Here is a 254334-nt window from a genome sequence, read left to right on the forward strand (position 1 = left end):
GGGGGGCCAGCAAAACCGCAACCATGGACTTCCGGAGGGCAGACTTTGGCCTGTTCAGGATGCTGGTTGAGAGAGTCCCTTGGGAGACAGTCCTGAAGGGCAAAGGGGTCCAGGAAGGCTGGACGATCTTCAAGAAGGAAGTCTTAAAGGCACAGGAGCAGGCTGTCCCCATACGCCGTAAGAAGAACGGGCGGGGAAGACGACCAGCCTGGCTGAATGGGGAGCTCTTGCTGGGACTCAGGAAAAAAAGGAGAGTTTACCACTTGTGGAAGAAGGGGCAGGCGACTCAAGAAGAGTACAGGGATCTCATTAGGTCATGCAGAGAAGAAATGAGAAAGGCAAAAGCCCAGCTAGAACGCAATCTGGCCGCTGTCGTTAAAGACAACAAAAAAAGCTTTTACAAATATATTAATGACAAGAAGAGAGCCAAGGAGAATCTCCATCCCTTATTGGATGCGGGGGGGAACATTGTCACCGAGGATGAGGAAAAGGCTGAGGTACTCAATGCCTTCTTTGCCTCAGTCTTTAACAGGCAGAGCAGTTATCCTCAGGGTACTCGGCCCCCCGAGCTGGAAGACAGGGACAGCGAGCAGGATGAACCCCCCATAATCCAAGAGGAAGCAGTCAATGACCTGCTACGCCACCTGGACGCTCACAAGTCTATGGGGCCGGATGGGATCCACCTGAGAGTGCTGAGGGAGCTGGCGGAGGTGCTCGCCAAGCCACTCTCCATCATTTATCAGCAGTCCTGGTTAACGGGGGAGGTCCCGGACGACTGGAGGCTTGCAAATGTGACGCCCATCTACAAGAAGGGCCGGAAGGAGGATCCGGGGAACTACAGGCCTGTCAGCCTGACCTCGGTGCCAGGGAAGATTATGGAGCGGTTCATCTTGAGGGCGCTCACAAGGCATGTGCGGGACAACCAGGGGATCAGGCCTAGCCAGCACGGATTCATGAAAGGCAGGTCCTGCTTGACCAACCTGATCTCCTTCTACGACCAGGTGACCCGCCTAGTGGATGAGGGAAAGGCTGTGGATGTGGTCTACCTGGACTTCAGCAAGGCCTTTGACACCGTCTCCCACAGCATTCTCCTCGAGAAGCTGGCGGCTCACGGCTTAGACAGGTGGACTCTGCGCTGGGTCAAAAACTGGCTGGACGGCCGGGCCCAGAGAGTTGTGGTGAATGGAGTTCAATCCAGTTGGCGGCCGGTCACGAGCGGTGTTCCCCAGGGCTCAGTATTGGGGCCAGTTCTGTTTAATATCTTTATCAATGATCTGGATGAGGGGATTGAGTGCACCCTCAGTAAGTTTGCAGACGACACCAAGTTGGGTGGGAGCGTTGATCTGCTCGAGGGTAGGAAGGCTCTGCAGAGGGACCTGGACAGGATGGATCGATGGGCCCAGGCCAACTGTATGAGATTTAACAAGGCCAAGTGCCGGGTCCTGCACTTCGGCCACAACAACCCCATGCAGCGCTACAGGCTTGGGGAAGAGTGGCTGGAAAGCTGCCTGGCAGAAAAGGACCTGGGGGTGCTGGTCGACAGCCGGCTGAACATGAGCCAGCAGTGTGCCCAGGCGGCCAAGGCGGCCAATGGCATCCTGGCCTGTATCAGAAATAGTGTGGCCAGCAGGAGTAGGGAAGTGATCGTGCCCCTGTACTCGGCACTGGTGAGGCCGGACCTCGAATACTGTGTTCAGTTTTGGGCCCCTCACTACAAGAAGGACATCAAGGTGCTGGAGCATGTCCAGAGAAGGGCAACGAAGCTGGTGAGTGGTCTGGAGAAGAAGTCTTATGAGGAGCGGCTGAGGGAACTGGGGTTGTTTAGCCTGGAGAAGAGGAGGTTGAGGGGAGACCTCATCGCTCTCTACAACTCCCTGAAAGGAGGTTGTAGCGAGGTGGGTGTTGGTCTCTTCTCCCAAGTACCAAGCAATAGGACGAGAGGAAATGGCCTCAAGTTGCGCCAGGGGAGGTTTAGATTGGACGTGAGGAAAAATTTCTTTACTGAAAGAGTGGTGAAACATTGGAACAGGCTGCCCAGGGGAGTGGCTGAGTCCCCATCCCTGGAGGTATTTAAAAGACGTGTAGATGAGGCACTTAGGGACATGGTTTAGTGGGCATGGTGGTGTTGGGTCGACGGTTGGACTCGATGATCTTGGAGGTCTTTTCCAACCTCAATGATTCTATGATTCTATGATTCTATGATTCTAAAGTGAACAAAAATGCTTTTTCCCATATATCAACCACCGCATTTTCTGGGACACCACAGATAGCCTCCCAGAGGGCAGAAAGAGGCTGCAGCCCAATCTTGCCCAGTGCCTGACTCATGCACAATTTGTCTCACTGAAATGGCCACAGGTCTCCTCCGGACTGGGCTCAGCTATGCTGAAAGCAGCCTGACAAAACCCATCCCTACACAGCTCGTGCTCTTGAAGGCCAAAAAGACAGAGGATTTGTCATACGAGAAAATTGTCCCAAAGTGTCCCAGCTGGCCACGTCATCATCAGCCCAGCTTTTACATCCCTTTTTTGAAGACATATATATATAGCCCCACCATCACTGGTGAGACAGGGCAGGTCTCCACGACGTAGCAGTGCCGTGCACCTCCCAGCAATGAGGGCAGAGCAGCCTTAACACACCCTTGCAGAGCTCCACCAGTGGTTTCTCATGGCTCTTCAGCTCTGAGGTTACTGCCCATAGATGAGCAACCTGTACTGGAAGGGGACAGATAGCCACCATAGCTGTAACAGCCTTAAATGCCCATGATTCTGATATGCCTAAGTGCCGGCGCTTTGCGGTCGTGTTCTCCAACAAGATCAGCTGCCTGGAGGAAGCGAGGGGGCAAGGAGACAACCCCAACAGCTCCTCGTCCAAATGCGAGGTAGACTTAGTGGTATAACTGTGCTTTGTGTTGCTGAAGAGCCCTGGCAGCTTCCTCCTTTCAAGATGGGAAAGGGCTCAGGGAAGGGGAGAAAAGAGCAAGAGTCCATTGGCAAACCAGTAAAGCTGGAAGAAACTGGGATTTTGAAGGACCAAGGCCAATGTGCATTATTGCACTAGACTGGAGCATACCTCTTCCATCATCCCAGCTCACCACAACAGCAGGACATGCTCAGGACTCCTCCTTCACCAGGTCACCAGTGAAACATGCATCTCTTCCCTCCTCCCTCCCTCCCAGACCAGGGAATCCAGCCCTCCCCATCCCCCTTTCCAGTCCCATACACAAGCTCTGCTGGGTCACAGTCAGCCCCTTTTTCTTGGCTGGGTTCAATCTCCTGACTGTGTCTTTGCAAGAAACCTGAGACGAGAAAAAGGCTCTCCCAAAGTCTTGCTACCAACCTATCTTCCCTTCTCCCCTCCCATGCTGGGATTAGCTACGCGGACTTTTTAAGAAACCTACACCAATACGTAAGGTCACGTTAGTAGCTGAAATCCTGCACTCCCCTCCATCCGGGCCTCCCTGCCATTGCTGATACAACGGAACCACTGCCCAGAAAACAAAAGGGGTTCCGCAAAGCTGCCCCCGAGACAGCCTCGCTGGCTGTTTTTTCACAACGCTTTGGTTAAATATAGGTCCTCAAATGCAGCTCCAACCAGTAAGTGCTGCTCAGCATGAGCACAGGTGACAGGTCAGAAGCTGGGGGATCATTTCTCTGGAGCTAGGGTCAGAAGTGAAGCTTTTTTCAGAAACATCAGCCCTGAGGCCACCTCTGCTCTTAACAAATCAGCAGGACTTTTATTGCTGACCTTGAGGCACAGAAAGTGCCAAACATTTCAAAGAGTTGACCCAGTGACTTTCAGATGCCTCAAGCAGTACTTAAAGCACTATCATAAATACATAGAGAGGTCCACGTTCACCCTGCCATTTTCAAAGGGTAGTAGGCTGGTGCCAGCAGTTCTTCAGGCACTGATGTGAACAAGAGGGAATTAACAGCAGACTCTCCCAAGGCACACAACAAACCTGGTGTCTCTTTTTGGAACAAAAGCCAGAGGCACCTGCAGGATTTGCACCTAAAAGACCATTGCACCAAGACCCAGGTTCTCTTCCCAGCTCTGCCGCTGGCTCAGCGTTCACCTGGGGTCAACAATCCTGCTCATAAAAAGAGTGTAATGCTGCAAAACAGGATCCATAAAACCCTCAGCAGAGACTGTGCATTTTCATTAGCCACAGCTGAATCCGACTGGCAAATGGCAGCTGAAACACCTATTTTTAATTGAAATGAGCCATGCTAGACAGATTTTCATTAGTGTTCATACATAATACTAAAATTGCTATTCATAGGGTAATCACCCATTAATCTGATCAAGATCATGGTTTTCTTAATGACATGGCAACTCAATGCAATATTTTCAGTAAAGTGAAAATGATCTCCTCTCTCTCCAAGTTGATCGTTGTTCATTTCCGTTCACTGTAATCTTTCTTACACTGTGCATAACATCAGCCTCTTAAGAACTCACATCATTTTCTCAATGCTTGTCCAGAAGGCTCAGCATCCGTATAGGGCACCACTTGTCCAGAGAGCACCTGTTGCACCAGGGATGTGCTCTGGACTCGCAAAATAAAATCAGGATGTTCTCTCCACAGTTCTCACAGTGAACCAGGTGGTCCTGCTGGATGGGACACTGAGTGTTAGGGAGCACATCTGCTCCTTCAGTCATTAGTCTCTGCTCCACTGAACCTTACGCACTTTTCAGATGACATATAATAGGCAACAGTGAGACTTGGCAGTGCAGAGGTGACACGTTCCTCACTTCAAGCATACATGAACCATGATGAATCTGTGAAGTTTTTAGGTAGTTATAAAATAAACGCACAGGTAACCAAAGACACTCCCCACAGATAGCCAATTAACACTTTGCAGATGGTCCACGAGAGCTGCCTGGACACAGACTCTGACCTTGAAGTACGCAAGGACTAGTGAGGGGGAAGCTTTGCCTCTGGTGAAAGGAGAGTACACGACTCTGACCTGGAAGTCAGCAACTCCGAATTTCAGAAAAGATCATCCTCACGTGGACAGGACACACATATATGGGAGCATTCTCTGCCCTGCACAGGCCCAGTGGTCCTCAGAGGGACCTCTCAGCCCGGCTTCGAGGTCTGCGCTTGGAGGGGGACAAGGCGATTGCTCAGGGAACAAAACCAGACAGCCAAGAGGAGTCAAGGTGGTGGTAAACAGATGCTGGAGAGGGTGGACAGTCTGCCCTTTGGACCTGACTGCCTGGCAAGTCCATGGAGGTTTTGCTGCTGGGAGTCTGTAGCAGGAGACGAGTCATCTCGCAGGAACGAAATGGGTGTTATGGAGACCACTGCAACGCGCTGGGCAGAGCTGCCGCAGCAAGAGGCAGACAGGCTGACACAAGCTCCCTGCCAGCCCTCGGACCGCCACCGGCCCCTCGCCGGGGAGGACCACAGGCATTTTGCCAGTCTGCTCCAGAGCAAGTATTGCCTGTCAAGTGGGCAGTAATGCACAGTAACACACAGCAGACTAGGAAAACGGGGAGGTAGGGGGCTGAGAGCCGGGGTGGGGGAGTATTTTAGATGATTTACCATAGAGGAGCAAACACTGAGCTTTGTATTTCCATAATAAAACACTCAGCACATGATTTTGTGGTGTTACTTGTTCCTGCAGAAGCTGTGGCTGTTGCAGCCACATATGTTAACTGAACACAGAATGGATGCTAACATCACTGCAGAGCTAAATAGACAAGCTCATATTTTCACTTAGTTGAGAAAAACCGCCCCTCTTAATGCTTTGTAACTTGACTGACAGAAAGAATATTTCAGTGTCTGTGCAGGCAGTCAGGAGTAGATTGGGAAAATGATGAATATTTACAATACAGAGGAGAATATTTAGGTGAGATATTGAATATTACCCACCAGAAATGTGAGTGTGAATTGTTGTTAAATGTCTAAGACCTTGTATTATCACAGAGTCATATTTTGAACATTCAAAATAATTCTGAGTAGCTAATAATCCTGAGTAGCTAATGCAATGAAAGAGCTTATCTTAAGCACACAATCTTGCAAAAAACGGCATAGTCGGCCAATCACACTTGTCAAATAACCGGAGAGGATTCAATCAAATTTCAGAAGAGACCAAATGACTGTGTTGGCACTGGCTGCCGTGGCGGCCCTGGGGGACAACTGCACATGCCTGTCCCCAAGCACGGGCAGTGCACAGCTGCACCCGCAGGACAGGAACAGCTGCTCCAGAGCAGGCAACTGCTGACAGCCAGGAGAGGACACCTCCTCGCGCACTGAAGCCCTGGGCAGGCAGGATGCCCCCAGCTCTGTGGCCCTAACCCAGGGCCAGGTTATGAGGCGTGGCAGCCGAATTTCCTCTGAGATAACCTGACCTGAAGATGGGCACTGTAAGCCCGTGTTGTGCTTTCTTACAAAGCCGAAATAGCCCACTCTGCCGGACCCGTCCGGTGTGGCTGTGCTTCTCTGCCGTTTTTTTCTGTACATCTCCCTAATAAGTCAGTCTCCATGAAGGAAATGGCATTATTTCCTGTGGATTGTGCAGCTGCAGGTATTCCTTTTTACGCTAAGGAAAGCTCTCAAAGAAGCTGCCGGATTTCAGCGCCGCCTCTATGTTCTGCAGTAAGTTAAACCCGAGCTCGTGCTGGACCAGGGGCTGCAGGCTCCATCCTCCCCACCAGCGCTGGGCAAGGCAAGCAGCCAAACCCACCCAAGCCATATCTGAGGGGCCCAGCCAGACTTCAGGAGGCAGGAGAAGGCACTGGCCACCTCGCACCCCAATGTCTCACCCCTTCTGGCTTCACTCTCCTTGGTGTTTTCTTACTCCTTGTCCTGCCAAGGGTCTCCCAGAGATTGGTTTTTTTCTATGCTGTTTGCCTCTATGCAGACCCCATACTGCTGCATTCATGCAGACACCACTGTTAGAGGCTTACGCATCTTCCTGGTGCCCTCATTTAGCAAAGCAACGCTACCACCCAGGTCCCAGCGGGGTGGGACTGTGGCAGCTGCTCAGCCCTGGGCAGAGGGGGTTTGCGGCAGGCTGAAGGTGGCCAAGTCCTGCACTCCCATCCTTCGCTTCCACCATATGAAATAGAGGATAGAAACGAGAACCTCAGATGCTTAGCAGGGTAAAATCCCAAGCAGTGGGGAAAAAAAGAGCTTAATGCAGAATTTTACCTTCCCTTGATTTTATTTAGCAAGTTTCTGGAGGAGAGCTGCTCTTTTAGCCAGGCAATTCTGCATCATAACAGCTTGATATTGTTTATGCTGAAATTAGGTGCTGAAGAAGCAAATCAGTTTGCAAAAAATGTATCAGCATCTACAAGAAGAGGCAGAAAGAGTAAATGGGCTTAATTAGTCACTAGACAAGGAACTAGATTAGCGCATTCTTACATATATTTTAAAAATGCAAGCTTTTCATCCTACTCAGAGCACTTGATTCCTTAAGCTGGGGAACTCGTCTTTATAAAGACGACTGTTTGAACAGCTGCGTGTGTCAAGGACCATCTAGCCCAGCAGCTACAGCCACAGAACAGATGCTGGACAAGGGCATAACCTAAGGGAAGGCAGTGGTGGAGCCTTTCGCCTGCACTCTGACCTTCCACTTTTGCTGACCCCTTGCAATCCTCTCCACCAGCTTCCTGCTAGGTGTAAGATTAGGAAAACAAATTTATGGAGTTTTAAAAAAAAAAAGAAAAAAATTGTCAGTGAGGATGTAGGCTTGAAAGAAAGCTCCTGGCCCAGCCCCTGACAGCTGACATCCTCGTGTCACCTCGTCACTGCCTTACACCATAGCACACAGGTTTGCCACGGGGCATCAGCCAGAGCCCTGAGCCCCTGCTGGGGACTCTTTCTCCCCTGTGATAGGGGAGGAAGAGTTTTGGCAAGAGGGTGCCAAAAGACAAGCTTGATAGCTCCCTACAGAGCTATCAGATGTTCTTATCTTCCTGATGTAAGATGGAGAGATTTACAGAGGAAAACCCTAAAAATAGTCAGATAAAGGCAAATATCAGTATTTATCTCTTGGAGGAAGAAAGGGGCTCATGTGCGCAACATGGTGTGTTTCAGACAGTGTTAGAGTGAAACAGGATGTTTGCTGCTCACCGTAACCTTGCTGGTTATTTTCTGTTGTGTTTCTTAAAGCATGTCCCAGGTCTCCATCACACAACCATCCCCACAGGTCAGGACCGCTGAAGGCAGGTTTAGCAGCATCCATGTAGGAATTGTGCCATTTACCATGAGCTGGAAATTGTGAGCAGGACATCTGGTTTCCCTTCAGGGAACAGGATCCATCTGCAAACTGACTTGCAGTCATTTGAGTGTGTGATATTGTGTGGGATGACACCAAATCATTTACTGAATTCCCAGCATTTCTCTGCACCCACTAATGACCATTTCAGCCAAAACCAATCAGGTTAGGGTTGCACAGACACTCTGAGAGTTTGTTAAAAGGAAAAAAACTAAATTATTGGGAAGTTGGCAGAGGGTAACATTCACATGGGGAATCCAATCTCCCAAGTGGATGATCAGCTGCTTTCTGGTGGCAACTCTCCATTGCACGGGTCCTTGTGGCAGCATCTTCAGCTGGACCAGGAGAGACTCCTCAAACCACTGTTTTGCTCAGTTCTTGGCATCCAGGTCTTGGTCCTGTGACCATCCTTCCACATGCATAATTCACTGCTATCGATGCACCTTAACTACATACGAAACATCCTTTAAAGATCTTAACTACATACAAAAGACTGTCCTGTGCAACCATTTTTGCAGGAACAGTTTCTATTGACTATTTACAAATGTCTTAACTGCACACAACGGCCTAGGCAGGTCTCTGGGACACTTCACCCAGGATGGTAATGCAGGCATACAAACTGGACCGGACACAGCAGGAGTTGTCTTGGGGAAAATTTCTAGCTCTGTCCAAAATTCCCACCTGGAGTCAAATACTGAATCGTGAAGGTTCAGTCAATTGTCTTGTGTGAAGTCAGCCCATGGGCTCCAGCCACTCCATCACCACATCACGGCAGAGCACAGCCTGGGGGTGCCTGGACCACACAAAGAATGAACCACTTAACGCGCTGTGTGTGCATACTGGCACAGCCCTGACACCCAACTTGATGGTCATGCTTGTCTTATAACTTAAGCCCCGTAACTCTTGTCACCTTAGTCATAAATGGCTCTACGGAGGGTTTAAGAGACTTTTTACCACCTCCCATGTTACTCATAAAAGAAGCTACCTATGAGAGAGCAGGGGTAACTGTGCAGCTTTAGCTGCTGCGTCAGTCTGCCCAGGGCTGGAAGCCGGGGCAGAGCTCACACTGGATCAGACCCGGAGAGAAGCACACTTGCCTACCCATGAGCAGCCCTTTTATTGACAAGTCAGGGCATCAATATGAAGCACATCAGCAAGTTTCTGAGTGCAACTGAGAGTGTACTGGAATAGACTCACGTCATTGCTAGGGGAAATGATTCACATTAGTACCTGCTTTAAGAAGGGAACACAAAATTCTCTTAAAACGAAAAACAAATCCCAGTGTTTTCCACAAAGGCCTAGTAACATCTCTAATTAAATAAAAACCGTACTCAGGGCAGCGGCATCAAAAACCTGTAACCCTGCTGAGATGCAATTTGTAAGACATTTGTGGTGACTAGCATGCTTAAATTAGTTCCTAAGCTATATTAATTAGTTTTCACTGAGCTCATGGAATAAAAACAAGTCGCATTTCAGTATAGTCAAATGCAATTGGTGAGAAGGATCACATGAGTACAGCCATTAAACAGATTGGAGGAACCATTTCACTTCCTTATGAAGTGCAGCATAATGCATGTAAGATGGACTCGCAAAAAAATGAGCCAAATTCCATTTCTCCTTAAGTGTGATAAGCTTAAGCACATCAACACCAGTAACAGCAAGTTCAATTTACAGCTTGTACTTACACATGGCATTTTCATACCAGCTTAGGTTTAGCATCAGAGGGACAAGCTGTGTATGAGAGAGGACTTTTGTAGCCCCAGGAAGGCCATAGCCAGGAACATTATCTTCCTCCAGGATCCCATACGTGGTTAAGAGAACAATACTCATTAGTTTCTTTTTAATGCGGCTGAAATCTCAGCACGGCTACGTCTCAACTCAAAGGATTTAAAAAACTGCTCAACAAAACTAATTTAGTTTAATTAAACTTATCTATATTTTATAGACAAAACACATCTCAGATGATGTGCAAAACTTATAGATAGCATCTACCCAAGAGATTCCACTCCTGGGTAAATCCACTAGCTGATAGCCCAGTGTAATTTAAGCAATCATTTTTACATGACTGAATCTGATGAATAGTTTTCTTTGCAAAAGATGGCTTCTGGCCAGACATGGACAAAAATAGGCAATGCACAATGCATTCTTGGAATAGATCGACTTCTCGCTACTGATTTAATCGTAGCAATACCTCCTAAAAGGCCTGAAAAGAATCTTTTTCTGCATTAGGCTTTCCAATCTGTTGATGTTCTTGACTGACTCATTTGCTTTTGAAGTTTGGGGAGTACTTCATTATAAAAGTGTTCACTTGGTATAGACTAAAGCCTTGATAGCAATTTTTATGACTTACAAAGACAACGATGCAATTTGCTGGCATCTAGTTCCACCTTTTAAAGATAAAACTCGCAGATCTTTCTGAGAATAAAAAATTAATCTGAATGGATGAGACTAAACTTAGAGGAGCTGCAAGCACCAGAGAAAAGAACAATAAAACAAAGAAATCTAATGAAATATGGTCAAAAAGTGAAGGTAGTAGTCTTTTCTTATTAGAACTATTGGTTGGAAATTGTATTTCTCTTGGCGTTGATGTGTTCTGGATCTTGTAGCTTGAAGCACGCTGGGTGCAAAGTTGGCTACGCTCTGCTCAAGGTCCCTATCAAATTAACAGCGAAAGCAGCTGCTGCAAGAGAAAGTGTTACTGTCCTTCAGCTGCCTGTTATCAGCCCTCTGCCCAGTTAGCAAAAAGGACGGCATAAGGATTCGTCTGTTTCAGGACAGAACCAACCAGCTTAATTTAAACCTCAGGTTATTAGTCAGAGGAAGGGTACGGCTGGATCAGTGACCTCCAGCATAAAAGCAACAACATCTTGAACCACAGTGGCCATTTCTGCAGCAACAGCCTACCATAACTTAGCATCCCTGCTACAAGGTATACTCAACCTCTCACAAGAAATAAGCATCAACCAGGTCAAATGAGAGAGTAGCACAATAAGGAAAAAGACCCATTTGCAACCTTTACTGACATACATTTTCTTCTTGTGTTTTATATCAATTTTATCATAAGTATCGAGGGTTATAGGAACCCACAGGGTCACTTTGGTATCTTCAGATCTTGTACTATTTTTTATAGTCTGAATTGAATGTTCTCTACCCCAGCTCTCTGGTTTTTAATGTTTTGCTTCAGGCACTTCTCTCTCTTTAAAAGAGTCTGGTCAGAGAGTAGGACAGACCAGTCAATGCTCTAGCTGGACTCAGACAGAGGCAGGAGGAATAAAAATTATTTTTTATTTCTATTCATATATAAAATACCCATTTAAAATGTTGAATATTAATTTGCAACCACTTATGTTAGAGCCTAAGTTTCTTATACTCTTCACACAATCTAACAGGCTACGTCAATAAGGTCTTTACAAAGTGAACACCTAAGAGAAACCTCTATAATGCTGAGGCAGAACAGTATCTTTGCAATGACAATTTTTATGTGCCTCATGAAAATACTGCAAGCTGGACAACTTCAGTAGCTGGCATATTTAGTGTCAGTCTATTTAACTAATCTGAAAAACCCAAACTCTTCAATGCTATCATGACTTTTATCTGACTTCCAGTTTCCATCCAAAAGAGGCTTCAAACAAATTGTAATAAATTATCCAGTAAACAAATGTCTCTATTATTTTGTATGCAACAAAGAGAGAATTTGACTCTGAATAAAAGCCCACTAAACTATACCATTATATAAACGCCTAATGTATATACTCAGAATTACCTAAATGTACTAGATTTAGTCTTAACGCTATACCCAACTATAAATCAACACACTGGAACCATTCTAGTAGCAGAAGGAAATCAACCACTATTAATATAAAGTTCAAATGCAAACTAATATGAAAATTCATTATTTAAAACAAGATTTCCTGCTTGGCAATTTAAGGATGTCTCCTGGCCAATGGCCTTGGAAAATACTCAACCACCATACTCAGACCTTGCTACCCCTCCTAAAGGAGTCCCCAAAGGGGACTTTCCCTCCCCTCCTCGTGCAGGGCTGCAGCCTATGGGGGTAAGAAACCTGAAACCCAGCCCAGGATGCTCACAGCACCAGACACCACGACATCTGAAGGTTAGGGTCCTGCACAGAAGGCAGTTCAGATGCCAAGTGGGAGGCTGCTCTTGCTAAATCACAAGTGATTTAGGAGTTGTGGATTCAACTACATAAAGTGATCAATGAAGTCTTTGATTACAGGCAAGCCAAATTATTTCCACACTTCCATTTCTCCTGTGTAAAGCTGGGATTATAATGCACGTGAAGTACAAACTTGCAAGAGCTTAGGATTTGTTCTGATGCTACAGCAGCACATGCCGTACCTGGGACCAGGAGAAAGGGAGACAATGGGTGGTGTCTCCGGCTGGCCCCACTCCACCTGCCCGTTAGCCCTGGACACACATGCCAGGTCTTTTGGCAGCAGGGTGAGAGGTCCACTAGTGTGAAATGCAAACAAGCTCCCTGGAAAACACCCTTCAGTCAAGTCACTCCTTGCGTTTATGAGATTAGTATTTGGTTTGTGTGCTTTGCACTTCTTTTCATACTCCAGAAGCACAGCTAATTAGCAGGGCTGGTGAGGAGCCTCTTAAACCAGATCTACAGCTGATGGGAATGATAACTCAGAACCACAGCCACTGCCTCAAAGTGCTCATTTTTGTCTTGTTCTTTCTAGCACACATAGCAGTTCCCCGTTCTTAGACACACTCATGGCATGGAGCATCGGCCTTAAGCCCCTTCCCTCTACTTTTTCACAAGGCTCCATTCTTGTGGGCGCTACACTCTAGATATATGCATCCCCTCAAGGACAGCCACATTTGAAGTAGATGGACAAACTTCGTAAGGATTCGAGAAACAATGGCTCTCTATCAGACAACACAAATACATTAGAAACTCCATTATCCCAAAATACAAAAGAGCACTTGAAAAATTATTTTACGCAGACAATGAAAACATCAGAAGAACAGAAGTGCAGCACAATTCTTCCAATATACATAATTTAAATTTTAGTCTTACTGCTCACTGGGTAAGAATACTTCTCTCACACCCCAGCATATAAATGAGAATATTGCAGTAAGAAACGGTAAATCTTTTGGTTTTTTACTTACTTGCCCCAACAAACTATGTTCAACCTTCTCAAAGCAAAGATTTGAATTGAGAGACAGCAGGTGATGTACAAGACAACTGATCACCACAAAGTACACTATGAATCTATGAATACCGCTGAATGAGATGTATACACCACCATATGTATTATCATCTACATCCAGCTCATCTTTGAACAGCTTTCTGCTGTTGGTGCTCCTTGCACTGAAGTTTACCGCCTTCCTCCACAACTGCAGAAGCAGGACCTCTGTTATCCCAGTGCAGAGGCATTTGTTGACACTGCTCATCACATTCACTGCAGCCATTCACATGATGGAGCCTAAGCACAGTCACAACAGCATCATATCGGATCCTTCTTCATTAACAGATTCATCAGCAATACTATTCCCAGATCACAGTATTTTCCAGGCCTGCTGTGGCACCGTAGACTAAACAACACTGTGCATCAGCTGCCAAGCATGTCCCATCTTTCATGTTTAGCTGTTCATGAAACTCAGTCATTTCTTCTCGTTCCACACTGTCAGGAAGGAGCAGATGGCAGATGTGCTCTGCCTATAATATTGTTTTGATGATACCCTGCCTGCTGGCAGAACAGTGGAAGCAACATTTAGAGACAAGAATTTGCAGTATATTTTCAGTTTTGGGTAACTGAGCTAAAAGATAGCATGGGGTACAGGGAGAGGAAGAAAGGCTTTTACTGAATTGGTGCTGATAGATTTCTGTATCAAAAAAATGGAAGAAGTGATGTTGAGAAAAAAGGAGTATTTACTTTAATGTCTTCTTCATATATGTGATGGGAAGACCAAACAGATACAGCTTTTTGAAACAACGTGTACTTTGTGATTTGCTGAAGGGAAGCAACAGGGGGAAAGCCCTCAGGCATTTGTACCTACTCACTGTTTTACTCTACTTCGCCGTATAAACTTCACTAAGACACAGGTCTGCAGAAAACAGACAATCATCACTTTACATGCCTGTTAGCTGTCAAAAAACTTGTGTCAGCAAACAAAACACTGGATTTTCCTGCTCTCCTTCGTTTTCTCACACAGCAACCTTCCCTTTGCCTCGGTCATTTGGAGATGTGTAAAACGCTCAGCAGTTTTCATCATTCTCCATATTGCCTGCAAAGGTTTACCATGCTTGTTTCTGAACAATGTGCCAACATTCTTGAGGGGTAGTCAAGAACGCAAGCAAGAGGACAGCGAATTTGGCTGATAGCTGGGATTTGGGTGCAAGCAAGAGAAGAAAATCTACTTAAATAACTAAGAATTTATGGATTGTATTAATATTTTGTTTTGCTTCAGAGAAAATGCCCGCTTCTTCCCTCCCCCAGGAAAGAACTCGCATAGCATATATCTTGTTGCTGTTCAGCAAATGCAGTGGTTATGGGTAAGCATGCACAAAATCTGCAATAAACAGCCATGGTTTGATGGGATGAAACTTGAAAATATACTAAAAAATAAATTATTTTTCTTCATTATGTTTGGTCATAACAAAAAAAAGTAGTTCACTTCCAGTTGTAAGTCTGCCACAAGATCTACCTTGTAACCAATTTTATCAGGCAGTGTTACGCTCTACCTCTTTGTGGCATCACTGTGTTCTCATTCATACAGGACTCAAATGCAAGATTCAAAGTTTTAGCTTCTAAAAGTGGTGTTCTGGATTGCCTAACACCAGTGACATAATCATAATAGAAATGATAAATAGTAATAGAAAGGATAAATAAATGCTTTTAACAAATCTGTAAGAGACACCAAAAGTTTACACCAAGGCTTCAGAAATTTTTATTAAAATATTTTTAAAATATGTGCATGATACACAGAAGACAAAATGCATTTTATTTTTAAGTAATATGATTTGAGCTGCCAACAGTATTTCTTCTTTAATAATTTTAGTACACATTTATTTTCTGAAATATCAAACCTGACAGTCAAGAAAGGAGCATCCTGTTTTTATTTAAAGAAAGATTAAAATAAAAAAAGGCAATTGCTTCAAAACTTGGAGATTTTAAATTATGAACGTGTTACTACAAAATGACATCTGGGGATTTAGGCTGGAAAGTTGGTTTAGAAAGCCTTATGAATCAAACTAAATATTGTCTATAATCTATAAGCCAATCTTAGGCAATCCCATTGCACATGGAACTCATTTATCTACGTCCACTGGTACCCAGCTGCCCAGATGCCAAATTAATCTTGTGTAGACTACTGACAAAATTGTGAAGATGTCCCAGAAAAGAAAACCTGCAGAAAAATAATTAGCTGTGACTGTTGAGCAGATGTAGCACAAGCTCTTCATCCTCCGCCAGAGAAAGCCCAGTATCTAATGGCAAATAGGGGTCCTCCTCTTGGCTGAATTTCGCCTTCTTTCTTTTCAGTGGCATTTCTTCTGCTGCATTACTGTTGCTATAGCTTCTTTTCTTTCTTCCACTCTTCTCCTCAAGTTCACTGCAGAAACAAATCAATTAGTCTTTTTAACAACTGTGGTAATCAATATCATCATGTAATCAAACAATTCATTTTAAACAAGGCAAATTTATGTCAAGATAAGAGCAAACAAAATTACAATTCAGAAGGGTGAAGCAATAGAAGCCAATGAACTCCGAATGTCTAAATTATAACTGCGTTCAGGCCGAGGTGGTGGTGGATGTTCTGCTGTCTTAATTGATTACAGTACATCAAGATATTGCTATTAGCCTTATCTAATATTTGCTGCCTTATAGAGTGACAGACAACTTGACCAAACTGATTTAGTGATGTGTCAGTGGACCTTGACATGCATTCAAGATCTTGTCTAAAATAAATATGCGACAAAAATAAGAAGATGAGAACTGTCATTTCATTGGCGAATCCTACACTTAATACAGTTTTGATTTGGGTCCATCTCATTCAAGCTACTCTTTCCCCTTCTTTCAGAAACTTTCTTTGGAAGCTATTAACCACCTCTTTGCCATCAGAGAAAGAGAAAAACCCAAACCCAGTCATTTTCCCTGGTGAATACCTATTGCTTCTGCTGCTTTTCTTAAGACTTGAATGAATCGCCTTTTGCAACCTTCAATCTGTATGGAACGGCTGCGTATCTGTTTTAATACTTTCACTTCTGTCACATGGCCACATGACAGCAACAGGAAGAAAGCCCAAGCTTTCATGTATCTTCATGTGGGTTTTGTCCATAACATAGAAAATATGCTATAAATCATCTTATCTAACATTAAAATAATCTCATCTAACAAAATCTATTCTACGATATAATATCCACTTACAGGTTATAGAGAGCTGGCTGTCCTATGCTGTAGGGTAGAATGAGAATTCGTATCAAAAAAGGCAGAATGCAACCCCTCGCACCCCAAACCACTCTCTCCAAACAAAGTTAACTGAAACAAAATGGCATTCTCAGTTTTTCAAGTTTGTATTTTAAAGAACATAACAAAAATAAAAATGGAACTTCAAAGACAACTTTCCCACAGCATTCTCCTGGAGAAACTGCAGCTCATGGCTTGGACGGGCATACTCTTCGCTGGGTAAAAAACTGGCTGGATGGCCTGGCCCAAAGAGTTGTGGTGAATGGAGTTCAATCCAGTTGGTGGCTGGTCACGGAGTGGTGTTCCCCAGGGCTCAGTATTGGGGCCAGTTCTGTTTAATATCTTTATCAATGACCTGGACGAGGGGATCGAGTGCACCCTCAGTAAGTTTGCAGACGACACCAAGTTGGGTGGGAGTGTTGATCTGCTCCAGGGTAGGAAGGCTCTGCAGAGGGACCTGGACAGGATGGATCGATGGGCCGAAGCCAACTGTATGAGGTTCAACAAGACCAGGTGCCGGGTCCTGCACTTCGGCCACAACAACCCCATGCAGCGCTACAGGCTTGGGGAAGAGTGGCTGGAAAGCTGCCTGTCGGAAAAGGACCTGGGGGTGCTGGTCGACAGCCGGCTGAACATGAGCCGGCAGTGTGCCCAGGCGGCCAAGGCGGCCAATGGCATCCTGGCCTGTATCAGAAATAGTGTGGCCAGCAGGAGTAGGGAAGTGATTGTGCCCCTGTACTCGGCCCTGGTGAGGCCGCACCTCGAATACTGTGTTCAGTTTTGGGCCCCTCACTACAAGAAGGACATCGAGGTGCTGGAGCGTGTCCAGAGAAGGGCAACGAAGCTGGTGAGGGGTCTGGAGAAGAAGTCTGATGAGGAGCGGCTGAGGGAACTGGGGTTGTTTAGCCTGGAGAAAAGGAGGCTGAGGGGAGACCTCATCGCGCTCTACAACTCCCTGAAAGGAGGTTGTAGCGAGGTGGGTGTCGGTCTCTTCTCCCAAGTAACAAGCGATAGGACGAGAGGAAATGGCCTCAAGTTGTGCCAGGGGAGGTTTAGATTGGACGTGAGGAAAAATTTCTTTACTGAAAGAGTGGTGAAACATTGGAACAGGCTGCCCAGGGAAGTGGCTGAGTCACCATCCCTGGAGGTATTTAAAAGATGTGTAGATGTGGCGCTTTAGGGACATGATTTAGGGGTGGACTCACCAGTGTTAGGTTTACAGTTGGACTTGATGATCTTAAAGGTCTTTTCCAATCTAAATTATTCTAAGACTGAGTTTAGGCTTTTCTAAAAGAGATGGTTAAATTCAGACTTTCAATTAAAATTTGGCAAATTTCTACCCAGAAAATTCAATTTACTTCAAAGCAAATTGTTAACAAGAATTTTAATTGCCTTAATTTTTATAATTGCGTAAGTGTAAATGTAATGTTTGTGAAATGTTTTGTTCAGAAATACTGTTTAGAGCCTTAACAATTAGAAACACCAGTTATAACAAATAGCTCAAATTGGGGAATACTGTCCTTTGAACCAACATGGCACAGGAATCCAATGCCCAATTCAAACCACCTTCAGCTGCCCACCTTGCCTTTTTCCATTAATAGGACTAGTTAGTGGCACCTGAAATGCTGGTTTCATCACTCACTGGAAACCAGCCTAACCCAAACATTAACCCCAAAACATGGCAGTTTTCAAGAAGTTCCCGAACAGTCTCTGAGAGGGATCGGCAGCACAACGCTTCCTCCTCTTCCTGGCTCGTACACAGTGCTTTCTGGCTGCCTCTCCATCAAGACGGAGTAACATGAGATCTGATGGCCTTGCACTGGACTGCAGTGACCTGCCTCCCTCTCTTGTCCATCCCACCTTTCATGGAAGAACGGTGCCAACTCCTGCCTACTCATTACAGCACAGAGAGAGGAAGGAAATCCTATGAGAAACACCTTGCATTTCCACAATTAAAACAAACGAAACACCCTACCTTTACATTGTCCTTCCCTGCCTATCCAAAAGAAATAGTGTAAAGCAACCTGATCTAGTGAGAGATGTCCCTGCCCATGGGAGGGGGGCTGGACTAGATGACCTTTGAAGGTCCCTTCCAACCCAAACCATTCTATGATTCTATGAATATCTGATGACTGTGCACCAAATACTTTTCCTAAAATTGGGACATTTCAAAGGATATAGCAATTTTGCCAGCTTTGAGCAGTCATTTGCATGGGGGTAGCTTTTCAGTGCTTGCTACCAGTGTTTATTTTATTCCTTTTCTGGGGAAAGGACTCTCTATTTCTCTCTGCAGTGCTTAAGATATTCCATAAATGCTGAAGCTATACTGACAGTATATGAAAATACTCTAAAGCTCCAAGACTTCTTAATTTTCCAAGTGGCCAGGGTGGGTTTGGGCTGGAGTTTCATGGTGTTTGCTTTGATCAGGACAGAGTATGGGGGTTCACTTTAAAAGCACAAGGCTGAAACCTCATTAAGTAAAAGCATTTTAGCTTGTTTGCATATGAGCCAATTAGTTCCAGCATTTGAATGGACTCTGAAGCCCAGTTTGCATTCATAATTGACTAATGCTTCATCTAGGACATTAGTTCAAAACACCTTAGCAATTAAAACAATGCAGAAATCTCACAAGTTATGAAATAGCAGACTTCAAATACCAAAAATTATATTCATTTTTGGAGTTTCAGAGGCCCATAAGCCTAGATGTCTGTAAGGTTGACAGTTGGACTCGATGATCTTAGAGGTCTTTTCCAACCTTAATGATTCTATGATTCAAATATAAAACACATTCAGAAGGAACTGTGAGATTTCTAATTTTTTCCACAAACAAAAGCATCAACACAATTATGATTAATTTTCATCATAAGCTTTGTGGGAAGATTATGCTGAGTCAAGCTGTTTTTTTATTATTACTGAGGGATCATGGTGCTTGATTAGTAGTGCATAGTAAAGATGTATCTACATGTTAGCAGGTGTATTTTTCACACTAATTTGACCCCTACTGGGCTGTAAGCTGGAGAGGTGAATAAGGAGGAATGTACAACACAGGAAGCAGCAGCAGCAGCAGCGCCACCGAGCAATGAAGAGAGCTAAAAGCTTATGTTTTCATGATGCACAAAAAGCAGAAGCAAAACAGTATTTGATGAAGAAAACTTAGGAAGGAAGGCAGAGTCATGTGGAACATGCAAATAAGTTGTTCATAATTTTGAGATGCAAAGAGAAGACAGACAGTGCCTGTCCATAGAATGGTTTGGGTTGGAAGGGACCTTTAAAGATCAGCTAGTCCAACCCCCAACCCTGTTCCTGCAGGATGGATTTTTACCAGAGGTGGTTTGGGTGGCATGGAGAGGGGCTGTATTACTCTGGAGGAGCAGCCAGAGATGTAGCTTTTACAAAGGGTGAAAGTGGCAATTTTAGAAGGAAGCTGGAAAATCATCAGGAGAGATGTCTAGTATCACGATGCCAAGGGGTATCCCTAACTCCATCTGGGTGCTTCTCCTTAACTGTTTGGACAGAAAGCTCTTTGGACGAGATGTAATAGGTGTAATTCTCGGGTGCACATGTAAAAGGGCAGCTATACAGGGATGACTTCTTACTGTCAAATGAATTCCTCCTTGGTCTCCATTGACCGAAGGCCTGTCAGCCCACACTGCAGAGCCAATCTTTTTATCATTGGTCACTTCCCATGGACATAAATGGTCCCTTATTCCTCACAAACACACAAACTGATGCACTACCAGCTGGCGTCCACAAATAGCCAAAACAAAATAAAGTTATTCTAAGGTGAACTATTTTCTAACAGAACAACGCAGTTAGAAAGTAACCCCACAATTCGGATCCAAACCACAGCCAGTATGTCTCTTCGTCTTCTATTTATAACACTTAGAAAGTGGCATGTGCAGCTGGAGTACAATTCCTTCCTTTTACCATCTGGTGCAATTTAGCTTTTCAGCCACCTGAACGACCTGTGCGGTCTGAAGCTGCCTGATGGAAGGATTTACTGGGACGGGCTATGTTTACACAGGCGAGGAGGTACTAACAGCCAACTTATCAACAGGCACAGTAATTTCTGTGGTCACCGTTTGCACAGCTGTAACAACAAAGGAAGGTACTATCTTTTGATAGGTAATGTTTATTAATCAAACACTAAAGCACGGTTTATGAATTGTGTCCCTTAAATAAATGCCAGTGTATATGAACGGCATCTGCGAAACAGGGGATCTAACTATGACCCTGATAGCTATACACCAAGAAACTCTCTTAATTTAACTACTAAAAAATAATCTCACAAGTGTGTTTTGAGGTGATACCAGGAAAAAATAGAAAGCTTTTAATTGTTAGCATTTAACTCACTTCTGGGCTTCAAGGTATGTCTTGACAACTGTAAGGTTTAGATTTTAAGTGCTTGAGAGTCAGCCATTTGAAATGTGCAGCCACACAGCCAAGTTGCTGTTGTTTAAGCAACGTGGCACTGTAAGATCTCTAGACAGGCTCTGCTTCAGTTTACATTTATCAGAGCTTGCTTTGGAGCCTAGGTTTACCAGCACTGCTCTGGAAACAAATCGCACTTGCCACTAAATTACAGGCCATGAGTCAAGTTTCCAGGCTGCCATATAGCACACACGAGCTCTTTCCCAAAGAAATGTACAGGAATAATGAATGAATCTGCTAATAAAATACAGCTCAGAAAAGTTAGGAATAATTTATCCCATAAATATTGGCATTTTGCTAATCAAACATGCTGTGCCACAAACCTTTTTCCATGTAATAAATTTTAATTCACAAGGCCATGGCAGCAATCCTAATGAAGATTAATTACTGCAGTCCCTTCCATAAAGCCCAGTGCAGCTTCTTTCTTACTTGCTGTCAGAATGCTACAGGTCATAGAAATGGTAATGAAAATATATCGTGTTGTGTTATTTCCCTTACTGGCCATTCCACTGATGTAAATCAAAACAGCTCTAAAAATAGATTTATAAAAAACAATTGCAGGAGAAGGGATGAATAATCTACTTGTAATGAAATACCAGTGTAATAGTACTAAAAACAAAAGACAAGTCTGTCTTGGAGCTGAAGTACCATCATCCGGAACAAGAAAAGAAAGTATTTAAATGGAAACCAGACCACCAAGACAGTATGCTTAATATTTCTTATTATTGCATGGGAAGTATACAGAAGATTTGACGACAAAAATCAACCATCAACGTCTTGCTTCTGCTCTGAGGTCACCTTTACTTTCTAAAGGCTCTAGTGGACGAGTGGCAGTGGACTCAAATGGGATGTCTGAAGCTGTAACAACACCTTCCTTCCCCACTCCCGTCACAGACATTGCTAACCGTAAAGCAGCAGTACCTGACACAGCCCTGGACCACTGGAGTTTCCATTCAGTGTATTTGGGCTAAGCAATTGTTAGCTTATCTTTATACACCAGTCTGAAAACTGAAATCATTCAGGGGTTGATTTTTATATGGATCAAATATCACTGCTCTGGGTTGAAACTACTCCAGCTGGAGGTGACCGTGGCTTCAATCAAACCATTTCCATTTGCTGTATGTTCCTCTGTCAGAGGCTTAACCTTCTCTGAAATATGCTGCTGCCTTTGGAGATGCTGCTAACAACCTACCTAACCCTCGCATCCATTCACTCCTCAGCTTCACCTGACACCGACATTCTTCAAATCTGTTCCTCTCCTTTTCTTTTGTGTGACCACTATCATCCTCCAATTGTTGATAATTAATTCCTGAACTACAGAATTTCAATAAATACTCATCCCATTTCTCTTTCATTCATGTAGACACTTACTGATGACATACTACTTTTTTTTTCTTTTTTTTTTTAAAGGTAATTTCTGTAGCTGAAAAGTTTACAGGAACCACAGGAAGGATCTAGTCTGACCTGCAGAGCATAGGTTACCAAATTTCACTAGGAAATTCTACCATCAGGTCCATTTCATATAGTGAGCTAGAGCGTAACTATTATAAAGACTTTCATGGCATAAGAATATCACATCTCTGTCAACAGCAATGCAATGTCTCAATGTCCAGTTTTGCAGCTAAACAGCACGATCAAGCCCTTAAGCAGAGACCTTTCACATTGTCTGTCTTACAGTGCTTTTCTGGCCATCACAACATTAAGTTCTGGCATTCACAAAGTCACTGATATGGCCTGAATAACACGTTAGAGGGAGCACCATGATTTGCAGATGAATCATCCCAAAAGACAATGTAATGTCAACTGCATCAAGAATCACATAAAACTTAGCAGGTCAACATCAGCATCCTGGTATAAGAAACTGCAATTTGCCCATAATTTTCACAAATAAAGCAAGGTACACAACCAAGCAGCACTGACTGCTGACTTGCACACCTGTCAGCTGGTGACTGGCCATAAAATCACAAACAAAACAGTACCAGAACAAAGACATTTCTCCTTTCTCCTCATGTCCAAGATCTTTTCCATGCTGATCTAAGAGTTAATGCAATCAGTAGCACCTATTAAAGATTTAGAGAAGGTAACGATAAGGTCAATCGTAATTTTGTTCTTCCTCAACATTTTTATTTAAAGAGGTTGAGGGATTAGAAATATCAGAAACTCAATTTGACTGCAAAATTAATATTTAAGAAATCCAGCTGCTTTTCTTCCACCCTATTCGATACACTTAAGTTTTTCACCTCATTAACAATTTACATTGATAGCCTTAAACCAAATATGATGAATGTTGCTAGATAGACAAAAATTAATCTCATATTACATGCTTGGAGTCATTAATTACTCTGCTTGTAGAGGTATGGCTGGAAGGGAATTTTATTCAAAGGCAAATTTAACTCATGATTTGTATAGCTCCCCAATTTAAAAAAAAAAATGCTGGGGGTAGGGAGAAAAGATTAACAGTGTTTTTGACTTCTTAAACCATGGACAGATGGTCTATTTTTAAAGGCTGTTGAAGGAACACACCCTAGGTCTTACTTACTTGCTTTGAATTATCCCTTTTAGAAGCATTTTTTCCCCTTAAGCAAGTAGCAGCTAGTGTAGCCCAACATATTTCTATTTAAAGCCAACACTTTGAGCAAAATCTCTGAATTTTGGAAATATAAACCAGAATAGAGTTGTATTTTCTAATCTCAAAGCCTAATTTCACTGTGTGCTACTCTTGGCTGATTTATTTTTGTTAAAATCATTAGGTCAATATTTCCCAGCCCCAAGAGTAACTCATCACACAATTCAGTGACAGCTCTAAGAGAGGTGCATGAGGTATGAGTGTCAATTTAACAGAAACCCCTCCTTCCCACTGGCAGCAAGATTTCTTGCCTGTTTTTGTATTTATTCTTCTTGACCCACCAGATACCCATCATCTTCCCTCCTCCTTTCATACATCCCCTCCACCTCTTTCCTCCTCCATGCAAAATCAATACCACTTCTCCATGGGCTTATGCTCACCACCAGCCTCTTCAGCTACCACTTTCCTTTACCCATACACTTACTGGTCATTCAAATTCTCTTGCTTTTCTTGATTTCCTCTTTTTCCAGCCCTAAATTAATTTGCTGCACTGCATCTTCCTCTTTCAATTGTGCCTCTGCTTTCACAAAAGCCTCCTAAGGGATGCTCAGAGCACCTCACAAGTCTTCAGACATACCTACACTGAGCCTCAAAGCTGACTTCAGAGCTAGAGAACAGACCACTACATTCTTCACCCACACCCACACCCTAAAAGAAATGTGGCTTCATCAACACTGTCTACTGGAAACAGTCCTTGGCCTGTCCTACCGCACCAAAATATGCTGGGACGTTGCCTGGAAAAGCTCCAGTTGGCACCATCCAAAGTCACAGCAGTTGTGGACAATACAAACAAGCATGTGCCAGTACTTAAGCCCGCGACCTGGCCAAATCCATTTAGCCTGTAAAGACATGAATGATGTTCCCTAGGCAGGCCCAAGCCATCATGGGATTAACCACCACGTGCTGCACTGCACACCAGAGCCATCAATGGCTCTTAATTTTGACACACTCCTTTTAGGCACTCCTAGAAATGTAATTTTGTCCTGGACCTGTCATCTTCCAAATCTGTCTATCGGCACGTTGTCGCCCACTGCTTTTGCCCTCGTGAGCATCCCACAGTCTTTCACTCTGCTCTTGACTTTGCATACCTGCCCTGGCTGTTCTCACCCCTCACTTCAATTTAATTACTATCCTTAGCAATGACTGACAAATCCACTCCCGGCCTGTCCCCAGCTATGATAGAATACCGGTGTCTCTGCTATCTGCTTCTGGAAATAGCTGTTGATAATTAACTGAGAATTGTGATCTTTGATGTTGCAGGTTTATCTGTAGTACTTTTCCCATTGGAGCAATGCCTAAACTGACATGGCCTCTTCTAGAAAGCTCTAAATGTCAGGTCTAGCTAGGCTGTTTGAAACTGCTCTTTGGGTCCTTGTTAACTCCCATTCAGCTTAAATGCTGGAGAAGAACTTGAAGCAATTTGACTCACTTTCCAAATTTCAGTCCTCTTGCCTTCTTAACAAAGGCTGAAAACATATTATCCATTGCCCTAGTCCTCCCGCAAACACAGTCAAGACTGAAAAGCGGGAAAGTATTAAGTCCGACTGCGTAAAGATGGAAAAATGAACAAAAACCTTTAAAAATCCCCCTGGAAGAAGTTAAGGACCTTTCCTATTATTAAAAAGTCAACCAGAACTCAGGGCAAACAACTGCGACCAGTACTGTGTCCTGAAGTTGACAGAGGCTGGTTATGAAGCTTCAAGTGATGGCAGTTCTTGAGACATGTTTGTTACCCCAAGAATGTCTTGCTCCTAGACAGGGAAAGCTTAAACCTCCAAACTGATACTAAAAAAGTGACCCAGCCAGATTATAACCCCCAGAGCACTAAATGGACATGACGGATTTACACAAACATTTTACTTAAGGAAGCAAAACCAAATTCCAACTTTGTAGTCATAAAATGAATGCCAAAAAAACCGTAACTGTAAGTCAGCAGGGTTTGCATGGCAAGAATGTGCCAATATTGCATGTGAAAATCATAACAAAATGTATGTTTTAACAGTTTTTTTGCAAGACCACCTTTTAAAGAACCAGATAATGTTGAGACTTTAAATGGCTATCAACTACATTTTCAAACATATACAAGATCTTAAATCCATATATCATCTTAAAGAAATTGTAATATCAAATGTGTTTTATTCGATAAGCCTTGGCGTCTCCTATTCAAAATCTGAAATATGACTTTTAGACAAATTAGCTTCCACACATGACTAAGTTCCAAAGACCAAATAAAATCCAACCTTCCAAACAAATGATCCTTTGCCAGGCTCAAGGCAAAATTCGTAATTTAAAAAAAGAAAGTTTAATAGATAAAACCCTCCCAGATTTTAAGTTGTATTTCAAATACACGGATACAATGTAGATAGCAGTGTACCATGGAAAATGTTCTAATGTTGCACTTTGTTCTAAAATCACCTCCAAACATAGTCCAAACAACATATTTAAAGTACACTTAGTAAATTAAAACCTGACAAGCCTTAATACATGGCAGAAAAAAATCCATATCTCAACTCCAGTCGAATCGTGTATATATATAAAAATATATATAGTGTATTTTTTGTGCTCCAAGTTACTCTCTTCAGCCCAAATTACATTCAAGACTAATCTCCTTGGGATAACTGAAATACTATAGACATCAAAGTTCCAAGAAAATATTCCCTGAAAAAGTAACTCAAGTAAGAACAAGTCCAATAAAGTGGAAAATCAAAAAGGTTTAAACTGTGTCTACGTGGTATTAAATTTACATGTGTAAACCTGGCATACTGAAAACAAGAAAAAATATTTTAAAAAATCAGTTACCACACGTGATTAGTTGTAGTTTCAAAGGGAATGTTGTCTAGTGGATGGAGCACTCAATGGGCCCTCTGGGTGCCTGAATTTTATTCCCGGACCTGTGTCACTGCCATGATCTTAGGACAAGTTACTATGTGACTCAACATTCCTGCCTACAAAAATCATACTGCCCTCCTTTGTAAAGTGTTTTCAGATTTGCTGAGGAAAATACTTTGTCAGAAATTATTAATAAATTCCTGTTTTCCTTTTTGTATGTTCTTTCTTTTCCAACCTGCTTCATAGGAAGGGGAAATGACCAAGGCCCTAGACCTTCTTTGAGTCCTAGCTCTCCTTGAGAGCAGACACTGACTCCAGGGGGCCAGATGAGCCACAGATTCCAAAAAAATCTGCACTGATTACCACTGCCAAAAATCTGTCCATCTCTGTCAATTTTTATTCTTAAAGCTTAGCTAATCTTGAGTCTAGCTGACATCTCTGGGGAAAGGATCAATACAAAAAGTGATGTATGAACATATAAAAAAAGACAGAAGTGATCTCCCCTAGATAAATGGTTACTTAATGATATTGAAAATAAACTAGACAAAATTCCCCATTTTAAACTGACTGACCCCATAACTTTTTCAAAATACTTCTTAAGTAGTTATGCTACAAAACATTGTATTGTCAAGATAACTAAGCCTAGCTAAGCCTACCTAAGGCTACAAGTTGAAATAATGCAAAATCTTGTTTAAGAAACGCAGCAATAAAATGCTACCTTTTTCCTACAGAAAGTATGCAACAATTTAGCAGTAATTAGGAAATGCCCGAGGTAATTAAATATTTAATAGGTAGTGTTGTGACACTAGGTTTCCTATACTCGGTTGCTGGTAACTCCTTCCCACCAGCTCAGTTGTCCATCAGCTTAATGGATTCCAGGAATCTGTCCTTCAGCAGCAACATATACACCAATAAACAAGACAAGTGTTGCTCAGTCTCTAACCACTTACCAAAGCTTTACTTCAGACTTTCTCAATAAACTCTTGGTTTTACTCCTTCCAAGAAACAAACTACCAATAACTATTCAAGATTCCCTCTCTACTTTGTTACCTGCAGCAAAGCATTACTACAGAAGTCAGCTCAGAATTTGCTCTCAAAGGCAAAACGACAGAACCAGCACTGCTATGGTCTGACATGGAGAAGCATTAGTATCCTGAAATACTTCTCTTGGCACCTCTGTTACTGTCCTACGTAAATGCAGAATTGCTAACTACGCTTTTCTTCTGGTCCTTGTCTTTTAATTAATATTAGACCAGAGATGGCCCCTTCCAACAAAATGGTGTTTTACAGGATCCTCTAGCTCAAATCGCTGCCTTATATCCAGGTTTTACTCATCAGAATCTCATATATTAAAAAGACAGTATTAACCATATTACTGATGTTATCTGGAGGAAGCTGAGAATAAAATTTCATCATATTAACCTGGTTCCACTACAAGCAATATACAAATAGCACTAGAGGATGCATTTATTAAATACGGACAGATATATTTCAACCCTAGAAACATGTGAAAAGCAACCTACCAATCCTCTTATATAGCCCTCCCCCAAAAATACCGAATCTTAAACTTCATTAAAGGAGAACTTCTTCAACAAATCATGCTGCTTCCCCCGCCAAAGGCTGATGGGCAGAGTAAAGCGGTCATAAATATGGAAGGAACTGGAAGAATCTTGTTTAAGAATGATGGGTCTCATTTTCTGCTTGTTGACATATTGACGTTTGACACAGCTTTTTCATTCATTTTACATGGATTGGAGATATTGAATCAGCTTAGGGAAGTGAAAAACCAGAAGGAACTGTAATTGACTTCTAGTAACCCTTTTTATCCCCCTTGCACAAAGAAGGAGCAATTTACTGCTGCTCAGAAAAAGCAGTGCATTTCCCCCATCCATCAGTTCAGTTGACCAACACACTGGTGAACAGGCTACAAGGGACATGGGCACCAGCCTGTTAACTTAGGGCTACGCAGTCTTTAAATCTATGTCCCAATACTCAGTCCTACATACTGTCCCTACAGTGTGCAGTGACACGGGGCTAGGGACTACCTAGCCACTAGGATTTAGCTGATTCAGACATGAAAAACAAAAGATTTATGAACCTAGACATCTAGAAGAGAGCAAAGTAATGATCTGTACACCCATTTAAGTGTCAGGATCATGTTTCTGAATCTGTTACACAATAGGCTGTTTGTCAGAAACACACAGACAGACTTCTTGTTGCGATGAAGCCAACGACAAAAACCACACAGGACTTCATGCAGTATCCCTCAGTCTTCCTTCAGTATGTGCTGAAGAAATGCAGTATGTTGCCATCAACTACAGATCCTCATCCCCACCCTGTGCTTTTCTGTTAAACTACAAGAAACAAAATCTTCTGGTTTATATAATTAAAAACATTGTTTTAAATTAAGAAGAAAAGTTTAACATTGTTAATTTTATTATATATTTAATTCTAACTCAGATTCCACTTCATTTGTAGTGTTGAAGAGTCTGAGCAACACTGAATCATAAAACTTATCAAGTTTCACCGTGCACAAATTTATTTCATATAGCATAGGTACAGAGGGCTCATCCAAATCCTCAAATGACTTCAACGTTTTTCCTTTCAAACAGAACCTGTAATGTGACAGTAGAGAAATGTATTTTTGAAACACATGAAACCTCCAGGGAATTAGTCAAGAGTTTTGCATGTGGAACAGTCTCACCAAGATCCCTTCAACACTGACTCAAAAATCTTTCTCATACAGCTTCACAAAAGAAAATAATAGCCTTTAGCACAAATTTCTGTTCAACACCTACCTCACAAACAAACTTAAATACTAAGTCCCAGGAGCAAGAGAATGACTATAAAATGAGTTCCTAACATCCAAACAAAACAGTTTCTAAAAAACATGAACATTTCAAAATGAACATGGAAGATGTGTACTTACCTACAGCTGTCTTCGCTTTCTGAATCCTGCTCTTCATCAGAATCTTTGTATTTATCAGGATCTGGAAGAGTACTTGGATCAAACTCTTCTTCACTTCCACTGTGAGCAAGAAAGGCCACTGTTTCCTCTTCAGCCTGCCAGGTGACAAATGGAGAGTTACAAGACAAGCAGACAAGTCCATGTTACTTGCCACAACCCCATTAATAGGGATGCCGTAACAAAAATCATTGCAAACAACCACAGCCAAAGGCCACCGCTATTATAGCCAGGAAAATGGAATCGTTTCTGTCATCATCAGTGCTCTCCTCCAAGGCTGTTTGTTAAGTTGAAGAAATATTATTCAAAAAGGAAGCACAAGGATTTATGTTCAAATTCTACCTTCCCAATACCATCATCTTAAATCTACCAAATCTAAGAGAGATTTGGACAGCAACTAATCAACAGTCATCTAAGAGCAAGTGTTTAAACAATATGAAGCTTTACTGTCTCTCAGAAACACATTGGCAAAGAGATTCAAGCTTGTGGACACATTAATCACCGCTATGAAGTATATTTCATGAAATACTCTGATTTAAAACTCATCTGGGTGTCCTTGCAGTTAAAAACCAGAATGCTGCTTAAGCTGAATTAACCGCTTTAAGGGAGTTAGAGACCCTCTCATCTCTCCTCTCTGGGGCTCAGCTTCCCTCCGTCCCCACAGCGCATCTCAGGACGGGCTGCTGGCGTTGGCAAGTTTCCCCAAGGTGCAGGAATGCCTCAGTAACTCCTTAACAAAGAGGGTACAGAAGATGGTGCTCCATAAGAGTCTTGGACAATACAATAAAGCTGACTGCTTTTGCAGATAGAGGTTCTGCTCCACGCAGTCCTGAACTGATGGCACCACTTTTGTAAATTTTTGCTAACAGGCACGAAGAAAGCAGACGGACCGGAGGGCATATGCAATTGTATATGCACACAAAAATGCAAACAAAAAGCTTACAGGCATTTCTAAGCAATGTGAACCCTAGATCCATGCATATTTATGCTGAAAAGCAAAACCAAATGCAAAGAAACTATAACTAAAGACATCACTACCTTTTCTTTATATATCTAACCAAGATACACACAGCTGAGTTTCCAAAACAGTGCTCATTTAAATGATCCTTCATTCGACGAATAACTTCACATCACTAAATATTTAAAGTTCACATTTGTTCTGATTTTTCACCATTTCCATCTATCTCCAGGTTTTAAAAGAACACTGTCCTTATGTGCACACACCTCACCACAACAAAAATAAATTAAAAAAAAAAAAAACAAACAAAAACCATACCAAATGTCCCTTTAATATCTGCATATAGAGTGAGTGAAAGGAAATGAGCTAGTGAAGGGTAAGATTAGTCACCACTGCAAGAGTCCCTTATTGCTTGTCCAGTGACACTTCTGCAGTGCACTGAAAGAAGGCAGAAGAAAGGGATAAAAGCCAGATTTGCCATCAGAAGGCAGAAGAAAAACGTACTAACCACACATTTTGTACTTGACTATTTTGAAATACTAGTACACGTAATTGCATAGCTAGGCATATAAAATCACTAGAAGCATCATCAGACTCAGCAGCCCTGTAAACTGCCTAAGGTAACATAACCACTGACTGAAAAGCATGTTGATTACCGGGAACTTCAGGTGCTACTTCACAACAAAGTTGTTATTGGTTTTGGGTTTTTTAAGTATTTTTTTGCTTACAAAAAATATCTCCTAGCTCACCTTTTAGTACAATGTTACAGAGCACTACTAACTCAACAGAAAACTATTTTGAAGGTCACCTTTTTGTTAATGAATGTCCATATTTGAAAAGCGTTCTGCATTAAATTATAGTTTATTTCAATTTGTTTTAAGCATTAAGTATTTGCTCTTTACTTGTCCCTCCCATTGCATCTATTCTTTCAATACAACTGGTGCATATCAATTATATATTTAAAAAAAAAAAAAAAAAGAGTACAAAGCTGTTGTGTGGAATAAAGTATGCGTGACACTATGCAACAGAGTTCTGTAATACTAGCATTTATCGGCAGTCATCTTTTAAGACTTGGGCTGTTCATTCATATTCTCAGTTATCTCAGTAAAATGTTGAGATTGCATTGTTTCCTAAGTTTTGTCATTTATATATGCACACATACGACTATTACACATACAGAGATCAAACCTTTGCTTTTGTTACACATTCATATTCATTTTTTCCAGCAGAAAATCTGCAGAGATGTGTTCAAGGTAATGCTTACTATAACAAAAGAAATAATTGGCAAATATGCTTCTTTAATTCATCAGGAATCATGAGGTCATATTTCTTATTAGTATCACTGTTACATATTCATTAAAATATCTGTAAGACCCTGAAATTGTTAAGAACTTGAACATTTATCATCCACAGCTGAACAACAGAAACTCATTATTTTTTCCCTCTTGCTTCAAATTCATATCAGCCAGTCAGGAAGAAGAAATCTTGTGACTTAATTTCACATTACTGACCACAAGAGCTGGAGGAAAAAAAGGTAAAATCATAGCTCAAGATAACACTTGTAAAAATTCTTTAGATACAAATAGGATGCAATTTACAGCCTCAGGATTAAATCCTTCCTAAGGAAATAGTTATCAAAGAAGAGATTAACTGAAGAACAGATTTTGACCACCTACCATTTATGTCTAAGGTTAGCAACAATGTCCTTTGGAGCGTATATTCATTTCAAAGTTCAGCTGTGGAAGGAAACCCATTCAGACATCAAATCAGGCTGGTCAGGAGAACAGGATTCAGTGGCACTGACCTTGCTATTATCATTCTGCTCAGGGGTTACAAGCTCACTCTTTTTTTATACCACACAGGTTGGCCCATGTATTTTGCAATCTAGTTCTGTAGAAACTTTGCACGAAGACTTTCAGTTCGAACATGGCATTGAGATGAAAACATTTCTGCATTCACATAGTCTCCTTCTGAGGCATAAGGAGATTCTTCTTATGCAAACTCAACATTTTAGAAAAATTCAGCAAAATTTCTGTGCTGGAGGTTTTGGAAACCTTGTTGCCTTCAACCCTCCACACTGTACCAAGTCAACAATAATCACCCTCTACCTTACTGTAGTCATTTTGGAAACACACACCAGATGAGGCAAACAGGGCAGGTTCCTCTAGAGCTTTTGTCCTGCTTCTCAACAGAATACCTCCAATTCAACTTCAGTTGCCTTTGTTACAAGATGCAATGACAACTTTCTCTCTTTGTAACGAAGGCTGAATGGCTGGTGGAGCTCAGGTAAATGTGTTAGGCAGGCTAAGAGAAGCTTAAAATAAAGAAATAGATGTACCTTTTTAAGAAAACAGACACTCAAGGGACTCAAACGTTCAAAAGAGCTGAACGATGTCTCATTTCTACCAGGCATTAGGCACTCAGGTGAAAATTACCTATTACCATGAGATAAAAAAGGAGACCTGAAAAAACGTGCCATGGAAACCTGTACATACATAAAAAACATTGTATTTTCCAAGATTTAATTTATAGAATACATATTTATTATGGCGTTTCATTTATATCTAATTTAATAGGTATTTATTTTTTTACCCAATTAAATTGTCTGGAGCTGCAATTTTTGTGTTCAACTCTTTAAGCAAGTTATCTGTTTCTAGCAACCAGGTTGAAGGGGGAGAAAGAATTGTTTTGGCACTAGCAATTCTGTCCATAGTACTTTATAAAGCACAGTGAGGGAATATTTCTGATCAGCTAGAAACAAAACCTTTAAGGACTGTTTAGAAGTTGATCAGACTTGATTTGAGTCCATCAACAGTCATACAATATTCAGTTCCTTTTGAGCTATGCCACCCTTTAGCTTTTGCTAATAATACGGCCTCTCCCAGCAAGTGGTGTTTGTGATTTTGATGCTAAGAAAAGGTAAGCTTTAAATACTGCTAGGAGGTTACCCTACAACTTTTAAAAATTTAGCATATTACAGCTCATATAAAAGGATATTTAAAAATATAATCCCTTTCATGATCTGACAGCATTCCAAATTTTATTAATTTTCTTCTTTTTGACAATTTTTCTTCAGATAAAAATGGGAGTTGTTTCTGCATCATGTTTATGATGGAACACATTCACAAACAGAGAGGTTTTGTAGCATTTCCTTTAAAACATCTTAGTCTGGATTCACCTGATCGCCTCGCAGGTTTGGTTTTTTTTCATAGCCTGTACCCCCAACCCACAACACTGTGTCCCCAGCTGATGCATGGTTGCTCTGATATTTCATCATCTACATTGCCCCAGAGGAATACAGCTATTCTGGCAGTTCACAAATAGAAATACAGCCTTTGATGTAGCTGGGGTGTTTGATCCAACAGTTGCTTTGAAGATCAAGACCAAAGCCTTAGACGATACTGAAAACTGACTGGGAGCCAGTGGAGCAAACCAAGTGCTGATGTGACATACAAAGAGCTGCCTAAACCATGCTGAAATTGGACAACTACACTCCCTACCATGTAACGCTCATCAATAGCCTTCAAGTCCAAACACAGAAAGTATCATTTCCACTGAGGGAAGTATCTTGCAAGCTAAGAGGGGAAAGGCCACCTTTCAACCACATTTCTAAAATGTGTGCAGCGGTGTTTAAGGTCAACCTTCATGAATTGTGACAAAGTCATGCGAGGTTTCTTCCTGTTGCCATCTACCCTTTGTCATCTGCATTAACATTGAATATCAATTCTAACAGGTGACATACACATCCATTCCACAATTGGTTTTGCCACTCCTCCTAGGTTTGTTTCTTCTTATTGTGACGGTGTGCTCCCCCACCCAATCTGACCTTTATCTCCTGTAACCCTACCTAAGTGAGAACTACCAGGGGCAGGCGTTAATGGATGCTGATGGTGATACTTCGTCCATTAACGAAGTGGATTCCGGAGCCAGATAACAACACAATAGCCTTTGGTTATTGTGAGAAATACGCCCACCTAACCACAGTTATCAGTATGCAAATATGACTATGAGTCAATCATCTTACCCCTATAAATAGTGAGCAGCCCAAGAGCCCTTTGAGCTCTCCTGCGCGGCAGTGGGCTACACGGTGGGATCTCCCCTTGAGTAGGGACGCCTCTCAAGGTTACTCCTCGAGGTTGAGAGATACCTTGCCGCAACAGATCCTGGGTAAGTGACTAATAGCATGCTAAACTTTGAAATCTTAGCTAAGTGATATAAAGGATTGATTGCGCATATATAATCCTTTAGACATAAACCGTTGACCAAGACTGGGACTAGGATTGGATCCAGCCGCACCTAGACTCCTCTCTGAGAAGTTTAGAAAGCAAGGGGGTCCTTTCTGAACCTCATGACTCAACGGGAGGGTCTCCCTGACAGTTTTGTCTGACCCTGTCCTCTATGCAGTAAATAATCAAGTGTACCTTGCCATCGAATCTTGTTCACTGTCGCATTTTCCATTGAACTTTGTTAATTCACGCTTTAACTCACTGTTTTCTATCAATAAAGTATTGTTGCTTCTCTCTTACGAGTGAAGTGCAGTCTCACTCCATCTGCGACAGTTTCTTCTTATGGATAAGTAGGAAGTGATATACAAAAGGGTGGGAACAGCAGAGAACAGGTTGTTGTTGCAAGACTTTCTGTTCTCTCGATCTGAAGCACACAGATGCATTCAAGGAACACCACAGAAAGATGATGTGGACACAAACAGGGTCAACTATTTCAGAAGGATTGGCCAAGTTCCATGGGTCTGGCCAGAAAGGCTGGTAACCAAAAATTGGAGAAACCAAGGTTGCAGGTTAGTCAGACAGACATAGTCTTTGGACTAAGATGATCTAACTGATCTTCAGGCTCTGGGAGGAGCTAGCTATAGGTCCTGGTTTTCACACCACTTTATAGAATAGCATTCATGGTTTTCAGTAGAAGGGACAGATAACTCTTAGCTTCATCTTCAAAGCATTCACCCTTCCCAATCACTACCAGTCACACCAAGGTTCAATTTCGTCCAGTCATTCTTTATTTCTTTTTAAGCGATTTGACATCTTAAATAATACAGTTAGCCTAGTTTAGCCAGCAGAATCTTGCTTTTGCCAGTGGTCTCATATAATGTACATGAAAATACTTAATTTTCTTTCTTGGCATTCCTAAATGTCCCACATTTTATGGACAGTGAATGGGTAAGCCTGTGTTCCAAACTAGCACACACTGATGCATATATACTGACATTCAAATCTTTGCTGTGTAACTATAGCAAAGCAATTTGTGCTGGAAATGGCTCCTGCCACAAGCACAGTTCAGAACCATTGAAAACACAAAAATTATAGAAATTTCCGCACATCCACTTCTGGCTTTTTTTTATTAGTAAAGCTTCTGTTGTTTTCATAGTAGTAAGTATATGTTTTATCTGTAGACTTGATCTCTACGAAGTACTTATAGTCCATACCAGAATTAATAGCAACATAATGAATGCATATAGAGAAAGATAATATAATTTGGTAAATTTACAATTACAAACTCATCTACCGCAAAATGAAATGCTGAGAACTTCTAAATCTACTCAAAGACTTTTTTTTTTAATCTATTTGCTCTTATCTGCATTTGGATTATAATGGGTACGTCTCACAACTAGACCTTATACTTTCATTTTTTATATTTGCTCTTGTAAGACGCATGTGGAATACTTTTTGTAAAGCCAAGGTTTTTCAAGTTGTTACTAGCCACAATTATCGATGCAATTTTAACAAAAGGGCAGACTAATATAATTCTGGTGGGAAAGGTCAGGATAAACCAACTATACTGTTAACTTAAATATAATTCATGTTACAGACATGAAAATACAACTTAAAAGATGGGTAGCACCGGAAGCAAAATATACACTGGAATATAATAAATGTTGACAAACAGAAGAATTTATCCTACTGCGTATATTCTTGATTTTAGAGATTGCTTGTACACAGATTTCACAGGAGTGCAAGCTAATAGTTCCAATATAATGAAATATGGGCATGAGCACACAGTTGTTTTATTTGCCATAAAAGATCAAACCTAGGATCTTTAGTATCATTAACAGAGTAGTAGCTTCATCTCTGGCAAAGTATAAAGGTTTCCATGCCTGCCATGCCAGCAGCTAGACAGAGATACTACCATGCACACTAAATCCCTGTCTGAAACAAAATTGATTTAAAGCATTTAATAATGCAAAGGCTTCAAACCAGAAAAATCTAAACAATTTTTAATTTGAAATCTTTCTAATTCTAGGTTGTCAGGTATCATTTTGCTTGCAAGCGAGCAAATAGTACAGGGAAAAAAAAAAAAAGACTTGCTGTGCCTTATAAAAAAAAAAATTAGTAAAAAGGTCTGGGAGAATTAAACATGCCAACAGACATGTCCAAAAGTCTAAGGCCCTCTCAAAAAAACAGAAAACCACAATGCAGAACACTGTTTTTAAACTTATATTCTCCACATGTAATCCTTGGACTGTCTCTTTACACTCCCTCTTTCTCTCCACTTTTAGGTTCACAGCAGCCATGGCTGTCAGCTCAAATACAGAAATTAATTCTCCAAAGTAGTCTCTGTGTTCAAACATTTCAACACATCCGTCTTCTCCAGGGAACCTCAGCATATGTCCACAGAGACGGTGCCTACGCAAGATTATTTTCTCTGTATTGCTTTCTGGCATTTTCAAACGAGCCTGAAGAAACTGCATCCTCTGCCATGATGCAGCAGAGGTGTCCCACCGCCACCACTACTCACAGCGGAGACTGGGAGCAAAGACCACTCTTTTGCTTAGTGACGTGTATTTTTCAAGAATGAACAGATCAACAGCAGCACTGACATGAAATAATCAGAACGGAAACCTCGTAAATCACATAATTCTGTAAACTGGTTAGTTCTGCTCTTTTTCTTGAAACAACTGATTCGTATTCAGTACACGAGAAACAGCAACACTGGCATTAAGCGCTTGTCCTACGACAAGACTTTCATATTTTCACTGTACTGCTTAAGTCACGTACTCTAAATGCTTGTACAAAATACGTATGTAAAATAGCACATTTACAGGGAGAAAAATATGAATCACATTAATTCCTCGCAGTGAAAGTTATTTTAACTGCTACTGGTGCTTCTACATACAGAAGCAAGGAAAAGAAACCCAGAAGTAGCATTGCTGCTCACGGCACCAACACAATTGCTTGCTGTGAGAATAAGACCTTGTCTGCCTTCATTCAGAACCTATTTATCAACAAATTCTCATTTGTTCAAATATGCAAACAAGTAACCAGTAAATCAGAAAGCGCCTGACTGACACTGCACACTTGCAGAGCCATTTATTATTAATTTTTTTGTTGTTGTTGAATCCAGCTTCCCAAGTCATGAGTCCCTTTTTACAAAATTTTGCAAAAGACAACTCCTGGCCCAAAGAGCGTAAGGGTTAAGTAGAAGACACGAGAGAACAGACAAATGCAGCCTGATGAAGGACAAGGAAGCAAGCTGCCTGGGGAAGATTATGAGCAAAGGGCATAACACAGCAGGAGACCTGCCCTCTTGTATTTCCACAGGCATTGCTGCAAAGGGGATCCTGGATGAAGAAATTGAAAAAGCTTCTGAGGTACACTGGCAGCCATCCCCCAGCACCTTTTGTTAAGTGTGAGGAAAAGCTGAGGCCAAAAAAATTATCAAGGTCATGTTTGAAAAATAAGCAAGCAGACAATAACCAGTGAGAACTAAGCTCTTGATAGCAACGGACAGATGAAAGGCCATGAAGGGTGCTGAAAGTTAACGGCCTGGAGACACATGAAGAGAGGGAACTTTGCAGCTGCATTTTGAATAGATACTAATGGAGCAAAATGGCATTCATAAAGGAAGGTGGAGAAGACATTGCAGAAGTCAAGGCAGAAAATCATAATATCCCTTGATAACAATTTTATCTACGTGAACGAATAGGAAAGGCATGTCTTAGAAATGCCAAGTAGGAAGAACAAGAAAGATTTATATGAGGCAAGATCTTTTAGACCAACTGACTGAAAGAAACACAATTTTTCAGGCCTAAAATAACGTAAAGCAACTTCAAAGCAAAAAAAAACAAATTAAGAATAATCGCTGAGAGTTACTGTTACTTAGGGAATTGAGATAAAATGTAACATCATGTGTGCAATAGGGTTGAGGAATGTTAGTACGGGGAGAAGCTACAGAAGGGTTCTCTTCAGGAAAGAGAGAGCGTGTAATTTGTCATCTGTGGAAAATGAAGGGACAAAAGGAGGATTAAGAAGGATTTAGATAAGCACCAGAACGTGACCATGGGAATACTAAGGCATAAGCTAAAGAGAGAGATAGTGGTGATACTCACAGTGACCATGAAAGAAGACAGCAAAGAAGGTTGAACTTTTTTCTTGAGAATTGCCTAATCCATGAAATGTCAGCTAAGATTTTAATTTGGACAGAACAGTAGAGCTGGAGTAGAGAGACTGAGATAAGACTCATTAGTACAGACATGAATTTGTATTCATGGACAAGATTTCTCTGCCGATAAGAGGAGGAAAAAAGCAGAAGGCAGAGCCATGCAAAACACTGTCATAGAAGGAGACTGAAGACTACGATATTCCTGAAATTATGAAGGAGGAACTACTAGAGAAGACAGACACCAGAAGAGAGGGTGGTCACGTCTGCAAACACCCTAAAAATTGGAGCAGATATGGAAAGGCCAAGTGAACAACCAACTAGTGAGAGGAAGACTGATTAATGTCAGGGCTCTCAGAGAAGTGGAGCTGTGTAAGAAGGAAATCAGAGAGCAGTTGCTAAAGAACAGGATGGATGATGTCTCTTGAGTAGAACTGAAACACGTCTACATGTGCAAATGAGTAGAAGGGCATGAAGAAATGTGGCAGCTTGAAAAGTACGAAAGGCCAGTGTGGAAGTGATGATTCAAAGACAAACAGGGAAGAACCGTAAGGCAAAGGTGAGAGGGCCAAGGAGGAAGACTATCGAGAGAAGATCTGATGGAAGTGACAGAGCGATGACAAACAGAACCATGGTGGAGAGAAGAGCTGACTGAAGCTATTTAAAAAATGGGAAAGAGTAGGAAAGGGGAAGAGTAAGAAGGCATGAGAATGGCCCTGGAGCTGATTGAGAAGGTGGTAGGAAAACAGTGAAGAGGGAGAAGAGCCAGCAGCAGGTATAGAGGAATTAAATCAACAACAGCAAACAGAACTAGGGAACGCATGGTTAAACATCTGAAGGCACTTCTTCACGTGGCAAGTGGCAAAGCCATGAACGTTTTGCCAAAGAATACAGAAGGTGTTAAGAGTATACATGGGCTCAAAAAGTAGGTAGGTAGGTAACAGTAATAAAAATCTATTAAGGGATAGTAAGTACAGCAAGTGCTGTGCCTTTGCCCCTGAAAGTCCCTGAGCTGCAGATCTCTTCAGCCAGGGAGCGTAACAAGACGACAGTTTGAAAACTACTCTGCAGGTACGACTGCAGATTTTCCTGTTAGCCAACTAGCAAGAACTGCCAGATCTGACACGGAGAAGGGAAGAAGGTCGCCCTCATTTCAGTATGTAGCCATTTATGGAAGCAATTTTTTTCCATTGCTATACTGTTTTCTATCAGTCTTTTAGGGCTTCTCATACAAATATTGCAGTTTATTAAATTAATCTGGTGAAGAAGACTATCATCTCATTCTTAGCACAAGAACAAAACGTTTGAAACAATGCAGTGAGGGGAAAATTGGAAGCTGAGACAACTTCCCATCAAAAGCCTAAGCCTGTGCCTAATTATATTCATTAACTATATCAGCGTGATCATATGCAATGGCTCATTGAGGAACCCACACTGTACCACCTCAAACAGTCTTTAGGTTTTGTACTGCTGCCAAAATGTTTTACCCTATTTCCAGTAACTGAGTAACAACTTTTGGTTTTAGTAATTGAAACACACATGGTATACAAATACTAAGAGCAGAAGATCTGGCACTCATTTGTAGGTTAATTAGCATATTATAGATTTCTAACTGACTTCTCACTACTCCCCAAAAGCCCATACTTGCAGCAAATCAGTCTCAAACATGCTGTAAGCACTGTAGGCATCTTTACAAATTTTAACCTAGGAAATTGCAATTTTCAGCTAAGGACATATTATACCTTACAGTTGTTCATTCGCTTGCCCGTTCGTTTCAACAACATCTGAAAAATCTTTATACTGCATAAATAATGTATTATATCCATAACAACAGGATACAGTACACTGTATGATTGATTACCTTGGCATTTAGCTCTTGTTGGAATACCTTTTGTGAAACATGGCTCTATTGGACTCCCAGAAAATTACGTTTTGGTAAAACTGTCTGAACGATCAAACTTCGGTATGGCTAGACATAATTTGTTCAATATCTTTATCAATGATCTGGATGAGGGGATCGAGTGCACCCTCAGGAAGTTTGCAGACGACACCAAGCTGGGCGGGAGTGTTGATCTGCTCGAGGGTAGGAAGGCTCTGCAGAGGGACCTGGACAGGCTGGATCGATGGGCCGAGGCCAACTGCATGAGGTTCAACAAGGACAAGTGCCGGGTCCTGCACTTCGGCCACAACAACCCCATGCAGCGCTACAGGCTTGGGGAAGAGTGGCTGGAAAGCTGCCTGGCGGAAAAGGACCTGGGGGTGCTGGTTGACAGCCGGCTGAACATGAGCCGGCAGCGTGCCCAGGCGGCCAAGGTGGCCAATGGCATCCTGGCCTGTATCAGAAATAGTGTGGCCAGCAGGAGTAGGGAAGTGATCATGCCCCTGTACTCGGCACTGGTGAGGCCGCACCTCGACTACTGTGTTCAGTTTTGGGCCCCTCACTACAAGAAGGACGTTGAGGTGCTGGAGTGTGTCCAGAGAAGGGCAATGAAGCTGGTGAGGGGTCTGGAGAACAAGTCTTATGAGGAGCGGCTGAGGGAACTGGGGTTGTTTAGCCTGGAGAAAAGGAGGCTGAGGGGAGACCTCATCGCTCTCTACAACTACCTGAAAGGAGGTTGTAGCGAGGTGGGTGTTGGTCTCTTCTCCCAAGTAACAAGCGATAGGACAAGAGGAAATGGCCTCAAGTTGCGCCAGGGGAGGTTTAGATTGGACGTGAGGAAAAATTTCTTTACTGAAAGAGTGGTGAAACATTGGAACAGGCTGCCCAGGGAAGTGGTTGAGTCCCCATCTCTGGAAGTATTTAAAAGACGTGTAGATGCGGCACTTCGGGACATGGTTTAGTGGGCATGGTGGTGTTGGGTTGACGGTTGGACTTGATGATCTTAGAGGTCTTTTCCAACCTTAATGATTCTATGATTCTATAATGTTATTAACATTGCACAGGCAGGTACAAACTTGAACTTTTCATACTGTACCAAAACAATGCTATTTTACATTTGTTTCTTGAGGAATCAGAGATAGCAAAGTCAGGGTGGAACAATTTAAATCAGTGCTTTAAATCTCTAATTATAATGCTAATTAAAATCAGCAAACTTTTAATTCACACAGTTGTTTACACAAGTAACCACTGCTACTTTTGTTTTTATTTCAGTATTCTGAAGCACAGTTGTTTTACACTGGACTTCACACAAAATTTGGTACTATTTTATGCTAACTATTTAAAGTCCCAATTTTTCCTTTTCCATTTTTCTTTTCCATAATGAAAGCAAATTATGCTTTCATAGTTAGCAAAAGTCAGCAAATAATTTCAAATAGTATACATATAAGATATACATTTTAGAAAATAATTAAAATTCTGAATGAAAACTGTTTCAATTTCAGATAGAATAAGAGTCAACTTGACACTAACCATGATTAAAAAATGAATAGTAATCACTTGGCAAATAAGTGACGGCTCATTATGAACTCCAGTGCAAACAGCTCATTTGCTCTACTGACTTTTTGGTGTTATACAATCTGCTTGCAATTATGATTTGCCGTACATTAGTAAATACTGGAAACAGAAATAACAAACTGAAAACAGGATCTACTGGCCTGAGTGTAGACGTATTGCCAGTTCTCATTAATTCATTGGCCACAAGCGATATAAAGGCTTTTATTACCCTAATAGACTTCCACCAGCAACAGAAGTTAGTACAGCTCCATGACACGCTTTCTCTATAGGTCACATTGATGAAAAACACTATCTGCACTACAAATAAAAATAAATACACCAAATAAAACATAAGCCTGACACTATGTAATATTCATGAGTTCATACAGTGTTATTCTGTAAAGTTTAGGCTCTAACTCTGCATTATATCATCATCCTCCAGAACCTTTGCTTGTTTAAAATTAATTAATTCCAGATTTCAGATTTGCCATAAGAAGCTCAAAGACACGAACTAGCTGAACTGCTGTAACAATAACTTCTTGAGACTGACAGCAACTGGATGACTGGTTAATCTCACTACAATGATAATTTCAATACCCACAGACAAATACTGTTAAGTGCTCTCTGACAGAGGAAAAAACCAGTGAATGGCCGTGTTCCAAAAATCCAAAAACTGTCTCTTGCCTTCCTAGCTGGGACATCTCCAATCCTGACGCAGCCGCCTCTCTGACACATGCTGCAGTGCAGCTGTGTCAACAGAAAACATAAAGCCCTCCAGAAAAACACGGCTGGTGGCCACCAACTCCATCCCCCTCCCCAGTGAATAAGGTACAATTCCATCATTCCCACCTTTGGTTTTGAAGCCTTTGGTAATGAGGATCCCACAGTCTCCTCACAAACTTATTCCAGTATTTAGATAATCTCACCATTGGAATGTCTTTCTAGCGTCTATAATGAATTTCCCTGTTAGAAACCTGCTACTTTTTGCACCAGTCTGAGAATGGATTACTCATTTACTTTTCAAGTATTTGACCTATTTCCTTAATTTCCCTCCTCTAGTTCACTTCAACTAACGTACAAGCTCACCAGCCTGGATGCAGGTTTGAAGAACACTTTTTTGGCCTGCTGAAAACAGATGCAGAGCTGTTGCTTGTCCAGCTCAAGAACAAAAAGACTCTGCAAGCCTACTTTCTGAATGGATCACCAGTTAAGAAAACAAAACACATCTCCCAGCTGGTTTGGCTTCCAACCAGCAGACAGACTGACTGATCAGTCCAACAAGCACTCATGTTCTCATGTATGAGGAAAAATGTAGCAACTGGAGAAGGAGAGAGAAGCAAAGTGTGCCAGCAGAGTGTGCAAGAGGAGAACTGCTGCCGAGCAGTGCCCCGTGCGGGGGGTCATCAGAGGTCCATGTCAGCCACCCGCTTCAGATGGGCTCCCCTGCTCGAGGCAGCACTGTCCACCCCCTCCAGTTTTCATGGAGCACTGAGAGCCTTGACACAGCGTAAAATATATTAAATGAATAATGGAGGAAGCTACACATTATTTGTTTTCATATCAAACAAATTCCAAACATACAGTTATATCTTTAACAAAACCTTCACAGCGAGTTTGGTTTCTGTGCCATTCACTCAAATTTGAAAGCTGCAAGCAGCCCTAGGATCCCGGCTACCATGAGCTTCTGGTGGTCTTGGCTATATCCCACCACTGGAACACCCAACTCACAGGCACAGGCCTCAGTGTGCTAAGCTACGCACCCCCAGCAAGCTACTGAAGAAGGACACACGCCCTTTACTGCATCTCTGAGGTCCCTATGGGATTTCCAACAATAATCCACCCCATGCACCAGATTGTAGGATGACACTTCAACCCGTAATTTCTGGTTTTTAACGCAAATCACCACTTCTTCAGAAAAACAAACAAACGAACTCAACCAAACTCAGATTGATATAAGTGTTTTACCACTGGCAGAAATAAATGTGTAAAAATCTTTCCTAAACTGCTGAAGGGACACACGGGGTTTCCTGTGGCCATATTAGTACCTCCTAGAAACCCCTCCTCAAGATTTATTTGCGTCTGAGAACCTACAAAGCCACATAAAGGATCAATTAGCAGTCATTGGTGTTTACCATTTCAATCTTGACAAAAATCCAAAACCAGCAACCATAACATACCCCATACATAAAAATTATATTCAATTGCTACTTTTTCCACTACCTGTCATGCAATGATTTAGATTTACATATTCTTCAATTCTTGACCTAATACTTAAAATGATAGATGAAAACCAATCCTTTTTTTTTTTTGCTTAGAAACCTTTTTCATTTGTTATGTTGAACAAAGACAAACAAACAAAAAATAACTGTTACTTTGAAACAATGTTAAACATTATTATAATTTTAGAGACATAGCAGTGTATTTCCGACTGAGAAATGGTGGACCATAAGCGCCTGGTCCTCTTTACATAAGTCACGTATCTTTTCACGGGGAATATTTTATCTTGAAAATAGTATTTTTGCTTTCTTCAGGACTACTATTCTTTGCAACAGACAAGTTTAGAATTTCAGCTTTAAGAAGTAACTAAAATGATTTCTGCTGCAGTAGAGCCACCTGATTATAAAATTTAGTTGTGATTTGATTGCATCCACAAACCTATCTCCTCATGCATGTAACTTAAATGTGTTACACTTTCTTTTTAAGTTCTTGCAGTTTCACAGAATTTTGAGGATAAAATTTAATGACCTATTGAAAATAAATCATTTGTTATATCACATTCTACTTGGCATACAATATTAGCACCAAGAACATTTGCTAGAGGTACTGTTAAGTGAAAATCCTTGTTTCATAATGCATGACTTCCCAAAGCACTGAGTACATAATATCCATCATGAAATTCAGATTAATAACTAAATTTGGAAAGAGGTACATTCAGACTTGTGATCAGCATTCTGAGATCTCCAGTTATGAGTTTTAATTAAACTTGCTTTTTGTATTAAGTCTATTTTTATTAAATAGGCACAGAATCATGTTTTATACATTATGCGTAACTAAAAAGAGATAAAGGAGTTATTTGTAAATGCCTTTTCTTAAAGGGACTTCATAATTCAAGTCACTGTTCCATAACTCCTCTTCACAGTTGTGATGACGAGGCACCACCGCTGAACATAATCTACCTCTTTGAGGGCTTCAGCCACCTCACTGGCAATCTGTTTCAGCACCCCAAATACTACTCCTGTGATGACAGGCTGATAAATGAGATCGCTGGATGATACGGGGCATGGATTTTTTTTTTTTTACTTCCTGACAAAAAAAGTAAGATTCTTGGACATCTCTGATGCATCAGACTAACCCTCAGATTCCACAATTCCTGTTCTTTGGTACTGAGGATCTCTCACCACTAAGCAGATGAGGTCTCACTCTCTCTGTATTTTTCCACGTGATACATCACATTTAAAGAATCTTCGTAACTCCCTACTATCACAAATATGAAACACAAAGATGCACCTAGATGAAGCTCAGAAGGCTGAAGTCCTAACTGCCCTAAATGTCTCCTTTCTCTCAGAAGCTGCGTCTCCCAGAGCAGAGACAGCAGAACTGCATGGCAGCAGCCCTGTAAGCTATCAGTTTACTGTCCTGCGTATGAAAGCCACACGACCTTGATTCTGGATTGTGCCATGAGTTGTGCTCATCTCAGCCAGTTCTACTGTGAAGGCAGGAACTGCACCAAGTGAAAGGTGGTTCCCCTCCAGTCACAGGCAGGAGAAACCCTTTCAGCGGCTAATCCCACTCGTGCTCCCAGGTCTTCCCCACTGCATTTTCTCTGACAACCAATTCATGTTGTAGCTATGGAGTCCTATCACTTAAACCATGAATACCACATGCACGAATACCATGCAGTTCTGACTGAGCATTACATACTATGTCAGCTTGCACACAGTCACACGTTAAAAATGCTTGTATCTTTGGTAGACAGGAGAAGCTGGCAATGTCTGTTAAATCCAGGATCTCAGACTTGTGAGCACAAAGGACCGCTCACCCAACAAAAAACAGCAGCAAATTGATCAAGTGTTGTCCCTCCAAATATTCCACTCGCGAAACGAACAGTTTCAAATGAGTCTCAAGCAAGAAATTAAACTAGAATAACTAGCACACCAAATTACCAAAACCAAATAGTACTTCTCAAACAACAAGGGAAGTCCAGCTTAAAGGAACCAGTATTTTGAGCTTCAGGAAACCTATGAGAATGGTATACTGACACTGTGACACAAAAGAGGGGTGGTTTTGTGGTTGGTTTTGGTTTTTTTTACTATTACAATGTTTTTCTTCAAAGGTTACTCTTTCTACATTTGCCAAGAAATAGTTTTTATTAATAGAGCCTAGTACTATAGCATTCACCTTTTGACCTGGATAAATACCTTTTCAGAACAGTCCAAACCAAAATTCCTTGGAATCAGCACGTTTGTATTTACAAATTCTGCATCACTTCTCTTTGATACCAATCAAATGCACAAACATAGATTTACTGGCTAACCAGTATTAAGTAGAAGCTGAAAGTAATTCTTTCTTGGAGAAATGGCTTTACTGAAAGACCAGAAAGCTATTTTCCTGCTGGAGAGACACCTACTTAGCATCCAAGAGAAGAAACTAACAACTTCTGATTTATCTGAGCACCTTCTGATTTAGCTGAGCAACTTCACTCCATTTCCTGAAAAGTCGGACAGCTGGAATGCAGCACCTGCTAATGTTTCCATACTAATTCAGCACAAATTGTGCTTTAAATTGCTGGGTTTTTAATCTCTGAAGTAATCTGTACTATCAGAAAATTCAGATTTTACATGTGTATATCCTCTTGCTTTTCAGACTGGTAAGTAGCCAGAGGTTGGGCATGGCCATGTACTGGTACAAAGAATTTCCAGCACTTTTTGTGTGTATTGAGTTGTGCAAACAAGCATCTTGCACAGATGACAGTCACAGACAAACAAAATATACAGCACTTATTACAAGTTTCTGAGAGTCAAGATTTTGTGCAGAAAATAACCTGAAAGATGAGTCTTTTCATAATATTTCTTGACTACATCATTCCTATAACAAACAGATTGTGTGCACATGCTGGTGAAATGCGGCATATATGTAAACAGCACAAATAAGACGAGGTAAAATGCTTTAAAGACGTGTGCGGATAAACTGAGAACTACTATCAAATAATTAGCATATGAAGAAATTCAAATATTGGAAAGCTATTTTGGTTCTAGCTTTGCTGTTTGTGCTTCATTGCTAAAACGTTGTTAAATTCATTTTATCGCAGGCATGCAGTGTACTGCATTTTCAAGATCAATTAATTTCATTTTGCAAATGTGAAATACCTAGAATTTCAATCTAGAATTTTCCTGGAGATAATTTTGGACAAGCAGTTTGTCAAATTTGTTCTTAACTTTATTTTCCTATTCCTCCTCACCTTTTCAATCTATTCAGTGCTTTTGATATGGCTTGCATAATGCATGCTGCAGTCACTTTCATTTTGTTAAAGAACACTTATTTGGAAATGAAGATGCACCAAATTATATTCCATAGCGTTTGGAAAGAATGAGAAGTGAACAACAGTAAGTCTCCTGCATGCTAAATAGAGCCACTGACTGCAAGACATACAAGAACTACTGTGCCAAAATGTTCTTGCTGCTGCTCCACTGACGTCTCTGAATTTGAACAAATGTGGCTCATTAAGCTGAGGCAGAATAAAGACAAAACTGAAATGGAGATTTTCCAACGTACTCCACTTGCAGGTACCTCATTTATGAATTTTATTTGCTTTTCAATATAGGCAGAATGGCAAGAACCAATGTATTGCATAAGCTGTAATAAGTCTGAAGAGGTTTCAGCTGATCAGTCTTAAATCTCTGGTTTCTTCAAAAGGTGTAAAAGAGTTAAATGAATGGCCCAAACAGAATAATTCTACAGATGGGCAAAACTGGCATTTTAGAAGAAAAAATAAGAGTCATCATGGCACATTTGTACAAAATGTAGTTGAGAGCAGTTAATTCTGGAACCTTGCCAACACTGAGAGGATGATGACTTTTTTTTTTTTTTAACTCAATGGTGATTTGAGTACAGCAATAGTGTTATCTTGTGTGAATGTTCAATTCCCTGTACCTTATTGATAATGAATTTAAAAAAACAAAACAAAACAACAACATTTACAATACAATTCTGTCACGGTTTAACCCAGCAGGCAGCTAAGCCCCACACAGCCACTTGCTCGCTCCCCCGTGGCGGGATGGGGGAGAGAATCAGAAGGGTAAAAGTGAGAAAACTCATGGGTTGAGATAAAGACAGTTTAATAGATAAAGCAAAAGCTGCGCACGCAAGCAAAGCAAAACAAGGAATTCATTCACTACTTCCCATCGGCAGGCAGGTGTTCAGCCATCTCCAGGAAAGCAGGGCTCCATCACGCGTAACGGTTACTTGGGAAGACAAACGCCATCACTCTGAACGTCCTCCCCCAGCTTTATATGCTGGGCATGACGTCATATGGTGTGGAATATCCCTGTGGTCAGTTGGGGTCAGCTGTCCCAGCTGTGTCCCCTCCCAACTTCTTGTGCACCCCCAGCCTACTCACTGGTGGGGTGGGGTGAGGAGCAGAAAAGGCCTTGACTCTGTGTAAGCACTGCTCAGCAGTAACGAAAACATCCCTGTGTTATCACCACTGTTTTCAGCACAAATCCAAACCACAGCCTCATACTTGCTACTATGAAGAAAATTAACTCTATCCCAGCTGAAACCAGGACAAATTCATAAAGAATATTATTACATATGCATTTTTCAGCAGGTCATACACATTTTTGAGAGAGATCTAACACTCATTATTTTTCTCACTTTTACAAACAAAGCATTAAACAGGAATTGGTCATTGCAGGTACACACACACAGACTGGGATTGCTAAGAATAATATCAAGCATTGGAGAGAGGGTCAAGTGAGGTTCACACTGTTTCAAAAATCACTGCCTATGAACAGCATACTAGTCCCTCACAGATGCCATATGGAAGCCTGACGTTCCCTCCTCCTCTGCACACTGACCAGATGAATTTTCCAGATATTAAGGAAAAATAACTGGCTAATAAAAAGTGAGCTGCACATATATGGAGCCCTTTCATGCTGTTGTAGTTTAATGAATGTTTCGCTAACCTCTCAAAAATTATAATTACTAATTTGCTTGTCCATTTAACAAAAATAATGCATGTTGGTATATGACATTTTCAAGATTTCTTTATTGCTTTTAATTACCTATTCTATTACTCTTTTCATTTCAACTCATTTCTGTTTAGTCTGTTAATAAGAGCAGTGATTTACTCTGTCATATATCAGGTATTTAGAGAACATTTGCATAGCTACACCAATTAGATGTTTTCCTATAGTCAGGAATTTATAATATTCAATGCAAGTTTACAAAAGAAAATCCAGTAGGCTACACTGGAAGGGCTGAAAGACTGATTATGTCAATGAATTCACACATAAGAAACGAAACTAAGTTTATTATCCACTCTAATTTAAATCAGGCATGCTTATTTCTCCAGGAGTACTTCCAACCAGAGGTAAACATCATTTTCAACAAACAAATGCTTTACCATATTTGAAGCTGCCCAGAACCACAGTAAGATGGGATCCCCTATGGTCCAATGCAGAAGAATATGCAACCACTTCAGTTACCTTCAGTCAATAGGTGAACTTTCTTCACACTAGTGCACAGTCTAGCACTCCTATGGAGATGGTCAGCAGCAATTTTAGATCAGAAAATTAGTTCAATATCTACCAACTCATTCTTAATTAAATGAACTGACATCTCTCCATCAGTAATCAACATCCAGAAGATAAGTTAAGAGCAGAAAGCTCAGGGGAAATAGAGCAGATTAAAGCAAATACGCCTAAGTGAAAGCATAAAACGCAGTCATGTGTTCCAAAATATGACGGTCATGTGCCCATGTTCTCCTAGATGAAGCTAATCCTGATTGCATACATCCAGATGCTGTTAGCTTGTTACAACAGTAGCTTCTTGCAGCATTTCAGGATCTCAAAGATATTTTTAAGTGCTAAAACGGGCATATCAACAATCAGATATTACACATAGCTGGTCAAATTTCCAATCTAAACAACTTCTAAAATCTAGACAAGACAAAGCACCTGTATTTTAGCGTGTGTCACACTGACTGGGTTACAGCTCACAGAGAAGCCTAGAATTTAACTCCGTTTGCTCTGTGTCTATTCAAGTAGTGTTGTTTTGCCTGTAAAATTTTAAAAAATTGTTATCTATAGTGCCCCACCTTTAATCCTAGCTTAGATGATGCTCAAAAGAAGACTAGGCTCAATTGTTCTTAGCTAGTTACCTGAATAAGTATAGGCTTTTAAAATAAATCCTAATTATAAATGTTAATTAGCAGAATATGCAGTTACTCACAGTTACTTAAAAAATACTAGCAGGCATCTTTAGGATCAAACAAATTTCTCAGGCTTTGTCACAAGCTGTTCAAGTTAAGCACTTGTTTTCCTAAACAAGTAGGCCAGGTCCATAAAATAAAGGTGCCACTTTAATGTAAACAGTATTTACACTGACTTGTTTAAAGAAAACAATTAGCTACATTCCTAGAAGTCAAGGTACAATCTGACAAATTATGGGCTACCTGCAAATGTGTTGGAATTTACGAAAAAATCACAAAGTCACTTTCTTCACTTTAATCTCCTTACTGGGAGATGAGAAGAAAACCATAAATTCAAATTACTAAACTCATCTGGAATATCTGAGATTGGCTATGCCTCCAGTCATGTTTTTTGAAAGCAGACTGGACATACAAGACTTGCCCCCTTTAGTTGTTCAAATGTTTGTGACTGCGCTAGAAGTCATCCCTATTAAATGACCTGTGATTTAAGACTCCAAAAAAGTATATTTCAAATAGAAAGATATTTTACTAATCTTAAAAAAAAAAAAATCTTAATTCTTAGTCAGCCACTGTAGCCTAGTCAATTCACTGCTCAGATGTTGCTAGGTCCAAGTTTTCCTCCTAGAAAGTCCACTGTGTCTCACCCAAGAGGTAGCTACATGAATCAGTTAATGTATTATTTCATTTATAATGTTGCAATACTTAAGAAAGACATGCATTATAGAGTAGGTTTTTTTATGAACTCCCCATTTAAGAAAATAAATTAAAAACTGTTGCCAGCATGCAACTTTTTAGTGCAGTTATGATTAATGTAGCTGCCATAAGGACATAAGCAAAAAAGATGTTTAATTTATTCAAAAAATATTCTGGACAACATTTGGATGGCTGGAGGCTACAGCAATACCTCCAACTAAATACATTTGCATCAAAACGCTTGCTTTACAATTATGCTTTCTCTTTATTTCAACAAAGTGCTACTCCCTAGACCTGATCATTTTGCATTCTTTTCAACTGGAGCTGAATTCAAACGGGGCAAGTCACAACAACTGAAGAAACAAATCTTTTCAGAGCGCTCAGGTTTTTAACATCAACAAGAAATCACTTACCAACATGCAAAAATAATCTAGGGATTAATCATTTCAGCCTTTTTCTTGTCTGATAGTATATGTAATAGGGAAAAAGAGAGATTAAAACACCTGCTCTGAGTATGGTTTCAAGTAATTGAGATTACAGAGTACAGAATTATAATTTTTATTTAAACTCTGATACCACCCAAACAGTGAATATCACATCCAGAGCAACAGTATTTACAAGCAGTACCATGTCAGAAGTGCCACTACATCAACGAATATTTGCAAGGTATTTCAACTTAGACAATACTACAACATTTTATATATTGACATGCTTAAATTTCCTTTCTGTTTGCCATCTTCAGTGTCATCTGGTTCATTGAACCTCTTCCCACAACAACTGCCATTAGGTAAGTTCAGACACTAAGAATTTCCCCTAAGACAGTAACAACTTCTGGAAATAAAACTAGAGAAAAATACTACAACACAGCCTTTTGACATCTTTACCATTTATTATTTAGAAATAACAATTCGATTGCTTGAAAACAAAATCTAAGATAGAACCAAAAAATCAAGTAACACAGGAATGGAAGGGGCTTGTCTTGGTCACTTGATCCAGCATCTCACAATTGCAGGCAACCACTCCATAATAACCTTGCTGCCATATACACTAAAACATTTCCCAAAACTTTACAAGAGAAACCTCAGATCCATTATGAGCACCAAAACCCACAACTACAAAATGCCTCAGGAAGATGATTTTTCCTAGTTCCTGTGAGAGCTAGGAATTTGTAGAGGGACATTTTCAGAGGATAATGTACCTCTAATTACAGAGCAAAACAAAAAGAAACCCTCGACCCTAATGATCCCAAGAGCAAAATGCACCCATGAGGTATCTAACAGATTTTAAACCATCCTCAGCAATATATTCTAACTTCAGCTTCCAGCGGAAGCAGAAAGAAGTCACAAACAAAATTAACGTTAAAATGTATCAATATTATATTAAAATATATTAATGTAAAAGATATACGAACAACTTGCTTTTAATTTTAGCCCTGACTTAATGACCTGATCATAGAAGCCAAACTAATGTATCTCATCATGATTCCTTTAAATGAAGTTTACTGATACAGCTTTTGACAGCCTCTCTAACCACTTGACCATGGAAACAGATGTCATTAGTATGAATTATTTTAATTACTTTTTAAGACCATTTTCACCTAATAATTCAACATTTTTGTTCTGTGACAGCCGTACTATTAGTATCAAGCCACTGTAAAATATTTTTTGTACAAGAAGAATGTATAATACCAGAAGACTTCTGATTTGGAAAAAACCCAGCCTGCTACTGTCCAAACTAGTACTTACTATTGATTTCTGTAAAATTAAAGTCTATCATCAGATATACAAAAAGATGGAAAACTATATTCAGGTTTTCTTTTAAAAAATGCATTTAAAGAGCTTCCATAAAGTCAGGACTTTAGCTGCAACAGCAGGTTAGGACAGAATTTTTAATTTTAATTAACTTTCAAAGCTACAAGAAGGGAGGTAACCAATAGATGAAAAAACTTACAAAATCAATATGCAATGGCCAAAAAGAAAAAAAATTCCAGTTGTTCCTCAAACTACTGGATATTGCCTGATCATTATGAAGAATATTCCTATGTAATCTGTCCCACTGCCTTTTAAAAAGCATTCCTAGAAAAGATGACTCATGAGGATGCTTCACAAACAACGAGAAAGTACCACAACTTCCAATGATATGACTTCCCTGAAGAACTTCAAAGACCCATCTTCCAAATGAAGATTCCAGAACGTTTCAGGCAAAACACTCAAGGAGAAGTTATAGCCCACCATCCTCTATCCCTTCCTTCATATGTACTATGGAAGCTGCCCCTCTGTACCCACTATTTGCTTCAAGCCTTGCAGCAGCATTTTCTACATCTTTGCAGTTTAACTCTCCAAATGAGATTCTATTATGGAGATCGAGTACCGTGTTTTTTTCTATTTTGCTGGACTGACACTGTGATGTGTGAACTTTATTGCTATAACTCAGGGAATAGTGCCATAAAAATGTTGGCAATCAATTCATGAAAAGTTAACGCTATACAATATTATACCTGGAAAGGACTTAATACATTTACAAAAACATTTGTTGCTTTCAAGAAGCCACCATAATCCATATCTGCATTTTTAATTGTAATCTCACACTTTTGAAAGTCAGTATGGTTTGTTGCCAAATAATTAACAAAGCTGTTGAAATTCTGATACCCACTACGTAACAACATGGCCTGGAAGACACCTTTGGGAATGCCTCTCAAAAGGAAGATGATGTTATCAGCAACTGACCCAGAGAGCAGTGGCAACTTGGCCTAGGCTACAGTTACTAATCAGCTAGAAGAAATGCTTGTACCATCATCACATCATGTATGCACTGTAATCTTTTTAATTCCATCTTTACATTTCCTCTCTTTTTAAAAGCTTTTCAGAAAGCAGAGAGGAAGGACCATCGAGCAAGCAAGCAACTAGCCTGACATTTGGGAAAACTGGCTCAATTCTCTGCTCCAGCCCAAAGTCAGAAACAAAGGCTAAGGAATTCACTCAGTATCTCCCTCTGCTCTTGGCTTGCACATGGGAACAGAAGTAAATCCTGATCACCTGATCACAGACTGCTGCGAGGAAAAACACATTAAAAGATCATGAGACACTTAGTAGTACTGTCACAAGGTCTGTAAAATTTAGATAGGCTAAAATACTGGATAACAATTTATTAACCTATCTAGGTAGCATGCATAGGAATAGCATTTCAGAATTCAGAGCTAAATGACAGTTTAAAAATTCAGTCAGCAAAGACCTACATGCTATTTTAAATGAGGCTTACATTCACCAGCAATGAGTGTTCTAGAAATACCTTCAATTAGACTAAAGGCAGACTCACTTCATTTAGCAGCTCCTTCAAGTGGGAAAGCTGTTCTAAGGCCAGTTTGTTAAATGCGACTAGAATTGCAGAGGACATCTCCTGCTCCTTCAGTAAGTTAGATGATTGTTGGTATTGCAATACAGACAGTAGTTTATCACCAGCCTTTGTCACAATTTTCCAATAGGCAACTCAGTGGCTTTGCTTACAAATATCATACTTAAGTATGATGTATGTATATAATGTATATATATGTGTGTGTATATATATAATGTATATATATGTATATAACATATAAATGCATGCTTTATAACAACAGAAAAATTGTAGCTGTAATGGTTGATGGGCAAGGAGACTTCCATGCTGACATCTTCAGCATTATACAGCTGTCTAAAAGCAGTGACATGCAAAAACTGACTGAAAATATTTCCATTGAATGGTGAGGGTTACAGATTAATAACTCAAGCAGCTATAGATTTATTTGATGTTTCAAGCTGCCAATAATTAAGAGCCAGGAAGACAGTAAAATGTTCTGAAAAGATGCTGTATGGTTTTGTTTGATAATGAAACACAAATCAGGGCAAGTAGCTCTTTTTTTAATACTGTTTATAGAATCATAGAATAGTTTGGGTTGGAAGGAACCTCTAAAGGTCATCTAGTCCAACCCCCCTGCCGTGGGCAGGGACATCTTCAACTAGATCAGGTTGCTCAGAGCCCCGTCCAACCTGACCTTGAATGTTGTCAGGGATGGGGCATCCACCACCTCTCTGGGCAACCTGTGCCAGTGTTTCACCACCCTCAGCGTAAAAAATGTCTTCCTTATATCTAGTCTAAATCTACCCCCCTTTAGTTTAAAACCATTATCCCTTGTCCTGTTGCAACAGGCCCTGCTAAAAAGTTTGTCCCCATCTTTTTGATAAGCCCCCTTTAAGTACTGAGAGGCTGCAATAAGGTCTCCCCAAAGCCTTCTCTTCTCTAGGCTGAACAACCCCAACTCTCTCAGCCTTTCTTCACAGCAGAGGTGTTCCATCCCCCTGATCATTTTCGTGGCCCTCTCCTGCACCTGCTCCAACAGGTCCGTGTCTTTCTTATGCTGAGAGCTCCAAAGCTGGATGCAGTACTCCAGGTGGGGTCTCACCAGAGCAGAGGAGAGGGGCAGAATCACCTCCCTCGACCTGCTGGCCACGCTTCTTTGGATGCAGCCCAGGATACGACTGGCCTTCTGGGCTGCGAGTGCACGTTGCTGGCTCATGTCCAGCTTTCCATCCACCAGTACTCCCAAGTCCTTCTCAGCAGGGCTGCTCTCAATCCCTTCATGCCTCAGCCTGTATTGATACCAGGGGTTGCCCCGACCCAAACACTATATATATATATAAAACTATATATTATAACACTATTTCACTCTGGTATAGAGCTTGTGATTCAAATATCTGAAAAGCGCTTCAGCTAAAGGTGCCTTTCTAAGGATGGTACTATATAAAGACAACTTCGAAGATGCCAGGCATCTTACTACCAAATGTAATTTTAGAGATCAGTATGCAGAGGGACAAGGTACAAGTCCTACTCAAAATCACCACAAAGACAGCAGATCAAACAAAAAAAAAACAAAGCCAAACTTGAAAATTTCAATTTCTTGCTGTGTGTTTGAAATTATTCTCTTGTGCATATTCTGGTTATAATATCAAACACCTTCCACACTGAAAAGATCTGCAGTTTGTTTTGAGGTCTAGCTGATAAACATTAAAAAAATTATAGAACTGCAGGACAATTCTATTTACAACACAAAAATTTCACCATGGCCAAATCATCTTTGTTCAACACCACACATAATTACAAAATACTCTCCTTCTTTGGAATACTTCCAGACTTCAACAACCAAGAAAAATCTTGCTGCCACTACCTGTTCAGGAAACAGCATGTTCTTCCTCCCCAGACCCTGCTGCTCCAGCTGTAGCCGGAAGCCACACAATAGGTGAAACCAAAAGACTACAGCACCGTTGCTCAGACACAGGATTAGAGAAGGAACTAAAACCCATTATACAACAACCCAAGCTGGCTAGAAAGCTTACAATGTACTTTGCCTTTCTCTGGAAGTTACTAAGCAGAAGCTAATAACAGAGAACAGCAACGAGGACTGAGCAAATCACTGTCCTAGTTTCTACCTGTTAATCAGAAGTGCTCCAACAGGCCCACAGACAACTCCATTCAGACCAGCGCTGCTTCTGTTCTGCCCCAGCCAAGAGCTCTCCCTGCCCCCTTGCAAAGTCACTTTGCTCTACCCTCATTGCTCCAGAGGGGCTTACAGACCTGCTCCAAAACTGGCATACCGTTCACAGTCTGGAAGACTTCACTCATCCATAAGTGAACAATGGGCTACTGAGTCAGCCATTACCTTTGCTCTAACTATCAGAAGCCAGATCTGAATGAAATTTTTCTGATTCCTCTTGCTAACATCAAAAGTTAAAAATAGGAAGCAGAAACCACATCCTTTAACACAGAAATCCATCCTTATATTCAAAGATTTTAACATAAGGAAAGCCTCTAGAACAATATAGGTCTTAGACGGTCACAAACTGATCCTTGCATTAAGTTGATATCTGCTTATTGAGACAGATCAGAGCCCTTGGATTACACAATAATTTATACACACTAATATTCTTTTAACCATCTTTTAACAGGTGCAGCGATATTTTGTTACATATCTTCTAGGCAGTCATAAAAAGGGATACCCTTCCAGAAGTCTGAAATATTTTGATGCTACTGTGAATGCTCTCAGTGACATAGGAAAAAAAAACAACAACAAAACCAAATCACTTTTACATATGCAGGCTGTATTAACCTTTTTAATACTCTTTTGTGTTCCTACCAAGAAGCCTTCTAGGAGTTTAATTCACTCAGTGTCTGACAGTCATATGCAATTAGCGATCTGTAAAAACATGAACAATTTCAACCAAAGACTGTTTTTGAAACGCAATGCCTAATGAGTTATACAGGGAATTGTCTTTCAAATGCCTTATCAGAGAAAACAATACAGCAGATTTTCTTTAGCACCTGGAAAACTGTTCTCATGGATTTGTAATAATCAACTATAAGTATGTCAACACATTTTTAAGCAGAGCTAATTGACAGAATTGGTCTTTTAGTCGGTGGATCAGAAGCCACTAATACTATCTGCACAAATCTCTCAGTCGTTGTCTACATTTAGGAGTTTTCTGAATGTTTTCAGTATCACTGGCATTACCAATTATGAGAATGGAGACATTAAAAAACACTATAGGGTAAAATAGAGCGTGAACCTGCAACGACTCCTCACTGACTACCCATAAAGTGCTTTCATCCCATGGCAAAGTAGACCATTCTCAGAAGAGCAATTGCTATTCTAGCCTTTTTATGAATAAACACATTTGCACAGCAAAGTATGACCCCAAGCTTATTCCTCACCTGTGTCCATATGGCAACTCCTTAAAAGAAAAATTAAATACAGGAACCTGTCTTTTCTGCCGTGATATGGATGAAGTCTGCATTCACCAGCAACAGAGGGAACTGCATGGAATTCCCCCCCAAATACACTTACTAGAAAATTCCTTTTTGTGATGCAACACTATGACGTCAAAAGTCCTTTCACCAACTATTCAGTGCATCATACATTTCTGATAAGCTTCTAAGTAAATTATCTTCAAAGTTCATAAATAATCAGTTTCCTCTCTTGAGGCTCAAACGGTGGACCTGGCCCTTCTGCCAAGGGCCAAATCCAAATGTCCTGGCCATATCAACCAATTTTAAAGATGTGTCGACTTTTGACAGACTTCAATAAAATTTTAAATGCATGTTTTTCAGCATGACACCTTTTTCTTTTCTATGAACTCTGTCTGAGCTACAGTCTGACCTAATAAATAGAGCAGATCTAACTGGCAGAATTCAGCATAAATTTGTTGCTTATAAGATCATTCAGACAGCTTCCCAACCTCTATTTTTACCTCTTCTAATTTTAGCTGTTTCTTTGCTTTACATCTGTCAATTGGGACCTTTATGTAAGTTTTGTATAATTTCACTGGGAAAAATGCAACTATTTAAAGAAAGAAAATATATGTAGCAGTGTAGTGCTAAGACATGAGTTCTGGAGGAACAAGCAGGTGGCACAGTCATTTTTTCAGTGCCAGATTTAGCTCCTGCCTGCTATTTTCTCATCTCCTACTGACTGAAAACTCCAAGGTCTAACTCTAGAAGTAGAAAGATTGGAGTAAAGAGCCAAAACTGAGTATGCTGTTTAGGGAAGAGATAGAAAGGTAGGTGGAAAGACATATTCGGAGATCCCTAGGCCAAGTTCCCACACAGAGTGGTACTATCACAAACACTGGATCAGGTCAGCTGAGGCTTTGTCCATCTAAGTCTCAAAAACCTCCCAAGAAGGGAAGTTCAACCTCTCTGGGTAATCTATTTCACATCAGCACTATCCTCCCTGTAAATAAGTTTTTCCCCAGCGTCCACTCTGAAACTTTCAAGTCACAATTTTTGGCAAATTTACATCATTTGTAAAATGGGGGGAGGTCCCGGACGACTGGAGGCTTGCCAATGTGACGCCCATCCACAAGAAGGGACGGAAGGAGGATCCGGGGAACTACAGGCCTGTCAGCCTGACCTCGGTGCCGGGGAAGATTATGGAGCGGTTCATCTTGAGGGCGCTCACAAGGCACGAGTGGGACAACCAGGGGATCCGGCCTAGCCAGCATGGATTCATGAAAGGCAGGTCCTGCTTGACCAACCTGATCTCCTTCTATGACCAGGTGACCCGCCTAGTGGATGAGGGAAAGGCTGTGGATGTGGTCTACCTGGACTTCAGCAAGGCCTTTGACACCGTCTCCCACAGCATTCTCCTAGAGAAGCTGGCAGCTCACGGCTTAGACAGGTGGACTCTGCGCTGGGTCAAAAACTGGCTGGATGGCCGGGCCCAGAGAGTTGTGGTGAATGGAGTGAAATCCAGTTGGCGGCCGGTCACGAGCGGTGTTCCCCAGGGCTCAGTACTGGGGCCGGTCTTGTTTAATATCTTTATTGATGATCTGGATGAGGGGATTGAGTGCACCCTCAGTCAGTTTGCAGATGACACCAAGTTGGGCGGGAGTGTTGATCTGCTCGAGGGTAGGAAGGCTCTGCAGAGGGACCTGGACAGGCTGGATCGATGGGCCCAGGCCAACTGTATGAGGTTCAACAAGGCCAAGTGCCGGGTCCTGCACTTCGGCCACAACAACCCCATGCAGCGCTACAGGCTTGGGGAAGAGTGGCTGGAAAGCTGCCCAGCAGAGAAGGACCTGGGGGTGCTGGTCGACAGCCGGCTGAACATGAGCCGGCAGTGTGCCCAGGCGGCCAAGAAGGCCAATGGCATCCTGGCCTGTATCAGAAATAGTGTGGCCAGCAGGAGTAGGGAAGTGATCGTGCCCCTGTACTCGGCACTGGTGAGGCCGCACCTCGAATACTGTGTTCAGTTTTGGGCCCCTCACTACAAGAAGGACGTTGAGGTGCTGGAGCGTGTCCAGAGAAGGGCAACGAGGCTGGTGAGGGGTCTGGAGAACGAGTCTTATGAGGAGCGGCTGAGGGAACTGGGACTGTTTAGCCTGGAGAAAAGGAGGCTGAGGGGAGACCTCATCGCTCTCTACAACTACCTGAAAGGAGGTTGTAGCGAGGTGGGAGTTGGTCTTTTCTCCGAAGTAACAAGCGATAGGACGAGAGGAAATGGCCTCAAGTTGCGGCAGGGGAGGTTTAGATTGGATGTAAGGAAAAATTTCTTTACTGAAAGAGTGGTGAAACATTGGAACAGGCTGCCCAGGGAAGTGGTGGAGTCCCCATCCCTGGAGGTATTTAAAAGACGTGTAGATGAGGCGCTTAGGGACATGGTTTAGTGGACATGGTGGTGTTGGGTTGACGGTTGGACTCGATGATCTTAGAGGTCTTTTCCAACCTCAATGATTCTATGATTCTATGATTCTATGATCATTTGCCACCAGCAAAAAAAGCTTGGCTCCACCATCTCTGTAACTGCCCTTCAAACATGCTATTAGATTGTCCCTTAGCCTCCTCTTCACCACACTGAACAACTCCAGCTCCTTTACCCTTTCCTTTTAGATCATGTGCTCTAGACTCCAGACCATCTTGGTAGACTTCACTGGACCCTAACCACTTTCTCCACATCCACCCTGGACTGGAGAACCCAGAACTGGACACAGTATTCTGGGTACAGCCCCAGAGGCAGAAAAGCAAGATACTAACCTTCCTCATTCTGCTAATCATGCATCTTCCAACGTAACCCATTTTGCCTTATTCACACTTGGCTCATATTCAACTTAGCATTCACCATAACCCCTGGCGCCTTTTCAGCAGGACTGCCTCAGCCGGCATGAGTACTTCTCCTGTTGGACTCATGAGCTTCAACAAATAGACTGCCCTTTCATTCCATACCTCCACGGCTTCCAAATGAGAAATCTGCAGGAGGCAGGGCCAAAAGCCTCACTAAAGTCAAGGTAAATTGCATGCACTACTCTCCACACGGACCACTTTTGCAGTCACTTCATTACAGAAGGCAAACAGGTTGTCAAGCATAGTTTGCCTGTTGTAAATTCATACTGACTGTTCTTGATTACCTTCTTGTGCTTTACTTGTTTGGAAATGGACAAGCCTCATGATCTTCCAAGGGACTGGATGAATATAGTCAGCCAACAGATCCCCAAGTCTTCCTCTTGCCTTTCATAGGGAGGAGTATAACATTAGCCTCTTTCCAGTCATCCGTGACCTCTCATGAATATGTTACACTTCTCCAAGTACTCTCCAGCTTGTTGTTCTCCCATCGTTGGCTCTCTCTTTCTTCCTCCCAAACCATACTTGTACATGCAGAGGTCTGGGAGAATACTTTGCTCCAAAACATGTAACCATTCAATCCACCTATTCAGTTTTCCTTGCTGTTGCACAGGAAACTAAAAACTAAGCTCTAGGAGTAAAAAGTATCTTCTGACCAAAGTCTGACAAGTTACACCCTAGGAAAGATGCATTCACCTACAGCCTCCGCTTTGAGAAAAACCCACTTCCCAGCACTCACTCTTACTGTGTGCTCATACCACAATCCCTGCCTAATACCTCACTGGCCTAACCGGCTCAGGGATAGTAAATATTCCATTTGCCCTTCTCATCGAGGTAAACTAGACTTCATTCCAGTTTATCATTCCAGTTTAACTTTCTAGAGGTAATAGCATCACAGAAACGGTGGCAAGTCTTAACCAGGTATCAGAAAAATAATACCAGTGAACTTGAGAGTTCTTCTAAACTAAATATGACAACAATAGCACACGAATGATTTTAAAAATTAAATCAGAGTAATATAATATTAACCAAAGAAGTGGGTTACCTTTTGTATTACTCATAGAATTTTGCTGCACAAGTGCCTGAGAAGGATGAATTTCGTAAACTCTATGCATCTCCTAAGTTAGTCAATACCTTGAACAGTGATAAGCACTACTTTTGTAGATACATGATCTGCTAGAATATTAGATGACGGGAAATAAAAAATGCTAATGACTTTTGACATTTTTAACAGCACATCAATTATCAAAGAAAATGGACTATTTGAGATTGCCATTTAAAATGAAGCCTAATGATCTTTATGAGCTTTCAACTCAAATAGCCACTCATTTTAATCATGTAAATGTAAGTTGACTGTCACTTTAATTAATCAATCAACTTCCCTTGTCCACCCACAATTTCTCTTGCTGAAAATTTCAAAGCTTTGGCAGATTGTCCAACAAGAATGAACAGAGGAGAGCGATATACTTATATAAACCAAGTCTAATCCTATTACATGCTGGTGAATGATTTTTTAAATCAATTCATCCTTATGAACATCCATTTGAAAAACTGATTTTTTATATAATAGACTGAAATACTGTACCACATAAACAGTAACCTAAAGATCATACATTAATGGAGTACTTCATAAAACTGCTATGTTGCTATCCATATAACTACACATAGAAAATTCAAGTAGCAAATAGGATTAGAAATGCTCTTTCAGCTTTTCATCAAGATTTTTCTCCTTACTGACAAATGTTTAACCTACCTTTCTATCAGTAGTAACTGTTTGCTTTGCATAACTGCTTACAAGGCAATTCTACTTATTTGTAAGTATTTTCAACAGAACAAGAGGAAGATCAGTGTCAATGTACTGTGAAAGTGCAGTAACCCATTTTTGAAGATATGAGACCCTTTTTTCCCCCATGTCACAAACAGAAGGGCACTTGCTGACCTGTCGTTAGTCTAAAGGGTCAGTTGACTACATCTGATATCTACCACCACACAGGCAATAGTTAGAAAGTTCTGCACAAGAGAAGCCTAGAACAAGTACAAAACCCTGTAACTACAAGGTCCCCTTCCCGGCTGTTGCTCTAAATATAAAACAATGTGAGAAAAAAAATCTCAGATTATTATGGATATGGTTCAATTCTGTAGTAGTAATTTAGAAAATCTCATGTGGGAATACACTAATTTCCCCCTTCCTCAATAAAACGGAAGTTCAAAGACAAGGGGAAAAATCAAGTACCAAACAAAAAAGGAAGAAACTGCACAAACACAGAAGAGGAAATGAGACTACAGGCAAATACTGCAAATGGCAAGGCAGGCTGTGATTATCTATGAAACAGAAATCACCACTAACATCTGAGCATCTAAGGAATTACCAGAAAGCAAGCCTATTTCCAGATCTCAGGGAATTTCAGGCACCACAAAGAAGAAAAAGGATGGGTAGGAATGCCACAACACACTTTTGCAAGACCTGTGTTTATAGTTCAGCATGTGTATAGTCACCCCAACTGCACATTAACTCATACACAAGTCGCAGTTCTCAGCTGTTACAACACAGCAAACTGCATTTCCCAATGATAACAAGCATAGAAATGAGACTAAGGAAATTAAAGAACGAAGTTAAGAAGCCCATTCTCAAATGTTTGGCAAACAAAGCATTTGCAAACCAACCCTTCGTGGCCTTCGATTAGCAGCTCTTACATTTAAGCATAAGCTTAGAGAACAGCACCCTACTGCTCCATGTTCTCCATGTCCAGCTTCATGCACACATTCTGCCAGTTTTTAATCACATCTGCACAGGGTGGACAGGGTGGGGAGGAGAAGAAACTGAGCTCAATCCTTTTATTGGGCCAAATCCACACCATGCCATGCAGTGCAGCATAAGCTTGATTTCAGAACGAATTGTACTTGGGAGACTTTTCCCTATGAAGAATAAACAGCTGTACTTTCTTACTTCAATCAGTTAGGAAATGTCTTGGTATCTCCCCTCACTTGTCTTCTTTCTCTATTAACATCAGGGGTTTCTGAGTTTTTCCTCATGTTTTCTGGACCTCTTTCTACTATATCCTTTCTGAGCTGAGAGGGAACAGAGCAGCACATAGTTTCACAACCACACTGAGGCTCCCTGGATTTACACCTCCCAGAGAAAACTTAAAAAAAAAAAAAAAATCAAAAACAAAACAACAAAGAAACCAGGCGTCATGCGAGTCCATGCCAGTTCTAGCACAGTTTAAAAGACAATTTACATGTCACAATTTCTAGTCCAGAAAAGAACTCGGGCTTCCTGGATCCAACTTCTCTTCACAAAATAAATGTTAGCAAAGAATGAAACCTGAGTATCCTGGGAAATACAGACAAAAGATACAAAAGTTTGGAAAAAAACCCCATAATAAAAAAATCAGTAAATGCTAGAGATAAGGATGTTAGCAACAGTCAAGCTCACAGTTTATGTGTACTTGCTGTTTGTCAAAGGATTTTTAATCTATTTATCTAACAGATGGCACTCACACCATAAGCAAATGAAAACACTGAATAGCTGAAAAACGTACAGTTTCCTCCACTCATTACTACGCACTAAGCAAACTCCGAGTTGAGGATCTGGCTCAGCTGGAAGTGCAGGCCAGACAGGGAGAAACAGAGTCACCTCTCTTGATCTGCATCACTGTTTATACAGCAAGGGACAAGCACTGACAACTTTAATTCTGGCTTTTCTTAGCTTACAAGTAATTAGCTTTGAACCCTTACTGGTGCTCTTTTACTAAAAGGTTTCTTGTGAGAAGATAAATTTGTGCAAGGAGTAATAGAGTCTGAACATCTTCCAGCTCTCCCTACAATGAAGGAATGGTGGGACTGGAAAAATCAACATTTATCCAGCAGTACTGGAACTGCCCGGCCCAGCAAAATATAACCAGTATGTATTTATTTGAAGGAATGTCAGGAAAACATAAGACAGTACAGAAAGAAGAAAATAAAACAAACCAAACAAAAAAACACACACAAATTTTTTCCCTAAAAAATACTAAGCACATTTCCTAAGGCTTTGCTCCCAGATGATGCTATTACCTTTCTTCCTGCTGTTCCCCACTGCTTCTGCTCTTGGTTTCCATAAGGCAGAAAGTAACCAAATAGAATCAGTAGCAGCTTGAATTTAGCTCCTTCAGGAGAAGAAGAAAAGGGGATTAGGAAACAGCAAAAGATAAGAAACCTGGAAATCCTCAAAAAATTGCATAGAAGACCAGAGGAAAAAAACAAGAGGGAAAGGAAACATTAAATGGAGGAAAAATAGAAAATAAAAATTGTGCATTGCTTTAAGGAAAAGAAACCTTGAGGGAGACCTGGAGTCAACACAAGAAGACACAGGTCCTAATGGACTCCTCCAAACAGAAGGTAGTGCTCCATTTGGGGGAAGTAGGGGGCTTACCAGACTCCCCATGCAATCTGTTAAATAACCATATGTGTTAGTTACTAGTTTGGCATTTCCTAATAACAAACTGTTTGGTTTATCAATGCAACTGATAGTGTTAAAGAACAGAAAACCTATCACAAACACTGCATGCTGTGGTAAAACATGGTATGCTGCACTACTCCTGATCTAGTATATCTGGCAAAGAAGGACTCTGATAAAACACTACATCTTTCAAAACTGTCTGGAAAAAAAATATATTGAGGGAGTCACTAAGAGCTTTTTCCTTTTCTTTTAATGCTCACATAAGATTCAGCATAAAGCAGCTGGAATCCTGGTGACTAGATAACCCTGGACTATTCTAAACACAGCCGTCAGAAGAATTTTTAAATGTTGGCAACTGCAGCATTATCAGTCAGAATGCAGATAATGGTTTTCTGATTGCACAAATCAATTTTCATCACCAGCAGCAATTATGACTGCTGAGAGTAGCTATAGCAGACTACATACAATACTGCAAGCAACACATTCCAAGAATATAAACAGGGGGGATGCTGAGAAAACAGAGCTGCTTAATTTAAAACTAACTACTACTCCTTACTGCACGAGGATGTCAGCATCATCAAAACACATCTGAAAGATTACCCTTGCTCATCAGCCAATTAACTCATTCTTAAGCAGCTCATACCTGAGATATGCAGCAAAGTCGAGTCCCTGCGTCTGAAGTCTATAATCTAAGAGTTTCAAACACATAAGGAAAGCTGGGAAGTGGCTCAGAGTAATACCAGAACAAATCAAGATGCAAAATGAACAAGCTTGAACAGTCTGATCCAGCTTACTTGTGAAATGCAACCATCTGCATAATATTTATACAGACAGAACTGAGGCATGTGAATACACATGCTTTTCACAACAGAACAGAAAAAGATCTACCAATCCAAAAAGAATTTCCACTCTCTAAATAAAAGCCTTGTGTGAAAGCTGCTGCAAGCCTCAGATCATTACTTCTGGATTGTTTGGGGTTTCCCACATCTTCAGGATTGAGGGTGGAGGCAGAAAAGAGGGTTAAGATCTCCAAAAGTTCAGTTCCAGGCTGTTTTACTGTACTGTGTTGGTTAAGGCATCAAAGGACTGTGGTGAGGCAAAGACAACAAGAATGCCACACTAATAAACAACAACTTGATTTGCTGCTCAAAACGTATGTGGAACACAGCAAATGAGCTTGGTATAACAGTTTTAAAATTTGTGCTTTAGAGGGAGAGAAATTTCAAATATTGGTTACTAGACACTATTAACTGGTAGCATAGAGCAGATTAACAAATGAAGTATCATTATAATTAACTTCATATAGTGGGTCTGTTTACTAAGATGGAAATGCCTAAAGAATGGTTTATAACAATTTAGAATAGATTTTTTTTCTTTTTCTTTTCTTTTTTTTTTTTACCCTCCTTTTTTTCATACTGGTGGATATGCTGCTCCAGCACTGCCCGTTGCCTCTTATTCCTTGGCCAGACTCAGGCAGGGGCAAAGTGACCATTTGTGTTCTGCTCAGAGTGGGACTGTTGAGGAGGGTGTCAAATCAGTGAAGAAACTGAACAAGGAATTTTGGAAGCCAAGAAGAAAAGATGCTGCCAATTTACATATACATTCCAAACCACACTGTAGTGGTTAGTTACGTTTAAATTGTACACTTGCCACCTTTACAAGACACCATATTCAAAAATGAAATACTTACATATTGATGGACAGTCATCACAAAGCAAAGTCCCAGTGCTCTCTTCTTCCCCTATTTAAGTTTACAGAACATGGGCTAAACAGTTAGCATGAAAACATTCAATCAATGCTGAAATGGAAATGTGAAGCTCAGGTGGGAAGGTCTTTGCCCTTGAATATACGTGTTTGCACTTTGCAATGCACAAAGAGTTCTTGTCTGGTTTCTTGCATTCCTACTGTTTTTCTAGATACATGTATTTAACTAAAATATGTTGCCTGAATTGAAGAAGTGTGTATTCAAACAGAAAAATGTATATAACCTTAGCTACTGGGGTTTAATCATTAGCCTCAGAAAGGCATCTGTGCAAGACTAAGAGAGCTCTCGTATTGCTTTCCCTGTGCTCCACCACACTGCCATATGCAGGGAGAAACCTGATGGTGGAATCCAGGCTCCTAATATCCACGGAGACAGGCAAAGAGGAAAAATGAAGCGGAATAATATATACCTCCCTGGTTCAAAGGAGAAACAGAGCTCAAGCAGCGACTCAAGTAGCCACTTAGTTACTTGCTGATCCCCATTCAAGAGCCTGGGTGGAACGGTGCCAAAGCACTCCTTAATTCTACAACAACCAACAGTTATTCATAACTATACGATCCAAACAAATGATAACAAATGCCCCATAATTCAAGAGGAAGAGAAAAATGCATAGATGTTGGTACATATTTCAATTCGCAATCTTGCAATTTTGATAGCCTAAGCTTTTATTAAAAAAAAATACTGAGGTGTCCCCCCACCACCACCATGCCAAAATATTGTTGATTCTGAAATAAACAAAATGTTTAGTCTTTAATATGTTGAAAGCTCTGAAGCTCAGCAGTGGAAGTCTAAGATGGCTCCAAAGCTCCTGTTCCAATACTATCACACTTACATGGACATTCTAGAAACAAAAAATTCCCTAAAGAATAATGAATTAAACAGTGTAATCTTCCTGGAGTTTAACCTAGCTACTAGAGAAATTTCTTCAGTATTGCCCTAGAAATTTAAGAAAATCATTTGCAATCAAGTAAGACAATAACTTTTGCACTCCCTAACATACCAGAAACCCTGTTCCTCTGCTTACAAATCCATATTACATCTTTCATCAAAAGCTCCCCTAGAACTGCAACCCCCAAAAATAAGAAAAACAACAAAAGTTTAAAGAAAAAAGAAGTTTCCTCTCTTTACCATAAATTTGAAAGCAAACACAATAACAAAGCATAGGGTGTAGGTACGTCAGACACTGTAATGAAGATACATTTGTGTTGATCCACTGTGCATCCACCTCATCCCAGCAGACCTCCAGGGGATAGGAGGGCATGTGCGAGGTCCACAGCCCCCCTAATCTATGCTTCTGCCAGGACTATGAAGAAACCACCTCAGCGACTGGTAAATCATCAGCTTACTGCGTGTAGAGCAGCAGACTGTCATCACATACCACGTATAATTAAAAATAATAGTTGTGAATATTACACTCACACAATTCAATTGCTATGGCTATGGCCAATTAGTTTAAATGGTCGATCTGATAAATATATTTAAAATCCTCAGTGTGCTGGTGGCTGCAATGAAAAGGTTCACGGAAGTGTGCATAATTGGCAAATCAATCCATCAGAATCTTTCCTTGTTACTTGTTCAGGGTTACACCCCAGAAATATTGGTTTAATCGCATACATTCTTAATTGCGGAAAAGGCAGGACTTATTACAGCTTTATTTACTTAAAGCAATTGAAGTGTTATATTAACTGGAATCATCAACATGTTATTTTCAAAAAGCAAAATACAGGTAACATTTCCATACAGGCACGTAATACCCATTTTCAAATATTAACTTAAATATTGTAGAATACGTGGATTTTAAAAATATTTCAGAATACAAGTAGTTCAGAATCAGCGATTTCTTTATTTTCCATTTAACAACTTGAAATTGTGATTCTGTCTTAAGAAACCTGTTTGAAATTACTAAATTAGTAGGTTAAAATGTTGATATTCCAAATTACTCTGCTTATCCACAGAGCTTCTCAAGGAAATTCAAAACAATACAAACACAAACTTGTAATGAATAAATAAATAAAGCTACTTACAGTTTTTGGGTATGCGTGCAGAACACAAGAGCTAGCAGACCGGAGCTACTTCTAAACTAAGGTTAATTAAATTGCTTTAAGTAAGAAGTCTGAATTAATAAAAGGGATCTAATTCACATGGTAATTTCAGTTGTAAGTTCCCCACACAAGAGATACTGGAAGATTTTCTAGCTGAACAGAAGTATCATTGCTTCATTTTTTTGCTGTTTTTTTGTGGTTTGCAGAATCGAGAATAATTATTGATTAATAACTTTTAAGTCCTTTGCAACTATCAAACAGCAGTGACAAGATGTAGCCTGTCCTGAGGCTGTATCAGGACAACATAACACTCTCCTGAGGTCTTCTATGAACAAAATAAACTCCACAATCTCTACATCCTCCAGACCACCAGAAGGATCTAGCCCTGAAACCCTGTTCCAGCTCCAGAAATCACAGAGAGCTAAAGCAATGGCTCCTCAACACCATTCATGAGAGGGTCATGAGAGGTGATCCAGAACCTTCACTATTAACCATCAGCATGCAGGGCATCCCATGAGACCTTCCCAAGAACACTTAGTGATAAACTGATCAAAGGGATTTGGGAACCTGTATTCATAGGAGGCACAGACCAAATTCCTCCTTCACTCCTATAAACCCCTTTCCACACCAAAATTACTATTCACATCCACACTGAATCTAGAGCCTCCAGCCTAAACACCAGGTCGTGGGCCAGATCTCAAGGAAAAGGAAATTCAAGGGAGAAGCAAAGCTGTCAGGTAATAGAAGTCAGTTCCCAGTAACCACAGAACGATACACAGGGGATGCAAAGTTTTCAACATATTTTAAAGATTATATTTCTCCCAGTGGATTATTAGCAATAGCTACCCAAGAGATCTGACTCTGTCCCTTTCTTGTTTGAATTTTGCCACACAGTGCAAAGATTTCTTGAGCTACATTCAGCAAGTGTATCTCAAATCCCATGGAGGGTACTAGAGATTAAAAGAAAATGGTGTTTTAAAGTATTTTTCTGGTTAAAATCTCAACAGATCATGGCACAAGGTGCAGAAAACAGAATGCTATGTTGAGGATTATACCTTGCAGTGACATGATACAGGCAGATATCGATGCCTGAATCTGTCATATCTTTAAGTATGTGCCTCCTGCTCACCCAGATGTATTTTGCAGACGTGTTCACATAAATCCCTTCATAACAGAGTAGAAGGATTCCTAACTTCATTGTGACTCCAGGAAAATCTTGTTATATATGTAAGTATATCAAGTATATATTGTGTAAAATATGTAAAATCTCATACACAAGTACTAATTCCTCTGGGAATAGCAAAATACGTTGGGCAGAGAGCAGGCGAGAAAGAGAGGACATGAGAAAAGTTAAAGCATACTTATTATCCTGCTGTTGCTGTTGATCTTTTAATGCTCTACAATTACTCAGCAAGAATTCATTCCTTTGAAAAAGTACCCGTGACAACCAAGTGCTTGGATCTCTCTCAGAAGAGGCCAGTTTTCCGGCCTGAAAACAATCCCCATCCTCAACTTTATTCCAATGATTTGTCCTCTTCATTCTTTTCTAAAAGAGAAAAACCCTCTCACTAAGGAGTATGTGTTCAAGCTGGATTTCCCTAGGTTTTCAGCAGGCTACATTTTTCTTATGGACCTTGGGTAAACAGCCTCTGGTCTGCTAGTCGCCCTTTTTCAGATTTTTCTGGTTTGCTTTGGACAGCAGCATGGTGTAACTGCTATAGTATTGCAAATGGCTGAATTGATGCACCAAACTGGCATGACTGAGCAAGTTTTACCTCCTGGCACCACTTACAGATGCTGTCCAAACTATTTCTAGAAGATACTGATGTCTTCTTTTAGTGGCTAGTTATCATTTCTTGCATGATGTTGGGAGTCGATAGCTGAGGATCACAAAGCACGTCAGTGCTGGGGCAAGAAACAGCGCCTTCTCCTGACTCCTGCTCTGCTCCCACACCTTTACCCTGTTCGACTGCTCCTGGAAAATGCCTTTCCTACAAAAACAATTTTCTTTAAAGAAACCAAAACTTTCCTCACTTCATAATTCTTAACACATCAATACTGCTCTAAGGAATCAGGATAGCAAAACACTAAACTCACTAACGGAGAAATACAGTCCTGTTTAGCTTCACTGCAGATCATGGACCTTTAAATGCTGGTTGAAACCTAAAATAAAAGTCCTTTATGTATGCTATGTCTCTCAAAAGACATCACGACTGCCTAATTTTCTCTAGACCATCTTCAAGCAAACAGTATCAAAATTTGTTTGAGAGCTTGAGGACTGCAATTTTATCAGTACCGAATGAGAACAAAGTGTTTGCTTTTTTCATCTTAAAACACTGCTTTTGTAAATATCTCATCAAATTCTCCTAAACTGTGAGACAATTAAATATCTGATGATAAAAAAATCCCCCAAACCCTCAGTTTCCTGCTTTTCTTCAATATGAATATGAGAAGGCTTCTTTTATCTGTTTTCACAGCCTCTTCCACTCAAATTTAATTAATGGTCATAAATTCCAAGAAACACTTTCTCCAAAGCATCCTTTAAGAGCCCTCACTTCTTACCCAGTTTATTTATTGCATGGGGATTTATACAAGGTGGAGTCAATAACACTGCAGCTACCTACTCATCTAATCCCCTGCTCAAGCACATTCAGCAGAGCATGCCAGAATTTGGTTGTTCAATTCCACTTTCAGGGAGCTTGCCCTGTCCCAGCGCAGCGAAGGCTGAGCAAAACCTTCTCTGCAATTGCTCCTGTGGCACCAGAAAAAAAAAGCAGGAGGCCCATCTCTCCTGCGATCTTTCCTTTTTGTTGGCATACAGACAAAAAAACTGCATTCATACAAGGCATTAAAACTTTGAAATGAAGGGGGGAGAGGGGAACCACTTAAACCTCCTCCCGAAAACAATATGGGGGTATAAAACTGAAGGAAAGCTGTTATTAAAAAGGGTAGGCCATGAGTTACAAAATTATAGGTAGGGTAAATGAAAAATGTCAAGTAGTCAAGATTCCTGGCACAGGAAAGGTGTGAACATGTACAGGACTGAGAAATCCTAAAACTAAAAATCCAAGAATCTAAGATTAAATTAAGACTAAAATCAAATCCCACAAGTGTATGGTTTAAAGGGTGAAAATAAATAAACTGTAAACCATAAAGTTTTAGTTCCAAATAAATTCCCTTTTCATTTTGAAAAAAAACAGCATACATTAAGAATAACATGCCAGGCCCTGCCCAGTCAGCAACAGGGCACAACCAACAATAGGACAACAAGAATTATAGTAAAGCAGAGATGCAAAAGTCATAATTGATGAATTATTATTTAATGTTTAGAATGGGAAAGTAAATTGCTGTTTTGGTCATGTCAGACCTGGTGTGCTGCATACTAGTGAAAGATAACAAGTCATACTCTGTAACCCAATGAGTTTATAATGTGAGAGAGACAGTTAATAAAACAAACAGGGGGAATAAAGCAGGTAGACGTGGAAAAACAAATTATGACCACAGCTGCTTTGAAGTGACTGGCTGCTCATAATTGTTGATCTAGCCCTCTTCTCCAGCTGCTAAACTGCATTAATATAGTTAAAAATACCTTTTCTGCTTTTTTGGTTCTCCTTATTGCTTTCTCTTTTAAGAAAACTCTTAATTGCCAAAGGAGTTGTGTATGGCAGAGTAAGTGGGTCACAAGCCACATTCTGAAAGCACTAGTGAAAATGCAAACGTTTTTGAACTCCTGATTTAGGCAGCATGTATTTTCTAAACTAGTTTCTGTTTCAATAGTTTCTGTGTTTTACTGTTTCTTTTTTTTTTTCCCCTGGGTGTCTCCTAGGAGCTGCTTGAGTCATTCCCCACACGGACTCTGGAGAGCTTCAGCTACTGTGGCTTCATCTCAAAGATTCTGTGAAGCAGGGCGTGTTCTTCATTAATTCCTCAGACACCCAGCAGACAGAAACTGCCACCTTTATCTACTGTTTACTGCTCCCTTCCACTTCCAGGCATGAACGGCCCACCCATCTCCAAGCTGGCAGCCTTTCCCAGCGGAAGCATTTTCCCTTCAAATGAGCCCCAGTGAAAATGACAGGACTCGGCTGCACACAGTTCTGGCAAAAATAGCCTTCAAACAAGAGAAAAAGCCCAACAGTTTTCATCGAGGAGCTATGTCAGCTCCTGAGGCTTGCACCTTCTTGCGGAGAGTGAGCTAAGCGCTTCAGGAATAAAACTAAGTCAAAGTAATAGCAGATTTGCACAGTTGGTACTCTCACAGAAAGCATATGCCAATCTCACACTAGACCAGGACTAGTAAATCAGCTCTCCAAGTGCAAGTGTTGCACAGAAGAGAGGCAGAGGTGCATCAGATTGTGACTATCTTACGCAGTTTTGGGGGTGAGGCTCCACATTTAACCCATACTGTACCCATGGACACCTCCCACACACACAGATCATTCCTCAATAGAGATCGACTTCATTCATTTTCTAACAGGACAGAGATTCATTTGCTTCGCAAATAGAACAGGAGAAGTACATCAGCAAGCAGATCCTTTTGAAAGGAATGGGTTTATTTCTCCAGCTGCTGAATAACAGGACATTGGGGGTTTTTTTTATTCCTTAAAAAGAGCCAAAATTAACAAGCAGCATTTATGAATGCGATACAGCCTGATTTGATCAATGTTTTCTCCCTATATTAAGATGTTTGTTAATCATTCATTCCATAATTTTCCTAAAATGCTTGCTCAATACATTAAAAAGTATGCATCTCTGTACATTCAATTACACGCAGAAAATTTCTATTGCTTGATTGGGGAGTCACGATGCCAACAGCTCTCATAGCTTGCCATCTCTGAAGACAGAATCATGCTTAATACTTAGTATAACTAGGCTTTTCATCTTAAACTGTAATTACTTTCCACTTCACAACTACAGAATGAAGCATCTTCCTATACTTAAGCCTCCCAGCGCACGGCCAGCTTGCAAAAATCGGACATAGAACGTTATCGATTTTCTCAAGGGAGAAAATATTTGCTAACTGCCAAGAACAAACCTTAACTATTCATGTATAGCATAAGGAGATGCAGTGTGAGAAATGACACACATTACTCTGTCCATATTCTGGAAAAAATCATTGCAGCTGAATGAAATCTCAGTTTATCACAAACCAAGCAATATGAAAAACTAGAACAGCCTCTAGGAAACTAGGAACTTACATATAAAGAAAAGGATAGCAAAGGTTTTATTTGTGGGTCTAACAAGGGGAAGGAATAAACTTCAATGTAAATACTTGCTGTTTAAAGAAAAGGTTCAGCAGAAACAGGTTTAAATGAGATTTGACCAAGAAAAAATATCTTACTGCCTGCAAGTTATAAACATGACCAAGTATTCAGAAAAAAAAAAAAACGGCATCGGCACTGCAGCTGAAATTGCAACTCACTTGATATACAGAATAAAGAAGCTGCAATTCCAAAAGGCTTCCATACATTTTATATATTTATACACACACACACATATACATACACACACATATATTCATGCTTTCTCAGTATCCTTCCACAGCAAGTCATAACTACATCAGAGCAAGGGAGTAAGAAAAGGCAAGCAAACAGAAAATGCTTGCAAAGAGTCATTAATCACAACATTGCTTATTAAAGAAAGGAATGAAATAATTAAAAAAAAAAAATTTCAAACCCACAATTAGTAGCTTAATCAAAACAACAAAAATCCTTACCTGTGCGTTCTTATTCCTGGCTTCTCTCCTTGCTGCTTTTTCTTTCAGCCTTTTCTCCTAAAACAAACAAGATGCACAGTTTTAAAGCAAACTCCTGTTTTGTTTTTTTCTTGTAATATTTTAAGATTAAAGTTGAGCCACCTACATATTTTTAATGCACACATGCTATACTGGTGGTATTCACCCTACATGTTACTGACGAAAAGTGATAAATAAAAAGATCTGATTGAGATATTATTCATTCTTCTTGCTCTTAAAGGAAATAAAACTACAAGAATGATTCAAACTCACATTTTATCTTCACTGAGACTTGTTACTCTTAAAGGAATGATGCAGCTAAGTATTTTGACAAAGTTAGTATTTGTCTCTAAAACAGGATAGTTAAAATGGCACCAAGAGCTTCAACTTTTCTTATTTCTCAGTGGCTTAATACAAAATCCAATCCATTTAACAAACTAAAATGATAATTTGCCTAACTTCAGAATTGCTAAAGCAACTGGGCAGTGAAAGCTAAAACATGTTCTCCCTGGCTTTCGTATCTCCATTATTAACAAACACTCTACAATAGCATTTGCTTAATAATTGCATCGATTCAGAAACCATAACATTAAGTTCCCTCCACCAAAGGGATTCGGCTATGGGAAAATGAGCAAAACGCAATGATAAAATTCATTCAAAGCTGCCTGACAGATTTCTAAGCATACAAAAGTGGCCAAGATATTTAATACAATTGACATTTATTGCTGGTTTTTTTCTGTTTGTTCTTATTGGGATTGGTTTATTTTTAAACCAACTGAAGGATTATGTTTAATTTAGACCCTGTCAGGTCCTTGCAATTGAACATCCTTTGATATCTATTTCATGAAGTAAGGACAGAAATTCAGGTGAGGGCACATGTCCCTTAGAAAAGCACACCGTTCCCTCTTTTTCTTTTGTCTTAGTGATGCTGATGACATTGGTGTTCAAATTTTTTATGCTAGCATAAAAATGTTTATGGAATACAACTCTCAAGATTCTTTGAGCAATATAAGGCCATTCCTAGCATCAGCACATTTAGAACCACATCCACATAAAAGGAGGCATGACTTTAACATCAGTCCAGGGGCAACACCACAGCACAGGAAGGCTGAAGACCAGTCACATTTCAGCTTACTCGTGGGAGTAATGAGAAAGCTACAGCTCCAGCAGTCCTGGAGCTGTATCATCATGATGATGCTACCAAAGCATATTAGTAGGTACCACACAAAGTTGCTTGGAAAAGCAGTGTGTTTGAGTGCAGACTTGGGAAAAGGAGAACACAGCTGCCAAGATTTAAAAAATTGGTGTCTAAATTCAGTTTCTTTTGAGCCATTTGTCTGATATGTGCCATCTTCTATTCTCCCAGTTGCCTGAACTACAGAAGTGTTAGCTTACTTTCAAACTCTCTTTCTGAGTAAGTCAACCTCTTCTCTCCAAATCAAAACTAAACAGATAGAGTTCATCCCCTGCCCAAAAGACAGGGACAAAACTGCATGAGGTTTGTGTGTCTCTGCTTTATACAGTTCTCCAATGCTGTGTGCAAAGCTGTCTGGTACAAACACCTCAATGCACTCAGAGCTACATGCCAGGGCATTCAACGCATGCTATGAAACAAAACAAAAACCCCACCACTGTATACAGATACAACACAGCTGTCTTATTATTTCAGGTTTGTTAAAGTAAGAAAAAGCAATAAAAAACAAGAATTACATTTAAGGCCACAAGGGCATCATACAGGGCAAAAGAAGCCACCAGGACCAAGTACTGTCTGGTACGGACACAGGCAGTCTGCTCTCCAAACTAGACCTAAGCATCATGACCTCATGGTCATAACATGTCCATCCATGTTATGATTCCTTCTCTTCCAAGTCAAATTTGTATTAATTTCTGATTATTTTTACTTATGCTTTTCTAATTATTTTACTTAAGTTTTTCCACTTTCACCCACTCTGTTTTTAAAAGGTTTAGTTGTGCATTCTTTGCTCTTTGGGGCCACCATTGGGGCTCTCATTTCTGTGCTAAAACTGTGATCCTTATCAAACTTTACCACTGAAAAAGTGAAAGAGACGAGAGCTAGAAAGTAACACAACAGATATTACAAAGCAGGATAAAGCAGCTTTTAAATCGGATAGGCCAGAAAATTTTAGATAGCAAAATTCTATAGTATATGAAAAGACAGTGTCTTAACTACAGCCACAGGCTTAAGTCAATATAGCAGCAAAGTTCCTGCTCAAGGGATTTACAACAGAGCACTGAAAAGGCAGCTATGAAAGCAGGAGATTGACATAATGCCATAGAAGATGAGTACGCCAGACAGCATAATATACTTAAGTCTCTAAAGAACGGTAAAGACACAAAAAGATTCTAAAGTTAATAGGTGCAGAGACTGAAATCAGGAGTACAAAAGAAAAATAAGACAAAGCAGCAATCAACAGGAGATGCCATCAAGACTTTTTTTTTCTTCTTTTTTGAGGGAGAGAGAGGGGATTTGGTTCCTTGTCAATGAAAAACAAAAGCAGATTTTGCATAGGGTGCATCTACGTTGGCACTGAGTTGGAGTTAGGAGTGCATTTCAGAAGCCAATGTCCTAATCAGTCTTGCTTCCGCTGTGTTTCACACTACAAGGCAGTCTTCAGGAGCACAGCTAATACACTCCAACCAACACTGGGCATTCACAGGGTCACAGGATCACTCCGACTGTGAGGAACATCAGGGGGTCTCTGGTCCAACCTCCTGCTCACAGCAGGATCAGCTCTGAGGTCAGGCCAGGCTGCGCAGGGCCTCATCCAGCTGGGTCAAAATCCCAAGGTTGGAGACTGCACAACATCTCTGGGCAACCTGTGCCGCCACCTGCCTGTCCTCACACAGAAGTAGTTTTCCTTACATCCATGCTGAACCTCCTTTTAACTTATGGCCATTGTCTCTTGCCCTCTTGCTCTGCACTGCTGTGAAGAGCCCGGCTCCATCTCTGTCTCCTCCATGACCTCTTTGTAAGCACTGGGGGCTGCTGTCAGGTCACCCCGAGGCTGTCTCTGCTCCAGGCTGAACAAGCCCAGCTCCCCCAGCCTCTCCTCACAGGACCACCATCTCAGGGACCTCAGCTGAACTCAGTCTAGTTTGTCAACACCCTCCTGTACTGGTAGTGTGTAGGATGTCATGAATACTGAGTAGAGGAATGACTTCCCTCAAAGTGATTCAGTTCAAAGCATCAGATAAGAGCGTAAGATAAGAGTGTAACCCACCACCACCACACAGCATGCAATCTGGTTCTTGGCACCATCTCACTCTGCAATCTTGCTCTTCCTGGGCTATTTCGCTTGCTATGCAGGAATAGCCATCAGGCTTTAACTTAGGCTTCAATTCCGGAAAACAATCCTATTAAGGCACTGCTTAAATTTATACGCAGCTTCAAGCACACGTGTAAGTACATACAGTGTGCTGAGCAAATGCTTAAGTACTTTTCCCCAGTCAGGACCTTATTTCCTATTACCTAGAGGACAACGGTGTATTCTACTGTGCCAAGGTAATAACCCCACATAATAAAGACACCCTTTTATATGACTGCATAAAACCCAGAAATTAACTATCTACTCAGATGAGTATTTTAACTACAATGTCATTCATTCTCACACTGCTACTGCTAGGAAGAAATATGGGCCCATGCAGAACGCACATGGACAACGTACTGTAAGACAGCTGTAAAAAGTAATCAAATAAGGCAAAGTTGAACCAGTCAAACAGTTGGATATTGATTTATTTCATGTGAATAGATTCTGTTCATCTATGGATAAGCCTGCAACTATCTGTAACTACTAAGCTGTCCAACATTATTTTTCATATATGGGAAAAAATAACAGAAAAGTCTGGATTTTCTTGGAATACCTAAAGTGTAACACAATAAGAATGCCAGATTTTATGACTTTTCTATCAAGCTATAAATCATTACTTGTAAAAACAGCACATAATTTAGAGATGAAAAATCCAATTTACTAGGGCAGGAAAACAAAAGATATTTCAAGGTATGAATACTTAATTATATATATATGTTACTGGCTGACACTCTGTTATAGCATAACTTCATAACAGCACCATGAGGCTGTCAGAAAAAGCTCTAAAACATCACAATCTGATTAAATACTCTTTTATCTACAATGATGAAGTCAAACATCCATATTTTCTTTTGCATTTATACCGAATAGCTCTCCTTTGCACCCATATAGCATCTTCTTCACAGCTGAAAGATCTAGTCATGTCCTTTCCAGGCTATCAACACTGAGGAAGTTTAACCAAAAATCAATGCAATAATTTGTTGTAGCTTAACTTCTAAGAAAGTGCTTCCAGCCCTTTTAGTCCAAAACCAAGCAATCTCACCTTAAAGGCAGTACCCAGAACATTCATTTATCATCTTAGGTCAGCAATATGGTGTATGCAGGTTTTGAACAGTGGCTAAATGCAGATTATCTAGATATCATTTAAGGAGTAGTTTGGATAGATCAAGAACCACAGGTTCATGAACCTATAAAACAGGAGAGGTGATGGGATCAATGTGCCTGACTAGCACAACACAGGCTGTAGGACTGAATCAATCTACTGCAGTGGTCATATCCTGGTTTAGAAGAACGTTCTATCTAGATTTTAAAACATTTCACTGAAGGACAGTACACCATAGTCTTTCAAAACTAGCTGCTGTTACTAGCTACTGCTGTTACTAGTCTGAGCCTACTTACCTTTGATTTTTAGACCCTGTCTAAACTGTCTAACTGGTCTTTCAACCAGTTTGAAGGAAACCCCGTTATCAAAGTTTAGGTCCTTATGTAGATACATGCTGATCATGTGTCCTCTTTAACTTTTCTGTTTGCAAGGCAAAGAAAATCAACTCCAGATGTCTCTCAGCAGTTAGGTCTACTTTCCTAAATATTTCAGGAACAGACATATCTGAGATCTCTCCATCTCCCCAACCCTACCTGTCACTTCTGTTTGTATATTCAATAATTCTATCAGCCCTTTTGATCCCGTCAGAAAAATCCCACTGCAATAGTTCATGTTGACCTGATCAACCACCACATCACGCAAATCTTTTTCAAGGTCTATATCACTAAGGGAAGAGCTCTCAGTCCTAAAATCCTGTTCTAAATGTCTTCTTCCTAGAAATTTCTATTTCTGCCTATCTTAAAACACAGCTTGCTTTGTTTGAGCCCAACTTAGCAAGAAAGCTTTCTTCCATATCACTAAAAAAGTCTTGAAATAATATACTTCCCATGGAACAAATCCCATGGGCCCACTAGAAACATCTACTTAATCAGAAGCCACTGGTTTGGGATGTTCCAGTTACTGAGGTTTTGGTCCATTTAATTTGTGCCATGTTTATTTCTTAATCAAAACACTTCAGTAAAAAGCCTTGCAAAAATTTCAGTGTCTTCCACAGATGTATTTACAAACCAGATTCTGCTCCGATAAAAATCACATATACACACACAGTTCACTACATGCCTACTTTCCACAAAACCACACTGGTTAGCATTATATTCCTTTCATTTAATTCTTCATTAAGACAGTCTTGTGCCAGTCATTCTATTACTCTTGTGTAGACTAACAGCAGGATGAGTTACCAGCTTATTTTCCTCAAAAGCATTTGCATGGTAGTTCTCAAACTCCTCCAGAACTCTCCTGCTGTTTCAAGACCCTTTTAAAACCAACATTAATAGTATTACACAGCTCAGAGACCTTCTTGATCAGCTTTTTAAAATTTCCTGCAAATTATCTTTTTTTCCTCCCCAACTACACATCTAGTTAACAAGGATGGTTAATAACCTCAGTAATCACAGGGATGAAAGTTTTTAGTCATCATCACGTAATAAATCATAAATAAAGCCTAAATCATTTGGCTTTCAAATAAACAAAGAAGAGTTATGGTTACTGAACCCTTCCACCTTTCCTGCACTAGAACCAACAACAGAACCAGCTCTGCCTAACAAGGAGCCAAAGCCATGGATAAACCTGCTTCTAACATATGGAAAGCTACTCGCTGTTCTTAACTCTGAAGTTAAGACGTCTGCCACTGCCTTCTTTTCACACTCTTATTTCCTCTTTCTTTCACTGTTGGGTTTTAAAACAAAAAATCATACCCCTTTTACTTCCCCTCAAGACTCCGACACACTTATTAAAAAGAAATATTCTAACATTTACATTCCATGTTCTCAAGTTGAGGCAAAAAAAAATGCATAGTAGCACGGCAGCTCTCTCTAGTTGGTGACGTTAGGAATATGGGAAAAATGCATATATAAACAGTTTAAAAGCCAAGTTTTTATTTATAAAAAAAGAAAATCCAGCAATTTTGAAAGCTGGAAGTTCTTCCCTGCCCGCCCCACCCCCGGCCACTTCGGGAAATCCCCTCTCTTCCTTTGACTCTCTTCTTTCTACAGCTGATTAAGAATTCATTTTACTTTGTCCAACTGCAATATTTTAGAAATACAGGTTTATTGCCATGTATTAACAGCTTTGTTTCATACAGTAATTTTTTTTTCAGCTTTTTAATTTGTAAAAAATTTGTACAATAAAAGCCTCCTTTCTTTCTCTTAAAGAATTTGTACATAGGTAATAACTGCTCAGGTTTACATTACATAAATTCCTTTCATTGGTGATATACTGCAGTTTTACCAGCCTAAAATTTCACTGACCTCTTCTATTTGCTTACCTAAAGGCAAGAAATAGCTTCACTCAATACAACTAATGCATCTTATAGCACATTTAGCCCTGAGAGCATTAGAAAAGCCTATGGCAAACCTATTTCCTGTAAAAATTTCATGTTCACCTGAGTCATCTGAAGTCTTTTTATTTAAACGTTCAAGAACTCCCGCAGGTTTTGATTAAAGATTTTAATGCTGAGTTTTTAATAATTGATCCTTTACATACTGATGCCGTAATTTGGAGCTACCAACCTATTCTGTTTAACAGCTGAGGTAATGGTCTACCACACAACAGTTCTTAGAGTTGGCCGAGGTTTGAAACAAATCACTCTGCTGCCTGGAAAAATCTGGCTGTCATTTGCAGATACATCTTAGTTGACACCAGTACCTGATATAATTTCTCAGTATTTTACTATCTCGTTATTTTAGTGGGACGTAGTTAGGGACAGTCAGCTGTGCTGCAGAAAATACACACACAGTTGTTCAAAAATTCATAGCATCTCTTATATACTGGCATCGTCATATTCAAGAGCTGGTTTCCACGCAAATTTTAAAGCACAAGTGTGCTCTGAAAAGTGACTTAATAAATGGCAGTGTGGTATCCCACATTTGTCTTCTCTCAGATTTCACACCAAGTTTGTGCTGCTTACATGCAAAATATGGGTTTTTTATTATTATTTTTAACTGCTCAGCTTGCAAGCAACTTGGTATCTGAAAATCCAGCTCTAATAAATACGGCACCAACTTCCATGCCCTCTTCCATGGTGGTTTTGCTCTGCACAGGCTGATGGAAATCAAACTAGAATTCGTGAGAAATATTTATTAATTACTTAAAAATAAACAGAACGGGGGAGGACTGAATACACGTTGAGTAAGAAAATTCTGTTTCAGCAGTCACTTTTTGGCCATTGCTACGTTTTATATTGCTATGTAGTTTAATATTTATCTTGTTATAGAGATTAGCAAATCATCTATATGCAAACAATGCTCCAACCACCAAAACAAACCAACATTCCCAACTGAAAGATAAAATTGAATCAACATATTAGTATTTCTTTGAATATTATTTTTAACAAAAAAAAAATCTGGAAATTAAGTACAAAATTGACGACTATTAAATAAATCTTAATACCATCAGGGAAAAAAGCAAAAGCTTTTTGATTTTTTTGTGTTTGCTTTGGGTTTTTTTAATCTCTTAACAATTGGTTTTAGAAAGCTATTATATAATCTCTTCAAGCAACAAACTACATAAACATAATGATGTAAACCTCATCTGTAGAGCTGATGTTAGAGCTGATGTTTACTTTATAGGCAGGGAAACTGAAACACATAGGTCTAGTACGACCTATTTAAGACAACATAGGAAAAGCGTAGCATCATAAGCACGTGAAAGACAGCGCAGTGACAATCTTAAACATTAAACAAGCACTGGAAAAGGTCTTAGAGGCAGTTGGGAAAAAAAGCATCCTCATTTAAAAGAAGAAAACACAAACTAGCAGAAACTGACCCTTAAAAGGACATTGGTAGAATGAAACCAACACAGGAAACCAGCTGACAAAAATGAAAATTATTCCTTTCTCATTTAACATCTGAACACGCTGAACATGTTTTAAGGATAGAATTTTTTTTTTGAAGTTGGTAAGTAGGCCATCTGGTTTAAACATATGTATGTTTAACGTATATATATTGTTGCAAAAGCTATTTGGGATGTTCATCAACCAAGGAGGAAAGGGACACAAGTTAGGACGCATGTATACTTACAGTTTGTTTCTGACAAATAGCCTTCCAATAAGAAAGAGATGTTAAATCATAGTAATTAGAATACAGAGGCAGTCCAGTAACCATCTTTTTTGTGTGCAAATGGCATCTGAGCCAGATTCTGAACCAACAGAAATCAAAGGGATTCTTTCAAATGAATTCACAGACCCTTCCATCCCACCCTGTATATACATACACAAACACACAGAGAGAGGTAAAGGTAACCCTAATTCAACTTAAACTACACTTTCAACAGAATTACATCAGGAATTAAGTTAGTTAACGGTGTTTAAAAGTAACATTTAAAGCTGTAAACTAAAATCTTAATGACAAGGTCAGTGGGAGTTGCACTGAAAAACACGCTAGTATTTTCTAGAGAAAAGTAGAGGAAAAAGGCTGATGAAGATGCACTTCACCTGATGCTGTGGCTGCTTTGGATTTTGAAGGGATGATACCATTTAAGAGTAGGAATTCATAATCTAGACAGGTCACAGATTCTTGAGCTGTCTTAATGCAGCCGCTCTTAAGGAAATGCCCAGCTCTCATACACCAGATCTGAGAGAAGGCAGAAAACCCCCGCAGCTATCTGCGCCTGCTCATGCAGATGCAGGCCCCCAGCAGTGCCCAAGTCCTCAGCAAGTGAAGGGTGCCGCTCCCATCAGAAGCTGGTAGGTTGCCTCAAAGACCCATGAAAGGTAGAGGTCAGCATTTTGGGCAGTTGTGCCATTACATCCTCCTGCAGGACAAGCAGCCTGGCACTGGAAGTTCTTCCCCTTACAGCACTAAGGCTGCAAGTTAACCTGAGGTGAAGTTAAATTAAGCCTGCACTACTTCAGCCTCCACCCACCTTCCAGCTGCGTTTTCCTGGCATTCACCCGATTAGGGTGTACACAAACAACCTATTCGCAGTTATTTCATTTTCTTATTTTTCACATCAACAAGATGAGGCCAAGAACTCTGATTTTGCTGGAAAACTCTTAGAAAACATTCAAGGGCACTTCAAGCTTTAAGTGTAGCCCATCCAGCTGTTCAAGTGAAAGAAAAGCGAAAAATGAGCAAGCTCTTGCCTCCACCAGCAGCACAGCGAGGCCAGATGGATGCTGCTGCTGCTGAGACTAAAAGGGATGTCTGTCAACTCACTTGTCAGTGTCCATTCCCCTTATCTTAATAGCTCTGCACTTGGAACATAGCAGCAGCATTGCCTGCACGCAATAGCTATGAAAGGGCTCAGATAGGCTTTCTATCAAAGTAATACTCTCTTGATTTATTTTACACCTGTCTATCTCAACTTTTCTTCTTTGCCGTTCAGCTAAATGGTCCTCCCAGCAGCAACCTTCTTCCCTTTATATTTCGTTCCTGTGCTGGCACACTCTTTATGTGAGAGAATTTTATCGTCATCACCCAGCACCACGTTAAACCAACTGTACAATCACACTGAAATCTGACAGATTTCACCTCCAAGTGAAGGACTATTCAAGTGCTTTACTTAATAAAGAGAATAATACTGCACTGAGATTTTTTTTCCCTTCAGATTATTTCCTTGGAAATATGATGCAATCTCTGTTCAGAATGAATGTATTGATTGATTTCAAACTACAAATACTATTTTTCATGGGTGCATTTATCTTGCAGCATACTGAATGGTTTGCGCTGTATAGCATCTATTTTTCTTTTTATTAATTGCATATAATTTTTTTTAATCATGAGTAAAGATTTGGTAAAATAAAGAAAATCCCGGGGGGGTCTTTTCTGTTTCTTGAACTGTTATACACAGTATTCAATGATCTATGACAATATGCTACAAGTACTTTTAGTATTATTTTATAAAACTATAAACCAAACACGTTTAAATCATAAATACTCTGTCATCAACAGAAATCATCTGCAAAAGCAGGACCGGGAGCGAGACAGAGCCTAGAGCTCCAGTTGGAGGGGGGCTGCAAAAGGGCTGCCAAAGGAAGGGGCAAGGTGCAGGGCATTCTCTCCCGAGAGCTTTCCCATCTGGGCCGTGGCTCAGCCAAGGCATGGGGTTGCTCAGCCAAGGCATGGGGCGAGTCTTGTGGCAGGGGCCGGAGGCAGGAGAGAGACAAAGGCTACAGCATTACAGTAGGAAGTAAACCCCAAGGAATGCAGTGTGGCACGAGATACACAAAGGAAAAATAATCCACTATAAATATCATCTGACATCTTAACTGATTTGGTCACACCGTTGTTCTCCTACTAGTTAAAATTACCAGCATTACTGCTTTTAAAAATAAACTCAGTTTGATCGTAACCTTTGGCCAACTGCAGGTTGTAAAGGAAATTAATTCTTCCTTCATAAGTGAACCTACATCTCTTTTTCAAGTTCCTACATCAGGTGCATCTTTCATTGGATCAATTCAATTCGTACAGATTTTAAGTCATCGTGAGGTGACCATAGTTCTCCAAGTACTCTCTCCAAGCGTGCTAGATATCCTATATAGCTGTGTAGTACCTTTTCTTCCTCTAAATGGCCCCAGAAATCTTCATGCTTTTTAGGCATCAGCTCTAAACTCAGTACTGAGGCTGTTATATCATCCCTAGTATTATAACTCAATTTTTCTTCCTCAGAGAAAGCATCCTTTCCAGATTCTAAAGAACTGTATGTGAATTAATATAAAATTAATAAAGTTACAGTCTCTCTCCTACTCTCCCCCCTATATACTGATGCAAAAATTATTAGGAAATACTCCTTTTGAACTCCATGTTTAAATCTACCTGGATGGTCTCTCTAGGGGTACCTTGAATGTAATAATGTGGTTTGTAAGGATATCCTGTTAACAGTGAGATGAAGAGAAGAAGGAGAAAAAGTAATAAACTGAATACCAAATACACTAACCCTAACAAGCGGTAAGGCAGACAGTAACAGAAACCTGAACTCCTAAGTCACTGATAGATGAACACTAAAGGAACCACACAGGCACAACCTTGAGAAGGTTCACACAGAACTTCGTAACTGATAAGAACAAGAGAAACAAGGTTATCTGTGTTTATCAGTCTCATGGGAAAGAGCAAACTTATTACAGAATATTTGAAAGGCACTGTGAGACTGTGTGGAAAAACCAGCACCTGGAAGGACCCAAGGTCAAGGCCAGTGACTGTGTAAGGGCCCTATGGCATGGGTATGGATATTGGACATACTTAGGGCCCACACTATTATTTAAGGGATCGGTGAATGTGAGTGTGCTTGTGAATCAAGGGAGCGAGGGTGTTGGTAGTTCTGGTAGTTCTGCTAGAAACGTCAACCTTGATCAGCCAGCAAGAAGGAATAAGCTTGTGCTGCCTGTGCTGTTCATATGTTTATGTGAGTGCTGCCTGCGTTTATCTTTTCTGCATCCCATCTCTGTGGCCACCCATGTGTGTATTGCGTGTGCGCATCTGGGCAATACATGTGCAGCCTTGCTAGGGCTGGGTCTGTAACCTGGAACAGCAGCAGCCTCCATCCAACAGACCTGCAGAAGAAACCTCCTGGATTGAAATCCAAGGGATTTGGCTTCCCTTACCAGTCTGCAATCTTCCATTTTCAAGAATGAATTTTGATCACAAAGTTATTGAATAAATTTACTGGGGTAAGTATACTCTTCCTGAAACTGCAAGTTTTTTATTTTATAAAAGTCTTTATAGAAAGTCTGGTATGAAGAATTTTCTCTTTTAGCCTTGGAAAGAGTTAATTAAGTAATAATATTTGGGAGAGCAAATATACAAAGGGTGAAATATCACAGTGAATCCTCCTCATTAAAACTATCCACTCTCCCATTAACAAATGTGTTTAGGGAACAGGAGACAAACCAGAGGTACTCTGTTTCAATGCAGTTTCTAAAATATTTTCTACTGAATTAAGAACAGTATGAGCAAAACTAAGAAACGACGTAACTTTGGAGTTCAGGTGGTACAAATCAGCACCATTTCATTAGCACAAGGGCCACAAAATATCTCCAGTTTCCTCCCAGCAACAGCAGTATCTTCTGAAAGATCCCCCTGTGACCTGAAGTCTAACTGCTCTCATACCTCTACAACCATAGTTGTTTAAATTCTTCCAGGCAGATACTCCCTGCACCTTGCAGTATCAGGCCCCTGAAGAGGGAGATAGATTGGTGGAGCTGCACCCTACCGTCCCTGAGGCAGAGGCAGCAGAAGGAGGCTCCACGAGAAGCAGAGGATCCCCTGCCTTCTTGCCACCAGGTAGAAATAGGGGACCTAAGCGACGGGGGGGGGATGGAAACGGGTCACTGCTCGGCGTGCCAGGCAAACCCCCGCCCGGCCTCCCACACCTTCCCGGTTGCCTTTACACAACAGATATGGGGCCCTGGAACTTGAGGGCGAGGCAAGCGAGGATGTAGACGAAGGTCCATCCGGGGGGTCGCCTAGGGTGAGGCAGTCAGCCCCATGCATTACGACTGCCGCTGCTAAGAAAAAAAGGAGGGTAATTGTCGTAGGCGATTCCCTTCTGAGGGGAACAGAGGGCCCGATATGCCGACCGGACCCATCCCACAGGGAAGTCTGCTGCCTCCCTGAGGCCCGGGTCAGAGACATCACTAGGAAGCTCCCTGGTTTGGTACGGCCTTCTGATTACTACCCGCTGCTGGTTATACAGGCTGGCAGTGATGAGGTTGCAGAGAGAAGTCCTGCAGTGATCAAAAGGGATTTCAGGGCACTGGGGCGACTGGTTCAAGGATCGGGAGCACAGGTAGTGTTTTCCTCTATCCCTACAGTGGCAGGGAAGGATACCGAAAGGAGCAGGAAAACACACCTGATCAACGCGTGGCTCAGGGGCTGGTGCCATCGGAGGAATTTTGGCTTTTTTGATCATGGGGAGGTTTACATGGCACCGGGCCTGCTGGTGACAGACGGAGTCCAGCTGTCTCACAGGGGAAAAAGGATCATGGCTCATGAATTGGCAGGGCTCATTGAGAGGGCTTTAAACTAGGTTCGAAGGGGGAAGGGGATAAAACCAGGCTCGCTAGAGATGAGCCGAGGGGTGGCGTGCCGATGCCGGGGGCGAAATCAATAGCCCAGCTCAAGTGCATCTACACCAATGCACGCAGCATGGGCGGCAAGCAGGAGGAGCTGGAAGCCATTGTGCAGCGGGAGAGATATGACTTAGTCGCCATCACAGAAACATGGTGGGGTGACTCTCATGACTGGAGTGCTGCAATGGATGGCTACAGACTCTTCAGAAGGGACAGGCGAGGAAGGAGAGGCGGTGGGGTGGCCCTGTATGTTAGGGAGTGTTTTGATTGTATAGAGCTCAACGATTGTGATGATGATACGGTTGAGTGTTTATGCGTAAGGATGAGGGGGAAGGCCAACGAGGCAGATATCCTGCTGGGAGTCTGTTATAGGCCACCCAACCAGGATGAAGAGGCAGATGAAGCGTTCTATAAGCGGCTGGCAGAAGTCTCTCAATCGCTAGCCCTTGTTCTCGTGGGGGACTTCAACTTCCCGGACATCTGCTGGAAATACAACACGGCAGAGAGGAAGCAGTCTAGGAGGTTCCTGGAGTGTGTGGAAGACAACTTCCTGACGCAGCTGGTAACTGAGCCTACCAGGGGAGGTGCCTCGCTCGACCTGCTGCTTACAAACAGAGAAGGACTGGTGGGAGATGTGGTGGTCGGAGGCCGTCTTGGGCTTAGCGACCATGAAATGATAGAATTCTCGCTTCTTGGTGAAGTAAGGAGGGGGGGCAGCAAAACCACAACCATGGACTTCCGGAGGGCGGACTTTGGCCTGTTCAGGACGTTGGTTGAGAGAGTCCCTTGGGAGACGGTCCTGAAGGGCAAAGGGGTCCAGGAAGGCTGGACGATCTTCAAGAAGGAAGTCTTAAAGGCACAGGAGCAGGCTGTCCCTGTACGCCGTAAGAAGAATGGGCGGGGAAGACAACCAGCCTGGCTGAACAGGGAGCTCTTGCTGGGACTCAGGAAAAAAAGGAGAGTTTACCGCTTGTGGAAGAAGGGGCAGGCGACTCAAGAAGAGTACAGGGATCTCGTTAGGTCGTGCAGAGAAGAAACGAGAAAGGCAAAAGCCCAGCTAGAACGCAATCTGGCCGCTGTCGTTAAAGACAACAAAAAAAGCTTTTACAAATATATTAATGACAAGAAGAGAGCCAAGGAGAATCTCCATCCCTTATTGGATGCGGGGGGGAACATTGTCACTGAGGATGAAAAGGCTGAGGTACTCAATGCCGCCTTTGCCTCAGTCTTTAACAGGCAGAGCAGTTATCCTCAGGGTACTCGGCCCCCCGAGCTGGAAGACAGGGACGGCGAGCAGGATGAACCCCCCGTAATCCAAGAGGAAGCAGTCAATGACCTGCTATGCCACCTGGACGCTCACAAGTCTATGGGGCCGGATGGGATCCACCCGAGAGTGCTGAGGGAGCTGGCGGAGGTGCTCGCCAAGCCGCTCTCCATCATTTATCAGCAGTCCTGGTTAACGGGGGAGGTCCCGGACGACTGGAGGCTTGCCAATGTGACGCCCATCCACAAGAAGGGCCGGAAGGAGGATCGGGGAACTACAGGCCTGTCAGCCTGACCTCGGTGCTGGGGAAGATTATGGAGCGGTTCATCTTGAGGGCGCTCACAAGGCATGAGCGGGACAACCAGGGGATCCGGCCTAGCCAGCACGGGTTCATGAGAGGCAGGTCCTGCTTGACCAACCTGATCTCCTTCTATGACCAGGTGACCCGCCCAGTGGATGAGGGAAAGGCTGTGGATGTGGTCTACCTCGACTTCAGCAAGGCCTTTGACACTGTCTCCCACAGCATTCTCCTAGAGAAGCTGGTGGCTCACGGCTTAGACAGGTGGACTCTTTGCTGGGTCAAAAACTGGCTGGACGGCCGGGCCCAGAGAGTTGTGGTGAATGGAGTTCAATCCAGTTGGCGGCCGGTCACGAGCGGTGTTCCCCAGGGCTCAGTACTGGGGCCGGTCTTGTTTAATATCTTTATCGATGATCTGGATGAGGGGATTGAGTGCACCCTCAGTAAGTTTGCAGACGACCCCAAGTTGGGCGGGAGTGTTGATCTGCTCGAGGGTAGGAAGGCTCTGCAGAGGGACCTGGACAGGCTGGATCGATGGGCCCAGGCCAACTGTATGAGGTTCAACAAGGCCAAGTGCCGGGTCCTACACTTTGGCCACAACAACCCCATGCAGCGCTACAGGCTTGGGGAAGAGTGGCTGGAAAGCTGCCCAGCAGAGAAGGACCTGGGGATGCTGGTTGACAGCCGGCTGAACATGAGCCGGCAGTGTGCCCAGGCGGCCAAGAAGGCCAATGGCATCCTGGCCTGTATCAGAAATAGTGTGGCCAGCAGGAGTAGGGAAGTGATCGTGCCCCTGTACTCGGCACTGGTGAGGCCGCACCTCGAATACTGTGTTCAGTTTTGGGCCCCTCACTACAAGAAGGACGTTGAGGTGCTGGAGCGTGTCCAGAGAAGGGCAACGAGGCTGGTGAGGGGTCTGGAGAACGAGTCTTATGAGGAGCGGCTGAGGGAACTGGGACTGTTCAGCCTGGAGAAAAGGAGGCTGAGGGGAGACCTCATCGCTCTCTACAACTACCTGAAAGGAGGTTGTAGCGAGGTGGGAGTTGGTCTTTTCTCCGAAGTAACAAGTGATAGGACGAGAGGAAATGGCCTCAAGTTGCGGCAGGGGAGGTTTAGATTGGATGTAAGGAAAAATTTCTTTACTGAAAGAGTGGTGAAACATTGGAACAGGCTGCCCAGGGAAGTGGTGGAGTCCCCATCCCTGGAGGTATTTAAAAGACATGTAGATGAGGCGCTTAGGGACATGGTTTAGTGGGCATGGTGGTGTTGGGTTGACGGTTGGACTCGATGATCTTAGAGGTCTTTTCCAACCTCAATGATTCTATGATTCTATGATTCTAAGACAGCCTCAGTTTGTTTGCTACTAATACCACCCAAACTAAATAAAATTTTAAAAAGTTACTTCTAGCCATCTTCTCACGTTGATCATCCCACGCTCACCGCATATCTTACTTGCTGGAAAGTGAGTTAAGAAATAAGGCTCCTATTCATTTTTCCTTCAGCACCAATGGGCATTTTTCTGAGCTTGGGTTAGTATACAGAAAGGGAGGTTATTAAGAAGCGAGATGAATCCCTCTCTGCTACAATTTTCCTCCTAACAGCAGCGCGTTTTCAGTTGAAAACTTGAAAAATGGAGTGCGAAAACAAGTTCTGAATACGCTATTCACTTTTCCCTTTATTGTTGTTTATAACATTTTACACATTTCAAAAGAGCTCAAATCTGTACCTCTCACTGAGCTGTCATTAAATACCCATTAATGCAGAATTCTTTTCACATCATCTTGATCAGTGTTACTGCCCTTTCCCTTGCACTCAACTGCTAAAATTTACTTTGCTTCCAAAACTTCAGTAAGCATTAATTACATCACAATTATACCTTTTTTTTATCTGATTTTCAATTTTTCCCCATTTGCAGAGGAAGGAGAGGATAACAAAATGTGAGACTCATGAAGGAAACCTAATTATAGTGTAGATACTTTGCAAGCTTCCACAAGCCTTAAGGCACTGCAACACACATCTCACCTAATCCAAGCATCTCATGAATGCACCAAAACATATTTCTGATCATCCTGAAAACTGTGCTCATTTAAATGACATTCACAAATGGATTTAAAAAATCAATGGCCTGTGGTTACTTTCTGAATAGTTCTGCTCTTCATCAGAAATGGTTTCGCAAGGACAGTTCATATTAAGCTGACAGGCCATATTAACCTAAAAAAAGCTATTTTGCACAAGTTTTGATTTTAAGAAGTCCTTTTTTTTTTTTTCCCCAAAGATCTTTTCTTTTCAAGATTATACTGAAGAAACCCTAAGAGGGGGATTCTCAATGGAAGATGACCTATAAAATTACAAGCTTTGAAAAAACAGTTTTTTCTACCCATGTGCAAGATATAAAAAAACTGGATGAAACAACATATGCTTTCATAGCTTTCCGTAAATTATTTTGTTTTTCTAAGTCACCATTTTAAAGCCAATGTTTATACAAAAGCAAAACACATTTGTCTCTAGTGGTCTTCTAATCTACCTATATAATAACTTTAATAGAGTTAGCATGTTTCAAAAAATTGATTTAAAGAAAAAATAAAACCTGCCAAAATTACAAACCACGAAACTACACCAAGCATTAGCTGCAGTAGGAAGAAAAGGAATTAAGAGGAGAAAATATGAATTAAGATACAGACATTTGAAACTTGCTGAAAGTGAAGGAACAGAAGAAAGTTAAATTGATGAAAAAGTTAAGCAAAGATCTTGAACAAATCTGAAGCAAAAGTAGAAAGGAAAAATTTAACCACAGCTTTTTCAAAAAGCTAGGAAGGAGAAAGAGACAGTTGTAGGAGAATTCAGTAACCAAAGTGGAAAAATCAAGAAACAGACAGTTGTCATATCTGGCTGTTCGAAAAGATGTCAAATGGACAAAGAAAAGATCTACAGCAGTCTGCTTGCGGGAAGGAAATTAAAAGAAAGATGGGAATGAAATAATTAGTGTTATTGCAGAAAGGAAAGGTCAGACGACAGAGTTCGTGCTATGCCATGATGTATTTTGGCTGACAGTGAGGTATTGAGGATTTTAAAAGAAGCAATGATAGTCAGAAGTGATGGATTTAAGACTTTGTATAAAAGGGACTACTGAATGCCAGTGAGATGTGTAAGATGGGATGAAAGTATGTGATTTTCAAAAGTTCCTTTTTCAATGACACAAGAAGGAGCACTAAGACATCTGTACTTAGGCAAAATCTGAAGTCATGAAAATAAGATAAGAAAGTCTCCTAGTCTTTTTGTTGCTTTCAAATCCTTTGCTGGTAACACACTTGAATCTCTCAAGTTTCATCCTCTCCCTCCAAATGAGGCTAAGAAATAACTTACACCACTAGCCCGTCAGGCTTACATACACAATCAAACTTTTAACAGCAAATTCAGACAACGATCAGGCACCTGATCAGGCTTCTGCAGTACAGCCATGATACGTGGACTTGGGTAGTTGTTCTTCCTTCACAACACTAAGATGCAACCCAAAGATTCAAGTATCTGCTGCGGAGTGATTATGTTATCTTTTGGGAAGGGAAACCTTATGAGGTGGGAGAATTTTTAAATACCATTGAGTAGTCACTGTGAAAGTGGCCACATAATTCCTTTTTAATGTGTGGCAGTTCAAATTTTTCCCTAGCATTCCTTCATTAATGAAGGACTGATGAAGATAATTTCTTAAGCCAGTTAATAGACAGCCCTACCAGAGCGGATGCAATACTGGACTTGATGGTCACCAAAGCAAGTGAGTTAATCGGTGATGTCAAGATTGGAGGCAGCCTGGGCTGCAATGATCACGCACTGGTGGAGTTTGTGCTCCTGAGGCATATGGTCAGGCGAAGAGTAAAGTCAGGACCCTGAATCTTAGGAAAGCAAACTTCCAGCTGTTCAAGGAGTTAGTCAATAGGACCCCCTGGGAAACTGCCCTCAGGGACAAGGGAGCAGAACAGAGCTGGCAGATCTTTAAGGACGCTTTCCATAGAGCACAAGAGCTCTCAATCCCCAGGTATAAGAAATCAGGAAAGGAAGGCAAGAGACTGACATGGATGAGTCAAGACCTGCTGGTCAAACTAAAGGCCAAGAAGGAAATGCACAGGCAGTGGAAGCAGGGACAGGTATCCTGGGAAGAGTACAGGGACGCTGCCCAGTTGTGTAGGGATGGGGTCAGGAAGGCCAAGGCGCGGATGGAGCTGAACTTGGCAAGGGACACAAAGAATAATAAGAAGGGCTTCTACAGGTATGTCAGCCAGAAAAGGAAGGTCAAAGAAAGCGTACCCTGCCTGTTGAGCAAGACTGGCAAACTGGTAACAATGGATGAGGAGAAGGCTGAAGTACTCAACAATTTTTTTGCCTCAGTCTTCACCGGCAACCTCTCGAGTGGATGGACCACAAGACATGGACTGGGGGAGCAAAGTCCCTCCCACTGAAAGAGAGTATCAGGTTCGTGACCACCTGAGGAACCTGAACATACATAAGTCTATGGGACCTGACGAGATTCATCCCAGAGTCCTGAGAGAAATGGCTGGTGTAGTTGCCAAGCCACTCTCCATGACATTTGAAAAGTCATGGCAGTCACGTGAAGTCCCCGGTGACTGGAAAAAGGGAAACATTGCACCCACTTCTAAAAGGGTAGAAAGGAGGACCCTGGGAACTACTGACCTGTCAGCCTCACCTCTGTGCCTGGGAAGATCATGGAACAGATCCTCCTGGAAGCTATGCTAAGGCACATGGAGGACAGGGAGGTGATTCGAGACAGCCAGCATGGCTTCACTGAGGGCAAGTCCTGCCTGACTAACCTCGTGGCCTTTTATGATGGAGTGATTACATCAGTGGACAAGGGAAGAGCTACAGATGTCGTCTATCCGGACCTCTGTTAAGGCCTTTGACACGGTCCCCCACAACATCCTTCTCTCTAATCTGGAGAGGTATGGATTTGATGGGTGGACTGTCTAGTGGGTGAGGAATTGGTTAGACGGTCGCATCCAGAGGGTAGTGGTCAACGGCTCCATGTCCAGATGGAGACTCGTGATGAGTGGCACCCCGCAGGGGTCCGTACTGGGACCGGTACTGTTTAATATCTTCATCAATGACATAGACAGTGGGATCGAGTGCACCCTCAGCAAGTTTGCAGATGACACCAAGCCGAGTGGTGTGGTCGACATGCCAGAGGGACGGGATGCCATCCAGAGGGACCTGGACAAGCTGGAGAAGAGGGCCCGTGTGAACCTCATGAGGTTTAACAAGGCCAAGTGCAAGGTCCTGCACCTGGGTCAGGGCAACCCCCAGTATCACTACAGGCTGGGGGATGAAGGGGTTGAGAGCAGCCCTGCCGAGAAGGACTTGGGGGTACTGGTGGATGAAAAGCTGCACATGAGCCAGCAATGTGCGCTCGCAGCCCAGAAGGCCAACCGTATCCTGGGCTGCATCCAAAGAAGCGTGGCCAGCAGGTCGAGGGAGGGGATTCTGCCCCTCTCCTCTGCTCTGGTGAGACCCCACCTGGAGTACTGTGTCCAGCTCTGGAGCCCTCAGCACAAGGAGGACACAGACCTGTTGGAGTGAGTCCAGAGGAGGGCCACAAAAATCATCAGAGGGATGGAACACCTCTCCTGTGAGAACAGGCTGAGAGAGTTGGGGTTGTTCAGCCTAGAGAAGAGAAGGCTTCGGGGAGACCTTCCTGCAGCCTTTCAATACATAAAGGGGGCTTATAAGAAAGATGGTGGCAAACTTTTTAGCAGGGCCTGTTGCAACAGGACAAGGGATAATGGTTTTAAACTAAAGGGGGGTAGATTTAGACTAGATATAAGGAAGGAAATCTTTACTATGAGGGTGGTGAAACACTGGAACAGGTGCCCAGAGAGGTGGTAGATGCCCCATCCCTGACAACATTCAAGGTCAGGTTGGACGGGGCTCTGAGCAACCTGATCTAGTTGGAGATGTCCCTGCCCACGGCAGGGGGGTTGGACTAAATGATCTTTGGAGATCTTCCAACCCAAACAATTCTATGATTCTATGACTTGCCCCACTGACAATGCAATAAATTCCCAAAAAGTGTTAGTGAGAAACCAATGGCTGAAATGGGATACACTAAAATAATGTTTATCTATGACACTTATCTATGACTTCTAAATTATGCCGTAGAACTTCTCCCTATAGTGTGAATTTAACTAAGTACACGTTTTCTGTTAAGAAAAAATAGAATAAATATCTGCCCCAAATAATAACAATATAGCTTCCTCATGGGTCACTGGAAGAGTGGATCTTCTGATCACTAGATGAGCTTAACATGACCCAAGAGAAAGGAGGTAGCGCTTGTCTCTGCTTGGATGAGACAAAAGAGGAGGACTTGACATATTTTCCCAATTATTAATATTACAACTATTTCCTAAGCAGCAAGAACTGACTGTCAAGAATCCCAGACATAAAGGACGACTTAGTAATAAGGTCAAGTAACAGAAATACATTCAACCTGTGTGGCAGCCTTACCTTATATAGCCTGTATTAATTGATACATAAAATGAATTGTTTTCTCAAACTTGAATGCCTTCTGAAGTGAGGGTGAAGGATCATCTTTAACCACAAGGTTAGTGAGACTACAGGGAGGTAAATGAGGTTCTAACAAAGTGAATGCTGAACTCCCACTTATCACCTTCCTGCCCCTTCTGTCCTTTTAAGTTTCAATTCCTTTAAATTTGGGTAAGTGAAAAATTAGGATACTAAACAGTTTGTAAGACCATTTCGAAAATTAAATGACAATCAGGAAACTGAATACTTCATCATGTACAGAGAATTTACCATATGAAGCATTTTTCACCTCAAATTGTTAAGCCCCAGGTAAAAACTCTGAACATGCATGCAATGACTGAATGCAGTAAGGCAGCCCTAAAAACTAGACACATATTTCACAGTACCTCAACCAGAAGCCTTAGTTTAAATATATTTCCTTCTTTTTGTCATACTACCATTCATTTTTTTTATTTCATTTCATAAAGGATAATAATTAGGTGTAACGTGAAAAACACTTATGCAGTAAGGTAGGTTACATGAATCTTGACACTTTCCATAATTACAAAAAAATTCCACGATGTTGATGATGTGGCCAGTCCTGTTCATTTTGTCTGGCTTGCTTTTGAAAAGAGGCATTATCTTTTCATAGTATCTCCACAGTTGAATTTTTTTTTTTTTTTTTTTTAACACAAGTAAATATCTGATCAATGTCATTTGTTCTCCTCTTGGCGTTAAAATGATGAAGCTGTGTTAACAGACCTACTGATGAAGTATTTAGTCACTGAAATCTGATGTCAAACATACAACAGCGTCACTCAAAGTATATGGATTTGCTAATGAATATCAGATTGATTGGAAAGTCATAAATCAGTCTCTCCGTCCTTCTTTATTAAGCTGCATCCTTGAAATTTGATAGCATCGTTTTCTGTTAAATTGACTATGATTTACCTATAGCACAGAAAACATTATTTCTTTGCAGCTACTTTCAAATGCAGCACCTCACTGAAGAAGAGGTGAGATTTTTTTGTAGACGTCAAATGACTGTAACAGGACTATAGGAGTAGACTTTCAAATTAAATGTCTGAAGTATGCTTTGACTTTAGCTGGAATACTTCTGTGCCCAAACATAACTTGAAGCTTTCACAAATCCCCTCCAAATTATTTTGTTCAAATACAAACCTTAACAGACACTAGAACATCTAGCGCTAATCACTAGCAATCAGTGGATAAAGTCAAACTAGATAAAGTCAGCATTTGCGGAGCAGGGCAATAAAACAACACTTTTTAATGCTTTGGCAATTAGAAGCTTTAAATATAAAGCAGGCCTTTAATAACATGTAGTCCTGGGATCTCGTATTTATCCGTGATCTGGAGAAATCCAAACCCTTCTCACAATGATTAACAGAACTCAAAGACATCCAGCTGTGTTCCATATGACTGGTACGTGACAAGATCAGAAAACTCTGCTTTGGTCCATGACAAATAATACAGAAACAGTTTGCAAACTTATGGTCTGCAATTTAAAGGTTTTTAAATGCCAGAGAGAAGCCAGACTGCAGATACTGAAGTTTTCAAATTACAGCCAGAATTATATGACATTATTTGAATAATTCATGAAATAAATTCTGATAGCCCTAATAACACTGATGCAAAAAGTCAGCACTTTTGCCTACCTGAAATGTAATATTGAATGTCGAGCAAGCGGTACTGTAAAGGCATTTCAGAGCCACTCTTTGGCTTCCCCTTCCCCCTAAACATCTTCAGCATTTGTTGGAGCACGTATGCCAGACAACACTTTCTTTTTGTGAAACAAACCCTTCCACTGAATGCTGCTTAAAAAAAAAAAAAAAAAAAAAAAAAAAAAAAAAAGATGCTCCCACTAAACTTTTACCAGATTTTAAAGTTGTAAATAAAGCTCCACTGTTACCAACAACTGGTATTGCATAAGGCTTTGTGTTATCCAGCTACTTATGTCAGAACAGTCTTCCTGTGTGCAATGTAGTCCCGAAAAAACTGATGAATTTAAATGAACTTGTACTACACTTATTTCACAATATATTTAAGTATTTTTCCTCACTGAGCAATCCATATCACAGTACCTATTTCTGTACTTCAGTAATTGAGGTAGAAATCAACTTACCCTATGTTTTTCTTTTACTTTCTTCCTGTATTCTTCTTTGTCAAATCTGTCTTCTTCCCGCAGTATCTCTTTCGCTTTATCCAAGTTGATACCACTGGCATCATCTTCCTCATCTGCTTTCGCCAAACTGGATTTTTGCACAGGTGGCCACTGCTGCACTAACTGAATTATACGTCAACAATAATGGTTAGAATCATTTTTTCCACACCAAAGTTTTGATGCCCTAAATATTCCAATACACTATTTTTCTAGACTAAATAAAAAGGCCATTTGCAAAGGAAACAAACAAACAAAACTTTTGCATAATATAAACTGAGATACCTTATTTAACATCACATTCAGTCAAAAATGAGTATTTGAAAATAATGTCTCCATTAAACAGTGATATGGTGTAATAGATTCACTTGAACTTCTTCCCCTATTTTTCTCTCTTTGCCTAATGGAACAAATAATTTATAATCCTGGTAGTCATTTTGGGAGAAAAATGATATTTACTTTCAAGAAATGACTCTCCAAAATATATGCAACAGAACAAAACACCAGTAAATCTAAACAGTATGTTTTCATGTAAACAATCAATATTCCAACATATTAACTGAGAGAAAAATGAGATAAGCCTTCATCACAGTACACAGAAAACCTTGACTGCAGGTTCATGTTTTGGGGGAAGCAAGGAGGACAGACGTTGACGGTTTTATTGGTTATTGTACGAAAACTGGATTGGAAATGTTTGATGATGCAAGTTTAGCTTGTGGATGACATGCTGAACACATCCAGCTTCCCTTAAATACCTGAAGCTCTAAACTGAAGACAAAGACTAACTACATATTCACCAAAAAATATCCCCACCTATCTTATGACCTTGTGGTATGAGCAGACATCATCTGGGGGCAGTCTTTGCAAAAATCATTCTTGCTTATGGATTGGTAGAGTAGTCACTCTTAAAAAGAAACTATATAGCAGAAAATATAGAATGTCTTTCAGATACACATGCAAAACCAAACATGTTTAGGACTCCCTAATGCACACAGGGTGTTATTCACCTGGATACTGATAAAACCACCCTACTGTTTCCACTTCCTTTCCTAAAATGGAGTTTGCGTACTTGTATATTCTAGGAAGATACAATTCTTAAAGGAGTTTTATTTTATCAAAGAGAAGCATGTGGAGTAGAACTTTAAAGCATAATTTTACACAGCTCAGAAAAAAAGCGGGAACAACATCCATAGATGCAAACTTTATGTTTCCTTAAATAAGTCACCCCTTCTCTATTGTGCTACTTTTCTAACTATGATCTTTGTGCTATTTTTTTTCTCCATCCTCACTCCCTTTTGCTTCATTGCATGAATACATAAAACATTTGTGTATGTATTTTAAGATGAGACAACAGCTTTTGAATATCTAAAAATATCTGAAGATATAATTTCCAGTCAATGGGTCAACCTCTAAAACCTTTTAAATTTTGTCTAATGTCAGTAATTATATGGCTATATTCTCTTTTCCTCCAATATAAAATGCTTTATTTTATTTGATCACAAAAGCAAATTATATACTTGTAAAGGTAACCTCTCTTTCGGTTTACGCCTTACTGAAATTAATCTAGAGTAAAAAAAAAAGAGCTACTTTTTTCTTAATGCTGGAAATGGAAAAACAACATACACAGCACCTGAAGCTGTGAAATCAAATGTTAGAAAAGTCTGTGGAGCGTGGAGACTTGCTAGTGAGGTTATCACCACAATGAAACCCTAGAGTGACTAGCATCCACAATAGTTCCTTTCCGTATAAAATCAATACATTTTTCCAGAGGCTATTAAAAGATCCAATTAAATTAGTGGCAAATTTCAATGCACTGCTATATCAGAACCAGTAGGTGAAAATTTGGTACTTACTTAGCTTTCCTAACAACACTTTCAATAGTGAATGCTGGAAAGAAAAACAGGGACTTCCTCTAATTCCAGTACATTAACTCAAGACTAGGGGGAGCTTTGGCAAATACCTACAGGAAAATCATTTTACATTTCTGTAAGGAGAAAATAGGCTCTTTATTCCACCTGAAATTGAAGATAATAGGCAGAAAAGAGGTACAGTTCTGTACATCCACTAACAGCTCTCATACAAGTATCTTATACATACAAAGGTGAAAAGAGGTTGGTGCTCAGCATTCCTCTTTTTCACAGTGGAACTGAATTCTAAATGGAAGCTGAACAGTTTTGCAAAACTTAAACCAATTACAAAAACCACACACTTCTGAAAAACATGTCTTTTTATACAGATATAAACTGTAAGTATTTTTGTCTTTCTAGAAACTATAAATTCAGTTCCCACCAAAATACAGTTATTTTGAATTGATCTTACCTCTCCATCTTCAGTAAAGACTATTTTTGTGTTGACTTTAAATTTCTTCTTCAAGATTTTTTTTGCTTCCTGGGTTTTAGTTGTTTTTTTCTTCATCTTTGATTTTGATGCATTCTGTATAAAAGAAAATGAGATTTCTTATGGGTTTTTTTCTAGTCACAGAGTAATGCTTCAAACTTCCTTAAAAGCAATTAGATGTATTAAATTGCAATTCCTAAAACACATGAGTAAGAGTAATTTCCAGTAAAAATTAGCTAACAGGCCTTTTCATAAAAGTGTTTTAAGCAGGCGATATCATGAGGAATTCATTTACTCTGTTAACAATTCAGCGTAACTTAAATCCTATCAGCAGCAGGATACCTGACTCATTCAAATCTCACCCACCTTTTTGGGACAAGGACACTAGATTCACCAGCTTACACTATTAGCAAGCCTCATCAGACAAGAAATCCAGTATAACTGACTGAAGCCATTAGCTACAACTGATCAGATACCATTTTCATCTCACTTGTCACCACATTGTCCCCAGGCACCGCAGCACACCAGTTTGGGTTATTTCTGTGTCAATGAAGGGCACAAGTAGCCGTGCAAGTACCTTCCTCTTTCGTAACTCTTGTCCCTTGCAGTCCCATCACAGTGCAGAACATCAGTGCTAGGACATGTTTACCAAACTTAGCATTAAATAACATTTAGAATCACAAAAGTTATCAGCATCATAGGAAAAAAGTTGTAGTGAAACAAAGTGGTGAAGACACCAGGGGAATTAATAAATGAGTCAGCAGAGATTGTGAAATCCAGATATTAACACTGTTTCCAACAGTTTGAGGTTGTTCTTTCCTGGCTACCACTGAGAAAGCAACACTCACCAGAAAAAGCAAATATTATCTGCAAAAAAGTATCCCTGTATGAAACACACTGATACTGAAGTTACGGTTATTTTTTGTGTGCACAATCTTCCTGTTAGAAAGAAGAGGCGGTCACTTCTATTTTTGACAGAGATCGAGGATTTATCCAGAGTATTTTCACATTTTGGAGGTAGTTTGCAACTCTGGGAGAGCCATTTTAATTAATTCTGTAAAATGCAGTGGAAAATAAATTGTCACATCCACAGATGGCTCGCATAGGTTTCACAGAGACACCCATCTGGTGGTAAAATCATGGAACCAAAGAACGCAGAGATTACCGACCTCCATCTCTTCTTCCGAGAGCTCTCCTTTCAAGAACAAAGGCTGTATGTGTTCAGGCATCTAACAGGACACAATACACACCAGAGGACATTTTAAGCAATAACTGCCATTGCAGGAAGTATTTCATAGCAAAAGATATTCCGCAGGACTACATGGAGACGCCACAGAAGACGACCCACAACTCATTCATCATCCTATAAAGACTGCAAAGCTCCATTACTCAGGAAAAAGTGCATGAAAACCGGTCACTAAACTGGCTAAACTTCTGATAAATAATAGAAAGTGGTCAAAGCAACCAGAGAGAAAAAGGAAAACCTGAACTTCTTTCTCTCACTTTTCTTTTTTATTTTGGTCATTTTAATCAGTTTCATGTTCTATACCAAATCTACTATAAAAGGAAGCAAAAAAATTAACTCAGAAAGTCACTGTCATTATGGTCAGCACACTGATGCACTGAAATATGAACTATAAAAGAGAAAAATTACAGTCTTCCTAACAGGAAAAATGGTTTATGACAGCTACTGTGCTGTGTTATCAAGTAATGACCATATGCTATTATAGAAAATAGTAACTGTAGCAGCACTTATGTCCTCAGTATTGTCATATGATTTTTGTTGCACTGTGCAGCTACTACTAACAAGTCTTAGGCACATCTTTAACAGCTCAGAGAGTTGTGTTATTCCCTCACTCCTGTTGCTTATCCCACAAACACAAATTGTTTGAGAGTTTGCATAAGCATAAAACCCTTACCACGAAACATGGTACTTAGTAGAACAACAGGAATTGTCCAGAGGAAGAATTTAAAGAGAGATGTACTTCAAGGCGGTAGGATGACACTTCTCATTACCACAACATTTTCTTTTACCAGTTGCTTTTAGTTTTGTTTCTCTCCCCCCCCCGCCCAATAATCTTTCATTTCTGCACTGCCAGTATTACTGCTACCAGCATAATATGCTAATATGCTAATGTAAAAAAAAAGGTGACTGAAAGTTTCAAATTGGTACATCAATATTTCGTAAAATTATGCTTAAATGTGAATCTCAGCTGTTTACATTTCTTGGCTTAAAAAAAGTTTTCTTGGCTAAAGAGAACATTTTAATGTTTAACGTTTTAAATTTTAATCACAGATGTAGGCACAATTTTACAAACTACATGACTTCACTGTTCAGCAGGAGAAGTGGTGCAGCCCAGGAGGGAAGTTGGGTGAGTTAGTGCAGTAGTTCCTCACAAGGAACAAGTAGTTCCTCACAGTTCCTCCCTGTCCCAAGGGGTGGCTACAGTCCAGGAGAAGAGTCGGACAGGTCAGCCATGGGGTGTATATAGTTCTGGGGCTACTGTGGGGTCCCATAAATGCTGCTTTGGTCCTCCCTCGGGGACCTCTCTCACATTGTTCCGGAGTCCCTATATAGTCCTGAAGTCTCTCTCTTCTGTCACTTAAGTCTCTCTCTCTGTATGTTTCCAGTAGCGTCTTTCAGAGCATCTACTCCCCACATCTCAAGAGCCTCTCCCCATATCTCCTGCCCCAGTGGCTACTGCTCTATTTTGAACGTATCTGAGCCAGGAGTTCCTCCAACTGGCTGCAGTCTTGACGCACGATGGGTTGTTTACATCCATCTCGGCTCATGGCCTCCTCCCACACACGCTCCCCCCCCCCGCGACCCTCTCACCCAAATACCTAATGCTCACACCCAATTTTCTAATGCCACCGCCTGCCTTTGCTTTGACCCTACATTTGAACGGCTACACTGAAACATCAATTTCTCCATCAAGCAGGGGTCTGATTCATCCATTGTAAGAAGCATAACACCAATGGATAGCAGGCCTCAGGCTTTCCTAATCTTCAGTGCCAACCCTCAGTTCCCTGTGTGTTCAAGCCATTCTGCTTACTCAGTTCCCATTTTCATCTTGTGTACTAGGAGATACCTGACAATTTAGAAGCAGCAGGTTGGCATTTAACCCTCATTCTCCATGGCTTCCTCTCTTTTCTTCACAATGAGTTCACCATACCAGCAGACAACACTGGCTGCTGGAGGCTGCCAAAAGATCTCCTTCATCTGTTAAGCTCAAGTGCTGCAAAGAATACAACCATGGCAGGAGCAATGACTCCTCTCTAACCGCTCAGCAAACAGCTGAAATCTGGGGTCACAGGCTTTGCAGGCAGAAGCACTGTCACATCAGCAGAGTGAATGGAGGGTTCACTTCATCCATGAGTGAATGGAGGGTTTCTGCTGACAGCTAGACCTTGCCCCTAACGCCAGAGCAAGGTATGGGCCTGGGCATTTTAAAGCGAGCTGAGAAGGCGTAGCAGCTCCTCACACTGACCGGTTCACTCAAAAAACATTGTGTATCAATACCTGCTCAACTAATATCTACCTCAGTAAATCCATTCCTAAAGCTGAATTATACCATCAAATAAGCTGTTGATCCAAACAAAGTGGGCATGCGTGATCTGGGCAAAGGTTTTCATGTTGCTGTTAGATTTCAAAGGGATTCTGCAGTTGAACTCAAGTTGGTAACACAAGTTAAAGCACCAGCCGGTGCAGGCACACTTCCTTGTCAAGGAGAAGAGGCTACTTACCACTCACCAGCACATACATTTTGCCCTATGCCCAATAAAATAGGCCCTCAAGTCTCACTTTTTCTTCTATGGAGATGTGGCAATAGTTAAACTGATCAAACAAGACCATAATCAACCTCTTTAAAATGGTATATAGCACTTAAGCATTAGAAGTTAAGAATCACACGTGTTTATAAAAATTTCATAAAATGTAGGCTCAGCTGCAGGGTTGGGGGATTTTCTATTGTTACTAATCAAAAGCCTAAATTTCTTCTTCCTTTTGCACATGCACATGCCAGATGGCTTGCTGGATTATTTAATGAGTTAGAATAAAAACTAGCTCTTAGAAGCACAGAAAATTCAAACATTTTGATATATAATCAGAAACAATACAGCTAATATGCAAGTTCTTTTCTATTTTTCTCAAGAAGGAGCAGGCTTTTGTTTTCTGGCTTAAAAGATCTGATATTCTTAGCTGAATCTATGACAAAGGTTTTCTAAATGAAGATACTGACAAGTTTAAGACATAAGATTTACTATTTTTCCATTATAATTTTTTTCTGAAAAGACAGGGCATCAGAAACACACGTCAGTAAATTTTGCTAGTCTAATACAGAATAATTTTTTTTATTAATACAATTTTTAAAGTCAATAGGTTAGACTGATCAGTAACTCAGGATCAAAGCACTTATAGTCTCTTACCGTAACCAAGACAAACACATTTGCTTTGACCTTTGGAGTGTTACAAATCATCAAATGTAAAGTTTCTTTGTTTCTATCTATAATTTCCTTTTTAATTGCAACTCAATAAGCCTGTGAAAGCAAGCACAGTATCTTCACTACAGAAGCTGTCTAAAGACGGGACTACATTATTGTGGTGGAGTAAAATATCAGTTATAAACAATTTTCCAGTCATGTTAGCTATAACAAGCATTACTACTTTTCTAGGGGTTCTGTGGGCTTTTTGTCTGCCCCTTGCTTATACCTTACAATTCCTAGGAAGAATGGTGCTGTACCTGCAAATATTTTTCAGTCTCTCCCAACATTATTACATTACTTTATCCAGAACTCAACAGTACCTGCCTCTGAGAAACAAAAATCAATGCGGTACTCAATTTCACACACTTGTTTTGTATTTCTTCAAGAAACTGCCCACAATAGGAACAAGTATTATCACCAAGCATGTCAATCCCCCTGTAAAGCTACCAAGTTTAGATTCAGAAGTCATTCCCCACAGAATAAGACACGGGCTTGCCAGATTGAAGCTACCAAACCTTAGACAAAGACAAGTGCCGTCTTCCTCTTCGTGCCGTGGAGAGCATACAGACATGGTTTTCATCTGGCAGGCACTACAAAACTTTCAGAAGATTGAATATCCTCCAACCACTAGTCCAAAGCAGCCTCACCATAAAGCATTACCTCTCAACCCCATAAACTTCTCGATCTCAGACTACAAGGCTTTGATTACCTACAACCGAGATAAGGTTAGAGGAGAGAAAAATTGTTACTCCTCCTGACAAATATCTAACCATAGAAGCAGCAGTGAGATGATACAAACCTCACACCTTACACATAATTATAAAACATAAGGAGGAAAACATCAAGAGAAGGAAAATAACCAGACTTTGAAGTCCAGTCCATATTACTTCAAGCACCTACAAAACTCTAAACACCAAAAAGTTTCCTCCTAGTAATACAATTTGAGTCAGCCAGCCATCTGTCTTCCCATTGAGTATAAAGGACCAGAAAAGCAGAAATCCTAGGATGTGGCATGACCACAAGGAGATGTACGGATGCTGCTTTCCTTCATGATCTGTGGTAGCTAGATCGTCTCTATTTTAGTTTCCAGCCCACTTCTCTGCAATGACAGCTATTTCAGTCCCTCCTGATTTCTGCTGACTGCTAATGAGCCACAGGCCACTTTGCGCTGCCGTGAACACCAGAACAAGCCAAAGCCACTGAGAAGCAGCAGTGCAAAGTTCTTCAAACCATCCCTCCACTTTCACAACACAAATACCCCAACCTTTCCTAGGAAAACAAGCTTCTTTTGTTAACATGTGTTGGGTTTTTTTAATGTAATACAAGTGAGGCTAATTTTGCTTTGGTGAAGTACTCTAAGCTTTTTCTTTTTTAATTAAATGTTAAAAATTACGAAGCTTAAATTCACAGACACTATCCAACCAATTTGCATAGCATCTGTATACATCATCGAACACAGGTTTTACCATGACAGTTGTGAAGATATGGAAATAGGCAGGTTGGTACTCAAAAGACAAAACCAGCACTCCATACATGTTGTTCTATTTGCTTCTCTATGAACTTTTAAAGCACATCAGTCAAGTATCAAGATCAACATGATCTTGAATTTTTCAAGTGATGGCTTAAATTAAAAGGGTAGATTGATGGGGTTCTTGTTGTTCTGGGGTGGGTTTTTTTCAGGGTGTGGGTGTTTGTTTTATTTTGTTTTGTTTAACTAGTAACATGCAAGATACTGAAAAAAGCACAAAGTCAAAATTATTGGCTGGTAATTCCTTACACAATATTACAGTTTGAACAGGGAAATTCTGGACAGCTAAATCATTTGCTACATCTATGCATTATTTACTTTCTAAACCTATTGAAAGAATGTTGATTTTGAAAAAGACCATTTTCTAGGGTAGAACCACCTACACAGAGAACTGAACATGGCTTTTACAGTAACAGTTGTGAAGATAAGGATAAATCCAGGTTGGTATTCAAAAGAAAAACAGCACTCAGCATACAGAATAGCATAGATATGAATCCTTTCAAAATCACAGCAATAGGAGAAAAAAAGAGGAAATAAGAAAAGCTTCTAATAACCACTATTCAATATTGCTAACCACATTATGGACAAAGGCCACAAGACCAGCAGTTCACCACACTATCATTCCCATTTAAATTGCCCTTCAGATCAAAGAAACAGCAACAGATAGAAGAAACCATAGCAAAGACAGACCTGTACTATGGCAACCACACGCTTAGATGATGCTTGCCTTTGTTTTTGATTACTGTTAGGATAGAAGATTACATCTGAATCCGTATTTCATTAGAGTTTTGTGTTTGGGTGCAAGGGTTTGGTTAGAGAGGATGCCTTAGTAAACAACGTACTATTGTTTTCTATAAAACAAATTAAGCCATGAAAGTTGAAAAGAACTAAACTTAAAATTAAAATATCAGTATTTAACATAAAATGCAAGAGTGAGGATTAAAAAACTTGCCAACTTACAACTTGCTAAAACAACTGGAATTTTCTGCAGTATACATGATGAGCTTGGTTCTATGTTTAGACAGGTATTTGCTATAATTCCTTGTATTTAAAAAAAGGGATTTATTTAGGAGATCATTTTTACTTGTATATAGACTATGATAGCAGAAAAAAAGGAGAAAGAGGCGCCAGTAAATGGCTCCATGCCCAGTATTTCTTTCCAACCACAGACAAGAACCAAGCTTAAGAACAGAAATCTTTATTAAATTGTTCTTAAATGATAAATCTTACTCCAATTTCTAACTGACACCACATCGCAGTATTTCTCTAGAATACTTCTAAAACACTGAAAACAACTGAAATAATTTTCTGCTGAATTATTATGCTTTTTGTATGAATGAATGAATGCATATTCCATGTGATACCTGACTTCATTTCAGCAGCTATCAAGACTTAAAATTGGGAGTTTTGGCAAAGGCTAAACAGAGATAGAGGTTGAAGTTTCTCTTCCTAGCAAGTCAGTAAAAAAAGCAAAGATAAAAAAAGATGTTGATATAGCAAAATTTACATTAAATTACTGAACTTATTCTTTGAATTACAACTTAAAAATCATAACCATCTAAACAGTGGCAGAGACACCAGCATTTTCAACACAAACTATCTTTGCAGGACATTGGGGGTTCCATCAGTAGCTCTGCACTTCCAACTATGAATTTAGATGAGAGAAAGGATTTTTTTATTCCAGATACACCCCTACCCCCCATTCATGTTAAGAGGTCTACTTCTGCTTTAATTATTTCCTCTTGTTTCGTTACAGGTACCCAGGTTAGAAATGCCTGGGTACCATTCCTACTCCTGAAATGTCTTCTGAAATACAATTTCTGTATCCTCACAGCAGCATTTATCATCTACAAATTTAAACCCAATCTTGGGGGGGAAAAAAAAAAAGTGCATCTGTATCCTTCCATCCCTGAGAAAACTTTCATTGCTTTCATTTTCTATATTGAAGAAAAGAATGTTAATGTTTTACCCTGATATAAAATCCCACGATACTGGAAGGAACTATGAATGAGCAGCATTGCACGATCAATTTTTCATGCTTTTTTCCTCCGTATCTTTCCCTCTCCCTCTGCTTACTTTCTTTTTTTTTCCCCCTTGTTTTGCGGGGGGGGGGGGGGGTGTGTGTATATATGAGACTCCTCCACAGAACAGGAAGATTTTAAAGAATACTTTAGTGAAAAGCCAAGCTCCCCCAGCCTGCAAAACAAACATTTGAGTACTATAAATTATGCAGTTGTACACACAACTCTAGTACCTGCATACGCCAACAAACAGTTTTTATCACTGATCTGCAAAATCACTGCACCTCATTTTCCAAATCTTTAAGAATATTATATAAGAAATAAGGCAAAAAAAAAAGTTTATCATTATAAGGTCTAATATGGACAAAACCACTATTTAAGAAATTTGTGAGTTATAGTAATTAGATTAATATCTCACTCTGAAAGATGTCTCTGTTTAATGCACTGGACCACAGAACTTTTCAGTACAGCTATTGCATTAGCCTGAAAATCTCCATTACCTGTGAGCATAAGCAGCAACGACATCCCTTTCTGTAGCATTAGGCCTTTAGCAACACAAGACCATGACTTCTCATGCAGTTTATTTAAAAGAAAGGTGTTAACAGAGAATAGTGAACTACTTTACATATTTCTAGGCAAAAATTAAATAACGTTATAATTGAGTATGCCTGACTAAATGAACATAAAGACATTCTAGAAGACTGTAATTCAAAACCAAACATATTAACAAAGCTTTCGTTTATTCTTGGGGTTAAGGTTGGTAGAAAAATATATTTCAAAGAAATACGTACAAGCTAAGATATCCTATTAACTCAAAGACCGCCTCAGACTGAAAATATACAAGAAGTATACAATAATGATTAATACCACTAGTAACAGCAGTGCCAGATCAAGACATAAAATGTTTTCATTCCATCCCTCCCTGTCATTACAAGGTGATGCATCATTACAACCCAGTCTTCCTCTGGTAAAATCCAACAGAAACACACAGTAACCATCAAATTCTCCAGCACTTCTACAGCCAAGAGAAGCAGATGAACTGCTTGCAGTTACCCTAAGCTGAGGATTACATCTTAGTAAATGAACAAGTGTTCATCATACAACATCAATTAACAAGCAAAAACCATGATTTTGTTGACTGCTATTCATTCTCCCTATTCCAGAGCTTCCATTTTTGTGAGCAAAAGGCCATCATGAAGACGCTATTTCCAGCAAAACATGGCAAATTAGAAATAAGAGCATGAACATGTCTTTGATATTGAACCAAATTACAAATTATTTCAAATGTAGCCATCTTTTGTCTGTCACTTCCAAAAAAACCCAAAACCAAACCAAACCAACCAAACAAAAAAACCCAATCAACCAACCAAACCAACCCCAACCCAAACCACATAACACATTAACGTGGAGTTGAGGAGCTAGGAAAACCTGCACCTGCTTTGCACCTTTTGTTATATTACAGATCTCCAACAATGACAACGTTGAGATCTTTTCTCACTTTCCAGCAGGTGGAAGGTCCTGCCTATTCATCCACCACTAATACTCGACATGAAACAAGGCCCACACTCAAAATGGGGGTGAGGGGAGGCAAGTAGGAAGGGGAGGGCTGCCTTGTTTTGGATGAAAAGAACCCTTAAGCCCTTCAGGTGTGCTGAGAACATGCTACATTCTGGAACTTGTAATTTTTCAGTCTCCAGAAGAACCAGAATTGCTCCTTCTCTCCCAGGCTGCACTTAATATCTTAGTGCAAGACAGTTAAATTTAAATATTCAGAGAGATGTAATCACTGAATGAAACAGCAAGAAGGCAACACTGAGCTGACATTTAATGAACTGAAAGTTTGGGGCTTTTTTAGTTAAAGAATAAAGATACTTTTTTTTTTTTTAATGCAACTGTATTTTCTAGTAGTTCAGACACAGTTATTCTAAAAAAAAAAAAAAAAAAAAAAAAAAAAAAGACATTTCTGCGTAATCATTAAGGCAGCCAAGGCTTAAATAAATGCCATACCATCATTAAAATTCTGGCTTAAAAATACTCTGCAAAGGAATCTTAGGTCAAAAGGTAAGATGAGAAGACCACACTTTCATTCTGTTTTTCTTTAAGGTTAAATATAGTTTACCATCCATGAGCAGTACGACATTCCCTTTCTCCGTCAAAAGCCATCATGCATGGCCCCAGGAATACAGCAGCAGCCAAGGCTGAAGCTTCCTAAAACATTTTGTTCACTACGTTCTCCTGATCTGCCATCAGAAAGTAACAAAAACATTACTTTGCAAAGATAAATATATTTATCTCAGCACTCTCTCTTCCTCCTTTTGCACATGCTAAAACCAAAAACTATGCCCATTTAATTACCACACCACAATGACATCCTTCACAGGCTATGACCGCAAATAGCAAAGACCACATATTTTTTTAAAAAATACCCAAAATTTATTTTTATTTATTTGGGCAGTGTAAGTTTTTCAGCAGTAGATTAGTGGGATAACTATCATTATTTATAAAAGAGTTTTATTTCAGGATGGCATATACTCCTTCCCCTTTAGAGGCCTGTAAACACATTTCTCTCAGTGCACAAGAGCTGACACAAGTAAGAGCATTCATCTGGCCTCCACCTGGGCATGGCACAACTGAGTCCACTTAAAAGACAAAGAAGAGGTAACGCTAGTTGGCAATCTGTGAGGGTTTATCTTCAAGACGAGGCTTATTTGAATTTAGCTCCCAAATAGGGAGTGCACAACCTATCTCAGGGCCTCCTCCACAATCCCATGCACCAAACAAACCAACAGCTCAGCATGGGAGACCCAGCTGGGGTAAAGGCTGCAGCACAGCAAACATGAGGAACACACACCACAGAAGAGGAGGAAAAAAAGAGGGGTCAGCTGAGTGAGTTGCTCATTGCTGGCAAGAGACCCGAGAAGAATGTAGCCAGTTTCCTCCAACCAAATGCCAATCAAGGATAATCGAGAAAGACATAATTTCTTCACAACTAAAGGGTGACAGAGAAGCCACAATCACAACAACCATAAAACAATATTTCATGTCTATTATTTTCCTTCTTTAAAAAAGGTTGAGTATTTTGACTCCTTTCTTCATGTATTCAATACAGACTAAAAGACGCTGCCAGAAGCGGTCTTGTAGTTCCTGTGCGCCACTCCTCCAAACACTCTCATCGCTGCCCTTCACTAACACAGGTCCTTTCCCAACCTTGAGAAAAGCTGCTTCACGGATTTAAAATTGGCAGAAAGCTAACACTAAGAAGACTACAAACTGTATTCTGCTATTTTTGCTCTCAGGGTCAGACAAGCACTCCTGCAGGCTCATGGAAGGGAGAAGGAGCCAGCAAAGCAGAGCACACAGCCCTTTCAGTAACGGCCAGCCAGCATCATAGCCATGCTGTAAGATGGAAATGCACCTTAAATAAGTTTGAGAATTCAGGTAAAAGTAGCAAAACTTACTCTGAGACCTTAGGTACACAATAAGAACCTCAAGCACTGATAAACACGAGAAAAAGTGCACACATGCTTGGTGCCACTGCCATCACAAGTACAAGAAGCACATAGAGCAACGCTGCTCTCCAAACCCAGTAAATCGTGGTGAGAAAAAGAATACTAGAGGGTCCAACATCCATTTGAAGCAGCACAGCCAACATGACTGAATCAGTCTGCTAGGGTTTTGCTTTTGTTCCACTATAGAAATGCCCTGGGAGAAATCCCTGCCGAAAAGGATGCCCACTCAAAGTTGTATGAAAGGGTTTGATAACTGTAAGCATAGCCATCTCTACAAACAGGTACTAAACCACAGAGCACTAGCAACTACTTGCCTTAGGGCTCCAGATTGTGCACAGTTTAAATCTGCCTTCCAATATCTTTTAAAACATTTTGCCTCTGAGCTGAAAGCCTCCACACCTCCTTCCTTTGCAGAATTCAACATTTAACAAGAGGTCAAATTTATATAGAAGTTTACATAATTAATATTTTCAACTTGTTTTTTAAAAGTTTAAAAATCATACACATCCCTGTCTCCAGCAGAAGCAATTAAAAGTTTTCACAGTCATTTCAGCAATATATATTCAGATAGTCTAAACTTTGCCTAACTCCCAGTGCTTAGTTACGAGACAGAGTTAAGAATCTGTTAAGAAAAAATGGGAGGGCTCAGAGCAAACTTACAAGTGATGGATGGACACACTATATGGCCACAGTCAGCTGGTCCCCAACACCTCTCCTCTGAGCTTATGCCTTCAATAGTTTTCATACAACTCAGTCTTGAACACCTTACACATAAAGGGATGTTGCTAGAAGAAAGCACTCATGAAAGTGATGTGATTTCATATAAAATAAATTAGTATTTTCTCAGTCCTTCTCACTCCTCTAGAATTCTGTGGTGGTTTGTCGGAAGTTTTCAGTTTTACAATTTTTAGACTGATGATAATGATAGACTGATGAAAAAAAGGAAACACTCATTTAAAAATACCTTCAGTTGCCAGGATACAGTGGCCAAAGTGTAGCAGGTTGATATGCTGAAGTACACTAAGATTTTTCCCTGTTGCTTCTGATGCAGCAGCAAAGGTGGAAATATCTTTATCATATCACACAATTGGAAAAATGCGCAGATTTCAAGAAGTCTGCTCAGTTTATTGTCATTTTCTTTCTTTCCCTTTAAAAACAAGGCAATTAGGTGTAAAAATTGCATTAATTCAGCACAGAGGTCCTCACAGTAAAACATTCAGGCAGGATTTAGACCTTTATCTAAAGAGAAGAGGACCAGAAATTCTGGTCCAGATTGAAATAGAATTATCACCTCAAAATGGAGAACAGGAGCAGTCAGAAGGGGGACCTCCTATCACCATCTAAGAACACATACTGGCTGTGAGAAGATGAAGGTATAAAGAGAGGGTCACAAGCCAAGACTTTGTGAAGGAAGCAATAAAGAATTCCTGAGCAACATAACTAAAATTAAAACAAACAAAAAAGTGAGACTGCTAAGCTGTATGAGTGAGGTAGATACTGAACATAAACTTGCCATGACCTCAGTGTTAACTCAGCCCTCAGTAAGACTACTAAGGTACTAGACAAGCAAAGGCAACTTAGCTTCCAGAACTAGGACATGAAAACTGTCCACTTACTTGGAAGCAAAAAAATAAAAAAATAATTTTTTAATTATTATTTTATTTTTCCCAATTCAGGCATTAAATGATCAGGTAATCCCCATCATGGAATTCTGAAAATATGAGCACATGAAATCATGAAACTGGTAGAAGATTTTTTTTTTTTTAAGTAAATCTTTCTTACTGGAAGTGACAGGTGATGTAGAATTGGAAATACCAATACTTACAAAAAATGGTGAAGGGAAAGGAAATATGACCCAAGCTACTCCAGACCATGACAGGCCCTCAGTCTGACCTCATCAGGACACAAAGCAGAAAAGCAAGTTTTAGAGGAATGATGGATTACAAAAATGGAATGGAAATTGGAATAAGGAATATATTATAGCACAGGAATGCCAAAGGCACATTTGTAATAAAAATGTTATATTGACTCTTTAGAAAAAGCCAATATAACAGGACTAATTCATTTAAATTTCAGTGGAACATTTACCATAGTACCACACTAAAAAATACTAGCTGAAGTAAAAAAACAAACAAACAAAAAAAACATCACCCAAAAAAAGGTCAAGGATTAGAATAGTTACAAATGGTGACTACAGTGATCTGTGCTGAAAGATAAATTAGCAGGATGCTAGTGATTCTCCCTGGTCAGTCCCGTGGTCCCCGCTCTGCCCAGCAGAGTTAGCGATGAAATGCCCCAACGGCACAAAGCTGGGAGCTGTTGCTAGCTCAAGAGAATGCGCAACAGGTTACTCAAAAGAACGAGATAGCCTTGAAAATGAGACACATTAAAATTAGGTTAAATTCAATAGCACAAAGTGCAAGGGCTATTCAGAATTTAAAATTTAAAGTGAGAGCTCAAACCAAAGAAAGAACAAGAGAAGGAATCAGGCACTTTCCATCACAGGATGACTGTAAGCCCCACTGTTCACACAGCCATGGAAGAGACAAATACAAACCCTAAGACCTCTTGGGCAAGCCATTACCAGTAAAAGCCAACAAGGATTAATGCAACTATAGAAGGCAGTGGCGTGAACTCGCATGGTACACTGTGAGCACCTCTAGCTTCTCAGACCGAGTCAAGATGACTTCAGATGGAGCATGTGCAGAGAAGAGTTACCAGGATGAAGAGCCCATCTTTTGAGAGGAAATGAAAAGAGCTAAATGAAGCATCAGAGGGAATACGACAGCTTTCTTGTAAACATATGTGGGATAAACACAGGAGAGGGAGAAAAAAAAAAACATTTAAGCTTAAGAACAATCTTTGAATAGGAATAAATTAGTATAAACTCACCATGAAAATATGTGTTGGAAAAGAAACCAGGATAGAGAATAACCTCAAAAACAGCTCTTGCAAATAGGAATAATAAAGGCAAATCATCCTGCCCTTTTGTAAAAATAGCTGAAAGAATTTTATAAAAAGAACCAGGTATGTTTGATATGTCTCTTTGTGATACCCCAGGGACTGGGTTCAACCTAATCAGAGCATTAGACCCTGAAAGGATCAGGACTCAATTTGTAGTTAAAAACAACAACAAATGCTGCAACAGAACATTAATTAAGAAATGAAAAAAACATGTTTAATCCATATTTGAACCTATGACAAATCTTCAGTAAATGCAAGTATGCTAAAATTTAGTTTAAAATCTTTTACTATCAGTCTTTTCAGCTGTCCTCAAAGTGAACAAAAAAAATGTTCCATAACGTTTTAATTCTGATATTTCTACTTCATACAGTAGCTCTGCTATCATTTTTTTTTAAATGGCTTCACAATAAAATCATATATTTAGTATTCCATAAAGGCATATACAACACTTCATAGTTCCCAAATAATTTTTAAAACAAAGTGGACTAGTGATAAATAGACAAAAGAGAAATACCAAAAAGCACATTAGAGAACAAAGTTTAATCTACAAGGATAAGAAATTATGCTTTTGTTTTCCACAACAATGTGTTTATGTTCCTTATGTTATAACAAACTCCTATATTTCACGCTTTTAGGAAATATTTCTATGGATTACTGAAAGAAATCACTGATTTTACAGCAAGACACTAATTAATTTTGCTTTTAGAATTCAGTATGGCTATTATTTTGTGCAGTATCTCATATTCCTCACATGCCACTGTTGCACAAAATAACAGTTAGATATTGGCAGCATTAAGAACGTAAGTGGAGAAACTGTTACAAATATCCGAGCTTTCACTTTGAACACAATAAAACTAAATAAAATATAGAAATGAAAAACTGGTAAAGCATGTTCCACAAATTTTAACTCTGAAGTACCCCACTTTGAAGTCTGAATTCTCAGCATTCCTTAAAAGTTGCCTTCTTAAAAGACATCTGTTACCACAAACGTATTCTGTACCTGGCCAAACTACTCAGAAAGAAGGTCAAAAGCAAACTTTGATGGATACTAAAATTAAAAAGATAGAAATCAGGAAAAGGACATTTCAGCTCTGCACTGTCAGGCATCAGACGTGGATCCAATGTGTCTACAGAATTTATAAACCTTAGGATGAAACACGACTGATTTAACTGTCAATAACTTCAGAAGTTGATTACTTAACCAAACCTCTACTTCCAGAAACATTAGGGCTTAATATTTCTAAAAAGCACTGAACTTTTAAAGCAATGATAGAAAAGAGCAACCCAAATTAGATGCAACACTGGGTTTCAGTACTGAACCAAAAAGGACCACTTTTTCTTCCCTCGCCTCTTCGAACCAGTTTGACTTTTATACTAAGAAGGACTCTCTACCACAGAGATGTCACATAGGCAAGATGATGACTTTCACTGACCTTTAAAAAAAAGACCATTTCTTTTTCTTAAGTCTGCATTAAGGTTTGTTCCACATATTTTTACAGAATTGTTCCATTGACCATGCCATGAAATTATGCACATCCATGAGCTTTTATATCAAGGTAGTTCTGAATCAACTATCTTTTGATTCAACTATCAACTTCCTGTACCTTAAGAAGCCATGAATTAGAGGTAAGGCTTTCCCACCTTATGGCTAAACAATTTGAGATGTGAGACAAATCCTTAGACTATAATCTGTCTCCATGTCTTCAGGCACTGTAGTTTTCAAAAGCATACAAAACCCCATCAAAATGTAAAAAAATCTGGTATAAATTCCACCTATTACAATGCCCTTCTATACAAAAAGGGAGTCTGATTAAATCTTCAGTAAGTACAGCATGCAATACACCTCATACTACTGAACTCACACTATTTTTACATATTCATTTAAAATATCAGCCACTACAAACAGTAAAACCTTTTAGCAGAGCCAATTTTTTTTTTTTTAATTAATCTATGCCTTATTATATTTAATACTAAGAGTACATCTGGGACAATAGCATTCTTCCAAGCTTATAAGAACTTCTATATTCATTTATGACAGTTGTTTTGAAAGTGGAACAAACATCTGTCATTCACAATACTAATTGCCTTAAAATTTATGGCAGGCAATTAATTGCATTCTAACACTCAAACGAATCTCTCCTCCTGAGCTGCATTTACAATTCTGCTATTCTCTCTGGGAAAACTTATGTTCTGGTTATCCTATCTGAGCCATAATACTCATATTTTAAAGATCCTTGGAAGAAAGTCAAGCTGAAATCAAATCACTAATTATTTATAGAGGAATGCACTGGACTTCACAGACATTAAGGAATGAACATAACCTACTTGTTATAGTTATATTTCAACATCATAAATTAACTTTTGTTTTTATATAACATCACACACTTTTCTCCTCCCTTTAAATTCAATTGTACTACTTTTGAATAAATGTGGATTTTGCATTCTGCATAGACAGAAAAATAAGTCTACAGGGATAACATACGAGCAAACGTGTTTCTGTATGTTCACCAAAATACACAGCTCAGACCTGGAAGTCTCTTGTGCTTACTGAAAATCCTTAAAATTTAATAATGAATTTTCACAAACCAGAGTTGATGGAAATGCATCACTGATTTAGCAAAGAATGCTCTGAATCCAGCAAAGGGAAGACGTGGCACTGATCAATCATCCCCACTCTCCCCCATCCTCACACCAAGACCAACACCGCAGCCAGGGCACATGAAGGCACAAGCAAGGAGACAGGAGTGGCATTACCATTTGAGCTCTAAGTGCCAGACCATTTGCAAGAAAAGGTTCAACATTTGGCGATGCAAGATACTTCTGCCATCCAAAGAGATGTCTCCAGTCTTCCCACTGGAAGTGCAGTGAATTGTTGGGAATTCTGTTGCAGGACACATCAGGTACATAGGTCAATAGCTGGACCATACCAATTTAAGCAATACAAACATACATTCCCATTCCTGAAGCATTTTTATGAGTACTGCAAAAAAAAAGCTGCAAGTTGTCCATTTTCAGGCTTAATTCCCATCCTTGTAGTTCAAAGAATGTGATCTCCTGAGAAATGTCCCTAAATTAAGAAGTCCTCTGTTGACAGACATCTCTGGGCTGGACTTTACTGCACTTCTCTACCACCAAAGCATTATCCCATTTGAGCCTCAGCTAAGCTCCTGGGCACACACACAAATTGCTACATTGCCTTAAGTGAAGAAGCAAGCTGGAGCCCTCAGGCACACCAAAGAAAACAGCCTGAAGCTGGTAATACAGTGGAGAAGCAGCAGCTTGTGTTAGCACAACTGGGCCACTACAACCCAATCATGACCCCCCCAGGCCTGCCCCGTGCTCATTCTCACTCCAGCGAGGTGGGAAAGCTCACCTAGCTCAGTGTAGTGAAAAATCAGGAGTTTGAAAAAGTAATTTGAAAAAGATGAGAGAAAAGGCAGAAAAAACAGGTCTATGCCTAGGAATCTGTTATCACTACTTGGGGGGGGGGGGGGGGGGGGGAAGGTTTTACTGACAGATCTATTCCTTACAGGTAGTCTCTATGGGCTAAAATGTTGGTCCTATTGCCATCTCACTAGAGGTCTCCATTTAAAAAAAAAATCTAGATAGGTAGCATAAAAGATAAAGGAAATACTCCTCTCTTACAAAAAACAATAGTTTCTGAAGCAGTTTCATGGGTCACATACGGCAGATAACTTTTCATAGAATCATAGAATCATTGAGGTTGGAAAAGACCTCTAAGATCATCGAGTCCAACCATTGACCCAACACCACCATGCCCACTAAACCATGTCCCTAAGCGCCTCATCTACATGTCTTTTAAATACCTCCAGGGATGGGGACTCAACCACTTCCCTGGGCAGCCTGTTCCAATGTTTCACCACTCTTTCAGTAAAGAAATTTTTCCTCATGTCCAACCTAAACCTCCCCTGGCGCAACTTGAGGCCATTTCCTCTTGTCCTATCGCTTGGTACTTGGGAGAAGAGACCAACACCCACCTCGCTACAACCTCCTTTCAGGGAGTTGTAGAGAGCGATGAGGTCTCCCCTCAGCCTCCTCTTCTCCAGGCTAAACAGTCCCAGTTCCCTCAGCCGCTCCTCATAAGACTTGTTCTCCAGACCCCTCACCAGCCTCGTTGCCCTTCTCTGGACACGCTCCAGCACCTCAATGTCCTTCTTGTAGTGAGGGGCCCAAAACTGAACACAGTATTCGAGGTGCGGCCTCACCAGTGCCGAGTACAGGGGCACGATCACTTCCCTACTCCTGCTGGCCACACTATTTCTGATACAGGCCAGGATGCCATTGGCCTTCTTGGCCGCCTGGGCACATGTTCAGCCGGCTGTCAACCAACACCCCCAGGTCTTTTTCTGCCAGGCAGCTTTCCAGCCACTCTTCCCCAAGCCTGTAGCGCTGCATGGGGCTGTTGTGGCCGAAGTGCAGGACCCGGCACTTGGCCTTGTTAAATCTCATACAGTTGGCCTGGGCCCATCGATCCAGCCTGGCCAGGTCCCTCTGCAGAGCCTTCCTACCCTCGAGCAGATCAACACTCCCGCCCAACTTGGTGTCGTCTGCAAACTGACTGAGGGTGCACTCGATCCCCTCATCCAGATCATCGATAAAGATATTAAACAAGACCGGCCCCAGTACTGAGCCCTGGGGAACACCGCTTGTGACCGGCCGCCAACTGGATGTAACTCCATTCACCACAACTCTCTGGGCCCGGCCGTCCAGCCAGTTTTTGACCCAGCGCAGAGTCCACCTGTCTAAGCCGTGAGCCGCCAGCTTCTCTAAGAGAATGCTGTGGGAGACGGTGTCAAAGGCCTTGCTGAAGTCCAGGTAGACCACATCCACAGCCTTTCCCTCATCCACCAGGCGGGTCACCTGGTCATAGAAGGAGATCAGGTTGGTCAAGCAGGACCTGCCTCTCATGAATCCCTGCTGGCTGGGCCTGATCCCCTGGTTATCCCGCTCATGCCTTGTGAGCACCCTCAAGATGAATCGCTCCATATCTTCCCCAGCACCGAGGTCAGGCTGACAGGCCTGTAGTTCCCCGGATCCTCCTTCCGACCCTTCTTGTAGATGGGCGTCACATTGGCAGGACCTCCCCCGTTAACCAGGACTGCTGATAAATGATGGAGAGTGGCTTGGCAAGCTCCTCCGCCAGCTCCCTCAGCACTCTCGGGTGGATCCCATCCGGCCCCATAGACTTGTAAGCACAGTAAGCATTTGTTCAGTTAAGAATAATCTGTCTGAAAGTCAAGATTTCTAGGATGGTGAGAAATGTTTCCATTTCAATTGCAAGTGTTTTCACATTGTGCCAGGAGCCTCCCATTGATCACAGCTGGAAGAACCCCAAATACCACTTACCCGGAAAGTGCACAACTCCAGAATGTAAATAAAGGCAGCTGGAGAGAGTCTTAACAGCAGAGAAAAAGTTAGGAAAAGCAAGAAAATCAGGAACCATGGCAGATCAACTGCTAAAGTGGAAAATGGATTTTAAACATATGCATTCACATTGACACATCTTATTCTAGATTAAACAAAAACATCCTCTTAAAACTTTTCAGCAGAAAAATTCTTTCCTAAAAAGGTCCTAAATAAGAAACACTGCTGAGCAGGAGTTGTGTTCTCCAGATTGCTAGTGATCTTTTTCTATTCAAAACAGTAATCCAAGATGGAACCACTTGAGATAGAGAGTAGTTTATATCCCTCTTCTCCAAAGTAACTATTTTCTCAAGTTCTGTAACGGTGATAATGCAGTCAGATACAGCTGTTGCAAACAGACCAGTGTGTAAAAACAGCCAATTTGACCTTCTGCACAAGCTGCTGAATTTAAAACCACAAAGTATATTACTTTGAGATAACACTTAGAGCATGTCATATGTATATTTTTTTCCAAGATCGTGAAAGATCATATATAACAGGAAGAAAACTCAAGGAAGTAATTTTTCCTTCTGCACCTGCAGAAAATGAGGTTATCCCACTGTATCGCTGTGTAGATACTGTTTTGATTTGTCTCAAAAGGGAGAAGATCCTATGACTTACTCCTATTCTGGTAGGGAAAAAAAATTCTGAAATGCTTTTACAAGCACTTTTTACAGTGATTCCATGCTTGAACACTACAGCTTTTTACGGTGCAGTAACTTTTTATCACGCATTCAACAGATTTTATTCCTGTAGCCATTTACAGAAAAGTGGGTAAGATTCTTTTTATGTATCATTTTTAAATGCTCTGAGGAAAAACATAAAAAAGCATATCCAAGTTTAGGCTATCGTAGACAAGCAGAGTTTGAGAGATCATTACGGATAAAAGGTAATCTTTCATCACAGTCTAGTGTGCAACTATCTCTTATGCTTTGTCTAACATGAAACTTTCCTTATAAAGTAAGGAAATTTGACTGATTTGTTTTTAAATGGAAAAAACAGCTCAGGGTACTCAGTGGTCAATAATCAGGACATGACAAGAAGCATAAAGTTCACGCTACGTTGCACAAGCAAGCTTCTTTCAAGGACATAACCGTAATGCATTTTCTATCTGTTTAGCAGTTCCCAGAAGATAACTGCCATAATTTATTATCTTATTTATCTACTTTGCTGTTTAGAACATCAGTAAGTTTCAGTATTTAATACAGCTACAGGAAAAATAATGAGATGGCTACAAGCCATCAGTGCAAAGAGATCGATATTTTAGCTAGGATAAAACTGGAACAATCAGTAATCAAAACTACGTTACACAGAGCCAGTCCACCAGTAAACATTTCCTCTTAATATATTTTATACCTACCTTTAATACAAGTTTATGCAAAACAGATTATTAACTTTAGAATCCATCTGCTCACTTATTTACACTGCTTTAATAAACTTTGTCTTTTGGTAAGTCCCACTCTCACTGCTTAAAATAAAACGTATGTGAAGAAAAAGCCATACTTTTAGTAAAAAAAAAATTCACCCAGTAAACCAATTTTTTTTTTTTTTTTTTAAAAGGGGGGAGGGAAATATTTCTCTTCCTTTGGGGGGAAAAATTGCTGAAAGTGGCAGCAAATTTTATTTGCCATTAAAAAAATCTTGACTGTGAATATTCAAATTGAAAATGCAAGCACGCTTCCCACAGCAGAAATAAATTCCTTTGCCACGAACATTTGCTCAATCAGGTTTTACTTGTTCATAGTTTCATGGATTGCTCATTTGCAAGGACTGTGGTTTAGACAGACACAATTTTTTCTTTCTTGAGATCTAGGGCTATTAAGTCCTTCACTTGCAAAATTATAATGCTTGGATTTTCACCAACCATTTTGGCTAAAGATTTTCTGTAGCAGAGTTTTAACAACTGTGCAGCAAACTGCTTCGTTAGTGGGTTTGCCCATTCACTCTAAATAACCCGGCAGACAGTCACTGTTTGATATGTTATTTTTCAGCTGTAGAGGAGCCATTTTTACTTAGAAGATATAGGCACAATTTGTACTGCAGTACAAATATCAACTGTGTACAGGATAAATATATTATATAGATTTCTTTTTTCCTACCAAATATTCTACGGAGCAAGTAGCAGGTATTCTGCAGAGAGCAGAACTGTATTTTACAGACTTAGTGCTTTTCTTACCTGAAGTACAGAATACAAGAGACTCTCAAACAAAGCGGAGACAAAGCAAACAGGAAGAGCACAGAAGCACACAAGGAAGCAAAGGAAAACTCTTCTCTCTTGGCTACCTCTGCAAACAAAGCGGGGTGATTTTGAGCAGGAGGTAAACATTAGGGGCTTTGAATCAACTCCTGGAGAAGCATTACCTCCCTTCTCCACTACAGGAATAACCTTGGATGACTGGCCTACCCAGGACACATTTGTGATTATCCTTATGGTTACCCCTACCCACCCTTCAAGATGTGCTCTAGCAGTTTTCATTTGGACACCACCCCCGCCCCAAATACGCCAGCTACTTGCTAAATATTCTTTTTCCTAGAAACCTTCATACTCTTTACATGCCCTCTGCTACTGTACCCCCACCACAAAAAGGTGGTATGGTACTGGACCGCAACACCAGTTGTATTTCAAATGGCACGACTTACCAGCATCAGTCTTTCCACACAAATATCTTGATTCCTTGCTATTTTTGCTCTTTCCAGAACCACCCTTCAGACTCTCCCCACATTATATTAAACTTGGCCTCATAAGTAGACATACCTCATTAATGTACTTGCATTCAATTCCTGTTGAGAAATTTTGTTTCAGGTTAAAGCTCCCCGCATAAAACATTCATACGACATTCTGACTTACAAAAGCTTAGAAGACAATAGTTAGACTAAGCTTCAAGAAACCAATATCAGTATTTATTATCTACCTTATCCAACTTTCTACATAAAGGCTGTAGACGACACAGATATGCTGGCAGGGATCAGATATATTTATACATCTAATGTTACGAATTCTGTAAGTGATGTGGGCCCTGCCCTGCAATCACCAGATTATTCAGGACAGGACACTGCCAGAAGTCCCAAAAATGTTCCAGACGTGATAAAACTTTCTTTTCACTAAGCCCTGTTAAAGCCTCTCAGATGTGCATCCTACTACTGGCCAGCAGGAGTAGGGAAGTGATCGTGCCCCTGTACTCGGCACTGGTGAGGCCGCACCTCGAATACTGTGTTCAGTTTTGGGCCCCTCACTACAAGAAGGACGTTGAGGTGCTGGAGCGTGTCCAGAGAAGGGCAACGAGGCTGGTGAGGGGTCTGGAGAACAAGTCTTATGAGGAGCGGCTGAGGGAACTGGGGTTGTTTAGCCTGCAGAAAAGGAGGCTGAGGGGAGACCTCATCGCGCTCTACAACTCCCTGAAAGGAGGTTGTAGCAAGGTGGGTGTCGGTCTCTTCTCCCAAGTAACTAGCGATAGCACAAGAGGAAATGGCCTCAAGTTGTGCCAGGGGAGGTTTAGATTGGATGTAAGGAAAAATTTCTTTACTGAAAGAGTGGTGAAACATTGGAACAGGCTGCCCAGGGAAGTGGTTGAGTCCCCATCCCTGGAGGTATTTAAAAGACATGTAGATGAGGCACGTAGGGACATGGTTTAGTGGGCATGGTGGTGTTGGGTTGACGGTTGGACTCGATGATCTTAGAGGTCTTTTCCAACCTCAATGATTCTATGATTCTATGATTCTACTACAATGGCCAAAAGAGCCAAGGAAATCATAGGTAAGATAACAGCTGTGTCAAACAATCTTTTCTATTGAAACACCTATAATTTTTCTTCACATTTTACCCATGCAAAATAAGCTTCACCAGTCTTCCCAAATCACATGTTAACAGTTAGTTAACTGTAGTTTCTCCACCCATCTTTCTCTTTAAAATGTATTTTCAGCATCCTGCTATATATCCAGTTGCATTAGTCAACACAATCAGCTTGACCCTAAACTGGTCAGCAGGTTTCCAAATCTGATGGAAAGAGGTTTTTGAGGAAACAGTGATAGAAGTCCCACTATTTAACTTTCCTGGACTCTCAGCAAGGGCGGGGGGGAATCAAACATATTGCTTAGGTGAATTGAGCTGAGTTAGCCTATCAGGGCTTAAAGGATGATTTGGGCAAGAGAAGCCAAACACTGGATAGGTTTAAAACAAATTCATGTGAATACTCCAATTCAGGCAAAACTTGGGAACACCACATATAAGACAGAAGTGGTCTCATTTATGTCCCTAGTACTTTTGCACTGTATGAAAGATGACTACTCTTAGCTGAGTAGTCAGGATAAAAATCTTAAAAACTTCAGTCAAATTGAGTCAAAACAGTAATGCAGCAATAGAAGAAAATACTTCATTGCAAGACTGGAACAAATATTATTGCATATCAACATTCACCAATATCCCCTCACCAGCTGTAATTCCAGTAAGCAGGTCACAGGCACCCACAAATCTGGGTGTTGAACGCAGCTGAGTGCTGCCATAATAAACTTTACCAACCAACACTGCTCAGGCATATAATTATATATGCACATACATTGCTACATCCTTCAGGCAGAATGAGAAAGTAGTGCACTACATAAAAAAAAAGGTATTACAAAATTTCTCTCCGTAGCTGGGCAGATGGTACACTTGAACCACAGCTTATTACAACACTCATAATTGTCTCCATTACCTCGTGTCTCCCCATCTGTCTTTTGTGTCCACCTGTTTTCTCGCCTTGAACTGGCAACTCTGCCGCAGCATATATGCAGTATGTTAAGTGCCTAGTGCAACGAAGTCCCAGCCTTTACTTGGAGATTTTATAATCTATGCTAAACAAAATAAAAATTGCATTTAGACAGGATTGTGCGTGGATTATTTAAAATGTACATTATTAACATCCACAAATCATGTGTTATATTTTTGTTGATTTAGTTAGTAAAGGAAATAGATTTTTAGTGTTCCTTTGCCTTCAAATGCAAGATTTTTACATTACATTGTAGAAGAGGAACTGCTAAGATACAGAATTCAAGATAGATGCTCTCTCCTTTTTATTATCTTGCCTTTCTGCTTCCTGTAACGCTACTTAGTGTTCAGCTTGCCTTATTCCATAAACCTCAAGGATTAGTGTTGGTCCACAGAGGAAAACTCAGGAACCAGCAACTTAGATGCATTTTGGAGCTGAAATGCTTCACTAGATGCTACTGGACTGAGCCCAAAGTATCCATGGATAGAAGATGCCCATTGCTCGTAAGACATATAAAAATCTCCATTGCTACAGTAAATGGAAGGCACAGTGAAATACGAAGTGCTTATTTTTATCCTGCTGCTTCCCCGTTGTCAGTGTTGTGATTACAGTAAGTGCTCCTCGCCCACAGTTTCTCCAGTGTTATTTGTCAGCAGTTGTAGTCTGCAAAAGAAATTCTTATTTACTGTGCCACCAGGTGAGCATCACTGTGAAGCAGCACATCTCCTTTGTGTCCCGACCTTCTCCTTTACAGTTTACAAGTCCTCATTACTTGTGTCCTGGACGCTGTACTATGTAAGAAAACACAACATCAAATGCAGAACCTTTATGCCCAGATCAGACGCCACCTTATTGCTGAGCCAATACCAAATCACTCTGCTAAAATCTCTCTCTACATTAGTGAAATACATGGCTAAGACAAGATGGAAGCAAGCAATAAATCTGATAGAAAGCATTTGATCAGTTGTCTTAATAAGCAGTTAGAAAGGAAACTGCATGTGTTAAGCCTTTATACTGGTCTCTTTTCAAATGCAAACCATTATCCTCTAACTGAGGCAAGCTTTATGCTTAAAAATCCATTACTGTCTTTGCCTGTGCATCATTTAATGTAGGTAGTGATAGCGGGGCTATTTAATACCTTAGATTTCTTTCAAATTATATCTGTAAAGCAATTTTTATTCTGATTGCAAATTTAATATCCTACTATTCTCCTTCTCTATAAATTCTTCTTAAAGCAATAAATACTTCAGAAATACCAAAGCTTAAACACTGTAGGACATTGTTTCTTCCTGAGCCTCCAGACATGTATTTCCTAAATTAAAGAGAAATTTCAATAAAGCTTTACATCAACCCAAAATGTTTCTGAAAAATAATGTATTCATGAAGGCAAAAATGCAAATTTCAAACCGAGGTTACATAATGCAGTAAATAAAAAGCACACAAGACAAATAGCAAGCTCTGAGAATAAAAGCCATCTGAAAAAAAAACAAACAAAAAGCATTAACCCAAACAGGCATCTTCTGAAATTCCTTTTCATTCTCTAAAGATCAGTTTACCCCAAAACATTTCATGCATTTGCTTGTTTACTACTTCTACATATACTACTTATAGTGCTATTGTTTCTTCTCACACATGACTTTTTTTTTTTTTTTAAACAAGTTTAACCCAGTGAAAGTGGGAAAAGATACAAAGTGAAAAGAGAGATGAAAAACAAAAAGGAAATTAAAAAGATTTAACAATAAGGTCCAATCAGAAAGGGAATAAAGTTAAGATGCAGCACCACAGAGCAGTAGAGCTGTGTTTTGAATCATAGCATTAGCTCATTAGAGACCAGCAAACATGGCAATAAGAAAAAAGAAAAACAAAACAAACCTGTTTTAAAAAGCAACACAGTAGTGCAAAGATAAAACGTAAAGCAATTTTTACTGAAAGACTTTCCAGTTTTATATACAGGAAGGTTATAAAAGAAATGCTAGGCTAAAGGTAAACAAATGAGCTCCTTAGAGGCACACAAAAGGTTAAAGGCACATCAGTTGGGACAGGAATACACTGAGTATAAGTTGACACACCAGTGGAGATAAATAGAGAGTTAAAAATTTCTACATCAATTGGTAACACGAAGATTCATGATCTGTTAAAAGCAGATTTGAATATTTGTCTCTGTGTGTACAGCCAATGACAAAAATGCTTGCTTGTGTATAGCAACTACAATGATCACTTTTATGTGGTTTTATTTGGATAGCCTGAGAAAAGCTTCCAACTTTGGACAATTTTGATATAACCATCATAGTCATTCAGAAGTTAATACCAAAAAAAAGAACAAATGAAGGAACACTAAGGTAAAAAAATAAAAAGGTATTATTTAGCATAATTTTTAACAAAATATAGTTTGCCATAAAATTTGATAAAACTAATAAAAAGAAGTATTTTCAGGAAAGCAAAGTAAAATTTAAGGACAGAAATCAGGGATATGACGTCGAATAAACTTTTCAATAAATATGTAATAAGCAAAAATAGCCCATGATTCCTACAGAGTTTGGAATGAAGTATATTAAGCTGTTTGGTGGCTATGTGAAATAAAGATTTATTTATTTATTATGAGAACTAACAGATTATAACTTTCCTACTGAGTGTACTTTTCTCAGGTTTTGGTTTTTTATTGCCATCCTTGGCCATTAATGGTCAATAATGTCTGATATGAAACGGACATTAAGAAATCTCATTTCCTTTCCCCCAAGTGCTACAGAAAGCTGATAGGAAAAAGCAGTGCATATTCCTGTTATAACACACTAAAGAAATAAGACCCAAGTAACAACAGAACTAAAAACTATCAGTTTGCGCTTTAGGAAAGCAGTTTTTTGGGAATTGCAAATACTACCCACAGAGCCAAATTTGGCCGGAGGTCCCTGAAGATGACACTTCATTCTCTCCAAGGAACCGATCCCTCTGGACCTATGTTTCCCAGATGCGGAGTATCAGTGTCACGAGCTCCGGCACCTACTGCTTTGGACACTTCGAGCATGAAAAATTAAAGCCCCAAAAGGGCAGGCTGAGAAACTAAGAAACTAGAGACCAGCTGGAGGACTGATCAGCTTCATTAGGAAAGAGCGTTTGCCAACAAGTGTGAAATTCTTAAGAATATATATCTAAGCAAAAACAAACCTGTAGGATTATAGAGTTTCTTGAATAAATAACCATTACAAGAAAACTTACTGGGAACCCTACAAGGAGCAGAAATAGGGATCCGTGTGAGAAAGAGAAATCATACAAGTCAGCTAATAGGACCGAAGACAAACTGATTCCTAGGACTGTACATAAAGACAGAGTAAGAACAATATTGGTGGAGTTGTTACGCAGGAAGAATGAAGGATTACAGATTATCTGAATATGCTTTCAGAATGATACAGGGTAGTAACAAATGGAGCCTAAGGAAAATAGAACAACTATCACCAGGTGACTCAATGGGATGAAAGGATCTGGAACAACATTTGGTGGAAACAGTAACAGAAGACATAAAACTGTAAAATAGGACAAGATTCAGCAGGGGTTGACCAAAGATGCCAGGCTAAACCAATAACTTTCAGTTATCAAAAGAAAAGGTTTTAAGAAAAGAAATGCAGAAAAACCGGCTCTTCAATAAAGCTTTCGATACAGTGCCACATGGAAAATTACTACTTAAGTCAAAGAAGAGACACTGGTGTAATTTAGCTACGAGTCATCTAGGAACACTGAAGATAAACTTGCAGTAACACCTTCATGCTAAGTGCAGGATTGCAGAGGAGGTTACACGGCCCTTAAGCACAGCCTAAATGGCCTGTAGGCGGCACAAGCAACTGATAGCATAAGTAGCCTATGAATGAACCTCCCAAAATAACACCAGCAGCTACCACTGTGTGATTTGAGACTCCCTAAGCATAACAGAAGAGAGGAAGGAAAAAGCCAAAGAAATCGTCCTTAGAACGGCAAGAAAATATGAACAGCTGGAGGGACGAAGGAACTGCTGAGATAAACTGAAGTCCTATCAGCTTGTTTGTAGTAGAAAAGAACAAAAAAGTGGAAAATTGTAAAAGGCAACGAGACCAAAGGAACTGCAAACGCACCTAAAGGAGCTGAATCTGCCTAGCTGGTCGACGGCCATCTCCAGGCCCGCAGCTGCTCTCGGAATTATCTGCCTCCAGCTCAGGATTACCTGCCTCCAATCCAGCTCAGCAAGCTCCTACCAACAGGCTCCACACAGCACGGCTTCTGCTGGCACAGCCCAGCACCTCTCCTGCAACTGCTTTGCTAAGAGGAGTCACCATCTGAATCCTGCTCGCTCGCTGCTCAGCTGCCCGCTACCCACATTTATCACTCTGGCAACAGAAATATCACTCTTGGCATTGCTGTTTTCAGAATTCTAATTAATTAATTCTGCACAAAGACTACGCTAATGATATTTTCTGAGGAAAAAGAACAGGGAGGCAGCCACAGCATGCAAAGACCAGGAAAGAACATAAAGGATGAAACACTGCAGGATGAGAGGACAGACCTCCTTAGACGTTGATAAAGACTTAATCTATAGAAAAGAGCGAAGGACATTTTTCACAATGTAGGAAGGCTGTTAACAGGATCTTCCAAGGATTTAAGCTAGGATTTATACTGCTTCATGCATTCCCAAGAAATTTTGAAGCAAGAGTGAATAACTAGGTTAGAAAAATCTGCAGACAACAAACTTATTGAGAAGGATCACAGTGATATTGAGCAACTTGATAATAAAATTACATACTGAAAACAAAATAAACGCAGAAAAATGGCTATACAGCACTATACACACACTTATGAGTTCTACATTAGCTGTATCACCCACTTAAAGATCCCAAAATCACTGTGCATAATTTTTCAAACATGAGCTAACCACTTAAGTGCAATCAAAAAAGCAAATAAATCAAGAACAAACCAGAAAACTAAACATTATACATTCATAATACACTCTGCATTCTGATAGCTACATCTGCTCTGATCATCTTGCCTCAGAGATATAGACCCTTTGCAAGAGATACAGAACAAAGCAACACAATCAGAAGTATGGAGCAGCTTCAGTACAGAGCTACCACAAGCAAATCCTACGTGTTAAATAGACCACAGGGATGAGGGTGTGTAATATAATAAACCCTCCAGAAAACTCTCCTTCTCACAACACAGAATCAAATGATGTGCCCCTAAAATATTGAGAGTAAATACAAAATTTAAGTTATTTAGATTTAAAAATAAAGCCTGCACAGGAAGAGGTAGCCATAAATTAAATTAAAAAAAAAAAAGCTGTAAACCAGAAGACATTTTTAATCATTGGAGAAGTAAAAGTATGGCTTCCCAAACAATAATTCAGGCATGAAGCCTAAGCCTGTCCTAAGATGGAACTGGGAGAAAAAAAAAAAAAAGAGACATGATGGCGCTTCTATACCCAATCGTAGGAACCTCAATCCTGAAACCCAGGAGTCCATTCCAAGACTTTGTGTTCCTAAAAAAAAAAATTTCCATGATGATAAAACTCTTTTAGATTTCAACAGTTCGTAAAGAAAATGCTGTGAATCCATGAACTTCAACCAAATACGAGATAGGAGTCAAAAGAAAAATTGAGAAGGAGGAGAAAATTTTGAAGGACCGTATAGTTACTAATATCTTGGTGGCGTATAAGGTTCAGTGTGACCTTGCAGAGTAGAAATAATAATTACATTCAGGAAGAGAGATAAGGATACGAAGACTTGACAAACCCAATATAGTTTCAACATAGATCTGATACTAGAATCTTCTTTCCTTCTAGCTGTATTCTAGAAATATACTTTTTTTGTTCAGTATATTTCATCTGTAGAACTATTAAATTCAAACTACGCTATTTCATAAACTGCATCAGATAGCTAATAACATTTAAAATTTTGTGTCTCTGTCCAGAACCAGAGATTTAATTTCTCCCCTCCAGTGACATACCTATACTTCAAGAAGGAATAGAGAAGTGACATTATCTGCCTTATCTTCCCTGTAAAAGCTGTGGCAGATTTTAGTGTTAGACAAGACCTTAAAGTGTTCTCCAAATTCTTAATACTGCAATTGCCGTGCAGTCTGGAGGCATTGGCTGCAGAAACTTTCCCTGTTTTGTCCCTATCACTAGCACTGACAAACAGTCCTGAGTAAAAGCCAAACAGTTGACCCAACTTGATAGCTTTACTTGAGCCCAGCAAACCCTCAAGCAAAATACTGAAAAACAACTGCTTAGCTCCCAGAATCCCATTACTGGCCAACCTTGCAGACCATCCCCATTTGGCTGATACCACCAGGCAGCGTCAGCTCCACACCTGGAAAGTCACACACGCATCTGGAGAAGTAGCAACATTTCATTCTGGTATGGAGGCTTAAATTCCATGAAATAATCTTGAACAATCCGCACCAGTGTAAGTGTACACTGCAGCCCCACTTTTCGATGCACTGATTGGGGCTGGACATGCTGTGAAATCAGTTTTTTCCCTCATGATCCCAGTCTTTTGTTTTACGAGCTTACCATTTTTTATGTCCCCAATGGAAGCACAGAATGTCAACTGAGTATCTAATAGGAGCTTTGGGTATTCAAATTTTACATTTGAAGCTTTCATAAGCAAATTAGAGCAAACAATTATAAATCCTAGTCTCCTTTAAATTAGAAGTCACATTACAGTAACATCTCAATATCAAAAATGAGAACTGCATTATGAACTGCATAAACATGCAGTGAAAAAACACTGACCTTGTAAGAGAGAATATGTTTAGAAGTCACGATGTCCCACTGTTTGAAGTAATCTCATAAGGCAATGACTAATGAGAGTAGTAAATCATGAAAAGGTCCCCCAAAGCCTGTTCAAGCACAGTGTGCTCCTCAATTTGCAGGGAGAGGAAGACAACCTGGTCCTGGGGAATAATGCAGTTACAACACCGAGCTGAAGAGGATAATGGTCACAGTTGGTTTCAGTGCAAGAAAGACATTATCAAGTGTATGCTGTTAATCATTAATATTGGGACATCTCTCCATCCCGAATGCCTTCCTTAATCACTACCAGGACTATATTGGGTCAGAGGAAACAGACTGTAACACTTACTGACATACAAACTATTCACCAGAAGTATATGCATGCACGTTTGTGGGTACACGTATACACAGTCACCTAATTTATACTCTGCTAAGAATGAAAGTAAATTGATATGGTAGATCACAGGCATTTTGCGCTGAATAAACATCAGTGATAATCAATAATATGTAGAAAGGAAAGTTACTCGACAAAAGAATATGTACTAAAAAAGGCATAATGTAAACTAAGGCACAAAACATACCATCAGCATTACAGGGTGTGTCTCCAGTGATGTTTCAGTTTGCATGAAAGAATGCTTTTGAAATTATTCTCCTGATTATTCCTTCCTACCATGTTTTGGTGGGCATACTAGAGCAGTCTCAGAGCATGTGAAATGGGTTGCTTTTGGATGAAACAAGGCATGCAGATGCACCCCAGGAGCGCACCTTACATGCTCTGACTGCTTATGGGCAATCGGTCCGCAGGAATAGACCAGATCAACTCCAAAGTAAAACCCTATGTGTGTAGTGCAGACATGGGGTCTGCTCTGCAGATTCACTCTTACTGCAGTACACTACTTGCCTCTACAGCCGCAGACTCAGATAATTCTGTACTTCCACTCCATCAAGAAGAACAGAAGCCAACAGATTTTAAGTGTCTTGCCAGTTTATACATCCCCACTTCTCCCCTCACAGTGCCAGCTTGGTATACAGTCTTTTACAGAACACAGCCTGTCTGTGTGCTGTCACATATGGGAGAAAGTGTTAACATATTGATCTATATTTTGGTGGAAACAATCATTTAAGGGCTAGAGACCACTGACAGTATCGCACAGTATTTGCTAGCTAAATTCATGTGCACACCAAAAAAAGCCTTGCAACCTGCTGACAAAGACTCTTCTTCCAACTGCAACATTACTTCCCATGAAACTAATCCGTAATCACTCGGCTCATCATAAAATTCACCTTATGTACAAGAATTAGGCCTGCTGAACTCACTAATAGTGGACACTAAATAAAATAGTATCAGAGAATTTTGGAGAAACAAAGGCAATACACTAGAGATGGAATTTATTCATACATGAATGAGACACATCTGTGTTACCGGGGTGCCCTGCCAGAAAGGTTGATAATGATATATCTAGAATTAAACAAACAGTGTTAGGACATGCCCTTATTAGATCTCAATTAAGCAGGTTCCTGACATGGTAAATAATTCCCAAGAAAATAAAGCACTCCTGGAATAGGTAAAGAACAAGCATGAATGCTCCAAAACGTTCTAGGGATTAGATGCTTAAAGGTGTCACTTTTCCTAATGCAAAGAGAAGAGCACTTCAGATTATTAAAACTCCCGGTGCGTTTTCTATGGGCGCAGTGTGCTTTTGTCAGACTCCTACTCTTCCATTTATATTTTCTCTATATAAAACATGTCATATAGTCAGTCAGAAAAAATAATTCAAATTAAATATTTTAAAGCTTAATCTGATTACACATGAGCATCCTCTAATGGGGAACAGCCAGATAAGTACTGGCCTCTAGAATCTACTTGTACAATCAATGACTCACTGTCTTATACATTAAACATACTTCCGTTAACGTTTATAAAATGCACAACAGAACTTTATAACCTTGCAGAGATTGGAAGATGTGTCCCTATCAGTGAACATGCTTGGCACTATTTAAAACAGAATGCACTAGTTCAGACCTCTCAGCAGACTCCTTTCCCAGTGAACGAAGCCAACAACATAGGCAACAACTGATGCTTCTTGCACAAGGGACACACAAGAGACCAGAGCACTTGGTGAGGGCTGAGCTGGCTTCCCACCAGCTCCCACAGAGCTGTGGGGTCACACCACACTCACTCTCTCCCTGTCCCCCACCATCCCAAGGGACTTGGCTTGCACACAGTGATGGGGTGACCTACAATGCGCAGAGTGTATCCCTGCAGAAGGCATGCAAACTTTAGCTACAGGGAAATGTGAGGTGGAAATCAGCCAGGTAAGTCTCATTCCACGTGCAAGACGTGGGCAACTTTGACACTTCAATACTGAAGCCAATGTTCACTCCCCTTTTTAAGCTGAGATTACGATCACTGAATGATCGGTGTAAGGATTCAAGGTAAGAGTGGCAGGTTTTCTGCTGCTGTTTTTAAGAAAGCAAAACACACAGTATGTAGTCAATCTGCAAACTGGGTAAAACACTTGAGCTACGCATCAGGTCTTGACCAACAAAAAGACCCCTTAGCTTTTATAACGTGTATGTCTATATTGGTACAAATCATTTCCTCTTGACAAAAATAAACAGCAAAAGATAAAGAACCTGTTTTTCTTTTAAACACATTAAAAGCTCCAGGCTGAAGAGGGAAAACTAAGAACATATACCAGAAGGTCCACAGTTTTTCTTTAAAATCTTCTTAAATATCAGTAACTCCTATTCAAAACAATTTTCATTAAGTCATCACATCTTCATCAAATTAAGACGTTTTCAGTTTAGTTTTGTATAGCTAAACTTCCAACCATTTCATTTAATATCAGTTAAATTATCAATATTTATGAGTGGAAAAGGCCCCAAATTAAATATGTATTATACAACTCAGGCAGCAACTTGCTTACAATGACACTGGCACAGGGGATGCAAAGTAGTATTTGATTTCATCTACACAAAAGGTTATTCTGCTACTTCTTAAATATATACAGCTAAAGGCAATCGACATAAACTGTCTCATCCATATCTCAAGGTTCATTACCTGGGAGGGGAGGTTTAAAAAACAGAATAGCATTTTAACACAGCAGTTCTTGGTTTGCAATGAACTTGAGGGTTGGGGGATTTTTCTAAGGACCCACTCTGGCTCTATCATTTAAATTCTAGAAAAATAAAGGCATCATTTAAAGGAATAGGGATTGCACCGGATGTTCGGAAAATATGATCAAACCTGTGTGGTCCGATGTAGTAGCTCTAAGTATCCCTGTAAAACACTAACGTACCACTCGAAAAATCCCTCAGAACAAGTACAGCGGCACTTATCAAAATTTGCCTTCGAAGTTAAGCACAGTATAAGGCTCTTGACCTGGTTCTTAGTTTGTTGACTCAACATGGGGACAGGTAGGTCAATGGCAAGTTGAAGTCTGAGTATTCTGCTGAATCAGTGCACCACTGACCTGGAATTCAACACTGATCTAGGCAAGTATTTTGTTCTATTTGTTATATGGAATACAGGAAAGTGAGGCAGAGTAAGTTATGCTGTTTAAGACCAACAAAGGGAAGATTCACCACGGGTAGAATGAAAAATGTCTTCAGTCCCATATTTTAATGATAAAACATTCCTTCAAGTCAATGAGTCAGCAAAATTAACTTCACAGATTTGATCATGAGTACTTCAGGTTTTCCCAACCACCGTTCTACAGAGCCATGTGTGACACTAGGAAGTGTATGTGCTGTACAGAACAAGCAAATCATTCTGGCTTGGCGCTGAAATCCATACAATCTCAGGAAATCCAAAGAAAATCCCCCCCTCCCTTTTTTTTTTTTTTTAAAAAACTCATTTGCACCCATATAATTCAAAGCAATATATTCAAGAAGAATAGAATAAAGTACATACACGAATGAAGACGCTCTTTTTAAAAGTGATAAGTTACATTAAAGATCCTTTTACTTAACCAGCTTCAAAACAATTTTGAAACTTAACTATTCCCATCATTCCTTAACATCTTTGAAAGAGCAGAAATAAGTTCCGTTGGTGTTTTCATAATGGAAAGCACTAAAAGAATACAACATTTTCATCTCTATTTTAGGGGCAGTCCAGTAATTCTGAAGTTTTCTGCAAGACTCTTTTTTTTTTTTTTTTTTAAATAAACTTCCCTTCCCCCCCAGTCTCCTAAAGGCAGCACAGTATTAAGCCATACGGGAAAAATGACAACCTGAAGAAGCAAAACTCCGGTCCCTAACTTTTAAATCTACAATCTCAATTCCAGCATTTGCACCTGCATCTAAACCAGTATGCAGTTGTACGCACCCGTTTCAATTTCCACTTGAAACTGGACACAAAGTCAAGAAAAAGAGAGCAACACAGTAACACTAGAACCCATCCCAGAACTCTTCTGAAATCAGCAGCAGTATTTGCTTTTTGCATGCCTCCCCGCAATAGAGGAAATGAAGGATTAAGCAACTCTAGAGCAAGCCTGGGTGTCAGGCTTATCAGACCACTAATGACTGGGGACAGTGGTGGCTCAGCTTAGGACAATTTAAGGTTGACTGTGCTGCCTGCCACATTCATGCCACGTTAATGTATAAAGCTGTTCAACCATCAGCTCTGGAATTTTTGCACATTATAACCATAAGGTTTTTGGCTTGCAAGTGTGTTACTTCACCCTGAAGGGCCATACCAGAAAAGGCATAGAATCATAGAATCATTGAGGTTGGAAAAGACCTCTAAGATCATCGAGTCCAACCGTCAACCCAACACCACCATATTCAGGCATGTTCAGGAGCTGATTGCTGAGTGTGTCAGACATCCAGCAGTGCTGGCTGTGCTGCAAATTAAGGTCACTGCGCTGAACAGCTGATGCTTGGGAGCCCTGACTATACTTTGGGATGCTCCTGATACTCCTCAGTTTACATACCTGTTCAGCAGGTATATTACCAATCTGTTACATAACCACATTAATATAAAATCATAGAAGGACCTTAAAAGATCATCTGGTCCAACCTTTCATGGGAAAGGGAGCCTAGATGAGATTATCTAGCACTCTGTTCAGCCACGTCTGGAGAACTTCCAGTAGTAGGTACTCCACCATGTCCCTGGGGAGGTTGTTCCAGTGACTTGTTCTCCAAATTGATTGTTCTCAAAATACTTATTTTTAAAAATACTTTACCTTGATATTGTGCAGCTCTGAGAATTCCAGCAGAGATCAGGCAAGTGCTTAAAAGAATGACAGCCTTTATCCTAAAGATCCTGCTATTTAAGACACAAAACAGCAGGCAAACCTTAGCTACGCAGGCAAACCAACAGAGCCTGAAGCTTCTCCTGCTGCAAGCATTTCCACCCTGAAACCAAGGCAGTCTCGCTTGACAAACTACAATCCTGTTGACTGCACTGCAACAGTTAATCAAAGCTGCCTATTTTACTGGCACAGAACTAAAAACTGCTGCAACAATAATCTGGCATGTTAATTCTGGGCATAAAGGCACCACATTTTCAAATCAGAAAACATTCAACAAATATTAATTATATTTGTTAAACATTTCTGTGACACCTATGCAAATATTTCACAATGTGTGAAGAGACCAGAGACAATTATAGTTTGAATCATTATCACAAAGTCAATATTTACTACTAACTATTCTGTAGTATCTTTGGAAAAGGCTTTCATTAATTTAAGTTTCAACAAATGGCCAAAAGTCTAAGTAGTTACGCACACTTGCAGGCTGGATAAGCACGCAAAATACATCATGGAATATATCAATAAAACTATTCCCAAATGCCGAGTCCTAATTTTCCACTTATTTTAATTACACGGCATTAATAAAATCATAATTTCAAACCCTAGGAACACAATCTAATGTTGACTTTTAATTTGTAGAATAGCCAAAATGTTATTCAAATCTGCTTTTTAACCTATGACAAGTATTTTTTTAGAATAATGAAAGGTTTTAAAACAGTCCAAAACTTTTCTCTTTTTGCCTCTAGAGTTCATTTTTCTATACCAGTCAACATTTTTAAAAACTACTTGTACCGAAAACCCTTTTGTACATTTGTGTTAAAAGACAACAAAATCCAAACGTTTGCTTCTGAGACGTCCTAGACAAATGTTAAAGCTCTATTTTGAGCACATCTTGGCATCCCGAAAATTCAGGCTAGACTAATTTTCCATCTCTGAATAAAGAGGGAGGATTTTGATACGCTTATTTCATAACTGTGCTTATCAACAAATGATTTTTATTTTTGGGAGACAGTCACACACAAACTTTGGCCAACCTTACCACTGTGTCACCCTCTCGAATGGTAAGGTAGCACCATGGGAGGCCTTCTACAGGGGACACCTAAATGAGAAACTGGAAACAATTATACAAATACTTAAAGGAAAGTTTACTTTTGCCTTTTCGTAGATTTTTACCAGGTCAAGTCACTCTACGAGTCCCATTTTAGAGAGACAGCATACAGAAGCTTACTCTTTAATGAGGATGATGTGTTGAACTTTTCCAATCTGCCACTCCAAGAAATACCATAAAGCACAACAGCTTTTTTCCCCCAAACAAATTTGAGTGGTTCAAATAAATGTTTGTTGTGAAACAGATTTAAACAAGCCAGTGCAAATAACATATGTCCAATTTCATTGTGATTCATTTTGGCTTCTTTTATGGAGAAAAACAAACGTCTGTATACTCTCAGGTTAAAATAGATATCCACGTGTAATTTATACTGCGCTCACTAATCTCTTTAAACCGGCACTTAAATCTTTGAAATCACCTTACTTTTCAAATGACAGTACTGGTATAACTTGTTTTTCCATTCGCTCCAGAAAAATTTATGAGACCAGGCACTCACTGCTCACAGGAGGACTTACACTTTCTGCATTCTCCTGACACTGCTGTGTAACAGCCACAAGCCAATCCACCTTATCCTTTCACTGGAACCCTTTTCAGTATCTAATTTGTAAAAGGATCAGCTATCAGCACTGAAAACAGCATTGGAAATTATTGCTAATTCCCCTTGAGAATATCACTTAATAGGCTTATGCAAATTATGTACCTTTTATTTACTGCCCTAACCAAATCTAAAGGGAACATATTGTCAGTCACAGCTCCATTCCCCAGTCAGCCCATTCATTAGGGTGGTCGAGCACAGCACTTAGACTGTCCTTCAAGAAATAATAAAAGCATCTCTTGGGACGTATCACCAAGACAGGTATACTCATGGAGTCTTAGTAAACTAGAAAATTACAAATTCAATTGTTTGATAACAACCTGCACAAGCAAAGTGCTTTTAAACTTTTGGGTTATTTGAAGTACATCTTCACACTCAAGTGAATGAAAGGAAATGCACCAATAGCTACTCCAAGCTGGCTGCTGCCACAGCCATTGAGAAGCATTTCTGAGATGAGAATCATCACACATTTGGTTACATAAATGTATTTTATATGTTACTTTACTTTTAAACTTTCCTGTTTCAGACAAAAGCACAGGGCACGGGCCAGATGAGCTGAACAATGTTAAGACTCATATTCATGCAACAAGAATAACACTTTCTGAGAAAGTCTAGAGACCTGAGCTGTGCTTTTGGGGGTTTTGACACTGTTTAAAGAGAGGAGCTTCAAATTTCAAACTACCTACACATGAACTTGCTTGAGTACTGGAAACGCTAGCAAAAGCGAATGCATGTGCAGCAGTCTGCCAGTCTCATCATTTAAATATATATAAAAAAAATCAGATTTGTTTCACGATTTATCAATATTCCAGTTGCCTAGGTCAAGGTATTATTTTCATTTGCCAAATAAGTTGCAGTACTGCAGCCTGTGTCACAGAACTGATTTATGCTTAACGATGGAATGCAACATTTTCATAAAACTTCCCATAAAAAAAGCTATTCCTATGAAGTTATCAAGTTTTGCTTATATGTAGGGAAGGGAAGGATTCCGAAGATTTGCATACATACAGCTACTGTCAATGTAAACCATCCATTTATATTTTAAACTCCAGTTCCTCACTCTGTGCATACCAAGTTACTTTTCTCACAGCTGTGAAGTTAATCTTTGACATGAAACCCTGACTATGTTCAGTAATGACTTTGCCAGGAAAAGTTACAGGCAGTAGTGTACCAAGTCACCATTACCATGCACTACAACGCTTAAGGACAAGTCTGAGTCTGCATCCGTTAACTACTGAGTTACAAAGGCTTTCTGGCACTAAACCTGTTCGCTTTCAGAAGGGGTGAGTGGAACACAAAACATTTGTTTTAAAGCAGCATTTCAAGAGGATACATTAACCGTCTTCAGCACAATTGCACAGAGCAGGAGAGAACTCTAGTAACTCCACTTTCAAATTCCCTGCTTGCTCCCTCACAACGCAAAGACACCGAAGCTCCAGCTGTGACTCCATTCTTTATCATTTCAATCTACAGCTGTGAAATTAGACTTTTCTGAGAGTGAAGTGATGATGGAGAACAGCATCCCTTCCACACTCCTTGTATCTCGAGGAAGCAGATGCATAAGAGACATGTGAACATGCTGTGTGTGACCTTAGCTTGGTTGCACGACTGCAGTTATTACAGCTTGGCTGTATCACTTTATTTTTGTACTGTTTTCTCATTTAAAAAGAAAATATTGCATCCACTCAGACAATATAAGAAGAAGTTTTTGTTGAGTGTTGTACCTCCCCTATCTTGTCTGCCAAGTAACTACTCAAAATTAACATCCCACAGGAATACAGATGATGTGTAAGCAGGTACCACATAATAATACAAAAAAAAATCTCCCACTAACAAAGGATGCTGATTCCAAATTCAAATGTCTGCCAGAAAAAAATCCTTCCTTTTAAAAAGGAGAAAGCTGCTCAAAATGAAGTAGGGAATAAATGCTGAGCATTCGGGGTTGGAGGAAAGATATAGCTCTAGCTAGCACATAACTATGGAGCTAAATAGGAAAGATGCTTCTGTTCTCCATCAAAAAGAAGAACAAACAAAATAACTTCTTTCTCCCTTGCTTGTGGCTGACTGGTATCAAAAAAATTCACAATTATTTCTAGGGCATTTACTGCAAATAAATTTTGTCATGTGAACAGTCACTGATGCAATGAAACTTCAATACTTGTACTTTTGTTCTAATAAAAACCCTGGTCTTGCTTCATGGTTTTTTGACTCAAATAAATCATTTTCAAATTCTACTACTTATTCCTCTAAATTAAGAAGCAAAGCTGAAATTTATATCTTCAGGTTGTTTTAGGAAAGCTAAACAATCAGTCAACAATGAATTGTTAACTGAAATAAACTTAGAGCAGTTTCTTAAAAGAAAGGCACATGTGTGCCTTTTTTTCCAAGGGCAAATTCAGACAGTAGTCCTTCCAGTATCAGACTGAAATACGTATAGGTTTCTTCACTGAAACAGTCCAGATTTTAAGCCTTGAGTCTTTTCTCCTGGGAACTTCTGTAGATAACATGTCCCAATTTATTTCCTATCTCCAACTGCTGGGAAAATTTTGTCTAGGGTTCTAGTAGTTCTCTCCAATACATTTTATTCTAGGCTTTGATTTACTAAAAGGTACAATATTACCTTTTGTGTTCTGAATACACATGGATACATGCAGAATTATAAACTGAGGGAGGTCCAGAATATTTTAATGGAAACTCAGTAGAATATACCTTGTAAGAATATCCACTGATTTGTGATGCTGGAGAACGTTCTTCCTGCACAGGAGAAGTAGTATTACTCAAGACTTCAATGTGTAGAATCACAGAATCATTTAGGTTGGAAAAGACCTTTTAAGATCAAGTCCAACTGTTGACCTAACACTGCCAAGTCCACCACTAAACCATGTCCCGAAGTGCCTCATCTACACGTCTTTTAAATACCTCCAGGGATGGGGACTCAACCACTTCCCTGGGCAGCCTGTTCCAATGTTTCACCACTCTTTCAGTAAAGAAATTTTTCCTCATGTCCAATCTAAACCTCCCCTGGAGCAACTTGAGGCCATTTCCTCTCGTCCTATCGCTAGTTACTTGGGAAGAGAGACCGACACCCACCTCGCTACAACCTCCTTTCAGGTAGTTGTAGAGAGCGATGAGGTCTCCCCTCAGCCTCCTCTTCTCCAGGCTAAACAACCCCAGTTCCCTCAGCCGCTCCTCATAGGACTTGCGCTCTAGACCCTTCACCAGCTTCGTTGCCCTTCTCTGGACACGCTCCAGCACCTCAATGTCTTTCTTGTAGTGAGGGGCCCAAAAGTGAACACAGTATTTCAGGTGTGGTCTCACCAGTGCCAAGTACAGGGGCACAATCACTTCCCTAGTCCTGCTGGCCACACTATTTCTGATACAAGCCAGGATGCTGTTGGCCTTCTGTACTACTATCCGTTTATGTATTTCCTTCCAGACTTCTCGTACTTCATTTCTAACCATAATCCTATTCTGCAAGTCAAGCATGAGGTTTTTTCCACTCGTTTGTTTGCTTGGATGCCTCTGACCATACAGTTTCAGCACGAGAATGCTGTTAAGCCCAATAGCTTTATGGCTTATGCAGTACAACCTTCAATGACTTCTTTATCAAAATGAAAGGAGCATAAATACTACTAGAACAAATGATTAAACTGTTGAAAGAAGTAACATAATTCTCTCATCAAGCTACAAACTTCCCAGAAATTCATGCTTTAAAGCTACTACATTGTAACAACTTTATTTGGATTTCTCGATGAATTTGTTTTGTCTCTATTGAGAAATAATTATAGGAAGTTCACAGAACACAGACTGGAAGGGTGAAAAACATTTAAAATAAATTTTATACACGGAGACAATAAAACCATTAAGAACCTTTGCCCTTAAAAAGAAAAAATATATTACAAATTTAAAAATGCATATAAGTGCAGAGATGCACTCTGTTTCATAATACAAGAACAAGACATTATATGAAATTAAAAAGTCACAACTGAAGTAGAAGGCAGGAAATTCTTTTTCATATAATATGTAATTAGATTGTGAAACTCATGCACAGATAGTAACGGATATCAAGAATTTGGTTTGATCAAAAATGCATTACACTACAGAACTACAGGGTATTTGGATATAATAATATCTCCTAACAGAAAACAAATCTGCAAAGGGCATTTGTTCAATCTCTTTCTCCCCATGTTTATTTCTAACCAATACAGATAAAAATGAACGCTCTGGAATTCTTGTGGAATCAAACAGGTATTTTTTCGCAAAACATTTTTCTAGAAATCAAATTTTGAGAGACTTCCTTCATATCAGAGAAGTGTAGAGGGAAGAAGCCTCCAATTTAAGAATATGATCACATGCTGTTTTTTGGTGGGGCTTTTTTTGTTAAACACAGTAATAAAATATCGGTATGCTGAAGTTTTCCCAACTAGAGGTATTAGTTTTAGCCATGTCCATTGAAGCCACCCAGCTCTGAAACATGTGGCAGTTGCAACCACAGAATGCGATACTGCCAGCACGGAGGTCCTAACTGGTAAAACGTGGGGGGTTTATGCCAGAACTTACGTGGTTTTGTCATGGTTTAACCTCAGTTGGCAACTAAGCCCCACACAGCCGCTCACTCCCCCCACACCCCCAGTGGGATGGGAGAGAGAATCGGAAGAGTAAAAGTGAGAAAACTCATGGGTTGAGATAAAAACAGTTTACTAATTGAAATAAAATAAAATAATAATAATAATAATAGTAATAGTAGTAGTAATAACAATAAGAAGAATATACTAAGCAAGTGATGCACAATGCAATTGCTCACCACCCACCCACCAATGCCCAGCCAGTCCCCGAGCAGCGGCCCCCCCGGCCAGCTTTCCCCAGTTTATGTACTGAGCATGACGTCACATGGTATGGAATGTCCCTTTGGCCAGTTTGGGTCAGCTGTCCTGGCTGTGCCCCCTCCCAGCTTCTTGTGCACCTCCAGCCTTCTCAGTCGGTAGAGCATGGGAAGCTGAAAAGTCCTTGACTAGTGTAAGCACTACCTAGCAACAGTTAAAACATGGGTGTGTTATCAACATTATTCTCATCCTAAATCCAAAACACAGCACTGTACCAGCTACTAGGAAAGAAATTAACTCTATCCCTGCCGAAACCAGAACAGATACAGCCCTTATTCTATACCATCTACATCATGCCCAGGTCCCCCACTTTCCAATACGTTCCCATTAATCACCACCCCTTTTCCTGTTTTTTGATATATATACACACAGATATCATTCCCTTAGTCTATGGGCCATCCCTCTAAAATGTTCATTGAGTTCATTTAGTCCTCAGACTCTGGAGGCGACTCCTATCAGGTGTGAAGGAAAGGTATCCCTTTCAAGGAAGATGTTGTATGTCACCCAGGCAAGTGGACCACCATAGAGAGGGGTATCCAGCACCTGAGGGAATTAGCTGTGCTGGAGGTGATTTACGGTGACCTGAACAATGAACAGCTATCCAAAGATCCAGATGAAGTCAAGTGCACACGACCCATGTGGCAGAAGTTTGTAAGGAGCGCACCATCTTCATATGCCAACTCATTGGCAGTGATGACCTGGAAAGATGGAGAGGGACAAATGGTGGATGAATTGGCTAGTCAACTCCGGCAATACGAAAGAAGTCTCTCTTCCTCCCTCATCTCAGCTGTGGAGAAACCGTCCCAGAAGGTCCAGCAACTTGACAAGGATAGGTCCTACTCCCCACCTGTACAGATCAGTATCTCGGCTATTAGGAGTCAGCGTTCTTTTGCTCAAGAGAGAGAATGTAAAGGGTACACACCACGGGGCACCCTATGGTTTTACCTGCGTGACCACGGAGAGGACATGAAGAAGCGGGATGGATAACCTACCTCAGCCCTAGGGGCAATGCAAGGGGTGAATTGCAAGGAAAAAAAATCACAAAAGGGGGTTCTTCCAGGAAAATTACTGCTCCAGTTTCCAGTGAGCAGTTCCCCAGACATAGGAGAAGGGCTGATCTTACTCCCGATCTTAATGAAGAGACTTCTGACTCATCTTTACAGGAAAGGAGAAATGAATACTATGACGAGGACTAGAAGGGCCCTGCCTCCAGCCAGGGGGAGGAAAGGGACAACCAGGTTTACTGAACTGTGTGGATTCGGTGGCCTGGCACATCAGGCCCACAGGATATAAGGCTCTAGTAGACACCGGTGCACAGTGTACCCTAATGCCATCAAGCTATAAGGGGGCAGAACCCATCTGTATTTCTCGGGTGACGGGGGGATCCCAACAGCTAACTGTATTGGAGGCCAAAGCAAGCCTAACTGGGAATGGGTGGCAAAAGCACCCCATTGTGACTGGCCCAGGGGCTCCGTGCATCCTTGGCATAGACTACCTCAGGAGAGGGTATTTCAAGGACCCAAAAGGGTATCAATGGGCTTTCGGTATAGCTGCCTTGGAGACGGAGGAAATTAAACAGCTGTCTACCTTGCCCAGTCTCTCAGAGGATCCTTCTGTTGTGGGGTTGCTGAAGGTCAAAGACCAACAGGTGCCGATCGCCACCACAACAGTGCACCGGCGGCAATATCACACCAGCTGAGACTCCCTGATTCCCATCCATAAGCTGATTCGTTGACTGGAGAGCCAAGGAATGATCAGCAAGACTCACTCACCCTTCAACAGTCCCATATGGCCAGTGCGAAAGTCTAATGGAGAGTGGAGACTAACAGTAGACTATCATGGTTGAAACCAGAACAGGCTTCCATCATTGGAGCACTTCATCTGAGCACTCCAAAAATAGCTATGATTTATTCTCTCAAAAATACACTGTCTCTTTTTCACAGGTGAGTAAAGACAAATAATTTAGACATATGCACCTATAAATCTGTGAATGCACTTACAGGAATAACCATTTAAGCATAAGCACACATGTTAAATGCTCTGCAAAAGGGCCAGAAAGATTGGGTGACCTGCCCCAGGCTAGGCAGAAAGGTCTGTAACACTTCCTAAAGTAAATTTTCTCTCTCTCCTTCTGAAGTAAGCAGTTACCTTTTCTCACCTTCTGAGTCTACCCAGAAAATTTCATCCACCTTAACCCATGTATGCCTTTAAAACACTGAAAAAGAAAAATATCCTATTTCATAGCTTCAAGAACTGAGCAGTTCATCTGCTGAAAAAACACATTTATTCAATGCAGCACTTCACTGCACTCAGATTGGCAATGCCTGCGTGGAGAATAAGGGATGCTGCTGCTACTGTTGCCTCAGTGTCTTCTCACTCTGTGCTGAGCAACCATTAAAAAAAAAATAATAATAATTTTATGTGCTTCCCCCCCCCGACAGTACGAAAAATGATCTCTCCTGTTGTTTATCACTCGTCACTCTGCCTACAGTAGTCAGCTGTCAAATCCAGGTCTGGGACAGCTGGCACGTTACTCTGACTACACAGCTGGGATTAGCAATACTCAATTTTGGTTGGGGATTTTTTTTTTTGTTTGTTTGTTTGAAGATTCTTTCAACTAAAGTTTTAAGTGCTTTCATCAACAACCCATATTTTAGAATAGCCTAATTAGTCTAGACCCAGTATTTAGAAATGTTGCCTGTTGTGTATGCAGCTAGCCACCAAAGCTTTCTGATACAAGCATGGCCCATTCAGATCTTAGAATTCATTTATTCATTAACAATTTGGGGGTTTGCCAACCCAATATTAAAAGTGACAGATGTTCACAAAATAATGTCTGACAACTGCAGCAGCTTTCTGATAAAACAGAAGAAGGTTTCACTGGCTTAACTGCCATTAGCATATTCAACGCAAAATAAGGAATACAATAAAAAGGTGAAGTATTAACAATTCATACATTAACTCGTTAAATTAACTCGTGTCCCAGAAGAACTAAAAAATTCTAATTGCCACTGGTAAATTCCCATTTCCGTTCACATATCAGTGTGTTTCTGCCTTCTCTTCTAAAATCTACTATTCCTCATATACTTTTACTTGTATTATTATTGTACATGCCTTTTGGTTGAGCAATACTTTCTATGAAATTTGCCTAGAACAAAACAAAACCAAAAAACCCAAATCCCTTCCTGCCCTGTAAATAATTAGAGCTAATGCTAAGCAAGTTAGTTAGGTGGTGACTTCTGCCACTCCTGGCGCACAGGATGCATCTGCCAAAGTTCAAGCTACTAATCATAACCACATACACTGAAGGAAATCATGTAGGTTGAATCACCCAAAAGGGACGACTTGGCTTTCCTCAAGTCTAGCTACTCATTACCATACACAGCCATAACATAAACCCTATCCTCCAGCACCTCAGTCTAAATCTGAAGGTAGACAGGATTGCTTACATTACAATTATTCCTGAAAAGTGGTTCAGGAACTCCTACCACTGTTCCCTGGGATGAACAGGAAATCTTCACATTCAGCCTCAATTACGTACAAAAATGAGCTCAAGATGGTATCGACTCATTCTCTTTCCTGAAAATCTAATGACCGACATTTCAGACTAAATACAAGGCTAGGAAAGTCAGAAGATTTATCTTTCTGCACAAAGAAAACTGATTTGTGAGAAATTCTTTCTCCCAAATTAGCTAACACCTGCATTTGGGATACAGTCAGCACTAACGAAAGAAAAACAACATATAGGAAGTAAGAGAGAAGGGAATATAAAGTGAGGCACAGCTCCTGTACAAAAATAAGTTTATCCTTTAACCATCATATGAAATATCTTCCAACACCAAAATTGCCTGAGAGAGGGGTATACCCTGCTTCTCTGCAGCCTTTGCTAATTGCCTTCTAAAATGGGGCATCCTCCAGACTGTGCTGGTTTTGGCTGGGGTAGAGTTAATTTTCTTCATAGTAGCTAACATGGGGCTATGTTTTGGATCTGTGCTGAAAACAGTAGTGATAACACAGGGATGTTTTTGTTACTGCTGAGCAGTGCTTATACAGAGTCAAGGCCTTTTCTGCTCCTCACACCACCCCACCAGCGAGTAGGCTGGGGGTGGCACAAGAAGTTGGGAGGGGACACAGCCGGGACAGCTGACCCCAATTGACCAAAGGGATATTCCACACCATATGACGTCATGCTCAGCATATAAAGCTGGGGGAAGAAGAAGGAAGGGGAACGTTCAAAGTGATGGCGTTTGTCTTCCCAAGTAACCGTTACACATGATGGAGCCCTGCTTTCCTGGAGATGGCTGAACACCTGCCTGCCAATGGGAAGAGTGAATGAATTCCTTGTTTTGCTTTGCTGCGTGCGTGGCTTTTGCTTTACCGGTTAAACTGTCTTTATCTCAACCCACAAGTTTTCTCACTTTTACCCTTCCGATTCTCTCCCCCATCCCACCACAGGGGAGCAAGCGAGCGGCTGTGTGGGGCTTAGTTGCTGGCTGGGATTAAACCATGACACAGACAATCACAAAACAAAACATGGAAAACCTCCTGTTAAGAGCTGGTACTCCTAGCTGAGACTGTAAGAAATGCCACAAAACTATTAATCATCAGACTCTTGCCACTTGCAGTAGCAAAATTAACCCCATATAAAATGTGCTGAGTTCAGGGACTCAACAATAAGGTTTCTTAGGAAAGACGTTGGAGTCAGAAGTATTTGGGCAGCATCTTTTTCATATATATACACATACATATATATGAATTTCATATATATGAAGTGAAATATAAATTAATATTTTATCTAAGACATTTTATCTTTATACATTATATACATATACACTTTGTATATATGAAAAATAAGGTTTAAATATTTTATGTATATAAGTTATATATCTTTTTTTAAAAAAGTTTAAGACAACCCCAACCTGTCACACAACTTAGTCATGCATTGAATCCTGAGCAGCTTGTAGCCTAGTAAGTCGGTAAATTAACTCAAGTGAAAAGAAAACAGGGTCAATTCCAATTCATCTCTGAACTACTTGCTGACCTTATTTTTATGACAACTATAAATTTAAACTATATTATCCTCGCAATCCTACTAAAGTAGGAGAAGAATGCAATTTCATCAGATAGAGTTTGACATTCAGATGCCCCAGATCTCACAGCACAAGCACTGAATTTCTATTTTGTACCAATTCCTTTTAGGCTGCGAACACGGCGAGTGCAGTAGCTACACACTCCAGCAGGATCTCAGGAAGGACAGTTTGAAAAGGCAGATGATAGATACCCCTGAACTGCTCTATTTGATAGATTTCAGCCCCTTTGCTAAAGGTAAGAGAATGGCAAAAGTCTGTCTCAAGACAGTGAAACTCAGTTATAATTCATCGATCTAGGCAGGATAGGAAGTCCCGCTTTCAGAGCGCTCCAAAGATAAAAGCTAGAGCTTTTACTTGTGAAGATATACAAAAAAGAATAAATAAAAAAAGGAAAGGGTAAGTTTAAAAAGCCCAAACAACCTGTAATGTGAGTATGAACAGTGCATCATGAGACATAAGCTCTGACCTTCAACAGTTTTCCATCGTTTTGCAAATACAAGCAACAGGGGCTACAGACGCCCAGTTCACAAACACCAGACATTAACATACACAGAACTGCCCAATGAATTTTAAGCAACCTATGTATAACAAGAAAGAATATTTTTACCTAGCATGGAAAATGAGCTCATAGCATGTACTCAGAGTAGACAAACCAAATACAGGAAAACAAACCAGTTACAGGTTCACAGTTAAAAATAATAACCTGGGTTTCTCCCACCACCTTAAAATTTCCTTAACCACTATATAATCTCTCATGACTGAAGAACTTGAGTCACCCTACGTTAATGTCATTATGCTCAAACACACAGCTACTTGTGAAAAACTTCATGTCACCCATATCTAAACAACTGGTTTGTTATTATGCTGAGCCACCTCATTAAACATTCCCAAGGTAAACCCTGGTCACTGACATCTGTAAAGATACTTTCGAGCTTTGAGAGCTTTGCACCTCTTTGCAAATATATTCACAGCTTCCAGCAACATATAGCACTTTTTCTGTGAATCACAAATGCCCACCACATTTCAAGGAGGTTGAAATTCTAAAGGAATTGATCAAAAGCACCTAAGAGAATTAAGAATATGAAAGTTTGGGTTTAGTCTTGAAACAAATTTAGTAGATGTGGCATTTGGAAATTAAGTACTTGTTGTATTTTACTGATTTTGGAGCAATATTACTAGCCTAGCTTACAATTTTCCTTCCCCCTTACCACCCCCAAACTGAAACTTTACTCTCCTCCCCTTTCTTTGGGCATGCATGCACTCCATTTCTTGAAAGCCAACCTGGGATACTTCTTCACGCACACTGTTTCCTATGCTCCTTCTGTCCAGATACTGAGCTCTAGGTTACATCCCAACACAACCCAAGTCCTCTGAAACCCTACACAAGCATCATTGAAGACTATCTGAAATATGCACAAAGAAAAGAACACTTTGATCAATAATCCAGATCTAAAAGTTTGAATATTTAATATTAACATTAACCTGCTAAGTATGTACCCCTATAGAACTTCCACCTGAGTTTAATCTGTTTTTGATAAAATACTTTAATGTAGACTTCAGCTTTCCTGCTGCAAAAATAAGAACTAATTTAGTTGGGAATATGTCTTTTAGAAGCACTGCTTTTCTCAGATTAATAACTTCAGGAAAGAGCTAATAATTCTTTAGCTGTTAAAGATTTATTTAGACACAGTTATACATGCATAAAAATTGCTTTTGCTAATTTTTGTGGATTTGACCTAGTTTCCTCCTTACATTCAGACTTGAGATCTAGAAGCAACAGTAAACTACCTATTCCTCCAGTTTAAACACTAAACTCCTTGCCATTAATTCCCCTTTATCTAACTGTGTGAGTATCTTCAGAGTTTCCATACAACCCACCAGGAACCACGCAACAAAGTCACTCCTTCAAGGAGAGGGGGAATGCTGCAGCATTCTGTTCCTGCAAAAACTAAAGCAGCAGACAGAGGTGAGACACAAGGAAGCACAGATGTCTACTATCAGGGTAGCTCAACCCCTTCACTGGCAGAGGCCAAGTGCCAGTTTCAGCACTTCCACCTTGGGCCCTGAGGAAGCAGCTGTGACTTCCTCGACGAAGCCCCAGCCCTGCCCACAGGAGCCTCTCAGCAGCGGCAGCCTGCAGCCCTAAGAGCCTGGCTCCCCGCAGCCTGTCCCACTCCCGTCCTCCCACAGGGACACAGCCACAACCCCATCCAGGCAAAGATGAGCAACTGGAAAAACTGATTTCCAGCCTGTCACCTGTCTCACCCCAGCAAAACGCAAGCACCCCAAAGAGACTCCTCCCTAAGTCCCTTCTCCTTCACCATAACGGAATAGTATCTTCTTAGATATTCTTCTTATCTAACTGATATATCAGTTGCTATATCAACTTGGTAGCCAACATCTTGCACCAGCAGAGAACACGCCTTTTTCTAGATTCCCTCCTAATGTTCAGACAGGCACAAAATCATAACGTAAGGTAAGATCTACTCCAATTTACATCTTTTTTCAAGAATCATAGAATCATAGAATCATTGAGGTTGGAAAAGACCTCTAAGATCATCGAGTCCAACCATCGACCCAACACCACCATGCCCACTAAACCATGTCCCTAAGTGCCTCATCTACTCGTCTTTTACATACCTCCAGGGATGGGGACTCCACCACTTCCCTGGGCAGCCTGTTCCAATGTTTCACCACTCTTTCAGTAAAGAAATTTTTCCTCACGTCCAATCTAAACCTCCCCTGGCGCAACTTGAGGCCATTTCCTCTCGTCCTATTGCTTGTTACTTGGGAGAAGAGACCGACACCCACCTCACTACAACCTCCTTTCAGGTAGTTGTAGAGAGCGATGAGGTCTCCCCTCAGCCTCCTTTTCTCCAGGCTAAACAACCCCAGTTCCCTCAGCCGCTCCTCATAAGACTTGTTCTCCAGACCCCTCACCAGCCTCGTTGCCCTTCTCTGGACACGCTCCAGCACCTCAACGTCCTTCTTGTAGTGAGGGGCCCAAAACTGAACACAGTAGTCGAGGTGCGGCCTCACCAGGGCTGAGTACAGGGGCACGATCACTTCCCTACTCCTACTGGCCACACTATTTCTGATACAGGCCAGGATGCCATTGGCCTTCTTGGCCGCCTGGGCACACTGCCGGCTCATGTTCAGCCAGCTGTCGACCAACACCCCCAGGTCCTTTTCCGACAGGCAGCTTTCCAGCCACTCTTCCCCAAGCCTGTAGCGCTGCATGGGGCTGTTGTGGCCGAAGTGCAGGACCCAGCACTTGGCCTTGTTGAACCTCATACAGTTGGCCTCGGCCCATCGATCCAGCCTGTCCAGGTCCCTCTGCAGAGCCTTCCTACCCTCGAGCAGATCAACACTCCTGCCCAACTTGGTGTTGTCTGCAAACTGACTGAGGGTGCACTCAATCTCCTCATCCACATCATCGATAAAGATATTAAACAAGACCGGCCCCAGTACTGAGCCCTGGGGAACACTGCTCGTGACCGGCCGCCAACTGGATGTAACTCCATTCACCACAACTCTCTGGGCCCGGCCGTCCAGCCAGTTTTTGACCCAGCGCAGAGTACACCTGTCTAAGCCATGAGCCACCAGCTTCTCTAGGAGAATGCTGTGGGAGACAGTGTCAAAGGCCTTACTGAAGTCCAGGTAGACCACATCCACAACCTTTCCCTCGTCCACTAGGCAGGTCACCTGGTCATAGAAGGAGATCAGGTTGGTCAAGCAGGAATATCTGAAGAAGCAAGAAAATATCTGAAGAATTGCCTGGCTCTGTAGATATTATGGCCAAGAAGTTCCAGTACAAGAGAATATGCTGGTAGGCTGGTACAGCCACACAGGCAAGAAAATCATCTAGCTGAAGACCCAGAGAAAAAGGACAAGAGAGATCAGTTTTCAACTACATCAGTTACCACCTACCTCAACGCTAGCACAGTGTGGATGTTAGGACAGCCCCACCCTTTTGAAAGGCCACAGCACTTTATGCTACATGAAGGTGAGTACATAACAACCGCCTCATTTGAAATTCCTTTTAACTATTATTTCAGCAACTAAAGCAAAAATTGAAAACAACATGCCGAGACTTGTGTTTCGTTGAGATGCTCACACTTGACAGACTCAGCCTAAAATTACATTTCAATTCTCCAGTGTTTTGTCACTAGAAGAATTCAACATTTCTCATATCACTATTTACTTGTTATTCTCTTCTCAATTTACCCGAGTAAAAATTCCATTATAGCTGTCTTAGTTTTAATCATTATCAGCTGTTCTACATTACATCATGAAATGTTTTAGAAGACTATTATTGCTCGTAAGTGCTTAAAAAGTGTCCAACGGTAAAATAAAATATGAAGATGTTATTTTTCCAACCATAAAAGAAGATTAGCAGTAACAGAGAAATATCAAGATTGATTAGCTTCAATAACCCACTGAAAAATTCAGCTACACTAAAAACAATAAAATACTTCTTGAAAACGGAGAGAAGTCAAAGTAATTTAAGCTTTAAATTTCCCCACATTAAAAAAGGATTGGGAGAGTACAGCCACAAGAACAAAACTGGCTAATGAAAAGGTAACATTTTCTTGGCTTTGAGTAAATGCTGATCTTGAAACCAAAGAGAGAAAAGTTACCTGCAGACATTGTACATAAAACTTTTATTTTAAGGCTTGCCTTGTTAAGCTAATTATAATACTTGAACCAGCAAGGAGCAGAAATTTGACTCAAGTTCAGTCAGTCAAAATATTCAACCTTCAACTCCCACACCATCTTTTCCATACCCAAGGAACTATGGGATGCCTTCCAAATTACTTGCAACATTTGATAACATTCAGTAACAAAGTGTCCCTCAGATAAATGCTGTCTTAATTTGCACACTGCATTTTCAATTTATATCATATCATTCACCTCCTCCATAACACTATCACATTTTCTTCTCACATTCTTCTCTGTGCTAAAATAAAGTCTCTCTTGCAGGCCAAAGGAATATTTGCTGAAATACCTTTATTTTCAGCTGCTGTTCTCTTATTATGTCCTCTGCTGTCTTTATTCTTCAATCCCATACTCACTTCTTCAATGCAACACAAAAAAATGAGTTAAAACCACTTACTAGTAGTGGTGGATTTTGAATCTCTTCATGTCTTCCAATCCAGACAGGATGCCTTTTGAAAGATGCACTTAAGCAAAATTCAATTTTTGCATTCAATACAGGAGTGACAGAGTAAAATATCAGGGTTATGCCATCCAGGGAAGTCAGATCAGATGACCGCTTCCCTTTACATCTACAAAATGTAACTACCGTAGCACTAAAGGGCTGTAAGGAAGAGGAGGGGAGGAATCACATACCAGATGAGTAGTGAATATTCTAAACTGTGGTAGTGAGCAACACACTAACAATTTTTAAAAAATCAGCGCAAAAGAGGCAGTATAAATTTTCATGAAACATGACATTAAGAGAGACAGGAATCTGCTGACAGCATCCTATGAGATTCCCAAGGATCAGGCTGGAAAGATGCTTCATGCATTTGTCATCCCTGTACAAAACTATGGCCTTTCAGCTCCAGTTTCTCACCTTACCCCTCCTTTCTCCCTTCAATCCCCCTCTTGACATCAGTCCCAATAGTGTCTGTCACAGCTATTTACTGAGCTTTCTTTTACACTGCACCTCCTCCTTCCAACACTGTTTCTAAACTGGTCTAAGAGCTGTATGTACTAGAAATGCCCATTCAAAATTTGTGTCCTAAAGCTGGAATTAAGATGAGTATTTCTTTTCAGTCCACTAATGAAAATACACTTCGCATCAACACTCACTGACCTACCACAGTCTCTTGATAGCACCTCTTGATTTCTGGTACTGCTTGTTATTTTTTTGTTACCACATCATTCTGACATGTAGCATACATATAAATATATTCCAGATGATATACTTATTTTTAAAAAGCTTCAGCTTTTTGTGACCACCATAAAAATTAATAGAGAAACAAGAACTTATTTATACTTTTCAGACAACATTGTTGGGGAAGCTATTGGAACAAAAGCTAGAGGAAGTAACAAATCACTATAACCCACAGCTGTTAAATAAATAAAAAAAACCCCTAGTCTTTTATCTGAGACCCTAAGATTGCTCCACAAAGGGCAGTGAAAACACCATGAAAACAAAGACTCCAAATTTTAACTTCATTCTTATGAATAATATGAAAATATACTTCCCATTTCCAATTCAAGGGAGTCTCAAATCTCAACCTGAAGTGAAAACCTCAAGAAACAGGACATCAGAAAACACAGTGAAAACCTGTCTTGCAAATACAGCCAGGACCTGTGACCTTTCACAGAACTTCTTAGAAGTTGCCCTCTTCCTATGCCCAATCTCACATTAACTAGACATCACAGGAAATAACAGCAACAGTTCAGAGATTTATTCTTCAGCAGAGATGATGTAATTCTAGGTCAGCATGCAATTCCCAAAATACATAATCAAACTGAGGAACTCCCCATTTCTGCAAGCCCAGATCAGTGAATTCCCATGGATGGTATATAACAGAATCCAGCAGAACACGTGCCTACTGCGTTACAAGTTTGTAAACAGCTGTGGCTGAAGTACATTTTTGGCTTTCAGTGTATGTTAATGTAAACAAGCCTCAGATGAAAAGGCTGTATATACGGGGGAAAGTGATGACTGTAAAAATAGTATTTCCCAAAAATCATGCGGTATATACATTATTTCTCCATCAAGACAGCAAGAGACCTATGGAGACAAAAATACATACTATCCTTTTATGTTCTGCAACACTCGGCCCTTCTGTTGTGAACCTGGTGGAAAGCTGCCACCGCAGAGCTGGCGTTTTGAGGACTCTAGCACTCTGAAAGTGTGAAAGAAAGTGCCACCGTAAACAAAACATCAACTAGTATTAATTTTGCTCAATGCAGAGATTATGGAAACAAGGAAGGCACTTTCAGCAACTCCAGTTTAAAATGAACAGTGGCAGCACTAGCTATCATTTCAAATAGATACTTGTTTGTTTTCCCTTCCTAGCATGCTCATAGCAAGGTTGGCATGGCACAAGTATCTCAAACACTCCTTCTCTTCCATGCTGCTAGTTGATAAACCCAGTTTTAATCACAATACTAGTGAGGTTGGCTTATCTTCTCCAGCTGCCTTCCTGGCAACTGCAGTCTCTCTACAAGAAGCACAGTCAACATTACCAAAGAAAACTACCATGAAACACAGCATTTTAAATAATACTTTGTGGTCTTGGTCATGTAGGGGACTCATTTGAGAGAAATGTTATTTAGCATTTAGCTAATGCTAAAGCTATTTAGCTTCTCAAAAAGTTACCTTTGTCATTTTGTTTTCCCATAGGTTCCCCCCCAACTCAAGGACACCACCACTTCTTCCCATCTGTATGGGAGTTTTTTGGTTTTGGGGTTTTTGGTTGGGGGGTTTTTTGGGGGTTTTTTGTTTGGGGTTGTGGTGGGGGTTTTTTTTTGGGGGGGGGGGTGTTGGTTTTTTGTTTGTTTGTTTGTTTTAAGGGATTTACTAATGCACCCCCATTTTCTTCAGGCATGTTTGCCAGACATCTCACTTCTCAAGCACAACCCTATTACTTCACAGGAGTCTATTCAGAACATACAGGGCCATAAGGAGCAGGCAAAGCAGTCTATCTTGAGCATCAGCTAGATCAAGATTTCCTGCTGGAGGAATAAATGAACATGCAGCTCAGGCAAAGGAGAGGAACAACCCTGCATTGAAATAAGCAGAGAGCTACCACAGGAACTACGTGGTATAGGTAGTGAAGGATGGGAAGACCTCTAGGACTTCCCCTCCAGGCTGGCCCAAAGCAATTTATACTTCATTTACTTTTTACCCAAATTAAGGCTAGCGGCTATGGCCTTAATTGTTTTATTTTCCTTTCACTCATTCAAAGCAAAGCTCCTTATAGAGATTTTTATCCCCAGAGGCAGTAGCTGTTTCTTTACCCAAGACGGAGAGCAGGGAGACCAGCCTGCAGAAGGTAAGAGACTCCCTCCCAGTTGTCCTTGCCAATGCTACAACTCTTCACAGCTGGGACAAATTAAAGTCTCGTGGAAACAAGGAGCATCAGCTCTATGTGACCAAGCAGATTTTCTGTGATCACTGGCCTAGCTCCTGGTCAGTCCCTATTTGGAAACAGTGTACTACACACGTTTTTCCTTTCTAAAATAGTCATTAAATTACAATTTGCATGTTAGTGATACCGTAATGAATTACCCAGGGACTCATTTTGGCTAACAGTTGATGAATCATCACCAAAACCACAATTTTTTTTCTGTAATTATCAAATGATTCTAGCTAAAAATTACACAGCTCAGATAAGAATTCAGAAATCTGCCCCAAAATATTGTTTAAGATGTGCATGGATAGTTTGTTAAGCTATGCTTACAGTAGCAGATGTCTCTATCAAAGACGACATCCACATATACAATAAAGAATAATTCTCATAATTTTAACTACACACTGTTGGTCTGCTTTATTACTATTTCAGGAAGCAGCATTTCCTTTAAAAATTGGTGCTGTATGATTTCTAGTAGCATTTCACAATTTTAGCACTCAACTTCTAGAAAATCACTTATCCAAAAACTATGTCATCGTTATAAATACTTCCGACACCATCACTCAGCAAGCATTCAGGCACTAATGATTTTAAAGGAAATTGTGGCATTTTAGAATTTACAAATCCTATGGATTCAGAGAATATTGATTACAGCTAGGCAGTTTTAACGCAGAGTATTTGGCTCACTCACCCTCATCTATGAAACTGCTGCAATATATTAAACAAGGCTATAAATCAGTGATTAAGCACAATTAAAACTGAAGGTATTACTGCAGGCTTGAGTAACCTACTAAAAGTATTTAACGAATGGTATTTTAGTGAGTAATATTAAATCATACAGTACCCTAATATTTCCTGATATACAAGACCACGCATCTCTCAGTCATTTAGGGTCTATTCAATCACCAGACAAAGCATGCCTCATTGCAACCTGAATTCACACCAGATGCTGAAACCTCAGCATGTAAGTAATGTTCTAGCCTGCTCACATCACTCTGCACTGCACGAACCATCAATCCACCAGAAAGATCTTCGCTAAAGAACAAGTTCACAACTTATATTGTTAAACAGGAATTTCAAAGTACTTCAGTACACGTTAGCCACAGAAACACTTTGCAAAACAGCTTCCTCTCCTTCGGACAGCAAATGATGTGATACTTCAGCCGGTTCAGAGTGAAAATGACTTGTGAGGCTGCTTCAGATGGCATATGGAATCAAGGATTTTTTTTAACCCACAGCTTCAGTAACTAAAATAAAAAGGTGGCACTGCTTAGTTCAGGAGTGTGCTACAGTGGCTGCGAACTTGTGAACACCCCTTGCTCTAGAAGACAAGAAGCACATTGCAGCCAGCTGGAAAAGCCACTGACTTGTGAACACCTCCCATCAGACCTGGGGACACCTTTCCTGACTCAAAGAAGGAGGTATTTTTCAAAAAGCTGTAACGAAAACATTCAAAGCAAGTCCCCTACACATCTGGCATCTCTCTATGCAAGATTCTTATTTACAAAAGCAACAAAGGCCCACAATCTGGACTGTGGACATCAAAAATACCACAGTTCACAATGGTTCAAAAGCACTTTCAAATGTAAAACTTTTCACAGAAGCTAAGCCCAGCACATCAGAATTATGTACTCCATAGCTTATGATACAGAAAGCTAAGATCTGTGATAAAGGCAGATATTAAAATAGAATTCCTAAATTATACTTTCTATCCAGATTTTAAACATGATTAAAAATATTTAGGATGACCATTTTATGCTGCACACATACCTTAAGAGATATATAGCAGCGATTTATTTGAAATATATAGCTTATCAGTAAACTCAGAGAATTTTAATCCTACAGATTTTCCAGTTTTCCTAAACATCATGGGGATTGATGCAAATATCTGGAATGCTGCCTTAAAGGCACAAGAAACTCAAATATTTACAGCGACTTTTTCATACACTACAGAAGTTTTTAGTAAGTTGCTAAAAAATAATTTAAATAGAAATCATTAGAGAGAAATCTGAAGATGGATGCAGAGCAGACAGAAGGGTGCTAAAGCAGCTAACCTGAAAGAGCAATGAAGAAAGATTAAAACAGTAAGTGATCTATGGATCTGGAGTTTAACATGGATTATGGGTTTTTACAAAGGACTGTCTGAAAAGCCTCTGTTATACAGTTTAACCTAGCAAGTCATGAATGTTCTACTTAAAAATAATAAAGCCAGGGGAATGAACATCCCTGCAAATCTCAAGAGCAAAAGTTGTCCAAGAACGCAAAGAAATGTTTTTGCTCTGTCCCTTGTGTAGCTTACAGAAGCACTCCTGAATGACAAGACTTTTTAAAATTACATAGAATAGAATATAACTGGACATCATAGACATTCTTAAAAAACAAGTTTTGGTTATACTTAAGGTACTGAAATTGCACGGAAAGAAAATGTGATTTCTTTAAAATTTTCCATAAGCTCTGTGGAATGCATTCTGTGTTGGCTGCTGTGCATAAAAGAGGCCTGAGGTACTGTTAGCAGGTTTCATTTCCATTCATGGCTAATAAAAAGTATTTTTTCATAACACTGTAGTCTTGAAGCACTTTGGCTAATATCCAAATGCAGGCCTACTTCACTTGTATGCAAATATTTTGTACTTCATATAAATCATTACTTGCTATAATTCAACTAAAAATACACAAGCACACTGTTAGTAGGCTGAGAACCTAAGGCACTTACGTTCCGTAGGAAGGAGAATTCACGGTATATAATGCATCATAGTATTGACTTTTATGTAACTTAAAAAAAAGTAACTTCTATATTTTCTCTGCCAGGATGCTAGCTTTGCAACATGCCTCCAAGGAACAATGCTCTTCTCATAGCTAGTGGGCTGCCCGGAGCAGCTTTCTTTTCTTGGACACAACACACTGCTACAGCAAAAGCAAAGAGGGCTATCTGTAAGGTAAACAACGCCGCTACCAGTGTCAGCCAGCTCACTCCATTGCTTCTTCCCTCCTTTGGGTATTTCCTATCTCGCCATCCTCCTGAAAGGCACCGCGGAGACCAAGTCACATGTTTAATATGAATTAATACGAAAGCATAAGAGTAAGAGCTAGTAAGAGCTGGTAAGAGGAATGAGAAGACACTTCACACAGAAAAAGTAGTATATAAACACAAGATTGGCGAAAATCTATCTCATAACATGGAACAGAAGGAGAGACATCCCATTCAGAAGGAAAAGTCAATGCAAGAGAAGCAATCAAGATGAATCACAGCTCTGAAAATTAGTTTTGATTCTCTGGGTGGTAACAACATCACAGAAGAAAATTCTACAGGACTATGTCCTCACTTTGGTATACCTTAAATTATGCTTCTTTGATGCATTTTCTGTGCGAAGTCCACATCACAACTAGCTATCGCTCTCTGCTTCTTGGCATAGACTCCCCTATCATCTCTAGTTAGGGAGATTTACCCTTGCCTGTTCTCTACTGCTTCTATAGACTTGTACATATCCAGGTCATAATATTTTGGCTTACAGTGTTCATGTGTCTGAGAAGTGTAAGAAAATGTCATTACATGTGATATTATTGGATTACAAGGCAAGCCAGCTAGCTGAGTCAGAATCATGATATATAAAATAATTGCACTCCATAGCCATGGTATTCAAACAGCAGGCTCTCTTTGAGAGTTCAGACTAACTCCAAGGGACCTGCAAGTAGTATTTAAGGCAGCCCTCTGTACACTTACGCTTACTACAGTGTTCCAAGCAGCCAGTAAGTACCCCACTTGAAAAGTTTTAGGGGTCCATAAATCAAGAGATGGGGGAGCAGGGAGGGAGTCACAGCAATCTTAAGAACTCAGTAGTTTAATATTCTCTATCCTAGAACAGAAAATTCAATAGCAGAAGACAAGTCTGACAGTATGCAGTATGTCTGACAAGATGACTAAAATTAAAAGTATAAACAAAAACAGGAAAAAACTACTATGGGCTTAATCTTAGTTCTCAAAATAAATAATGTTTGAAGTTTAAGAAGTCTAACCTTTGCATTTCCAAATGCAACAACTAATTTCATAAAATTAGCATTGAAAACAAAGTTTGTAACCAGGGAGTACTTATAGACTTTGCAACATCAATACTGCTAATATTGTTAAATGCACTTTAAACAAGTAATTTCCATAATGTTAACACAACAGCTAAATACTGCATATCTGCTAATGGCTCTCAGCATATAGCCGACCTTCTTTTTATGCATAAGAACACTGTACTTCTAAATAAGTCCCATGAGTTATATCACCAGCTAAAAATCCTGACATATTTAAATAAAATTCATAAATAGGGCAGTTAGTGAGTATCTCTTAAAAATGAGCTCAGAAGCTCATAACAAAATTTTAATATCTGCCAAGGTCTTTCACCTTATCCAAGTTTCTTATTCTATACAGCAGTGCGGAGAGAACAGATTTTTCTTTGTATCTGTTGTCACAAAACGACTGAGTTAGAGTACACACGTGGCCAAGGGCCACACTAAGAAAGGGAAAGAGGAAAGAGTGGAATTGAGCCACAAATCAGGCTATTAGTGGAACTATAGAATCATAGAATAGTTTGGGTTGGAAGGGACCTCTAAAGGTCATCTAGTCCAACCCCCCTGCTGTGGGCAGGGACATCTTCAACTAGATCAGGTTGCTCAGAGCCCCGTCCAACCTGACCTGGAATGTTGCCAGGGATGGGGCATCCACCACCTCTCTGGGCAACCTGTGCCAGTGTTTCACCACCCTCAGCGTAAAAAAATTTCTCCCTTACATCTAGTCTATATCTACTCCCCTTTAGTTTAAAGCCATTCCCCCTTGTCCTGTCGCAACAGGCCCTGACAAAAAGTTTGTCCCCATCTTTCTTATAAGCCCCCTTTAAGTACTGAGAGGCTGCAAGAAGGTCTCCCCGAAGCTGCCTTCTCTTCAGGCTGAACAACCCCAACTCTTTCAGCCTTTCTTTATAGGAAAGGTGTTCCATCCCCCTGATCGTTTTTGTGATCCTCTTCTGGACCCACTCCAACAGGTCTGTGTCTTTCTTATGCTGAGGGCTCCAGAGCTGGACGCAGTACTCCAGGTGGGGTCTCACCAGAGCAGAGGAGAGGGGCAGAATCACCTCCCTCGACCTGCTGGCCATGCTTCTTTTGATGCAGTCCAGGATACGGTTGGCCTAACATCAGCCATAACTAATGTCAGATGTGTCTCACTTCACACCATGACATACTTTTCACTGTTAGGTTGGGTACCATGGACATTCAACAAAACCGAAATGTTCTAAGAAAGTCACAGAAATTCTCTTCTACTCCATCATCAGTTTAAATAACCCTTGCTCCTTTTGCCTAGTTCCTTTCCCTTGTTATAAAGACAGATGAGCCCACGCCACCTACGATCGAAGGTCAGTGCACTACACCACCACACAGGATACGTGGAGCCAGCCTATCACCTCCTCTTGCTCCTTCTTCCACTGGAGGGGCTAGGGAAGACACAAGGATGAGGAAGTGATGGTGTCTCTAACAACAGCTATTCAAAAATTGAAACTGAATGTAATATTTCCTTTTACAAAAACCTCCTGAAGCTCAACAATCACAGCGAGACTGTTTTGCTGTCAACAAGAAGCATAATATAAGAATAGTGAAATTGCAAAATCAATCACATACATTAAAAGCACAAATGCAAACTGAATTCAACCTTTGTGGACATACTCATAACCTCCCAATTAGATGATCACATACTAATGTTTCCACAGGTCTCCTACCTTATTTAGCACCAAGAATAGATTCTAAAAAAAATCCTAAGTGATCTAGCCAAGTATACACTCTATGTTCATACTCCTAGACTCTCTGCAGCATTTGATACTATTAATTAATGCACTGCCTCATCCTAGAAATGCAGCAATGATCCAGTACACTGTAGTCACTGGTTCCCGAGTCCTCCCTAGAAGGACACTCCAACACACAGCAACAGGAAAACTGCACTCATGCTCCTCAGTGCTTCTGACACCCCAGAGGAATCAGTTCTTTCTAATTTTTTAGATATTAACTGATCTACCTTAATGCAGTAATAATCACTTCAAAACTTTTATCCAGAAAATAAACAAATGGGAAAAAAGATAAAGTGTTGCAAGTTGCCAATTTGTTTTTAACATCCAGAAAATGTGGTGCTGAGGTATACACATGAAATAAAAGATGCACAATGCCTGAATCTTTCTGTGTAATTTCTATTATGTGCATTTGTATACCAAAACATTAAAAGACAATATATGGGTAGTGATAGAAACCTTTATTCTCTTATCCCTACCAAAAACAGAATCCTTACATTTAAAGCATTCCACAATTTATCAACAATTTTCACAGTAACATAAAGTAATAAACACCACACTACCATATGCGTCGATCAAGACTAGTTCCCACAGTTAGGCATAGTATGCTCTGCACTTCTGCTTTCTAAAAATTACATATTGCACTACCGTACACATTTCTGTAGGAGATTATTTAAATTATATTTAAGCTCTTAATGATACAGATCTTGAAACTTTTGATTTTTTTGTTGACAGCTGCTTAGAAGAATAACTAAGTATTTCATTATTATGCCCCTACGTACAAGAGGTTTCAGGTGATACAAGGTCTTCAACACTTGCACACGAAGTACAAACCACTAACCCTTACTGCAGTTTATCAATGCTGAATCACAGAACATAATGTCTGACTTGCCTGAGCATAAACTAACCTATAAATGTTTAATGCTGGGAAACTGTTAAAAGGTGAGGTTCCAAATTACTTTCTAAATCACTGGTACTTTTCATTAAATTTCTTTTGTTCATTCTTTTATGTCAAAGTTTCTCCTTTTACCATTTCCTGAACAAAACTTCCCAATTCACTTTCCAACATACAAAAGCAACATGAAATTGTCTGTGTATTTCAGCATGGAAAATCGTGGGAGCACTATGAAAGCTCCGAGAATATCATTCTTTAACTGAGGCAGAAATCTTTTACTCCACTTTGTTTTTAAAATGGCAATTTCTTTTCTACATGAAACTGAAATTTATTAATAAATATAACCTACTGCCAGGCAGCGGCTGTGCCGGGGCAGGACAGCTCAGGCTTAGAATAACAGGAACAGAAAGGTAATTCCAGGAGCATCCTCCTCCTGTCGTTCTGGAACAAGATGGCAACCTGCGGCAGCCTCCTCACCGGAGAGGCAAGAGTGCAGGCTGTGGTTAGATTACTGTGCAACTGCTCATCTTTGACAAAGTTAGCTGATAAAACTAGTTTATAACACTTCACTAAACACTAAAGAAAGATGCTGCTTATAAATGCGGCTAGTAGGCTGATTAGCATAAGGCCATGACAAGTGCCCTGTGCTGTTAAATAACAGCACAGAAAAAGAAAGATTTAAAATACCAGTTGGAAAAATAAATACTTTGCTTAACAGGAGGCTCCCCTTGCATGCATGTAAGTTCAGAAAAACATCTTGCTGAAGCAGATGGCTATTTCACTTGGATCTCTCTACTACAGAGATATAGTTGCTAGATAGCAAAGGATACACAAAAAATTCACAATATGCACGTACTAAATCTGCTTTATAGAAATAATTTTTAAAAAAAACAAAACCACCCTTACTGTAACATTGTATTTAAAGATTAAATGAAAGCAACATTTCTCAGAACACCAAGCGCAGAGAAATCCTGAATTATAAAGCTACTTGCCAAGGAAATGAACGATCTACATGAATACTTTTAATAAGCCTTTATATAACCATGCTTTACAAGAAGTGCGCGCACTCTCTCTCTCTGATACTGGCTCAATACCTAATAGCAAAGGTCCCGTTGAAAGCAAAAATCATGGTTTGAAGGTTACATTATTGTAAAGATCATTTGTTATGATTTGTATCGGGAAGCGGCTCATCGTGTATTGCAATTTGCTTCCCAGTGCCATAAACGGCAGTACAGCATCAAAATTATGACTGAAAGTGGCAGTTATTTTAGAGAGGTACAAGCAAATTAGTAAGTGATAAGAATTAAAATTGTCAAAATTTCCCAGGTATTCAAATCACGTTATTCATAAATTAAAACAACTACAAGGATATTCATTATGCAAATAAAATTACTTTCTGCTAATAATATAAAACTATAAAAGCGTAAGGTCACACCACTTATCTTTTGGGAGCAATTCTGACCTCTGTTATATATATGGACAACACATCTGACTTCAGGTGAGTATTCTGCTAAGAGCAGAATTTTCTCCTTTCTCCTCCTCCTCACTTGGAGTATGTCCAATATAAAAATCATTAAGATTCATAAGCCTTACTATAAAGTGAACTTACCGGTGCTGTATTATCTTTAGATTCCACACCAAAAACATTCCGTCGTTTCACTGTCAGCAAATCAAGATCTTTAGTATCATCATCATCATCATCATCATCATCATCTTCAAAGAACTGCATGGAGTCTGGGTTTGGAACCCTGCTTGGTACAGGAACTTCTTTTTCCTCCTCCTCAGATACCTCTTCCAATTCATCCTCAGATTCACCACCCTCCTCAGCACCTTCACTGGAAGCAGAACATTCCTCAGTTTCTTTCCTTCTCTCCTTTTCCTTTATTTTGTTAACAGACACCTTTCCACTGAAATTAGCTCCGCATTTCTCCACTTCTTCCTTGCTTATCGAGGAGAGGGTATTTTTATTTCGCTCTGTCTCCTTCAAGTGATCCTTCCCATCAGCTGTCTCATTCGCACACAGCTGTTTCCGAACCTTTTGAAGAAATCTCACACGAGGTGCCACTGCAAGACCAAGTGATCTAAAGCATGAAATTAAATATAAATTAATCTGAAAGGTAGATACAGAAAATTTGACTAAATTAGAAGCCCTCATTGATGGCTCAAGTGATTAGATTTTAATTATGGTAATTCATATTGATACATTTTGACCAACATATTTACAAAACAATATTTAGCCTACAACAGGACAATCTAGCTTGAAAAATACAAGTGAACATTGGGAGAGGAAGGAAGATGAAATAACTGAGAACTCTCAAGAACAGTTACAAATCCTCCCAGGAAATAAAGCAAACAAAGAACCTGAAAAGCTGTAGACAAGAGCAAATTATCTATGATTCACAGTAAAATATTGTGGAAGAAACATCAGTGTAATTTGGTATTGAAGATACACAGATGTCATGTCAAGGACTGAGACAGCACTGATGTCTGTGTCCTTCACTGCTAGAAGTGCACCCAAAACGTTATACCCACCATCTCACAGTGATGGAAAGATTAGAAGAACAAACACAGTATGGAAAAATTACTAATTGCAGAAAAAGCTAAGGAAGAGATATTTCTCCCTTAAAGGAAATCTCACCTGCCTGCATCCCTCTACAGCAAGGCTTTACCTTCACGTCATATGTAACTAGCAGTGCCAACAATACTATTATTTTACCCAGTTATTCATGACAATTCAAACATGAAGAGACAAAAGATTAGCCAAAGAGCAAAAATACTGTAGAGCAACAATACTGGAGAGCATTGCATGGGAACAGATACTCTGTCTCCAACAGATCATTTGACTTCAGCAAACTTCGTAATTGCCCACTATTATTACACCTGACCCTGCCAAATCCAAATTCAAAAAAGCAGTATATGTGTCTCTTTCAGAGTTCACAAGCCTTCTCATTAGGTGAATAAAAAAATGTGGGGGGACACTGGTACTGTGCAAGGAACATACAGAGACCACATCTACATTTGAAACACACAATACGGAACTGATAGTTTGTAATACTCGGGGGCTTGTACATACACTTAGCAAAGGAGTAGTGTTTAACCAACTAAAATGGCTACACATATACACATGCACACACGCATATAAAAGACCAGTCTCTTTCGATTCAGATTATGCAGTTATACACCACCTCTCCTCTCAACACTGCTCGTTTCAAGTAGACAGCATTATGTCTTCTCTTCACCATACAGCTCTGAATAAAGAAACCTGAGTTATGTCACAGGAGAAAAATCAGATCTGCACTCCCTAGTGGAAATGTCATTATAAACAGCCCACGAAGCATCCAAACGGTACTGCAGAGCAGCAAGAGTGCACTGTAGGCCCTGGAGAGCCTTGAACTGTTAATGGTAGCCAAAGAGACAGAGTAGTCAACAGTAAAGACAAGCTGCGTAAATAACAAACAAACACCGACACAACCACACCTGTGGTTAAACGGGGCAGTTTTGGTACTGGCCACAGGTTAAAACACTGAAAAGTGGACACACACCCAAAAAGCAGCTCACACTGTTAGGATGAGGAACAAGTTTTTCAATAAATAAGCCTTAATTTTAATGTAAAGTTAATTTTGTTTAAGTATTTCTGGTAACCCAATACTGTTCTTCTACAAGCAACTAACAGCAATAGTAAAACAAATAAAGTTTTATGGAAAAAAAAAAATCAAAGTAAGTTTTTATCCAATGTATTTTGCACATTTACTGATAGTGCACTGCTGAGAGGATAACACAACACATTTGGGAACTGAAATTGGAGCAACCAGCAATCTTAAACTTGTTTCAGTGTTTGACAGCTAACACTAATTACCTTTGCAATGAAACTATGTGTTAAAGTTTGGCCTATGGAATAACTGAAACAAAAAAAAACCAAACAAAGCAGATGTAATGCTTCACTGCAACAGCTGGAGGAGATTCAGACCTGGAATTGGGCCTTAACACCAGGCACAGTAAAACACATATAAAGAGATTGCTGCAACATCAACAAATGTGCAATCTCTTCGGCAAGGGGATCAAAGTAGCAAAAAAAATCCTTTGCAAGAGAAAGACATTTTTGCTTTTCCAGGTATCACAACATTATTCTACATAAAGTATTGCTGTCAACTGTTGACAAAGTACTGCAAGTAGCAGTACTGTACAGCAACTACGCAATCTGTGTTCATTTCTCTTTCTCAGACAGACACAATGTACACAGGGTTGCAAACTCCGATTTTATCACAGATTCTCTTCTATGTCTCCAGAGCTAATATCAAAGATCAGGATCATGGCTGCAAAGAAAAGTTTGACAAGGTGAAGAAACTACTCTCTCCACAGGAAAAGTTAAAAAAGTCAAAAAGAGCAGCCCATAATGTGGAGGAGACTTCAACACAGCTTTTCTCATTCAAATATGAAATCCCACCTGCCAGACTGCTGTGCTGCATTGATGTCTTACTTTAATAATTGCATAAAATTTATTATCAGTTAGTGTTGGCCAATTTTTCTACATTACTTAGCAATCCTACCAAAAAAGACCAGTGCTATCAGAATTCAAATGACATCTGAACTAAAAGAATACAGCCCTTAGACTTGGGGGAGAGGGAAGGTGTTATGGTCGAATTTGGTAAGAAAGTAATAGTAGATAAGCTTAAACAAAGTTGTGTACAAACAATCCCCAAACACTTTTAATTACATAACTTCTCAAAGAAATGTCAGCATTTTGGCTCATTACTGCCTCTTTTCTATAGTATATTCCAAATGGAGAACAATTTGGGACAAACACATTCTACTACTCCTGAAAGTTTCCTCATATTGTAAGATTCAAGTTTCTTTAGAATTTATTTCTTAATCATTTGCCAACTCTAGAGTTCAGTCATACTAAAAAAACTGAATATATGAACCAGCTTTTCTTTCCATCAACTAGAAAGGTCAATGTTAGTTTTCATTAATTCATTAGATGCCACCCAGAACACAATCCTAGTCCGACTGAAGTTACAGCTCTTCTTTGATTTTAGTGCTAGCATTCATGCACTCTTCCTGAGTAAGAAATGTGCAATGTTCTCATAAAGACAGACAAAAAGCAGGTATTTAGTGAGATTTCATAAATTCTAACACAGAACACTAAAAACAGGCTAACACCACACTGTAGTCCTCAGATTATGGTAGCCTTAAAATGGCAACACAAATTCAGCTGACAAACCAAAAAACAATCCTGTTTCATATTTTGGTGTGAAATGCAATGACTTCCCTGGAGTAAGCTCTTATAGAAAGACATTTTAAATCAGCTTCTAAAAGCAATATTGAAACCAATGGATTGTTTTGCTACTATAAATGAAAGTACAGCTGACAGTTCTATTCGTCAACAGAAACTGAGGTGGCCAGACATCATCATTCCCTAACGCTGATCAGGGAATACACAGAAGTAACTGAACAAAACACCTACAATGCTCAGGTACCTCCTTCAATTCAAAGCAAGTTGACAATGATATAAGTTGAAATGAAGTAAGCCAAAAGAGTAAAACTCCAAAGAAAGAACACTGTATGGCTTTAAGAAGAATACCACTTTTGTTTGCTACTGAATAAGGAAAATCAAACATTAGTAAACATTTTAAAAAAATTAATTCAAATGAATGGTGTATCAAACTTAAAATACTGCCTTTTCTCAGGTTTGTTAATTACGCTTATATAAAGATCTTGAGTATGTTTACATTAACACATGTAATGTCTGTCTTTAAAAAGACAGACTCTTAGACACTCAGAGCAAAATCTGTCCTTGCACAAAACAAATTAAAACAGGAAATTTAAGACCAGTACAATCTTTCAATTTTTAAGTGTCACAAGAGTTCCTAATCTGCACCTAGAAGATTTCCAGTCCTTTTTGAAATATGAGCCAGTTGTAAAGAATCCGAGGTCACTTCTGCAGAACTGCTGCACAATTTTACAAAAGTTAGTGCTTCATTCTAATATTAAGTTACTACATTTACTAAATATAAGACATATTCCATTAGTGAACTTCTTCAGAATTATTTGAACACATAAAAACACCGCACAGTGATTTCTTTTACTGTAGAACAGGTTAGACAAAAATTTAAAATAGCCTGAAAAAGGTTAAATACTCCCAGAAGCTATTTCAAGAGAAGAAATGTGTATTACTTTCCTTGCAATATATGTTACATCTACATTTAACATTTAAAGTGTTTTCAGAAGACAGGATGAGCAACCATTTGAAAACAGGAGAAATTAAATCAACTGAAGTGACACAAATCTGAATTAACAGGCTTTCCAGATGGTCTGATTAATAACCAAAACGAACAGAGAAATTGCTTTTGCTGTGTTATTTATTTGACAAACCAGCTTTAGCCCTCTACATTAAGGAGCTCAAATGCATGGTACTCCACTAATAAGGAGGGCCAAGCTAATCAAGAGTTTATGGGTCAGGATCAAAGAGAAGGCCAACAAAGAGGATGTCATGGTTGGAATCCAAACACTTGGAACACCGAGATGTAGCCTTCTTTCCAAAAGTAAAAGAAGCCTCCACCTTGCAGTTGCAGGCCCTGGTGCTGTTCGTACCTGAGCCACACCTGACACCTGCTCAAAGGGCAACACAGCAGAGCACAAGTAACAGAGATTTCCAGAGCGCATTAAAGACCATTTCTCCAAGTTAACTGGATTAGCCAACTCTGAGAGACACTCCACTGGAACTACTACTCATGCATATGCAAGTACATTTATTTCTAAGGTGGGTGAAGGTCAATAGCAGGCTTGGCTGCACAATGAGAAAAGATAGTTCAAGATCCTAGAAGAAACGAGGATGATGACCGAGAATGACGACCCTGGACTTAGAGAGGAGACTGCAGCTTGTTCAGAGATCTGTATGGCAGGATCAGAAAGCTCAGAAGCTTGCAGAAGTAGTTACAGAAAGCTCAGAAAGGGATGGATGGATCTCCAGGTGGTTGAGGGGGAGTTGCGTGAGAAATGCCCAAACTCTACAGATTATTGGAAGGAATATTGAGGTCCACATGAGTAATACCGTATGAGGCCAAGATTAACTAGGTAACGGCATGAGAAATACGAAGTCTGGTTACAGGTGTATGAAGACTGGAAACAACTGGGGAAAAAGTAATTAGGGGCAGGCTTATTTGTTGGAAGGAGACTGGGGTCTAGAAAAGGAAATACAAGGGCAGCGAGAAGGAGGGCCAAGAACCAGCAAAGGGATGACGAGTTGGGCAAAGCCTGTGATGGGCGCTGTCTGGGGGATGTGCTGAGCAGCCCTGCACTTGCTCATGGCAGCCAGAGCAAGACAACGAACCAAACCCTCTGCCCTGACCATGCAGTAAGGGTCAGGCCTACATCTACAGCCAGGGGGACAGGACTGGGGTGACAGTGCAGTGGGTGCTTTCCCTGGTCAGTGAGAGGACAGACAGATGTGGGCAGATGGATCATGTATCCTGGTATTGCCCATTTCAGACCTGACAGCACCTGCAGCTACCTACTGCTTTGTAACACTGATCTGTAAGCAATATTTGCAAAACTAGCTGGGTACTAAGTTGTGTGTATCAGGCATTTTCCAAATAACTTGGCTTCAACCTGTTTTATTTATTCTCTATGTACCAATACAGGGATAAACAGAGAAAAATATGCTGCATTCCTCCTGGAAGACATGACAAAAATCACAGAGGAAATTACCTTTCCTGGCAGCCCTTTTGAGCTGTGACTAACCTGTCCATCCAGCACACTCGCCTGTTAAAGAGACTGCACAATGACTCCAATCAGTCTCCAGCCCTGGAGGCTGATATATATGTTAGCATTTAACAAAATAAAGTGCCTGAGAAGTAAAATATTTCGAATCCTTGCCTCCTATCCAGGAGGCCAGACTAATTATCCCTTTCCACCCTGTTGTTTGTTTACTTTTTCTTATGTTTTCAAAGCTGTCTTTTGCAATGAAAAGACAAATTTATCTTTTATGCAAGCATCGAGGTTCTCCTTCCCCAAACTTAAAGGCTGCCTATGTTAACACAAGGCCTGTTCAAGTCTTCCTCCAACAAATTATTCTTGATAGCAATTTGTAATGAGAGGACACTGGAGAGAATACTAATGTACCATAGCTTAAAGGTGATCAATCTCTAGAATACATATGTGTATATGTGTACAGAAATGCAAACACACAACATATTGTTTTCTGTATATGTCTATATATAATAATTTTATATAATATATAAAAACAAAAAAAAGACTACTGCATTTCTGCACACTTAATCAAGAGAGCTTAGGAGATTCTCAGTGCACCGACATGCCAGGCAAGCAAGCAAGGGAGATGGCGGGCAACAGCCTGACAGCCTGAAATGCAAACCTGACAGGGGCATTAAGCAGCCTGTTTTCTCTGCAGGATTTTTAGAAGAGTAACATCTATCAAGCTAGCAGTAAATCTCCACAGAAAGGCTGAAATACTTTTCAGAGAATACACACAGAAGGTAAAGGGAAGAAAGGATTCTCATTCCAGGTTTTGCCATGAGTTTGTGTGCAGAACGTAAACCAAGGTTGCTTCTGAACGCAGAATTCAAACGTACCAGACTTTGAGGGCCTTTCAGATAAATTAAGCTGACTGATCCACTGTATCAGTGGATATAAACCAAATTGAAAGCCAGAGGAGTGCAGGGTGTATTTAGGTAGACTAGCAGTCTGGAGAGCGGGGAAGAAGAGTGCTAACAAACTGTTCATTTAGAGCAGAATCTCCAAATTATCTCCCAGATTTATTATCTTCTGACTTTTTGATTACGCTTCCATATATTTCAGTCTTGACTAAACCTCTCCTACTCTCTCCAAACAACTGTCTGGTTTCTTCCATTTTAATACAGGAATGACTTACTAGTAACTTTGCGAAGTTGGGATTAGAATTGACTTTGATGAAGGACTAAATCCTGGCACAGAGGCCTGAGAAGAACAGAACTGCAGACTACTCTGTCGACATCAATATCAGATACTAGATGACACACCATTCTGAAATCCAGAAAGAGGCACTGGGATGCTGAAAATTCAGCATTACCACCATCTGTCAGTTGGTTTCTTAACACACTGGTTAAATTTGTGTGGTCATCCCCCTTACTCTTAATCTTCTGCCACTACCCCTTACATTCAGCATAGTTAAGACCTACCATAAGGTTTTAAAGATGCTGACAAATCACACAGGTGAAGGGGCAGGCAATGCATGTAGTGAAATTTTTCAAGTTTTTGCTAGTTCTCCTTTTTAAAAATTTCTCAGTCCATAAAGTAAGAAAGCATCTTTTATAATAGGCTTATGTACCTTAAAAAACATAATCATGTTAATTGCAGCACAGCACAGGAAGACCAGGTGTTCTACAGTCTAGTAATTTGTCACATTTTAGTTCATTATGCCATGTGCTGACAAGTTTGAAGACTTAAGTCTTCTCTGTATGAAATTCCAGAGCCATAAAATTAATTTACCATGCATCTTTGAGCACCTTCCTGCTCCCTTCTGACTACCCTATGTCCCGTGAGATTATTCAAAAACTTCACACCTTAAAACAATCTCAGATGATTGTCATCTGTAAAGTCAACCTGTCAAAATTAATTTCCCTCTCATACAAAATGTAGAATGGTTCACACATATGTACAAACATAGATGTAGTAAAATAGATGCTATTGAGTCCAGTGCAGATGGTTCATCTTTACCAAGCCCACTGAATCTTCTGAAAAGTAATTTATGTCCAAGGAGCAACATCCCAATCACACTCAAAATGAGACTGCAATAGATAATTTTTAGATACTCCAATTTCTTTTTAAATAATACACTTTATAGGTTGGCATTTAGCTATGAGGCTGAAGGGCGAATCTGAAAAAAACCCAAACACACCCACAACCCTATTATTCTCTATCCTTTTACTTCACAAGTCTTGTCTTCTATTGTATATAGCAAATGTACCTTCTGCTGTAAGAGTTATTTCCCTCTGTAGAGATATATTGTTTTTACACATAATTGCTATTTAGAATGTCTTTGAAAATATGCAAAAGCACAGCATAAATATGAATCTATAAACACATTATAAGACTGTCCAATTCCGTGTGTTAAGAGAGTCGAAACAGCTATTGAAAGCTATCATACACTGCAAAACTTCTCAATATACAGTTTTCACTTTCCAAGACAATCATACTTACAGGGCATATTCTGCTAGAGGCAATTTGAAAACATCAAATACTTCCTTATTCTTCATTAAGTAAACTGAACGCAAGTAGGATACAAAACACTGAAAGAGAAATAAAAGTATTTAACAAAAAAAGAAATCATTCAATTACCAACCCATGAAACTAACATTATACTGTTGCTCTAAACACAAAATAGAATTCCACTATTAAGTGGCCTAACATCGATTTCAGGCTGAAATTCTTTTACCCAATACCCATCAGCCAAAATTTATCAGTACTACAGAAGTGTTGCGACTTCAAGTATTCAAATATTTTATTAAATGCACATTAATTGGCTGAATTTCCCAATGGTATGTCATGTTATTTTCACTAGAAAGAAAATATGGCAAATTAGTCAGAACGAAACATCACTGATTCATTTTTTTTTTCTCCCAGCTTTTCTGAATGTTGTTATGCTATTCTGACATCTGAATTATGTGGAAGCAAGAACAGACTGTGTTGCTATCAATCTGAGGTGTCCTGACAATCTTAGCCACTAAAAGTGATTCAACTCAATGTAGCTGCCTTTCACTGTGGCCTAGGATAATTCATACTACCTTGCATTTGCCATCAGTTCATCACATACACACAGTCAATGAATGCAACTCAGCTGACCAACATAAATTCACTATAAAACATTTACTAAGACCAGTCCAAGGTTGAAGTTTCAATTAATCCCAGACTTTCACCAAGAAAACTGGAAGCAATGCATAACAGAATAACTTAATCTTGTGTTGTATTTTCCCTCCATCCTTCCCAAAAGGAAAGATTCTTCTCATGTTTCTTTTACATAGTCTACCTCTACCTATCATCATCAGCATAAATCCTGGAATATTTTAAGTATCAGAAAAGATCCTTGGATTTCCGTTGTTTGTAACCTAATCTCTAACACATGCCAAAACTCCTACCATGAGGCTTAAACCAGCAAACACTAGTAACAATAGCAAATTAAGTTCATAGGGTTATATTCAAGCATACTACAATCACACCCTTGTTCTGCTAGGTACAGGCACCTGTTGGAGAAAATTATTGTATTAATAATTCATGTGGAATTTAAAAAAAAAAAAATCTATTTCTTGTTAACCTGAGATAGAGGAGGAAAAGACCCAACAGTTAGGAGCATTGATCTCTTACGGGGATTCTTTAAATGCTTACAAGAGAAAAAACATTTCCAAAGGTGAAAAGAAAGATGAGACAGTAAATTAAACAATGTCATGAAGTCATACTTTTCCCCTTGGCAAACTGAAATAAAAACTATTAATTGTAAGATATGTAGAGCTAAGAGATATACTTTGCAAGCTGCCCAATGCCTCGTTACAGAAGTAAATTTTCATTTGCTTATTCTTCCAAATGCTAAGTTTTTGGGTAAAGTTTCCTGTCCAGATTATGTCTTTCAATTAATTTTAGCAGTGGAAGGTGCTAGCACAATCCTTTCAGCTGCTACCAAGAATGAGATGTGGAATAACACACTTGTTTGCTCACATTAAATTATTAATCATTTTACGAAGATAACTAGAACCTTTAGGAAAAGGCTTCAAATTTGACAGATCTCAATCTATTGCTGTCTAGCAAGCAATGACAAAAAATAGGTGATAGAGCCTCTTCTTTCTCTGTAGTGACAGATGGAAAAAAGCAGGTTAAACAAGAAGTATCTTTTCTGTGAATCTGAGAGTTGCAGATCTGAAGATCTACATGAGTCACTACATGCCACAGTAGAAATCTCATTCTGCCTTTTGGATAGCCATCCACTTACTTTACTAGTATTTCTTTGGTACACATGGTCTAGAAATTAATAAGTGATAGATAAGGGGCAGAAAGAACACACCTTTTGCACATGTATCAAGCCCTACAATAACTAAGAATGAACCACCAAACAAATGCCCCGTTGTCGTGGTTTAACCTCAGTTGGCAACTGAGCACCACACAGCCGCTCGCTCACTCCCCCCACACCTCGGTGGGATGGGGGAGAGAATTGGAAGAGCACAAGTGAGAAAAACTCGTGGGTTGAGATAAAAACAGTTTAATAATTGAAATAAAATAATAATAATAATAATAATATGATAATAATAATAATAATACACAAAGCAAGTGATGCACAGCACAATTGCTCACCACCCGCCGACCAATGCCCAGCCAGTCCCCGAGCAGCGGCTCCCCCGGCCAGCTTTCCCCAGTTTATGTACTGAGCATGACGTCACATGGTATGGAATGTCCCTTTGGCCAGTTTGGCTGTGCCCCCTCCCAGCTTCTTGTGCACCTCCAGCCTTCTCAGCTGGTAGAGCATGGGAAACTAAAAAGTCCTTGACTAGTGTAAGCATTACCTAGCAACAACTAAAACATCAGTGCTTTATCAACTTTGTTCTCATCCTAAATCCAAAACACAGCACTGTACCAGCTACTAGGAAGGAAATTAACTCTATCCCTGCCGAAACCAGGACACCCGTGTTCTAACTCACGTTTATCAGCTATCAACAGGGTTCAGCCCGCTGAGACTCGACACAATTTTTCTAGTTTGTCATGGACTGTATGCAGAATAGTATTGCTCTATGTTCACAGAAATGGGCATCTAATTAAGGTAAGAGGCTTCAAAGATCATTCAATAGTAATATAATAATGATTAAAGTCTTCACCTGACCTCATTCTCTATTATTTTAGGCATTGTGAACACTTCCAGCAAAAGATATTCCCTACTCCAAAAGGTTACACCCAAACTAGAAAAGTTAGATGCAGCATAAAAGAGTTGTTCTACTTTACAAGAAAAGAAATGAAGTACAGAAAGAGCAAATGACTTCCTTGATTTTGATTTGATTTTAGTACCTTCACTTCAACCTCCTTCTAAAATATTGTCATCTCTCTTGGATTTTATTCAATTCTCCTAAGACTTGGTCACTCTGCGCACACACACACTGGACAGCTGAGGGAGAACAAGTTTAGTCAGTGTGAACTTTTTTCCTCCTCTTCTATCAATTGCTGTTGTCCACTGCTATTTTTGCTGCTTTGATATCACTTTTAAGGGTTTTTTAAAATAACTGAACATTACAAAAATATTATTATATGAATTAATTTATACCATTATGGAAAATGTTAATGTTGGGCATCAGAAACATATTATAGCTCTATTGCAATAGTAGCTAAAGGCCCCCAAAACCACCTGAGACTACTGTACAAATACTAAAATACATAAGGCAACAAGTACTATGCTCTACTAATTAGCTACATTTAAATGTTGATTTATTGATGTATTTGTTGGATAATTGTTTTACATATTAAAACACACACAATTCAATGCATGTGCTGTTTTGACAGAATTCAAAGTAACAGAGCATGACTGGAATCTCAGGCTGTAACCCCCTGCACGTCCCTCTGGGTGCGATGAAGAATTTAATGGACAGACATCACTTCAGTGTCCCAGTACCCCCTACAAAGTAACATTAAAAAAGAATGTGTTTTTCTTGCTAGTTTGAAACTGTTTTTCAGAACTGAATGAATTGACATATTAAATATTAACATTACAAGAAATGCCAAAAGGCAGCATCAGTCCACAAGAGGAACTGCAAAGGTTTCAAAGGACCCCCAATCTGATTCACCCTCTCTCTTCCCAAGCAACAGCAGAGGAACAAATGAAGCTATCAAATGAACCATGAAGTTTGTTGAAGCAATTAGTAATCAAGAATTTTCTTGGTTCTTTTTTCCTTTTTTTTTTTCTTAAACAAAGTAAAAGCATCTTGAAGTAAACCAACAAGTTTAGAGGACGCAATCACTTAGACCTCACGCCTTCAACACAGTAAACTACATCCTACTTGAACTTCTGTGCATAGCTATGCTGTTTCACTGCTATCTGATGCATTCAGGTAGGGAATTAATTTCTTACAAATGTCAGGAATTTGGCAGCTTGCAACAGACAGGTTAGACAGCACAAGGCCATGCCTTTGAGAAATCCAGCATTCCAGATAAGGATCCAAGGTCAGGATTTCATTTGCATTTTTATTGTTTTATTCACATTGATAGGTAAGACTACTGGGGCACATTTGCATACTATGTCTGAACAGTCATACTTAAATCTTATTAAGGAGGGACACTTCTATGATAAACCGCTTGTCCATACTTCAAGATTTTCAAAAACTGAATGTATATACAGTTTGTCTGCAAGACGACACTGCACTGCTACACATAAATGAAAAATTGCAACAAAAATGGCTTGAAAGGGTAATTAAATTGCAATTAAAAAAATGCAAAATTAATTTTTTATCTGTAACATTGACAGACAGTCCATGTTTGATTTTATTCTTGCACTATTTTGAAACTTTATCATTATTTTCTTTCACCCAATTCAGGATGATCTCTCTCTGCCTTTTAAGAGATCTTAAAAAGCCAAAGCCAGAAACAGAGAGGTTTGTTAGTATTTTCATTCCAAGTAAGATGACACTGGCTTCCTCCTACTCTCATCCTCCCCCAACCAGCTGCTCTGTCACTTCTGATACAATTTGTTGTAACTGCAACTTCCTGAGCTGTTGCAGATGATCGTAGTATGTCACCAGTACATGTGGCCTGTGCAATGTCAGGATGAAGCTTATGCTGACATTGCACATGCTACAAGTAATACTTTGTGCACTACAAAAACCTGGGATACCTGAACACCAAAAATAGTTTTAAAAGTAGTCCCTTGAACATTGCCTTAGACATTTTATTCACAAAGCTCCCACTGACTTCCTCAGGCACTTTGATTTACGACTCCTTGTTTAGGAAAGTAAGAATGACATTCCTCTGATCCAGTGTCTTTACTGCAGGCATCCAAGCTAGGTCACGTCACGCAGGCTACCTTTGCAGTGCAAAGAAACCACCATTCATCCATCCCAAAGGGTTTTTAAAGTATCCATGTCAGGACGCATCCTAAAGCACCTATTCCTCTCTGTCAGCTATAAATGAAAGCTCAGGCAGATTAGCTCACATAGGACATCTAAAGTGAGGTGAGATGAACCTCACCTTAAGAGTTTTAAATATTGCAACTTGCCTCATTTTACATCCAAGTTCAGCAGAAAGGCTACAACTCTTAGCCTATCTTTAAGCATTCATGATCCCCTTTCCATTTTACCCTATCACTCAGGTTTACCAGAATACCTTCAGGTGTCATAAATGCCCATGCTAGCTCAGACAAATAAAAAGTTATTTACACTAATCCAGAATTTCTGCAATCTTTTCCTTGGGTAGAACTTGCGTTTCTCAGGCTTTGGCATTTATGGATTTCTGATCATTTGGCCTTTGGTAGTGCTCTTTAAATTTGACCTATACGTAGAACAAAAAAGAAAATCTTTCAGGTCACTTTTTCTTCTAATCATCTTGTTTCCCTGCATCTTACTCAACTTGAACTCCTGATTTTGCATAGTTTGGAAGACACTTGGTACAACTACAGAATTCATAGCTCATGGTATCCACACTGTTTAAAAACAAACCAACCAACCTCAGAAAACTAACACGTTGCAGTGCTTCAATAACACAAGTAGTAAGCTCTATCCCAAAAAGTTCACAACCTAAAGATAGTATAAAACCAGGGAAAGGTCAGCCAACGTGTCTAGTGATGGCAAGAAGAGCCAGCATGATGCCCAGAAATGTTTCACAGGCCATCTTCCATGGGAAGTATCTTTTACAACTAGCTCATTCTAGTCCAGGAACCTACCTAGTTATTTTAAGTTTTCCTACTTTCCCCCAAACCTGCTAAAATCTTGGTGAAATTCACATACTGTTCATGGAGTCTCCCAACATTAATCAGCATAGCAAAGAAATCCCATTCATAGTCCCAATTCACACACTTCTCCATCTTACCTGGAAGAGCTATTCTAGCTATTTTGCTTCTCATTTAAATCCAAATGTAAGTTAAAATGCTTTGTTCAATGCATTGGATTTTACCACTGAGAAAGGACAAACTGTCATATATATTCAGGAGATACAACAATAAAAATTGATTAAGAAAGTGAGCATGTGAGGCCTACATGGTTTCATATTTTTAACTTTTTAAGCACAAGGAATGAGATCTGCTACTTTTCAGTAACCTTGTTTGATTATTTCAAAATGTTCTATAACAGCTCCCCAGGAAAAGTCCTCTCAGGAGGAACTACCAATTTACCTATCCACTTCAATCAGAAGGGTACACAGTCCTATTCTCCATCATGCTACCAAGGATACATGATGAAAAAAAGATAGATTTATACCGATATAACAGCTTTATGCTTTACAGAATCGCAGAATAGCTGACGTTGAAAGGAACCTCCAGAGATCAGCTAGTCCAAATCCCTGCTGAAAGCAAGGTCAGCTAGAGCAGGCTGCTCAGGAATGCACCCACTTTTTAATATCCAACAACGGAGACCGCACAGCATCTCTGTGCAACCTGTTCTAGTGTTCAACCACCCTCACAATAAAAGGTTTTTTCTTGGGTTAAATTGGAGGGTTTTGTATATAAATTTGTGCCCATTGCCTCCTCTCCTGTCACTGAGCACCAGTCAGAAAACTCTGGCTCCGTCTAATTTATACTTCTCTCCTAATACAGGAGATACTCCAAGTGCTCAATCATTTTTGCGGTTCTTCATTGGTCTTGCCTCCAGTATGTCCATGTCTGTCTTGTACTGGAAGCCCAGAATCAAGCTTTGCGCTCCAGATGTGTCTCACCAGGGCTGAGTAGAGGGGAAGGGAAGGATCCTGCCAGCAACACTGTGCCTAATGCCGCCCAGACTGTGGTTGGCCTTGTTTGCTGCAAAGGCACATTGTTGGCTCATGTTCAGCCTGCTGTCCACTAGGACAACCTGTTGCCCCAGGTCCCTTTCTGCAAAGTTGCTTTCCAGACATTTGGTCCCAGCCTGTACTGGTGTATGGGGTTACTCCTCCCCAGGTACAGGATGCAAACAGCTGGGGAAGACCCAAACAAAACAGTAAAAACCCTCAAACAGCTGAGAAGCAGTGACTACTAAATAAAAAATTCCTTTCCTACTCAAGATTCTAAAATAAATATGTCCCCACCTATGCCTTAACTTTGGCACAACAGCAGTAGGTCAGATGGCTCTTCAGGCATTAGGGTCGTGAGCCTGTGTTGAGAATCAACTCACACAGGCTATACAGGCATACTTACCACCAACTGCTAATAACACGATTGTTTCTGCTGATGCCATGTTTTAAAGCTTAAAAATCAGAACAATTTAGCAGTTCCAGACACTGCTGCTAAGGCACATATGAGCAGGTCAGTTATTCCAACAGCAGTTCTATTCAACTAGCATGCCTCGAGAACTATAGTGCAGCAGATTACTTACCCTTTGAGCTTTGTCTTTTAACTCCTGATCTTGAGCTAAGAAAGCTTGCATCCTCTTTTGAATGTCTGTAAGTTTTTCAGGATTAATTCTAATTAAAAAAAAAAGTTAGCTTTAATTATTAGAACATGCAAAAATAAGCACCTATTAAGTTCTCAAGAGTATCTTCACTACTTCTGCATTGCTTTCATATGCATAAAGCTATTACCACTCTAAACGAGCTTAGAATGGAACCGTATTAAGGATGAAGCATACACTCCTCAAACGAATAAAACAGAAAAGACAAATGGGAGCTCAGACTTTTTATCCAGAGACAGTTTTTAATGAATGTGATGAAACTTCTTCCAAAGCAAAGCCAAAAATCAGCAGTAAAGAACTTCTTGAACTTAAAAAAATACTGAGAAAAAAATACAGAAGCAGCATAATGAATTATAGTACTACTTTATACTGAGATAGCAGTCTTCATAAGGAAATTCTCAGCGTTTCTGAAAGCTTAAATAAGATCCATTGTCCTGGGAATACTGAAATTTAAGTACTTCTTTCTTAGAGCCAGATGAGCAAAAATAAAGGACATTGAGATTAAACAGATTTAAGAGCTTCTCAAAATACTGATGAGGTGAATAAAGAACAGTGACTGTACTATAGAAAATGCCATTAAACCTAGTAGGAAGTTATGCAAGTCCTCTCCCAGACTCTGGATTTTTACACTTATTCCAGTGATACCTATACTATTCCAGGTTTATTTGCCCAGATCTTTTCTAATCTACTTCTGGTTTTGATCTGCTACTGCCACCCAAGTGTATCATACAACCTACCAAACACAGTAGGAGGGTACCCCTCAAGTAGAGGTCAAAAGAGATGCACAACTACCAGATTTCTTACTCTGGTTCATGCTGCAGTGTGCCATGTCATCCCATACAGTACAACAAAACATAGCCTTTGCTGCAGGAAGTCAAGGAAAAAAAAAAAAAGAATCAAAATCATGCTTCTTCACAAAGCATTAAGTCAGTCTAGAAAACATGACTGATTAAAAAACATTTTATAGCCATTTTTTTGTAATGTAAGCCATTATGATCATCTATTATTCTCACTAAATATGAATGCAGCAATTAAGCAAAGGGTTGGAGGGTATTACCAAAGAATACCTTAATTTATAAAGACATCAAGCTTTATTCCCTCACCATTTCAATTTCTTATCTCTGTCAGATACAGCCAGTGGAAGACTGTAGTGCACCCAAGAGCTGTTTAGCTACAGTTCTAGTGAAAGATCAAAAATCTGAGTTCCGGTTTCAAGCCACCATATAATTTGCTCTGAAAGTGTAAAGACATAAGAGAGAAAAGAAGAGGCATGAAAAATTCAGTGGGGGACAAGCTGACCAACAAGTCTTTGAAATGCAATGCAGGACGGAATGCACACAAGATACCAAAGATAGAAAAAGTAAATAGAGAGAAGGCTCTTCTCAATTTTATTCTATAAAACAAGATTGAGAAGGTGACAATGAAAATATCTATGATCCTAACAAAGGAAAAACGGTAGGATAGCAAAATAAAAGCAGTGGCTTGCTTAATACCAAATTGTATTAGAAGGTACAAACACAAAGTATACTACTACACTGCAGAGGAAATACAGGAGGAAGAGTAAAAAGGCTAGCTAGATGAAATCAACATGTTTACAGAGACCTGAAACTCAAGAAGAAAGCTTAAAGTAGAACTGAAGACAAGTATAAAACCAGCACAAATTCACTGGGATAAAATAATACAAGCACAAAATGAGATACAAAAAGTAAAGAAGGGATAGCATGAATAACAAAAAAAAAAAAAAAAAATTTAACATGAACACCAGTAGTAAGACAGCCCAGCAGTGTTGTATTGCTGTTAAGTTATGGGAAAGCTATTAAGAGACAACCTCAAGGCACTTAAATTAGCCAGTGTCTTTTTTCCCTTGTCTTCACTCAAGGTGGCAGCTGCAGTCAGACAGCTAACAACAGCTACAGCATAGTCCAAGCTCACACCAGAATCACAAATCACAGGGTAACAGGTACTTAGATAAATCAGCAAAAGAAATTTGCTCCATAGCAACTAGAGAGAAAGTCAGAGCACTTTGAGTCAGTTGTATCTATTCTTGAGAAGACATCTGAGAGATAAAAATCTATGAGACAGGGCAGGTAAACATAGTGCTCATCTTCAAAGGGGACAAAAAAAAGAGAAGTTAAACGATTTAACTTTTTTCTTGATACCGAAAAAACAATTTGTAAGCACCAACATAGCTTAGTCAGACTAATCAGTTTGATTATCCTTCATAGCAGCTTTAGCAGGCTTTAAGAATGGGAAAGAAACAGCAGATGCCATATCTTGATGTCAGCAAAGCATCTGGCAGTTGCACATTCTCATAAGCTAGGGAAATATGGTCTACATGAAATCTTTAAGTAACTGCAAAACTGGCCTTGGAGCTGAACTCAAAGAGTAGTTGGGATTGACTCACTGCGAAACTCAGAATGCATACCAAGTTCCAGTTCTCACCTGGGCCCACTATTACTCATTATTTTCTATAACAACTTGATTATTGTAGGAATGTGATTCACTATTTACAGGAGACAATACATCATTGGGGCTCCAAGCTTAATGGGCAATAATCTTAGACAAGATGTAACAACACTTTGTTGACTGCATATAAATTTTAGTTTAAGCAATTTGGTTGAAATTTGCAAGAAAAGGGTTTGAAAAAGACAGAAAACACAAGATGCTTTACAGTTAAAAGCAAGCCAAGATACTGTGGTGTAAATCTAAGCAATGTCAACCAAGAATATGGTGCCCCAAGCACATTTTGAGGTTATGTGTTTGTTAATGAATGAGTAAATTTGCAACACTGAATATTAAAAAAAAGAGTCATAATACTGGATTCTCTCCTCTCCAACGCTGTCTCATGACAACCGCCCACTGTTGTCTTCGTCTCATGCTGGGATTCCAAAAATAAGAAAGCTGGTCATTGTTAAATTGGATTTTGGTTTTAATGAGTTTGCATGTTTTTTCTTTCTGAACAAATAAAACTTTTTACAATAATTATATATATGTGACTATTTGGAGAGACAAATCTAAAATCTAAACACTTAAATGAATTATCTTAATTTATAAGCTTGCCTAATCAGCTAAGAACCAGTGAGCTAGAACCACCTATGCAAAAACTAGAAGGGGATTTTATGACATTGTCTGTCATTTTAACTAGGCTGTTTCTTTCTTTTCTTACTCTGCGAGTACAAATCTTGCATTTAAGGAGCAGTATAACTTTTTGAAACTGTTGTTTTGCCTAGCAGTTGCATAAATGGCCACACTTGACTGTGCCATGATATAAATACGAACTCAGCTTGCTTGGTCTTATAAACTGATCAGACAGCACTCTCCAAATTTCCTGGTTGATATGCCCTCGGCTTTCCACTCATTTCCCCTGTTTTTAAGACCAGGATACAAGCACTGCTTTAACTAGATACTCTCTCTTCCCCATCCTCTCCAAAGCGAAATTTAAACAAAAAAAGCTCAACAACCACCAAAAAGACCATGCTACCATGATGTAGCAAAAGTTTCCATATTCCACCCAGCTTCCAAGCAGCAGCAGGTTTTGCTCCGTGCCCTCAGCCTGGACTGTGGCTCCCTATGGTTACACTGGACAACCTGCAAGGTTGGAGAGAGGAGGAAGAGCTGGGACCTAAGGAAGGCTGCTCAGAGTTGCCAGCCTCACATCAGCAGATCACGTACAGGTGCATAACCACGCCGGTTAGTGAGACAAACGGACTGTCCTACAGTAATAATGGTAATTGGGAGGCAGCAAGTTTTAATAGATTCCCTAGTATTAATATTACTGTCGTAGAATACATATCCAAGTATTCTCCACTGTCAGAAAAAAAGGTGGTTTGTTGTTGTTATTGTTTCTTCAAGAACAACTTTTTTGTCATAATATTAAAGCAAGCAGTATTACATCGTGGGTATCTACATACTTGCACTTCCTTTGGTAAAATTTTCTAGACACAAAATTTGTTACAATAACCCCTTAGGAAGCAGGTCTTACCTTGTTACTCAACAAAATGGGATGCAATGAAGTAGTCTCAAGGTATTATCAAAAATAATTTCAGTTTACAGTTTGTATCTAAAACTTTGAAGTTATAGACTCCTTATAAATATGTACATAATATTTAATACTTTCAGAGTAGCTTTTTGCCATATTTGGATGCTCTAAAATACAGTATTTATTATTGCATATTTTGCATTTTCTCTTGCTCTGTTTGAACAATGAAAAAGAGATGTATTGTTAAAAGCACTACCTCTAAATTGGCAGCTTGTGCTGATTAGAAAGGTATGGTATACTAACAGACTTTACAGGGAGCTTAGATTTAAAATTGAAAATTAGGAAAACAGCCTAAACCCTAGCCTTTTGAACTGGTACTCAGGAAAAGAGAAAAGTTATTCCCCTTTCTCCTCTGAAATGATGGACTTGTTTTAAAAACTCTGTCTAAATGAAATAAAGAAGTGTTTAGAGCTGTTTGTAGGTCAGAAAATACAAACCAAGGAAAGTAACAGAAAACTGGTTCTTGCAGTCCCTATGCAAGGTAACAGGTTAACAAGAACAGCAAAACAAACACTTTAATTGACAGTGATGTTTTAGAAACAAAAAGCTTTCAGAATGAATTGCAGAAGTTTGAAGAGTTAAAGTCTGTTGGCAGTGAGCAATGCTCATTACCTTCTAACTCACAAGTTAAATCAATTCTTGAGAATCTATAATTAGGTGAATATACACAAACAGCACCAGAAGACTTCAACAGAAGACCTGGAACGTGATTCATGGGTTGATGGAACTTCTTCAACAATTTATCAATTGACAAAACACACCAGGGCTGTATTAATTGGGAAACTGGGTAGAAGTAAACGACCTAAGAAAAGTTGTAGTTAAAAACTTTTAGGATGAAACTGGTGTACAATCCACAAGTAATTACAAGAATTTTTTTTTAAGGATTTTTAATTAGCATCTTAGAGGTACGATGCTAAACCATTTAAGCCTTAACCACACCAGGTAGACAATTCGAAGTTAAAGCATTCCCCTTCATTACGATGTCACAAATACTAATAAAGTATGTTTTGCAGATTGAAAACCTGGATCTCAGGGCAGGCTGTTAAAATATATTACCAACCAAAAGCCCTGAATTTACTTATAATGATTCCAGTTAAGAATGTTACTTCAATGTATTTATTATACATATGCCCTAGTGGCTTGGTAAAAGAATGAATTTTTGGGGTGGTGTTTAAAAAAAAAAAAGCAGACTTTTCCATTGATGCAACATCAGATTAGCAAGAATGTGTTAAGAGATGCAGCCATGGATGCCTCCCCAGAGACACATCTAACTTGGATTATAAATAGAAGACACATTTATTAGGGGGGAAATGAAGTACTTGCCTTATTAAAATTGAACTGTTATTCTGGTACAAAAATACCGATTTGGATTTGCATGAATAAATACAGGCTAAAGAGGCTTTTTTACCATGTTCCATGATAAGCTGTTCAAAGAACTAACTGCATTACTCAAGAAGTTAAAAGCTTAGCTGTCAAAGAAAAGTGAGATATTAATAATATGCATGAGATCAGACATTTATTTAGTGAATATCAAAATAAAATAAATTATTTGAATAACTATAATTTTAAGAAGCAAAAAGATGAAATTTGGAAAAAGAGACAATTTGCTTAGGCTGTGGTGGTTATACAACAGATCCTTTTAAAGCACTATGACGCTTAAAGGAAAAGAAGATATCAGATTAATTCAGTTTCCTTACTGATATTGTCCACATTCAGTTGGGGGGTTTTTTGTTTGGTTTTTTGTTGTTGTGGGTTTTTTTTTTTAAACAGCAATGTCAAAAGAAAGCTTTAAGCACAATTAGACTTTTGGTAGTTGTTTGACTCCATTCTAGTCCTTATTTTCGCTGTTTTAGCAGAAGTTGTCTTATGTTTGAAGTTCATGCATGTTCTACACAGAATTGATACCCGTGTTTGACCAGAAAAGGTGTATTTACTTCACCGGCTGCTGTGTAATCAGTTTGTTATATAGATGCAGCATTCACAAGTGCAGTTCACAAGTAATTAAGAGATTACCACCGATGCTTTTTAGTGGTGTGGGGTTTTTCTATTAATTTTACAGTTAGGGTTTTTGTCTTTCCTACGTGTCTATTACTCTGCATTTAATAGAAATTGGAAATATAAATGCTTTTTTATTTTTACATGGTATCATTATATGCTTCTGCAACTCTTTCAAAGTCAGTTCTCTTTTGTACAGATAGCATAGATCTCTACAGGTCTCCATCGGAATACTCTCTTGTATGTAAAATGACCATTTAGCCACATCTTTTATTTCCTATTCTTCAACTAAATGATTCAGAAAGATCATGACAGATCGGAGAAACAATCTAGAACTAAGGTAAGAGAAACAAGAATGATAAAAGGTATAAAAACATAGAAGGACAGATTAAAGAAATTGTAATTGTTTAATCTGCAAAAGAAGAGAAAGAGATAGCATGATAATGTTCCATTACATAAAAAGTAGTTGCAAAGAGTAAGAGAATACATAATTTTCCATATATTCTTGGCACAGGACAAAAGAAATATTTCACTTAAATTACTTACAAGGCTTATCAGATACTTGAAGAAAAAACCTTAATGGCAGGAATTGTTGAGTATAGATGAGATCACTTTGGGAAACTGTGAAGATATTCATTGGCAAGTTAGACAAGCATCTGATAAGAATGATTTGTGCAGCTGATCCTGCCTTTGGGAAAGGGGATGGAACAGGTAACCTCTCAAGGTCTTTTCCTTCTACAACACTATCAAAATCAAATTATCTCCCTTGTTTGTCCAGCTCCAGGCAATTCAAGCACTTTACTCCATCAGGATCATCATAGACTCACCACACATTATTCCTATAGAAAGAAGGCTGAATAACAGACAAGCCATTAGTCACTTACTTGATTTCACTGACAGGTACTTTCCTCTGTGCCAGCTGTTCCACCATGCCTTTTTCTTCTGAGGGAAGCAATACTAACAAAGCTTCACCACCTTCTTTGTATCTGATTGAGGGGAAAAAAAAAAACAACCACCACAAAAGAGACCTCAAGCAGACATGCAAAAAATACAATTTTTTGTTGATGTTTTAATACCCAATGAGAATTTACATTTGCTTCCTTATAAGCAGCCCAAGGAGCAGACAAAAATCCTCACTTTAAAAAGGGAAAAGAAAAGGCAAACCAGTTAAGTGACTTGCCAATATCTCCACTTGAGCTGATTTCAAAACTACACCTAGAGCCCTAAACATCTGGGACCAAGACATAGATTCAGATCAGTAGATCTTTTCTTCCCTAGATTAGAAACATTTCTGTAGTAGTCAAATGGCACTTGATCAAAGCTTACAACACTAGAAGATCTAGCTACTTGCATTCGTCCTTTACCAATAGGTGTCTTAACACCTGGAACAACTGATTCTCCTTTGCACATCCTGCAAGTGTAAAGGTTAGGAAAGGATAAGTGCCTTGATCCCAAACAACTCCTACTTGCATGTTCAATAAAGGCTACTTTTCTAACAGGTCACAGAGGCATCACTGAAAGAAAAGCATAAAAACAGGAGTTCTTTCATTTATAGAAGCAGTTTTTAGGTGCAAAAGAAAAAATACTCTCAAACTGATCCCGTAAGATCATATCTAGTATTCACTCTTCAATGCATTTAACAGCTGTTAATGCATCAAATGTAGCTGAGTTACTACTAACTCAAGATACATGGTCAGCAGAGAAATAAAAATTCTTCTATTTTATTCTTAAAATATCTTCTTGTTCACTTTCTTTTTGTGAAAGAAAATGTCAGCTCCTACTTTTGGCAAATTTAGTAACTTGAGGACATTCACGGAGAACAAAAAAAAAAAATACCCAACAGCATTAGTAACCAAACAAAACAATGAGTTAACTGAAAAAGTAGTAATGATGAGTTAGCTTATCTGCATTATCTAAGTCCATATCTATTGTAACACATATATTATTTCTTCATTTACATTTACCGTACAGATTGATAGGAAAATATTGCATAGAGTCCTCCATTATATAAAAAACAACAATCCAAGTAAATTTCAGAAATATGCCAGAATTGGACAGAATCCAACTCACAACCAACTGAAGAGAGGAATGTGTGGGACACAAAGCAAAATAGGAGAGTGGTAAGTTACTATGCAGAGCAGCTCTAAACTGCCAAGAGCTACTCACAGGGAAGTCCCTAGGCAGCAGCAGGTTGTAAGCCTATACATAAACTGCTATGACTACAAGTATTCCATCTATTTGAAACAGAAAATTCTCATCGTATTATTTTTCAACTATCAATTTCTATCAAATTATTTACTACCTTAGCAGGCCTTTGGTTTGGTTCCTACTCCAGTCATATTTGTCTTTTCTTTTTTTTCCTATGCTGGTAAAATTTTTCATCCATCTTAAGCATATCTGGTTTGTCCTTTCTGTTTTCTATAAGGAAAGTTAACTGTTTCCTCTATCTTTATTCCACTCAGTCTGTTGCCATTTCATAAATCTTCAGCTTCTGTTACTCCATCATACAGTCTCCTGTTGGGTCTTTACTCCAATTGCATTCACTCTTCTCCATCAAGAGAACCATCAAGGAAAGGATATTATACAAAAGGTATAAACTGTCAGCAGAAGGGTAGGAGATGTTATTAGTTTGCCTTTGGGTCAGAGACCACAGAGAACAATTTACAAGACTGTAAATGAAGAAATAATATATGTGTTACAATAGATATGGACTTAATCACATATCTTTCCAATAAAAGCTCAGAGTGACAGAAGAAAACACCAGTTCAGTCTTTGTGGATAGAAGAAGGGACATAAGTGCTATTTAAGGAAGTATTAGAGTCAAGACTCCTTGGCTTAAGAGAGCTTTTAAGTTGGAGGCCAGAGAGCGCAGAAGGATGTTCTCAGGCACACCAAACAAGAATCATACCATTAACTGATAAAAATAATTTCAGATGGAATATAGGGAGCCCACATTTCTCCAAGTATAAACAGTTATCACTTGGCAAAAACAGTACTGCAGAACTGTTTGAAAACTATAAACACTATCTGTCACAGCATAATAAGCAATGCAAGTAGCAACAAAATCTGCAGTTAAAACAGTCTGACAGCTTTTATTACAGCTCTCTGCTTTCATTTGATGAATTTGAAAAATCGCAACAAAATGCTCTTGGATGCTGGGGGGGTTTTTTTGCCCAATGCTATACATGATGGGTTTTGGGACTGACTTTTAAAGATAATTTTAAAATGTTTAATAAACGTTTTCGTCATGAGATTTTAACCCTTACATTCTAGATTTCAAAATTTTACATGGAAATCAAATTGATACAAGAGGAGAGTCTCTGCCACATACCAGCACTATGTAAATTTACTGGTTTTATATGGTTTGGTAAGAGTACCAAAAGAAGTGGTAAGACATTTGGACTTTGTCCCAAAAAATACTGCTTTAAGGTTGTGGGTGAGGGAGAGATACTGTACAAAAACTATACTAACTTGATTTTAATCCATTTAATTAGTAGACCTAAAATGTTCTTAATGCAGAAATATCAGCTTGTAGAATCTTTCTAATAAAGAGTTCTAAAGCAACCCCTATGCTTGGTTTAAGGCAATTTATTATCTTTACCAACAGCATAGGGGGACGTAAGTCACTGCTGACCAAACATCCCATGAATGTTTGGGATTGGATCCCATTAATGATTGGGATTAATTATGTAATAATTAAGGTTGGGAATGACTTGCTTACATAGACCAAGTGTACCTTCTAAGAAAGCTCTATATATTTTAACCCAGCCAAATTCCACATGATATTTCCACAAAGTGGGTGCATGTCAGATACTGCCACTGCTTGAACAAGCAATGAAATCCCAGAAAGCCAATGAAACTTAGAGGACTTTGCATTTTATGGCAATAATTAATGATCACAGTTCCAAGGCAGCTAATTATTCATCAAAAGAACCTGAACTCTCAGAGCACTGTTGGAAAGAAGGATGAAAATGTTCTCTTTTATCTACCCAAGGCTTGTATCAGACAGGAAGACAGAGATAATATTGCTGCCAATACTAGTCTCACTGATTTAGACTGCAGAATAACACACAGCTCTGCTATTCTCTTCTGAACAGATGCTACGAAAGAAGATTCCAGAAAGAGCTATGAGAATGATCTGATATCTAGAAAGAATGTCTGTTTAGTCTCTTAATAAGAATCTTCCCCATTTGTCAAGATGACCAACAAAGTCTTGATCACAGCGTATAAGCACCTACAAAGGATGATTTTTGCAGATTCTTTAAATTTAGTCAAAGGTACGAAGTGATTTGTGTAGTTTTGTTGCTTCCGGCATTTGTAATCCTGAAGTGCCTGACTTTGCATTCTTAAATTGTTGCTTTATTATATTTATTTTATTCAGTGCGCAACACACAATGAAAGACCAGTGCCATACAAATCATGGAAGAAATGCCCATCACGGGTCAGAGAGTGCAGACATCCTCTCTGCAAGCCACAAACCCAAAGTCTGGAATGATATAGCACTGGAAATATCATTCTGTATTAGTTTTGCTTTTATAGCTTTTCCTCAGTACCCACGAGTCACTCTCAAAACAGGATGCAGGATCAGAGGAACCTTCAATCTGACCCTTGAAAGGTGTTCTTGTGTTATTAGTGCTAAACACATTATATGCTGAGTCAGTTACCTTTTCAGAAAGTACAAATTCAGGAGATGTAATTCTAAAGGCACATTTGATAATTCACAAAAAGAAAACAAGCATTAAATCTGGTATCTATGGACAACAACTAATTCAATGTTTACATTAAGTCTTGCAAAGCCTTTATACAGAGAAAATAGTACTATAGCTAGGTAAAGAAATAATGACATAAAAATAGACAAAGAAGAGACAGAGGTTTCCAAACACCTATACTTTCTCATCTTTTGGCAACTACTAAGGAAAAAAAAAGGCAACATTAAAAATATTTCTCAGAGCTGATGCCTTCAGAAATTCAAAGGGACTGAAAGACATCTGGTAACTATTGATGCAGTGTAATCTTTTTCCCTACCTATTTTAGAAACATTCACTCTTTTAAATGCCAATATTTTAAACGTACTTGAAGTTAAGGAGGAACAGTCTTTGCCCATTTTTACATTGTAAGTGTGATTTAATTAATTAAAACAGTTTAATATTAATGCTGTTCTTCAGAGCTAAACATCAAAATGAAATCATTACAGAATTGAGAAAGCTGAAAACCAATCTTAAGTACCATCTGGTAAGGTTTGTATCTGTTCAGTGTCCCCAATGGGTGTTTAGTTAAAGAAAGCAAAACACAAGCCTACAAAAAAGGAGTTTTACTTGGGCAGAGTATTATCTTATTTCTCAAAAAAGAACAGAACAACTCCGTAATATGCTAATAAAAAAATTATGGTCGTAAAGATAAGCTCAAAAAGAGAGGTTGCAGTGGAAAATTTAAGTTTTCAAGTGTGTTTTCTCTGTGTCTTTCATACTAAAAGCTTCTATATTGGCAAACTTATGAAAGCACAAGCTACTAAAAATTACATAAACAATAAAGAAAAGAACACTTAGATCTTCTGCTTAAAATTTGTTTCCATTACAATGCCTAAAACTTAGGAGAAAAGAACATCCCTCAGTATCCTAAGGGAATAAAATTCTCCACTAAAGCCAACAAAAGAACATTTCTGTAATTATTTTCAGATCACAGTTCCTTTAAACCTTTATATACGATAAAGCAGCAGAGTCAACCTCAGCTACTGAATTTCTTCAGCAGGAGGACTACTTCTTCTGCAGATGAGAAGAAATTAGGAGAAGTTCTCCCCATTCTTGCTGATTGCAGCCTTCAAGTTGTCCATCATCGCTAAAACCAAACATCTGTCCCAAAAGGCTAATTCACTCTGGTGATTTATTATTCACTAAGTATGCACCTCAGCTGTGCTGGAGAAAAGTAAATTAAAAACCTCAAAGTAATCAAACTTTCTTGCACTGTGTAGTAATTGATTACTTATCTTGTCATCTTCTCAAGGTGATCAAGAAAGCAGAGCAGGGACTCATCTTTGCATTGCGATTTTAACAGTCTCTTAGGATACCAGATAGAATTCATTCCAATTCTACGGAAAATTGCATCTTACTACCAGCAAGTCTTTGGAAAAAAAAAAAATTCACATACTTCTAGTTCAAATCTTTCTTATTTTCTAGTGTCTATTGGCTTCAATACTTATCAAAAAGGCAAGTAACTTCTCTGCAACTCAATCTTGACTTACAAGCAAGGAAGCTGTGACAAATCATCATTAGCACTCTAAAGCAAAGGGTAGGAATGATATATTTACACTGACTGCAGATGACAAAAAGGATGCCTACAATCAAGGGCAAGCACCAAAGGCTGGACAAGAAGAAAATGGGATAATTTAGGACAATGTGCTACTGGCTAATTAGAAGTAGAGAAAAATGGTTTAAAATGTCAAGAGCACCATTTCCCTAGCAAAGAAACACGAAGAGTTGCCAAATAGTTTCATTTCATACCAAAAAATAAATAAAATAAAACACTAAAATCAAGAGGATAGTTTATTCACCACGACAGAATCTATCTTAAACTTCTGCTAAAAATCACCCTGAGCCAACAGCTGGTATCAAGTGTGCAGGAACTAATAGCATGGCAACAATTCAGTGAGGACAGGATGAGAAAAAATGCTTTTTGTGCAGGCCAAACAGACATTCACTTTTTGCTAATCTTAACTTATCTTAACCTACCCTTGACCAGATCCAGCCAAAGGCTGCATATACCCCTAGCCAATACAATTAAAGCAAACAATGCTACCATTATCACGAAGGCAATAGATGAAATCATACCGTGGTTATTAACCAATTCCACCTTACCATGCAGCTGGAGTTGAGCTTGTTCTAACTACATTCAGAGTAATTTTACATCCTTGCCACAACCATTGTAACATATAGCTCAGTCAAATGCACCATATTTTAATTGTCAGTGACATACGAGTCACGGTGATACCAGAATAAAATAGGAATGGGAACCATCTGATTGATGGTCATCAGGCACCAGTGTTCTGCTGTAGGGCAGACATCCAGTAGGAAAAAAAAAAATGATGGGAAAGCAATGGAAAGAGAACTGTAAGAATATGCCTGCGTGGATATGCAGACCTTACAGGAAATGTTATATAGGTTGTCTTGAACAGATGTATTGCAACGTTTCCCTAACATTTGTATTTCAGAAGATACAACAAGTTGATGCCAAACTTCAAGAGACTTAAAGGCAGTATTTCTGCTTTGTTTGGCAAGAAAAAAATAATCTATTTTAAAAACTGGCAAAGGAGAAAATGGAGATGATAAGATAATTGTAAAATTTGGGGGAGGAGGGCTGTGGATATAAAGATACTTGCATTACAGTTTCCTGAATTGGAATACTTCCCATTACAGAAAACTCAATATAAAGGAGGTGATAATGTTTTTGAAGATATTTACCACACACGAACATGCAAGGAACCACAAGTATATAATTTTTATGCTTTGGAGGTCACACATCTACCACCATACTCAAAAAACCTATGTTTTGTGGGTATTTTTAATCTCTAACTTAAATGGGACTTTACCAAGTTGACTTGATTAAAGATCTAATTTTAGCCTAACTGGGCCAGGATGGATAGTATCAACATATGCTGCCATCTCATCTGTCAAAAGACACAGAAGTAAGGTATCACTGCAAAACTTGTGAGCTTAAATCAAAGCCATTCCTAAAAAGCTTTGCATTCTAAGCCAACAAGCCACCTTCGGAAACATTAGTATTGCAGAAACTCTCCACAGTAGATCCCTTCAGGGAAAGGAAATCAGGTGTTAAGGAAGCCAAATCAACTTCTCAACTCTTTCCCACCCAGGTCAAGTTTGCTAGACTTACGAGAAGTAAGCAAAAGACTGCTTTCCTTAAAACATTAAGGTCAGTACATTAAGCATTTGGAATAGCATCAAAACCAAGCCCACTAAATTTGCCTGGTTTTGCATGCGCATGATGATACACTCTAATTACATATTTTCCTTCTTCTTCCACTGGACCCTTTGTTCATCAAATATGGTTGCCAAACTATTAATACAAAACTATTTAATAGTTACTTCCACTGTGAAGCCAAATTATTCACCATCTAAGGTGATAATTTATTCACTGCACACCATTCACACCCTTCTCAGAACATAAGTATTCTGGAGCACTTGATTTTGCAACAATAATGTTCTTTAAACCTTTACATACAATTTTAGTTTCCATAAAGGAATCCAGAACAAGACAATCCCATCACATGGAATAACTGACAAGCAAAATTCAAAAAGCAGCACAGATCCCTGCTTCTACAGCAAAGATTTACCCCCGTAAAGACTGAAAGAATAAGCCAGTGAAATTATACAGGTATTTGTTAATGTACACACTATCGCAATTGAGATTTGAGGATGAGGAGAAAAAACCTGGCATAGTACAGTTCTTCATCTGTTGTAAGAAGTACTTGAAAAGAGAGAATCACCATCTGAGTATGCAAATGTACATCTAGTTTTTAGAAGCCAGGTTACAGTGACTTCCCAATCTATAGGTTAGCTAAAAACCTAACAATCATGCTTAATATAACACAGACTAGAAAAAAGTCAGTGAGTCAAGTTCTATTATTTCTAGCATGTAATTTATATATTATTTTAAAATTATTTTCAATTCCTTGATAAAATAACTATGGTAGTGAAGGAAAAAAGCACTGTATTGATGCAGACATTTATCTGTGTTACACTCGTATGTAAAGGAACAACATAAAACATCTATAAAAATATATTCAAAATATATCAAAATGGACAGTTTTATTCTGAGAAGACCTATTTCAATCCGATATGCATATGAATAAATCTGTTCACCCACACACTATCCTTCAACACAGAGAAACTAATATCCATATCTACCCCCAAGGCCTTCCACGGAAATACAATAATTCATAGTTTTGTTTTAAAATTCAACTATTAAATCTGATTATATAAGATACCATTTTTAAAGGTATTTCTTAAACAAAGTAACAGCTTTAGGTCTCTCATACTGGGCTCAATTCAGGCAAAACTTTGTTTCCAATTATACTACCTTCCAGGCCTTCTGACACAATGAGGACTGGTGAAATCTAAGCTTCAAAACAAGAAAACATTATTTCTCCGAGCCCAGGACCAAGAAGAGTTTTATCTACTGTTTATCATATCTGCTACACTGCTGGGTTTCTTCCCTTACACGGTAATTTGTTATTCTATTTTTTAAGTGACAAATGGGCACAGAAAAAAATGCATGAGTATCAGAATTTCTATCCCATCTACATGATCAATGGTCTGTTTTTGTGATAGGTATTTTTCTTTAAAACAACAAATCTTTAACAAGAGATCTGTGTGCGCTACTAACTGAAACTGGGCTGTATCATCAACTGTAAGTCCTACTAAAGCAGCCCAACAGAAATTACAACAGACCAGAAAGCGTGCTTGCTATTCACAGCTGAGCAAACGCTGCAGACAGCCCATGTTCACTGCTGTTCCTCGATTCAGCCAGGGAGAAGAGCTCTTTCCCATAGGTTGTGAACAGTCCAACATCCCATGGAGCATTTAAAACAAACAACAGAAAGTGAGCCAGCTTCATTTTTTGTTTTTGCTTTAGCTCACTTCTAATGCTTTGTTAACTCCTATTTCTCCATGGAGAAAGTGACCTTAGCAATATTTATGAATATTTTTTTTCGGATACTGAGCTATGAAGTTAGAGATTGCTTTGCGTTTTGTTTATTTTGTGGTTTGTTTTGTTTTCCTCTGATCACTTAATATCCTTTTCCTTCTCCTGTCTGGACGATAGCCCATTTACATCTATTGCCAAGTTCTGAGAACCATGCAACTGGGTTTTATTCATACCACAAAACCATAACCCACTTCATTCAGGCATACTGGCTAGGTGACCTTGTTTGCTAGACAGACTTAGTCACAAGAAATAATGGACAAGAACAGGCAGTGCCTCACCAACCTTATCATGCTAGTCTCAGAATAAATTGAATTCAAAAGGCCTTGGGAGGTTGTTGGGTCCTCCAGCCTAGACTGTAAGCAATCCATTTTCCACAGCAGCTGTGTTCACTCTACTGCATTAAGATACACGTGCTTATTTATTTTTTATTACAGCTTACAGGACAGCTTCATGTCAGCAGGTAATAACCTTAGCCATTAATATTTCAGTGTATTGGAACATTCATACCATGCCATTATGAAGAGAATTCTAATGGATAACACAGTGCCAGTCAGTCCGACTGCGGCATCGCAGGCCGCTGTCAGGAATGTAGCTAGGGTACAGTGTTTAATTTTAGAGAATTTAATAATGTGAATTGCAAGTTAAATATGTGGTGTCGTCAATTTCTTGTGACCTCCACCAGCAGCTATTTTTACTTAAGATAATGACTTGACTGCAATATAATATGAGATGGTCTAAATACTGCATTTATTTTTGAAGAAACATCAGTAAAAGTGCTTCAATAGGTCTTAAATATGAAAAAAATAATCAAACAAGAAGCTGCCATCTTGACTGTACTGTTTATTCAGGACCCAAGACATGTATCCCTGGGATACATTTCCCAATGAAAAAAAACCAAAAAACAAAAAACAAACAAAAAAAAAGCTTCCACCATTGAAAAATAATTCCATTAAGTCACTCACATTTTTAAATGCTTTAGTGCCACTTGCAAGGATTACTCTAAAGGCTTATTACTCTCACTTTCACACATATTATGTGGAATTACTTAAGGAGAGCCCCAATGAGCGTGCTTCAAAGCATTTTACTTCATGACAGAGTAAGATCATTATATGACCTGCCCCTTTTCACCTTTCCAAAATTTGATGTGCGTGTATTCTTCAGTATTCACAAGGCATCTAAAAGACTATAGATCTTTTAAGCCTTTATTCATACTTCTTGGCTCTAATCATCATACCAGCCAGTACAAAGATGGTAGGCAATAGACAATCCTGTTTTGGGAAAATGGACTTTTATTATTCTATTTGTTTTCAGAATGTAATTTACCAAAGGGAAAAAAGCATATGTAGAACTAGACAGAACATGCATGCCTGTATGCACACTATGTTTAATGACAACAACAAAATTACAGTAACTTTCCTAACTCAGTTTAAGCACCTAAGAAACCTAACCAACAAGCCTGGATTGAATACCATCAGAAGTCTGAGCCTGAGTCGGACCTAAAGCCTACATAAAGTTCCAGAAATACCACAGATAAAAACTGCAGAGCAAAAAGATGTATTCTGTTCAACATTCTACTGTCAGTATCTTTAAAAAAAGACTCCTGACAGAAAAATCACTAAACTCAAGTAACAGTTTTTAAGTCTCCTCTGAAGTAAAAAAAAAAAAAAAAAAAGAATGGAGAGAGGAGTAGAATGCTAGGAAAGAAAGGAATTAGTTACTGAGACATGCCAGGATACAGGTACATCCAAAATACAAGATATTTACGTATGAATAGAAAGACAAAATAGACTTTTCAGTGTCATTTCTACTCATCAATGCAATCACGACTGAAAGAAAAACAACCCTATATATGTTTCTTTCATGCCATATGTCCTGGTTTCGGCAGGGATAGAGTTGATTTCCTTCCTAGTAGCTGGTACAGTGCTGTGTTTGGGATTTAGGAGGAGAACAATGTTGATAACACACCGATGTTTTAGTTGTTGCTAGGTAATGCTTACACCAGCCAAGGACTTTTCAGCTTCCCATGCTCTACCGACTGAGAAGGCTGGAGGTGCACAAGAAGCTGGGAGGGGGCACAGCCAAACTGGCCAAAGGGACATTCCATACCATGTGACATCATGCTCAGTACATAAACTGGGGAAAGCTGGCGGGGGGGGGCTGCTGCTCGGGGACTGGCTGGGCATCGGTCGGCAGGTGGTGAGCAATTGTACTGTGCATCACTTGCTTTGTGTATTATTATTATTATCATTTTATTTCAATTATTAAACTGTTTTTATCTCAACCCACAAGTTTTTCTCACTTGTGCTCTTCCAGTTTTCTCCCCCATCCCACCGAGGTGTGGGGGGAGTGAGCGAGCGGCTGTGTGGTGCTCAGTTGCCGACTGAGGTTAAACCACGACACCATACAACTTACAAATTATGTTTGGAAAAACAGTTGGGGCAAAAAAGTGAGTATCAGTGTGCTTCAGAAATTATTATCTTCTGCTGTCCCCTAGTGGCACTGTAACGTTTCTCAAAATTGATCAAAGAATATTTTCAACTGTAGGCTTCATAGGCTACAGAACAGAAGGCATCAATTGAAATTAAAACCCAGGAGAAATAAGTTTTGCAGACAATTGCGACAAGTAGCTCTTATTTACTTAGAATTTTTGAAACTAAAACCCACAGGAAAACACTGTGATCTAGTATTTTAAATTACAGACTTTGCTAAGAGATTGTTTGACAAAAATATAGCTAAAAATATTTATGGGCATGGCCGTGATATTGTCAGTATTTTAGAAATTCTGTTACCGAACTAGCTAAGACTTTAAATAAATACTTTAAAAATGCAGTTGGAAAAAACAGTTTCCAATCACTCCAATCGTAGCATACCTTTCAAGTTGGGAAAAAAAAAAAAAGAAAATCAAGATGTGCCAATTCTACTACAAAGTAAAAGCATTACTGGACAACACCCAGATTTTCTTGATCTTACTTTACCATAAATCAAAAATGCAGGATTGCAATTTATGTTCTTCAGTAGGATGAAATGCAAGTGAAATGCTACTTAGGGAACACGGTGGTCTTATCCACTTAAAAATCAATCATTATCTTTCATCTTAGATAAGGTTTTGCAAAACTGTAAAACAATATGGGAACACATCCACGATTGCTAGTCAAAGGTTTTTCAGCCCCATCCCCAAAATAATTTCTCTCTTGACTTTCATACTTACTTTTGTATCACAAAATGATTTGTGTGTTCAAAAGTAAACAGTATTTGGCATCCCAGTTTTAATTACAGTTTAACACAGCCTCTTAATTAGCCGAGATATTTAATTTAGCTTTCATTCCATGCAATTATACACTCTCATAACCCATGAAAATTTGTAATTATCTCTAACCTCATTAATGAGGACTACTAAACTGCAGTTCAGTTCATTTTTATCAAGTTTCTAGAAGAAACACTAGCTTCTCATACTAACTGAAGCTGCTGAAAACAAGTGAAGTTTCCTACTCAACACTTAAGAGTTCACTGGGAAGTACATTCTCAATTACCCACATCTAAAATTGCATTAGCATATTTACTCAGTGCACAGTATTTACTTAAAACTATTAAACCTCTCCCTTGTTTCATTTTCAAAGATTTCTTTCATGCTGTTAAGTTCACTAAGCAAATCACTTTCCAGGACTGCTTTACTTTAAGGACAGAGAGCGCTTCTATGTTTCTCCAAAGTGAAAGCCCAGTGTAGGCAGAACCTTCCTTGATCTTTGTATCAGATTAAGAGACAGAAAATACCCATAAAGCTTTTCCTACAGAAGGAATTTGCTTTCAATATCAGCCACCACCCTGCCAGCTCAAACAACTTGTTCAGACATACTACCAATTTCAGTAAGGTCTGGCTACTGAAAAATTCACATAAAGGGGAACGCAAATGACAGCCCGGTGAAGCAAGGGGCAGGCATCCGGCACAGCCCACGGCCTACAGGACAGGCTCTCTGCCCCAATTTTCTCCCTAAATTTGTCCCTCAAGCAATCACAGAAGGTCATATTTAAGAGGCCGCTGAAGACAGACCCTTAAGGTTGCAAGACTAACATCCTCATCAGAGTGACATTTTACGAAAAGCATTGTGGGAAAGGGGAGTTACTTGTTTTTATGTAGCTGCTTCCCCTCTCTAAACCTACTTACAATTGCTCTTCTCAGCAGCTAATGAGAATTGGGACAAGGCTGAGGATTGTAACTCCAGGGAGGTGCTTTAACTCAGTGACACAGCTCGGGAAGAGCTCAACAAGCCTCCCAGAAACTGTCAATTAAACAGTGCCAAATACATTGTTTTCCCTTCCACGTTATTTAGAATACATCTTTTTGCTCTACAGTTTTTATCTGTGGTATTTCCAGAACTTTATATAGGCTTTAGGTCTGACTGAGGTTCAGTATGCCATAATGACAAAATTACAAGCCTTCTGTGGAAGCCACACAGGATTAAAAAAAAAAAAGGGGGGGGGCCCCACCAAAAAAAACAACCAAAAAACAACCAAACCACACCACAGAATTCTAACTAAGCCTATATCCTTTTCTCTCAATTAGGATGCATGATATTACATCTAGATTTGAATTTAGCCAAATAGCTACATGTTTTATCTAATTACATGTAACATTCACTTATTTTGTTTATAGACAGCTTTTTCCAAAAGCATTTAAAAATTTATTATTCCCTTCTTTATAAGAGGCAGATAGGAAAATGGAGAACACAGGACAGAATGGGGCAGAAGCATTACCAATTACAATGAAAACATGGCTAGAACTTCCACATTCTGAAAGAGAGCTGGAAGTACACACTCCTATTACAGTCACCAAAATTTAATGCCATCTGATCCAGAAAGACAGATTTCAAACTCCTGTAGTGCAGAGTGCTGAAGTCCTATTCTAAGAAACTGTTCTGTCATTAGGTTTGACTTCCAACTATATTGCAACAAAGATGATAAAACCCTACTGCAAAAAAATTAAATTAAGTACAAGATTTAATGCCAGGTCTTGCATTTCGTCCTTCAGATAACTGCATAAAGTTTTTGATCTACTTAATTATACGCAATAACAACTTCTGTTTCTCTTAAAAATCTACTTCAGAGATCAAGGACAAGGTTTGCAATAATGTATCTGGGTAACTCCCTTCTGTCATAAAGGCTTAGCCACAAATATTTTAACTAAAGCTATCCCTAAGAATATAATTCTACAAAAGACTTAGAAAATTAAAAATTTAACCTGTAATTAACATTATTTGATTCCTACCTCCCCAAATTAAAATAAGGAAGAAATATTTCCATTCTTTTGAAGAGTCTTCAATGACACAAAGAAATTGGATGCACAGTCTAAAGCCTTATGTATCTATAAATGGCAGTGGCAAAACAACCTTTTCCACCCACAAACATTCTCAACTCAGCCTTTGAGGTAATCCTGCCAAATGCAAAAGAAGATTTTTGTTTCCTCACTATTAATCTTCCCTGATCAGATTAAACAACTGGGCATATTTTTTCTGTCTCCTGTAAGGAGCCTGTAAAGCTTACTAAGAAATGATTAAGCCAAACCATTACTCTTAAGTAATCAAAAGGGTCTTTTGGTGATAACAGCCCTTCTTTCTTTCCAATTTATTTCTTGATTTTTTCAAGTGAGTCTTTAGCCAATTATCTGTCCCTATAGTGATCTAGTTTTAAACATTAAAATATTAATGAAAAGTGGAAACAAACCTGGCTGTTCTTCCCACTCTGTGGATGTATGTGTTTGCATCTTCTGGACAATCAAACTGAATGACCCAGTTCACCGCTGGAAAATCTGTGTAAAGAAAAAAAAGTCAAAATTTAAGCTCACTGTACTCAAAATCCTTCTATTCAAGAGTAACATATTATTTTGGACCATTAATTCCTGTGAGAACCATCATTTAGACCAATTTACAGACATTAGGTGCAACCTCTGAAATAAAAATAAAATTAATTGCTTGTATTAGCATAACATAAACAATCATCCTCTTCATCAAAGAAAGCTAAAATTAATGGTGTCTTCATTTCCTAAATTATGACAGTATACTGAATGGAACATAATTTCACACTTGACAAAAACAGGCATGCTTTGTGTCACACAGATAATAAAACACTACTACATTTAATAATTAAATAACAATATCTGACCCACTTTTCACCTACAGTATCAATATCCTACACCACCGGGGTTTGAAGTTAGCTGTGGCAAGACAGCACTACTTCAGCTGTCCACATACAGAAATACCATAGTCCCTCCAAAAGACGGGAGGGGGTGACCAAGCCTGACAAAGAAGTCCAACATTGAATGTGAATCGTATTATTAATTAGCATTTTCTAACTGCTGCACTTCATTCGGCAGCAGCATGCTTTGCATTTGAGTAAGTTTGTGTTACTTCCTCACCAAGTCTGTAGCTACACTGTATTCCACAATTATACCTACACTCTAAACCCAAACAACCATACCCACATTAGATCCTCAATAGTGAGATTTCAGCAGTGTAGAAGGTATGATAAACAGTTTTCATTTCTGCCTTCAGTTTTTACAGTACCTTCCTTCCTTTTGTAGCATATTGACAAAACCTTAAATTTTGGACAACGGAGTTTGCTATCTGAAAGAAGAACGAGTAGACTCCTGAAAACAGTCTTGTGTCATACCAAAATGCCCCCAAGTACTAAAAAACAAAAAAAAAAAGTCCAAAGTATCCACTGAAAATATAAAGAAGTAAATCATAATTCAGCAGGTAATGACCAGGGGAAAGAAAGTCAAGCCAAAACAGGTACCAATAGTCTTGCTTTTTCCCTCATCTATTTTTCTGCCTCCTTAAGAATACAGTCTTATAATGCCATTCATAGTTCAGACATTAAAATTTCTTCAGGTTTTCATTTCCACATCCTGACAGGTTAGTAGTTTTTCATATCCGTTGGAATAACCCACAGGATACAGGCACTGCTGAAATCTTGCCTTAAGGCATGTAGTAAGCAAATACATCACTACTTCCATTTTCTCTCGTTCCAGATATTTGTCATAGAACATGGCTGGAAAAACTAGATTGTCTACAGACTTAAATAAACAAACAAACAAACAGACAAACAAATAAAAGACAGCTTCCACTGACTACCTCACTAACAAATGCCATTACAAAACTGGTGACAACGTAGATCCTTCTGGGACAAAAAGAAAAACTAAGCACAAATGAAGTGGGCCTCTTCAGTAAAGAAACAGCAGAACTCTAAGAAGCATATCTCTTCTGAGATACCCTAATGAGCTCTTAAGCAAACTACAGCTTCATTTCTTACAAATCAGGTTGGTCTTCAGCACATACTATCACTGATAAAGTCTCAATAGGGTTAGACCATCACTTTGTGAATAACTATTGCTTCTGCGGGTACATACCCAGGCCGCGAGCTGCAATATCTGTAGCAAAAAGTACTGCTGCCTTTTTCCGAACAAAACAAGTGTAGACTTCCATTCTCTTCATCTGATGCTGCTTGCCATGGAGTGCCAGTACAGGAAGACCAGGCTGTAGCTTACAGAACACTCTGAATAGATACTGGACCTACCCAACAAATTAGGGAGAGAAAAAAAATTACCATGCAATGTTAAACTTGTTAAGATCATGTCCAGCATATAGAAACTGACTTAGCACATCAAATAAAACACACTTTTCTCCACATCAGAGACAAGAGATGCTATTTTGAGACTTTGTCACACGCCCGGGTACTGAAAGAGGAAATGAACTGTGGCACAAGATTGGCATGCTTTTTGATGGCATTTCCTAAAAGGAACGAGAGCAGGTAACAGCAAGAACGACTTGGAACATGACTAGCTAGGTTGTATGCAAGGGACTGAAGTATCAAAAGTCCACCAGAAGCACTGCTTCTAGACAATACTGGGGGGGTACAGTGTCTTATGCTTGCACTCAAAGCAGTCTACACAGTCTTGGTTTACTATTTCAAGCTTCAACAGCTTCTCTTATAAAAGCAGTCTGTTTACTCTTACATACAGTACCATGATGCAGCATTATTTTATAGCAGGCAGCTATCTAATTTTTTTTAAGAAAATAGTTACAGAAACTGCGTATATTGCAGTACAGCTGCAGCTCAGAATTTCTGTACAACTAAGCCTACCACCTCACTGTACGCACCAGCCAACTGCAGAACAACAAAAATATTGTACCCTCTTGCACAAGTGGAAGAACAGCAAAGAATATTTACTACACCATTGTATGTTGTAAAATATTCAATACATGCAGTAGTTACAGGAATAAATACCTGTACCATACAAACACATACAAAGAACTTCAACAGAACAGTCCCAGGACATTTATACAAGTAGGTATTTGAACGACTACTTCCTATATAACCATAAGAAAAAACCTTCCCTGCACTATTTCACAATTACAATTTCTTATATAGGCAGATTTAAAAGCTTGTAAAGAAAGTAGGGACAACTATTAAAATACACTGTAACCCAACTACGAAATGTAGTATGAGACAAAACTGAAACAGCTGGCCCTTAGTGACATAACTTTTAGCATTCATTTTTAACAGCAGAGCACAAAAATGGCTGAGTACACCGAGATCTCCAGGACCTTCCTGCATCGAGCCTGGGTCACTGAGCTTCCTGGCAGCCAGGCCCTGCATGACATGCCTGCAGGAGTAGGTGTCTCCCCCAATTTCCTGTTGCAAACTAGTCCAGAATCTCAGCTCTCTGGTGCCTTGACATCTACATTAATATCTTAATTTTAACAGCTTTAAAATGGTACGGGGGAGGGGGAGGGAATAGCCATACCTCTTTACAGCTTGCAAAAAACACAATGCTCTTCTTTTTCAAGTGACTTCTCAGGAAAGAGTATAACACATTTACTTTTTGCTGAAGCTCACAAACAGCATAGTTCTGATCCAAAGTTGCCGGGGTACTAAAAAAAAAACAAAAACCAAAAAGTACATTTAGATACCCTTAGTTCCCATAACATTAAAATGAGAAAGAAAAGAAGGGAAGAGAGAGAATATACAGGCATACAATACCTACAGACCTGCTTGTGCTTTCTTTTAAGTCAAGAGTGTCTGACAATTACCCAGAAAAAGGAGAAGGGGGCGAGGGGGGAGAAAAAAAAAAGTCAGGCTGGAATGTTCTCCCACTTTGAGGAACAAGTCTTAGCAGCTCCACTAGAAAGCTACTCTTGAAAGATGAATCTATTTCCTTACTAAAAGCCAGCGGGGAGGAGAGTACAACTTTTGACATTACTTCTAAATTCATTCACTACTAGCAAGCCAAACTCTTTCCATGTCTAAGCAGTGACATTCAAATTGCCTTGACTTAAAATGCAATTTTGTTTATTAGTCCTATTAAAGCATCATTTGTGCTTAAGGCAATGTCAAAGCATAGTCTAATCACACACAAAAAATGAGCATTGATGTACTTCTACTGATTACACCATGACATGCAAAGTGACTTTGTAAAGCTCTGAATTGTCATCTTAACTCACCTTTCCGTTCTTTACAAAATAAAATAACTAAAAAAAAAAAAATCTTTGGCATATTTCTCCTTGAAATACATCTAAATGCTCATCTCTCACAGTTCCTCTGCTTCACCCTAAACAGGCCAAAGGTATTCAAAACTATTTTATTGAAGGTGCCACTTGGGAGGATGAAATTACAGGACACTACTCCAGTTTTTATTCTGCTAGTCAATTTGAATTATGCCACAGCACCTTTTGTTTTGTAAGTCTTTCACAGGAAACTGTTTTCATAAGGCAATAACCTACTGTATACTAAGGCAGTAAACTCTAAAACAAATGAATACTTTCCTTTTTTTGATTCTGTTTATTATCTAATTGCACTCTCCCAAATATTTTAAAAAAATTAAATGTAATTTAAAATAGACTTCACAAAAAATGTGAGATCTGTGAAACAGATGTATAGTCAGTCCTCAAAATGAAGACTACATACTAGGTTTGTACATTCTCTTCTGCTAAGAGGATATTAACCACACAATTTTTTCTGGCAATCATGCTTATTTAAGATGCCTTTGATAGTATGACTAATTAAAAAAAGGTATTTGCAGTACAATACAGAGATAATCAAATCACATAGTTAAAACTGCCTCAGGATTCAATCTGGTTCTGCTGTTCATCTTGCTGATTTCTCGTTTGCTCTTGGGAAAGCCATTTTTATCACTGCTTCACCTTTCTCCTGCATCTTACATATGGAAATATATGCATACTTCATAGAAAAGCAGGAAAAAAAAAAAATCATACATGTTCATAAGCAATTTGACACTTAGATGATAGAACCCACAGAAATGCAAAATATTAAATAACGTTCTTCACTTAGAACTCAAAAGAAAAAAACAAAGTGCCAAAAAACAACATGCTTTTTTTTTTTTTTCATTTAGTGACACATTAAGTTTTTTGAGCTTGGCAGACCACATACTTCACTTCTCACAAGGCCTTCCCATTCTGATCCAGACTGTATGGCATGACAAATTTATTTCATGTGCACAGTAAACCCAGCACATCAGGTAGCCACAAGACTTACTGCACATGGACTAATTGGTGAAACACTGGCACAGGTTGCCCAGAGAGGTGGTGGATGCTCCATCCCTGGAAACATTCCAGGTCAGGTTGGACGGGGCTCTGAGCAACCTGATCTAGTTGAAAATGTCCCTGCCCATGGCAGGGGGATTGGACTAGGTGACCTTTAGAGGTCCCTTCCAACCCCAACTATTCTATGATTCTACTGCCACATGCTTTCCTTTGGGCACCTAATATTGAATACACAAACAGGACTGTCATTCTGCACTTTACCAGTAGAGTAGCATTTCCTTGGAAAGCCAGATTTATCAACAGCACACAGAAGAACTGTATTCGTGAAACACATCTGGTGGTTCTGCACAGTAAGTATGCACACACAGGAGGTAAGGAAGCCAAACAACAAAAAAGTAGCAATTCAGAAGCGAATGCTACAGCCAGGACACTACTCCATCCAGGCTATAACCCACTCTGGGGCTTGCTCCTGAGGAAGAAAATTTCCAGTCTGCGAATCTGCCTGGGGAGCCACAAGGAAAGTGCAGGTTCAGCCTCCCAGTAATGAATCAGTCAGAACTAGTACCCTAGTATCTGGAAATTCCTTGCTTTCAGGAAGGCACTCAACAGGATCAGACACTGCAGGAAGGAGGATGCACGACGTAACTTCTGATTCAGGGAACCGACAGTCAGAGAAGCAGTTAAGTAGGATCACCATCTGTTTAAACCCTCCAGGAAAAAAAAAATTATCCCGACATACCTGAATTTGGCTCTCTCATGAACCCAAACATATTCCGGATCTTTCAGACTCAGCCGTGCAAGATCCTTCACTGATTTTGTTTGTGTCGCAGAAAAAAGCAAGGTCTGGCGTTTCTTAGGTAGATTTTCTATGATTGCATTCATTGTATCAGCAAACCCCATGTCTAGAATTCTATCAGCTTCATCAAGAACTGAATTGAGAGATAGGTTTGAGAAAATTTGGTTTTAGCTTTATTTATATTTAAAAAAAAAAAAATCATACATCAAATCCATATGGTACAAAAATCCATGCCTATTTGAACTGCAGAGATTAGCTTAATTACTGTGTATGACAGCATTCTCTTTAGATATTCATGTAGTCCATAAAATGTTTTTTAAAAAACTGCAATAGAAGTCATAGCATTTCCCATAATCTATGCACTACAGCCCTCAGTTTCACATGCTGAAGCATAAAAGATCAGCATTTCAAGTAAACAGTTCAGCAATTTGCAGACAGACTGCAAATTGCAAACTCACTGTCCTATTACTGAAACAAAAGCATGGAATATAAAACAGTGCTGTACTATTCATGACAGAGCAAAACAGACTGTCCTGTACCTAAGCTGAATTTAGCATTGAAACATAGGGAATAAACAGAGCAGCACAGAGACAAAGCTTTAAGAAAAGGGCCTACATTTAGTGCAATTCTTGTCTAACTGCCATGAATTGTACTAAGTGTAGCAAGCATAATTTCACATTTTATCAGCTTCATTACCTTCTTAATTGCTTCTAAGTTCCTCAAGCTATGCTAAAGTTTATGCAGTTCTTAGTGGCAGGCAAACATTTTCATTACACTGAAATTTTTGTTCAGGTTGGAAGGATGAAAAGAAACAACGTTAACAATGCTAATAAAACAATGGAAGGAGCAGCAACCTGTCTTAAAATTCAAAGAAAAGTGTTTTCTAGAACTGGCCCAAAATACACACACCGCAATAGATATTCCATATAGTTAATTATCATGTCAGGAAAAACACGAGAGCCATAGCCAGAAAGGAAAGGCCAGCGTTAGCCAAGACAGATCTAACGGATTATATGGGACACTACATTTGGTTCTGGGTTCCTTACTAACTCACCTACTTGGTTCTTACTTTCCTAAGGAAGGCATGCTCAGCAACTGTTTGAGAAAAAGTACACACAAGAAAGAGCTTTGCTTGTTTTCTATTTTAATTTGAACACATGTGAACTTAAATGCCATTTCACCTACATACCATGACTAGGATAAACTTTTTACCCAGGGAAGTGCTCCACACAATTATGAACTGTTACAAGATATTTCTGAGTACTTTCAAGTACTTAAAAAAAAACTTACTCAACATTTGCAGATCAGATGCATAGAAATATGAAGTTTCATCCATGTGCTGTAGAAGCCGTCCTGGAGTGCAAATTAGCATATTTATGTGGTGGATTCTTTCAGACTCTTCTTTCAGATCCTGAAAAGGAGTTAAACCAGTATTGTGGTTTAACCCGGCAGGCAGCTAAACACCACATAGCCGTTCGCTCACATCCCCCCTCCAACAGTGGGATGGAGGAGAGAATCGGGGGGGGGGGGGGGGGGGAAGTAACATTCGTGGTAGGGATAAAGACAGTTTAATAGGACAGAAAAGGAAGGGAAGAAGAATAATAATAATAATAATAATAATAATAATAATAATAATAATAAATAATAATAATAGATAAAAGAATATACAAAATAAGTGATGCACAATGCAATTGCTCACCACCCGCCAACCGATGCCCAGCCAGTCCCCGAGCAGCGGTCACCCCTCCCCTGGCCAACTCCCCCCAGCTTTATATACTGAGCATGACGTCACATGGTATGGAATACGCCTTTGGCCAGTTTGGGTCAGCTGTCCTGGCTGTGCCCCCTCCCAGCTTCTTGTGCACCTCCAGCCTTCTCAGTCGGTAGAGCATGGGAAGCTGAAAAGTCCTTGACTAGTGTAAGCACTACTTAGCAAACAGTTAAAACATTAGAGTGTTATCAACTTTGTTCTCATTCTAAATCCAAAACACAGCACTGTACCAGCTACTAGAAAGAAAATTAACTCTATCCCAGCTGAAACCAGGACAACCAGCTTAGCTCTAGTTGTTCACACTAGAAGCCCAGTGCCAGAGATGACCAGGCCAGCTTAACCTATTGTAGTTTTTAGAAAGAATCGTCACGGATCAGCTTTTCTCTTTCTACAGAGATATCACAATTTCTTCAGCATGCTCACACTTGTGGCTTGAGCCAAAAGTATTTCAGGATAATCTAAATTAACAGGATAGTTCTGGAAGGCTTGGCAGGAAGGTCCATCCAGTCATGTAATCTGGAAAGACTGTAAATATGCAAAAGCGTCAAAAGACACAGAGTACACAGACAGGAAAACAAGTGGGTCATTGATAGGTTCCCACTAACTACTCTCTTCCCTCACTTTTCATTTACAGGGTTTCCTTCCTAAACCAGCACTTAATATAGCACTCATTTATGCTTCCATACAGCAAACTCCAAGAGAGGACACACCTTTCCTCCAATGATAAGGCCAGCTGAGAACTCATGATTCTTTCCCACTTTACGCAGAACCTTGAAGGTTTGATATGCCAGTTCCCGGGTAGGCGATATGATCAAAACTCCCAGTCCATCAGCTGAAGTCCACTGATGGCGATACAGGAGTTCCAAAGCCTGAAAAAAATTACCATATTGTCATTATAAAAATCTCAGAGGGAAAATATGTAACAAGAACAGATTTGTAACAAGAAGTGTCATAAAAAAAAGATAAAGCCACACTAATTAAAATAATGACTGGAAGAAACATCAATATATATTTCACGTAGTTTGATTATATATCAATTCTAACTGATGGAAATGATACTTGCTGTAGGAAAGTTCCCCAGTACCAATCTATGAGACAGTAATGGGTGGTAAATTGTAAACATTTTACTGCACAATTAATCCTACTCTGCTAAATTCTGGAAATTAAGCCTTAATCATTTATACGAGAATAGAAATCAGATGTAGAAAAACATGAGAAACTTCCCTGCTCATAAGATTTTGTGGGAACCAGAAACAGAATAAGCAACTAGAAGAAAGTCAATTATTGCAGCTTTAATTCTGGTTATAGACTTGAAGCTGTACTATCCACACATGCTATATACAGAGCATTCCAAGTAAAGTTGCCATAAACCTCAGACCAGGATGATTCCTCCTCTTATGAATTCACACTGCAGAAACACTGTCTTAGTCAGCTAATCCTAACACAAAGACTTCATAGGTATGAATACCTGAAGCATTCTGAAATACTGAAGGTTGTTAAGCATCCTTGTACAATTAAATATTTTTTTTTTTCACTCTTCATCCCTCCAGCTCCTCTCTCATCACTTTTCTCCCCTAAAACTGTTTTAAAATAAGGTTTATAAAACAAAGTACTTCTACTTCCAGATTAACTAATTGAGCAATCTCACTTTTGTTTCTCAAGTTCACAAGACTATCTTTTGAGGCCACCTTTTTTTTTCATTCTTTACTAATAAAAAATAAATTTTAAAAAAACAGCATAAAGCATAAATCTTCTCAGCTAAAGAGGGTATTCAAAACACCTACTACTGTTCCCACAGTTACTGACAGAATAGGCTCCAAAGAAATCTATGCTCACAAAAATGCAAGTAATGTTTAAACCAAAAAACGCTCCATAATCAAAACGTTTCTTTTTCCCTTTATCTAATCATAACATGATGGGGTTTGTATCCACTTATATATGCACTTTAAGCAAATGTCTCAATTATACTTTCAACTTGAAGAAATGAAATGCAGAGCATGACGTTTGGAGTAAAACAGTCAAACGTACTATCCATGACAGGGGTTTTCATCCTGTTTTCCTGCTTGTACCTGGAAGTGATTTCTAAGAAGTCCACAAAAGACAACAAGGAAATGGAAGTCCACAATCACTAAGCTTAAGTTTGCTACATAAAGTCCAAATCCTAAAATTTTAAAAGGGTGAAAACCACTCATCTAAAAAAGCCTAAGGAACTGAAGAAATGTCACCATTCTATTCCATACAGTTAGTTTTCAAATTTTAAAAGAATTGGACAACTAGAGTTGCACCAGGAAAACAGATTCCTGAGAGAAAAACAAAGCATTTCCTAAATCCCACAGGGTCTACTAATGTAAGGATCAAAATGGAATTTCTAATATTCCAGAATATTCCTAGGACCAAAAATATACTTCTTTCAGAACCTCAAACAGCTTTATTAAATTAGTATCTTGGCTTTCTTGGAACATTTAGGTCAGCTGAATTATAACTTTTCTCCCAGGATCTATTAACCTAAGGTGTTTGACATCCAATACTTCCCGGATAACTTGCTTTAATTACAAATGTAAGGATGTAAATTACTTACTGGGACAATAAAAGCCAAGGTTTTGCCTGATCCAGTCTTTGCAGCTCCCAGTACGTCTTTACCTTGTAAAGCCAAACCTATGGTTTGCCTCTGTATCTCCGTTACCACACGATACTGAGCTTCCTGCAATCCTAGTATTTGCAGTGTGGGAAGAGAAGAGAGAGTGTGGGAGGGGAAGGAAAAAAAAAAAAGGAAGAAAAAAAAAAAAATCTTTATTTTTGTCTTGCCCAGAGCTGTATTCCTCCATTTAGAAAACACCATACATGGTAATACTTATCTAAAACTTAAAGCAAAAAAATGTTCAGATGCAGATAAATAATACATTCATTTTCACTTAAATTATTTTCCAAAGAAAACTTCTGTACTCACCTTTTAGGGTTTTCTTTGACAATGGAAAATCTGAAAATCTTTGAATTTCACTTGCATTTATCTGAAACAAAATAAGTTTAATTAGTGCTTACAATCTCAGCATAACAGAGAAAATAAATAGCATTAAGTTGCTGTTAACATAAACATGTAGTAGTTCAGTATGACCTGATCCAAGTTAGCTAGTTTCACTTAAGCCAAACCACTCCTCTACCATAAACTGTTCAGTAAGTAATAAGATATACTTTAATCATGCAGGCTAATAGCGCAACTTAAAGCTCCGATCATCACAAAATCACAGAACAATTCAGGCTGAAAGGAACCTCAGGAGGCCTCTGCTCCAACCTCCTGCTCACAGCAGGTCAGCTCTGAGGTCAGATCAGGCTGCTCAGGGCTTCATCCAGTCCAGTCTTGAAATCGTTCAAGGACAGAGACTGGACAGCCTCTCTGGGCAACCTGTGCCTCTGCCTGACTGTCCCCATGGGGAAAAAGCATTCCAGGCTGAGCCTCTCTTCCGTCAACTTACATCTGTTGTCTCTCATTCTTCCACCCTGCACCAGCTCCTCAATGATCTCCCCAGGGGCACCGGGGGCTTCTGTAAGGTCCCTGTCCCAACCCCAAAGCCATCTCTGCTATATAGACTGACAAGCCCATCTCCCCCAGTCCCTCCTCACAGGGCAAGTGCTCCAGCCCCCACCATTTCAATGGCCCTCCACTGAACTGGATCTACTTTACTGATATCTTTTTCTCATTAGGGGGTCCAAAACTGGATGTAGTATTCATCAGAAAAAAAATTTAAAATTAAAAAAAAAAACCCACATTTTAAAAATATGTATGCAAGCATGGTTTAAATTTTCTACTCTGCAGCGTGCCACAAGCCCCAGACATAACGTGCAATTAAACCTCATGCTAAGCATTTCACATACATACAGTATGTCCAAAAATCAGAACTTCTGTAGCCTTTTTCTCCAAAACTGTCCCAGTCAGACTAACTGCCAATAGAGCTTATAATAAAATATCTATGGCAAAACACATAACTAGCCAATTATTTCATATTTCTATGTGGCTGCAACAAGCACTGTGTTTATGATTCACGCATGCTAAGCATAAATTCATTTTCCTGGGAATATCCACAGAGGAGCAGTTTGTTTTTGAAGGCTACTGCAAATGGAGTAATGATAGTCTTATCCCATGAAATGGAACTCTTGAGCTCTTACCTCCCTTCTTTTTTAATCATTCCGGCTTCAGAAAAAAACATTACTATGCTGCAAAGTACACAGCCCTTATCTTCCTGAAAAAGAGAAGCTCACCTGCACTTCTAACAATTTAACCCTTACGCTCCCATCCATAAAGGCGGACTCCTTCATCTGGAAGGACCACATGCAAACACTGCCGGCAGCTTCCCTACAACCTTACTAGAGCTAAGCTGTCCATCTGTATTTTCAGATCTCTTGAAGCAATGAGGATTAAGTGTATTCCAGCTGCTGTATGAGATCAGACATCACAAAAGCAGGTAAATGTTCTGCAGGGAAAAGGCCTGGTAAACAAACGCTTCAGGAAATAGCTCCAGATAACAAACACACTTCTCCCGCCCTCCACTTTTCCATTTTGACTCTACAGTTCTAGCATCGAGATCTTTTTGCATATACTTAGCATTAGGTTATGGGATTAAAGATTAATCACTGTGAACACAAAGACCCCACAAGAATCAGTAGAACAACACCAGGGAAGGAGCCCCACCAACGTCATCCCTGCACATCGAGTTAAAGCACCTTGACTCAGCTGCCTCCTGGGACTGTCAGAGGAGAGGGGTCAGCCCATGGTCCCTGGGTGAACCCCACCAAGGAGCCAGTGGGGCCACCCCCTCCCCGGGCTGACGGCAGTGAGTGCCTGCAGGGATGTGGGGCTCACAGGAGGGCTGCAGTGGAAAAGCATTTGGAGACACTGTACAACTTCTCATAAGGTATATTAAGGGGGTTGTGGGAATGTGCAAGACTTATTATGGGATGTTTAGGGGAAGGATCAAAGGTAGGGAAAGTGAGGGAACAAGGTGGACTAGAGAGGAACCAGTGTGAGAAAATAGAGGGAAAAGGGGTAAAAGGGGCTGGTCCTGGGTAACAGGTGGCTGGTCAGTACACTTGTCTGGCCGGGGCCTGCACCCCATCACCACAGCCGGCCCTGCAGTCTTACTAAATATTCTTATATAATGATGTAAATAATTATTTACTATTAATAATAATTACTCTTGCATTCTTTCTATCCATGTTCTTTGTGGGCACACCCTCTATTCTGAGCCCGCATAAGAGACCACCAGCAACCTTCAAGCCAGACTAGTGGGCAGCAGCATGAGAGCCAAGTGCCGGCAACTGGAGCGGGACCACGAACCTCAGAGGCTGGAGGGTGCCAGTGCCAGCACCTGGGGAAACCGGGGCCTGAGGCCAGCCCTGGGGCAGACCGAGTAGCTAACACCAGCTACCAGAGACACCCATTTTCCATGTGTGAGTACATATTTCACTAGTGGACATTAACCCTGATCAGACAGAGAAGAACAGTATGTGCCATCCATGCTGTTCACATGTGTGCAAGCACCGCGTGCGCAGGTGCTGATAAAGGTACTGCTCTCTCTGTGTTCATCTGTGGCTGATGTGTACCTACTGGGAATACATGCTCACCCTCGCTGCAGGCCGGACTTGGCGACCCAGAACTGCAACAGTCTTGCACCTACCTGACTGGGACAAGAAGAGTCCATCTATGTCCTGAAGCTCACCAGATTCACCAACCTCTAGCACTTGGTATACTTAATTTTTCAGAGCTGTCCTACAGGGTACAAAACATACTAAAAAAAGTAGTACATTGTTCTGACACCTACTAATTTACTTCTCTGTATGCATCCCACCTATACAGCATACTTGAGAGCTGTTAATTACACACACACAAAACCCTCAAGAGCATGTGGTTTGAGTCCATGAATTGGCTGAATGATTTACACAATGCTGAGATGTCAAGTAGAGATCTTAAGAAAAATGTAATACTCTCAAGTCTGTTCTAGCTGATAGGAGATCATCAAAAGATGTGGACAGCTTCCACTGGCAAAGTTCACAACAATCAATAGCTGCAGGACAGGAAAAAAAAAAAAAAAAAAAATAAAGAGACTACTGTATCTGTAAAACCTGAGCAGATGAAGAGGAAGGTAGACTACACAGCTTTGAATGCATACCGACTAGCATCCCACAAATGTCAAATTCAGAGCTTACACAACTCGTGCATTTCTAATAGGTATCGTTTATCTCTAACAGACTGCTGAACAGAAATCTCCCAACACAAGGAACAAGCAAAATGGCCCTCAGATGTTCCTGACAACTCGTGATAACAATTCCAGAGAAGGCCTCAAATGAAAAGCTACTGAGTTGTCAGATCAGCCTTATATCTACTTGAAGTACCAAGCCTTCTGCAGGCTCTGCCTATTACAGAAAACTAAACTGTTTTTTTCCTGAGGGTTTCAACCTGTTTAAAGCACCTAGATCACACCACTACTCTTTTCAGCCTAGTTCTCTCTAGTAAAAAAAAAGTAATTTAATGCATTAATTTGATCTCTAGATAAAAGGTAATAACACCCTTATTAAAACCTGGTTTTGACATATTTCAAGACAAAGCTCTTGCAAGGTAGATTTCAAACTTTCACTGTGTCCTAGCAGAGCAATTAAACTTTTGCCAAACGTTACTTAGAAACCTTAAAGGTGAATTATTTTTATAAAACCTACTTGTGCTGAGAAGCACGTACTTTAAGCTAGTACATTTCTGGGAGGGGGAAAAACTCCTATCAGAAATCACCATAAAAAGTCTTTTTTCGACTTTCACAAATTGGAATTTCTGACAAATATTTCCAAATTCAGTTGATAATTTTGAAGATATTATATATCACATGCAATATTACGTATTGGGCTAATGCCCAGTCTTATTATGGGCATTATTATGTCGTTAAAGACATAAATAATAAATAATAATATAATAAATAAATAATAAATAAATAAATAATAAAGACAACAAAAAAAGTTTTTACAAATATATTAATGACAAGAAGAGAGCCAAGGAGAATCTCCATCCTTTATTGGATGCAGGGGGAAACATTGTCACCGAGGATGAAGAAAAGGCTGAGGTACTCAATGCCTTCTTTGCCTCAGTCTTTAACAGGCAGACCAGTTATCCTCAGGGTACTCGGCCCCCCGAGCTGGAAGACAGGGACGGCGAGCAGGATGAACCCCCCATAATCCAAGAGGAAGCAGTCAACGACCTGCTACGCCAACTGGACGCTTACAAGTCTATGGGGCCAGATGGGATCCACCCGAGGGTGCTGAGGGAGCTGGCAGAGGAGCTCGCCAAGCCACTCTCCATCATTTATCAGCAGTCCTGGTTAACGGGGGAGCTCCCGGACGACTGGAGGCTTGCAAATGTGACGCCCATCTACAAGAAGGGCCGGAAGGAGGATCCGGGGAACTACAGGCCTGTCAGCCTGACCTCGGTGCTGGGGAAGATATGGAGCGATTCATCTTGAGGGCGCCCACAAGGCATGAGCGGGACAACCAGGGGATCCGGCCTAGCCAGCACGGGTTCATGAGAGGCAGGTCCTGCTTGACCAACCTGATCTCCTTCTATGACCAGGTGACCCGCCTAGTGGACGAGGGAAAGGCTGTGGATGTGGTCTACCTGGACTTCAGCAAGGCCTTCTCCTAGAGAAGCTGGCGGCTCACGGCTTAGACAGGTGGACTCTGCGCTGGGTCAAAAACTGGCTGGACGGCCGGGCCCAGAGAGTTGTGGTGAATGGAGTTCAATCCAGTTGGCGGCCGGTCACGAGCGGTGTTCCCCAGGGCTCAGTTTTGGGGCCGGTCTTGTTTAATATCTTTATTGATGATCTGGATGAGGGGATTGAGTGCACCCTCAGTAAGTTTGCAGACAACACCAAGTTGGGCGGGAGTGTTGATCTGCTCGAGGGTAGGAAGGCTCTGCAGAGGGACCTGGACAGGCTGGATCGATGGGCCGAGGCCAATTGTATGAGGTTCAACAAGGACAAGTGCCGGGTCCTGCACTTCGGCCACAACAGCCCCATGCAGCGCTACAGGCTTGGGGAAGAGTGGCTAGAAAGCTGCCTGTCGGAAAAGGACCTGGGGGTGCTGGTTGACAGCCGGCTGAACATGAGCCGGCAGTGTGCCCAGGCGGCCAAGAAGGCCAATGTCATCCTGGCCTGTATCAGAAATAGTGTGGCCAGCAGGAGTAGGGAAGTGATTGTGCCCCTGTACTCGGCCCTGGTGAGGCCGCACCTCGACTACTGTGTTCAGTTTTGGGCCCCTCACTACAAGAAGGACGTTGAGGTGCTGGAGCGTGTCCAGAGAAGGGCAACGAGGCTGGTGAGGGGTCTGGAGAACAAGTCTTATGAGGAGCGGCTGAGGGAACTGGGGTTGTTTAGCGTGCAGAAAAGGAGGCTCAGGGGAGACCTCATCACACTCTACAACTACCTGAAAGGAGGTTGTAGCAAGGTGGGTGTCGGTCTCTTCTCCCAAGGAACTAGCGATAGGACGAGAGGAAACGGCCTCAAGTTGCGCCAGGGGAGGTTTAGATTGGATGTAAGGAAAAATTTCTTTACTGAAAGAGTGGTGAAACATTGGAACAGGCTGCCCAGGGAAGTGGTGGAGTCCCCATCCCTGGAGGTATTTAAAAGACGAGTACATGAGGCACTTAGGGACATGGTTTAGTGGACATGGTGGTGTTGGGTTGACGGTTGGACTCGATGATCTTAGAGGTCTTTTCCAACCTCAATGATTCTATGATTCTATGATTATTTTGCATGCTAAAGGATCACAACTCAGTGATGTATACAGGTTCAGTTTAATTTCAACCAAGAGACTCTCCACACAGGAAAACAGTATACCTACAGGAGGGAAAACTATCTTACTAACATCAAAACAGAATTCAAGCAATCCATTATATGCAACTAAAGGGATATATATTAATAGGTTTGTGACACATGAAACGGGCTATTGCAGCAATGTGAAATTGTTCTAAATAATTAAGGCTGCTTTTTCAGTGGGTCAACTTCTTTTTAACTCTAGATGACCCAGTAAGAACCGATGTATTTATCACAAAGGAGACAAACACTGTTCTGCTCTTCTACCTTAAACTCCTCTAAATCAATTTAAAAATCATTACATGCATAAGCCTAGCTCTTTTAAAGATGTCCAAGAAGGAAAAAAAGTGACAACAGTATTAAAAGAGCAAGGCACAGGAATGTTAGGATAGGCCATGTCACAAAGCTTCCTGTATTATTTCTCTGCCCTACAAACTTCCAGGAGCACAAGAATGATCTGTTGTAGCACCCTTAAATTCTGAAGATACTGGTTTATTTTTAATTAAAGTCCGAATGGCAGGAGTAAGAAGGGTTGGTGTTAGAGGTAGATCTTCTGGTAGATCTGTTCCATATCTACATGTACCAGTAGAAAACACCACCAACTTCTACTTAGTTTATTTCCCTGTTGGAAGTTATTACCTCCTCCAATCTGCTGGGAACCTGTACCTGTGAGCTCTCTCTAATCTGCTCTAGGTGAGAGCAGCCAGCTCATTTCAAATACTTCAAATGGTATTCTGATCTAACTTGACTAATTTGACATAAAGCAGACTAGAAAGAATTTACACAAACAGCTCCCCAGATGGAAAAGACAACGTTCATCAACAGCCTTACAGTTAGGCAACAAAGTCACTGGATCAACAGGTAACACATCACCTGTGAACATGTAACACAGAAAATGGTCCCAATGGACACAGTGAAACTAAATTTCACATTTTCCATCTATGCTGCCACACATTCGCCAACACATGTCAAAAAATGACCAAAAAAAAAATCCAGTAACAAAGTATCTTGGTTATCTCTTCATTATTGTTTAATTTTGTCTTGTTTATCCATTGCAGTCATTCTCACACTGGAAATTATAGACAAGATACTCTAAGAGGGAGGGCAAGGTGGATACTCCTGCATCCAATAGCCATGCTACTCCTATTCCATGCCACATGCAAGATGACAAAAGCACATGAAGACCTAACCCACCCACAGCCTGCGTGCCAGAGGCCCCAGCCAGTGCTCCTCACAGAGAGGAGCTTACTGAAGAGCTTTCTAATTCCCTTGCCCCTAAGAAGGGATCTGCCTCATGCAGAACTCACTGGAGACCCCTGAAGATCCAAGCACATGGCACTTCCTCACAATCCTCACCATAACCAGGTCCAGGCTACTAGGGAAGAAATGCAGGAGACCAAGTGGAAAACCTTGTCAGGGACCAGAGAAGGAGATGTGAAGGACTGAAGACGGGAAGCTAGGTGGGCATCCACCTGTATGTTCACAGGTAGGAGACTCCTGGAGCAAGATGACAGCAAAACACCAGAAGAGTTGAGACCAGGAGTCCCCAAAACTATCCTAATACAAACATATGTTTACCCTGTCTTCATTCTGATGGATACATGCCTGACCACTATCAGCCTCCCTTCTTCAACCTTTACATATACACACAAACTCCCACTACCCACTCCTTACCTATGCTGCCCCAAGCTCCACAGAGACACAGAATTATCACCCACATCCCAGAACTAGATACATGTGCAGACATGCACACTGGTGACACAGAGGCATCCATACATATTCACATAGCCATATATACAGCAAATAAACGCAAGTATCTAGGGAAGTAATTGACAGAGGTGACTATAAGGCCAGTATAAACAGAAATCTATGTAGAATGAGTGGAAATTAAATCAAGTATCCAATGTATAGGATGTGTTTCAGGGAAAAGTGACTGCATTTAAATATTACGCACAATATTTAAGGCTAGAAATAGAGAAACAGACTACTGTAGAAAATCAGAATGGGGACTACTCAAACTAAAAAGTCTGAGAATTGCACATCTACCTGCCACAATCCAGATACACCACCCTAAAATTTATGACAATAAGGAAGGAATACTGACCTCACTATGGAAAAGCAGGGGTTACATCACTCCCTTAAAGAATATAGTTTCATTAAGTCACTGCTTGTGTGTGTTCCTTTTAAACCTCCCTCCTGCTTACATACATCTGTGAGCAACACAGTCACACCCCACTATCTGCCAAGGATGCACTCCTGTAAAGTAGAGTGGTATGAGAGACAGCAAAGCAATTTTTCCCCATAAGAACTAATGTAATAGATAGGGATGCATGTAGAGATTTAATACATGCATACAGCATAAATATGGCAAAACCATACATGGAGAACATATACACTATGTATGGGGAGAACAGACAGGCAAAGGCAGCATCAAGTGGGGGAGATGCTGGCTTCCCAGAGATCATTTTTCAAAATATTTCTGCCACTTCATCTCTGAGACCGAATGCCCAAGGTAAATCTTTTACTTCAAGAGTTCTTGCTGCCTCCTTCTAAACAATTAGATTTTTTTCATTGTCATCATCACCCTCAAATGAATCCAGATCAACTAAGGGCAAATGACACATGAATAGGGGTCATGTTTGGCCATTCAGTCTCGCAGATGAAGAGGCTGTAATCCACTCCAAAAAGCCAGCATGTCCTTCAGCTGACGATTCTGGTGATCCTGCTCTTGCCTCTCAATATGCCCATGCCATACACATATAGTTTCAGTACACGGGAGCAACACACGACTTAAGCTTCCGCGCACACGTGTCTACTACATTAGAAGAAAAGCTATCCCCTGAACTCAACCACTTTATCTATGAGACTGACAGTGGCTGGCTGCTCAGAGCATTAAATGACCAGTGATGGGACTCCAAAGCAAGAGATAGAGAAGAAAGAATAGCTAGATATTGCCATAGTACCCTAAAGGTAACACAGCAGCCTAATTTGCATACGGCATTATCAAGTAAATGCAAGCTATTATCAAATGTAGAAACTATTGGAGCCTGACAACATGCAAAATTAATTTCACTGCACATCTCCCTGTCTGTGTTCAAATAGACAGAAATAGAAAGCAATCTATTGTATATATATACTGCAATTTGGTATATAAACAATAAGCCCACCACCCTGGGATCTGTGCAGAGAGTTCACAAACTCTGTACACAGCCTTTGCCAAGTTGCTTTAACTTAGTTTCTCTCTCTTGCTCAGACATGCACCCTCCAGAGACCATGCAGAGGCAACTGTCTAATCTAGGTTACAACAAGTAGTCCAACAGTACTGTAGTAATGTAGGAGGTTTTTCATTCCACAATGAAAGACACATACCTACCAGTCATCCCACTGGTCATCCCACTCAGAAAAATACAAGCTTCTAACAGTTCGAGCAGTCTGCTTTTACAGTCAGCATCTAAGTCCTCTATTTCTACAGTGAGTAGAAAAATATTGCCAAAACAAGTTGACTCAAAATTTATCCATGACAAAATGTATTAATCATTTATGTAGTTACCATCTTTAATTTTTATCATAAAAACAATGAATGATAAGTCCCTTTTTTTTTTTCCCTGAGAAATAATCTGTGGTTTAAAACAGTAATTTGACCATTTTTGGAAGCGTACCATTTGCTTTCAAACCAGTAAAGCCAATGATTGTGTGAAGCTTCAGAATATTAACTTGCTGAATCTTAACCAAAGGAGCTATCACGTCTCTGTAGTAACAGACATCTTTCTTCTATACCTCTTGTCATTACTTTCTGCTCAAAGTACAACCACCAAAAAGTCTCTGCTATCAGCTACACCGAGTGGTACGTAACCAAGTACACCTGCCATGCTCCTCCCCAGCAATAGCTGCAAATTCAGCAAAAGTTGGTAGGACTTAGAGCAACACCACAGGCAGAACACATCTAAGCCCTTATTCACAATTACAGTACTTTCTGCTCATCAGTATGGCTCAAAAGCCGGCCATCTCCCAGAGGAATTCAAGGGAATCTACATGACAAAACCAACACCACTGACCCTGGCTCTAATATTCAAATACCTACTTCCTGACTTGATGTTAATCAACATACTCTTCTAATGTGATGTTTGCCTGTAGGGCATCTTCTGTGGAGATAAACTTGTCCCATCTCCAGCAGTGAGACATCCATGCTGCCTGGTCAGAAGGGCCAAGTGGTTGTAACCAGGACAGTTACAACCGTTCCCACCATCTGCTTCAACCTCCTCCTCCTCACTGCACTCTCAACCACTCACTCCCCTCCTGAGGGTCTCACTACCCCTGGCTCCACAGCCTGCCCAGTCACCTCCACCAGAACCACTGGGATTGCGGTTACTGCCCTCTCCTCCTCTGCCTAGAGGGAGAAAGGATAGGAATGGAGGACCATCCCTGCCTCATGGAGGTGAAAGCCCTTCTGCCTGCCACTGAGCAGTATCACCCAACAAACCTGTTACCTACAGGCACCACCAACAGCCAGAGGAACAGCCCTGCCAACTAGGGGTGCTCCCCACCCCTGCCCAGGACCCCCCCCACACAGATCGCCGCCCCCCCCCCCCCCTTTCCCAGCCCTAGCCCCACACACACCACACGAGGAGAGGAGCCGCTTTTCCGCCCCCCCGCCACAGGCCCGCCATGCCCACCCGGCGGGTGCCCTCCCGTCCCCGCCCTGCAAAGCCCCTCGCTCCCCGTCCTGGCCCAGCAGCACCAGCCGCCCACCCCTGCCGTACCTCGGGATAGCGCTGCACCAGGCGGCCGATGCCCTCCCGCTCCACCTGCCACTCGGGCCGCTTCCGCTCCTTGCGTTGAAGCCGCAGCCTCCTCGTCCGCCGGGTGTATTTCTTCTTCCAGCGCTCGAAGCTGCGCACCGGGTCCATCGCCGCCGGCCCGCCGCCACCATCGCTGCCGGCCCGGCCCATGCTGCCCCCGCCGCCCCGCATGGGACGCACACGACCGCCGGGGGCGGGGCTGGGCGCAGGCAGAGCGCGTCAGCCGGCCGCGCCGCCGGGGGGAGGGCCCGGCCGGGCCCTGTCTGGGCCGGTCCGGCCCGGCTCGGCCGGCAGGGGCGCCGCGCGGCGCCCTGGGCCTTCCGCGGTCTGTGGGAAGGTTGAGAGATTGCACAAGAGTTGGAGAAAAATCACACTGCGCGTGATACAACAAACAAAAATGAACTGTTGGCGCAGCATGCAGAAATGCAGCATGCAAAATGTGCTCTATGATAGAGATTATAAAACGACAGAAAAACCCAGATAAAAAAATAAAGCCTTAATAGAAAAGGAACGCGTACTTAGTACTGCCAGAAATTTTGTCCTGTGCGATACGGTGGTGTGGGGGATCAGGGGGAAGAGTTCTGTGACAAGTCTGTTAATGCCTTATTTGCTGATTCATTACAGGGAAAAAAATTGGAAAAATCAAAAAGCACTTGAAAGACGTATGGTGGGCCTTGTGTTTAAGATGCTGGATTTAATCTCTGTTTGATGTGTGTTTTGACGCTTCAAAATATGGTTGTAGTCAATCTCAATGGCCTTGGCTCAGAGCCATGAACTATGCAAAGGGTTGGCAGAATATCACAGAGAAAACTACAAACATGCAGAGTTGCTTTACGCTGGGTGGTTGTCCTGGTTTCCGCAGGGATAGAGTTAATTCCCTTCCTAGTAGCTGGTACAGTGCTGTGGTTTGGATTTAGGAGGAGAACAAACATAAACTGGGGAAAGCTGGCCGGGGGGGCCGCTGCTCGGGGACTGGCTGGGCATCGGTCAGCGGGTGGTGAGCAATTGTACTGTGCATTACTTGCTTTGTGTATTATTATTTGTATTATTATTATTATTATTATTATTACTACTACTACTACTACTACTACTAGTACTAGTACTACTACTACTATTACATTATTATTTTATTTCAATTATTAAACTGTTTTTATCTCAACCCATAAGTTTTTCTCACTTGTGCTCTTCCACTTCCAATTCTCTCCCCCATCCCACCGGGGTGTGGGGGGAGTGAGCGAGTGGCTGTGTGGTGCTCAGTTGCCAACTGAGGTTAAACCACGACAGTGGTATAAGGGTGGTCTCTATAAGAAACATGTATCTCTCAAAGTAACTGGATTTAATCAACCTGCAAATTTATATTATGCTAACTTTACGTGCACCGACTCTTAACCCCTCCCTACGGGGAAGGTCTGCATCATCAGAAACGATTTGATGAGTTGGTTTTAGCACTTTGTCAGCACACAGAATTAAAAACAAAATCAGGCTGCAGAGTTATTGTGCCGCATCAGGAAGAGAAAATTACGAACATATTTATGCAATGTCATAAGAAGGAAGTAAACACATTGATGAGGGGAACAGTGAAAGACTCCCAAAATAATTACTGTCTCTGATGAGGGTTTAGAATTCCAGAAAGCCAAGGGAAAAAGGGAGTGTCTCTTAATTAGCTCCACTTTTGCTATACGTATGTTGAGTGTATCACTGAAGATGTTTTCCCTCCTCCCTGACATCAGGGAAACTTGTGATCATCGAAATGTTTGTTTTCCCTTTAAAATACGTTAAGTTCCTAATTTCAGGGAGGGCTGGAAAAATCTCCATTAAATATACTCCAATGGGATCTCTCCTCCCAGGTACATCTTTGAACACAATGGTTTTCTCTAGGGGTTTATTTGCTGTTGAGTAAGGAAGGATATTGAAGATTTTATTTCTGAAACCTTTTTTTTTTTTCCAGAAGTACCTGGTGAAAAAATGTTTGCAGGAGGTGCTGTTCACCCCGAAGGATGTGCTTCTGGGGGGTGGCACATCTTTCCCACGATAACAGCACATTAACTTGACATACAAAACAGGGTCCCAGTCTAACACAATCAAACTTTTGCAGGGCTCAGCTGCCACTTTAAGCGTTTCTATCTGTCTGCCTGTAACAGGAAAACAAACAAACAAAAACCTTCCTGTGTTGAATCTCTGCTGTTGCAGCACTGGCATGAGTTTAACCTTTTTGTAAGTAAATGTACAGGTAAAACTGTTGTGTTTGAACATGCTGTCTTTGCTCACCTGGTCTATGTTTTGCCTACAGGCCCATCTCTCATAGCAGAACAGCAGCAGTGGTCTGTGAGTCACCACGGACATAAATCCTCAATGAAAAAAGTTACAAGGAAAATAATATCATGCCATCCTATTTCTAAAACAACTTTTTTGCTGCTATCATGATGAACACTGTTAATTATGCCTGCATGTTTCCAATGTTTTTTAATGATTTATTTGTTCATTAGCCAAGAGATCCATATACCAGGAAAGGAACACCAGAAAGCCAAAAGCGGCCTGTCCTGTGTCCCACAGGAGAAGGTAAAACGCTGGAGAGCCTCTCGGCCCCGTGATGGAGGTCTGGGAGCCTGCAGAGGCCTGGGAGCCACCCTTCCGTTTTCTGTGCTGTCCTCTCACCGTGAGGGGCTTGCCTGAGAAACAGTCAGTGGTTTGTAAAAGTTTCCCTTATATACATGAAAAAATGTTACTGTGTTAAATTTTATTTGTTTACAATGTGCAAGACTACTTCAGTTGTCTTATAATAGTACTATCCCTAAAACTCTTGCAAAACCAGAGATCCTTCTGAGTAATAAAGAGCTTGAGAGAGAGAGAGAAGAAAAATTTGCTTTTACAAGCTGACAAAAGATTCAAGGACGGTTGTTTACTTGCAATTTGGAGAAATGAAAGGAGTACGGCTGTAGCAATAAATGTAACAAGGCTCCATACAAGGCCATGTAGAAGAAGGCAGCAATTTTTTATTTTGAACAAGACTGATTTCAGTAGCAGTCATTCTCACATAGATTTCACTCTCATGCATACTCAGGCTTTCCTACTCATAAGCACAAACATTTATGTGTCTGGGCAGGGTTATGTATGGTGACAAGGAGGAAAAGGGGCACCAAGTATCAAGGTCAGGGCCCTCAGGGCACTCGTAGGCCATAATGGCCCTGACCAGCCTCACCTGAGGCCTCCCCCTACACCCCACCCTTGGGCCTGGGACCCCCATTTCAGCTCCTCCCTGGGGCTTCAGGCCCTGCCTGAGTTATGTCATCTGTCATGTTGGTCCCCAGCTCAGCCACAGCTGTGCCTGTCCTTGGCCATAGACCCCACTGATAGGGACTGACTTCCTGGCTTGACCTGGGACCTGCTTCGTCACTGTGGACCTGCCCAGTCATCAATGGCTGCGTCTGACCCTGGTTATGGCCACCAGACCTGATCCTGGTCCTGACCCTGACCCTGACCCTGACTATGACCAGAGAATTGATTTCCCAGCTCGACTTTGGACCTGCCTCATCACCACAGACCTACCTGTCTGATGAGCTGGACTCTTGGTTGACCCCGGCTGCCACCTACGAGCATGCCCTGCTCCCTTGCTCAGGGGCTGTGTTATCATACCTAGCTCCTGGCTCTCAGGGAGCAGTCAGCCCTCGCTGTGCCCTGCCAATCAAGCCCTCATCACTTTTTCTGGGTTCATCCTGAATGGTGACAATGGTGCACAATCTTTGGTATCTTTTATAGTCTCTCCTGACAAAACCTCAGGGCCAAGTTGAGTTGTATCATAGTGCTGTTGCTCCACGTCTGTGTTACGGGGCTTTCTTCACAGCATGGACTTAGTACAGTTGGCCCTACACCCAAATCCTGCCAATTCCCCGTTCTTACCTATATTCCTATATTCTTGCATTTCATGGTTGGTTTTAATCTCATGACTTGCTGCACGTGCATCACTCCCTGCACTCCTGCTGTGCCATTTCTTCTGGTGCTTCACGCTGCTGCATAGACTCTAGTTCACATGTCATATACCCCAGTTAAACATTTCCTTTGCAAATCTCTACAGGAATTTAAGATAACTAGGAGTTGATTTTATTTAATAAAAATAAAAAAGTAACATTGTGTGTGCTTAAGTTAAACTTCAGGGTTTCCATTAAATCTTTGATTGTTTTGTACGAACCTGTTTTCTTTCCATTTTTCCACATAATCTTGATCACCTATCTAAAGAAGTAATCAGCAAACCAGAGGAAGTGACCCCGGGAGTACAAGATGTCAATGAAATACCACTAGAGCCTTTCTCAATCAAACAGCCAAGTGCTAGGAGAATTTCCTCAACTGAGAGGCTCTCGACACTCTTCTCCTTATCTTCCAAGGCTTACTTGCTATGCTTCAGGAGATTTGAGAGAAAGCAGGTAAGAATTTGCCTCTGAAGATTGTGCCTGAGTGTCTGTGAATGAGACACGGAAGCTTGAAAACACCCACAGTGAAAGGATGGATCATCAATGTAATATTTGCAGTACTACGATGTAACTTCAGACTGTTTTGAAAAAAATATGGAAACGGCAGTCAGATTTGTGAATGCTATTTTTAATAGAAGTAATGTTCCTGTAAGAAATTATTACGAAATTTTATCTAAAGGGTGTACAGTATGTACACAGAAAAATGGTAATCCTACTTGGAAAAAGAAAAATCACTTTAAATGAGCAACATTAGGTGTGGTGGCCAGAACTGTTCAGAGAAGAGGTGGATGTCAGGGTGGGTGTCGGGGCCCTGAGGGCACTATTGGACCTTACTGTCCCTGCCCACCTCCCCTCTCCCAACCTTTGCCCACAGGCTCAGGAACCTATTTCACCTCAGCCTAAATGTATCACTTTGAGCACTGCAAGCTGAAAAAAAAAATGCTGTCAGTTTAAAAGAGAGATTTCAGCACTCTTATGCAGACCCAGGGTAAGCAACTCTAAAAAGGAGGCACATTAGATATCTGTAATGGAGAACAAAAAAAACCCGACAGAGTACAGAAAAAAAAATAAGAAAACCCATAGAATTGGGTTTTCCTATATTGGGTAGCCCTATAATAAAAGGGCTATCACTCAAGAAATTAAATTTAAAAAGTTAAAAGTTAAACTGGATTTTCAAAAACACAGTAGAAACACTCTGTTTCAGTAATTCCTGGTCTGAGCAAATGGGTAAGTTGAGATGAATAAATAGTGTCAGTTATGACCAAGAATATTGTGTGGTGTAATTGAGGGTTTGTACTTTCCTCTTAGTAATGAGCTGCTGTTTCCCAACAATAAAATAAATATAATTTTGCAGATGACATTATGGGCCCTGCCTGTGGAAGTAATAAAATGAAAACGCTTTTACCAAGTATATCAATTACAGGAATTTGGTTTTATGTAGACACTTCAAAATGTATTCTGCTCTGGAAAAAAAGTAGTCATACTATTATTACTCTAAACCTGAATGCATGGTGCAGCTTAAAAACTCTTGGAACAAACTGCTGATTGCAACTTTGGCAATACAGACATACATAGGCAACATAGAGTTAATTCTGAAAGATTTCTTACAGGTATCTGGATTTAAATGTTCCTACCACAGAAAACTTTAGAGTTAAGTCTTTTCTGTCCACATTGGTAAATAGTTTTATATTTTGAAAAAGCCAACTATCATATATAAAATAATGTTAGAAAGTAGCTGCTTCTTTTTCAAGCCTGAGCCTACCAGAGGACAAATGATATCTTCATGGAGAGAAATATGTCCCTCTTCAATCCAGTCCTTCACTCATTCTCTTTGGCCATGGACGATTTAGTAGCCACCACTATGGAAACAGCCCTCAGTTCTTAAAATTGCCCTTCAAAAAGTTTCCAAATTGGGATTCTTTTAGGAGACACAGGTTGTAAGCCTATTATCCTCTTAAAACCTGGGGTGAAACAGACTGGGAAAAGTGCGAGAAGGGAGAGGACTTACCCTTTGCTGTTCTCTTGATCACCAGGATTTTGACTAAATGTCAATAATATTGATCAGAATGACAGCAACCAACTTACTAAATGTTTAAATGAAAACCACCCTCCAAAGGACAGATTTAATTTTACACAATAAAATTAAACTTTGTGCCATGATGCTTCAAAACCACTCAATGTATGTGAAATACAGTGATGGGGAAAAATTAACCAAGTTTCTTCAAAATCAGAAGCAAAACCAGCTTGTCAAGTCTCTAGAAATGCCAAAGAATATTGATGCTGTTGGTCAGGCAGCGTTGGATGATATTGTATCATACAACACAATGTTTTAGGAAAAAAGCTAAAGAGCTCTGTAATAATATGGCATAAACATATTTCTTCTGGAATGACAAAGGACTTTTTGGGTTCTAGCGGACTGCTGTAGGTGATTCTATATTCATGATTTAGTCTGCAGGACCCTCAAAGTGAACTTTTTGCCAGTGAAAGCCCACCTGAATGTTGGGAAGGTTGTGATGAAAGCCTTGGCCAAAGAGAACACTTCTATAGTCGAGGAAGAAGTTTCCACTCAGATTGTTAGACAAGGTGACCACCTATAAAATGGAAAGTAATTTAAAAAATGAATTACTTACTGTGTAATACTTTCAGTCTTTAAATAAAACCATCTGTCTCTTCAAATGTTATGATATGTAGATTTGTTTTAATAAAGATGCGGGATGGAGGTTAAAACAAATACAAAATCTAAACATTTTTCCTTTAAGCCAACAAACGTGTTTTTATTGAAAATTATAAGCATGACAGATCTTGCAGGAAATATATGACGGGGTTTGCTGAAACTTGTTTTCCCTCACAGAACTGTCAAACACACCCAGGCTCTGCAGGCCCTGTCACTTCAGTGCTTCCTACAGTTTGCCCTGTAGCACTTTGCACTTAGAGCTTTTGGTGCCAGGACCATGGTGATGTTTAGGTATATCTAAGCCACTAGGGGCTGTAACAGACCTGTAGAAATAAAAATGAGTAATAAACTGTGATCATAGTAGATACACACTAAAAAGAACTATTAAATAGTCAAGCCTGCTTTTTTGTGATGGCTGGGATCTGTGTACAGTCCCAGGGCACAAGCTGTTATTCCAGTTCAGGGAACTCCATAAATACGTGTTTAATTTTGAACACGTTTGACAGTTCTTTCACAAACTGAGCTGATTTCCTGTCTCAGATGCAGAGTTGACAAAACAAATTATGAAAGATTAGTTAACCTTTCAGACGATCACACATTTTGGAAGAACGCCATTTCCGAAACAGAATGGCATACACCGTGGTGCTACTGAGGCTTAATATAAAAATGACACACTTAAATGCTGTCCTTTAATTAGAAGAGAACTTTATGGGAAAAAAGACTTGCATTTAGCACAGTTCTTGGGCTCTTTGTATTTTAGAGTCATTTCAGGAGATGGTTAATGTATCGTTTTTCCCAGCTCACTAGCATAGTACAGTATATTTAGTTTGTCAGATATGTAAAAAATGGCACTGCACCTTTATGCAGCAGGCACTTATGCCTTATCATCCTTGGTTTTATATGCTTGATTATTCTTGCATTTAGAGAGTCATACCTTATTATTTTGATTCTGTAGTTCATTCACTAGGTGTATTGCTCAACTCTGAGGTGCACATTTCTCTCTTATTTATAATGACTTAATAACACCTCTTTGTGTGGCTGTGAAGTGTAATCCACCCAGCCTGCTCTATCTATCTGCATATTTCTGGCTGTAGAAATTAAATTTGGTTTAAATGTTTATACTCATTAGACCCATATTTGATAGTAATGGGTCATGAGACCAATTTTAGAGAAGAGACATGGGCATGAGAGTCAGTCACAGAAAGGGAATGTGGGAAGGCAAAAGGAAATTGAAGATAAACTACCTTGGTAGTACCTGTTTACACAGACAGAGGTAAGGCCGGACCGATGCCCATGTCCATACCACTCAACCGTTCCTACTGACAATCCCTAAACTTGTGCTCTGGTAGGAGTCCAGTGTGGGCCCATATGGATAACAGCTGCATGAACTGTAAAGTTGTCAAACCAAATTCATCCCGTATATAACTGCAAAGTCACATCAAAAATAAATTTATCTTCATGCTTTATTATTTCAGTTGTACTAGATTTCTCAAGTAGAAGGTGTTGTCAAGACCAAGTTGAAAAGGATACTGTCACTATAGCATGAGTAGCCACATGTGACCTCCAAAAACCAGAGCGATCGCAGCATTCTAAGAAATGGAGACAGAAAACCTGCTGCGCTAAATCCCCTCATCTACACACTCGCTAATGCAAGGAAAGGGTACAAGATTTTCTTTCAGGGGAGCAGTATCGTGATGAAGCTATGCAGATTTGTCTACAATTCCCTACTGAAGGTCAGTTCACGATGGATGGAGTACAGCCATGTGCCTGAATAGTTGGATTTCTGAATCTAACAACATTTCTGTACTACTGCTGGTTGTAAGAACACAGGAAAAAGCAAAACCAGAAACATTGTTTAGAAAAACAACGGGGGTTATGGGAGATTCTGGATGCTTTTGTTAGACAAACCAACATAATGATTTAACATTTCTTAACAATCAAATCCCAGGGGTGGGATTCAGCTCCAGACTGTAGATACATACATATAAGGCATCTCAATTGAGGGGCTTGGTTCAGTTGCTCTGTTGCCATCTGAGATGCTGTAAGGCATCCTGCCTCAGCCTCAGCTGCTTCTCCAGAAGAGCACAGATCTCCCATATGCCCCATGTCATATCTGCCAGCCTTGTGCAGATGCTTCTATACCCTAGGGCACTAGATGCTTATGTTTGATCCCACTTGAAACTGTAGAGCTATTTGGCTCATTTTGAAAGAGACATCTCATTTAGTCATCTGAATCCCCCTCCAGAGTCCATTAGCTGTATTGACTAGATCTCCACTCACTATAATGGAAGCATGACATGTAGACATGACATTTAAGTGCCTACAAGCTGGAACTGACTGTCCCTCATCCCTCCCAAAAGAGTTTAGTGTTCACCAAATGTAAAGACTCAATAAGAGGCATGTGAAAACATGGACCTAAAAAGCTTCACTGAGCCTCTCAGCAGATTAGTGTTCCAGTTTCACTTCATTTAGCAAACCTTTAAATCATTTTAGCATCAATAATAACACTCAGGAAACAGGTTGTTTCAGCAGATGTGGTTGATTCACAGGCAAAGTTAAAGCCTAAACAAATCTTTCAGTGGCTATTTTTTGGATCCAGTTCACAAAATGTTCAGTATTCTTTAATGAAATTAGCATCTCTATTTCAGATTTAAATTACACAGGCTTAACAACTCATAAAAACAAACAAACAAAAAACCATAAGAGCTCTACACAGCTCTGTAGAAGATTCGTTCCTGCCAAATTCAGGAGCTTGGCAGCTGCAGCCACTCAGTCTAAGCTAACAGGCTCTGCTGCTCAGTAGAGTTTGGCAGCATAAACTTCCTATTGCAGAGCTCAGGTTCATGGCTTCCAGAGGGGATGTGGATAACCATGCAAATGTCAGCACTCATCTATGCAGATGTTACTTGGCAGTCTCCTATTTTGCTCACAAAGGAACAAATTAAATACACCTGAACAATATTTAAGCTATATTTACAAGTGCCTCTTGCATAAATAAATATTTTTAAGAGTAAAGGGAAAGCACTGCTGGCAATCTGTAGGGTCTTTTCTGGCCCATGATTTTCAACATATTCAGAAGTGATCTGAAAATGGAGTTAGGAGTGAGGAGGCAAAGCCTTAGTACTGGTCTTTGTTTGAGCTACGTTGTGAGTATGCCTGTGCCTGGCCGTGCACCTCACTGATCTGGACACGGACCCTGATGTGCTGAGTTGACTCCCTGGCTTGACCTTGGACCTTGGATCACCACAGACTTGTGTGTCTGGCAATCACTGGCATGTGGCTGAGCTAGGTGACCACCACGGGACCTGCTCTGCTCGCCCTGCTCAGGCACTGTGGGACCATGCCTTGTCAGTGAGGAGGACACTGTCCCTGCCCACCTCACTGTCACTCTGCACTCCCGGCTCACCTTTCCTTGCAGAGCAGCCTTGCTGCTCCCAACAGTATGTTATCTAGTGTGACAAAGGATTTCCTGTGAAGACCGTAGAATAACTGGCTAGGTAATAAAACAGCAATTAAAATTCAATGTAAACAAAGGTGAAATTATGTACATGGAGAACAACCATCCCAAATTTATATGTACCAAAGATGGGCCTGAGTTGACTTTTACAACCCATAAAATCTGAGTGATATGAAGAGACTGTTTCAATTATAAGATTCTTATTTAGGCATTCACTGTCTATCTAGCTATCTAGCTAGAAATTATCCCATGAGGGACAAATAGGAGCAACTAAAAGTAAAAGCAACAAAAGCCCCAGTGCCATTGCTGTATACCGTTATGTTGTATATGTGTATATTGTCCAGCTGGATGGCTACATGTAGAGCTTTAATAGCAACAGCACTCAGCTTTCTACCCCTCAGACTGTAAATGGTCTGTGAAGGATTTATACTGCATGTCAGTAAAGTCCAAAGCCAATACTCTATGCTCTGGCTTTACTTGCCTGGCACAGAAGAAAACTGCATGCATTCATTCACATCAACCTGTATCGGTCAGTTTGGGTTTTCCATACCATCTGGTCCCTCAACAGCCTTGTGACATCAGGAAATAGTAGCATCTTCACTGCACGGAAAGGGTAAATAAAGCAGAGAACATCTGAGTAGCTTAGCTTCTCTTAGAAGAAGACCCAGAACACTTGCATCCCTTCAAACACAGCAGCTCAAATACTGCTAAAACTTGAAATCCAGTCCTCGCTGGGGTTTTACTGTAGATGTCCACGAGGCTTAGGTTTCATTCTGCAATACTTCAGACCTGAAAAGAAGGTAGCTCCTTTTAGGGATGAATAAAACTGTAAGAAGCACATCTAATCACACTGAGCGTTCACAGAAGCACACCATGGCAAGAATGTGTCCTTTCATCGGGCATTGCCTCTGTGCTTGGGATAGTATAGATGGGTTCAGAGAAAAACAAATATGAATTCAAATTTGAAGTGACAAAAAGCTCCTGTTCTTCCTACCATTTATTATTGTTACTGTGTTTTATTGTAAATCTGTGCTTACTGTTTGTTCTGCCATAAAAATTGGCATAATATGTGTCAGCATAATGTGGCATATTATGCTATTGAATGAGATACAAAGATAACATAAAAGACAGGTCTTGCTTAAAAAACACGTGCTTGAAAAGGAACTAAAGAACAGAGGAGAAAACCCAGAATACACAGTGAGAGGTTTCAGTTTAAATTTAGGAAAAAGGAAGAGGCATTTGAGTTGCTATTTATGTTCTCATAGAGGAGAAGGAAAAGATTTATTTTCCCTAATGTGGAATTGTTTTAAACAGTGCAGCATGAGTGAATTTGGTGGACTGAGAATCCAGACCAATAGATTTAACTCACTCACAACAATTTTTCTGTGTGTGTGTTTTGCTTTGTTTTCCCTTCAGTCACCTTTCAAAAGCAGTAACAACCAAAACCACCCATTCATTACCTCCTCTTTGATCCTCACTCTTGATAGCAGCTGTTTTGCATCTTCATTCTAATCACTCCACCCCATTCCTTGCAGTAATATTAATGAGAAACTTCCCGTTTGTGGATGCCTTTCTGCAATGAATCCAATTACTGCGGCTCCAGGGAGGGGTTCAATGGGCAATAAATGCAACAGGGAAGACAGATTGGTGTCACAGATAGATTTTTAAAAGCTGTTCACAGTCCTCAAGGTTGTGAGGCAGGCAAGGCAACTGCTAAAAGTTGGAACAGGTAATTGCATTTTTTTAGGCCCCCAAAATTCCTTGTATAGGATGAACAGATTCTGTGTCAGTTCTTGGCCAGTATGGACTGGAAAAATGTGCTTTGCCAAATAAAGACCTTGGAGATATACTGTAATTCATGAAGGACATGAGCATCAATTCAAATTTCAAAAAATGTAGTGAAAAATAAGCTGTTGAAAAACACGCTCTTTCTAGAAAGGCAGAAAAACCTTTATAAATCCTGTGATAAACATAGTTAATTGTATCTTTTAAAGGCATTACAGACTAACCATATTATGAACTATCAAATCATCTCTCTACGTGCTGATTTGATGTGCAAGGCATTTATATGAAGAGTTTGGGCAAATGGTTCCTCGCAGTACCTGGCCTCAAACCCTGCTTGCCAACATAGTGATGGGATGCTTAAATTCAGTGCATATCCCTGACTCTTCAACAGCTCGGCACCACGCTGCAGGGGAGCGCAGAGGAGCAGGGATTCACAGCGAGCCTTCACAGCGAGCCTGCGGTTCTTACAGCTGCCAGGAGGAGGCTGTGCTCAGAGTATTAAAACTCTTGTGAACAGCTAAGTTTCTGATGAGCTGCAGATTTTTAAGGGTCCTTGCTGTAAATCTATCACTATTTCTGTTGTCTTTAGCAACTTAAATGTGCAAGAAGCATTCGCAGTGTAGTACTTTTGAAATATCTCAATGGTCTCAGTTGACACTCCTGTGTTGGATTAACTTTTTACTGGATAGATGGAAGCTGCCCTGGAGACCTTGAAGCTTAATTTTCTTTCATATTCTGTGGTCTAGGATCAACAATAACAGGGTGTAAATTTTGCTCCAATAATGATTTAGATTTACTTAAAAATAAATGTCTTGGATTTACTTCATTACTTTCTTCAGCAGTAGGAGACCATTATCTGAACATAAGCTCAGAGTTTATTACCCTGATCACTTAACCATGTAATTTTACCTCTGCAGCATGTAAATATAGAAACAATGAAAGGACAAAGAACAGATTATGACAAGAGAGGAACAAAACCCATAAGCTTTTGAGAGTTTCATTTTACTACCATAATGCAGCCTTTAAAAGTAAGTTGGGAAAGTACTTTGCAGGCTGGATAGTCTCCAAAAGGTGGAAGGCTCCTATCAACAGTTATCAAGATATCAGTATTAAAGTAGTTTGTCATAGATAATCCAACGTTAACAGTTTTTCAGTGAATAGTGCAGACATAGAAGCTGTGTTTGTTTATATCATATTCATTTGCATGCCTTTAGAGACCTTTCTTCTGACTTAAGGCCTGATTTTGCGACATATGAGGAGATGAGAACTGGTGACATATGAGTTGTTCTCTTCCCCTGAGTTTCAAAATAAACAAAACCAACTTTTGCTTTCTTAGAAAACGGATCCTTCAAAACCAGTGGCATATGCTAGTTTGTTTTTAAATAATTTTACAAGTATTTATGCACTTATTTAGTAATTTGTCATTTTGGTCTTCCAAGAGCTTCCAATTAGAGCAATAAAGTTGCACTGTAATTTCTAAGATACCATTGTAGTTTTTCGCGTTGTTGATGCTTATAATATCCATAGCATAGCTACATACTAGGATATGTAGATTGTTACATAGAAGCTCTACAGCTGTTGAAGTGACATCATTCACAAATGTTTAAATGGATACCTGCATTGATACCACATTTAGTGAGATGAATTGATGTCGTTAGTCTTCTGCAAAGGCTTCTACATGTAATGGTGACAGAGAAACAAACTCTTCCCACAGATACACATAAACAGTACCGAAAAAAAAAACCCACCAGCAATTTGACTCAAAGAACACTGAATAAAGAGATTCAAATCATCTAGAAATCCAGTATTACATTAAAATCATATGCAGTTGCACTGGAAATATGGGGTTTATCTTTTTATCAGGAAGACAACTTAGGAGAAGTGGGTGGAAAATAACAGTAATATTCAGGGGACTGAAGAATAGACAGAAGATAAGAAAAATCCTCAACGGCTCCATTGCCTTGTACTTTGAACAATAGTTTACGTTATCACCACATGAACATAATATGCTAGTATTGTTATTAACAATGACTCCAATTTATAGTCACTTTGCACTGGAGCAAGATCTTATTGCATAAAGTTACTAACAAATTATTGATATTAAGTGTATGGTTAAGTGGATCCCCATTTAACAAAGTTACTCAGCCAGTTTGCAAATATCTCAGTATATATAAACTGTGCTTATGCTTAACCCAAGCAGCTAGACAGTATTCAGGACTATTTTGTTGGATCGTTTTCAGTGGAAGAAAAATATCTGTTCTCTCTCTGAATATCCTGGTTGTGCAAATCATCTATCCAAAGTCCTGTTTCCTAACTATGGTAACAACACACGACAGCAGGAGGGTAACTCCCACATTCAGAAGCCTAGCTCTATTTCCAGCTAGGTCTGAGTTCAGAATTTCTGATCCATGTAGAATTACAAGTACTGGATTTTACTGCTTGTTTTATTCTTGTAGTGGAATACAGGCATGAACACGAATTTGATGTTTACTATTTTCTGTTAAATGAGAATTATATAATTCCATGATAGTGATAATAGAGAACTATATGTCATTAAGTAATGTGAATTAAAAATCCAAGAAAAGATTTGAAGAAGGCTGTAAGCCAGTGACTAAGACTTACTCCTTCTTTTGGGTTCCGCTTCATGCCACAGTACTAGTGCTCTCCAATGGTCTTTCTAACCTCCCGGTTGCTTTCATACACTCACGCAGTCTGATTCTCATGCAACAAAATCAACATTCTTCCCTTTCCCCATTCCAGGAGTCACTCTGGTTTGATCATCCACTAGAGTGCAGCTGAAGCCTCCTACAACTAGGTCAATAGTATTTTACCTTCATGACACAAACAAATGACCTAGTCAAAAGTATTCTCCCAGTTCAAAGTTATTTCAAATATGTTGCTGGGTCAACTATGCACTAGTAGGCTTTGTCAGATTAGGCATGGCCTCTCTGTGTAAGCGATCTGTGAGACTCTCCACACCATCCTTTTCACCAGCTTCTCCTACCCTCCCTCCTAGTTAACAATGCTGGATTGTTGGGTCTGGATGCTGCAGGTTCCAATTTAACACTTAGCTTTAACTTCAGACTTTTACCTCAGACTTTTCCTAATCTTTCACTCGATCTCTCCACTGGACATTTGCCTTCCTCAGAGCCTGTTCTGTTCCACCCTTGGCCCATGCTGTTGCTTCCATCATCTTGTGCACCAGCAAGGTATCAACACAGCTCACGCTGGAGCCAAAATTAGGTTTCCCAGGCAAGAAGGTCATTTGGTAGGTCCTTTCCTGGTTTCCTCTTTTATCATTTTCTGGGCACAGAGCCAGGATATGGGCATTTTGCCAGCACACATGCTGCTCTCCCACCCCACCCTAGACCTCATGTCTTCGTGCCTACCTCACCTCTGGAGCCATGCCTGGGGCCGCACCCCTCACTACACCCCTGCAGTGGAGCCACTCCTGGTCCTGGCCCGAACACCTCTGCGTCGGCCCCACCTGTGAAGCCGTGCCCCGGGCTGGGCTCCTCCCCATATCCTTGGCCTTGTGCTTCCCTGCTGGCTTATTCCACTCGTGTACCCAGCAGTGGAACCCAGCCTGGGTCCATCAAGCTGTAGTGCTTGATGGCTTGAATTTTGAATGCTGACAAAACATATACATAGGTACAACTATAATTTATTCTGCTTGAGAAAAGGAGAGAACACGGGCTGTAACAGTATGCTTCTCTCCCAGATAAGCATCAATGAGACATCTAACATGTTATGGATTTTTAATTGATTTGTAGGTTGACATAGTGATATGCCATCCCCAGACACATCAGGCTCATCTTCCAGCACAGGTGCTCCTCTTCTCTCGTGATGACTTTTGCTGCAGTAGCAGCAGAACATGACCAGCACTTTTACTGGGTCTGGCTGGGATGGAGTTAACTTTCTTCATAGCAGCCCATACCCTGCTGTCTTTTGCATTTGCGACTAAAACAGTGTTAATAACACACCAGTGTTTCAGATGTTGCTAAGCAGTGTTTGCACAGCATCAAGGGTTGTTTTTTTTTTTCTTTTCCCCACTCTGCCCCACCAGCAAGTAGGCTGGGGGTGCGCAAGAAGCTGGGAGGGGACACAACCAGGACAGCCGGCCCAGGCTGACCAAAGAAATACTCCATGCCATATGACATTGTGCTCAGCAATAAAATCTTGGGGACAGGAGGAGGAAAGGGGGATGTTTGTGGTTAAAGCATTTGTCTTCCCAAGTAACCGTTATGCGTTGTGAGGTCCTGCTTCGCAGGAAGTGGCAGGACATCTGCCTGCCGATTAGAAGTAGTGAATTAATTCCTTATTTTGCTTTGTTTGCACATGCAGCTTTGCTTCACCTATTAAACTGTCTTTATCTCAGCCCATGGGTTTTCAGCTTTTGCTATTCCAAGTCTCTCCCACATCCCTCTTCGGGGGGAATGAGCAAGAGACTGGGTAGGGGCTCAGCTGCTGGCCGGGGTCAGCCCACCACAGCACTCAAACTACCTTGGCCTTGGCTGACAAAGTCTTTTCATTGTCCTGAATTAATACACATCTGTTCTTTGTCACCAGGGCTGATGGAAAACAGGTACAAGTGTCACCACCAGGGCATGGAGGAAGAACTGGTTTTGCTCCTGATCTTGATTGAGGAGGTGTTTGAAAAAGTATTCTTGCTACTCTGACCTAATCATCCATGATAAGGGTTAATTACAAATGCACAGAATTATTTCTGCCTCCTTTTTGAGCATCTTCTGCCGAGCATCACGGTGCCAAGGAAATCAAGGAGAGAGGGAAAAACGCTGCTGTTCGGGGTAGCAGGATTCAGCTCCTCCTTAGAAACATAGCCTGGTTTTTTGTTACTATTCTTCCCATCCCCATCCCCAGGACAGCATGTGCAGCTGCTAACAACTTCATGATTTTTAAGATCATACAAAAAGTAGCTACCATCACCAGAAGCTGCCCATACAGGGGAAAGAAGTTAAGGGTGATAGGCAGCTCCTAACTCCCTCCAGATTAATTATTTGTCCAGCTGGGAGCCATACTACTGCTTCCACTGCTGCTGGCAGCTGCTACTATTGCTGAGTAATAGTGTGTCATTACCCAGGTAATGCAACATGTTGCTTTTCAACATGCTGAGACACTTAGGTAGTCAATCCTACCAGATTAAGGTAGTCAATCCTACCAGTGCCATTTTCTATTTCCTGGGGCAGCAACTGATCTCAAAAACAGACTGTCAGGTATACCAGCACCATTACGTAAGGATCCCTATAATGCAATAGGACTGATATCAAAGGACCTGCAGGGTAGGCAAGTCCTTGCAAATTAGCCTGTGATACTACATAGAGTATCCATGCTATGTGTGGCACAAAATCATTATTGTGCAATTTTACTAATTTGGTAATGACTGTTGCCATGCTGATCATGTGGCAACGTTTCCACCATCAAATCCAGCAGAGTAGATGAATGTGATTGTTTACTGAACATACAAATCTCAGATGAATCCCAGCCATTACTAAGGCTTTGCCATTCTTGGTTCTGTATTTTTCATTTCATTTCATCCCTTCAGGACCCAGAGTTTCAGTTAGTCTGCACCAAATTTCCTTAAACAGGTTGACACAATTAGAACAATTCAAGCACAGATTTACCCAGAAGGAGAGCACCAAAGGTGCTGAAGTTACCCTACTAGCATTACGTGCTATCATCTTCAGTACTCCCAATTAAAGAGGTCTGTGGAGCACACAGTTCTCCCTTACACGCACAGACAGTCTGTGCACAAGTGGCTGGATTTGGTGCTGCAATCAAAGGTAGCCAGGATGTTGAGCGGGTGAAAGCTAGGAATGGCACAGCAGAGCTAGTCTACAGGAGAACTGCTTGTTTAGCAAAAATCTCATCCCACAAGAATGGGGTAGGGAGAATAAAAGTAAAAGCATTTCATTTTGCATCATTGTTTGTTTCTAACCTCTCAAAGCTGCTTATATTTCCCCATCTATTTAAATCCTCTTTTCCTACCAGGTGCACTGGAGAGAGTCCTTTGCCTTCAGCCACTCCCATACTGATCCAGTTCTTTTAATTTAATCCTGTTATTAATATGCAGAGTTGCTACTTCAGTTTTTAATATGTTTAAAAGAATCCTTCCAAGCTGACCTCTTTTGCGTTTGCACCAGGGCTGTCAAACAGGGGTTGGTTGGGGAACCTGTAATGCACAGTTCTCAGCACAGAGCCAAGGAAAGAGCCTTCTCTCTGACACTGCTCACACAGCTCCTGGTAATGTTCTGGCTTCAGAATCTCAAACCTGTATTACTCTCAAGCAGATTTTCAGATAGCAATAGAAACTGAATTAAAGAATAGAAGTTTAGAATTTACTCTAACTCTAGAGTTTGTTAATCTCACTCAGATGCTAACTCCTTTGACAGAATTCCATCTCTCCCCTCCTTCAAGACCTCGGTACCAGTTGCACATGCAAATCAATGAACTGTGAAGCCAGTTAGATATTTAGCATGAGTTCAGCAAGGAGGAAAGAGAACACGAATCATTTGGCTTCATCTCTCCCATTAGTGCCAGCAGAGACTCCTGGTTACATGTCACAGTCACAGTCATGTAAGTGCATGCCCACTGTTTCCTCAATTCCCTACATTGAGATCACGACTGGATTACACCCAGGCTACAAAGTAGATCTTTAATGGTTTCATTTAGATAGCCATTCATTTTCATCGCCTATACTAGGTTCCTAAAGTTTTTACCAGACTTTCCAACTACAAGTCCATTGTACTTCGTGTTATAAATAGTACTATATGCCTATGCCTATCTGGGGTCCAGCACTGAGGAGCTCTGCAAAACTGACAGTGCAAAGCAAGTTTCACAGTCATCACTTAAACAGAGCAATAACATCCTGCTGGACTTTGTTTAATACATTACACATATTAATTAAAGGGCTAATCATCCTGTAGAAGGAAACATCATCTGTACTTTCTGGTCTTACTTGAATTAGAATTATGAAATGCATTTATCACTAAGGATTTATCTATACTGCTCACATATTTAATTTAAGAGATGGAAGGACAAAAAACTGATTTACAAAAAAATCCTGTTCAAAGTATAACCTGTATTTATAGAATATCCTTTCTCATTAAGCATTGGGTATCCATTTCTCATTGAATTTAGTTAAGTATCCTTGATGAGAGAGTAAACAAAAATAATTGACAAGCCTCATTAAATTCCTCTTAAAACATACAGCTGTTGACTTCAATGGGAGTTGAATCAAACCCTAAATTAAGAGCTGAACTGCTCAAGATTAAAACAACTCGTTTTAAAGCCTGCATTGGTATTCTACTTTTATTAAGTGTACAAACAGGTGGGATGGGATTCCTCTCACCTAACTTTAGACATATACAGTGTATACTTCTGAGCTAGTCATGCCAGACTCCCTTTATATTCAATGGAGAGAAAGAGCCTCTTTTAAGGCATCATTCATCTGACCTATTTTAGATGTCTACTTCAGAATGAGATAAAATGTGTACTATAAGCATTTGGGTTTCTTCATTGAAAATAAAGGTAATTAGGCAAACTCATTTAAAGGGAGCTGTCTACACTATACGTGTTTACATTTAGTAGAATGAATACTTCCTCTGGCAGCTGAAGGTATTTAGACTCGTTGTCAATATATGTAGAAGAAGATTATCTAGTGAGTTGAACTGAAGCACAAATGTGTCTTTTACCTGATCTTCCAGGTGGAACTTGCTTGCTATAATCAAAGTAAGGGTAAAATATTTTTTAGTCAATAATACTCCTTATGTTTGTTCTTCTGACATAGTATATTCATAGCTGACCAACATCAATAGCCACTGATATTTAAAAGAAGGATGTGAATGGGCTACTCCTCCAACTTCTACTGTTAGAGGTATTTATGCAAACCAAGCAGAGTAAGGATTTTGCCTTATCCTAGTGATCCTCCTGCAATAAAAGCATTTTTGGAGTTAAGCGCTAAAAAAGATCACAGAATTATCCGTGATATAATTAAGTTCTAGACAATCTGCTTCTTAGCTGGAATGGAAAGCATTTTCCATATTCCAATTTATATTAATTTCCCCTGGTATATTCACAGAGGAATTCTGATTTTGCTATATCATAGTTGCTCTACCTTGTCCTCCAAAACAGAGCATGTAAATAAAACCAGAGTTTTCTCTGGGGCGTTAATAACTGTACTTGCTTCAGGGTTTAAACAAAGGATGATATGCTTTTAGCTCAAACAATTTAACTATCATTAAGTTTTTCTGTTATGCAACCTTATTTTAGATTGTGAGATTTTTATTGTTTCATTTATTTTAACTTTCTTAATTAAATTAAAATTGAAGTAATAATTTTTGTAAGATGTGCTACCTTTCTTCTTCACCCAGCACTGGAAATTATGAGTTTCCAAGGACACCAATCACTGTTGCTGATAGTTACTATCTCTGATAACCTGGTTATTATTCTCTAGTAAACAATGACCTGATGTATACCATGAAACAAACTTTCTCACAATGGGTTACATTTACATCTTGCAATCAGTACACAGAAGCGTTATGTATCTCTGCAAATCTCTGTTTTGAAGATTTAAGTGTGACATGTATGCTATAAACCACTTGGAATCACAGGAGCATAAAATAATCTAGATTTACTTTGGGAGGTCATCAGGTTGAATCCCCTGCTCAGAGCAGGGCTAACTTCAATGTTAGATGCTCAGTGCCTTCCCCAGTCCAGTTTTGTGTATCTGCAACCTCCCTGGACAACCTGTTATAGTGTCAGGCTGGGCAGGGCTTTGAGCAACCTGATGTAGTTGAAACTGTCCCTGCCCATGGCAGGGTGGTTGGACCAGATGATCTTTAAAGGTCCCTTCCGACCCAAATGATTCTATGATTCTATTTTTTTTTTCATAATGGTGATTTTTTGATGCAATTTATGTCCATTTCCCCTTGTCCTTTTGTGGTGGACCTCCAAGAAGATCTCTCTGTAGCCACCCACTAGAAAATTGTACACAACAATTAGATCCCCTTAACCTTTTCTTCAGACTGAACAAACCCATTTCTCTCAGCCTCTACTCATGCATCACAGGCTGCAGCCTCCTAGTCAGCTTTGTGCTCCTCCACTGGACTTGCTCCAATATGCTAATGTTTCTTCTGTTTGGGAGTCCAAAACTGGACACAATATTCCAGATGCAGCCTCCTGAGTTCACAGGGAATAGCCACTTTCCCCGGCCTGCTGGCTACACTCTTACTAATGCAGCCCAATATGCAGTTAGTCTTTGTTGCTGCAAGGACGCATTGCTGGGTCATGTTCGGGTTGTTCACCACGACCCCCAGGGCCTCTCCTGAAAGACTGCCTTCTAGCCTGCCAGTCCCCAAATTGTATGATGGCGTAGTATTTTTCATGCCCAGACAGAGCTTTAGATGAACTTTACTTGCCTTTTTTTACTTGTCTTTTTCTTTTACTTGCCTTTTTGAACTTCAAGAAGTTTCTGTCAGGCTATTTCTCTAGCCTGTTGAAATCCCTCTGAATAGCTGCCCTGCCCTCCAGCACATCATCTTCTCCCCACAATTTAATGTCACCTGCTAATGTAGTGAGGATACATTCTATCTCGTCATTCAGGTCATTAGTGAAGAAGTTAAATAGTACCAGGTTCAGTATCTAACTCAGAGGAATACCACTCCTAACTGGCTGCCAGTTAGACTTTCAGCTACTAACCAGAACTCCTTGAGCCTGATGGTGCAGTCATTTTTTCATCAACCTTGTAGTCCACCCATCCTGTCCACTTTCTCAAGTGTGGTGTCCTGGTTTCGGCAGGGATAGAGTTAATTTCCTTCCTAGTAGCTGGTACAGTGCTGTGTTTTGGATTTAGGGTGAGAACAATGTTGATAACACACCGATGTTTTAGTTGTTGCTAGGTAGTGTTTACACTAGTCAAGGACTTTTCAGCTTCCCATGCTCTACTGACTGAGAAGGCTGGAGGTGCACAAGAAGCTGGGAGGGGGCACAGCCAGGACAGCTGACCCAAACTGGCCAAAGGGATATTCCATACCATGTGACGTCATGCTCAGTATATAAAGCTGGGGGGAAGAAGAAGGAAGGAGGGGACGTTTGGAGTGATGGCGTTTGTCTTCCCAAGTAACCGTTACGTGTGATGGAGCCCTGCTTTCCTGGAGATGGCTGAACACCTGCCTGCCGATGGGAAGGAGTGAATTAATTCCTTGTTTTGCTTTGCTTGTGTGCACAGCTTTTGCTTGACCTATTAAACTGTCTTTATCTCAACCCACGAGTTTTCTCACTTTTACCCTTCCGTTTCTCTCCCCCATCCCACTGTCGGGGAGTGAGCGAGCGGCTGTGTGGTGCTTAGTTGCCGGCTGAGGTTAAACCACTACATGTGGTTACAAGGATACAACTAAAGATGGTCTTGATAGTCTTGCTAAAGTCAAAATAACCAATATCCATTGCTCACCTCTCATACCCAAAGCAGTCATCTCATCACTGAAGGCAGCCAGGTATCTGTGGTAAAGCCATGCTGGCTGCTCTTAAATTGTCTTACTTTTTTGTGAAGAAAGAACAGATATATCACCCTACACAGCTATAGCAATTCCAGGAGCTATAGATGGCTTTATGATGCAGCAGTCAGATTTGGGCTAGCTTTTATATAACAACACATGCAGAGGGAAGCACAGAACTCTTGAGCTATGTCTATACTGTCATGTTAGCTTGGACCTGAACTTGCATGCCTTGCCTATATTCCTCATGTGCTGGTTCACATAAGCCTGAGTCTAGCATAAGCAAGAAAGCTGGCCTGATAAGGAATTAAGGTACAACTAGAGGAGTTTTTAGTTTGAACCTAATTCCTTTAAGCAGTTTGGATGTAAAAAATGCACAAGTCATTTGAATTGGCCTACTCCCAATCCTATAAAGTTGTTCCATCATACAGAGCAGCCTCATCTATCCCTCTGTATGCCCTCATATCTTGACACCGCTCTGCTTCAATTCTGACAGCCCTGTGTTAGCTGTAGGTGATGAGCTGCGAAATTTTTAAGATTTGGACAGTGAAGAATATCTGGTATCAACAGGGGATCTGTTTGGCTCCCAAGGATTTAGTAGTATTTGTAAATATCTGGAAATTGTCTGGGGACGGCCACTCCAACAAGATCTCATGGCAGCTGGTCATGATCACATTAGCAGAACAGCTGAACAGAAGGCATTAAAAAAGAGAAAACCTCAGGAATGTCTTATCTAAGACCCCTCTGCAGCCACATAAAACACATATTCGTGACTGCATTTATGGATCTAGCTGTGTGGCAGGTGAGATCCCAGAGACAGACCTCTAACATTGAGGCATTATTGTTCTCAAAGAACGCCCAGCTAAGGCTCCACAGCTAGTCCAATTCACAGCCCATCCAGAGGTGATGGTACTCTGCCGTGAGCCCACCTCCCCATGTTTCACATACATGCTCTCCAAGCATGTTCGTTAGAACATGCAAATGCTCATACTGGTTCAGACCACATGTCCCTCTAGCTCAGTATCCTGTTGCCACAAGTGGCCATAAGCAAATGCCTAAGGAAGAACAAGAACAGGGCAAGTGTACATGAAGCTCTCTCAAACTGTGTCTATTCTCAGCCCAGGGTTTTTCCCAAGTGTTTTCTTTACTAAATAATCTTGAATGAATCTCTCTTTTAACTACTTCTACAGTCTCCCCTTGAAGCCTTTGCATCCATAAAATCCTTTGGCAAGGAGTTGCACAAGTTTGTGTGCAACAAGTTTGTTGTCCTTTTGTTTGCATTGAAATCAGCTTCTGTTAGCTCCATTTGATGGTCCCTCATTCTTGTATTTGAAGAAATGCCGAAGTCAATTCCTTTCCACCCTTTCTATGCCACATAGAAATATAGAATACATAGAATTCCATATTCTAATTCCATCACCTATGTAGAGAATATATATGAATATATATATAATATATATTCTGAATATATGAATAGATGAATTATGTTCATATTGTATATGAATAAGTAATATAATCTATATTCCATACAGAATTCCATATTCATATACAAGCTGTAGGCAAACCATGGATTTATTTTTCTTTCCTAATAAATTCTAATACTTGGTTTGCTTTTCTGATGTTTTCACAAGTTACACATATCATAAAGACTTCGCTTCCAAATGGTAATAGTCAGCTCAGAGTCCATTGCTTACATGTGAAAGCTAGCTTATATGTGAAGCTAGGATTTTTTTTTCCACACATATTTCTTAGTCACTCTGTCTTACAAAGGTCTCTTGTGGTCCCTCACAGTCTGCCTTTGTCCTTACTATCCCGAATATCTTCATATCACAAACTTTCATACCACACCAGCAAACTTTCTCACCCCACTGGTCACTTCTTTTCCAGGTCACTTAAGAGTGTAATGAACAACACAGATCCCAGCACAGAGGTCTGGGAAACTCCAGTGGTGACCTTCCTCCACTGTAATAATTAACCAGTCCTCTTACCCTCTGTTTCCTAACTTGTAACCTGTTATTTACCCATAAAAGGACCTTTCATTTAATCTCATGACTACTAAGTTTCCTTGGAAACTGCTGATGATGGTACTGTCAAAAGTCTTCAAAAGTCCAAGCAGATTGGATCAACTTGGCTGTCTTTGTCCAAATATTTGCTGACACCGTTCAAAAAGAGGATTGTAAAGTAGGACTTCCCTTTTTAGAAGCCACACTGACTCTTCCAAGGTAACTTGTATGAACCCAGGTAACCACTCATCCTGCCCTTTATTACAGTTTCCACAAATTTGCCCAGAAGTCTGATGCATAATCCCATAGTTCCCTTGATTCTCTCTGAAAACTATTTTACAGCTGGTATCCATTTGCCACACTCCAGTCCTCAGGTGTCAAGGACTACAGTGAGCAGTTACAGGCTACAGTAAGTCTTCTTAGACCCATTGGATGAAATAACTTCTAGTATTAGTGATTTGTTAATGTTCATGTCGCCAATTTGTCACATAATCTCTTTTACAGTCATTTCAGTTTCAGTCAGATCCTCTTCTGGCAAAGTATTCTGGCATGTGGGTTTTCCTAGTTTCTTCCACAGTGAACACCAATTTATTCTCTGAAAAGGTCTTCTGGTCTCTGTAGTGCTTCTTTTATACCCTGATGATTGATCAGCCCTACAGACTCTCTGATGAGCTTCTTGATGTGTTTGAGGAAGGGCTTAGTGCTGGTTTAGAGTCCTTTATCAAGTTGCTCCTCCCAGCTCTTTCTCTTTTTTTTTTTTTTGGTCTGCTTAGTTTTATTTTTATATGTTATCAGCCAGGATTTATGAATTTTTCTATTTTCTTCATTTGGATATGACTTCAGCTTTTTGAAGGTTGCCTTCTTGCTTCTAATAACATCTCTTCCTTATTGTTTAGTCATGCCTGGTTCTTTTTACCTTTACTCAAGCCTGTCTTAATAGGTTGCATGCACTGGCATATAACCTTAATATATTAAATGCATAATTCTGCCGTGTCCCAGGTATTGGCCTCTGGTGATCATGTTTATGCGCATATTAGTTAAGGAGGAAGAGAAGGTTACATAGTTTCTGCCAAGAGAGCAGACGTTATATGCAGTACTAGCCAACCTATGGCTCTGACAGTCGAGACATCAGACCTACAATAAAGCAGAAATCCCGCATCATTTCAACAAAACATGTTCACCCTCCCATTCCAAGCAGTGCTCTTATACTCCAGAGATGTACTGGTAACCACCTTCTTCATAAGCCTCTCCAGGCCACAGCCCTCTGCAGCAACCCCCTAAAGCCCCAACCTGTCTTGCCTTGTGAGGGATCCTGCTCACAATCTTCTCTTCTCTCCAGTCCAGAGAAAGTGCAGTCCCAATGAGTATTCAAAATGAAATTAGTGATTAACTGAATCCTAAAAGTAAGGGAGGGAGAAGGACAGACAGCTGGTCATAAGCAAAAAGCAAAACGAAAGGGTGTCATGGAGTCATTGTCCAAAGCAGCACCAAATACACCGAGAGTAGCGTCACGAAGTGCAAGGGTCAGACTGCAGCCACTATTTCAGAGATCTCTCTCATGACCACTTTTCCTTGCTGCCATGCAGTGCTAATATGCTTTTGGGATACCACTCTTACCTTTCTTCTGGTAGGCAAAAAACAGATCATATTTTGCCATGATGCCCTTTTGCCATTCTAAGGGATCAACAAGTCTGTTTCAGCAGAAACAACCCTGTACTGGAAAAAATTGAGGAGTTCATATAGACAATGTATGGGGCAGGAAGGCGTTAGGATGAGAGGCAGCAGCAGCAGCAAGCAGTACTTGTAAGGTGAGGAAATATGCCTTGTTGGTAGGGCAGAGTCTAGAAGTGGGGGAAGAGAGCGGCCCACACTGAAGGGTTTGGGAGGAAAAGAAAAGCAGGTGAATGAGAGACTCGTCGAGAGGAAGTGCTTGAGGAAATTGTGAAAAGGAGCAGTCTGCAGCCACACAGGCTGCAAGATGTGACTTGTGAATGTGGTGTACCTTGAAGATTGGCTTTCCCTGTGGGAGCAGGCCACCGCCTGTGGGTTTCAGGGTGGACAACAATGGCCTATGCTCTGCAACCTGCTCAGCCCGGTCTTGGCTCTCTCCTTGCCTCACAAGAGGCTACGTAGCACCCAAGCAGCTATAATAACACAAGCAACATTTGGATGTTGACATCCAGGCAATCTTCAAAGTGTACCATTGCACAGTTAAAACGCCTAAATGAAAGTCCAAAGCTCTTTTGAAGTGGGAGCTGAGGGCCCAAGTGACAGATCCTGGAGGACACTCACTGCTCAGTGGAAATGTCTACCTGTGGCAGTGGGAACCCTGCACTGCAAGCCACCGCATCCCCTGAAACTCAGCTGGACCTCTAGTTGTTAACTTAATGCACATAAGTCAATAATGACTATTAGAGTAAACTGAGATATAAATGATGGGCTTGTTAAACAGAGGGAGAGGCACTGCTTTTGTTCTTAGGAGTAGTATGATCAAACTATTTTTGACCTAGGTTTGTGTCAGAAATATTTATTTCAAACACAATACCCAGATTTAATACATTTTAAATGAAAGACGCTTCATATTTATTCTTTGCCTTGCCATGAAGCCTTTTTCACTTAACGCAGGGAGTTAATTGAACTAGCCTTCACTAATCTGCGTGACAATTTATACAGTAATTAGTGCAACAGGAATAGACAAGACCTTACAGTTCTTCCAAGCCTCCAGGCTGATTGCTACAAGATTCAACCACCCCCCCTGCACATTCCCTTCAATTCCCTAGCTACAGATCGACTTTTAGAAACAGCCCCTCTGGCTTTCTGAAGTCCTACACTTTGAAATCCTCCACTGAGAGTAAGTGGAGTTAACACCACCCATTAGTACAACAGTATTTGTGAAATGCAGTTTTTGAAGAATTTGCCCTATAATTAAGGTATGTGTGTCAGCATCCTCTTTAGTGGCATTGGCAATTAACATTACTAATAGACGTCTCATGTCTGCAGCCTCTCATATGCTATTTTGGCCCTCTGTTTCAGGTTGCTAAACAGAAGAAATGCTACTTATTTACAAGAAAACACTTCTGTATCTTCCTGGAACAGCTGTTAGATAAAAACCATGGAAAAAAATTTAGAGCGTGTATCCTGTCTTAGGTTTATGCAACAGAAAGTAAAGCATATAAGGTGCTAGAGACTCTAAATACTGAAATACAGGCAGTGTTTCCTTGCCATCATGATCCATATATGAAAAAGACATAAACTTTAAAGTGAGATGGAGTAATGAAGAGACATACGGAAAAGTGATTATTTTTCACAAAATACATTGCTGGTAGAAGACTTCATAGATAGCAGCTGTTTCTAGTCATGATCCAACACACATTTTGTAATGCTGATATGACATACCAAAGATGCGTGTGAAATGAAGGTCTTCTTACCATACAAGATGGCTATGCCCAAATCTCTAAATATTCTGGATAAAAGCCATTGAAATAATAACCACCATGATGTCTGGCAGCATCTCTCTCAAGCCACTAGTGTACATACTTGTCACTCTTCTAAATAATTCCATCACTTTGTGCAGAATGAAAAACTTATTTGTTATTACCTGAAAGACTATACATTGCTCATATATTAAATGAACATCTTGTCCCTGCTCCCCTCTGCACTGAAAATATGCTAACATACATTTTGGTGATGGAAAAAAAGCCAATTAATCAGATTGCTAAAAACAAAGAAAAAGGATGACAGAAACTTAGAAACACAATTCCACTCTTGACTTACATGCAGGATAAATACAACTATAGATAAAGTCACCAAATTTATGGGGGAATGTCACCGTTTCTTTGTAAGGTCTGTAGTATATAACTTCCTTTGCAAACTCATAAGAACACGCACATCCTTCCTACGTATTCTGTATGTATGTATTTATTTTTTATCATAGAATCATAGAATAGTTTGGGCTGGAAGGGACCTCTAAAGATCATCTAGTCCAACCCCCCTGCCATGGGCAGGGACATCTTCAACTAGAGCAGGTCGCTCAGAGCCCCGTCTGACCTGACCTTAGATGTTTGCATAAGAAGTTAAAAACCCACAACTTCACGAATAAGATAAAACATTGTTTTTAAGGCAAGAGTGGGCATTGATGAGGTTCATTGCAATGGATGTACAGAAAAAAATGTTATCGCATTCCCCCTCAGCTCTGGGAGCAGATCCAGTGTGATGCAGAAGCACCGTGAGCAATTGCTTCCCATATCCTGCCGGTGCCAGGCAGAACGGGAGAGTGATGTCTAATCCACTGCCTGGGAGAGTCCCAGGGAGAATTCCATACGCTCAGCTTCTGCTGGTAAAACAGCCACTCCACTATGCTCAGTGCAACAGAATGGGGAGGACAGGACGTTTACCCTTAGAGAGAAGTTCTGTAAGCTCCTAATGCACCAGTGATGGCTGTGGCTCTTGCACCTTTAGAAACAACACGCTTGGACTTTACCCAGAAGCAACTCCTATACCGTTTTAAAAATTCACCGTGTCTTTTCTCTGTGGGAGACACCTCCTCTCGACATCTTCTAAACATCATAATTCTTCATCGCTTTCATTACATTTTCACCAGTTGTCTCACAGCCTTTTTTTTGTTGTTTGGTCATGAGGAATCAGGTAAGTTCCTCTTTGGGCCAGACTAGTGATGCCAGAAGCTACACCGAAACAAGGAGCCTCCTGCAACCTGTTATTCCCACTGTGCTCTAAGGTCCTTATTTCCACTTGCACCACACCACTTCCTAGTGGGGAAGCATTCTTCCGCAGCCCCACGTCAGCCTGCTGCGGGGTGGGAAGGTGGCTGCATGCAGCTCGGCCCCGCTCCCACTGCACACTGCCATGCCGATGTTTCCACTGACTCGCTTTTCCGTAACAAAAATTGTGTTTAATTTTCTTTCTCCGTGCACCTGTGCTCACATCTGCAGTTCGCTCCTGAATAAAGCCCTTATTTGACAGAAAAATTTCAAAGGACTTTTACTAATTATTCAACTAGTACAGCGTACTAGATAGACACGTACTTTGGAGAGACACACCTGTTTGTGCTGCTCCCACCAGCACAGAGCTGAGTTGCACTAGAGCCGTTAGAATGAAACCAGGATGAAATTACTTCTGAGATGTGGTTATAACACCCAGGTCAAGAACTTCTGTTCTCTACTATTTCTTCGGGAAAACCTTAAAGGAGAGTAAATACGAAACACTGCCCCGTTCTTCCCCCCGCCCGGTGGAAAAGTTATCGCTTTGCATCCACTCCGCCAGACTATAGACATGTCCCTCTGCGGCGGCGGGACGCTGCCAACGCCGCGGGAGGCGGCTTCGCGGAGGCGGGCGGCCCAAGGGCCGAGCGGAGCCCGGGCGGAGCGGCGGGGCCGCGCTCCGGTGCCGCGGGGAGCCCCTCGGCGGCGGCCGCGCGTCACGGCCGCAAACGAGCCGCCGCCGCGGAGCCCGGGGCGGGCGGTGCCCGAGGCGGGCGGTGCCCGCCGGGCAGAGGCGTGGCGGGGCTGCCCGGCGGGCACCGCGCTGTGACCGCGGCCGGCCGCGGGGGGATCCGCAGC

At 40.2% G+C, this 254334-nt stretch overlaps 1 protein-coding gene across 2 annotated transcripts; it reads right to left on the reverse strand.

The window, feature by feature from the left end:
• Positions 1 to 15128: 15128 nt before the first annotated feature.
• Positions 15129 to 224534, reverse strand: DDX10 (DEAD-box helicase 10). Of its 2 annotated transcripts, XM_076328171.1 has the most exons (18): positions 224325 to 224534; positions 213669 to 213729; positions 213300 to 213430; positions 211432 to 211590; positions 210241 to 210361; positions 208894 to 209083; positions 206399 to 206525; positions 205001 to 205163; positions 203317 to 203401; positions 188766 to 188867; positions 181773 to 181860; positions 174451 to 174539; positions 165866 to 166337; positions 101068 to 101181; positions 98713 to 98874; positions 75030 to 75086; positions 29485 to 29618; positions 15129 to 15815 (listed from the first exon to the last, which is right to left on the reverse strand). In XM_076328171.1, the coding sequence occupies exons 1-18, from the start codon at positions 224532 to 224534 to the stop codon at positions 15626 to 15628; spliced, it is 2655 nt and encodes an 884-aa protein (XP_076184286.1). In that variant the 3' UTR covers positions 15129 to 15625. The 2 variants fall into 2 exon arrangements, with proteins under 2 accessions (XP_076184286.1, XP_076184287.1); XM_076328172.1 differs by lacking the exon at positions 188766 to 188867 and having other exon boundaries at positions 224325 to 224530.
• Between the last annotated feature and the right edge of the window lie 29800 nt (positions 224535 to 254334).

The sequence above is a fragment of the Aptenodytes patagonicus genome, chromosome 1, assembly GCF_965638725.1.
Source record: "Aptenodytes patagonicus chromosome 1, bAptPat1.pri.cur, whole genome shotgun sequence".
NCBI lineage: Eukaryota > Metazoa > Chordata > Aves > Sphenisciformes > Spheniscidae > Aptenodytes > Aptenodytes patagonicus.

Bases quoted from the DNA above. Each gene is read 5' to 3' on its own strand.
- DDX10 (XM_076328171.1), bottom strand. From the start codon at position 224,534: ATGCGGGGCGGCGGGGGCAGCATGGGCCGGGCCGGCAGCGATGGTGGC. The intron at 181,861-188,765 runs GTAAGTGACTAA...TTTTTTAATTAG, and splicing joins GTACCTGTCAGTGAAATCAA to AATTAATCCTGAAAAACTTA. The intron at 174,540-181,772 runs GTAAGTAATCTG...TTTCTCTTTCAG, and splicing joins TAAAAGACAAAGCTCAAAGG to TGTTTTGTATCCTACTTGCG.